Source organism: Vidua chalybeata, chromosome 1 (genome assembly GCF_026979565.1).
Source record: "Vidua chalybeata isolate OUT-0048 chromosome 1, bVidCha1 merged haplotype, whole genome shotgun sequence".
In the NCBI taxonomy this organism is placed as follows: domain Eukaryota; kingdom Metazoa; phylum Chordata; class Aves; order Passeriformes; family Viduidae; genus Vidua; species Vidua chalybeata.
This window is the reverse complement of record NC_071530.1, coordinates 15915643-16188592: the sequence shown is the minus strand read 5'-3', so window position 1 is coordinate 16188592 and position 272950 is coordinate 15915643. Positions and strand designations below refer to the sequence as shown.

At 37.6% G+C, this 272950-nt stretch overlaps 2 protein-coding genes and 1 long non-coding RNA gene across 3 annotated transcripts; 1 reads left to right on the top strand and 2 right to left on the bottom strand.

The window, feature by feature from the left end:
• Positions 1 to 16663: 16663 nt before the first annotated feature.
• ODAD2 (outer dynein arm docking complex subunit 2) lies at positions 16664 to 92479 on the bottom strand. The gene is made up of 20 exons (XM_053957227.1): positions 92397 to 92479; positions 91531 to 91797; positions 90210 to 90367; positions 88687 to 88876; positions 88019 to 88125; positions 87431 to 87567; positions 83381 to 83494; positions 80312 to 80517; positions 78770 to 78901; positions 78428 to 78569; positions 66080 to 66226; positions 65590 to 65799; positions 65204 to 65428; positions 62853 to 62963; positions 62211 to 62365; positions 58298 to 58540; positions 50568 to 50682; positions 39471 to 39659; positions 38663 to 38884; positions 16664 to 16919 (listed from the first exon to the last, which is right to left on the bottom strand). Exons 2-20 carry the CDS (start codon positions 91752 to 91754, stop codon positions 16806 to 16808), a joined length of 3141 nt encoding a protein of 1046 aa, XP_053813202.1. The 5' UTR covers positions 91755 to 91797; positions 92397 to 92479; the 3' UTR covers positions 16664 to 16805.
• Positions 92480 to 93310: 831 nt separating this feature from the next.
• Positions 93311 to 104578, top strand: LOC128796011 (uncharacterized). The gene is made up of 3 exons (XR_008433699.1): positions 93311 to 93367; positions 98719 to 98794; positions 103198 to 104578. It is a non-coding gene; the product is annotated as an uncharacterized LOC128796011 (long non-coding RNA).
• A 9173-nt stretch (positions 104579 to 113751) lies between these two features.
• Positions 113752 to 260275, bottom strand: MPP7 (MAGUK p55 scaffold protein 7). Its single transcript, XM_053957095.1, has 18 exons — positions 260189 to 260275; positions 255691 to 255763; positions 219420 to 219584; positions 206144 to 206262; positions 178559 to 178636; positions 173586 to 173666; positions 158932 to 159063; positions 151724 to 151805; positions 150591 to 150676; positions 148697 to 148771; positions 147870 to 148066; positions 147283 to 147347; positions 129895 to 130065; positions 123102 to 123182; positions 121189 to 121282; positions 119993 to 120101; positions 118349 to 118492; positions 113752 to 116947 (listed from the first exon to the last, which is right to left on the bottom strand). Exons 3-18 carry the CDS (start codon positions 219454 to 219456, stop codon positions 116768 to 116770), a joined length of 1731 nt encoding a protein of 576 aa, XP_053813070.1. The 5' UTR covers positions 219457 to 219584; positions 255691 to 255763; positions 260189 to 260275; the 3' UTR covers positions 113752 to 116767.
• Between the last annotated feature and the right edge of the window lie 12675 nt (positions 260276 to 272950).

Sequence of the window (272950 nt, the reverse complement as noted above, 5' to 3'; positions counted from 1 at the left end):
GCATCCCACAGTGGGACAGGAGCCCGGGGCACAGCAGGACTTCAGGCACTTGCCAAGCTGGAGCTGCAAAATCTCCTTGCCATTCTTTGCAACACCCCTCTATTGGCCCATGCTTGTGTGCCAGCTCCAGACAGCTGGTAGGCCAGGTTGGCATGCCAAGAAGGGGCAGCAAGGCACATTTCCAAGGGATATCGTGCAGAAAGAGCCTAAAAGCGGTGCTTTGGGTCTTAATGTGTCCCACTGGAGAAGCCAGGAAAAAATAAACTGTACTGTCAAGCTGAGAGGAGAATTTGCTCCTGAGGCTGCAAGTGATGGAGCTCCTCAGTGCCGGTGTTGCTCCAGCCCTTGGAGAGGCCGCAGCCCCAGCCCTGCTGCCTGGAGTGGGCAGCCATGCCACAGATGGCACCACTGGGGCTGGCTGTGAGCACTGCTCTGCCTGCTTCCCCCTTCTCCAGCCATGAGCAGCGGGAAAATCCAAAGGTAAAGCAGCTGCAGAGACCTGTTGCCATCCCTCACAACAGCTGGATCACTGCTGACCAAAGTCCTGAGGCACATACAGACAAGGATGAACGTGCTAAACCATGTTGGCTAAAAGGAGTTTGGTCTGCTTCTGCGAGGAGCCAGAGATGGCAGAGTAGCTTTAGAACGGGCTCTTTGTGCTCAGTCTGGTAGCTCCCAGATCACTGGAATAAGATAACGTAGGCATGAAATTAAATCTTTTAATGACAAATTTTGTTAAGTAGAGTCCCAAGAATGGAAGAACTGCCTCTTCTGAAGACTCTGCTGGACCAGTTCCTACAATAGCCACTGTTTTAGAGCAAGGAGGGTCTCAGTGCTCCATTCTTGGTATCAGCAAGGTCATCATACTGGACATACAACATCTGACAGGGTAGAAAATTATGTTGGGCCACTAGAAAGCAAAGATAGGTTCTGAAGTTGCCACCTGATTTTTGCATGCAAAGACCTGTGGAGAAATGAGCTTTAGAAGATTTCTCAACAAGACTGAAGGAGCACTTGAAAGACAATATGTGTGCTTATTTCTTTTCTTTATGCAAATTTGATTTGGATGAACTGGTAAGAAGGTGTGTTGGAATGGTGTATGCAGGAAGGAAGCACATCAATTTCCTCTGACCATCCCTAAAGAAGCTTTAGTGCTGGTGCTGCAGCAGGTAATATTGTCAAATTGCAGGGCCAAAGACTGTGGGGAGAACTTTCTGTGAACAACAACAGCACAAAGGTGAACTGAGGATGTTGTCAAGAGGGTGTTCTGAAACCTGGCTGATGTGACCATTAATCAAACCCTGGTTTCAGTTCCAAATAAAGTAAGACTGGACTGAGAGAAAATGATAGACGGTAGCTCCAGGGTAGCATTCAGCACAACTCAGGTATTTCTTTACTGTGTGCACCTGGGAAGGATGTCCACCAAGAGAGCTGGTCTGCTGTCTGCAGGCTGCTGAATGCTGCAGAAAGGTGGACCAGACATCACCTGACGAGAAAGCCAAAAAACAAGCCCTGTACAAATGCAGGAGATGACCTTGTGTGAAGGTCCAGTTCTTGCCTTCCACAAATCAGGAAATTCTGCATGCTATTTGTGTTTGGAAAAGAGTTAGTTGAGGGCATTGGCAGTTTGTAGAGGGGACTTGTGCTACAACATATAATATTGCAAGGGGAAGTAGCCAGGGTGCTTCAGCCGCAGGAAGAGGTTACCCATAAAGCTGTGAGCGTGGCTTTAGTCATGCCTGTGAGGTGTGGCGGGGCTGAGACCACTCTGAAGTCAGGGAACTGATCTTGCAAACGTAAGGAGGGGGCATGTGCCTCTTCCAAAGCTGCAGCTGGCCCCTGTTTCTTTTAGGAAGCATGGGGTCCTATGGGTGGCCTCCCTGACAACACCCTCAAACTGGGACTAGTGGCAGCAAGAAGCCCCAGACAAACTGCAGGCCTGGAAGCCCCCAACATATAGCTGTTGCTTAATCTAGAAGGGTGGAAGACCCAGTTCTATTCTACATATGTGCTTTGTCTTAAGAATTAAGAAACAAACCCAAAAGAAAGTCTCCAAACAAGGATCTCAGTTATTTCTACTTCCATCTGAACACATCCCCAAAGAGTCAGAAAAACAATCTCCCAACTTGTGCTCAAGGTCTTTATTTTTTCTCACTTCTCTGCACCACCTCCATTTTTTATTGCATTTTTTTAGGTTTCCATCCCCTTGGGCCATGTAAAACAAAACTCCTTCCATAAGGCCTCTGCTGTGCATCAGCTGCTGTGTGCAGTGGGCACGGGGAGGAGGAGGAGGGCCATGGTGTTTGTAGGAGAAGTGTTTTCCCAGCAGCCCATAGCTCAGGCTCAGCTGGGGCTCTGTGACCAGCCACAAGGGCAAAAAGGCTCCAGAGAGAGGCCAGGTGGTTTCCCTGGGAATGGAAATGGTGTGTAATGCAGTGTTAATTGGGAGGAAACGTGGTCAGCAGGAGAAGCTCTGCAATTTGGCCTGGAACAGAGTCGTTGTCTCGAGATGAAGCCTCTTGGATATTTAGCTTCATTTATGTGTGTGAACTGTTCTTCATTTTGTGCTTAGGATCCAGGTGGGGTCTGTGTGTGCCCCATGGGAGACTCCACTCATGGCACTTGTGGCCTGCCTGGTTTCTTCAGTTCTGTGCCCTCTGGGGAGCCAAGCTGTGTGGGTTGCTCCAGTCTGTACCATCGCTCCTCAGCTAGAGCATTTTGCTTTAACCCCAAGGAATACAAAGCCAGAGACTCAAGCCTTAAGTACATATATGAGCTCTTTTTTTCTGTAAAGAAAAACAGCAGCAGATCAAATGTCCCCAAAGAGGATGACGTTCTTAATTATGTGTAATGTATCAATATAATCAAAATTAGTAATTTTGCTATGTTTTATACATTTTATTCATTTAACTGAGCTTTAAATTCTGTACTTAATATTCTCAGAGCAAAATCACATCTTTGGTGTCTGTACTGGTCAGGGAGTGACTCAGTTCCATTTGATGTAGAATCTCAGATGGGTGATGTCTCTCCTACATTTGGAAAATGAATGTGGATTTCTTTGGATTTAACATTTACAGTGCAGGTCACATTGCAGAAATCACTGCTCTGAAAAGTTAAGTATAAATGCTGAACAGTTGATAACAATAGTAATTATAAATCTAATTTTTCTTCAGCCACCTGTGCAAAAATAAACACCCCATGCTCTCTTATTGAATTCCCTACTTTTTATCCCTGTTCTCTCATCTAGATCCACTGGAGAGCATAAAGTCAGGAAATTTTGCCACCAATATTCTTTAGTATTACAGATATAGAGGTCTATCCATAACTTGAAATTCTCTGCAGAATGGTTCAAACCATGATGAATTTTTGCTCTAACTTGTCTTTTTTGGGCAGGAAGAGAAGAGGATGTGCACATGTGTGAAAGCAAAGGCAGTGCAATAATGTGCAAGGACACTGTGATTGATGTGGTGTCTGCTTGGGACCCATCCCCAGGGACTTCCTCCACTAGCCCCAACTCTTGTGCATCCTCAAATATCCAAAAATGTCAACCAGCCCAGCAAGGCAGGGAGAAATGCGTGGGCTGAGGGGATGGAGGGGGCAGCTGTGAGGGTCTGACTCCCCCACTTGAGCTGCAGAGTTTTGTGTGACCTCAAGGATTTCACAATCCCCATGCTTCTCTTCTGCAGCTGTAAGACAGGAATAATAACGCTTCCTCCCCTTTCTCTGCTTCCTACTCTGCTTTTGGCACACTGCTAATACAAGAGGGCTTGATCTCAGTTGGAATCTATCACTGCTACTGACATGTTAATAATACCAGTAGAAACGTTTCCTCTTTCCTTTGTACTGACAGAGCTCTGCACGGGGTAGCAGCTCCCAACACGTCAGCCCAGAGCATATTCACTTTCAACCCCAAATCTGAGGCGTTTTCCGGACACAAGACAGAGAGGATGCAAGATTCAGGCTGACTTTTAGGATTTTAAACAGGGAGTAGTCATAACATGCTTCAGTTTGATGGTCCTCCAGTTATTGCATAAACCTCTGAATTATCCTCAGCCTCTTGGCTGCTTGCACGCCGTTAAACCTCATGCGGTTGAGTCAGGGTTTCGATGATTTTCTGTCTAGTAGCTCCTCTGGTAGATATAGGGTCCTGGAGAGGACAGGGAGAGTTGGAGTGCGTTGCCTTGGCAACACGGATGTGATTGAGGGGATTTTGTGTCTTGAAGGAAAACCCCAAAGTTAGTGCCAGTTTCTGTAAAGACTGTGTGGAGTCAGGCACCCGGAGCTGCCTGGGGAGAGCTTCCTCTGGGATACAGGATCCTGCTCTCTCTGGCTCTGCTTGGGAGTCACATAGTGGGGAGTTGGTTTCCCGCAAAGGAAGCCTGAGAAAATCTAAAGATAAAATAAGGTTGCGGGAAGATTCTTCTAAAGATGGCTTGCAATTAATGTTTTTGGCCTGAGTTTGAAAATCTCCTTTCTCATTGCTTGCAGTCATACAAAAACATCTCCCTAGCTGCTATAACTATTACATAATTGATAATTTATAAATCTCTAATGATTTAGAAGTTTTCTGAAAGTTGTCCAGTAATAATAAATATGTTTGTTCAAGCAGATCAAAAAGTCAGACCAATCATATTATCTGTTTAACCAGTACTGATAGCTGTGTTATCTCCTTTTTACAGAAGTGAGGTTCAACCTCTGTAAATAGCTGTAAAATACACAAATGCTATTTTAGCAGGGGCTAAAGCCAGAGACTCAAGATGCAATTTGGCTTTGATAACTACTGCAAGCCTCGAATGTGGCTACCCGAGGAGAGGCAACAAACTTGCACTCTGTCTGTGCTTTCCTGCTTGTGTACAGAATAGATGGATTCTGCAGGGTGCAAAACATGAGGTGTAGCAGCATAACTCATGTACACACTGTTACTATTTAATATTGGTGAGACTGAGGCATGCAAGCCAGCAAAGGAAATAGCTGGCACATCTTCATTAATTCCTTCTGGTTCTAAAGTAAGTAGTTTTCAGGAAATAATTCTCCAAGACCTTGGCTACACACACAGAGTATTTATTCAGAGTTGGCAGGGGCACCAGAAAACATATAGTTCATAGAGCCCTCATTTCTTTGGATCCCAAAGGTGTTTATCAAAAATGATTTTTATACAGATTAGAGCCACACACATGCACAGAACCATGCCTATGACAGTCGCTGTGTCTCCAAGCACTTTAGGTTTAATCATAACCCCCATCCACCCTTTGAATAAACTTCAGAAATTCCCCGATGGCATTGAGGGTTATTTTGAGAATGAGGAGACATCCACCTTAGCTTGGCAAGTGAATATTGGCTTCACAGGTTTTTTCCCTCCAAGTTACTTGAATATAACTATTATACTTTCTTCTGAATTGTAACTATTTGACTTGTGACCTCAAAGATACTTTACTTGTTGCTTTGAGATCTAGCCATGACTAAACCCAGAAATTTAGATATATATCCAGACTTTTTTATCTGAAAAATAGACTGAAAATCTTGAATATCAGTGTCTCTCATGAGATGTCCTGATTTCATGCATTACAACAGGGCCAGAAATAACACAAGAACAGCTTTTCTCACAGTATTTCAGTAGTTCTTTTCTGGCCATTGCCAAAAGCAGTATGTGAAGACATGCACGAACATTAAAGCAAACTCTTATTGGAATAGTTCAAGTTCCTTTTGCATTGTGGTAAAAATTCGTGTCAATTTTCATTCTATTCAGACTATTTCAACCCTTTCAGTACTTCAAAAATCCGTCAGTGTTTTTTCTTAATAAATCATTCTGCTAGCTTAAATGTGATTTGTGGGTTTTCATGTTTTTTCTTTTTCTTTTTAAACACAGGCCAAGGATATGACAAAGTGCTCAGACCCAAATTGCACATTTGATTGTACACATAAATGTTGGCTACCCCACTGGCTATCCCATCGGCTTTGCAAGAATTCCTCATTGTTATAATATTAAGCCTCCAGTAAGTGTTTGCAGGACTGGGACAGAAGGTGCCCTAGGATGCCCAGGGAAAGACTGCAACTGGCATCAGTGGGGTTGTGCCCCAGGGATAAGGACAGATTCAGTTTCAGGTTTGCATAATTAAATTGTTTCCTTCAAAGCTGTCAGCAGACTCAGGTGCTGGTCACCTCACAGTCTTTCCACAAAGTGAAAATGCTATGCGAAATGCTATGAAGTGAACTGCTTCAGCAGCCAGGGTGAAGCTGGGAGTAATGTAAGCACAAAGCAGAGCTGTAGCCTCCTCCTGTGGGCTCCTCCAGTGTGGGATGTGCACTGGGCTGGCAGCCGTGGCAGGGATGGGGCAGATCCTGGTGCTGTGCCTGCCCCATCCTGGCAGTGCCTGGGCAGTGCTGCAGCACTGCCCTGAGGTGCTCCTGCCTTCAGAGTGAAGGGCTCCACGCGTGCTCTGCCACACGGCAGGATGTGCTCTCCTGGAAAGGGGCTCTCAACCCACTCTGGAGCTGTGGTGGCATCAGGTGAGGTTACAAATCTCTCTGCAGAGCAAGCGTTTCCAGATGTCTGAGTCTGGGTGCTTCCCAGGGCATAGAGGAGATCAGCTAAGCCCTTTGGACTTTACCTTCTCCAGCAGGCAAATCACAGCCTGTCTTAACAGACCGATGCATCCCTTATTTGCCTTTTTGTTCTCTTCACCAATTCTGTAAGAAAAGAATTGTAGGGATGTGGTGAGCAGCTTGTCCATGCAGCACCTGCAGAGACACCTTGCACCTTGCCACTGCTGAGGAGCTGAGCACCTTACCCATGAGCTAGTCTCTAACCAGAGGGAAAGTGAACAGAATTTTGGACTACCCAGGGCAGTAGTGGAAGCTCAGATCTCCTGAACTGATCTGTTAATGGACTGCAAACTTTGCATCACCACATGGCACCAGGTGGTTGGCTCAAACACTTGGTGTCCTTAGGAGAGCTGTCACCCTGTCAGGTCCTGGCTGGAGAGGGTCAAGTCACTGCTATAATACAGAGGAGACCTCTAGTTTTTTTGCTGATACTCTCCCGAGGGAGAGCTGAGATATTAGTGTCTTATTGCAGACGGGTGAATCAGAGCATGAGAACACCTGCCTGGCAAGCCAAGAGCTGTCAGGCCATTTAGAGGATATAGTACAGAGTTTGCAGACCTGGGATTATGAATCCTAAAATCTTAAAACAAGAGGGCACTTCAGGAGCAGCCAAATCCTAGAAGAAGATTTTGCTGTTCACCTTTCTAGGACAATAACAGGACTAAAAAGGCCTAGCTGCATAGTATTTGAATTGAAAATTGATTTCCTTCTCAGCATTTGTTTGTCCTTCAGTGACCTGTAATATCTGCCTCCATGGGTTGGGATGCAGATATGTGGGAAGGAACAGATGGCCTTCTACAGTGCACAAGTGACACACTACTGCTTTTATTGAAGAAGCCTTCAATAAAGGATTCTTCACTGGGTCTCGTAGTTCAGAGAACTCAGTTCTGAGATATTTATCAAAGTTGTCCCAGCCACTGTCCTGTAAAAGGGATGCCTGGGCCCACTTGGAGCACTGTCTGTCAAAAAAAAGGCACTTTGACTTGTGTCTGTGTTCATGTGGGAGACACTCCAAGGATTGAGCCATTAACTCCCAGTTAAGGTAATTCTGTCTGGCAGCAGCACTAGATAGTTTGCAATGAACATTTACAAACCGTCCAAGGAATATGATTTCTTACACAAAAGATCCAGCTTTTTGAGGCTTTTACTCATGGAGCTGCTTCAAGCAGTCCTCATACCTCAGTCCTCCCTTGGATGGACTCTGCAGCCCTGTACCAGGCAGCTGATAGTACAGAAATGCTCGAAATGCCTGGAAAGGACACAGTCATGTCAATTGTCTCCAATGAAGGTAGCAGTCACAAACACATGGGTTTGCCAAAAGTCCCAGGCTAGTTCCAAGACACTTTAGTTTGTTTTCATTGCTAATCTACCAGAGACTGAGACTGCTCAGAGAGATACCGAGCATTTTGTGAGCTTTCCTTCCCCCTGCTTCTGTTGGGATCTGCCGGACAGCAGCCATCTGAGAAGGTTTTGGGAGACTGCACGGTTATCAGACTGAGACAGAAGGAAACAGTCCAAGCTGGAGGCAGGACAGCCTGTGCACATATTAATTCTTCAAGTCCTTTTGCTTCTCAGCAGCTTGTCAGGGCTGTCAGACTCAAGGTCTCACTGCAGCAGGGTCTGGACAGGCTGGAGGAATGCCCTGCTGAGATGCATCCCCATAAAATTCAGTTAATGCTGTAACAGACAGGGCATTTGGCTCATGGATCACTATGGGATCCCCATTAGAAAAAAATTCCTTTAAAACTTTCTGAAGCTCTCTTCTCATAGCAGAGAGACATGTACTTTTGTGTGTTTATGGAAAAGGGAGCAGCATGAGAGTAGTATAGGCCACATATCCCTTTTCCGAGCAGAGGCAGCGTTGATTCGTGTCCCTTGTTGGCCAGAATGATTTCTCAAAAGAAGGCTTGGCTTTGGACCTGGAAGCCTGGGTTGCCATTTCATTGATCCCAAAATCTGTGTTTATCAGGCTAAGAGACCAAATAATCTTTCCTTGCTTCTTGCTAAGGTCCTTCCTTAATACAACCTTTCTCTCTACCTCACTTCCTTCCATACAGCGATGTGACCGACCAGCACCTCCCCTGCAGCTGAAGGTGCAGCTGCTCTCACCTGGCCCTGCAGCAAAGAGCCAGGTGAGAGGCAGAGAGCATGAGTGCAGTCGTGCAGCCCCACTGCTCCCAGGGCTGGAGCACATTGGGTGCCTGCACATCAGCTCAACAAGAGGGAATCACTTAAAGTGACTCCTCCATCCCTCCCCTCAGACCTTCCTTGGGCAGGAGTGATATCCCACAATCCATGTCTGGAATTTTTATGCTGTTACTTATCACCCAGGGCTGCCCAGGGCAGTGTTCCTGCCACAGCGGGCTGGGTTTGCAGCTCATTCTCAGAAAACAGGAGCTCTCCAGGGGTAGCCTGGAGCCTCCCTTTGGCTTTCACTCAGCTGTTTTGCCATCATTTCTTTTCAGTTATTCAAGACGTACCTACTCAAATCACACTTGCCAAGGCAAAATGTTACCTCTCTCAGCAAAGTGGGATTTCACCTATTTTTCCACAGACTTTCTTAAATGAAACCTTGAAGGGGTACCTGCAGGTGGCAGCCACATTTTGTAACTGAATTCCCTCCACATTCTTACAACTTTGTAAAATTGCTAGTAGTTGATTACAGAAGCACAGTCTTGTTACTTCATTGGCCTGCTTAATTTAGAAATGTAAAGCTCATGGACTTTTGACAATTACTAACTTTCTCATTGTATTAAATTCTTAGACAGTTTTATTGATTCATTCTGCAGGGTTTTCCAAGGCTTTCTTTGGCTGGGTCAGCTTTTCTAAACTGCCACTTAGATTTGCTATGAAAATATATGCCTCTGCATCCAGTGCACGCCTTGCCAGATGCACAGTGGAAGCCCTGAGTCCAGGCCACCTATCAGCCCCCAGCCCAATGCTGCAGGGTTCTAACACCTCCATTGGTACTGGGAAACCCCATGGAGAAACTCTGTGCCTGATCTCAGCCTCTCAGGACTTAAATTTGAGGTTGCAAAAAGATGCTTCACATCACTAAAACTGATTGTGGAGTTCAGCTTTTTGGCCAGTACTTTGTGAGGTGCCAGCATCACAGTTGTGTTTTGTCCTAGTTGTATTGGTTGTCCATGATATGGAATAGATGTTCCAAGGTCACAAGGGGCCTCTCTCATGTCTGCTTTCTTTGAGGGAGACTCTGAGTCTTGCAGTTCCTGAGGGTGCTGTGGGACAGTTGAGCCTGCATTTCTTATCTCCCAGAGCAAGAATGTACATGGTAGAGTACACAGTATTTTCCTCTTAAAGCTGAGATCTATTTCAGTTCTTTTGGGATGGTGGGTGTGGATGTGGCAGTCTTGTAGGAGAAGAGACACAGGATTCAAATGCAGTTCCAGAAAAAGTTGAAGTGGTTTCTATTACACATTCCAACAAGGTTCAGAACAGATAAAGCAGTAATTAGATATCAGTAATTGCCAGTGGAACTAAAATCATAACATAGATCTCAGTAACTGTTGATGTAGAAATGTCCACAGTAGGGAGTCTACAGCCATACTTGTTGAGCCCTGAGACTGGTGAAAGGAGCATTTCTACACCATGAAGTGTCTTAAAGATATGCAAAAATCTGAAAAGCAACTTGAGGGGACTGGAAAGAGTTCTGTTTTGGGCTGTTGTGTTTTTTTTTTTTTTTTTTTAATGCCTAGTTTGGAAATAATTAGGCCTCAGTTTCTTCAGATAAATCATTCCTCTTTGTTTTGTAGTGCTTTTTTTAATGCTGAGTTTGGAAATAATTAAATCTCACTTTCTTCAGACAAATCACTCCTCTTTGTTTTGTACCTCTTCGCGCCACATCAGATCCAGCGCTTGGCAGTCACCTATATTCCTTAGCTGCTGCACTGAAAAACATTCACCTAGTCATTACATTCTGGGAAGCATACCAAGGCTGGCCCACAGATGTCCGCTTTTCCAAATATTTTTCCTTTTACATGACACCCCACCACAGACAGTTGTGGAACGGGTTGGAAGGAGGCATCAATCTGACCATAACTTCTCTTTCTGAGCATATTTTGCCCCTCATCTGCAAGTGTGTATGGAATAGTTCTCTCCAAGAGTTGCTCCAGCTTCACTTTGAATATTTTCCTGCCTAACCTCATGCAGGGGTAAGGACTAGGTAGTCTGCTTTCCAAATGGTGCTGTTAAAAAAACCAGTCAGCCATAAATGACTTCAATGGAGGTCTGCAGAGCAAGACCAGCAGCCATGGGGGCAGAGATTTTTCCCTATACTGGGCAAACACAGGACAAAAAAAGGGCAATCCTAGAGCCTCTGACTACTGCACCCATGGTGACTGAGCAGTTATCAAGGACAGCACGACTTTGGTTATGAGAATGAAGCAATGCTGATCTCTTCTCTCTGAACATTAGGAGCTGTTTTTCTTTCGGGCTGATCACCTCCTGGGAAGTGGGCAGGGCAGACCCACTGGTTTAATACATGATGTTGTCCTCCGGTGGGTCTCAGCTAAGCCCGAGTCAACCCCAGTCCCATAACCAAGGTTTTCATAACTGCTGACCATCTACCACCAGCCTCCTTCTCCTCTTTCTTTTTGACTTTTTGAGTGTCTGTTTGTCCCAATATGTGTTCCCCCACCCTTCCGTCATTGGAAGGTTTAATGCTGAGTGAAAAACCACGAACAGCCTTTGAACGTGTTCTGCCAAGTCTCTTTACAGTACAATACTGGCAAGAGTAAAACTCTGGAGCCAGGCAAATATGCAAGCTTCATCACATTAAAGGAAGCAGAGCTGTACGGTTATTGCATCATTCTATGGCTTCCCAGACGTTGTTGTTATGTTTTCATTAGAGCAACAGAACTGCACTTGGTACTTTCTGCTGAGGAGCCAAGGAGGCCCCAAAAGGCTGTCAACTGGGGCAGAGAATGTGGCAACTGGAAAGATGAGTGGTTTACTGCACTAATTTTATAGTGCAGCCTTTACCAGTTAGTGGTAGAGGGAACCAGCAACATGATCTGTGTTCACTTTTTTTAAAGAAAGACACATAGCCAAATACTTATAACTATTTGCTTGTTCAAGACAAGTTATTTGGAAGTTTAACTACTACTGAATCAATCAACATTTTTCAGCACTAAATCATTTCAACTCCATATCCATATGTTTTTAATTTTATCAGCATCTGTATTTTTTTAATTACCATTTTTATTAAAGCCTCTTTTTTTTTTTTTTCCAGAAGCAAGACACAAATCTCTAGTTATTTAATCTGGATATTAGAAGGTATGGTTCAAGGCTCAGCCACTGAAAGAAAACTCTGCCACTGCAGCACAGGTGCTGAGCTTTGCTTTCTTGCCTTCACCAAGCCCTTGCAGAAGTGGGGTGTTACACAGCATGGCTGGACAAAAACTTACCACCACTACCAATTGCAAGGAACAATCTGGAGCCCCAAAAGCTTCTCACCCATTTCTCACCTAATGAAGAATGGAGCAGCTTTAAAGGCATTCAGGATCCTAGTGCAATGAGGAGTTGACTGAAAACTACTAGAGGTTTATGACCTCTTATTTCATGGCTCAGCATTAGTACAATGCCATCCTCATGGTCCTTTTCCAATGCACAGTCAAAGTAACAAGAGGCAAAGGTTTTGACTGGCCAAGTACTATCTTGTCACCATGTCAGGATTCTCAAATGATGGAAGAAAACATGTGAAACTAGTGAAGATAGCTTTGTGTCACTGCAGAACTACAGAAGTGGCAGGACTAGATCACATCACATCGTACGGAAGCCAAAGTCAACACTTCCTTACGTGCACTGATGAGCCTTTCAGAAGGAAAACATTTGTGTTTAAAGTAGAATTGATTCCTGTTGTAAAAGATCAAGCAGCTGAAGGGTCCTGTGCTGTATGTAGACCAGGATAAAAACACATAACTTGCCAATGACAACAACTGGAAAAGAGAAAGGAACTTGCCAACTGAAAGGAGTCTGGCAGATAACACAAAAACAAGTCAAGAGGATGAATACAAGCCATGGTGATGTTGTCCATGGAAATACTTCCCAGAAAGTTGTATTACTGAACTGATAACTAAGCAAAGCACAAATTACAATGAAAATTGCACTCAAGGAAAGGGTTCATGAAAATGGGTGACTTTTAGCCACTTACAATAGCCAAAGCAGCAAGATATTAAACACTGAGGAATATCACTGTTTAAACAAGGGAGAGAACAGTAAGTAGCAAAATTGATTCCTTTAGAAATGGTGCAATGTAACTTACCACTGCAATGGCTATGGCTGAAACATGCTGGTCCTGGCCTATGCCAGGTCACTGAAAAGTCCACAATTAGGTTGTCTGAATTAAAGAGTGGCCAAGATGCAGCATAGCCTCCTTCTGTTGTTCTGGATCCTGAACAGTGTGTGGCAAAACTTAAGTGGCTAAAGAAGAGGCAAATCACAATTTGCAGTTGGGGAACAGTCAGCTTCTGACTCTGGAAATAAGCTCTGGTAACAGCCTGCATGGAAACTTGAATTCCACTGCTGAAGAAACACATCACATTTCCATCGCAGTCATCCTGCTGTCATGTATAAAACAAAGATTATTTTGGTGGAAATGTGCAAGGAACAACCATTTAATTTATTATGAGATGAAATTCTTAAACTAACATATTATCTAGTTCAGCCTCCTGGGATAATTCACATCTGACCCCCAGAGTAAGCAGCTCACTCAACTCATTTTAGGAGACATGGAATGAAAGAGGTACCACGCTTTCACACAAAGTGATCAGTTAACCTAAAGCATATTACTGAGTCAAATCTTGAGACAGCCCTGTGAGTCTCAAGCTCATTTACTTTCCAAAGGCAAGTTTTGGTGATGGAGCAGAATAACAAAGCCCCTAATATATCACAGATTCCTTGCACCCAGGCCGTGAAGTTTATATTTCTCTTACAACTTGGAGACAATATCGTGTGTCAGAGCACATGCACTTGTCATTAGCATGAACACTAAAAGGAAATGAACATAAATCCCAGATTCAAATGTGTAGTTTTTAAATTAAATTATTGATAATGGTTATCTGTCACCAAGCAATAAATCATGAAGTCATGGAATGGTAGAAGAAAAGCTATCTTGCTGCTGACAGATGTGTAGACTGAAAGATGTAGTGGGCCTATAAGGTTCCAGAAGTAATTGCATAAATGTGAAAGATTTCTTCTCTTGCTTTTTTTCTCATCAACTCTAGTATTTCCATACTCAAAACAACACTTTCTCATGACAACTTTTCTTACTTGGACTCCATGTTTTTTGACATTTTAGTGTAACTGAGGAACAAAGCTGACAATGAGCAGCTGATGAAGAGCAGGCCTGGCGTTGTGACACCAGCTGGAGCATGGTGCTCTGCAGAGCTGGGACCTGGCTCCTGAAACTGTGAAAAAGTGTTGGATATTCCCCGCTGATGTAAATGTATCATCAATGTAAATAAACTGGAAAAAAAGACATATTGCAAAACTGTGAAACTATAGGAATCACATAGAGAAAACATGGAGGGAGCAGACTGAGCAGATGATGGCAAATGAACAGGACAAAACATGACTCCCCCTTCTAAATCACTACATTTTTGCAACTAAAATAATTTGTACATCAAATTGCTCTGAGTTGAAAATAATACTGAGCCCCATATGCAGTATAACCACATTTCCTAAGAGGCTACAGGTTTACATGGACAAGAAGCAGCTGGTGCAAAGAGCTGAAGGCACTTCCCTCCCAGGCATGGGAGCCAGGGAGCGGGAGCTGGCTGGTGCCTGGTTATACGCAGTGGGAGTGCTGGGCCTGGGCAGTGGCAGTGCCTTGGGTTGGTGCCAGGGCTTGAATAGGCTGGTGGGCACTGCCAGGAGAGTTGGAGGGCTGTGTGAGCAGCATGGGGGACCCAGCTTTGTAAGGATCCCTTTTCAGAGGGCTGCAGCGCTGTGAAACTCAGTGCAGATCAGTGGACAAAGTGGAAGCTTTTCAAATGTACACGCTGTACTGCATCACTCACAGGGGCCAGGGATCACATTCATTTATTCATTTTCCAACAACTAAATCTCTTTATATTAATTACATGGAATCTACCAGTTTTGGCCAAAAAAGATTAATTTTTCTAATACTAGTTCTTTGCCTGTGTGGTGATCTGTATCGATTTCAACAATTCTTCTCCTTGTACAGAATTTTAAAACGGCAGGCATGGTAAAGGAAAAGAAAACAGCACAAGTAAGTTATCTTAAGTCTGGGATTAACTGTCTGAAGTTTTAAATAAAGGTTTCAGATTAACTACTTGGAGGCATAAGGGCTACCAGTGTGAGTGAGAATGGCAAACTGAGGCCATTTCATTGTCAGAAACATGACATTTATTGCCCTGACACCTGTATTATAAAATTAAGCTTGTTTTAGAACTTACTTCATTTGAAATCCATGCTAAACAGTCAAGTGTGCCTTGAGAGGTCAATCTAAGGACAAGAGTTATTTTCAGGGAGTTTTTTGCCCTTCAACAGTTAGAAAAATAAGCTACCATTTTACGTGTTATTCATAAGTGAGACTGTGATAAACTATTTGTATCCATAGCTTCTTTCACAGAAAAGACAAAAATAAAATCAAGCCTCTTCTCTTTCAAATGAATTTGGCAATTAGCATTTATTTTAGAAACATTTTTGGGTATAGCAATGAAGCATATGATACTACTACAGCTGTGACATCAGTATAATAATATAGACACGTTTAGTCAAAATAACATACCAGGCCTCTGGGGCAGAGCTCGAAAAAACCTAAAATAGCATTTACGTGGTCACTGGATGCTGATGGACCTTGTGATGATGAACCCTGTGACTATGTTGGTGTTGGCACTGATCAAAAGATACTACTTGGACTGACATTTTGATTTCCACACTGCTTCAGCATATGTCCGTAGCTGGCTTCCTTTAAAATAGCCTCTACATGTTCCCCAAGGGCCCAGTGTAATTCTCCTTTTCCAGAATTGTGCAAATCTTCCAAAATGAATTTTAAATGAGTCTTCATGTCTGCTTCAGAGAAAACACAAATAAACAGGTGGATTGGCATTATGTCTTCCTCAGAAGCTCCTGTCAGCCAGAAGGTTAGTTGCCTTGAGAAGTCATGCTAGTTGGAGGACAACAATGAAATTACAAAATGCTTCTAAACCAAGAAAATTGTTAATTATTAAGGGGAGTAAAAAAATAATTCAGACGTGAGTCCTTGACAAATGCAAGTCATTTAAATATTTGCTTTTGTTCATTTTTGTCTGCAGTCTGTGCTCGTAATTAAGACATTACTGCTCTCAAAGAAATGCCCTAGCATTATTTGTTTAGCATGCGATGTACAGTGGGTCTATAATTTATAGTATCAATAATAATTTTTGTGCATTTTTGAAAGCAAGTGTAATTCTGAACATCATTTTATACACAAATAAAGTAACTACGTCAATACAATGTTGTCTTCAGTTTAAAAATTAAAAACCACAAAAAGATAATGTGCAAATGTAAATCTAATATCTGACTCTTTATTTAGAGCTGAGTTAAACGTGTTAATTAAAACACATTTCACCAGCTACTTATAAAATTAAGCACTGTTTTGTTTGATGTTGGTAGAAATGGGAAATTTGGAGTGATGTCTATTGCTACAGCTGTTTGCAGTCTTTATATAATGCCAGATGTGAGATTCATATATCTCCATTTTCTGCTCTCCTGTGAGTCACAACTGATCAAACATGCAAAAGCATAATGAGAGGATGACTGGACAAGATTATAATGCAAGGAATTGTTCAAGACATTCATAAATTGCTGCATAATCACACACACAGAGAAGTAAAATTTATTGTAATGTCACAGATAAGCAAAACCATGTATAGCTACAATGAATTAAAATAAAAGCATATCCGTTGTAGAAAATGTCTTTGACTTATTTTAACTGATGATCTTTGAATGGATGTAATACTAAAAGACACACAAAATTAGGTATGAGTGTTTTATCAAACCTAGGAGTGACAAACCAGTAATGTAAAATCAAACATAAGTTTCCACAGATTTGTTTTTATTAAATTATCCTCAAATAGATGAGCTCTGCTATGAAATACAGATGCTAGAAGGAGTAGCTGTGTATTTAAATGTAGCTGACTTGCTAAACAAGTGTGTTGGTAAAAGCTGCTGAAGCATCAGCCATATTTTGCTTTTTCTGTTGCCAGAGCCAATCTGCGAATGTTTGCTATGCAACCAGCTGCTGCCTCCTGCAGAGTGTCATCTGTAGAGCCTACCATGGCCAGTAGGAGCTAGCAAAAACACAGAGGAGAAAAAATCCAAATCAGTGTGCTTCTGTTTTAGTAACATTCAAATCATACCTAGAACAATTGCATTAATTAACCCACACATCTGATAAATAAAAGACAATCATATTAACAACACTGGGTTATACATATTCATGTATCTACCACATGTATACTTTTGTATGCATATATCTATTAACATCCACATAAAAGTGCAATGCATGATATTTTTTTCATATTTGTACCTGTGAATTGATATTTTCATGTCTTTTTTTCAGGTCATTGCACTATGTCTGTCTATTGGTTATGAGTTGTATTTTTGTTATTGTAAGGAGAAATTGCACATGCTTTATGTGAGTCATGTGAGTCACAATTTTCCCTCCAAAGTATACCAAAATAATTGTCCATGTTCAATATTTTTAATAGACAAAGGCATGCTTCTTTTCTTTTTTTTTTTTTTGGGGTCTTGATCATGAAACTGGATTAATGTGATGGACCCTTGTGTCCCATTGACTGCAGTAGGTTTCTTTATTGTCACAGCAAACTACTAATGTTAAACATCTTGAGGGATATAGATCTGGGCATACCAGTCTTGAACATTCGCCTCTAAAAGTGAAAACCAAAAGCTCAAGAAAGGCACCAGACTTTTGGAGTTGATTCAGATTTTCAGTCATGTATAGTAGATCCTTTACTCTGGAAGTAATTCAAATTTTTCAGTGGAAATTCCCTGGGAGTAAGGTACCGTTCAACATGCGTATGACACAAGACAGGTCTTGGTGATAAAACATTTTTATATATCAGAAAACCATTAATAATGGGTTTGGATCTCACTTCAGTGTGTTGCAAGTCAGTGATGCAACTATAAATGCAATATAGTTGGAAAGGAGAAGACTCTCACTTAACTTAAATCAGCTCCATGCAACTCCCAGATTTCTGAAAATTTGCCAGGCTTAATGTGTGTTCAGGTATTCTGAAGCTCAGACAGCTCTAATTAAAACCTGTATTTTCAGTCTGCAATACTTAGGAATCTGTATTCACCCAAACAATGTTGAGTTAAACCACAGAGAAATCTGTTATCACTCAACTCTGGTGCATATTTTTCATACAGCTAAAATATTACACAAAATTATGAACTGCTAAATATAAAAGCATAAATTGAATGCAGACATCAAATTCATATGCTACCTTTTCCTAACCTTCCAGCAGTCGTGAGGCATGGGCCACAGCTGCACACATATGGCATTTACTTAGAGAGATCAAAGCATTTTGGACTTGAGGAAGTATTTGTGTTAGCCAAATGTACAAAACAAGCATCTTTCCAGTCACCTTTCACCCTTTGACCCCTACATGCAACATGTAAGACTGCCTGTGATAGGCTTGAATTATGTCAGAAACAGTATCATGTCAATTAAGCATCAATGATAATTTTTTCTAGGAGTCCTTCCTCTTAAAATTTCCATTCCTGTAATCAGATATCTAGGTCTAAGTAGCATTCTTAAAATATGAACCCTTCTGAAAGGATAGGCCAGAGTTAAAATGACATGAGAAGAAATGATATGAGAAAGGTTTATGTCTCTATACTTTATCTGTGTGCAAAACCTGGGCCAGGGTCAGCAATCAGAGAAGTCAGTGGAAGGTTCACCACTGACTTCAAGTGGACATAAGACCAAGGAGACTACAGGTCTACCTGCAATGATGAAGCAGCTCTACAAAGCATAAAGACCAGAATGCAAGCTTATCAAATGCTTAACTTCTATTTTTTTCTTCAGAAATGCTGCTGGATGAAGATCTTTCTTCTCTGCCATTTGTCAAGAGCTGATTTCTCATCAGCTTGAATTACCATGTGATTCTTCAGGTGCCTCGCAATTTTCTTGTGCAACTAACAGAAGAAAACTGCTATAGATCCTTCATATCCCTGACTCAAATCCAAAAATATGTATGCACATGCCATTCATACGGTGGTTTTGATAAAGTTCTACGTTTTAAATTTGGGGGCAAGGAAACCATATGCCTTATGTGATTATTCATTGCATCTTCACAGATTTAATGCAAGGCTTTTTCAGTGTAGTGAGTGTGGAATTCTAACATCCATAATAATTTCAGATAAAATTTGTATCCATGTGAAAGAGCAGATGTTCATCAAAAATAGTGTTTTGGAGATACATTATCTAGTAGGAACATAAGAAAAAATAAAAAATTGACCTTTGCTTTTATTATGACTACATGTTAGGTAGGACTCAATTCAAGGTTAATTATCTCTTATTTTAGCCATCATTTATTTCTAGACTCAAAAAACGTGGGAGATTAGGTATTTTCTGTCACTTTCCACAGAGAACTCAATATTAAGCAATGACAGCTGTAGGGGAGGGTCCGTACTCTTTACTGCAGGTGCATTTTGGAAAATCAGGGTGAGGCATCAGAGAACAGAATTCTGCATGAAACTGGTACAAAAGACCCAAATAGATGCCTAAAGAATTAGTGGTACATATGCAACCAATGCAAACACCAATTTTTACAAAGATATCAAATACTGATTTTTTCCTTCTGTGTGCAGGGGATCACAGATCAGTTTCTCTCTAATTTGCTGCTCTTCTAAATCATTTGCCAGTGGTAACATCTGCAAAAACTGCCACGTCATCCAAAATCCAGTACTACACTGTGTCTCAGGATTTTCACTGTGAGGCTTCAAAGGACTATTCTTGGAAACACTGCCCAATACAGTAGCTGCCTCTAAGGACTGTGGATATACAGCAACATTTGTCAGTTAACCTATTCCTTTTGTACTAACAAAAAGACAGCTGAAGAGAAGATTATCAAAAAAGCAAAATATTTAAATAGAAGTATGTAATTCTGTATTTAGGAATCCAACTTTGAAGATTTTGATATAAATCATGCCTTTAATGAAATAAAATTTATTATTTTTTAAATAAACCAAGACATTTATAATTCTTTCACCTCCTGATTATCACTCCTTGACCCTTTCATGGGTTCAGTTCCATTTACTGGCAATTTGGGTCATTCAATTCAGGTATGGAAACGCATTCATAGATAGTATATACAAACTACGCCCATGTATTAGGTATATTTGACAAGTCCAAGAAATCTTTTTCCTTTTTCCTTTTCTTTTATTCCAATGTACTATATGCAATATGACATGCCATTTTTCTTGATATAATACCCTTGAACTTCATGTATCCCTTCCCTTTACTGTTCAGGTATTGTTTTCTGACACATGTAAATGTTAACAGATGTGAGAAGCAGTAAAAAAAGCATGTGGTATAAATGCTTCTTTCTGGCACATAAAGGCACTTTCCACAGACAGAGAAAGCATTTGCAGCACCATGTAGCCTTCATTTTCTGTTGGCAGGTATCTATATTCCAAGGCTAGAGTCCAATATTTTTGCACAGTTTGCACGTCACACCAGTAAATAAGCACAAATACAAGCTGTTTGGAGAATGTACAGGGCATATGTAGCATTTCTGGATTCCAAAAGCAAGGCACAGCCAAATCATTTAAATATTCACAACAATTAAGATTTTGCTATTGTTACCCCAGAATTGTGATACTATATTATGACAACACAATCACAAAGAATTTCAGAACAGAGGGGTTCTCAGTAGGTCTCTAGCCTAGAGTCATGCTCAAAGCAGAGTCAGATATGAGGTTCAGCTGGATTGCCCAGAATTTTTAAGTCTGATCTTGAAAAACTTCAATAATAGAGATGGCACAACTTCTTTGGCAACCTATTGCAATGTTTGACTGACCTGGTGGAGAAAAAGGTTTTCCCTGTGCTCATTTACCCTTGATTTAGTTTATGCTCATTATTTCTCATCCTCTTGCCATGCATCGCTGTGAAAAGCCTAGCTCCATCTTTTTGATGACTGAACTTCTCCAGGAACTGCAAGGCTGCTATTGAGTCCACTTAAAGCTCTCTCTTCTCCAGGCTGAAAAAGCCCAGTTTCCTTAGGTTCTCCTCACAGAGCAGTGCTTCAGGTTCTGACCATCCTGGTGGTCCTCTGCTGAACCTATTATGGTTTATCCATATCTTCCCTACATCAAAGGCCAAAGCTGGGTGCAGAATTCTAGATGTGATCTAATGAATGCTAAAGGGAACAAACACTTCCCTCAACCTACTGGCTTTGCTCTTGCTGTAAGTCCAGAGTTGTGACTTCTTTGCTGTCAGGACACATGGCTGGCTTACGTTCTGCTTGTTGTCTACAAAATCTCCATACCTTTCAGTAAATCTCCATGCTCCTCAGCATGTCAGTCTCTAGACCGTGTCACTGCAAACAGTGATATCTTTCTAGATTTTTTCACTTCTGTAAAAGAAGTAGCCCAAGGGGATTTAAAAGCAGAAAAAAATAGAGCTAAGTATTGTACCAACAAACCCTAAATCTGAAAAAATCTCAGATGGTCTCCATGTACTAGTTACAATAACTTAAAATTACTCACTTTCCTTCAGCCACAGTCACTGCAGCTTCCAGACTAAGAGAGGGGCAGCAGAAAGCATAGGTGTCATGTTTGCAGGAAGTATAGAGGTTGGCATGAAATAATCTTTAAATAAGAATTTAGTCATGTGATGTATCCACAACAAGTTTTCTAAAACAATGGGAAGTGTAGAACAAGGCTGTTGGAAAGAGGCTACCCTGCTCACACAAAACAGATAAAAGATCAGTCTATTCAATACCCCAGAGTCCTGTGAACATGGAAGAAAATGATGAATAAAGAAAAACTATATAAAAATACTTAATGCCCTTCTTTAGGTTTTCTGCCCTGTAAAACAAATCTTATTTAAATTTTTCTAATCAGAAGGAAAGATGGATAAACTCCTTCAACAAGATTCATATCTATACTGGGAAGCCAGTCAGAGTTCACATAGAGCTTAAAATTCCTGGAACTAAAGACATACACTTCAGTACAACATCTTGTAGATTGACATAGCACTTTGACATAGCATAGCGGTGGAACTTGCTTTTTTTTTTTTTTAAATTTAGATTTAGTATCTGGCTTCTTTTACATGCAATATTTCCTGAAGGATGCAAAATTTCTAGCACTGCGATTTTCTAATTGCGTAACACTTCTTTTTCAAAAAAAGACATTTTTCACATGTTTTTTATAAATCTAACCTAAAAGAAAAAAAAAATACTTTAAATAAAAGCATATGGTAGAGGCTTATCCAAGAAAGTATCAGTCTAGATCCAGCCAGCATTTTCTAACTTTCAACACCATAGTGCGCACTGGAAAATATTAAAGCACCTAGTTAGAGTGTTACGTTACACATATTCCTATGAAAATACTTCTCATAAAATTAAATTATAAATAATAAAACATACTCCACAATCAAAGCATAATGAAGGTTAAGCTTAAGTCACTGTTTCTAAACTAAAATTCAGGCCAATTTCCTGATTTTCCTTTTCAGCTGAACGATAGGATAAGACAACATGTACCATACCCAGACTCTTAAGAAGAAGATGCTCATGTAAGTTCTGGGATGTTTTGTTTGGTTGGTTGGTTTTTTTCCCTCAGGTGGCACAAAGAAAACAGATTTCAAACTGAAGTCCCACGCACCAAAGAACACTCTGAGCTAGCAGCTGTACAAAATCCAGTACCAAGAAATTCCAGTAAAGGTAAAAAATGGGCAAGGCTGACACTGTGCTGATTCCCCCTTGCACAGGCTCTCTCCTCCCTGGGACCAAAGTCAGAGCAACTCCTGGTGCAGCCTACTTCACTCATTCTGAACATAAAAAGGTGAAACTGATGCTCTCTAGTTGGGGTGGGAGAAATTCTGGGAAGATAACGCCTGGCTTCTTTTCCTTTCTTGTCCTATTTCTGTCTTTTCTCTCTTCCATGAAACACATCTCCATTCTGGCAGCCACAGGAAAAGGGCAACTTTTTGGAATCCCTCAAGAATAGCTGGGGGGTACCAGGAAGTCCACAGGATGCAGCTTGGGCTAAGGTACACCTGAACACAATGGCAGCCAGCAGCCTGGCCAGGAACTGTCTCTTCTTTCTCATCCTTTCCATCCTCCCTCAGAAAGAGTACAGGAGATAGAAAGCCTGTGCACTTCCTGCAAAGAGGTACAGGACTCCAAGTTAGGATGAGAACAAACTTGCCTGCAGTTTTTTATGCACTTAAACCATCTCACCTGTCTCAGGACTTAAGACAGGTGATTTGTCCTTGGCAAGTCATTTTTCTTATGTGACTGCCTGGGACAAAATGACTGTTGGCAAGATGAATCCCACAAAATGCCAGGAAATGAGGGGAAAAGTAAGGCTTGATAGTCTCAGTGAAATATTCTGAACATATGATTACTTGTACTTTACCACGAGATGTTTACTATTTCGTTACGATAAACAATTTCAGTGAGCTACAACCGATTTTACACCATGATAGATTTAAGTTTAAAATCCTTCTGGGTACAGCTTCATTTTTCCTACCTGCTGTCTGTCCATTTTTGTCTATTTTGTTCAGTTCCCTCCTTTGTTACAACGAAACTGAAAGGACAAGGGCCATATTTCTTCAATATCTGAATGGGAACAGCACTCTTGAAAAGAAATCTCTTGACCACACAATAATAACATACAAAATAAAAATATAGTTGTCATATTCCCCAATAAGGTTAAATGTTGCATTGCATTACTTTGGAGACATACATAAAACCTACATGCCTAAAGGGAATTATAATATGGTACACCCACACATACTGGCAAATGTTTATATAGCTACAAAATATAAATACACTCTACATCTCTCTCTTCACCTCATCTATTTTACTGTCTTTTTCTTATATAGTTATTCAGAGAAGGATGTCCTCCTCTGCAAAGACACAATAAATGGGCAGAGAACTGTGAATATCACTGACAAGGAGAAAACCAACAAAATATCAAATGGTGAAATGTAGAATAGTTTAAAAACTGCAAATTTGAAAACCACTTTAAAATACTCTAAGTTAAAAGGTTTTCACATCTCAATTTGATACTTACAGGGTTTCAGAGGAATATTTACAACTATTTCAGGTGTAAATCTAACTGCCTATAAAAATATCATGCAAAGGTGAAGTAGCTAAATAAAACTAGTAATCAAAATTATTTCTAATCTTTGTTTAAAAGGTACGACTATATGGAACTAATTGGAGACCTTAAAGGCAGACAGCTTGAATCTCTATTCAGCTGCAAGATGTTTGGTGCAATATTAAGAAAGAATTCAATCATCATGAACATTCCAATGTATAAAAATTCTTACAGGATATGAAGTTCATCCCATAAAAAACAATAGGAAGATTTGATAATCCAAAAGTGATGAAGCCCAGGTTCTCACAGCATATTTTTATTTGAACCATTTTCTGTATTTTATTTTTATTTCATTGTAGTTTTCAAAAGAAGATTAACATATAAAAGGCTTTTGATGGCATAGAGAGAATAAAGAACTTTTTTTTGTAATTTCAATAGAGTGACATTTCAAAATTTATTAAGATTAAATTATGAGCCTACTTACTTATTATATGGAATGGACATTCAAAACTGTAAACTTATGTCATGGATGTCCCTTTCATAATTTACTTTGGCTCAGTAACATGTTGTGACCTATCGCTCCTTTGTATCATTGCAAGCCTGACCAATCTTTCTTTTTTGTATTTCCTGCTCCTTTTCCATACCTACTTGCTTTTCCACTCTTTGCTTTCCTTTTCATTTTGCAGAAGCATGACTTTTACCTTTCCTTTCCTTCTTAAACATTATTGAGGAGTTAGTATAGGAAATTGAGAAAGAATTGCTAATTCAGTTTTGTTTCAAAAATTTTAACATTACTATGGACATGAATACTATAATTTTGTCTATCTCTAGCAACTACATGAAGATTATATGAAAGTTAATCCGGGGCAGTTGCAAATAAACTATCAGCAGCAAGTCAGAGGAAAAAAAAATAGGTTTAAACTGTCCATTAACCCTGACATTCTGAAGGGTTCTGCCTGACTTCTCAGCAGAAAACATGATGTGTTTTTTTTCCCCTTTGGTTTGTCTGATATTCCTGAAATGCACTCTTAACTATTCCACCTTTGAAAACAACACTGAACTGCAGTAAAGGGACACTACAGTTTCCAGACTTTTGACAAATTTTGCAATGTTTCTCTCAAGTGCATCTTATCCTGAGAATAGGGATCTGAGGACATAATCTGACTGTATCAGTATTTTAAAAGTATGTTAAATCTACTGGTATGCGTGAACTTCAAACTCTCTTCTGTATTCAATTGAAAGTACTGATTTTGATCTCTAAAGTTGATATAGCTTTAGGTCCAATGCTCTAAGGGTCGGTCTCTCTTCCTACATATGATCATTATAATCAAAACCAGTGAGGTGCTTGTGCTAGTAAACCTTACATATCAAAGTCTGGGGATAAAAGCAGGAGGCTCTCCCTGTGAATTTGTACAACAGCATTTATTTGAAATAAGTAGCCAGCATATTTTAAAGCCATTTTTTTTTTTGTGGCACACAAGAAGACTGTTCTATAGTCTTATGTTTTAAGATGTGGGGGTGGCAACAGTGCATACATTTACATAAACTGGAAGATGAGTGGTACTGTTCAACATATAATCTCATTTTAGACTAGTAAATGTACTAGAAATTGTTGAATTAGAACACAGGGTAAATAAATGTATAGATGATATGAACACAGATCAGCTCTATTCATACAAATATGAAACTGAATGTGATGAGCAAGAAAAGATCTGGGGCTGTCTGTGGACAAGGGTACATGTACAGTCCACATGTTCATTCATATTAGTAAGACTAAATTTTCTTAATATCAGAAAACTAAATGTATGATACCATTTATTTCTCAAGATTCTAAAACTGCTTTTTTTTGTTATTAGAGAAAAACATATTATTTTATACTAAGGAGTCATCTTCCAAAAATAAATGCAGATTTCTTTATGAACAGTTTGGTCAGTTGTCATAAAATATATTTACAAGTGCTGGAAATTTGCATGCTTTTACAAAGTCAGTGCTGAGGAAAACATTACCACATACACTTATTGTGACAGATAAATGCTTTGGTTTTTTGGTGATTGAAACAAAGGGAGTTGCTTGAATTACCACTCCCATCAGGCCATATTCAACCAAAGTATTTGTGATTTGCATACAGTTCTTTAGAGGGGAGTTAGATAGTTTTTGAAAGATAAGCAAAATGTCTCTCCAAAGCCACTCAAGGACTCTGGCCAAAAGGTGCTTGAATAGCTGCTGGTTTTTGGAAGCTTTTTGAGATCAGAGACTTTTAAAAATACTGAGTTTCATGCAAACAAGCAAGCAATAATAGTGTCTTTTATACGTCAGAAATACTAGAGATCTTGATCTGCTTCCTTCCCTCTCTAAAGATGTGACTATGAAGTAGGAAATGAAAAATCAATTAATAAAAGTTAAATTTGAAGCTTTTCTTTGATTAGAACAAAAGCCTGTTCCTCAATTTTTTTATTAACTTCTCAACTTCAATTCCAAGCTTCAGGTTTTGGAAATGTTTTTGGCTTATTCATTTGCTTGAGTTCTTTTAGTTCTATAAAAAGAAAGTTATAGTTGTGCTTGGGCAAGTGGAGGTTGTACCACATGCATAAAAGCTCTGCTAAAGCTGGTTAAAGCATGCGGGGGAAGATGTGAAAATTAATTTTCTAAAACCACGCAACTCTGTGCTTTAACACAGGAGAAAAAAATCATGTGAACCTTCTACCTGAATGTTACTGCAAAAGGTTAAAAGAATCACGATTTAAACCTGGTGTGGTGGTGAACTTTGTCTCTCAGGTAGGATGAAATGGCTGGAGCTAAGCAGCTACCCAACACATTATTTCACAATGCTAGTGCAAGCACAAGAACATTGTTCAACAAGAACTGTTGGGCATTCTTGGGCGAGTATGTTTGAGGCATGCTGCTGCCTAATAAAAACAGTATGTGGAAGATGATTTAAGAGAAAGTACTGCTCCCACACAGGGAATGTGCTCTCTACTTCATCAGCTCCCCACTCAAACAGGCTACTTTCTCATTTAAACAGCACATCATGGGTTTGACTCATGATGACAATTAAGGAACTTAACATCCTTCTCTGAACAGAAGTATCTTTATGCAGAACATTGTAAAAGTGTGGTTTCTCAAAATACAATTCCCTCATATGCATTTCTGATGTGGAAGAATTAAACAGACTATCAGTTTCTCCCTCCACACTCCAGGATGTCAACAAAAATTTAAGGATAAATAACACCTACATATAATTGCAAATTTTATGAGGATTCTTGGATTATGAGACCAAGTGCAGAAAGATTAACAGAAACAGCCTGATCAATCAGAAGCAAAGTCAGGGCTTCATGGTGTCCCTAGCTGTATCTAACATTGAAATTTTTTCCATCCACATTGTTTGCAAGGGCTTTATTTCCTCACCCAAACATTTGGACACCTTTTCAGTCCTAACCAATAGTTACTGGCACTCTGCATCTGCTGCACGTGCAGTGTGCAAAATTGTTCAGTGTAGTAAATCCATGAAAGGGGAAAATTTTGCACTGAGCTGTGACATATTTGCACAGGATATTTGACCTCTATGGTTCTGCACTGTGAACTGCAGTTTGCAATTGTCTCTGGCTGCACTTCTCATGGAGAACTGTATTGTCAGCAGTTTGTGACATCACCATTTACCATCCTTCCCATTACCATTTATGAAGATCCTTTGGCTCCAAAACTTCATCCTAATTTCTAAACTTTGATTCCTGAGTTTTAAACAGTTATTTATCCTCTCAAGGACTCTGCCTTCTCATCAAATCGCATTTTAACTTCTTTAACAGTTTTTGGTGAAGAGTGCTGCTCAATGCTTTCTTAAAATCCAAGCATGGTCAATTCCACCTGTCCAAACAGCAACAGAATTATTGCACACCGATAGAGTAATCAACTGATGGAAAGACAAAATGCTTTTAAAAGCAAAAGACTAATAAAATATTCTCTGTACCATGAATGTTCAGCAAATCCAGTGCCAAAGTATGATGGACGTTTTTCAATATATACACACTCCCTTAGCCTATAATGCCCTGGAGTCCAGCAATTATGTCTCTCTGGAAGTCTGAGAAGGAGCTAATCCAGTCTAATGAATGTTGTATTTGTGCAGATTGCACAGATACAATGTAAGAGATACAAAGAGCAAATAAACCTGGATTCATCCCACATACCTGTGGTCAGGGTAGACAGTAGAGAAGAACTGGTGAAGGACAGGACCTTTAGAGGGGCAATTTTGATTTTAGGTGTTCTAAAGACCTTCTTGGTATTTTAAACTTTTCTCTATTTCCACAAAGCCCTAATTATGTATCTTATCCTAGTATTTGGAACTGTCATACCTGTACAGCAGCACGGAAGCACCTTTATGAGTCGCTGCTTTCTCAATCCTATATCATGGAAAATTTTTTTTATTTTTATCTATATCTTCAACACAAATGCAATGAGTAGATTAGAATCAGCCTAAAGGCACCTTCTAGGTAGCTTTACAGTTACCCTAAATCCAAAGGTAACATGTAATTTGCAGTGTATTAGACTCTTACAGTAATTAAAAAGTGTTACTGACTAATAATATTCTCTCAATTTAACATTACATTTTTTTTTCAAAGCTTCCAGAGATGAAGAATTATCATAAACCATAGAAATTCTGCACTTACTAGCAGCTGATAAATACAGCCAATAACTACCCTTGGAAATAAAAGACAAATTAATTAAAATCAAATTTTCAATGAAATGAAATCATATGAACTTTCACTTATAGTCCAGGAGAAGATACATTTTAGCTTTCAAATGCAATTGATTGTAAAATGAGCATAATTGCATCGGCAATTCATGTCCTGTCCCTGCCCTCACTCAAGTCAGGACAGAATTCTCAGCAGGCTTGTGCTGCCTGGCAGCCTTGTCAGGTCTTCAGATTTGATGCCAAAGTACAGAACACTGACCAGGAACATTAACACTAGCATCCATCCCATAATTGACACACTGCAAATGGGCTTTTCCTTAGCATCTTTACCTTGGAAGTGGTATCAGTAAGTTGTGCCTTATCGCTTAAAAGATACCAGAGCGTGCTTTGCAACAGCGATATAAGAGAGATTACAATGAGCAGGGCTTGAAGCCAAACTGAACTGAGTGATTGATTCTACAGGAAGAACTTTGTTCTTGGTATTTCTTATGTTCAGATTCTTTGAATAGCTTCTTACATACAAGGAAACTATTCCGGATCAGCTGAATGTCAAAAATAATTACCTGGCATTCTGTCCTTACATATTAAACCCAGTATCTCTTAATTAAGAAAACTAATTTCATATCTGACAGTTCAGCTAAAATACTGTTCCATAAACATAAAAATATTTTAATGCTCTTCTTTCTTATTATTGCCAAATTAGAAAGAAATGATTCACACAGTCACAAGGATAAGACTGGTGCAGGGAGCTAAACAATTGCAAGAAGCTGCTCTGTGTATTTCTGTGGTTTGGAAACAGCGCCAAGTCAGAAGGAAAAGACATTCTCTGCATTTTCTAAAGCAAGATAAATACAGAAAAGAAATATAGATGAAAGATGGAACTGCTATCTGCAGATTCTGCCAGATTCCTTAGCTTTTTGGCACACCTATTGAAGCTGGCAGACTTAGCCAGTGGCAATCTTTTCCATTAAAAGAAGCAGCATATATTTTGATTTAACATACTTTGTTTGTGCATTTTTAAGCTTCAAAAATGTCTATTTAATTTTTTTTAATGATTCCTTCTGCACAGTTGGCTGCAATTGCCCTTATTTGAAATGGCTCATTTATCACTAAAAGAGCTGCAGGGCACAGCTACTGTTAAACAGCTCCAACAAATGTACAGCTTAGTAGGACAAGCTTCTTTTTATAAGACTAAAAGATGTTTAAAATGTGCCAAGAGGCGCTTTATGCCAGCCTCTAGGTTTGTTATCCAAATGTTACAAAATTAGAGATCTCCTGAAGCCCAGAGTTTGGGCAAAAATAAGCTGATCTCCCTTCGGCTGCTGTTTTTTCCCATCCACAATCAGCAGATTTTAACAGAACACTTGCTACATGTCATAAACTTCAGTAATGTGAAATTTTGAAAAAGTAATCTAAAGTCTGAGGCTTAATCTATACTAAAGCCAAACTTCATTACCTTTGTCAATGGTGCAAAAGCAAAATGTTTTAAATAAATGTACCCTTACTTTATGAATGGTGACATTTTGCTTATTATGAAGGTAGAACAGCTACTGGCTCCTGCTTCCTGGAGCTGAAACTGTAAGCAAAATGTTTAAAGCAACTTGGCAGTTGCCAACACAATGGAAACTGTCGATTTACATTAATCCTTCTGAAATGGAATAAAACATGATAGTATGTGACTTAGTTTATGGAATCTCTTATATCCAAAATTTAAGTGTGATGTGATGTGATCAATACATTTGTGGGTAAAGGGATTTAGCATATTTTCGGTAGACAACAGACATGCAGAAATTTTGGAATCTAGTGCCCTCTTTCTTGATGTCCAAGTACTGTAACAACTGTTATAAAAAGCAACAGGCATCAGCTTGGAGTATGTGCCAGACACGCCGTATCTCCAGCCTGAACTGTGGAGCCTGAGCAGAGCAAACCATTACAGTTACAAAGGGGGTTTTTCTAAATGTAAAATTACAACACAAATATGTAAATTGCAAACACATACTATTATACCCCATAGTACTATTGCATAGATATTACATGAAATATTTTGGATTGATTTATGAAGATATATTAAACCTTGCTTTATAAGGTAAAACTCCATATTGTGTATTTAATGCTCTCACCAAAGGCCCCCACAAGAAAACAATCAAACCTGTTGCCAAATTCTCCTGAAGAAGTGGGTGCCAGTGCCTTTCCATTTCATTTTCTATACTCCAGATAAATATAGTATGTGATAAAAGGTTGGTTTTTAGAATGCTTTCAGTAGAAATTACTAGTAATTGTCTTCATCTATTTATTTCACAAAGATGGTCTGATGGTCTTATGTTTTGAACATAAAACAGCCAAAACTTCTTGTAGGGATTTATGACTTCAGCAAACAATGACCAGTTTTCTGGAAGCTCTGCGCAATAAATTACAGACACAGTATTTTTTAACACAATCATTACAAAAACCTTCCAAATATGAAATGTACATTTCACAATAACTTTCAGAAATAGTGGTTAAACAAACGGGTTTTATACCTTGGAATATTACAAGGGAATAGAAGAGCCTAACCTTTCTGCCACTAAGAACTGAACTCAAAAAGCACAAATACCTCCTATTAACTCCACACAAAATTCAGAAGATACATTATGGCTGTTATGCCTTCTTTGCCAAATAAACCAAAACCAATCAACCAACAAGCCCAAGCTTAACACATCGACGCTTTCCCCACCTCCCCTCCCATGCATTTCTTGAGGCTGTACTCTGATCAAAAGGGAAATTAAAAAAAAAAATTAAAAAGGTATGATTATACAAATCAAGTCCCATTCTTAGGGCATGAGTGTCTTCTTTGCCCACTTTATTGTACCAAGCAGTTGAAATTTACATTTCAGCATTCCTGGTGATGTTCTTATAAGCTTCCACAACTGATATCCCAGAAGGCATCCATTAGTATTTTGTAATATAAGAAAACAGAGCACTTCCATGTTGGGCAAATAACAGCATAAAACAAGACCACAGAGTAAGGCTAAAAATCATTTCTATGCATGGGTAGGTTGGATAGACATTTTCAATAGTAAAAAATATCAGAACATGAATGAAACCTCTGATCATCTGCATTTCAGGTATGTACCTTATTCATTAGGTTAATGATTTCTCTAGCCAAAAAACAATTAGTTCTGTATGTACAATGGAACAAGAACAGGAGAAAATGGACTTTTTCATAGTGCAGCACAAAAATATATCTTTAAATTAATTTGGAAAATAAAAGCTGCTCAGAACAATGCAAAGCTAAACAGAGACTAATTTGCTTTGACTTCATGTAGCCTTCAGCACAGGCACACACATGCAAAAACCTGACAACAGCACCAGTTATGGTTCCCATATGGTGTGAGTGCCTTTGTCTGGGCGACTGGCTACTCTCCAGTGGTTCTAGATTTTTACAAAAAGCTTACAGTCAGTTCGTTATTTATATTTTACTTACGATGACTGAGTTGCAGCTATGAATTAGCAGTAAAAAATGTATTCTCATTATATGAACATATAAATATTTACATAATTTTTCTAGCACTCCAGTCCTATCTGTTTATTCACATCCACCTCATTGTGTGTTACATCTAAACTGAAAGTTTTCTGGAGTCATCCTGTTCTCATGCAGGTATACATCACTCCCTAGCGAAAGTGAACCCCTTACCTGTGATCAGTGCCTTTAAGCATCATCACAGTACAGAGAAAAAAGTGCATAAATAGAAAAATTAATAACTTTACTATTTCTTAGTTAACTCGTTCAGAATTCAAGCAGAAATTTAAAGTCAAAACATCAAGGGATCCTCATATGAGATACTGGAAATTACCTCAGTGGGAAGATCTCCTTAAATGTTTAAAAATATTTATGTACCATGATTGAGTACCTGCAAAGGTAGAATTTCATTGGCAGGCAGAACAGGCATTTTTTAGCTTCACCCTTTACAATCAAAGCCACTGGTAATCTTTTCACAGACCTTAATAAACTTGTGTCTTTATAATTCAAAAGTATTTACCACTTTCTCAGCCAGTAAATTCCTTCAGTTTTCTAATGAATCTTATCTCTGCCAAAGCTGCATCCTCTACTGTGGAAAGGCAATATTTTGTTTTAAAGGCATTACAAGAACAGTCACTGTGTTGGTCTCTGAATATCTTCCTTTCTAAAACAATAAAAAGCTTGAACACTTTTTGTGGCTGCTTTTGAATTGTGAATTATTCTTTCAAAAACTAGAGCTAAGTCATTTGACATTTATAAAGTATTTTGACAAAAAAATTAACATCTGATTTAATCACCTGAAAAAAAAAATCTTTTTATATCACAATGTCTAAATTCACTGGTGATTTTTACTCCTGTGCATGAAGGTCAACGTTATAGCACGCAAAGGTTTAACCTGCAGATCCATTTCCAGAAAGACATGAAAATCAAAGTACAAATTTGGCCAAATATGAACTTTGAGGGCAATACTGCGGCCAAACTGAATAATGAAAATCTCTAATATTCAAACAGAGCTTACACAGAAACAGGGAAGTTATTTTACCTGATTTAAGTATTCATACAGATATTACTGGAATTCTGAATTTTGTTCTGAAGTATGTTGCAATTCAGTCCAAAAAGGAAGTTCAAAAATAAAAAAATTCAGAACTGACACACAAATACAATTAAAGAATTAAAAAGACAGAAATTCCATCAGCGATTACACTTGCCTAGTTAATGAAAAATATGACAATGAGACAATTTAATTTTTTCAATAAGAATGTATATGAGAACAGAAGTTATGTAGGGCTTGTCAGTTCACCAAGCAAAAGTATCATACATGTAATTGCATAAGATAAAGCTAGACAAACCTTAGGCTACAAATAAGGTGCAAATGTTTTTATGGGGAAGGTATTTAACTACTGGAACAAGTTATGATGTCTCTGGTGGATTTTCCATTGCTGGAATTTTTTAAGTAAAGAGTCAGTGTTTTTCTAAAAGATATACTCTATTCCAAACAGAAAAAAAAATGAAGCAATGTCTCTGGTTTGCATGAGCAAGGCTAGTCAGACTCGGGCATTAAAATGATCCCTCCAGTATTATAACGTATGGACCTACAACTGTCAAGTGAGAATAGTGTCCAGTTTAGCAGAATATAATCTTATTTGGCCTTTTTAAATATTGGCATATTACCGCTCTTCCAGCCCTGCAACTTCCCCTGCACCACAAACTTGTTGAAAATCAACATCCAGGAGGATATTAATTTAAATTCAGCTGTCTGAAAGCTAGCTGTTTAGTCTGAGCTAGTCACTTGGGTTCTTTCTACATTCAGTGGAGAAAATTAGGCACTAGTCACTTAGGTTCTTTCTACATTCAGTGGAGAAAATTAAGCACTTTCATGAGTCTATTCCTTGCAGATATCTTGGGGATCTGTTTTCAGCTAGGATAAGTCTGCAGGTGTCTCTCTCTTTCCATTGCCTACAGAAGGTGTCTTAGTTTAGACTACTTTAAACTCCATGCCTAAAAGTGGCCAAAGTTAGATGAAAGGAATCCATCCTTAATACTCCAAAGATCTCTTTCAAAATCCTTGGATTCAAGTTAGTTAGATCCACTAATTTAAAACATCTGGCATTATGAGTTCATACTCAAAGTGTGCTTCAGTTACGGCTGGGCAGATTGAGTTTCATCACCATCATAGCATATAAATTCAACTCATCTGTATTCTTCTAGGAAAAGAAAAATTAATATCTTAATAGCTCTTTCTTATTGCACTATTATTCGGAATTCTGTCATTCCTATCTAATCCTGAAATGGACTGTATGCTCATTTTTAAAAGTTCTCCACTGCCTTGGATGGGATTCACCCCATTAAACATAGGTACCTAAAGCATAGATGTGCAGCTCTGACATTTGAACCTGCACTGTCATTACAGTCAAAGGAGACCAGAAAATATTGCCAATAGAAACTAAGGAGCCTTATTTTGCATAAATGTCCAAATTAAAAGAGATGAAATGGTAAAAAAACTATTCTTCTTCCTTGACAATTATAACAATTGGGATGACTATTTCAGTTTGGCATGTGCACAGTGTAAACATTTAAAGTTAAGATGAATTACTAATTTGATTAATTTTGTTCTTCCACAGCCTGACTCTGGCTGCTTATTTTCTCTTGTTCTTACTTTTTTCATTACTTTAATAATCTCCTCAGAGACTTCTCTGAGTCTCATTAGCGTCATAATAAAAGATTGGCCTCAACTCTGTAGGTGATGAAGCCATTGAAGCCATTCAAACTTCTTAGGCCTTTTTTACACAGAAATCAACATCATCATCATCATCACCACCATCATCCACAAAACCAAATCCTTTATATCACTTACAAAGTCAGAAATTAACTTCTGCAATAGCAGACATTAACTTCCATGAGAGACTATCTTTCACCTTCCTTCATTTGCGAAGGAAGAATGACCAGGAATAATCAGCTACATGATTTTCACATGTATATACTTTGAATTTTTTTAATACTTGAAGCCTTTTAGAAGGAATATTATGAGCAGTTGCATGAGTGCCTGTCCTATCACACACCCATCCTCACTAACTCACTTCAGAAACAATCCAAATCTACAGCTTGCCAACATAACCAAGAAAAAAGAGTGACTGTAGGACAGAGTAGCATTGTATTATCTTGACATAGTCTGTAGGAAAATTATTTAAATACTTTTTGGCATCTTCTGATGACTTTACTTCTTCCTTTAAAACATGTTTACACTCATCTTTTCACTACTACAGTTACTACACTTCCTTAGTCTCCCATTTCCTCCCCAGTCTTTTTACAATTTGTCTTACAAGGGCATACCTTGTAACAAATCCACACTCTTTAGCTCACAGTCAGACTTCTTTTTCATGAACAAGCTTGACTGTTCTAAGGTTTCAGCAGCAGGCAAATATAGGTGGACATCTTTGTTTCGCTGCAGTAGCTTTAAGTGAAATGTTCTGCTGTTTCCATGAATGGAAACAGTAGTGATGGCTTGGTGCTGCTTTTAGTTGCCTGTGAACTTTCCTATTTCTCCCTTCCCTTCCCTTCCCTTCCCTTCCCTTCCCTTCCCTTCCCTTCCCTTCCCTTCCCTTCCCTTCCCTTCCCTTCCCTTCCCTTCCCTTCCCTTCCCTTCCCTTCCCTTCCCTTCCCTTCCCTTCCCTTCCCTTCCCTTCCCTTCCCTTCCCTTCCCTTCCCTTCCCTTCCCTTCCCTTCCCTTCCCTTCCCTTCCCTTCTCCCCTCTTCAATGGTCACAGACTCCAAGTATAAAGAATGTTGCCTGATATTCCTGCTTATCTCAGCTGTAAACTGCCAAACCCTCACTGGATTTCTCTTCTCCCTTGGTTTGTGGATGGCTGTCTCCAATCTTGAATTCAAATTGATACCTGTTCCTTACTCTGATGTCTATCAATTTCTCTTACTGTCTAATGTCCCACATGTCATTACTGGATCTTTGAACATGCAAATCTATTTTCCAGCACAGCCATGAATTTTTACTTGAGAAAGAGGAAATATGTTCTGGTGTTTGGTAGAAACAAAGCATTTATTCATCTGTCACAGGTCATAACCATTGTTCCATTCCTGGTCATAAGAACATTGATTGTGGAACTGAACATAAAAGAGTAACTTTCATAAACCGCCTTTCTAAACTTCCTCCAAAATCCCCATTTGTCTCTTCAGAATTTCACATGGCAGCTGACATACACCAGATACTTCCCAAGATTTTTATCATATAGACCCACTTGACAAAACTGAATGTATTTTGGGTGCAGTTACAAATAGGTGAAAATATCCAACACTGGCTCTCTCACAACTGTTGTTTTGTGATTGGCAAATAATGTTTGAAGCAGTAGCAAAATGTGAAATAGAACAATCTGATTGGAATTATTTTCTGTTTATAATTTTATTACTGGTTTCCTGGACAAAAACATGTATATGCACATTGAATAGGGAATGGTCAGAAAGTCTAATGCTTTGAGAAAGTCTCTGACCAACTGTTAAAGCACTCAGCAACTGTGTCATTCACACAGGCTAAATGTTTCCCTGAAGCATCACACATTCTTTGTATGTGAACACAGCACATGAACATGTGCTGAAGAACACCTGGGATTAGACATGTATTGCAACCTAGTCACAGGTACAGAGGCTGTGACATTAATCCAACTGTGCACGATCACTGAAACACCAGCTAACTGGTAAAAGATGAAAAAAAAAATCAAACTAATCCAAACAAGTTTCCTAGAAAAAATATGATTGGTCCTGGAATAACCTGTACATAAGAACCTCTATATAAATACGAAATATGCTTTCAGTCAGCTATTCACTGGAGAGGCTAGAAGAATGGAAACAGCCAGGCATTCTGTCATTACTGTGAAGCACTGAGCAAAGATATCCAGTGGCACAGACAGAGTGCTGCAACTGCTGTCTCGCCCGTGTTGGGCAGACGAACTGAACAGGCCAGGCAAGACTCAGCCCTGTTCTGACTCTTGCATTTCTGCAATTAAATCTCCACCTACTCTCCTTGCCATCTGGGAGTGCCTATCTAGCCTTTCTGATGGCAATTCCAATAGTGCCAGCAAGGATTGGATTGGTCATCTGTGCCCTGAGCGGTCATGGTGCATGTGTTGATTTGCTTCATGATCTGCTCAGCTCTGGCAACACAGAACAAAAGCACTTGGACTAGCACATCTGGAAAATCCAGAATATTGTGAATAATAAAAAACATTAAAAACTTGTTATATTTTTCTGTACATCCCTATTTATCTGGAATTATAAATTAATGCTTTTTATTAGTCCAAACACTTTAACTGGGACTGAAAAATAAAGGTGAACCTAGAGTGAGGTGGAATTACTCTAAAAGTGCATCATCAGAATCAGTGTGCTGCAACTTATAAAACCTGAAATCTGCATAATAAAATGAAAGAAAACAGATGAAAGGAGGTCAGAAAATGGATTGTGCCAGTTGAAGAGAGAGAGAAGCAACATTAAAAAGTCAACAAATGCTAATGCTGCAGTACAGCATATATTCCTCTGTGCTGTATAGACAATATAAGGTGACTGTGATAGGAAAGTGTTACTCTCCAGTACTGAAAGGGTAGCTTAGATTTGAGTAAGTTCAAGTATTGGACCTTAAACTGAATATTTAAGTATTTTTGACCAGTGGCTCCTTTAAAGCCAACAGCGCACAGATAAACACATGATAATTCAGGACCATTAACTGTGCCAGAACTGAAACTGCTCACAACGAAGTACACTATCACAAATGCAGGCATAAATCAACATTAATAATAACACTGCATTATAAGTCAACTCTTACTGTAAATACATTTACCTGAACATCAAGTAAAACGCAAGGTCTGCATACTTTCAGTGAATCTTTCAGGGAATTTATGAAATTTGAGAACGCCTACTGTCTCCATCTCTAAAGCCATAATGCTCATCTCTCCTGTGCCAAAGGAGTAACTCTTCTGCCTTCAACTAGTGAGACAAAGCTTTGCTAAAAAAATCTTTTTGAAAGAAAATTTTGTTCTAAGATCTTTACAGAATGTGATTATGCTTAACTCCTAAAATAAGAATTTTATAAGTAAATGCAGAATTCACCAAAACAGTTCCAGGTAAACTAAGCCTTTGTATTATTCTATCTTAATTTGTCCCCAAATCCAGTTACATTCAATGTCTAGATGGCTTACTGCCATATTAGGGAACCACCCATTAAGATAACCCAACTTCTTTAGCAAATGTCACTTGAGAATGACAAAATGCTGACGTCATGCCACTACCAGCCTAGGTCAGAGTCAAGTACTCTAAAGGTGAATGTCCACGTCACATTTCCATTCTCAAAACCCACCTAGCTGTAATATTTTTGGCATCAAAATCCTGTTTCCTAATTCACTAATTAACCAAACATTTTTAGGATAAAGTTTAGAAAATCTGAGGTACAGAGCAGTATTCAAGAATTATTTCAAATTAAAGATCTCTTTTTTTGACCATGCCAAACTTTTTCAATAGTTTGAGCCCCAAATAAGAAAAAACTTCCACCTCACCTTCACCACTCCATTTTCATGCATGATGACACAGTTGTTGGGATCCTCTGAAAGTTGATATAAAGCGAGAGCTGTAGCTCTATGAACTAATGGATCCTTTGCCTTCAAGTAACGTGCTAAAGGAGCCACAGCCTTGGCCTCTCCAAAGGCAACTCTATTGTTGCCCCACATGCAACAGTGGGCAATGGCCTCTGCTAAGTGACGTTTTAACTTGTTATTGTTCTGATGAAGGTAAAAACATAACAAATTAAAGTCAGCACACAACAAAAAACTCATTGGAAAGCAAAGTTGTATTCCCACACATCTTTAAGGCATCCCAATTTAATTGCAGTACAATTAAAACTGGAGAGAGCTGTAAGGCATAGAGCTATTAAAGTCCCTTAATATTCTTTTTATAGCAAGTGCTGTGAATTTTTATATTATTTCAAATGTACTTTTAGACTGACTGGAAATTAGATAAGATAGCAATAAAATGTAAAATATAGCCCTATCAGTGAGATTCTTCTGCATGTTCGGATTAATTGTTTTCTCAACCCTTTGTGCTTTGTTCCTATAGCAGCTGCACCTCTCAAAAGCAATATTCTGCAACAGTAACTATTAAAATGAAGCTCATCTTCCAAACCAATTTTAGTAGCAGACACAGACTGTCCTGATGTCCAATATATGTCCCATAGAGGAACAGTGCTACAGCTCTTCCTTGTAACTGCTGCAAAATCTACTGCTTTTGTCATAACCCTTCAGTTGGGCATAATGCAGTCTGATGTAAGAAATTCCAACGCTTTTTATGGTATCGTTAAATGTTACTTACTGTGTTTGCTAGCTTGGACAACAGAGGGACAACTCCATGATCTGTCATAACAGCTAAGTTTTCTTGATCTTTAGCTATATTTGCAATGGCTGCACATACACTTGTTAAAACTTCTTTATCTTTTGATTTTAGCAAATTGACTATCAGTTCCAAGCCGCCAACAAACGATCGAACCATTTCCCCAGAATTCTAAATGAGAATCAAAAGAAACATAGTTTTTAAATATTCAATCAGTATTTATATGCAAATGTTTAAAAAGAGATTGGCATGACATATTTATTCAAAACTGCAGCTATTGCTGTGTTGCCTTCACCAAGAAATATGGCTATTTGGAACTTGGAGTTCTTTTGATTGACATATGAGAGTTAGACTGTTTTACATGCCACCATACAGGCACAAATTCAATGCCTAAATAAAGGTATCTATCATTTTTCATACCGCAGGGTATAAAAGTCTCCAGCTGTCACTTTAGAAGGGTGCAAGTCTCACTTATCAGTAGTATCAGAGTGGCCAGATGGGCGCTTTGCACACCTCAGGGCATCTAACACAGCAACAGACACTTTAGGCTCTCAAAGTGTCTCCTGTTTCCTACATTTAGTCTGACAGCTAAGATAAAGGAATGACAATATTATTTTCTTGTACCAATGCCAATGAGTATTCAGGAATATTTAAGAGGGAAAGTTACACAAGTCATGACAGCAACTGTGGGAGAAGCATGGTGGACCTGAGAGTATGAAAAATCAATGTAAAATGTGAATAAAGAACACAAAAACTACTCTGGAAAAAATGTCTAAGTTTGCCCATAAAAATGAAATAGAACCAGTGTGCCTGGATCTTGAATACAGTGGGCAGATCTGGTCCATTTTTAAAAAATTTATCATAACATTAAAAAAGGTTTAGAGAAAGAAAACAAGAATAATCAGTGGTAAGGAATTGTTCTGTAGAAGGAATTACTAACCAACTAGAACACTCAAGGTAATAAAAGAAAAAGAAAGAGCAGTGTGATATAGATGTACAGAACCTTGAGCAGAGTGGGAAGGGCACACCAGTATCTCTCTTCTAGGAGAAGAACTGGGATCATCAGATGAAATTAGTAGGTGGCATGTTCAGAATCAAAGTTGTTTTTAAACAGTGTACAATTGAGAAGTTCGAAGTCCTTGGAGCAGGATTGCAGTAGCTCTCAAAAAATTTACATGTTAGGCAAATTCAAAGAAAAAAAAAAATCCATTAAGGGTTATTCAGTATGAAAGTATTCTCTCTGATTTAGAGATTTCCTGAGCACAGACTTCTCGAAGTGATGTTATGGTGGCACATCTGAAGGTGGCATTGGACACTCTGGTATCAAACTGTTATTACATTGGAACAAGAATCAAGTGGTCAAATGGCTGGCAGTAACTTCATAGGATAAATTTCAGCTTGTGCTCCTCAGTGATGATAAATGTGCAGGGATGGAAAGAAAGGTCTGCAAGTGGAATTGCTTTTATTTGTTTATTTCAACAGGTTAATAGGAGAATTTTGAATAAAAATTACTAGACACTCTCCTGAAACCCTCTGGATTTCATGTAAGTGCAAAAATGGATTATATGAACTTTCCTAGGGCTAGGGAGTGACCCTGAAGACCAAGAATGGTTTTATATTTATTTCTTCTGGGGGGTTGATTTATGAACAGAGTAGGGTATTGTGTCAGCTTTGTTGAGCAAATCCATCAAATCATGGACTTGGTAAATGAAGGTTTCATAAGATGCTGCAGTTTCATCTTTTTTTACTTCTGGGTCTAAATGTCAAACAGAACTCAGCTGTGATGTTTCCTTCTCACAGAAAGCAAAAGCAGTGGATAAGCCCATTGGGAATGAAACATTTTTTGCCACAGGCAGAACAAATCTTGAGACTGGAAGGAAGAACTTAAAGCCAAACTGTGTAAGGGTAAAAAACAGAAGACACAGCATGTGGGAAAAGGGCAGTATCCAAGAGTAAACTTCATGCAGAAGTCCGAAAAAACCCCAAAATGAACACATAACCCTTATAGAAACTGAGTTAGCCCTTACAGAAATTAAAATAGAATCTAAATTCAGAAGAAGGACAATACAGGTTTGTGGTTCAGAAAAGCAGTTGAGAAAGAGAAGGAGGGGCAATGCTCTGTCATTCTATTACCATGTGAGCTGCATGTAGAGGCAGGTGGGATTACAGAGGGTTTCCCACGGATACACCAGCATAAATGCTCCTCTATAATTGCTAGTGTATGCATATCACAATGTAATGCATCTACAGACAATCACCTGAATTAAAACACTGTTTGTCCATATCAGTTTTCATGTTGGTCTTGAAATTTTAAAATTCGACCCAAGGCAATATGTAGTGGGTAACTGAGAAAGCTTTGTACACACAAATTTCTTACCTACACATATTCAAGGGCTAGAAGATAAATTACTAGACATGGGAGGAAAAAGGAAAATGAAATATTTTATACTTACTTCCAATCTTTGAAGGTCACTACAGCATTATCTTGTGTATAAATATTGCCTCAACAGTAAATGCTGCAGTACAAGGTCTAAGATTTGAAAGGGCCCTGAACACGATTCTGTGTTTCTGCATGGTTCAGATACCTACATATTCATGCTTTTGAAAGATATTCCATGAAGAGATAAAATAGCCTTTATCTCATCTTAATGAACCAATACCAACAGTTTATATTTTTCTACCTGTACATATTTTCTTTCCAGGTGATTATAACCCTATTTGTTGAATTTCTCCTCTGACATGCTTATACTTTCCACATTTTGTAATGGAGTACATCCCACTAAAGTCATGGAATAACATATAAACAATTCAGCAGTAAGAAAAAGAAAAGAGTTTCAATAATCATCTGTGAAACCAAGTAAACACAAGGACAGAGCTTTCTACCAGTGATGAAAAGCAGAGGGAAACTGCAGAAACCACATGTCAGGGAAGTTTCCCAAATGTGATTGTGGGTGTAGTCTGGTGGTCTGTGCAAGACAAAGAGAAAAGCAAAACATCAAGAAATTTGAAGAACAATGAGCGGAAAGAAGGACCAAAATGAGAGCTTTAAAATCCATTATGTTATGTACAACATTCTTTTTTTTGAAGAAATTTAAACAACAAACACAATGTTTTTTGTATCATTTAAGCAAAACTACCCACTTGCTTTGTACAATGTATTTCTAGGTTTCTTTTCTTAAACTGAAATATGTGTATTTATTATATTCAATTGCCATACCAATTCAAAAAGAATTTATATGAAGTTGTGTCTGTGATTGCAGAGGCCACAACTGAATTCTTCTGAATCTATGTTCTTTGTATTAATGATCAGATACTGCTCATAGTGTAAAGTAACTTCTGTGATTTTAGTTTTCAAATACTCTCAGGCATTTTCATTTATACTGCTTTTATTAACGTAAGAGAAAAAATAATATAAAACGTGTCTTTGGAAATACTTCTTTACTTTCTGTTTCGATGACAAAAAAATGCAATCTTTAAATTTCACCTTCTAAATTAATTGACAAACAACTTACTTTGTCAGACAACCCAAAGGGTTTGTAATTTCCAGTTATAGGTGTATGTTTAGCTTTCATATTTATCTGTACTATGTTTTATCCATGGGTCCCACTACCTTACCAATAGTAACAAAATTTTATTTCTTGGTTGTCCTAACAAGGCTATTCAGGTAGAATTAGATAGGGGGGAAAAATGTTAAGAATAAAGCCTAAGAAACTGTCTTTATAGAGAAAAACATTGATAAAATCACTGACAAGCAATACACCAGATAATTTTATGGTATATATCTGCCTGCACATGGTAACGATAAGCTGAATGCATCTGTTTTAACAATATTTCCTGAGCTGAACAAAGAGGCCAAACACAAGACATCTAAAGAAGTCATAAAATGTTAAAAAGAAACTGAAAGTGTGAATAAGGTGTTATTGTATTAATAGGAGATATCTTCATTTTATATCTTCATCATTATTATACTTTTTAATGCAACATTTAACCTGAAATGACACATGAAAAAAACATGGATTGTTCAATTATGTTTCAAGTGGCTAAAGAAGAAAGGAAGATATAACAGAATCTTTCATGACTTCATGTGACCACAACTTCTAAGTAGGGGAAAGCAAAGCTTTTATCCTCAGAAAGTATGAGAAATACTATTTTAAAATTGGATTCAAGGGGAGGAGTTTGCAATCTCAAGCAGTAAAACACACCTATCTGGCATAGATGCTGAGGCCAGAAAAGTTACCTGCTGTGTTAATAAAAGCCTCATCCCCCTACTCTTACTTGTATCTTGCTGGCCTGCATGACTATTAACAAGATTCAGTTAACTTTCCCTTTTCACTTCTATAATGGCTTCAGCCAAGAGCAAAAATACTGTGAGACAGACCAGCTTTGCAGTTTTTCTAATAAAGAGCAGAAACTATTATGGTATTTGCAGGACTTGATCTTTGTGGTACTTATACAAGGAGAAAGTTTGGGATTTTTTTGTTTTCTCACTGTCATATTTTATGGTTTTTGAATTTAATTTCAGTAAGTAAATAAAGTTCATCAGTCTTAAGTTGTTGACATACAGGTGTCGTAGAAGAACTACTGGCTTCTTTTATAACATAATTCCTTTCTTATTTCTTCCAAAGTGAAAACTGTTTTCTCTATTTGAAAGATTTAAAGCTAAATATGTTATTACAAAAATATATTGTGTTTATCTTTAAAATACACTCCACTTGAAAGATAAAATTTCTCCACTAAAGACAAGTAATATTTCACTCTCAGAACATCTTAAAAAGCTTAATGAGTCAAAGCTAATTTGACAAATTGAATCACTTTTGCCCAAAAAAGTAATGGTATGGCTGGGCAAACAAACTTTAGTTATCTGGAGTCACCTTTAAACTATGTTTTCTTTAATGAAGGAAGCTTTTCCTTTTCATTTGCTATTCCCAGCTGAATAACTTCGCATTCTAGTGCACAAACCAATTTAAAGTTCAACATAAAGAAAATGAAAGAAGTTTCTGTATTACAACTGTTTAGTGAAAACAGAAAACAAAATTTATATAAGGAAGTTTCTATTCATTGTTCTTATTAAATAACTCAATGGTAATATTGATCAAATTACTTTATATTTTAAGGCTAATTTTATTCCTATAACTGTCCTATAAGCCTCCATAACTGTCTATTCAGTTACAGAGGCTTCCACTGTTGCAGAACAGATGAAGAAGCATTTGCAAGGTAAAACTACTTCCCTACATCTCACAACTTTTCTTCTGTGAGAAAATGCAATGTGTTGGGAAAACAACAGCAGACAATGACCATGGATGTTCCTGTCCTCTGTACATTGAAGAAGCAACTAAAGCCAAAGCAACAAAGGAGAGTTGCTTTGACACAGTTGCAATGCTACTCTATAGGCTGTAAGAGTAGAATTCCTCTTCAGAATTTCCTCTCTCTCTTCAGGGATTTGATCATCGCACACTTGGCAACCATATTGTTCCTGACAGTTTCAAAAAACCAAAGTGAAGTCAATTATCCAAGCTTACAGCCCAAGAAGGCATGAAATGCAGGTTCTCTAAAAATGTCAGGGGGAAAATGTCTACCTAGTCACTAATGCAACTTTTAGTAGTCTTGTCTATTGTTTTCCTTACTTTTCAGTCTGGCAGACTATACCTGAAGTTCAGTCCTGGGTAATTGCCAAAATCCTTTATTTTTTCCCACATAAGCAGTGAAGCAATTAATATCTAAGTCCCTTGATGCCACAGTTGTCTCAATTATTTTAGATTATTTTTAGGGGCATTTAATAATGGATGTATGAGAAACAAATAACACTGAATAACTGGGAAAAAATCCATTATTTCAATTTGTTTTGGATTGAATTGAATTCAAACATGTCTAAGCAAACTTCTTATAATAATTAATATGTTTATGAGATAGTCATCACTAATATGTAATTTAATATTGTAGAAGTGCAGACAGCAATATTAGAATGTTCTGAGGATGGTCTAGTTAAACAACCAATGCAGTGACAACACAAACTAAGAAGTTGCTAAACTGTTATTGTTTGTCTTTGCATGTCTGGCATGGTTCCAGCAATAGAGTGGGATACAAGGAGGCAATCATATCATGTTCTACCACTCATCATTACAGACCACTGAAAATCTGAATGAGCAGCATGAAGTATAAAATATGTTTTAGTTCAGTCAAAAGTTTCATCGCTTGATAAAATGATTGTTTGAAATCTTCTGGTATATTTTACCTAGCAAATGAAACAATGATCTCCATGCTCCTTTCTTGCTTTAAGAGCTTTGGAGGTCCCAGTGGCAAGTGAGAGGGTAAAGACAGGAAAAGAGTGACATGGACAAAAAGGAAAAACAAAGAAGGGAGGAAAAAAATTAGAGGAGGATGGGGTTTAAACCTTTTGTAGATTTTCAAAATCCAATTAGTGAATCAGATTTAAAAGTAAAGAAGCTGCACAATAAGCTTTGACTAGCATATGTAGCTGTTAATAAACCAAGCTACAAGAAAAGCTGGTCAAATATTTTCCAGTGGAACAGTATTCCATCAGAAAATGCTAATGGAATGGAATCAAAACCTTCCATAAGAACACAATGACTTCTTGAAAAGTTTTGACAGAAACCAGGCAGAAAGGCAGGCTAAACAACCAACATGTCTCTTCATCTTTTCTCTTGTCAGCCAGATGGCTGATGAGTATCCTGCCAGGCTCCTTGGCTTCTAGTTTTCATAGAATCCTTGACTTCTTGCCTGATGGGCTGCCAAACAGCTGGAAATCCAGGTCTCCAGGAGCTCCTAAGCTTTTTGGCTTCTTGTGGTCTCCAAGCTCTCAGGCAGCTGCTTTGCAGGGAACTTAGGGCCCAAGTCTCCTGTGTGAGGGAGATACAGACTACACCCTTTGCTTCCTGGCTTCCACGCTGTGTGTTTTACAGAAACTGGACTCCTATATTTGTAGACATTAAAGACCTCAGAGTAATTTATGTCAGTCCATTTAGGATCTCCAACATGTCTGTAGGACGCCCAAATAACCTCTGAGAGTCAGTTCACTAAACAAGACAGCCAGTGGCAAGAGGCATTGGATGACCTGGTTCTATATGTACCCTGCAAGCACAGCAGTCACTTATGGATTCACCAAGCCAGGTCTGGATTCCTGGGTTTCCTAAATCTCTGAGGACTCTTGCTCTCTGAAAGGCTTCAGAGGCAAGCAAAAAATTCCTTTTTGTCTCTCTTATGGTATGGTTTTGATACTTGGTCAATAAAAAATGCTTAAAAATTTGGAAGATCTAAATCCGGATACCAGGGAGTAAAGACTGCATAAAATGTGAGCAAATACAGAGAAGTAGGTATGACAGATGTAAAAAATTCTAATGTATAGAGAAAACAAATAGAAAAATGGAAAGAGAGCAGCAGGAGCATTAATTCTGAACCAAGGCTTCTGCGTAAAATTGCAAGAAGCACAGCAAGGCAAACAAAGAAGCTGGAAAATGCTGTACATATACAAACAGGGAATTTTGACATTTAAGGCTTAACCCAAGAATGGTACAAAAAGAAAAATGCATTGGTAGTACTTAACTAAAACATTTAAAATGTAAAACAAAGGAAGAACAATGTGCAGTATGGAGTACAATTATCTTTATACACTATAGTTTTAAATTAGTAAAATGTGCAAAGCATCTTAATGTATTTAAAACAGCAAATGGTTTTACTATTTTTTAAATATTAGAAGAATTTCCAACTTCAACTACATTTCTTTGTTATTCTTAGAAAAGAAATGCTCTCTGTGGTTTTATACATATGGTTATGTTAAACTTTCCATAATAAGGAAAATCTATGTAAGAATAGGTCAACAGCAACATATTTTCTACCCATAGGTTAACTCTAGGCTGGTTGACTGCAAAACTCACTTCCTCATTATATAATACTGTTGCAGGACTGAACACTAATTGACCTTCACACATACCAATTTCGTGTCCCTTCCCCCTTAAATCTGGTTTAGTTTTGGGGTTTTTTTTTGTGTCAGCATGGGCATTCTCTCTCCCCTTATGAAATAAATACACAGACAACTCTAGATCTTTCATCAGACCCATGATAGCCTCCTGTAGAACTGAAACCACAATATATCAGAAAAAGGTGAGATGTCATTCCACAAGTAAATTTTAAGAAAACAAAGTAACCTTCTCTCTCTTGTCTTTCAAACCCCCCAGTCTCTGACTCTTAAATTATTTTGACAGACAAAACACAGCACTGTAACAGCTACTGAGAAATTAACTCTACCCTAGCTGAAACCAGGACAACTCTATACATAGATGGCTTAATGAAGTTCTTTGAGAAAGCCTCACAGTTGTAGCTATAACAAGGCTAAAACTGAAAGTTGAAAGTTTCTATGCAGGCACATGGGACAGAAGAACACAATGCCTGATATTGCCATTTGCATTTTAATGTTTGCACCCAAAACTCTACTAAATATGAGGACAGAAAATAGCCTCTAGGACTTTTTTCCCTTTTCTTTTTTTTTTTTCCCCTTTTAATTTATTTAAAGATTATAGTAGAAAGTTCCTCTGTGAGGAAATAGGAATTTTCATACAGACTCAAGCTGGCAGCATTCATCTTATTGGCACAATGCATTTGGGTGATTTTTATAATAGCCCAAATTACAGCTTTGTAGAATTCCTCAAATGTTTATGATATATGTTGGGAGAACATTACAAGTCCTGTTTTTCAAAGAAGCATCATAACCAAATATTGCTGTTCCAACAACAACAGAGTTGAGTAGACTTCTCTTACTCATTTTTCAAAATCATTTGTATTTCTTGGACAGTGCACTTACACTTTGCTACCAGCGATGTGCCTGCAGTAGTAAATTTTCCTTTTGGGAGTAAGGAACTAATTAATAAGCATCTGCTTCTATTAAGATAATTCCTTTAATTCCTTTGTAACAAACAATATCACTTAGCTACATCATACTGATAAGATTCTATTCTATGGGAAGTACTCTTAAACAGATTATGGTGAGAGTAAGCATGAAAAAGAAACATGTAATCACATACTACAAAATAACTGCCCTATCAGAATGTTTGATTAGCTTCTATGATTTTTAAAATACAGAAAATAACCTTTAAGTTGGTAGTAAAATGAAAGTATCTGTGCCGGAAAATGGATGCTGCATTAAATTGTTATAAAAATTTGTTTATTATACTAACAAATTCAATTTCATCTCTGAACCTCCACAACACAGAAGAGAACCATTACAGCTTCCACAAAAGAACACAAAAAGAAAACAGACTCCATTCTCACAGCTATTTGAAACACAGTTTGCAGTCCCAAGTACAGACTTAGAAAGGCCAGAACACACATAACCCTTTAAAGTCATGTACCTATTACTGCTTTTGAATCAAGCACTGCATATAACCAAACTGCTTCTTGTAAGCTCATGTAAATTGTTGAATAATATTAATTTTGAACAAAAAAAAACCCCAAATTCTCTTTAGATAGAAATAGTTCCTGCACTTCCTCAGTGTGGCTGTAGTTGCTGCTTTATACATATTTCTTTCTATTCAGCATCAAGCGGAAAGGGTATTATTGGTAGGTTTGTTTCAGTGAGCCACTTGGCCTCAGTGTCACACAAAGAACTCTTTGTGGGATCACAGATTAGCATTAGGGCAGGCAGCCAAGAGAGATGAAAGGAGAATAGCTACACTAAGGGTGTACATAGCTTGCACTCATCAAACACCCCAGGGAAAAAATGAAGAAAAAAACCATGTAATGCATAATTTCAGTAGTTGTCCTCTATTCCCTTAGTTTCTGAAAAAGTGCTTTTAGTGGAAGTTCTAGCAATGTGCAGTTCTACTGTAGCACTTCAAGCTGCAGAGTCTTACACACAGGAAGTATTACCTCAGTACTGAGATCAAGTAGTATTTTAACATTCAGTTGTAGCAATATTGCTCAAAAGAGAGGCAGTTATATTCGTATCATACAGAGGAGAGATGTTTAGACTGCACCATTAGGCACCAAAAAACTTTACTGCACTAGAGTGTACATTTAGAAAAAAAAAAGGATGAAAAGATAATTCAGAATAACCAGCATGTGTGAAAAATGACAAGCAAGCTTCCATTGTAGAAATCAATGGGAAGAAATAAAAAATGCTTGAGTTATAAAAAACAACCCCAAATTTTCTCACGATATATCCATATATCTCTATATCTGTATCATTGAATCATCTACATAAATTAATAGCAGCCACACAGTGCTCAATCCCAAACAGGCAACTGCCTGCAAAGGATGCCACAGATATCTTGCACTTTGAAGGAATTACTATTCTTTACATAGTCAGGATTTCCAATTTTGTGTAGAAGGATATATATATGTCTGGTATAGTACAGAAAAGATGCAAATATTGCATTAAATATAGAGGTAACTCAGAAATGGAAGCTAGTACTGTACAAAGATTAAGGTGTAAAGTTAGTACTCTAGAAAGAAAACCTTGCCCATTTATTTTATCATATGTCAATGCTAAGAATTCAGAGAGATGACTTGCAGTTTATCCTCACTATTTTATCTCTGTTTGGAAACTGACATGAAATAAATGAATAGCTCAGTCTTCTGTACACAACTGACCACTATTCACAACTGGCACTTTTTGTTGGCAGTCTGAGCAGAAAACCTGAAGATTACATTGGCATCGAGTCTAAAATATACTCTAAAACCAAATTATGGTCTCTTGAGAACACAGCTGAAGTAGACCACAGTGGAGAACAACTAGAACTACCCATGCTATTCATAGCATGTGTGAGAAGCTTTCTGTTTTCAGCATTGTCAGATTTTCATCATGCTTTATTTGGGAACAGTAAGCTTAGGTGCTGATAAGTTACTAAAATATATTTGTCAATACAGAATACACTGGAAAGGCAAAACAGATTATATAATGCATGCTAGATGAAGGACTATCCACTTTTGAAAAGTAAATACATATGTTTTTTAAGCAGTTAACAGAATAAAATAAAGAGAGTGTAAGTAGCAAAGTATTGCTGGAAATTATCCAAATATAAAAATTATATGAGTATATATATAACAAAATTGTTAACTGTTTCTTACCTTAGCATTTTCAACACAAGGACAAAGAGCCCAAGCTGCACTTGCTTGAACATCTGGGTTAGGATTTTTCAACAATGACCATAGCAAGCGGACTCCATCTAGACTGTCAATTATCCTATTGCAGAAACAGACCAAAAAAAAAGGAACATTAATTATGGAGTATACAATGTTGAATATCAAATTATATCAGTTTGTTTGGAACACTGCTTTAAGAAATACTGGCATGATTCTGGCATACTGTTTGCTTTATGCAAGTGCTTGTCTTTTATTGTCAGCTAATCGCCATCAACATACTCAACAAACAGTGCCCACTATAACAGATGGGTGCCAATAACTGATGTAAAGACAGAATGTTTTCTAACTAAATCTCATTAAAGTTGTTTATGTTATTCCAGCACTGTCATTCAGAGTGCTTGTAGAAGATAAAGTAAGCTACATTATAACCAGAACTCATAAACATGAAAACAAGCATGTGACTTTTTAATGATCTACATGCAAAGTGAAATCTGAGTTTGAGCATACTGGCTTCTTTCATATAGTAACAAATACTTTCCAAAACAAATATTTATGCCCAAAACTATGTACTTAACTTTTTATTCAGTCTATGCTTAATGTATTTACCTTGCTCTATGACATATTTTTAAAAACTATGTTTCTAATCAAGCATTAGAAATTAAAATGGTCACACTACAGAGCATCCTTTGTTAGGCATGAATAACGTGTAACTTGTTTCCCATATGTTCCTTCCTAACAAGACCAACACTGAACACTATAATTATTTAAACATACTATAATCAAAGTATCTTCATGACTAACTGAGAAATGAATTATCATCAAAATCATCCTACACCATGTGTGTTATGTTTACATATCGATCAGGCTGGGGGATCATAACTTCACATTGCGTTCCAGTGAATACCCTAAATGGAAAGGAAGGTCAGACAAAACTTACTAGCCTTTACCAACATGCTTTTTTTCAAAAAACTGTGTTAAATTCAAAGCAGATGAGCTGAAGTTGAAGAAATGCAAGCACACCTTCATTGTCTAACCTCAAAAGTAAAAAATTCCATTGCATATCATGTGTTTCTATCGTTAATTGTAAATGCAAGAGAATTCAAAACACATTTTTAAGAGAGCTTAAAAACAGCAGATAAAGCATCTCGTTTGTGTTCATTACATGCTTTGCCAGGAAATTTTAAAAGTAACTATAAAATGAACTTTGTATGTAATTCTATCATCATGTGAACTAGAAAAAATAAATAAGGACCTGAAGTCTGTCTAAAATAAGCAAGGACTTTATTCATAACATTTTTATGCAAACTGTTTAAACAACTATGTTTTTCAAAATAATACTTTTTGAACAAAGCTATGGTTAGGCTAAAAAACCCTAAGTTTTTTAAGATCTGCCAGTTTCAGTATAGCTTATTTTACTCACTCAGGTCTAAATCAATTGCAAGAAAATCATCAAAGGACAAATTCAGAAGTCTTAACATAACAAAATAAAACAACAGGAGCACAAACTACACAATTACAGATATATGTTGACATAGTAATGATTACTTAAGTAAAAGCTTCAAAACAAACTTATAAGTCCCTCCAAACCTCAAACACTTTTAAACAATTCTAACATTACTTTCCTGTCATTTTAGAAAGTATAAGGAGTTCTTCCTGTATTGGAATTAATTAAAAAGAACCCATGAATCTTTCCTCTAGTCAAGCAGGGTACTGATCATTTACCAACATGAGGTACTTCCTTGCAAGAGGGGCTAAATATAAATGACCCAGCTCCAACAAGTATATAAAAACCAAGAGATAGGAGCCAACCACTGAGCTCAGATTTTTCCTCCACACTTTAAAAAACAACCTCTAGGCTGATATATCTTTCCTTTCTATTTCTTTTAAAGCTTCCTTTTCTAGTGGAAATTTACTTTCATTTTCTTTTCAGTTTTCTCATCTTCAGTATTTCAAGGTAAACTAACCTCCCTCCATCATTAATTTGCTGAAGAAGAGTTTTGCCTTCTGCTTAAGGACTGGAAAGACCAGTTGCCTTAGATCAACAGAACCCAGCTCAGACTATGTGAAGTATAGTTCTGTGACTATTCAACATGCATAAAATTAAACTAGGAAACAATAGAAACAAACAATAAAACCTCCAAATCACATTGTTCATCACTGATTACTTGCAGTTACAGTAGATTAACACAAATAAAAATACATTCCTGTACATACAGGAATGATGCTTTTAAATTCTCACTCTGGAAGAATTGTAATTGTGTAATCACCATGCAAGAACAAACCTTATTTTCATCCTCCTGAGAACATATATTTGCCAATCTAGAAAGCACTGCCAAAAAGTTCAATTTTTTAATCTTCCTATGCTTTCACTACACAATCCAACAGATGAAGAAAATGGGTGCTGAATGAGTGCATTTGCCTTTACAGCAAAGGGAACTCTAAAATAAATGGTCCTGAAAAATGTTTCCTCTATAAAAGTGCTTAGACATTAACTTCCTTCCTATGTAAAAACTCCTTTTTGAAGCTGACAAAAAATACACATTCAGTTTTCTTTACAAAAGCAAAGAAAGAGAGAGGAAAATAGACCTGTAATCTTGAAAATGCTAGCTTTGATGACATAACGCTAAACAATATTATGATTTGATTTTTTATATAGTTTTTGTATCTACTTTTCTTCCCACAATGTATTATAATATTATTAGCAGGATGAAGTAATAAAGCTTCTTGACACAATAAATACAAGCAAATAACATAAAATTCACTTTGGTTGGCACTCAATTCTTTATTCATCCATAATTGGCACATTATTTACTCTGTGGCTTCAGTCACTTAAATAATTTATTTTATAATAATTTGTTGATATTCTGATGATAAAATTAAATTACACTAAAATCTGGACCAAGCAACCACTCATGAGACTGTTAAAAAGACAGGTTTTTTAATAAAAATGCAAAACATTTTCTTTGAAAGCTGAATGGAATCTCATAATAGCTGTAATAAAACAATATTTAGTTGATATAAAAGTCTTAACATTTAATACTTTAATAGTCAAATATTTACATGCTTTATGGAATAGTTGTCTGCTTTTCTATGTGTGTGTGTGTATGTAATGTATTTAATGTACAGGACACTATTAATAGTCAAAATCATAAAAGGCATGAAACTCCCTCACAGTAGAAATGTAAACTTTATTATAAGCCACTTGGTCCTTCACTGTAATTACATAACAATACATGAATATGTGGAGTTCAAAAGCAAGAGCCCAGGTTCTGAACTTTGTGCCTCTATTCCTTAGTATAGCCAAGACATCTCATAATAGAACTGTGCCACTTCTTATAATTCAAAGCTCTGTGTCACAGACTGATCTTGTTTGATCACTAATATAATTTAGAATATATATAATTTAGAATTTTAATTTATAATAAAGTGATTATATAATACAGTGATTATATAATATAGTAATTATAAGGATATAATTTAGAATATTTTTCTGCTCCTCACAATAACCAAAAGACATTGCAATGGCAGTTAGAACTGGCTGAAGAGGTACTCCTGTCATGTGCTCCTGTGCTGGCCAGACATGATAAGAGCAGAAGTGAAGGGATATTTTCAGCAGGAATCATCACTCCTACCAAAAGGCAGCTGCAAAGTGTAGGACCAAAACATCTTCCTGCTTCCAACACAGAACATATGTATGGTGTACACAGATTAGGTCTTATGGGTAAATAATTTTAATGCAATTAAACCCATTCAGAGATTACTGCAATTTTTAGGTTACAGTTTGACCAGTGTAGATTGGTCAATTTAAGATAATTTTTTAAAATTACTTTTTTCTATGTTCACAGGCAAAAGTTGCCTAATGAAGACTTTTCACATTATTTAAGTATCTCGTTATCATTATATCAATGAACATTATGAGCAAGATGTGGCTTACAATTCTAGAAATTTACTTTGCTTTTTTAAATATATCTGAAATTAGCAAAACTGTTAATCTGAAATAGTACCTCTCTTTCAAGTTAAAAGTTAATATTGAGCATTTCAAGTAGAAATGTCAACATGAATTGCTTAAACACACACGCGTACACACAGCCTAGACATCTGTTTGTCATATCTACCATCTTTCTCTGCTAAAATGTTACTTACCAGAACTTTGAGAATTTCAGTTTAATTGCCTGCCAATTTAGACCACAAATACAAATGTAAATAAACAAAGTTATACTGACTCTGTATTGTGCTCACTGGTAAGATTACAGGGTTTAATTCTGTCAGAATGTAATCTCATCTTTTTTGAAACCACAATTTAGCATTTTTCTTAAAACTTTCACTGGTTGCTGCTGACTGCTTTGATAAATAGTATTATATACCAATGACTCAAACTCCATCTGCTTGGCTAAAATAATTGTACATTTTAGTTTATAAGATTCTAAGACCTCAGTTTTGAACGCCAGCGATGCAGTCTATGGATTTTCAAATGGAAAGAGCAAATGAAAATCTAGTGTCAGTTAAAGAATAAGCACTAAGTCCTTTGTTTTCAGTTAAAGAAAGTAACATATAAAAAGTTCCTCAAAAAGGTAAATATACATAAAAAAAAATAAACAGCAACATCACTGTCAGTGGTGGTACAGCAGACCAAGTATGGAGAAGAGCTTCATGCTGTCTACATAAGTGTAAGAAGTTCAGTCACATAATTATAATGTTGGGTTTTTTAGATAAGTCAACTCGTTTTTGGCTGTGAGAGAAGCTGGCTGCTGTTTTTTATTTTAAATAGCTCAAGAGAGTCAGTAAGAATCACATAATTCCTTCAAGTTGTCCTGAAGTAAAGGCTTGGTGCAGAAAAGTAACACTAGTGTACCTTCCATTCAGCAGATTTTAAGAGCCACAGTGTCATAGGAAACATGGCAGAAATAAAATACATAAAAGATATATAGAAGATGTAGATTCACCTATGCCTATCTATTAGTCTCTCTTTGTCAGTGTAAGCTTCTTCCATGGAACATAAGATAACTGCACAGTATTTCCCTCAGAATTTAACTGCACTGCTTCATAGAATATTCTCAGCTTTTTCTAGTCCATAATGATGTTTTATTTCTTATATTAATCACAACCTCTTCCTTATATATCTGAATAATTTACAGAAATTATGTGAGTGCCACTCTTGGTCTGTATGGTCTTCACATACCTACTGCTGCAAGGATAAGCACATTCAAAGTAGAAGACTTCTAAATTGAATGTTTAATCTCTGAGCCACACTTTGTTAAACACACTTGCAGCTAATGAAATATAAGAATATATCTGAAAATTCTCAATTCTTATGAGGGCTTAAATTTTTTTTACATATGAAAGTCAATGATAGCAGAATCCAGCAGAATCCATCATAATTTTAGAAGTTCCTATAATGCCAAACTAAAAAAAGTTACACTGTAAACAGAGCCTGTCTGCACCACATGACAAAAAGCCCCCAAGCCTCAAGACCTGCCAGCCAAATTTGGTAGGAAAAAGACAGCAGAGAAGAACTGATTACCTAGAACCTGCTAAACCATTCTGAGAAATAAGTGATTATGAAATAAGAAACGTAATAGAGATCCAGCTACATGAATCTGAAAGAGCATGAACACCTAAGCATCAACCTGCTGCAACAGAAAATTCTCATGACCTGTATATACTTACAGGCTACAAGCGGCTTTGCTTCGCTTCTGTCTAGAAGGTAATCTTGGCACATTTCCACACCCTTGTTAAGATGTGTCTTTTTGATTAAGAACTTCAGAAAATATTTACAGAAAGAGACTGACCTCCACAGTAGTTTCTAACAAGGCTATTTATTGTTTTAGGCCCCAATTTTGTAAACAGAAAAGAGTCATACTACAGACTCTGTGTGTGTGTGTATTTCATGTCTTTGGTGACTTGTTCTTCCCCAAAAGGAGAGCACTTTGGATGAGGAGATACAATTTCAAATTCTGCTGTACTGGTCTGAGAGGAGGAGGAGAAGGGAGAGGAATGGACATAACTTTTTTTTCTTTTTCTTGGTTTTTTTTTTTTTGAGAGAGAGGTGGGGGTCAGTGGTGGGATCGGAGGCTGCTTGTAAGTGCCCTGTGAGAGGCAGAGCACTCAATCAAGGAAATAATTTAGAAATAAGAACAGTTACACTGCTGTCAATGTTTTAACTAAGCATTATTTTTTTAAATTCCGCTGAATTTATTCACACTTGGATGAATCATGCTTTGGTGAAAATATAGTAGCATTATCTCTTCTAGTACTACAAGCATAGCTAGCACAATACATCAGGTACATGGCACAGTCATGCTAATAATTTTTTGTGTAACATTTTTTGAAGTACCAAAAAGTATAGTCACACTTATTTAAGATCTTGCTTACTTGCTAATGTTTTGAAATACTTTTAGAAACGCTTCTGAAGTTGAGAACTTCAACAGAGAATGTTTTATATGAACCAAATTCAATATTTGATTCCTTTGTTCACTCTTTACAAACTCTATAATATAAATTTTGTCCCAAACCTGTTCTTTCTCCTTCTCAAAGACAAGACAGACTTTGTTCTATCACAATTCTCAGCAGCAACTCGCATTTTTTTTTATGCTTAGACTGAACACATTCCAGTATGAAGCTGTCCATACTGGATACTACAAGTGATAGTTCTGAGTACTGGAGTATGTCAGAGGTTTTATAAATATCAGTTTATGTTTATTGGCATTTAAATTTCTCAGTATTTGCAATGCTAATTCTCTTAGGTTAATATATTATGCAAAAGGCTGTTTTTTAGTGAGAAATGTCATTAAAATGATTTCATTTATTTATACTATGATGCTACATGGCTAACTGCTCATACAACCCATGTTTATGGTTGTGTACCATCCAGCCTTTTGCCACTGGGTGACAGCCAAAGCATGAAAACAAAAGTCTTATTCAGGAAAAGAATTCCCTGCACTGCTATATGAATATCAAGTGAATTATGCAAATCAGAACAGGAGGAGCTTAATAAAACTCTCTTTCTGACCTCCTTTATGTATAAGGAGGGAAACATGCTGAGAATCTTGAAGTAAATATTCTTGTAAGAGAACAGGAAGCGCAGCAAATGCCGAGCTCAACATTTAACTGAAACACTTCATCATAAAACTCAGTGATCTTCGTAATTTGTACAAATCTACATCACAAAATCAAAGACTGTCTTTTCCTTTGATTTTGCAAAGGAATAAGAGGGGAGAAAAAACTGTCTGAGTTCACAAAAGGAATGATGGAGAGGGACAAAAGAGATATACAATACAAGTAATACTCTACTACCAAAAACTTAAGTTTATTTTCATGACAGTACACGTGCACGTTTCCTTTTAGAATAACTTTCTCTAATCTAGGCTATTTTTAATGACTTAAGAACAGGAGTAAAAAGAGAGGGCAACACATGGACCTATAATGCAGCAGTTTAAAATGGTGGTTTGTAACTTTGAATTTCAACTTAAACAAAAATCAATTTACTAAAGGTTTATTTGATTTTTCTCAAAATGCAAAAGCTTTACATCCTATATGTTTCCTTAATAATTTTTTTATCTATAGTAAATTTACAGTAGGATGTAAGTAACTCATAGAGTTCTGTAAAAAGCAAGAAGCAAAAAATATTTTAAATCAGATGAGAATTGATTGTATTTGCACCAGAATAACTGAACTGTTTTTCAATATTTAAAATGCTGTGAATATTAATAACTTACAACATATTTTCAGGGTCCATTGCACAACCTCCCACTGCTTTGTTGACATTCACAAGCAGGGCCTGATTAGTTGCAGTCAGTAACTTCACTATAGGTGCAATTCCACCACATCTGCGGATGGTGCCTCGATTTTCTTCCTCTTGGCAACATTCTCCCAGTGCTCCAATCACATTTATAAGGACCTCTTCAGGCTGATTAGTAAGCAGTGTTACCAAAGTTTCTACAGTTTTATATTCCTGAAATCTAAAAGACAGCAATAAATCCAAAGTTGGTATTTTCAGTATGTTACCAATATAAGCCTAATTTTATAATTAAATTATTATTATAATTGAAGTACAAGTTTTAATTTCTGTATGTAAATCATCTTGCTGAAGAAATCCCAATACAGGTAAGCCATTCCAATCAATTATTCTAAGTGTGACACATAGCCTATTTCTTACTCTACCTTTCTAACTACATTTCTACAATTTAGCTAAGAACCTCCTGAGTAGTTGGAGGGTTTTTTTAAACTTGACATGCAGACAAAACACCTACAAACAGCTGAAAACAAACCAGAAGACTGGCAATTAATGTGCTTTCCTTACTTCCAGCACTTTCCCCTGCTATGTTAACAATAGCTAGAGTAGTACCAGACCCTCCTCCACCTCTCCACCTCTCTGAACCAAAGGATGGCCCTTACTTTTCACCAAATATGAACCTTTAGAGAGTTTACCCTGAGCAGTTCTATATTTAGTTCAGGCTAATACACTGCATCTTCCTGAGGTCAGAACCATAGTTCTAGTACATTCCCATAGTACAATGCCAGATTCCAACTTGTAATCAAGAAATAAGTTAATAGAAATTTTACTTGACTCTTATATTAATACTTTCCCCATTCTTTGTGGAACTTTTGATACTGAGAATCAAGAATATGTTTTTTTAAATCTTGATGGTCCTGTCCTACAAAGAGATGTGTGCTAAACCTCAAAAGTTCATCTTTCAGAACAGGATTTTTTTCCTCGGTGCTGGAATAATTTTTTTAGTTTTTTTTTTTTTTTAATGTTCAAAACTTAGAGGATTCTTAACACTTAACAAATACTGCAGCTTCCTTTTATATATTTTCGGATACACCCTGAAGTATATCAAACTAGATCTAACCTGTATATAATCTAATTATCAGTGAAAATTTCTCTGAGGGTACTGAGTTCTCATTTGTGCTTTCCTCCCAGCCCCTAGCTTCTAGGAATGTCTACTTGAGCTACAAAAACTATTTTCCAGAAATCAATTGCTCATGTGGCTTTTCTTTTATACCAAAAAATATTAGTATTTCTGAGATTTTTATGGCAGAACTAGATGTTTCAATAAAAATTAATCTTTCCAAGATGGATTATCAGCATAATAATTAAAGCAACTGAGAAATGAGAAACTTTTGTTTTTCACCATCCAAACCTTTGCTTAAAGAGAAATTTTCCTTTCTTTGTTCACTGTAATTTGGAAGCATCCCTAAAATTCTTTTTTTCAAGAGTAAATATCAATAGCATGAAAAAAAGAGCAATAAAGTAAGCAAATAGATTTTAAAAACAACAAAACAAAACTGATTTTTGCTGGCATTTCATGCTCCACAGATGGAACAATGTGAGCTGGCTCTGCAGCGGACAGGCTGCTCTCAGACAGAGCTGCTGGCTCGGGCCATCTTGTGTCCAGGAGCAGTAGGGCCGCTCCCACGCCAGCCGCACCCGGAGCTGCACAGGTACTGGCACCGGCACAGGCATAGGCACCAGCACAGGCACAGACACAGACACAGGCACAGACACCAGCACCGGCACAGGCACCAGCACCGGCACCGGCACAGGCACCAGCACCGGCACCGGCACCAACACAGGCACAGACACAGGCACAGACACAGGCACAGGCACCGGCACAGGCACCGGCACAGACACCAGCACAGGCACCAACACAGGCACCAACACAGGCACAGACACAGGCACAGGCACCGGCACAGGCACAGGCACAGGCACAGGCACAGGCACAGGCACAGGCACAGGCACAGGCACAGGCACAGGCACAGGCACAGGCACCTGCCCCACCTCATGGCTAAGTCAGCACAACATCTCAGCAGTGACCTGCAGGTTCAGGAAATACTCTGGAGCACTTCAGAGATAATTAAGTGCCCCTGCAGGAGCCAGCAGGGTTTGTTCATTCTAGCTTCATGCCAGACTCAGGCTCATCCCTCCAGATATACTTAGGTGTTTTCCTATTATCCTCACTCCCTTTTCTCTAGTGCCCTCCTCTCTTGAGTTTGGACAGGGTTTACTGCTTCAGACTCAGCACTACATAACACATGAATTCAGCTGGAGCTGTGCCAGGCTAGTAACCTTTGTGGAGCATCAAGCACTTGCCAAAGATATGTGAGTAGCCCAAGAAAAATCTGTTTGCAGTTGGACAGAATTATTGGCTACAGCTATACTAATAAATAAAACAGACTAGGGCTCATTCTCTAGCCCTGAGGACAAGAAGCACAACATAGCATCCATATGGCTAAAATCTCTTATCCTCACAATGCAGGGTGGCCTCACCCATTCTGCCTAATGGGAACAATCTGTTGCCTGCACCATTCCCAAGGAGTGTCTGGGCATTGTCTGGGAGAGCATTTGCTGGCAAATTGTGTAAAGGACTGTGCTGGCAGTTAAACAGTATGGATAATCCTAACATAGAGCCTGAAACCTGAAAGGTTTGGCCCTGTTTAGTTTATTAGTACAGAGAGAGCCATTCAGTCTGTCTCATCACTGACTGATCCAAAATCAGGATACCTCTGCACAAACCCAAAGTCCACAGAAAAGAAGGATACATCCATATGAAAAGTTAGGTTACTGTGCAATTAAGAATGCAAAAAAGCAGTAGGACAGCATAAGAGGACGTAAAGACCATAGGTCTGTATACCAACAGTTTGGGAATTCATTTAGGACAGTAAAAAGCTAGAATGTAAAACCTGGAAATCTTCCTAATTTTTACCCAGTCTTTATCTATCATATGTGCTTATCCAGCAAGGTACACTAAATTAGGGCAGCAGGAAGATGTTACCTCTTACTAATACTCTTTCTAACTTTTCTACACACTCTACATACAGAGCAGCATAATTTCAGCAGGAAACCTAGCACATATGTAGTGAAGCCAACTTCCTTTTTTTAGGTAAGGTGCATGAATTTGTTACATTATTTTTAGATGAGAGGGCAAAGTGTTCTCAATCATTAAGCTGTTCCATAGAAGGGGGAAAGTGACAACTCCTACTGTCACATTCTCAAATAATTACTCAGAACCTTGGTACTGAGAGGTTGCTGGTACCCACAGCAGAACTCTCATCAGTTAATTCCACTCATTTAAAAGCTGAGTCTCCAGGCTAAGTTACTTTTCTGAGCCCCTTCTGTACTCAAGAAGAGAGGCACCTAGGCTAATTATCCTAGACTCTAGTATATTTCTAAGAGATATGTATTACATATCTACCCTACAATGACATAATTTGGTCTCTGTCTCTCTTGATGTAAAACATTAAAGTTAAGTGTACTAAGTACTCTCTCTACCATGCAGCAGTGATTCTGGCTTGTAAGCTACAGACAGGACGGGGGATATCAGATATGGCCACGTGTCAAATGTTTACTATGTGCTAGTACACCTCCTGACTCAGAGTCCTATAGCTTAACTAGAGGCACCACTTGTCTCCATTGACTGTTAAGATTCTAGGAACTTAAAACTGTTTCCACTCTACCCTGATGAGGTCAGGTGGCAATTTTTAAGTACTATAAAACCTAAGTTGAAAGCCCAGCTGATTACAAAGACTGATTTTGAAGAATTATGACACAATAGTTTCAAAAACAATACAGGCCCATAAAATCAAAACATGATAATGTAAGAAATGCTTGTAAAATTAAATTGTTACTTTAACACATTTTCTCTACTGATTGCACATTTCCAGACTGCTCCTGTCACAGCTGCCAAAAGTTGTTTGTTTTCAGTGTTATCAAGCAGCACAGATAGTGGTTGTAGACCTTCATGTTTTCTAACCAGGTCACGAGTTTCTTCATCTTCTGCACACTATAAAAAATATACATATTAAACATAAATATTATATAAAACTATGCAAGATTATGTCTTCAAAAGCTAGCTGTATTACACTGTAACTAGTAAAAGGTAATAGAGAAGAAAATGTAAATGTTGTATTCAAGTATCTGAATATGCAAACAACTCACTGAGAGAGTGACAGTAAACTGCTCATGTATATGCAGCTGTGCTTATACATTGTCCACTTTAGGGGCAAACAAACAAAAAAAAAAACAAAGCAACTTTATGCACAGTATGCCTCACCACTCTCCACTGGTTACCTGTGCAACCTAATGCTTGTACACAAGAAGAGCAAGTAGGAACCTAATTATAATATTAAAATGGAGCTAAAATATTCCCAACATTTCTATAATTTTTTACACATTAGAGAAATAGTGAAATTAATACAATTTAAAACTGACAATGACATGAAAACAAAGGGCTAATCCTGGTTCTGATCTACTGATTATAATAAAATTACCTTAAATATGGCACTTGCACAATGCATCTGGAGCTCCTCATGTTCACTACTCAGATTTTTCACTAGGTTCTCAATCACGCCTTCTGTTCTTATTGCAAGTCTGTAACTTGGCTAAAAAGATAAACTGCATCTTTTAAATCCTGCATATTAAGAGTTAATAGGTCACAATAATAATACAATGCTATAATTATAGGGTTTGATATCGAGAAGCCTTGTACTTTATGTAAGCACAAGTCATCATTGCCTTGAAAATACTACTGATGATCTCAGAGGTGAGCAAATACAGACATTCTCTGCAGTGCTCTTCAAATCACCTGTAAAACGAGGTACTGCACTGCCTATCCTGTAGCCACTTGGCTTAAGAATGCAGAATATTCTGAAAGGTGTCCAGACTCCCTGCTCAGACCTAAGAAAGCAAAAGATGCTTCAGAATGGGATCAAGAAGTACCCACTCACTTCATCGAGAACCAGCAGCCAAAACAACAGATCTATTCCTAAAACAGGGTTAGAAAAGCATGTTCTTAGAATTAACATTTTTTAGTGATATCGTCATCCAAATTTTAACCCACAGGCATTGTAACAGGGGATAATTTTTTAAGTGGGGGAAACATCTGTGTAAGAAATGCATTTAGTGTTCCTTCCAAATTAGGCCATACAAGAAACCCTCAAAAATGACACCATCTCAATACATACTCACTGAACCTAAAACCTGCCAGGTTTGTGTCTCATGGAACATGCATTAATTTGTGTAATTCAAGAAGTTAATTTTTAACAGACAAAGTGTTTAATAATGTAAAATCTCTTTTAAAATTATGGATTTTGTGCCTCAAATTCACCAAGACAAATTGTGTATTTTTTTTCTCTGAAATGCAATACACCTCAAGTTCAAATGAAGATACAGAAACATAAACAAATAGAATCATCTAGGTTGGAAAAGACCTTTGAGATCATTGAGTCCAACCATTATCCCAGCACTGCCAAGTCCACCACTAAACTACTTCCCTAAATGCCACATCTGCACATCTCTTAAGTAACTCCAGGGATGGTGACTCAACCATTCCCTGGGCAGTCTGTTCCAGTGCTTGACAACTGTTTTGGTGAAGAAATTTTTTCCTAATATTCAATCTAAACCTCCTCTGATTCAACCTGAGGCAATTTCCTCAGATCCTATTGCTTGTTACCTGGGAGAAGAGAACAACCCCACCTGGCTCCAACTTTCTTTCAGGTAGCTGGAGTGAGTGATCAGGACCCCTCTGAGCCTCCTTCTCTCCAGGCTAAACTCCCCCAGCTCCCTAAGCTGCTCCTCAGCAGCCTTGTGCTCCAGACCCTTCCCCAGGTCCATTGCCCTTGTCTGGACACACTCCAGCACCTCAATGTTCTTCCTGAATTGAGGGACCCAGAACTGAACACAGGATTTGCGCAGCGCCTAGCACAGGAGGATGATCACTGCCCTGGTCCTGCTGGCCACACTATTGCTGATACAGGCCAGGATGCCATTGGCCTTCTTGGCCACCTGGGCACATGTTGGCTCATGTTCAGCCCTCCAGGTCTTGTCCTACCATGCAGTTTTCCAGCCACCCCTTCCCCAGCCGGTAGCACTGCAGGGGTTGCTGTGACCCAAGTGCAGGACCCGTCACTCAGCCTTGCTGAACCTCGTACCACTGGCCTTGGCGCATGGATCCAGCCTGTCCAGACCCCTCTGCAGAGCCTTCCTGCCCTCCAGCAGATTGACACTCCTACCCTGGTGTGTCTGCAAACACTGAGCGTGTAGAGGGGGCCCACAATCCCCTCAACCAGGTCATTCATAAAGATATTAAACAGAACTGTCCCACTAGTGTAATCCGTTACATGGCCATGGTAAAAAATATTTGTATTCAAATTTAAAAACTGAATGCACTCAAAGTTGCAAAATGTGCCACAGAAATCTGTGGAAAAATCACATATACTCCTTTCTTCTATTTGCAATGGATCAGACCCGACAACACAAGGACACTGTAAACCATTCTGCCCTGGATCTGCACTGCCTTGGATCTTCTTGGCCACACCTGCAGGTTAGTTTTGTAGAATTTAAATGCATTGTGTAACCAGAACACAGCACCTTAGGTTGCCAAATCTGTAAAGCATGATGAAAGAAATAAGAAAAAAAAGAAAGTGATTAAGGCTTTAATTTGATATTTTTTTCTTTCATGTATTACTCCTAGCCTTTTAAATAAAAAATACGTGGTTTTTACTTCAATCCAAGTTGTGACCTTCTCAAAACCTAATTTAAGTGACTGTAGAATGTAATATTTCCTTTTAGTGGCAAATTTCTTTAATGCTTAGAAGTAACTTAGCTATATGTGTTTACTCACCTCTGAGGCACATTCTTGTAGTGTCCCCACTATTGGGATTAAGATGTTTGTGTGTGAGCATTTGAGCCATCTAGCTAGTAATGGAATGCCCCCAGCTTTACGGATTGCTTTCTTGTTTTTGGTGCTTTTGCTGCAGCTCCAGAGTGCCAAAGCTGCACAGCGTGCTGTTTCACTGTCTTTGGCTTGGTATGATGATCCCACTGAAAAAGATTCCAACAGCTCAACCTAAAAAAAATACCAATTTCTTAATATCTACAGGAAACTTTGACATCATGCTGCTTTCTAATTATGGTAAACACTACAATTGGTCATGTTTAGAACATATGATATATTTTTTTTACAAAAATACACATATGACAAAGGTACAATTTTTAATGTCTGCTTACCAATTTCTTGATTCCTCCATGTTGCCTTACTGTCTTTCGTGCTCGTTTAAATCTAGCAACATTGGCAATTGTTTCAGCTGCTAAACATTTCAGATCGGTATCTGGAGAGTCCAATATTTTCACCATGATCTCTAAGCCTCCAAAATCTGCAATTGCATGTCTGATCAATACATTTTGACTAATTTCCTTCAAGATTTTTAATGAACCAGTCTAATAATGGGAAACAATAGAAGTTAAACATTATTTTATTATATAAAAACATTAAAATTATTTTAAATTATGGGTTATTTAATTTTTTTCTTTATATTTAATCGTGAGAAAAGAAGGAATCTGAAAGTAAAAGACATAGATGTCTTTCTAAAAAATCTGAAGAAAACAAGTAAATACAGAAATAAGAAATCAATTTTCTTTAAACTCTGTAACTTTAAAACTCAAAAAAAATTCTAATAAAAAAGGCATATTCATTGATCTCTTTGACAAAGCTCATTACCTGACATTTAATTTCTTCTGTATCAAGTAAATTAATTAACACTTCAAGACATCCAGTGTCTTTGATGGCCAGCTGACATGTTTCTTCAGACAGATTGAAATCCCTCATTGAACACAATGCAATTACAGTAGCTGTTGGATCACCTCCCTAAAATAAAGCAAATAATTAACAAATATGTAAAGTGCATTTAATATAAAACACAATCACTTCTAGTCATGCTACTAAAACTACTACTAAAGAAGAAACATGTTAGACTATTTTGCCTCTATAGTGTTCAATAACACAAACATAGTAAGAAATGAAATTATTGATAAAGTCTGTAAATGGCATAAAGATTCAAATGAGTGAATAGCTCAGGTGGAAAATGACTAGCATGGCTTGCTGTGAATAGACCAGATTGAATGTTTTGTTTAAACATTCAAGCTCTATTGAATAAGATAAGCTAAGATAAACTCTATTTCACTGTCACTGCAACTAGACATAAAGAAAAAAAATCAAAGAACACAACACAGAAAGTTATGCCATATGACAGTGGATTCTCTTAAACCTATAATACAGGTTTACTGCCAATAGAATCAGGGATGAACCAACCTGCATGGAAATTAGGAGAGCTGAGCTGTAGCTGCAACAGAAGCTGGAGTGAACATTGCCAGCTGGTACTAACATGGAAGTTACAACTTAGAGTACTTAGTAAATCAAACTACAGCATCCACCTCCCGCATTCCAGGGAAGCTTTGGCTCCCACCCTGATCTGAGCTGTGCTGCCCAAGCCCATCTCTTTTAAATCAGAGTTTCGAATCTGTAAAGGATTTTTGGTCAACCCTTCCCAGAGGAAAGTGTTCTACTGAATTGTGGATGTCATAATGAAACACAGAATATTACAAAACTGAGTAATGTTTGCTAATATAAAACAGGTAGATATAACAAAACCAGAACTTTTGAAGCATATTTCTTAAACGTAAACAGAAATGGTATGACAGACACAGTACAAAAGGAATTTAAATTTAACATGCTCTTCAAGTTGTTATAAATGTAGTAAAGAATCACAAGTGAGAAAATACATCCAAAAAGAATGTGAGAGAACTACTTCATAAAGTTTCAGACCAGTAGTTTACATCAGACAAAACACTTCTGCTGATCAATGAAGTATATATTCATAGTGCTTCATAATTTTTACCCACATTTCTTTAACAACAGATACCATAAAATTTCCCCACAAAAGTGGTTAAATGTAATTTTAAAACATGTGCAACATAGAGTCCTAGAGGAAGATGCCCCCAATTTTTTAAATTTATATTTTTAAATAATATTTATCATCTTGACTTCAGCAGAATTAAATGTGTCTTGCTTTAATAACATATTTTCATCTACTTTGAAAAAATGCCCTAGAGTATAAAATAATGTAATAATTTCTCAAACGTTTTCCTAGAGAAATCAGTTTATCCACACTTAAAAAATTCTTAATTATTTTCTTAAAGATCCCTACAATATGATTACAAAACTACAGAGAATAGTCTGCAGCTCAGAAAAACTAACAGCTGTCCTTTTATGAAATCTGTGGCTTTTTAACAGATTAGACTTTGATACTTACTTCGCTTTGTCTGATAAAAAAAATTTGCAACAGGCGTTTTAAAAGAAAACTTGTCTTTTTATTATTTTACATAACTATAAGAAGTATATTGCTAACCTGAAAAGTGATGCCTCTCCTTCTGAGGACTGCTTCTCCTACAGTGAAACTGCATTTATACATAACATAGTAGTCCATGATTCCGTTATCTTACATGTATAATGGTTGGCATATGACACTTCAGGATCAAGTTTTTAAAAAACTTGATCCTGAAGTGTCATATAAACCTTTAATTTTATTTTATTTTTTAATTTTATTATACTGAATAAAAAAATACAACTGTATATAATATATAAATATATGCATTTTATTTTTTCAGCTTTAAAAATGAACACACCACTCTAAGTGTTTTAGTGTAAAACCACAATAAAATATTTTTCATATGTGCTGAAGCATCAGTTCTACAAAATAAGAAATAATGCTGATGGCTTCAACAATTATTTTTTGTTTCTTGAAGTTATCATTACAGTAAGTCTTGTAGTAGTTACAGCATAGATTTTAACATGCATGGAAATAGTTACCTCTCCATTAAGTTGACATAAAATCTGCATCATGTTGTTATACCATTTGAAATCTGATACGTTGGAAGCAAAATAGATTCTACTGGCAAATCAACAGTCAATTTTAAGGCTTGAAATTAAACACAGACTTATTTAAAAATGTGCCTTTCTTCCTATATATTGGTATAACACGTATATCCATGCAAATAAATCAGTACCGCTGTTACACTATCAGTAAAACATCTTCTTCCACTGAATGTGTAATGTCTCTGTTACAATACTCAAGCTCACAAGTGAGAACAACTGAGAATTACAGAACCACTGAAAAGATCAAGAAAGAATGAAAATAAAAGAAAAACACGGGCAAATACAGACACAACCCAAAGTACAGTTACCAAGGAACACACAAGTTCAAGCCATCATTTTGTTTGACTTCTGTATAATCAAGAGGAAAAACCCTGTTAGTCAACGGCAAACTTTCAACAAATGGAACCAAGAAAGTAAAAGCATTAATGGGTCTTTTTCATGCATTAACCTTTACTATATTCTGCTAATGGTTACTCAATATCTCTGACAGCATAGTGAACTCTGGCAATGCTAAGGACATAACTAGTCAGTAAGTACTGAGATAACAGAGGTTCTCACACTAGATGAGCTCAATGGACTCTGCCCTGTGGTACTGAGAGAACTGGCTGATGCCATGATTAGTTTGCAGCACTGTAGGAAGAAATCTGTTGTTAGCAATAGAACACAACACTGATATTATCTATCAACATCACAGCATTGCCAAACAAAAAAGCAAACTTTACAGAAAGACTTGTAACCAGATTTGTAACCTGTAAGATACAAGAAATCCTCCTTCTTTGGTTTGGCACTGCTCAAATTTAAGTGCTACATTCATTCTAGGTATTCTAGTTCAAAAAAGATACTGGGAAAGTTGATAAAGACCAGAGGATGTCAAAATCTCAAAATTATGATCTCCACAGAAAAAATTGAAGGAACTGGAACTGTTTACTCTGAAGAAGACAATAGGAAGGTAGTTTAAAGAACACCTTCAACGCCAATCATCTGCTCTCCAGGTCCAGACAAGAAATAATGGGGTTTAACAGCATCAGGGTTGATCTATGCCTGGTAAAAAAAAAAAAACAAAAAACAAACAAACAAAAAAAAACCAAAAAAACAAACAACAAACAAAAACAAACAAAAAAAAACAACAAAAAACCCCAAAAAAACCAAAAAAAACCCCCCAAAAAATTCAAAAAAACCCAAAACAAAACAAAAAAAACCCCAAAAAACAACAACAACAACAAAAAAAAAAAAAAAAAAAACCAACCAAAAAAACACCAAAAAAAAACCCAAAAAACCCCAAAGACTCAACAAAACCAATTTTAATAGTAAGAATATTTGATTTCTTGAATACATTTCTTACAGCAGTCATGAAATCTCCATGACAGGAAAGAAAAGGTAGAGAAGGATTTGTCCAGAAGACACACAAAGATTGGTGCTGTTTTGGAGGCAAGCAGATGGAGCCAATGACTTCCTACATTCTGCTCTAGTCCTACTTTCTGTTATTTGCTATCAAGCAATTTCATAAATAATAAATGTTTTTTGATATTTACTTATTTTCTTAAAAAAATATTTAACCCATAACAGATAATATGATCTTAGATATAGATAATAAAATATACAGGCTTAAGTTTCAATACCACATGTCCAATCCCAATTAAACCATTCCAAAGCTTTCATTTTTTAACTGATTATGTCACTCCAGCAGGCTAGGAAAGAAAGATACAAAATTTACTCTAGACTCAACCCTTTCAACTGAAACCAAAAAGGCATTATAGGAGTACAAGTAATAAAAGGATGAACAGGATTACAAAGAATATTACTTCAAATGTGTTGCTCAATTTGTAGCAAAACAGAAATATGTGAATGGAAATACATAAACATTACAATCAAGTTACAGTGCAGTTTCCCAAGAGAAAGCAAAATTAAGTAAAATTAAAATTGTACAGTTTTTGGCTCACAAATATCTCCATAAATACATTACCTATTTGAAGGGTTTTTTATTAATTTATTTAATTTGGTTTAGGATTTAGAGGGAACCTGACTAAATGCTACTAGAAAATGAAATATTGTTTTACTCTGCAGGGCAATGTCAAAGACAGGGCTTTTCTACTGTTTAGACCAATGGATGAAATTTATCTTGCCAGGGTAAAAGTGTATTTTCTCTATTGTATTAAGTAAATCCTGGATAGGTAGTTAACTGTGGGTGTTTGTGATAACAAGCCTATGGCTGAGTAACAGGGGAAAAAAATGCTGTTTGTGGGCAGTTTTGTCATTCTTCTGTATAATACCCCAGTTTTGATTATGAGTATATATAATCTGAATGGCAATTACAATATACTTGACAAAATTAAGACCGAACATACCAAGTCAATATATTTTTAAAAAATACTGAACAAACAAAATAGCATAATGTGTTAGCCCAAAAACAGTCAGTCAAATTACTGTTATACCAGACTTTTAAAATTAAAATTCATTTATGGAATAAAAAAACTTGTAGGAAAAAAAACATTGTTTAATTGGAATCCCAACCCAAAGTAATATTGTCATTTTTATAAAACAAGAAATCTAAAACAAACAGTTAAGTATGAAACAGAATTCTTAGTTTAAAAGTTTGTGACTTTTTTATTTTCTGTTGAACTTTTCTCTCTTAAATCACAGAGAAATTTTTGTAATTTTCTGCTAGAAAATACTTTAGCATCTAAATAAATTTTGATAAAGCATAATGAAAGACTGAGTACTGCAGTATAAAATACATAATATGCTTGAGCAAGGCGATTTTTCTGTGCTAGTGAATCTCTAAACACGCTGAGTTTTGTAATGGTTTAAATACTAGTTCCAATTTTTCATCTTAGTTTATAAAACATACAAGCTGCAACTTGTTAAGACATGAGTTATGGACAAGTATAACTGAGTTATGGAATAATTCCCTGACCCACTTCCTGAATCTTCTGGCATTCTTTAGCTCCAGCCTGGCAGTATGTAAACCTTACAGATTAATATAAGTAAAGCCAGTGGAAAATCACAGGCATCAAAACATTTCAAAACATTCACACTGGACTACAACAGGCACAGAAGCTGCACTGTTTTAGCTGCAGATTAATACCTTGACCCTGACCCTACACAGTGGCAGAAGTGACATATATGTCATGACCCAGATACAGTGAGTTTAAATTGTCATATTTTATGAAATTGAAAATAAATTAGTTTCCAAACAAAAGAATGTCTATTATTTTCTACGTGAACCAGGAGGTTTTGTTGGGCAAGCATTGATTCCCTCTTGGAAACTCCTCCAAGACATGTATCCATTCTGTTAGCTTTCCTTTTCTGATTCACAGAAATTGGATTCTACTATGGAGAGGCAAGAGTCTAACAGTTCATGTGCAAACATATGAACTTTTACTTCCTTGGACTGGGAATAACAGAATATTTTCCTAGTAACTTCTTAAACCTCAAACTTGGAAAGAAGTGAAATGGTGACCCCAAAACCACAGAAAACATGGCCAAGATAATATATAATATCTTAACAGTGCAAGTTTATCTTCTACTCCATTGTGAAATTTTCACTTTAGGAGTGTATTTCTTCCCCAGATGCATCTGGACAATTTTGTAAGGAAAATTTCTGAGGAAAATAAAGCATATATGTGTTTTAAAAGAACATGTAGAAATTAGAAGCAAATAGGATTGAATGAGAAAGGGAAAAGGGTCTAGGATTAAATTTAAAAAATAAAAAACCCTACACAAACAGCACTACTGTTAACAGTAATATAATAACATTGTAACCCCTGACTGGAGACTTGGAGATGAGACATTTACTGTCCATAACACAGATGTGCTACTGATCTTGTGTGACAGTGTCAGACCTGCCTAAGCAATTCTGACTTTGCCTAGTACTTGACTCAGAAAGAGGATAAAAGCCTTAATGCTATTACAGCCATTTTAATTTTAGGTATCCAACTAATTTAGGAAACCAGTGGATGTGAATCTGAGGAGAAAAGTTAATGAGGTTGAACTAGGAAGGACTGCTGCCTCTGCAGACTGCTGGAGAGCCTGCACGCTGTTGAAGCTTCATAAGCACTGAACAGACAGAAGAGGCAGTGTCATTTGAAACTAGCCAAAAAAAATTTTGCAAGGAAAACAAAATTATAGCAATAGTTTATGAAAAACTAAGAGACAGGTGTTCTCTGGAGAAATAAAACAAACTTAGAAACGGGGCCTAGTGAGAGCATAGGAAAAACAAATATGGGTGAAGACATGGCTGAAGCACAGACATGCTTCTGGAATAACAGTGTGTAGAGTGAGCTGTGATTCAATTGAGCCTAGAGCAATGTGGGACACTTAAAAACAACACAGAATGTTGTTTTCACAACTTGCTACCTTTCAGACACAATTACATTCTAATTATTTAGGAAACATAACAATTTGATTATCTACTTCATGAATATAAAACCTGAAGTCAGATTGAGACAATTGTGGCAATTTACTACTATTTTAGAGGTACTACAGTTATGGTGTCAAAGCCATAGCTCATTAATTTCATTACCTGCTTTCATCATAGAATACAACTCTGCAGAAAGAGGAGAATCACACTTAAGTTATTTTACATTCTTTTCCTCGGTCCTTTATTTGTCATCTACCATTTCTTCTTTCCTCATTTTTACTGAATTTTGTTTACTTTTTTTTCCCCTTTTTTTCTAGATTGTCTTTCATCTCATCAGCTATGAAACTCTAAGGCATGTGTGACCCTGTGAACATTAATTAAACCTTCACTACACAGAAATTCATCAGAGTTGGTATTGGTGTTAATGGTCAAAATTCAACTGGTTGTTATGAATTTTATATGTCTCTTGGGATGAAGAATGATTGTATGGTATTTTGAACAGGGAGCTATTCCAGTGCTTCAAAGTTGCCAATTATAATAATAATTTGAGAGTTCACCATTTGCCAAATATTTCTTACCCAGTAAAGTTATCATAAAAATATTTCTTTTTCATGATCAGCACTATCTAGTTTGTTAGAAAATACATACCTTAACTATAAATTGAATTTTTCACATATCTTTATTTCCTTTTTTTTCCCCAGTAATCACATTCTTTACTGAATTTTAAGATAAAATCTTGGTTAATACTGGAAGACAGGAGCAAGAGATGTTCATGAACAGTAGAGAAGAGAGTGATATGAAGGCTGACAGGTTTGTCAAGGTTGATGGGTGAGCCAAACATGTGCCATGAAACACTAGCAGGTGGCACATGATTATGTCACATACATTTGGTATCTTCTGAAAAGTGCAGTCTTAGCCAAACTAAAGCAAAGTGTATCTTTCATCTTTACCTTTCGATCTGGTTGAAAACCTCCTTCAGATTACCCCACCATATTCTTTTATAAGGAAGGGAAAAGATTTGTTGTTAGACATTTTACTAATAGGTGAGTTGGTCAAAGTGGTCAGTCCTGAAAAAGGGCCTTAAACAAAGTTACTACATGTAACAAAAATATTTTACATGCATTTACATATGCTTATTATGCATTTACTAGCTAAAACATAATCTAGTTCAAGGCTTGCCAGTAAAATATTATAAAAAAAAACATTTCACTCTTGTCCACAGATTGTAGAAAAAGCTTTTATGTGCAATATATGTCTTACACAGATTAGAGACTTTTACTCCTGTTACTAGATCCTAACATTTGTATCCATCATACACATAGGGCCTGATTTCAAGACTATGGGAACATCCATAAACAGAGATTTTAGATTTTTCACATTAAACGATTAGTATTTGAAGACCCATTGTATTCCTTAGGGTGGGAGGTTCATGTCTTTTTCTGAGGTCCTGCACATTAGTATAAAATAGAATTACTTTTCTGCTAAATGCAATTCATTTCTTAATATATGGCTCATGAAACTGATTCAAATTTTTATAATGAGCACTAGTATAATCTTAATAATATGGAATGTTTCCAATACCATTATAACTTAAGAGAGCTACACTTTTGCATGATGCAGTTCAAAAATACTGTCTGTCCTCTGTTGTTGTAAATTTTGAGAAAAATCTAGAAGCCACATCAATGGCTTCACAAGTGCCATAAATTTATAACTGGGTCTTATAAAACAGTTGCTGTATACATCAGCTGCTAAACCACACCATTCTCATTTGCACACGGGCACCTGGGAGCTGCTGCTCAATGCCACTCTCAGGGAACATCCTCCCTGGCTCCTGTGCAGTGCCATAGCCTTTGTCCAGCTCCTGGGCCTGGCACAGGGCACAAGCAGCTGGGGAGAGACAGCAGATTTGTCCATCTATGATTCCAAATTAGAAAGAAACACAATGCTGTTCTGGGAACAGGGTCTTTTGCCCTGGAGTACTTCCAAACAGATATGAAACTAAAGAATATATTACATGAAGTGTGAGATTTGACTGGTTTCACTAGCATAATCCTGGAATATAGCCAAAAGTAGAATGACTTTCCACATAAGAAACTAAAGGATGAATTCTGTAACTGACATGGTCCTGTAGAACTCTATTCATCCTCATCCTGTCATAGGTGTACATCTGAATCTTACCCTTACCAAAGTCAAACAGCATAAGGGCTTTAGACATTAAATATTTATTCTGGATATTGGCATTATTCCTGGCACAGTCACCAGCCCAATTCACCTATTAACATCTCAGTTTTATCATAAAACTGGCAATAGTCAGAGCTCAACTGTGGGCAGCACAAAGCCCAGCTCTCACCATTTTTTTCTTTTTTTTTTTTTTCAGTGAACATATCTGCCATAAAGAAGATTCTGCATTTTACCTGATGTTCCCTGTTTCTAGTAAAAGGATAATTGAAAAAGATGTCCCCTTTGTCCTACTCCTAAATTTTTTCAGATGTAAAATGTAGTCCTTCCTCTAGAAATCGAATTTTTCAGAAGTACCAATTTAATAAATAATGTCAAATCTGAAGCAGGCTGGGTGAGTCTTGCTGTAACAAACATCAACAGAGCACCTCATTCCCATTTTATCTACTCTGGCCCCAAAGGATGCCTAACACAAGGCATCACCAAGCTCACTGATCTATTTTGTGCTCATCGTTAAGTCGATGGGGAGGCATGGCAGGAACACACATGCTCCACCTCCTGCTTCACAGCTCTGGGAAGCTTGAAGGTAGGACAAGGAGCCAGACCACAGAAGCAGCTGCTTCCCAGCGGAACAATTCCAAAATGGATACTCTTTCCCAGAAAGGAAAGGGAGTGGAGAAGGGCAAAAAGTCAAAAGGGAATTTCCCCAGCACTGGAATTTTCTCTCCATGAAGAGGAATACAAGTACAGAGCCTACAGGCACAACTCACAGGATCTTGCAAGTTTGTTTTATACAAATGGCAACTGTCTTTTTAACATTTAATGACAATCTAACATTACATAAAAACTAGATATCTTTCAGGTTTTATGGGAGTTTCTTGTTTGCAAATTTATAGAATTGTGATTCCTATTAACTTAAGCAGACATTCGAAAAATCATTGCATCAACAAATTACTGCATTTTCTTGGTATCTTGATCAACTATTCTTTAAGTCATTTTATTAATTTTTTCAGATGGGCAAACAACACAAGCCCTTTGAAATTTGTTCTTCTATATAAATATGCTTGTAGATACTTAACACAGTCATAAATTTATTTTCTCTTACGTTGCATGTGTCATGAACACTTGCCTACATGAACAACAAGAATGCCAAAAAATCTCCCAAGTCTGGCCAGAAGTGTAGTATTTATACTTGAATTAAAATGAATTCCATGTGCAAGCTAAAGTAGCACTCCATCAATAAAACATTTCAACCACTGTCTGTGGTATGGCACTGAGGCATCTCTTTTCAGCTTTATCTGACACTAGGGAGTTCTTGCTTTATGCAGCTAAGAATGAACACAGAACTATTTTCACAGAACTATTTTATCTTCAAATACTTTGTTTAATTTACATCTAACTTAGAGAACTATTGGAAGACTCAGGTGTACATGAATACATGAAGAAGTATATAATGGAATTTTCACAACAAAACTTTTTCGTATTCTTGAATTTTATATTATAAACTTCTTAATGGATACTCACTGTCTGATCAAAAATGCTGCCCTGTCATTTCCTAGTTCTAAACCATTATGTAATTTGTTTGTTGACAGCTGGAACAAAATAAAGTCAATTTCTAAAACAGAGGTGCATGAAAAATATGCTTTCTTATTTGTCATTCTCTCTCTTCTTTCAGAATGATTTAAGCAAATGTAGATATGAATTTCAATACTGATTTAAGTTCAATACTAAAATCTAAACCCAAATATATGAAGGATCTAGAGAGGAACAGGAGTTTGAGAATTAAGTAATCAGGAGAGAAGAGCCTTGCCAGTAAAGAGGGTGGTACATAAATGGTCCAATTAAAAGATTAGTGGGAATTCATCAACAGTAATGAATTTCAAGCATCTTCTCCAGGAGGACCTTGGGTCTTTACTAAAAAGTAACATGGCTGCTTCTCTGAGCTCTCAGAAAAGCACAAAGAGTTGCTTCATAACACAGAGAGAAGCAATCTATTAGCAAACTGAAAGGTTTGAAAACATCCTGTTGAACTGTAATTACATGTGAGTAGGAAGAATTCTATAATGCAAAATGTGTACATGCTGCGTTCAGCATTAGGAATAGCTGAGCAAGTTACATGCTCAAAGTTACATTTGCAAAGAGTTATTTTACCATAGCCTAAATGACAAAAGTACAGAGGTCCAACCTAGAAAAAATAAATGCAGGCTTGCATTTATATACAGGCTTGTATTATCCATGTTTGTCTGCGTCTCTTTGCCAGGTCCACTAGCAAGGCCCCACAGACATGAACTGAAAACAAGCAGTGCGAGTGCTCTGAATACATTTTAAAAGACTGAGTTACTCTTCTACAATACTTAAAAGGACTGAGAAGCCAAAACTTTGCTTATTCCTCACAAGTATTTAATTGTAGAATCATACAATCATAAACACTGGAAAAGATCTTCAGGATCATCAAGTCCAACCTTTGACTGAGCACCACCACCATGTCAACTAAACCAGAGCACCAAGGGCCACATCCAGTCATTCCCTGAACACTTCCAGGGATGGTGACTCCACCACTTCTCTGGGCAGCCCGTTCCAATGCTTAACCACCCTTTCAGTGAAAAATTCTCCCTGATGTCCAGCCTGAACCTCCCCTGGCACATCTTATGTCCATGTCCTTTTGTCCCATCTCTGGTTGCCTGGGAGAAGAAGCTGACCCCCACCTGGCTACAACCTCCTTTCAACCAGTTGGAAGGAGTGATAAGGTCACCCCTGAGCCTCTTTTTCTCCAGGCTAAACAAGCCCAGCTCCCCCAGCTGCTCCTCATATGACTTGCTCTTTCTGTTGCACCAAAAGCCAGCACCATCATTTTATCTGTCGGATGTGTATTCTCTGTAGTTGCACTCAAAAAAAAAAAAAAAAAAAAGCCAGCACTTTTATTAGCAACTTAACAGAACATAAATTCCAGTACAAACTTGTAAAGGAACTTCTCCTGAGGGAAAAACATAATTAGAGTTTTCCATAATAGTACAGGATTGTTGGGTTTTTGATCTGTTTCAGACATATTCAGAATTCTAACTATCTATATTTATAGGTTCCAAAAGATTTTCAACAAGTCTGTGTAAAAACATTTTCTTGGTTTGTTTTAGAAGATGCCTGTTTATCATACATTTTCCTGTCCACTAAAGCATCTATCCAGACACAAGACCATGTTAGAATTATTTCAGACATGCATTAATCAGAGCTGATGAAAGACTTTAGGCAACTATTCAGTTTTAATAAAAACACTTGAAAGTTATTATCCACATAAAGAAATCTCTTGGAAAGTTTCATACAAAAAGCAAAACAGAAACCCAATAATTAATAAAGAGATTATGCCATCTTACGTTTTAAATAACACTGAACAGATGGTTTAATCTAAAGGGCTATATAAGCCAAAAATAGCAGATTAAAAACAAAGTGCATGATAGGAAAGTCCACAGTTCCAGGATTTGAAAATACTACACCACAGGGCTATACTAAAGCATAATGAAAGTAGAAAGGATAAAGAACTGGTCTGGTCTCCTCAAATGTAACTTTTTTACTTTTTATACAATTTATCAATGCTTACTTACTTTTACATATTTTGCAAGTTTTTGAATTCCCCAGTATTCTGGTGACAAATCAGTGTTTCCCTCATGATGACGTACAGGCTGTTCATCTTCATCAGTCTCTGAGGAACTTGCACCGACATCTTCAGGGCTGCTTGATGCTTTACTGAAAAGAAATAAACAGAATCACCAATTTAAAACAGTTACACACTATAATATGGACAAGCATATTTCAGTTATGACAACACTGCCTAATAACTAGAAAAATACAACTAACGTTACCAAATGCTAAGTATTGTGATAATTACTGTAGATAGGGAAAATAAAAATTTAAAAATTGAGGGAGGAAAAATAAGTCACCCATACCATTTTGAAGTTTCTTGAATTTTAACTGTTTTAGATTTGCCACTGGCTTTCTTTTTTGTAGTCAGAGATACAGTACTACTTTTCCCTTCTTCAGAGTCTTTTTTTGGAGCCTTGTCACTACTGGATTTGGGTTTATTTAAAAAAAAAAAAAGAACACAGAAATTATTTTTTGCAGAATATTCTTCAGCATATTGTGATTCAGAGGACTCCTGCCTGCCCATGCATTAAGAGTTTTGGATGGATGAAGAGTTCACTAGATGCCTCCTGTTGCTTTTTGAACTCACATAAAAAATGAAATTACTATCTTCTGGCAAAGAATGTGAGTGCTTAGCTATGTGGCATATGAAGACATCCCTCCCTTTGCTCTGAACTGATCTCTCTGGCTCATTTTCATTTGATGCCCTTATTTTTGTCCTAGAACAGACAGTGACTGACTGTTCCCTATTTACCATCCAGACATGAGTTTCTGTATCTTTCTTTTTCTCCTCTAGTCATCTTATTTCCAGGCAGTTTTGGTGTGCCTAGTTCTTCCACACACTTAGATGTTCCATAGCTTTGATCATGCTGAATACAATATGTATTACTTGTATTCCAAAAAAACCTCCTAGTTCTAACTGGCCACAATCTCTGGTGCTTTTTTTGTCCCGAAATGACAATGTTGTGAAAACAAAATGTCTTTTTGAGCCTGAGCTGGTCATTCTATCAGAGTCACAAGAAAAAAAAAGAGAATATTACTTATGATTGCAGTCAATTTCACCACATCACAACTTCATTAATGACTGTGGAAAAAGTTTAGCTCTTGCTCTGGAAAGCCAATTTCTTTTTAACTGATAACCATAGGTCACATCCAAAATCTCTTAAAATGTTTCTGGCAACTTGTTAAATTGATAGACTTGAGAAAGGTACTATTTTTTGTAGGATGACATTGAAAGGCTTTTCTGCAGATATTGTTCTTCCTCCACTAACACACATCAGGAAACATGAAATCAAAACAGAGTTCCGATTTCAGAAGACAAATCCAACAATATCCAATATATTTATACTCTATTTTGGGTGTTCAAACTTTGAGATAATCTCATCAGTGAATATCATTGCTAAGCAGAGCTAGAGAAGTAGCTCACATGATACCAAATCAAGTGGCAGCAATAAAGCGTAATTCTGATTTTCCATCCAGAACCTCTTTCACCTCACTCAGATAGTGTGGTTTAGATCAGGTTTTCTAATCAGTCTTGCTTTAAAAGGCATTTTACACCAAAAATATGATGATATCACAGTCCTGCAGAATCAGTACTGCAGATTGCAAGTTCCTTCCCTGCCTTGTTGTGGAAATGACATAACAACATCAAAGTTGTCACATGACAGAAAAAACCCGAGAACTCTCTTTGGTAGTCCAAACTCCCTCCTTAGAAATTAACATGAGGTAAGCTTTGTTTTATTCCTCCTAACTCAAGACAATAATGTAAACATGTACCATGCAGCCCTATCATTAGCACAGTTTAGAGAGATCTATAGGCAAATTCAATTTTAAAGATAACTACTTATCTTTGGGAAGCAGAAAGCCCACTGCTCTTCCACTTCATATATGGTTTTAACCTCTGGCCAGTGGGTCCCACTGAAGAACTTTTCCCTTTCTCACATTCAGTCTTTTCTGTAAGATCATGAAGGCTCTGCGATTGGCCAGAATTCTCAGCACCTTCCATATGCTGATAATTCTTCTTGTGTGCTTGTTCTTTAAAAATACTATATTCCTAATAAAAGGAGAATGGTTTGTCACTCATATTGCTATATGAATAATGAATATTAAAACAGTAAGTTATAAGCAAAATTCTAAGACTCTGCTTAAAAATTGCATGCATTTTTAAATGTAGAATAAGATTCTAAGCACAAAATTATATTGTCTTTAAAAGAACAAAGCATTAATATGAAAAGTAGCAGTTATCATGTGCAAATTGAAGTTTTTTAAATAAATCAAGTTGATAAATTTGGAATTTCAGGAACATTCTTGAATATTTGGTGTTGTTTGATTTTTAGTATGTCAAAAATCTGTGACATAAGCACTTCTATAGAAGCTAGGTCCAAATGAATTTTAAGATTTAGACATGTGAAGTCAGCGTTCTGCTTTCAATGGCTCATTTACATTAAAACTATTTCCCTGCATAAAGGATTTACAAAAAATTCCCACCAAAAAAGTAATGAACATAAAACTGAAAATAGACTATCATAAACTGCTAGACTTCAGTTCCAAGTAATTTAATTTGATATAGTTTAGAATTAATATAAACACATTCCATTTAAGTTTTTTAATCTTCTGTCTCTCAGGACAAAACACTGTCAAAACACATACAAGAATGGAACTGAGTGGCACCTACCAATCCTTCAGCTGTTAGTGTCTAGTACCATGGCTGATCAATAATATACAGAACAGAAAGGACTCTTGTCAACTCTTATTCTCATTGGAACACACTCAATTTTTACAGGAAAGTCAACATACGAGCGTTACTTATTATTATTATTGTTATTGCAGCTGTCAGTACCAAATAGGTGAAGACATTCCTTTGTGTGTCTGATTCAAGGCAGTTTTAAGGAGACTGTCACAGCAGGGTCTGTTTTCCACTGGTCCCTGATGAGAATCGGCTGTTGAAGCCTTGCCAACCCAAGTGTCTAATTCCAAACTAACTCATGCTAATGCTCTCATTCTGAAAATGTACTCTAGACAAGACAATTTAGGACATGATAAACTAGATAAATCACAGAGGAATTGGTGCTGTAGCTTGATCAGTTAAGCATACTTTAGAAAGTATGTTTGCTACAGGATTATATACCAACACAGCAATTCTGAACATTAGCTTAAACAAGGCCGGGCAGATATTATAAAAGTTAACTGGTTTTGCAATATATATGTATGTATTGAGCTTTTTGAAGCTCTCCTCTCCTCAGAAAACAAATCAAAACTATTTCCACCCATATTTTACTTCATTTAAGCAAACATGGAAATTCAGCTTTTCTCTGCATTTCATAGTTCTAGAGCAGAGAAGATTTTCCCTGAGGTACAAATGCTCTGGAGCTCTATGATATTAACTTGTTTAATATCAAGAAAAAAAAAATTAACTTGTTTAATATCAAGAAAAAAAAATATCAAGAAAAAGAAAGCAGAATGTATTACACCAGCTCTTCAGCAAGGCAAGATGATATGAAATTCCTAAACCATGAAAAAGGTATAATGTATACTCTTCTGCATAAATTTATTTACACAGTCAGGGAATAATGAGTGTATGATTTATATGCAAATTGAAGGAAAACAGGGTAAATTCTGTTTATTTGCTCTTATTTAATAAGTGTGACTTATTAAGTGCAACTTAAAAAGTTACAATACATTCAAAAGGGCAGAAAACTAGTTAATAAAGGCTTGTTATTATCAATAGTAACATTATTCTATATTAACATTTAAGATTAGATCTGAAAAAATAGTAAAATGTTGCCATAGTTTACCTTTCATGATCATCAAATGAAGCCAAATCACTGCAAATAAATTAAACCAATGTCTAAAAACATTAATATGTTGTCCTATTTATGAAGTGTAAACCAATATGCAGGCATAACATTAAAAAAATACTTGTCTATGAGATAAATAAATAAATTGGAACTTTATACACTTTCAAACAGAACAACTCACAATTCTAATTCCAATACTGTTAATATAAGCTACTGTATATATGTGTATGACTTGGAATGCTCTGTTCTTTCAAAACTGTCAAATATTTGTATTTCAAAAAAGTAAGTTTCAGCCCTACATCCCAGAAAATCAGAACTAGAGGATAAGGAAATTTTGTTGTTAATTACTTCCTTCTTGCAATAATTAAAATTGTTAAAATAATTAAAATATCCACAATGAAACTCTTGACAGGTTTTGGCCTGTAAGGAATTTTACCACCAAGTCATCTGTTAAAACCACACTAGAAATCTAAAAAACCCATAGTTTTATCAGGAACAATGAAACAACTAAAACTGTACTGGTACTGTGCGATTCTAGCTAGTATAGAGCTCTAAATAAAAGCCAAACCACTTGCATTTTACAGTGTCTGAAGCAAGATAAAGTGTGTAAGCTGGATACTTAGCTCTGATATTTAAATCAGACAGCTCTCATAAGAAAGTTGGGTAATTATTTATGTTTGGGTTACAAAGAATGAAAATAAAATTTTAAGTGGTTTTCATCACAGAAAAATACTGTAATGAAAAGCTGACCTTTTCCATACAGATATCACATTTTCCTGCTTTAACATTTCCACTGTTCCATAAAGAACAAGACCAGAAGACAGACAAAACATTTCATGCAAAACTAGAAGCTGACCTCACATGTTGGATCAAACCCCACCAAAAAGTATGATAGCAACACATGAAATGGTGTACTACTTGCTATTTACAAAAGAAACATATTTTTTAGAAAGTGAAATAAATAGAAACTTAAAAAAAAGCTCTGAGTCTTTAAAATTCTTCATTTAATCATAGACTTATCTCTGATAAAGAACATAAACGTTCAGCCAGGTTTACAATGCAATTCCTACCATTGGACATTTGCACAAAGAAGTACACCAAGTATCAATAAATACATACCTGTTTAGCCATATTTTCTACAAATCTAGGTGATCTCTCCCTTAAAAATGTGACTATATCTTTATACAGATCACTTTTTCTTTCATAGTCAATATCTTTACCATTTAGCTGACCCTTAAAAAAAGAATACATTTAAAATTGTTAATAGTTATGCCTTACACAGGTCTGCATCATAATATAGTGCAAAAGAGCACCAAGGTCATATTGTAATGAATTAGATAAAGAAGTCTCATGCTCAGCAGAGTTGACCAAACTTCAGAAATGCTTTGTAAAGATGCATGATTCATCTCCATGGACCCCAACAAATGATCAAGATCTTACACAGGATTTTGCGGGCAATAACCATCAGTTAATTGCACCCTGCGTAGTTCCACTGAAAAGAATTTATGGTTTATGACAAACAATCAAGTAAATATGAGCTTGCCGTGCTCATAGGCACTGTAGTGGCCTAGAGGCCAGCTGCAGGCCTCAAAGTTTAAGTAATTACAAATTATAATGGAAATTTGTGCTCAGTTACATAATAACCTTACTTCGATAATTCCACGGGTAAGGGCAGGCCCAGGCCGTTGGGGACTCAGGCTCCCATTGGCTGTTGGCCAGGAAGCAACTGGCTCAGCCAATGAGGACTAAGCCCATGGGCTCCTTTGCTATAAAAGGAAGCAAGCGCTGAAAAAGGGGAACTGTTGCTGCGTGACCTCAGTGTGGATTGTCCCTGGTCTGTCTCTGAAACTGTGACAGCATGTGGTAATGGGATTTTGAAGTTTATGTTTAAGAAATTGTTTAAAATATTGTAATGGTTTGTTCTTATTCACCCCTGTTAGTTTTCCTAATAGTCTCTCCCCAAAGTTGTTTTCCACCTGTTTCCTGCCTTTCCCCATGTCAGTCCTGGTGTATACCTCCCTTATTTCCAGATCTTTCCCTGTCCATCCTCCAAATCCTGCCCCTGCAGCTCGTCTGTCATTATTTGCTACACCAATTTATCTAGAAGCTTCGTTGTCAGTTATGGTATTTCCTTTCACTCACTGGTATATTAAATACGCACTCTCCCCTTCTCCTTCCCTATTGGTTTTATGTTTACGTATATCCACCCCATACTCCTATCTAGCCCTTGATTTGTTGTCAGGCTGTCTTCCCCTCTGGGGACAGCCCGCCTTTAAAAGTTGCAGTTTTTCTCCACTTCGTGCCTTTTGCCTCTGCCCGCCCTTCGAGCTGCTACACTGTGTTACCTGTGCTGCTCCCTGCGCTGGGAGAAATGAAGACTGCTCGGAGAGGCAAGCAAGGGTCCTTCCCTCTTTCCTTTACCTCAATCCTTCGACGTGGGTCCACTCTTATCGGCCGCTTCTGTCGGTAAGGGACCGCAGGCTGCGGCCGAACCGCCTCCCTGTGCCTGCCGGTGGCTGGGGCGGGGAGCGGCCGCTCGCCCGGGGGAGAGCGGGTGCGAGCTGGCCGGCACCTGCCTCACCCCCCGCTCCTGCGACCCAGGCGCGGCGTCAACTGCAGATGTCTAAAAGGCACAGAAAGTAACGGGGCCCGGCTGCCTGAGCTTTATGAGCTTCATCTATTAAAAATGTGCCAAGGCAAAACTTCCCTGGATTTTTCAACTCTTAGGAAATCAATTTGTGGAGTTATGCCTGACAGACATCAGTCTCTCTTCAAAATGAATATAAGAGCTCTGGTCACCACATAACACATGTAAGGGTGTAGAATGCCCCCGTTCCTAAGAGACAGGAATTTGATCTTACCTCTCTTGTGTGGCTAATAACCTCCCTTAACCCGAACCCTAACCCCACCCCTGTGATACCCTATAAAAACCCCACGATGCTGCCTTTGCCTGGTCTTTTTCTCTCCATCCCGCCCGTCCTCCCTGGGGGGTAATAAATGGATTCTTGAGCTTTCTGAAACAAAGACCCGTCTCGTGTATTCTCATGCCCAGCACCGGCAACTGCACCCCTCTCTGGACATACAATCCCAGTTGTAACACACTGCAACAAATGCTGCAGAATGCGGGCACCCAGTGAGGACAGCACCACTGGCACCCCCTAAGTCTTGCAAGACCCCCATCTTCAAAGGAACATGGGGGTAAAAAGCTTACGGGGAGGGGAATTCCCAGTAAGGGCACCAGCTTACTGGCGATGAGACTGACCTCTACCATCATTCAGCGAGACGCTTATTAACAGCTTCTTCATGGGAGGGAGTTTTTGCCTGCAAAATGACCATTAGATGAACTTTTGTCAACTTTCCCGACACGTCTGCTGCAGCTTATGGACAGTAAAGCCCTGGAGGGTACTTATGGACAATAGCATGTAGTGTGTCAATGCCATAAATCTGTGGTCCCCTCTCCTGTGAACCCCACGTTTTTCAGTTTCTGTGAAGCTGCCCGTATCTTTCCTTACCCTTTTGTTCCTAAGAGTGTGGCAAGGAGTGAAAACTGCCAAGACGGCACAGAGTTGCTACCGTCTCTCCGTCATTCCGTGTCCCTCTCCACCACCCTATCCCCCTTTCCCTGAAGGCAGAACAAGAGACGGAATCTGTCCAGAAGTGATGCAGGAGCACTACCGTCCTCTCAGCATCCTGTATCCACCTTCAACCCGTCTTTCCATATGACCTGTTCCCTACCCGGGATAGTGATGGCCATGCCATCCTGGGCCCTCCTTCCTGAAATGGCACTTACCACGCTGTTCAGGATTCCCCTTTTTCCCGCCAGAGTCCTTCTTTTCCGGTCCCAAACCTCCCCGTTCCCCCCTTCCTGCCACGCCACTGCAGCTGGGCCTGCCCCAGGCCCGCGTGCTGGAGTTGCTCAGCCCCGTGAAGAAATCAGCTGGCCTCGCCACCGCCGCCTGGCACTGGCCCCAGTCCAAGCCCTATGCCCGGGGCCCTCGCCGCTTCCCTCGCTTCACAGTCATCATCATCCAAGATAACAGCACCCATAACACCAGTACCAAAACCAAGACCCAACACTATGTACTGTGCCCCTTGTGAAGAGGAGATCAAAGAACTGCACCCCTTCTGGTGAGAAGATCAAACGCCAAAGGAGATTGAACTATTAACTCATTAAGTAAAAATGTATTAATTTAATCAAGTATCATAATTTCTGTTACTTTATCCTTTGTGATTTAAGTCTGAAATGCTTTTCTATTCCTTGTTGATTTAGCTTAAAAATATTCATTTTGGTTTTATAAACTATTAAGTCATATTCCCAAGAATCCCCTTATTATAAGTTATTCAGCATGCATCGATCAGTTTAAAGACGGGGGAATTGTAGAATGCCCCTGTTCCTAAGAGACAGGAATTTGATCTTACCTCTCTTGTGTGGCTAATAACTCCTCCCTTTACCTGAACCCTAACCCCACCCCTGCGATACCCTATAAAAATCCCACAACCCTGCCTTTGCCCGGCCTTTTTCTCTCCATCCACCCCTCCTCCCTGGGGGGTAATAAATGGATTCTTGAGCTTTCTGAAACAAGAACCCGTCTCGTGTATTCTCATGCCCAGCACCGGCAGCTGCACCCCTCTCTGGACATGATGAACCCAGCTGTACACACTGCAACATAAGGGTCTAAACAAAACCAATCCAAGGGGAAGAAGGGAGCCAAAATGAAAAGGAGAAAAGAGAGCAGTAATTTCTAAAAAGCTTCTTCTGAAAGAAGAAGGAACTGCTTATCATTTGCAAAAAGACCAAAGCAAGCTCTACTAGCCCCACATAATAATACTGCACTGCAGATCAAGAGCAATGAGGCACTAGAGAAGCATTCACAAAGGTACCCACAGGACCTTTAAATAGGAATAGTGTGAAGAACTGTTATTTAAAGACTAATCAAACACTGCTAGCAAAGAGTGCAGGATACACTCCTAGTATAAGACTTATAGAAAAAGCACTTAAAACATATGGGAAAACTAGCATACATTTATCACTGTGGCCTTTCCCTCTGTACCAAAACACTAGTTCTGCAGGTCTTTCAGCCCAAATACAACTACCCTAAACATGACTGAATTTTGATTCTGACACATAAAAATATTCATTGCTCAATGGTATCCTTTATTATTACTTACTCCATTTAAAAACACTCCTGCTGTGCTGCAAGTGATATACAAAGGATCAGTGTCATGTGGTTTGACGACTAAGTAACAAATTTCTCCATGCACTTGTCTCCAGGGAGGAGCTCGGCATCCATTAGAGAACATGTAATCTGCAATCAGTTAGCATCAGTGTTTGTATCCAGTTTAAAAATACTTTAATAGTTATGCTTGATAATTAATATTACACGAATGCAAATCAAATTCCAAAAACAATACCTTGCTCTTAAGAATTCATACTGTTAAGTACTAATCATCCAAAACTCTGTGACCCATGGCCCAATCCAACCAAGAACTATAACTGTGCTTAGCACTTTTCAGCACTTCTCATTTCTCTTCCCCTGCTTCCATTGAAAATATTCATCTAAGTGGGAGATTATTTCTGCACATAAAGGCTGAGGAGCGGCATTTTATATCGGAAAATAGTTTTTATTTTACATTATAACTTTAAGGTAGAAATAAACACTTCAAATGTATTATTGAAATGAATTCAGAAAATTTTAGACAGAATTCAAGTACTTTAATAAAGGTCTATGTAAATGTGAGATACGATCAGATTTGTACCTGATGTATATTCCAGTGATTCCAGTACAGTATCTTCTCCTTGCCCAGAGAAATTCTTGAGAAGATTCACTTCAGTATTTACAGCAGCTGGATTTAGTCTTACATCTCTGCAATTAATAGAAAATGGTCCAATATGTATTCATGCAAAAGGACGTACTCAGAGAACTGAAGAGACTATTACAAAGTATTTTTCTTATATATTGTCTTAATAGAAGCAACAAAAATATGAAAAGGGGTTATCTTTCATCTTCTTAATTTTATCTATGGGTTAGGGAAATTTTAGTTCCATACCTAATGCAAAGTCCTTGTAACTATGAAACAGATTCAATGTAATACTTAATACAATTCCCTGATGAAGTAAACAGTTCCTTGAAAATATTTAACTGTGACTTTGTTGTTTGTACAAATGACTTCAATTTGCTAACAAAATGCAAAACATCTGCAACAAAACCCCCACACTTGTGGGTACACACTTGCATACCCAAACCTATAGAAAAAAACTTCAGAAAAAAAGGTTTTTCATTAACTTAGCTAACAGTGAAAGTTATTTCCATAAATTTCTTTGTCACACCAAAAACACATGTTGTGGGTTAAAACCAATCTGATTTAACAATAAAACAAAAAAATGCACTGGCTGAGTGCTTAGCTTCTATTTGAAATGCACTTACTGTGAAATCTGTTTCAAACAACTATTAAGCAGTTGCAAATCCAGCTGATGAAGAAGAAGAATGATTTTCATTTTCAATTCTGTTTCAAGATCTTTTTTCACTCTGTCAAATAAATGCAAGATGGACATGTCTTCTCCTTCAACAGTCCCATATTCAGGGCCAAGAATTTTCACTACAGGATCTCTATTAGCTGTTAACATGAAACAGAATCATGTTATGTGCTGCTTTGTTTAAAATGATCAGGTAAGACAAACTCTTTTTTATTTCAATTGCTCAATGATTTTGAGGCTATTAATTTACAATTTAAAGTTATAATTTGCATAGCTATTCATCAAACATTACTGCATGATGTATTCTTTTGTATCACTCTACTGTAATTTAAATGTACAGTTAAGACTATGAAAACATTAAGAACAAAAAGATTTTTTTCTTAACAAACATATTGCTTTTCAAAGCAAAGATTAAGATTCATTCAACCAAGGGGTGAAAATTAAATAGTTCCCTTTATCAACAGTCCCCTTATCCAAAAATATGCCTGGCTGAATTCCAATGCAGGAAATCAGTGGGCTTAACTCACGGAAAATTGATCATTTTGAAAATACAGTTTAGTGTTAAGAACATCTTTAAGCTTTTCTAGCAGCATTCCCAATGGCCCCATTACTTCCTCAGCTATGCCAGCTGTTCTTCTTAGTAAACAGTGATATAACTGCATATCAATGTGTTTTACAAAACCATTTTGCTCTGTTCCTGCAAATGAAGTCCCATGCATCTGTGAATGGCTCTGCATGATACACTGTCCCTAACATTCATGGCTGATCAGTGACAGGACCCATGATTAGATGGCTCTGAAACTTGATCCAATATGAGCATTTATATTTTATTAAGGCAGATGCAATTTCTATTATTATCAAAGAATATCACTGATTTCTTCTACCTCCAGGCAGGAGAAGGATACCCAGTTTAGCATACCAAGAGTCTTGTCAGTTTGAAAATTTTGGACTTGAAGATGACACAGTAGAAGTACTCATACCTGTATTTTTAAGCCATTGTGAGAAGGAATTTGGAAGTGCTCACAGTGAACCTTTTACAGGTAAGAAAACCTTAAGCATATTATTTTTTTTGGCTATCTTTAAAGGATGTAACACTTTAAAGAAGTATTAAACTACATATATAGGAAAACCTGTTATTAACCTCAAATAAAACATTCATTTTTCTTCCAAAACTTAAACCTATTGTATGTTGCAATACCTGGGATATTATTGAGTATACATGAATTTGTATATGAGATTCAACAGTTTTATTTTAACTTTATTCCAAATTTCTGGGTTATTAATTTCAGTGTAAATAACAGAAAAAATAGAAACTCCATTACATTCTGGGATCAGCACTTTTAGCCACCTTCATGAATTAACACCTCATATACTTAAAATGAAGGCATACCTTCCTTTCTGAACATTTCATAAACATGAACTGAAGACACATACTTCTTAAGAAAGAGAAGGAAAAAAACAAAGAAAGAAAACCTTCAAGGCATGCCTGTGCTTCCTTTAACTTTTTTCCCATAGCAATTCGTAGCAAACAGGACAGCTGGTCAAAACTGCGAACTCGGAGAGTTGATGCTGAGAGGATAAGCATTGGTTGGCCATCTTTACCTTTGGCTTGAGACTGAACAGCTGCTTCACTAGAAAAAAATAAATTTTATCTTTTTAAAATAAGAACTTTAATTGAGAAGAATATTGAATGTTATTCAAGCATCACATGATAATGCATGATTTACAATTTCTTTAAACTGTGTTTTAGAAAACTTCCAAGGTAAACCAATTTATTCACAGCATATCAGCAGGTAGATAGGCCCAAAGGAGACTGTGACTCCATGGGAAGCCCGCACTAGGGTAGGCTCCTGGAAGGACCCATGGACCTACAGAGAAAGGAGACCATGCTGGAGCAGGTTTGCAGGACTTGGGACACCGAGGGACACTCACTGCAGCAGCCTGCTCCTGATGGACTGCACACCATGGAAGGGACCACAGTGGAGCAGGTTGTGAAGACCTGCAGCCTTTTGGAAGCACTCACACTGGAGAAGTTCGTAAAGGACTGTCTTGTGGGAGGGACCCCATGACAGAGCAGAAGAGTGTGAGGAGGACGAAACGACAGAGAAAAACAAGTAATGAACTTATCTCAATCTTCATTCCCTGTCCCCTTGTGCCACTTGGGGGTAAGGAAGTAGAGAAAATCAGGACTGAAGGAGAGCTTGGGAAGAGGTAGATGTGGGAGGAAGGTAGAAGGTTCTAAGATTTTTTTATTTCTCATTATCCTACTCTAACCTTTGATTGGCAGTAGATTAAATTAATTTCTGTGACTGAAGTCCAGTTTGCTGATGACAGTAACTGGTGAGTGATCTCCCCCTGTCCTTATTTCAACCCATGGGCCTTTCATTGTACTTTTCTCCCCCATCCCCCAGGAGGGGGAGCAGCTTACTGGACACCTGGCAACCAGCTAAGGTCAACCCACCAAACAGGAGCAACCCCCAACACTAAGAGAAATGACACAGCTTATCACTGCTAGACACATGTTGTAAAAATCTTGGGAATAGACAGGGCATGTTGTATAAGATCACTGGCTAAACAGGTCTGCATCACAAACAAGACAGAATTGTCTCAAGCTCTCAAAAAGTGTGTTTTTGCACTCTACAAATTTTAGCTCAAATTTTTCAATATATATCAACAAAACCTCCACCTGTTTCAGCCTCCCAAATACATTAAAGTTTTGTTTATGCTCAATGAGGACAATATTTCTTCATAGTTCACCATCTGCATTTGAAAACACACTGCAATTCAGACTTACTTGATCTCATAACCCTCCCCAAATACTGAAGAGTCCAACTGCGTTTTCCACTCAAGGGGTTCTCTGAAGACAAATGCTGCTTCCTGAGGATGCTTAGTGCTGAAGTCCTCTACAAACTGAACAATTTGATTTAAAAGGGCTTTGTTCAAAGGGGTGATTTCCAGAGTGCCAGTTCCAGAGCCAGCAGCAGTCCACTGAGCCGCTCTCGCCAATGCCACTCCCATGGTCTTGGTCAGTGTCACCGGAGCCCACCTTGGCCACGAGACCCTGTCACAGAATGACCAAACCGAGCTCTCAAATCCTCAAATATGCTGTGGCTGCTATGATTTGAAATAAACCTATCTAGGAAATAATAGATTCTTTTAACTCATTTAAATCCCTGAAGAGGGGAAGGGGGACTTGATGAAAATAACTTGCAAATTTTAAAGAAATGAAGAAATCAGGTGCAAACACTGATTATTTCATCTTAATTCCCGCTGCTATTAGAAATTCTGGCAGCCGACAGCAGGAGGCCTCCGTTGAGGCTGTAGCAAAATTATCCTCCTGTTAAAAGCCCCCTGTGCAGGCAGGCGGGCAGACACGGCCCCCACGGCGCCCCGGTGCTTTCCCCGAATGGCGGACAAAGGGGGTCAGCCCCGCCTGCCCAGTTCGGGGCAGGCCGAGGGGAAGCCGCCGAGGGGAAGCCGCCGAGGGGAAGCCGCCGAGGGCCGCCCGAGTGCGCCGAGCCCTGGGCGGCCTCGGCCGTGTGGGGAGCGCGGGGCAGGGTCTAGGGTGGGAACGGGAGGCAGCCGGGAGCCGAGGGCCCGGAGCAGGGACACAGCGGAGCCCGGGGGTCGCACGCAGCCCGCCCGATGCTCGGCCCTCACCTCGTCCCGGGCCAGCCGCGCCGCGCCCCGCTATGGCCGGCGGCGTTGCCGTGGGGACGGGCCGGCGTTACCGGGACAGCGGGAACAGCCGCGGCCCCGGCCGGCATTCCTCGTCGGAAGGGAAGGGGAGCGACATTTGAACTCGTGAAGCGGGCTGTGTGCTCTCGGTGTAGAGTTAAATAATGCAGTAACTAGAGTTGTCTTGCACCAGAGGTTAAAGGGAGACCACGGAAGCGTTTTTAGCTTGAATTTTAGCCCGCTTAGTACAGCTTTAGTACAGCTTAAACCTTTCCCTGGCTATCAGCGGCTACAGGAAAACAGCTTTAATAAATAAAGGTTAAGATTGACCACTTTTAGTTCTTGAGGCACTGTGACAGATCATGCTTGAAATGCTCATTGTTAAAGGAAATGTAATGCATAATTTGTGTTTGTTTAAGGAAGCGAAGGAAATAGGTATGGGCAGTGCTAGTGAATAAAGTCCTTTCACATACTGAGGACAACACAGCACTGTACACTCACAAATAGACAGCCCCAAACACAGAATGGAAATCTACACTATTCCCCAAATTCTGTTATCAATCTATGTGTTGTTGAATGAGCCATCACTCTGGATAAATTTTTGTTACAAAGTTCCTACTGAACTCATCATTGTCTCTTCTTTTATACCACTGAGCCAAAAAGAATTATATTCTCTGACTTCCCTCTTGCAAATTACTTATCCAGTTCTGCTATTTGTCTCCATCAAAATCCCTATCAGATGATAAAAATTGGACTTAGATTTGCCTTAGGAAGGAATGGCTACCTGCTGTACACTGACTGAAGCTGGGAAGCTCTGGTCAGCACTACAGTATATGTGTCCTTATGAAGGCACAGGAAAATAATCCTTTTGAGGATAGTCGAGCAGAAGTACCCAGCTTCCAACACCACAGAGTCAACTTAGTCAAGAGTTATTTTACAGAGAAATCAGCCGGGTAAGAAACTTCTAATAATGAGGAAGGTCATGGGATGTATGTGGGGTGTATCTCATGGAATAACAGTATGGGATTAGTACAAATTTTTGGATGGAGATGATTGTCCATATACATTTGATTTACCAAAACTTTCAAGCAGTAACTATGTATAAGTACATGCAATCTGCACAGCAGTGGTTTAAGAATAGTACTGGCTTTTCTTGCTTTACTTGTTAACTTAGAGAAGATAGAAAATTACTAATTTTATTAGGTTAAACTGAAAGAGAATTTTTTTTAGTTAAAAGCCTGGTTAAAGACTTAATGCAGTTTGTTTTCTGTATGGAATACTATATATGAATGCATTTCCAGAAGTGATTAAATATCTTCATTTTACTGAAGTAATGACTCTTTAAAAATTGATTTTGAGGGCAGAAGGTGCAAGAAACAAAATGTGAAAGGGAATAAAAGTATCCCTGCCATGGGAGGTGGGGAGTGAAGACAGTGAGTTTTCACACAGAGCTGAGTATTTTAAGCAAGAAGTCGGTGGAGTAAGAAATAGAATTCCTAAATGAGATCACTCTCTTCCACTGAACTGCAAGAAGAAAAGATATTTCAATGGCAGAGATAAATGGGATGGTGTGCCCTCAAAGGCTGTGCATCTCCACTGGCCATAAAAGGAGCTTTGGTAACTAGCTCAAGTTTAGTTACCAGTGGAACTTTCAGTGGGAACAGGTAAGTCAGAAAATGAAAAAGCAGAGCAGATTCTGCAAGCTGCAAGTGAGGAATGCTGCTGGGATCGGGTATTAGAAGCAATGCCTATGGATGCTCAAGAGTCAGAGGTTTCCCACTTGTTTCTTTGTGGCTGGCAAATGCAGAGTTTGTAGTGTAGGAGTTCTAGGAAGACTGCTCTAACTCTTCTGAAGCCTAGAAACCATCTGGTTTAATTTATAAACTCATTTTGTATGACTAGTTTTTGTGTATTTTTTTCTTGTACAAACATTGGTTCTTTACCTTATTTTCAATAGCTACTTTTCCTCCACAGAGTTTACACCCATTTTCTATGTTAGAATATTTTCTCCTAGATTTAACTTTGTTTGGCTAAACCAGTTCAGTTCCTCTAGACTCAGACTGCAAGTTCTTAATTTCTTTTACCATCTTAGTATCCCTAATTGCCCTGTGTTCCAGTCTGAGCTTTTTTTATGAAATAGATTCAACACTGTTTCTAAAGATCCTTTCACCAAATTCCATTACAATGGCATTAATAGTCTTCATCTCTTTTGGAAACTCCTCAGTCACTACATTCTAGGATTACAGTTGGTTTTCACATTTGGGGATTGTTGTCACCTTGTAATGGAATAAATCAACCAATTTTTAATCCATTACTTTTATTTTCAGCTGATGAGTTTGCAGCTTTCTGCAGGATTTGAGCATATAATATTGCAGTTTGCCCTCATAAAATCAAATTACACTTCTAAACAAAAGAAATATTTATAGCATGTGGTCTCTATGTTTTGGTCCCCATCCTCTTCCTCTTCTACAAAGTAGTTTTTGAATCTAATATTAAATTTGAAACATATTTCATAGAGGGTTGTGGTCTTGAAAATAATGAATTGACATGAATAATTTCTGTTCCTGCTGGTAGTCTCTGTGCTCTGTAGTTTTTTGCATATTTTCAGACATGTATCAGCTCTAGCAAGTCATTGCTGCAGTTACTGCATTGGTATTTGAGCTCTGGGTTATTCCCTTGGCTACATTCAGGCATATCTTGCTGGATGACAAGGAATCTTGCCTTCTTATGTCAGTTATCACTGAAAAATAAGTACTTAGGTACTCCCTCATTTACCTAGTACAAGAGTATAAATGGATGTCTTGGAAGAAAATTTTGCCTGAAAGCTAAAACGTTAAGTAATTACTTAAAGAAATATGAAAGTACTCTCTTGGTGCCCCAAAATCAGTGTGCAAAAAAATTGCAGGCAATAAAGCTGCAATGTCAAAACCAGCTCGCTCAGGAACTGCATCCACCCAGAGATTGCATTTGCACCATGTTTGGCTAATTCTGTAAACTAGTAGTAGTACATTTATGTAGGAATGATTTTTTTCTCTGTTATTTTTACATTTTGAATGTAAAAGACATTTTATAAAACAGTAGGTGAGATGTTTGCCAGTAACAAAAGATGAGATCATTTCTTACTGGCACAAAGAAATGGGGAATATGAAGAATTTGTTAACATGGAGAGTAAGGCAAGTGGAAATTTTTTTTACAATCTAAAAGTTGCAGCCAGAGTGCGCAAGCAATTTTTCATGTATATTTTTCCTCACATTATTATAGAGGAGGGTGTAAATTATTACTGTTGAAGCAGAACAGTAAAACCCATTGAAAAAAAAAATTGTAGAGGCTTACATAAAATAAAAAAGGTCAATCATACCAGCTAGTCCTCCTGTTAAATAGCAGTTTAGCTGATCAGCTTCATGGGAAGTTTGTCAGAGGCTGAAAATCAGCAGAAAACAATATAATATTAATCAATTTACTTTTCTTGTTCATTAGCTTGCCTTTCTTGCAAAATTTACATACTTTTGGCATTCACAAAAAAATCCTGAAGTCCTACTGTTTTGATGTAAAGTGTTTAACAATGCTTTTATTTCATTTTGTATCAGTACAAAGGCACCGAGGTGCCTGGGGTTCTTAACAAGCATTTTTATGCATCTTAATTGCTGGTAACCTGTTTTTGTTTGTTGTTGTGTTTTGGTTTTTGTGTGTGTTTGGGTTTTTTTTTAACTGAGGAGTAGTGCTTTGTGGAAAGGCAGGGTTTCAGCTCAAGAGGTGATGTACATGAGAATACAAAATGAAGCAGAGGACATGATGAATTGTTGTCTTTTTTTTTAAGCAAGATTCTATGGAAAACAATGTTTAAAACCTAATCTTTAGAAAAAAAAAAGGACTACTGATTTTTCACCCAGTCTCTGATTTCTGTGTTGTGTTCCCCTACTTATATCTTGTTTACTGAGTAATTACTGCTTCAAAAAAAGGACAGATTATTTGCAGTGAGGATTTTTCAGACTTGGACATTGTGCAGTACACTCTCTTGGGCCTAAAAATTAAGAAACAGAAAAGGATACTTTTCAAATGGGACTTCATGCAAGGGGCAGAGGTATGCAAGGGTGTGCATGGGTGTCTGGCAAAGAAAGAATTACTAAAAATCTTCAAAGAAAATAAGGAAGGGACAATATTTTGGTTAACGAGTGATAGATTGAAAATATCTGCACAGTTATTTTCTAAACAATGACAATAACAGAGATTCTGCTGCTCTTTTTTAGAAATGGCTTCCAGATGGGATTCATGTTTTACAGTCCAAGATTGAATGTGATTTAATCAGCTTCTATCAGTAAAAATTATATTTCAGAATGTGAACTGTGTTACTAGACTTCCATTTGTAGGTGGCCATTTATTCCCTTTTGTTGAATTCTGTTTACTACTACCCAGAATTTTTGAAGATTTTTGAGTATAATTTGAAAGAAATTATCAGTCTGGTCTAATAACTAGGTGACTGTAACTGTGTCATAGTAATATTTGGAATACTAGGTTAGAAGACTGCAGTTTTGAAAGATGCAGCAAATTCATTCATTTGTTTTCTTTGTAGCATTGAGAAAAAAAAAAAAAACAGGTCAGGTTATTAGAGGCCCTAAGATGGTGGTATGTCACTTCAGTGAAACTTAGGTTGTTTTTTCCTGGGTTTCTAATACTTTAGTAGGGAATAATTACATTCAAAGATTTTACTTTTTAATCCCTAATTATATTTTTATATCATCAACTTAAATTCCCTTTTCATATAATATTTTGCCTTGAAATTTTTGCAAAAATATATGTGTGTCTAATAATACTGAGGGAGGAAACTTTGGAGAAAGCTATTCTGAAGCAGGTTTTTCTAAGTATATGAATAAATTTGGAATTGTTTTAAAATGCTAATTTTAACAGGTGAAGTCACTAAAGTATTGACTCAATGAGACACCTTAACTTGTTCATGTACTCGTACAACCCTTACACACAGAAAGCATTAATGGCTAATTCTCTTTATTTTTATGATTGATCCTTCCTTGAAAAAAAACCATATTTTGCCTGCATTAATCCAGGGAGAAATAATATCTATGCATTTTCATGTACAGATAAAATGCATTTGCTAGAACTAGTTAATTGTTCTGACCTTAATAGTTTAGCAATTCAGTGTCAATGGAAACTACTTGTGTCTTTTAAATCTTGCTTATTAGTGAGCTGAATTGGTTTTGTGAGTAGATTATAACTATAAAGTTAGCACAGTTTCTGTGCAGCAATCAGAAGGATATAGCAGCCTTTTAAGGCTGCAGTGTAAATCAGGCATTTTAATTCACACTATAAAAATTAATGGAACTTTAGCAGTGATACTTTTCTCCAAAGTAGTAGAGATTAAATTAAAACAAAACAAAGCAAAACAAAATCAAAGCAAGAATACGTATCCAAAACAGTGTGTGCCAAGTGTAATGGACCAAGTGATAACCCTGCAAATTACTCTAAGGTGGATGTATCCAGAAAGACTTTGCACCTTTGCAATTTTGAAAGGAATTCAACTTTCTGGCAAGTAAAAATAGAGAATTGTTTTTGAATGTATGCAGAAAACCTGCTAGCTACACTTTTTAGTTATAGGCTTAGCTTCTGGTGCTAGACATTTGCAATAATTTGATATTAAAAGCAATACTGCAGACAGCATGTCTTGTACACAACGGACAGTGGTTTTAGCTTTCAAACATAAAACAGCATTTTTAGCTTTTAAACATAAAACCTTTGCAAGTGAATGCTACTGACGTGCTCAAATGCCTTTTGCTTTCTTTGTAGTTTCTATAAATTGCCTCCTTTTTCAAGGAGAAAAGGAAAAAATGATTGGGCTGTTTGTTTTGTGGTGGGAGTGTGAAAAGGAGATTGTTTTAAAATTAGAAATAGAATGTCATAAGTAGTCTCCAGTTATGAATTTCTTTTCCTAGAGAAAAAATGGGAGTTATTGGTGAAAAGCATTTTGGACAGTAATGTGGAGATATTAATCAGGAGAGAAAGTTTGACTGTTTCTTGAAGAGCAGATTCTCACACGAGGTGCGAATATGAACACAAAATTTCACGACATGGTTAGACAGAAGGTTAAAATACTTCCTAGTTATTCAGCTCCCAGTACTGTTGTAGCCCCATTTCACTCCTTAGGTAATCACCAACAGTAATTCTGGATAATTCCCTGCATAGTTTTTACAAAACTAACATAAAAATAAAAGTAAAAAAAATTATCATTTTTCCCCTGTTATATAATCAGAAAGAAAGCCAAGACTGACATCAGGGCGCTTTCTCTTCTTTGTAGGTCATTTCAAGGCAGAAATTCAAGCACCTTGGAGCAATCACTGGTTTTGAAGAGACTGCTTCGATCATTTATGGTGGTACGGTAATATTATATGGGAAAATGTGAAATTGTGAGAGGAGTGCAGATCAGAATAAAGCCAAATCGCTACAGGGTTTGAGCTGCAATTGGCTGTAAAATTAATATGGAGCAACAGTTGGATGTTGCAAGGTTGAGCATTAATCCAGTGCCTGGTAGAAAAAGAATGTATTTATCTAAATTTCTGCTTCATAGTGATTGCACTGTGTGAGCTATTAAACAAAGCAAAATAAAAAACCAATTCTAAGTCCACAGAATATGTTTGATGAATATGACATCTTCACTCAACTTGGATGAAAATGAAGTCCTGCATGGATGAGAACAGTGATTATAGCTCCATTCCAAATCCTTTTACAGTAGAAGTTCAATTTGTGGAGGAAAGTTGCCGTTTTATCAAAATTATTTTTATTGAGAGAAGGAGAAATGTGTGTTGCATATACATGTCTTGCATAGTGTACATTCTGATACAGTTAATTCAGCCAATTTTCTGGTATTGTTCTCAAGATCTGTGCTATGGATATTAGAGTCCTCCATATGGGTACATTTTTCCTCTGATTTTTTCCATTTCTTTTTCTGGTAATAACTGTATACATTCAAGTATTTTAATTTAAATTTAGGATCATTAAGGTTCTTCTGGAGGATCTGGAGCTGTGCCACAGTTAGGTAGTTAGGTATTTTATTGTAGAAGGAGTGGCATGTAGCTCTTATATTTTTGTATTTTAACTCAAGCAGACACAGAGATTAAAACTATCTAGTTTTTAAAACTCTTACTTTTCTATCCAATTTATGCATAAATTAATCTTTTAGCTTATTAAAACAGCTGTTGATTTTCAGCAAGCCTTCAACTCTGAATGTAAAATTCGGGGGCTGAAGCAGGCCACTTCTTCAAAATGCATGTATATGTGCTGTGTTTAGATTTGGGAAGAACAAGATTGTATATTTTGAATGTAATTTTTTCCTGGAATATCAAGTTAGCATGTACTGCTGTGGTATTGAAAAGCTTGCTGATTATGATGCCAAAAGACTATCTTGCTAGGAAGTTTGAAATAATTTCTGAGAGATGAAAAGAGATTCTGTCCCTCCTGGAATATTGTATATGGCGAGACTTTAGTATCTGCACCTATGGTCATCGATGGATTTCTGTCTTTGATTTCATGGGATGAAAGATTTGGTCTATTAACAGTACTGTCAGAAAGCAGGCAATAAAACTTCATTTTTCCAGTCTTAAAAAAAAATGTAGGTCCTGTGACATTCTAAAACATACTTTAGTTATTAATGACATTTTTCTTCTGAGACTTCAGTGTGAAAGACTTGTGATCTGTTAGGATTTTGGTAAAGCCTTTCATGCTGGAAATAAGGATGCCAAAGGTCAGTAGAAATTCGGCTTAAGAGTCTGAATAAATCTATACCCATTAGCAGTTCGCTACTGCTGTCAGTAAATAAATAAAATAAACAATAAAAACATATTTGACTATGGCAAGCCTAAACTGATGCTCTTTAGTGATTTGTTTATTGTAGTCTTTTGATGTTCTTGTTCAGTAATACCACCAAATTTTAAGCAATGATGTTTAAGAATTAAAGATGTTTTATGCCATTAAAATAAATAAGTGCAGAATAAAATTTGAGGATCTGAATCTGCATATTTTTATGCAAGCAGTCTTTTGCATCTACTACAAACTGTGCTGCGCTGCGCTGTGCTGTGCTGTACTGCACAGTAAGTCCAGCGAAGAAATTGGTGCCAAAACTGGCTCATGGACTGGGAGCAGGGTAGCCTATTTGTGCAGTGCTTTGTCAAAGCTAATTTACTTTGCTAAAAACCAGGGTAAATTAGACAGTTTGCAGCATTAAGCAATGTGGTTAAACTGCTTCCAGTTCCCCGAGCTGGCTCCTTTTGAGCTGCTTTGGGTATCTCTCCACAGCACCGTGTTGTGCAGCACAGCTATGCCCTGACTAAAACTGATGTGTGTGAAATTTTATTCATGTAAGGAAGGATTGATGAATCATACTCATCCTCTCTTCTGCAGAAATTCAGTCCTCAAATACAGGCAGAATGTACAACTAAGCATGTTTTCAAATAACTACAGTATAACTGTCATTCCATTTGACCTCAGAAATGTGATTCTCTGGGTAAACACAGAAAATGGAGGCACCACAACTGATTGTAATTAAATATAAGTAGCTAAGCACAGATCTGTGGTATAAATAGATGTGTTACGGCTGACAGTTAAAGTTTGAGTTCAGTTTACGTGTGAGCCTTTGCATTACTCATGTAAATCAATGTTCTCACTTACAAGAGAAACTTCATAATTTACCACTACCCATAAAGTAGCCTCACTGTAATCAATAGTGATTCCTATATGGAATTGCTGTGCAGAGCAACGTTTCTTCCATCCATATCCTCAGTATGATTACTGTATGGTTTGGCACCAAGACAGAAAAATATTCAGTGAGCTCAGTAGTTTTCTGCGTGGAAGGACTTAGTTGTCCTAATTTGGTACAAAAATTCCGTTCAGTTTAAAGTAAGCTAAACTGGAATTAAATACTCCACATGGGGAAGGATTGAGTAGAATCTTCAGGGGGGCAAATTATTTGCAATCTCACTCTATTGAGACTTTACAATTAAACCCAGCTTTATTTTATTCTCTGTAGAAATAGAATACAGTAATTAGAAATACTTCATGTTGTCTACTACACTGGTAAGTATAAAGGATGATCTGGTGATGTCTGCTTTTGGTGATAATTATATATGCTGTGTTTGAGACTGAGAGCAGACCATATTCAAATACATACAAAAACGTTTTACAGCTTTCAGATTCTGTGAACATGCTGCACTGCACACACAGACATTCTGTACTCAGCTCTTGTGTCTGCCAAATAGGAATGGTGAGTGTGGAGGGGTTTCTGAACTCTTCCACTTCTTTTGGAGCCTGGGGGTGCCTGTGTCGCTGCAGGGCTCTAAGGCAGTCTCCCAAGGCTCCTCATGGAGCTCCAGTCCCTGTCCAGTGGGACTTCCTTCTATGAAACAAGCTGAAGCTTTGCACAGTCAGGCAGGGACTCTGAAGCATGCAGGAACTCAGCTCCTCTGTAACTCAGCAGATTACTGGACAACTCCACAAGGTAACAGGCAATTGCCAAGAACCCGCGAGCCCCGGACATGAGTGAGATCCATCCTGGAAGCAACCAGTGGTGTCAGTAAGTGGTAGGTGTGCTCAGGGTACCTGGACTGCTTCAAGGAACCAAGTCCAGACTCATCTTTTAGTGGAATTACAAGAAGCTGAAAGTAGAAATTGAGAGTTCGATGTACTTACAGAAATCTGAGCTTTGGACTTAGCAGACTGGAGTAAAACAATGGAGCCAAGTGAATTCAGATTTTACAGTCAGTAGAGCAGAGCTTTTCCGAATCACTTTTGTGGATTTGGATTGCCTGACCACTTTTGGTGCCTTGTGTACATCCTGAGTGTATAATCTGTGTTCCAACAAAAATATAGGTTACATCTCAAATAAACAAAATTTAGAAAATAGCTGGATTTCCATTGTAGTATGTAGTGTTTCTGATTACTAAAGTAAAAAAAAAAAAAATCCTGTAATTTTCTAGTCACCTATGTAACTAACACCTCTGGTGGAATGGAGCATACCTCTTCCAGTTACATAAAACAGGCACTCCCGAATGTATTGTTTTAAAAATATGTGATTAACTAGTGGGGGAATTGAAGAATTTTCCAATAAAATATGGTGAATATGCAAAATAAATAGCACTCCTAAAGAGCAAATTGTAATTGTCCTTGGCACTGGATTACATGAAGGAATGAGAATATTTAAGCTGACAAAACTATACTACAGAAATCTGTGGAGTTATCTGCTTTCTTGTTCTCATTTTTCCATTTCACATATGCCTTTGCCCATCTTGATAGAAGGATGGTTTCCATACAAAATTCATTCTTTTCATGTAATGAAAATGTAATGATGCATAAGATCCACAATACAACCATTACACTTTATTTTGTGTTTAAGCAGAAGAATAACTTCATTTCAAGAAGTATCTTCCCATAAAGTGTCCTATTGGCCTTTTCAACTTTTATCAACAGAACAGTGATTCCTTTTAGCTGTACTGTTAACCTTTTGTTTTGCACTTTATGGGAAAACACAGGTTACTGAATCTTTAACTTTGCATATGGCCAGTAAAAGCATACAAGTATTCACAATATTGCTTTAATAAGGACTTCTTCAGTAACTGCTCAGTGACATAATAGCATTTCCATTTAAAAAGATAAAGAAGAAATATGAGGCTAGACAAGTGCTAAACAGTAACTTTACTACTTCTCAGCTTAGCAGATGTATCTAAAACTCAGCAATTGCTCACAAATACTGCACTTGTATTTAACTAGAAATATGCTCTTATTTTAGGTACAGGAAAGGACAAGTTTAAGAAGGACAAACCCCTTCAAGCTGTTCTTCAACACAGAAATCAAAGTCACGAAGATTTATCTTTGTAATCCCTGCCTCCACTATGCTTGCCTGCCTCATTTGGATGTAGGCTGCCTGCTTTCTCAGTGTTCAGCACAGCTCCCACTGCCTACAGTTTGCAGTGGCACTTCTACAAATTACTCCTCCATACCAAGCACCATGAAAAACAGAATTAACAGCCATGTGTGCAAAGTGACTCGTATCACACAGGAAATCTGTGGCAAAGGCAGGGATATTATTTGGTTCCCCAGAGCTGCACTCATGCCTTAATCATGAAAACATGTTCTCTTCTCTGCAGTTGTCTGCTTCATTCACTGTGTCCTTCCAACAGCTGCAACAAAGTACAGGTTGTACAGAGCACATTCACTTTTACTATGCCGAGATTCGTCCTCTAGCACAGGTCCCTTCTGTGTGCTACACAACACAGGAGGCCACAGAAAACTCCCTCTGCCCAAAGGAATCTCACAGTTTCCTCTGCCTCACCACTGGCATAATCCACCAGAACTCTTGTCCTTTTTTCTTCCTCTTATGCCACCAGGAGAGCTGGGTGCATGGACTAATGGGATTCCCGATCCAATTCCTGCATGTAATCAGGCCCGACTGCAGCTGCAGTGAGCAGCAGGATCAGGGAAAACTGTTTTGAACGCCAGTAGCCCCAGGGCTGGAGCATGCCCAGATGTTTCATGGAATGGCTCTGGCAGACCAGTCGCACACAGGTGTTTATTGGCTTGAAGTAAAAGTCAGGAATACCAGGAATAATTCATCCACCACTTGGCTCTTCAAACAGAACAGGAATGAGCACAACGTGCAAATCGAAACGGCAGATAACGGCGGCTCTTAGCTGACACACACACACACTTCACCCACGGAGCCACTTGCAGGATGAACTTTTTCTTTTCCTGGAACAAACTCATTTTAGTTATGAAAACTGATTATGCATATTGTGAAAGGCATGCAGCCAAGCAAGTGTAAAATTCTGTTTTTCACTAATATCTATAATATTTAGGAACAAGCCATGCTGCTGCTAAATGCAAACACAAGTCTGCTTAGAAACGTGATTTGCAGTTTACTTTCTCTTCATATTTAAAAGCTATTCCAAAGCAAAACAAACCTAACTGGATCAGAAGTAGCATTGTGTACTTAGCTTAAATATACTGATTTTCACACTAAAATTACTTTAGGAAGCGAAGGCTTGCTGTATGTGACAAATCAAAGGAGAAATGTAAGAAACTTTTCCTGAGAGGTTCGCTACTCTGCACAGCAGAAGCTCTGCTCAGCCTCTCCGTGACCTGGGCTCCGCACGATTTATTGGTTATCTTTAATAAAGTGAAATCCAAGCGCCTTTTCTGTTTTGTTACTTCCATTTTAACACCAGCAGTAGCAGACAGACAGACAAAGTTTAGTTTTAGCCTGGGAGCTAAAAGAAATACTTCTAACATACATATGTGCTGTTACAGTCTGACTTATAAATGCTCAGTAGTAAAGTCAGCAGGAATTGAGCACTAAAACTGGAGAAGAGTAAATGGAAAGAGATCCTGCTGTATTTGCAGACTTGTGGTAATAAGGAAAGCACTCCTGACTGCTCTTGGAAACTTGTCATGTAAGTGAATAAGGGGAGAGGTCAGGCAGTGATGGACTGCTCTGCTAGCCTGAAATGGGGGATTGCATCAAATCTAAAAAACCAAAAACATGCATTTAACTTAAAATGAATGTTATTAAAACAAATTATACCCATCATTCAGAAATGTAATCTGAAAGCACCGTAACTCCTGGCTTCTGTTCAGATGATGTCTGGCAGTGTGCTGTGTATCATCCACAAAGTATCTTCCTGAATCCCCAGCACCCTGGCTTCAGGAAGCGCTTTAAATCTTACCAAATTCTGATGATTCTGATGTCATTTTCTAAGCTTAAAGTATTCTTGCAAGTGACATCAATCATGACTCAACCTGGCTTCTCTTGCCATTATGACAAAGGCTCCTATTTTTAATTTTTCAGACAAATACAGCTTGTATAACTTTTTTTTTTTTTTTTTGCCAAAAATATGTCAGTTTGAATCTCGCTATTCCAAGCATATTCCGTTCTTTTGGGATACTTGTCAGCTGGCCTATTTATATCAGGTTTGTAAGAAATTAAATGTTTTTCTCGAAGCAAAATAGCAGACTTGGAGAACAGAGCTTCCACCTTGCATTAGTAATAGAATTTGTGAAAATCTGTGGTTATATTGTCAAGAAGCATAGAGACTAATTGCGCAGAGCCAACAATTCACTCAGCGTGGTGGTTAAAATGCATAAATGGATAAAAATTATTTGTATTAGTGCCTGCAGTCTCTTGTAAATGTCAAATACTTTCTTGACATTCTAAAACCTAGGCTGTACAGCGAAAGTGGGAGAGTAGCATTTCATATTAATTTGAAAATGTATAAAACTGATTATCCCCTTCTAGCACTCAGTATTTCACTGCTTCATGAAGACCTTAGATGCTGATTGTAACTGGCTATACTCTTTCAACTCATCATAGCTCTCATTTTTCTTCCAGCAGAGCAATGAATATTTTACTTGAGATAAATAAATAAGATTTTACTTCCTGTGAAAGAAGATACTTTCACACAACCAGTTTTCCCACTTGGAGAAAGTTGTAAATGTTCATTTCCCCTATTTCCCATGCATGGCAATCTTGCCATTCCTGTGAACTTGTTGTTCCTCTTCTGTAAATCCCCATCCCATGCATTTATCTCCATGGATGTCAGTACTGTCATTTCAGCTTTATACCATTCACTTTAATCATCTCAAAAGGTTCAAAGGACACCTGGACATATCCCCACCTCCCAGTCTTTAAAATACTCACTAAAAGGTCTAGTATAAAGGATTTATGATGCTTCCTTGGATCAAAACATTTGTGTCCTTACCATACATCCATCAGACTACTTTTTATACTTTGCTAAAGTAGAACGATGCACAGGTATAATTGAACTGACAGAAGTGTTTGTACTTTCTAGAACAGATCACTTATATTTTGTACAACTGACATTTTACTCATTGTTCTCATTAGTACCCACATTTATTTCCAAAGAATTGTGACATGAAATAATCAAAAAGCTACCAGCTGCACAAGTCTTCTGAAGCCTCTGAGTCTGTCTTACACATTATAAAAACATGCAAAGCTAAGGGCTTAGAGATAGTCTAAAAAAACCCCAAAGAATTGAATAGGAATATCCAGGTGGTTTTTTAACTGCAAGATACAATAAAGTAGAGTTTGGAAAGTATTACACAGAAATATAATAACAAAAACCCCCCAGATACGCCATTTACAAGTTGAGCTGTACAGTGCTGTGCCTTTGAGTGAGCTGAAATCAGTAAAGCAGACAGAGCTCACTCAACAGGGTTTGTGAACTTGCCACAGCTCCGAATGTACAAACGCACAACTGTGAGCTTGCAGGCTGCTGAGCAACACTAGAAAATCTTTCAAGGCTTAAGGTTAACTAAGGTTAATTATTCCAAAACACTGTTTTGTAGATTTCAGTAATAATTGCCTAAAGTAACAGCAATGAATTGCTGCTCCCTTTTTGAGAGCACTTTTAAGCATTACTTAAAAACGTGTAGAAGATTTATCATGACCACACTGTAGTTGTAAAAGAAGTGAAATGCTGAAAGGACAGCTGAGCAGCAAAGGGCAGGACCATCTAACGCAGTCCCACAATTTCCATTAAATAATTTAGACAAAGGAAAAAAAAAGTCAATATATTATCAGCCACACGTATTTACTACCACGTTTGATGGGACTCTGATGCATTTGCATTGAAGTTTGCTCCCAGATACTAATCTCAGATACTAATCCAAAGATAATAACCAGACAGCTCTCACACATTTGATTACTTGCTGAAATATTTATCATCTTTCCTGATTGCATCTTATCTCAAAGCCAGAGCCTGAGCCCAGAGAAGTAATCAGCTTGGTTCCAGGGTAAGAGCTGCCAACCCCCTTGTGAGGAGTGTTACAGAAGTCAAAGGGACCACACATGAAATGAGGTACTAAGGTTCAACTATAAAAGTCAGCAAGACCTGGCATTAGATTACAAGGTCTTAAGAGCAAAGGCATTCCTGATTTCCCAGGCATGGAAAGACAAGAGGTAAAACCCTGATACTGTTAAAATAAAAATGAAACTTTTCAAACTTCACTAGCACGGCATGTTTACTGTATTCATCCACTGCCATCTCATCTGTGCCACGCTGTTAAACTGCAGAAACAATCCTGTGTGCTCAAGTGGTACAGATCAAAGTCATTTGAGGCTAACTACAGGAGGAGTTCCTACTATCACTCCTTTAGGGGTTGAAGTGGTGTCAGCTCTCTGTTGATATTTCACCCTTGTCCCAACCACATGATAGAGAAAGCAGCAGCAGCCATTAGGTACTCACAGTGAAGCAATCCAGACTAAGCACTTTCCAATAGCCCAAAATGAGACAATTTACCAGGAAGAGAGGGAGTTGCATTAGCATGAAAAATTCTAAGTTATTCACAAGATGCTAAAAGAGAAGAAAGAATCATCAATCCTGAGTACTGGAACCGTGAGGACCCATAAGGATTTTACATGATGCTCAAGAGCCCAAGCCAAGTAACCACTGCTGTAAGTGGAGCTGAGAGGGGAGCAGAGCAGTAGCACTGGCTCCCTGTAGAGCTCGCTCAGATTTGGAATCTGGCCTCTTGTGTCTTCCACTTACACTTTGTGACAGACAAATTAGTGTACTAGGAGTGACCCAGGAGTTCCTGCAGAAAATCTGAGCATGAGTGTCTCATTGGGGGTACTTAAATGTGATTGCAGGGACAATAATGAACACCAAATGTATAAATGCACCACATTCTGCCAGTGGCAGAAGGGTTAACGCCAGCCACCACCACCCCTCTGGTACAAAGTAGAAGATGTGAAGGAGGTTCAGGATTGAAAGCGCAACCACCTTGTCAGCAATACACAGACACTGCAACCACACCTGTCTTGGCACTTGTTGGACTGGAACAGACTCTCAAGTGTACGCAGGTTTTAATACCACTTTCAGAAGATGATTTCTGGAGATCACAAATTCAAGAGCTACATTCAGTGACACTGTGAAGGGGAAGCACATGCAGAGTATGCCATGAGGTAGTCAAGAACTACACGCTGGAATGTGTTGCCTGACAGAGGGATAACACAACAGCTCCCTGCTAAATGCGGGTTAGTGCAAGGCCCGGGGCTGGTGATGGCTCCTTCTCATAGTGAAGAGGGAGTGAATGACACCTTGTTGCTCAAATCACCTTCCCATGCTGTTTTCACCCACAGGTTGCTCATTTTTGTGTAGACTTGGAGACTTGCTGATGTTCAGAGTCCAGCAGTGTCCCAGCTTCTCCCTTCCAGCGGTTCCTGGCCAGCCTCTCCCTTCTGCTTCACATTGCCTTTGTTAAACTCTTGGCCCCTGACATGGAGAGGCTTTTTGAGAAGACTGGTTAGGAAGAAAGGAAACGAGATTAAACAGAATAGGTCACTTGAGAACACTTGCAGAAATGTTGTCTTTATTTGCTTGGTCTGGTAGCTCTGGAAGATAGGAACTCCACGTTTTATGGTTACATTTATATAACAAATAAAGTCTTTAATTACAGCAGCCCTTGCTTTCAAGGAGGCAGTAGGGAAGCCAAAGAAAAACAGAAGACTTTGCAGTCAGAGTAATAATGTCTGTTAATCAGAAGTGTCACATAATCCTCTGAAAATTAAAAATGGAATAAAAAAATACTTTTCTCATTTACTTAGTTACTGTGTAATCTTATCAGGGATACCATCCCTCATTTCAAACACTGTGGTGTTACCTGTGACAGTCTCTCCCGTGGCAGAATGGCACCTCCTGCTTTGCTTGGAACAGCTTCCCTGCAGCTCCCCTGCTGTGCCACAGCATCCCCCAAGCCCACGCACTGGCTGGAGCTCACAGAGAGTGCGGTGTCAGGAGCAGGGTATGAATGGAGTTGGATTTTTGAAGGGAAAATAGAATTTGATACTTCAGTTCCCACAGGGTACCACCATGGAGACTATTTTCTGTAAAATGAAACCAGTGGAGTGATGTTTTACACCACAATATCGCACAAAAGGCAAGACAGTTGGCCCAGTGATACTCCTTCACAGACAAATTCCTGTGCCTCTGGACAGGTTCACATTTCTTTATCTGGCAAGCATAAAATCGTAGTCTGTGTACAAAGTAGCTTTTTTATTTAAGGAACAATTAAGCTAATCCCACAAGATTTCATGTTTAACTAGGTTGTAGTGAACAAGTTTGTAGTCTGCATTCAATCAAGTTCTTTCGACTTTCAGAAAATAGGGGCAAACCAATATAAATGTAAAATTACGAAATGTAAATGTAAAATTCTAAGTTTCCTGAGATGCGTGAGTGCTGCTGGAGTAAAAGTATACATCTATTTGCTAAAACTTTGGTATTCTATAAGTAGACTTCTTTCTTTAAACTGCCCTCAATCTTCCAATGATGCAATATAAACCTGTGTTTTTCATTAAAATAAACTGGTGTACGCTAAAGCACTTGATAAATACAAAACAACATGTACATGTGCACACATGCTCAGTAAAAGTTGCTGTTGGCTTGAAGGTAATATCAGCTGCACTCATGAAAAGATGCAGGCTCTTGGCCTTCAAAGTCTCACCTAAAAGTGTGGTCAGGCTCTGTGCTTTTTTCAGTGTGGTTTGAGCTGGGGTTGAACCCAGCTGTGGCCAATGATGATCTGAATTCACTGAAGTCAAGAGAAGACAATAATTCAGGTTCAGTTCTGGTTTTTGACAAAACAATGGTTCAAATCAATCTTTGGTTTTGGTTCTACTTCCTGCTTGACAGCTGTGTAAAGAAAAACATCTGGAAAAATAACCCAGCAGGGCCTATAAGAGAGGCCGCTCTTTCATACTGTCCAGATAGCACCAATAATAACAAAGCTTTCAAGCCAGTTTTCAACAACAACAATGAAAAACCACAACCAAACAAGAAAACTCCTTTTGTGTCTTACAGTCAGTAGTGGCCAGGACTGCACACGGGACTTGGAGCATTCCTGCCTCCACTGGCACCAGGCAGGGAAATGAGCCCAGACCAGCCCTGCCGTTCTGGCTCTGCAGGAAGGAGGCAGAGCACAGCTCATACACACAGCTGATTCCCTCCTGCAGTCAAGCTGGCTGCACAGCTGCCAGAGTCAGGATTTTGTGAGCCCTCAGCTGTGCCTGGGCACTGCCCAGCATGGGTGAAGCCCTGCCAGGGAGCTCCAACCACCTGATCCTCCTGTGAGATGCTGAATCCTAGATCTGACAGCCCCCTTAGGCCAGCACTGCCTCAGTGCCAGCTGGAAGGAAGAGCTGTGCCCAGTGCATCTCCTTGCACCTTCCCGCTGCTCTGCCATCTCACTTCTTTTAGTGAGCTCCTTTGAACCTGGGGCTACTTTGTTCCATGTTCATTTGGTGCCTAACACAGGCCAGCCTGGTTTTGGGAGTAGGGCTCCAGAAGCTGCATCAAAGTACATTTAAGTGGGGGAGTATAAACCATACAGGGTATGAAAAGCTCTATGGAGTGGTCTCAACCCATGCTCACATCTGGGCAACTGCCCCACCATGAATGTCAGCCTTGATCATGAAACATGATTACTCCCACTGCCTGAGGTCTAGACCAATTTTGGAGAACTGTAGTTGCTTAAAAACAAGCCAATAACGGAAGTCTAGAAAAGGGAGAGGACACAGCAGGAAATGTCCAGAGGTCACACAGAAAACATGCAGAACTGATGCCAATGGCCATTGCCTTAAACAAGAACCCCTGAAGCCAACGCTGGCTGCATAAAATTTACAACTGCTCCTGGTCTTTTTTACCACACGCTGCTCTCATGCATCAAACAGGCCAAAGGGACCTCTCATAGCAATTCTGTTTTCATGGGACAAAACACTGTTCAGGTGCTCTCCATCTGGAAAAAACACTAGCCCTTCACTTCTGTTTCAGGAACACACCACCCATGTGTCCATTGGGAAGAAGGTAATAAATGTCCTTGTATCAAATTTTTGATCTCTGTTTTTCAAGATCAGTTAATTGTCCCTTTTCTTCTCCTTATATAACTGTATTACTAAATTGAAACTGTACAAGGGTGAAGAGGAAAACAAAGAATGAAATTGCCAATGACTAAACACTGTTTGGTAATTTTGAGTTAGAGCTGTGATTGCTATACTCTTGTTGCAGAAGTTAATGAAGTTAGAAGAAAGTAAAGTAGCATTTTGGCCATCACCAGGATTTGGAGTACTCCTCCTTCTCAATATTACATTTCAGCTCCATAATTTGGACAATTTTAGCTTTGTTTACCAATGAAGATTTACTGGTGCTTATTTGTATTTACCAAGGAAGGAACAGAAACCGCAGCACATTTGCAGCCAGGTCTCTGACCTCCTGTTCAGTGGTTTACAAAACCGAAGATGCATTTTCAGAGTAGTACTTGCATTTGTAACATTCTTAGTTCATCTCTGCCATATCCACAGATTCTCCCTTTAAAACACATACCCAAAGTTTTTATGAGCCTGTGTATGATCCTATAGAAAGCTTGTCATATCTTTATTAAAACACAAATCTAAATTTCACTTTAAAATTATTGGATGCCTTCTGGGTTTTTTTTTTAGCATATTCAAGTTCTGAATACTAATACAGCTACTGAAAAGAGATCTAATTACAAAAGAAATTGTGACCTAATTTTCTCTATTTCTTATCAACAAGTTTTCAGATACTATTTGAGCTATTTGAACCCTCTTGGAAATTCTGAGTATATTTTTCTCCACATATTAAAATGTGTAGCTGACAACTTCTGCCACTGAGTCCTCAAAAACTGGTTTAAACAGACATAAGTGTACAACTGAAACAGAAGCAAAACAAAGTCTCAATAATCACACAGATTTACCCTCTTTGTTCAAATGCTGGATTTCAGCTACAGAAAATGCCATACTGTTTTGCTATAGAGATGTAAAATCATTCCATAGAGTCTTCCAAATATCCAACTTGTATTTCAGACACAGATATCAAGAGGGGAAAAGTCTCCAGCTGTCTAGAACTCCAAATTCTCTCATTTGTACTGTCATTTAACATAAGACAAAATTTAAGACCAGACTTTAACTGTTTCCAAATGGTTTTGTGTGTTTTTCTGCTGAAACCTTTAACTGTTATCTAGCACTAGAATTCTTAAACAACAAATACACCTACAGCCTCCCTTCAATTTTGTGTTCAGACATTTTTCTGTTGAATGCTTGGTATCATACATTAATCATGGTAATATATGATAAATACGTAATGACTCTGAGAGCAGAAGGATCTTGGGCAAATTTCAAGTACAAATGACTTTAAGCACTGATACACAGAAAGCTTTAATCCTGTGGGGCCATGACTGTAGAGAGAGCGGTAGCAAAAATAGACTAGATCAAGTTTAACTTCAACTCTCTGAAGAAACTCTTCATCCTTTGAAACAATCTCACAAAAGCTAAGTAAGAGCTTTACCAAAGAAAAAATTCTCCACACACAGTAGAAACCTGAACTGAAGTACATGTGGGAAATGCAGAACAGTGCACTGAAACAAAACAGAAGGTGCTTACAAGTCTTCTGTCTAATCCTAGTATGTGTTAGGCTACTTTTTTTTTTCCTGGAAAAAGTATAACACAATGCAAAAAGTAACTGAATTCAAGCATTACTTTCTTTGAGTCCTACAAATGAGCACAACTTCCCATGGGACTTGTGCATGGCCTAGAAGTTTATGTGTCTGGTGAAACACTCTGAGTCAACAACGTGGATAACACTCCGAGACTTTGCAAGCCCAGACAAGCTGATATTTCAGTTTGATCCACGCAGAAAGAAAATGGTTTATTATGGGGTGGGCTTCAGGAAAGGGTAAGCATCAATTCTGAAGAAGAGTTTGGCAATGAAAATGAAATATTAAGAGTTGTTATCCTTGTTCTGGGTTGCTTTGTTTTTCCATTTAAGATAACTGGAGCATTAAAGTTAATAGAGCCCCATGAAATAACTTGCTATTTAGGCATTTTACCTTTTAAAGTCATTTTGTTCATCCTGGAGAAGAGAAGGCTCTGAGGAGACCTTATAGAACCTTCTAGTACCTAAAGGGGCTACAAGAGAGCTGGAGAGGGACTTTTTACAAGTCAATATAGCAATAAAACAAGGGGGAATGGCTTTAAGCTGAAGGATGGTGGGTTTAGATTAGGTATTGGGAAGAAATTCATGACTGTGAGGGAGGCAAGACACTGAAACAGGTTGTTCAGAGACGTTGTGGATGCCCCATCCCTGGCAGTGTTCAAGGCCAGGTTCGATGGGGCTTAGAGTAATCTGGTCTAGTGAAAGTGTTCCTGACAATGCCAGAGGTGTTGGAAGAAGGTGATCTTTGAGGTTCCTTCCCACACAAACCATTCTGTGAGTCTATGATATGTTGTGGTGCGATTTTCAATAAAGAAAAAAACACCTTCAGTGGTATATCAATAATTTATTATTTTGCATAAGAAAGTAAGATCAGATTTCAGGTAAGACATCAACCAAGGACCTGATGGTGAATTCAAGTATAGAGTTTGGTACAATATTAAAAAATACTACCCTTTGTTTGAGTACAGCAAACAGCAAGAACACAATAAAAACATCTGGACTTGACTGTCAAAACATACATTTCTCTAAAAACCCACACAGCACAACTTGAATATGTGGAATATTGGAAACACGTTTAGTTGTCTTCATTCCCAAATTCTTAGGAGTCAAAGGAACAATCCACCCCCTGTTCTCCTTGATATCCCAGAACAGTTCAGCACAGCTCAGGATCTATCATGATAAGCAGGCTCCTGTCCTGTTGAAACTGTTTGACTAAGACATTTTTTCTGCCTAGACCTACTGTCATCTCTGCCTGCCTCGTGGAGGTCTTTGATTTTTAGCTTTTAAAGCTAAATAATGCAATAATGTTGATTTTAAAGAGCAATTTAGTAATGTAATTAAAAACATTTCTGACTTGTCAAAGACTGTGCACGTTTTACCCTGTTGGTTGGATCTATGTTTTTGAGATTCCCTTTCTTATGCAGGTGTTACCATTCAGGAATTAGCTCCTGGCTCAGAGACGGGGCAGGCAGCCATGGCTCTGGGAGACTGCTGCCAGGATGTGCTGCGGATCACAGGGTCGGTGTCTCTGGGAATGCAGCACAGCTCCACGCTGCTCACTGCTGCCCAGGACAGCAGAGCTGTGCACAAGATCCTCCCAGACCACACCGACCCAGGAATGGGAATTAAATTAATTTCAAAAAGACAGGAAAAACAGCCTGCAGGACAGCCAGAACTGTCCCTACCAGGGAGTTTGCAGATTATTCTAGCATGTACTTCACAAAGAGAAAAGCAGGTCCCTTATGCAAGCGTGACTGTACCCCAGTGTTCCAAGACAGCCCAAGTTAGGAGCAATGCTAATAGTGTTTTAGTAAGGACTAAAGCCCTTCCTGCTGGAAATAGCCACATCCCGAGAGATGCTAAGGGTCCTCTCCATTTCAAGAGATGGTGAAGGCACTTGGCATCTCGCAGACAAAGGCAAACTGACCCGCTGAATTCCATAGCCCCTGAAAAACAGTTTGATTTGCAGTGATTTTAAAAAAATAGAAAATGTTCTCTCAACTCAGATAATCTCTATGCAATTAATTTAATCAACAAATTCCTATTTATGTTACAAAAAAAAAAAAAAATTAAGTCCACCAGGAAAATGGTGAGATTTGACAGAAGTTACAGTAGAGCTGTTCAAGCAGAGCATTTATCCATACTGCGACTCAGTACATCTGTAACTCTTGCATAAACTTTTCCAGACTCCCAGGGATTTTGCTGTTGTTTCTTGCATTTCATTTGTTTTATAAGACTCTAAGCCAAATGCAATGGCCCACATATTAAATACACATTTAGAATAAAACGGCAAAACCTCATGGCTTTATCTGCATATGAACTGAAATAAACTATTTACATGGAATGTTGAGCTCCATTTACAGAGACTGTTTCAAATTACAGATTTAGTAATCTCTTTAATAAATGATCACATTGACAAGAAATTTAAAAACTTAACATCCCTTTTCAACCCTTTCATAAATATATAAAGTTACACTAAATTCTTTTTTCTTAAACAAGAGAGCTATATTCTTTTACAGATTAACATGAAATAATGGTTTCCTGTTTGAATGCCACAGATGGGATGATCTGAACTCAGCAAGTTCCTATACACATTCTGTACTTACAAGACATATTCACAACACAACACACAGGTGTTACTTGGTCTTTACATCTGTACTCATTTCCTGCATATCAGTAGTAAGTAAAGAAAAATACCAAATTATCTATTTTAAAAATACATCCTCTAATAGACATTTGCTTAACACTGACACATCAAATCTTAAAATGGGGTTTCCAACTGTATTGTTTCCAGTGACAAGGATGTTTTTTATAGTGAACTCTAAAGCTTTAATTTATTTTTGAATGAAGACAAAATACATGTTATACTACTAAAAAGTATCACTACATACTCAACAATAAAAAGAACTGCTTCTCAGATGTCCAAGGTTTCCTCACTGTTTGAAAATTTCTGATGGGAAAATTATTCTAAAGTGTGCCAAAAAAATTTAAAATCAATTTGAAGGGGAAAAAATATTCTTACTTTGTTGCTATTCATATCACTTTGTCACTGATTTTACAGAAGTTTAATCCCAAAGCCTTTGAAGTTATATACACACAAACTCACATTTTTTCCTATTTAAATAATTATTCCCATGACTTTTCTTTGTTGTGCCACAGAGCATGCCTGAAAGTACTTTCAATCCATGCATGCTCACAGCTGAGTGTTTCACTATTAAGCCACTGAATACATCTTTCTTTCCATGATTATGTAATTGCAAAAGAATATTTAAATCTGTATATTTAAGTCTATACATTTAAGACAAGGTTCACATCTAGAAAAGTAAAAACACATTGATACATAATTAAAACTATGGTGTATTCCTCATAAAAATGTTGGTCACTTTTGCCTGTTTCAGTTCTTGCAAGCACTGAAAGGGCAATAACTTCCAAGTGCTGTTGTGCTCTTTTATGGGAACAGTTATGCTTAAAACCACTGAAGTGCTGATCTCCAGCATCAATTTTTATCTTCTGCAAACTCTGTGCTAAAAACACTCACCTTGGAAACACACAGATGATGATAAAGAGGTGTCTGGCAGTTTTGCTACACTAGTATTAGCTCACTTTATGGAGCACAGAAAATCTGTGGTTTAATCTGACTGTTCTGCCCCAAACTGTGGGCAGCAGAATTGAAGACACAGGAAAACAAGACCAGTTCCAAGTGCATGAAGAGTATACCTGCTGCTCAGTAGAGTTAAAATCCCTCCTTCCCAAGAAAGCGGCCATTGAGTAAAAGCCTAACCATGCCCAAGGTTTAGATGCTGATACAACAGCAGAGGTTTTGTCTACCCTAAAATGTTACTATGAGTGTAGCCAGCTGACAGGAACCCAGAAGGTCTCGGTCTCCAACCTGTCAAAAGTTGTTTTAAGCTCACTGTAAGCTGTAGCGAGGTCATCGTTGACTATCACCTTGTCAAAAAGGTGGCCATACTGACTCTCCATCAAATGGGCAGATTTAATCATTTCGTGAAAATCTTCTTCCTAGTAAGAGCAGTGCAATAAAAATCAGTGCACAGCCAGTCCATAGCAACCCTGCAGAAACTCTTTCTGTATTAAACATGGTCTAATTGTCTATTAAACAATGTCTAATTTCTTATCTCATCAGGAGATGGAAACTGTACCTCTAATTAAAAAAAAATAGAGATTACAATTAAAAGTGATCTCAGAGAGTATTCTGATGAGTAGACTGAGCTCAACAGGCAATTCTTTAATCTCTCCCTTTGTAGTGACACAATTAGTCACTGCACGGTAATTACGGAGACATTTTCTTTTAGCAGCACCAGTGGAAAATGTTTCTTGCTGTTTACTTTGATGATACATTTAAAGTTTAATTATGTTAATCTCAGCTTGCTATTAGCACTTACAGCACAGCCCTTTTAAGAGCTTGGGAGGAGTAATCATTTTATGCCTTGTTCAATCTGGTTTAGTGGATTTCATGTTTGGGGAGGGAACAAATCTTACTAATTTGTTTAAATGACTTTGAGAGATGAAACCTGTCCTAACTAAGCAGTGGCCTGAAGGTTGCTCTTAAGAACAAATTCCTCTTAATTTTATACACCACAAATCAACATTTTTTTACAGAACGTAATTTCCAAACTATTCCAAATGCACATTCTACACAGATACAGTCTCTGTATCTGTGATTCACTTTGAAATAAAACCTAAGTAATCTTAAGGAACACCAGAATGAGGAAAAATGATAAACACTGTAAATACAGATAAACAGTCTAATGATGATCAACTTTGCTGTAGATTCAATTAAAATATTATTTCATTATATTACAAGGAAGCAAATATGTTAATATTGGGCAATTAATTTTTTTTTCTGACTGTTGACAAAACCCAGCATTTGTTCCTTTCTTAGATATCTCTTCTTCTATCTTACAATGTTCCATTTGCCTATAACATTTAAAAAACCCTCTATTTCTCTTATCCACAAATAGGGGCTACTTGTTAAAGTAGCGTTTACTTTTTCAATTGGTTCTTTATATTTGCATTTTCTTCTAAATTTAGACCTCTTAATGCAGTTGATAAAACAAATACATTCTTATATTTTAACAGAAACATCTAAGCCCAGGTGCAATTTTTTTAAAGGAAATACACAGCATTATCTCTTATAAAGATATGCTTGCACTGTGGGGGTTCTTTAATGACAAAAAGTCAGAGGAGCATGGAAACTGTGAATACCCATGAGCATATCAAACAATGAAAACACCACAGCAAATGTGTAATGTGAGAGAAGTTGTGAAACAGCAAGATTCTCGTGAAAGCCCTGACAAGTGCTGCCAGTAAGAACCAGAGATCACCTTTATTTTCAGGGTAAACTGCTACACGAAAACTCCTGACAGGTTCTCCTGATTTACCATGTCTAATTATACTCACCGTAAAAGGTTTTGCAGTTCCCTTATCATCTTTACTTGAAATAATCTTGGCATTTTTTCTGGTTTCTCTCAAACGGTCAAGTGATGGAGGTTTTATAAATATAACAAATGGTTTAAACTCATATGTCCGCAAGTGTTTCACTGTCTGGGAAGAAGAAATATTTTAATTAATCAATTAATTTTATTAATGTTATTATTTTAATTAATTTAAATAATTCTAATATTTTAATTAATTAATATTTTAATTAATTAATTAGCTTATTTGCATTTTACTGTAATAAAAGAAACTCCCCACTGACCATAATAAACCCATAAAGCATTTCTAGGCAGGTATTTTTCATTTACTGCCATCCTGCTCTGCTGACCAGCATTGATTCATCTAGGGAGAATTTTCAGAATGGTAATAAAACTCTTTCTTCAAGGGTGATCATTGGTCTTGATTTCCACACGACTGCTGGTAAGCCCCATGAAGTCTGGCAAAGTTTGAGTTGTGCACACCAGTGCTACTGGCAGTGAGAGGAAGGAGGGGAACAGCAGGTATTCAGGGGAGGAGGAAAAGTTCAACCCATTTTAGCAAGAATAACCCATGAACATTAGCAGAAAGAGGTATCTGTGACACTTGTTCACAAAAGGTCAATGATTTTTCTCTTTAGTACTGTGTGCCCACCACACAACTCCCTGCTGTTCATTTTTCCTGAGTGACCTATGTATGGTGTTGGAGGCAGCTCTATGATTCAGCTGCAGCACAGGGTGGATGGTCAGAAGCTTTCTATCCTCTCCACCCTGCCACAGCCCACAGGAAAATCCCATGTTGGAGAGTGGGATCCCAGAATGGTTCACAAGCTTGTGTCCCCAAGAGAATTTAGTGCTTTGCAGAAACACAGGGTTGTGTGGGACAGGCAATGGATTCATCAGGTCCTCTCCTCCCCTGGCATGGGCTATGGCTTCCCTGGCTACTCCTCTGCCAGGGCAGCCCCTGCCCTGCTCCCAGGGAACAGCCCCGCATCTGAAACTGCCCTGGGAGCTGCGCACAAGCTGCCAGGGTGCAGAAGCCATACACTGGCCACCCTTGGAGAAGCGATGCTCTGGCTGGGTTTAAACAAACTAGTCCAGCTCCTAGAAGCACTGTGGTTATTAGGAGCAAAAAAATTCCCAGTGGAGCTGTTCAGCGGGGTTGAAAGACAAGAAAAAATAGTTTAGAGAGGAATATCCTTAACAATTATCCAGCCAACATCACATTTAGTGCATTCCTTGACTCATGTCCATCCTGCATGGAAACCCTTGGCATGAACAGTCTAGTGAAACATGTGAGAGAGAGCTGCTGGACTTGGTGATAACTCAAAACTATTCTGAAATTAAAGTTTCAGAGACAATCTCTTGCCCAAACTAACAGAAAGATAAATGGAAATATAGGAGCATTCTATAATTAAATCTTTAGTATTATGCTGCAGGCTTCCAATTCCTTTATTTACTGGCTGTATATTTGTCTCTTTTCAGAAAGCCTTGCTGAGATAAAGGTAGCAAAAAAACCCACTCAACAGTCATTCAGTGTAGGATAAAGTACACCTTTTGAGAAGTATTTTTTACTGGGATCCCAATACGCAATATGGGGAAGTAAAAGAGTTCAGAAGACATGCTTACTTACATGAGGTTGCACATCCAACAAACAAACTTTGTTTTTAGCTAGAACTGATCGAACAGAGTCTAAACTTGTACCATAGTAGTTGTTCTTATACTCGCCATACTCGATAAACCTGTGGCAGAAGGTGAAAACAACTGGAATAATTTCCATTTTCTCCAGAAAAAAAGCTTACCAGTTTGCTTTATAAGATTTAATTCAGAAGCAAAAATATTTTACTTTACATGAGAGTTCTACCATGTTTTATAAAGGAAATGCTGTCAAGTACTTCAGCATGTCAATTTTAAGAAATCTTCTACTTTACTGCTTTCAAATCAGTAACACCTGCTTGTATTACAGTTAAAGAGAAAAAAGCACTGTAGTCCAACAGCCCACTAATGTTTTCCATCACCTCTTTTTCTGAACTAATGCAATGCAATAAAACAGTGGATAAGCTAAACAATAGAAACTACTGAAATTTCATTGCACACTACAGAATATCCAAATTCTCTGTCTCAGAAGAGGAGGAGTGATGACGGTGCTGGTGGAACCAAGGCAGCTGGTTATTTGCTATAAAAGTACAAGCACTATTTGCCAGAAAAGCAAAGCACAGTTTGAAGTTTCAATAAAACCCACAGCTTTGTGTCTAATACACTTTTGCCCTCTGAAACTGGGGCAGAATTTCAAGCTACAGAATTTTACAGGCTGCTGGAGAGCACGATGCTACCATTGTCTCTTCATTTTAGTTTACTTTCTGGAGGGTGTACAGGCAGGGGCTTCATTGTAGATCTCTAAATTCAAAAGCAGAGGAAGTGCCTGGCCTGAAAGAGAGCAGAACTATGCAAACATTGACTCAGGCACGTCGGCAGCACTTCCACGCCCCTCTTCCCTAGAGCTGCAGTGCTTTACTGCTATGACAGAAGATGCTCTATTAAAAAAATGCCCCCCATCCCAAGCACCTAAAATTTCAGTGTCTCCTTGAGGAGCTGTGGTACTGAAACTACTCGTAAGCTTAGTTACGAGTAGTTGTGTTTGCACATACTGCTTTTTTTAACTCTGTATTTTTCCCCAGCTGCTTATATAACAACATGTAATTTTAACACATCTTCAAATCATTGCAACTTATATCCACTTTGACTTATTATCTAAAATAACAACCAGCCCCATTTTATAATAAACCATTGTTTTAACTGCAGTTCTAGTTAAAAATCTCTTCAACATACTTGTTATTCTGTACGTCTGTCTCAAACAAGTGCTTGGAAATGAAAATGTATTCGACACCATCACTTTCTTGGCTTCTCCTTGGACGGGTAGTGTCTGCAGTTTCATCATATTAAAAAAAAAAAAAAAAAAAGGAAAATATGCACAAAACAATATAATGCAAACCAGTTCAGGAAAAGCTGAAAAGCACGAACTCTTTGTGCAATACTAAGCATAGCACTTCCCTCACTTCTGAAGCACATAAGGCTGCTCTGAATCTGGTAGGCAGCACACAAGCATATGACAGGATTGAGTTTTAAATGCATGCAGGAAAATCAGGAAAAAACCTATTGGACAAGTATCAGATTATCATTTTTTATTAAGTAGTGGAAAAATCCAATAAAATGAGGACAGCTGAATAATAGAAGGAACAGCAGTCCATAACAATTACCCCAGCCTTGCCTCTTGTTAAACTTATTAGCATATGAGACCATAAAGGGAAACAAAGCACACCATCCTGATTTATAAAATGTTATGTTCATTAACAACTCTTGTAGCTATGGTATGTGAAGCATGGTAATAAAAAAATAGGGTGTGAACTTTATGTTTTAGTGCTTTTCTTTATCCTGTGATCAAAATAGAATTCCATTTTCTTTCAGTAGCCTTGTATTATTCACACTTCTTACCTTCCCCCAAGTAGGTATAAGAGGTTTGCCTATAATATTTGTGGGGTTGTCATTTATGATTAATGAACCCATTAAAACATCCTATTTCAAACAAGTTGAATACTACAGCACTGTGCACTCTTCATCACATATAGTCATACAAAACCTGCTTGCAGCAACACAGTCTTAAATGCCATTTGATATATCACTCTTCTTAGGCTGACACAATGAGGAACATTTCCAAGACAGGAACCCCATTCTCTCTCCAAGTCCTGACTTACTGAATTTCAGGGAGAGAGATTCCTTTACATGTTTGTTTTAGCTTATAACCACAAATTTGGAAGAGAAAGAGAGAAGGCAGCTTGATGGATACTGTCAACTTTTAGAGAAATATTTTTGGGCAAATTATTGCATATACTTTAATGCATTAAATATTTTGGGAACACCTAGCTTTTTTGTTATTGTTGCTTTCAATACCCAATTGAAGCAAATATATGCAAAAGAAATGACTTGCCAAACTAAACACATTAATTTTTCTACTTAGCAAATTCATTCATACATATACACTTCACAGAATATCTGCACTTGCAAAAAACCTGTGACAGAATCTCCCAAATTCAGAATGCTGGAGCCATATTTTTGAAGGATCCCTATAGAAGGTACAAGTAGAAAGCAAACCAAGAAATCAAAGTCTAAAACTGTTGAGTTATCCATATTAAAGAAAACACAGTAAAGTATTGTAGAAGTTAATAAAACACAATGTTACTCAATTTTATAAAAATCACACTACTTGGTCAGAGACAGGAAAGAGGAAAAAACATCCCCAGATCAACTCTTCTAAAGCTAATAAAAGGGATTTAATTAATTTAGTGACAGGATTAAACTGCTTATAATCAATCTTCATTTTTAGCCTAACAGATAAAGGCCAGTTTGCTGAATGCAAGCATTGGTAACGGAGTGCATTTTGCTGCTTTATAGCCAAATCCAGGGTGTTCTTCAGCTGAGTTTCATTTACTAAACCTCAGTAACATCAATCATGCTAAACTTGTACTGAAAGAGTACTGCAATGCCTCTGAGCCAAAAAGCTCTATCAGTTTAATCAATGCTATTTCATACAGAACTGCAGCAGCACTTTTAAAAATAAGAAAAGCAATCTGGATGTCAAGCATGCATTTAGAGACCCAAATTTCTAAGTACCTTAAAGGTAATAAAATAATAAAGGCCAGTAATGCAAGTATATAATTAGAGAATAGGAGTGCATTTTTACTTACGTGGCACTGTTACCCCGTAGTGCTGGGTATCACTGATTAGCAATTTCCGTTTAAGTTCATTCAGTCCAACCCCTACAGGACCTGAAAGAAAAAAACTGTCCTGTTTCCCAACAGCCAGTTGTCTCTGGTATTCAGGTGCAAGTATGCTCCAAGACTACATAACCTATAGCTGTGACATTACTGCCTTTTAGTCAGTGATTTGGAGACACCCATGGCTCCAGCCCCTCCTAGTATATACAGGGCTGACAAATTTCAGGGTATGCAGTAGGCAGTTACTCTGTTCTGACTTTATTACTGAGGAACTATCAGTGAAAAAAAGTTGCCAGCAAAGCTGACTTTCTTTTCTGCAGCAACTACCCTCAGCCTGCACCCACCTCCATGTCAGCCCTACTACCAACCCCTGCCAACCTGCAGCTTTCCAGAACAAAAACTGGTTTGGCTGTTTATTTTGCCAGAATACCTCCAACTTGCAGATTAGAGGACCCCCGCTGGCACGTGCAAAGTGCCCCCAAAGCCTCTGCACTGTGTGTCAGCACGGCCTCACTCCCTCCTGCTGCTGCATCCCTTGCCTGCACCAGATGCCCCTGGGGACAATTGCTTCCACCTTCCCATGCCCTGGGAGCACTGCTCCTTCCAACCCTTGTTGCAGGCAGGAACACTGCCCAGCTCCTGGCTGCCTGTAGCTGTCACCATCCACCTTTCGACTGCGTGAGGGTGGCATTGCATGGAGAGAGGAAGGAAGGGCAGAACTTGCCAGGTCACAACCCATTTGGGATGTGTGGGTTTCTTTCTTTGTTGTTGATTTTCTTTTAAACTGTGCTTGTCTCCTGCCTGCTGTCTGAACGGGTCCAAAGCAAATGTTTCCTTCTTCATGCAACTGCCAAAGAGAGACCACGACCACTCTTGGAAGGAGGATGGCAGGAAGAAACAAAGACTGCATGGAATTTTTTTGACCCGTCTCCTCCACCTCCACTTGAGTACTGCTGTACTAGAAGCAACAGAGCAAGATGTTCCTCTTGGCTTTCGAGTTGTCCCTAATTCTTAGCTTTTTGCCAGTGGTGCCTTAGGTTTCTGTGAGGGCACTCTCTCCTGTGAGGTCTCAAAGGCTCCACAGGCACTCGATGCCTGTCCCCAGGAGCCCTTCATGCAGGGCTCCAGCCTGCCTGCCCACTTTGGTGACAGGGCCATGGTGCTGTGTGTGAAGGGAGCTCAGCTCTGCATGTTCTTATATTTCTGACAGTGGAGAGCCTTCATTTCTACAGAGCCAGGTCAACAGCAGAAGGCAAAGGAGAATGAGTCATTTGAACCATATCCTAAATAATGCAAGGATAATACCAGTGGCTTTAAGGAAAATTCTTGCACATTTAGTAAAAGGGACACATGCATATATGGAGTGCTTCTTAACAAAGACATTTTAAACATTGTAAATACAAAACCTTATAAACATTTCAATGAAATAATGTTGTAACCACTACTTACTAGTCAGAGTCCAAAAACAGACTGATGCTTCAGTACCTTCAAGTGCCTATGTAAAAATGACCATACACCCTGTCTGGAGTTGAAACACATAATGATGAAAAGCAAGTGCTTGCTACTTTGTTGCTACCCCCAGACTATGGCTCTGCTGTAAAATCTCAAGAGTTTCTACATTTAAAGTTTCTATGTGTTCACATCAGTTAAACACACAACTATATTTCACGTTCCATCTCTGACCTTCCTGTAAATTAATCTATCAGTATGTATAAATGTTTATTTAATATGGTGTACAGCAGCCTCTACTGGTGCATGTCTGCAGAGGACAGCAATGTGTTATGTAGATAATGGCATCACTTTTGTTATAATTTTTTTTTTTCCTTTTTATAATAGTTTAGCTCTTTAAGGCAGATATGGACTTTTATAGGAAAAGTAATTAAAACTCTTAATATATCCTAGCAAAGTAAACCAAATGAAATGGAACTAATTTCTTTAAAATCAATCTATTACTTTTAAGCAAAAAATTTTTCCCATCAAATTCACACAAATATTATTTCCTTAGTCTACATGCTGTCAAATCAACAGTATGCTTTTAGCTCTATTTATATATGTAGAGTCCAGGCTTCACTTCCTGCGACACACGCTTTGGAAACTTAGCTTAACTCTGTTTCCAGACCACAACTTCACTACTACTGTCTCCCCTTCCAGATTAACATTTTTAAATCATCTTTAAATTGAACTACTGAAAGGTGTAGAGTCTTCTTTTTCAGTGCTGTCGTCACAGAGTTCTCATAACTGCAGCATATGGACACTGAAGGCTGATTCCAGCTCAGCAAAACCATCCATTATGTGAATTTTTATACTACCTCTCCCAAGTTAATATACAGTTCCTTTCTAAATATTCTTTTCATTTTCATGCAGCAGAGAAAGATGCCAGTTTATAATAGTTATGAATCTGAACACAATTTGAACTCAAAAAGAGAATAAAGTGTCAGGATTTAAAAGGATAATCCTGATTCTTATAGTCAAATATAAGGCATGCAGGATCCATGTCTGTAGTGTAGTTTTGGTTTACTATAAATCACCCCAGGCAGCAATATTTACAGTTATGCTGACAGGTTTAGAGATACTTTGCTTACTTTTTTAAAGGAACATTTGTGCTGCTTGCTGTTGCATGTTAAGTCATGTTAATGGTCAAATCCTGCACAAGTGGACTGCAGTGCCTACCTCAATTTATTGAGAGACATCTGCAGAATTAAACTACCAATCATTAAAACTTGCACTAAATTTTGTACCACTCAGACACGTCTGAAGAAAACTGACAAAACTGTAAGTTTAGGTCTTGGGAGGTTTAAGTCAACCAGCCATTCTTCACTCACAGACAGATAATGAGCTCCTAGTAGTCTTTTGGAAAGAAAAGAAAAGGAAAGTAGTCTTTCAGAAAAGATTTTGTGAGTTAGATGACAATGTCCCTGCTGGGATCACAAAAACCCAGTAGGAGACATGCCTTGAGAGAGCCTCTGTGGCTCAGTTCCTAGTACAGTATAATGCAATGGCTGCACATGCATGTCTGACTGCAGCTCAGTGTGGTAGGAAAGGAGAACCTCATTTTCTTGTGTTTCTGTACATTTTAACGAGTAGTGGGAGTGTACTTTGAGATCTGCAGTTCACTGAAGTAGGATCAGTGAGTTCATACTGGTGTTCTTATGGGCAATGCCAGGCACTATGTCACATCCTATGTATTTGTTCCTGAACCTTGCTAACCTTCCCATGCCTTCAGTCAGGAAGTTTTAATGCACATAGCAATTATAGGTCTCTTTCTTCATTGTCCTGTTAGTTGACTGGAAGTAGCATGGCCATGGTAGGCCATTTCCTGCACTACTGCTGTAGGTCAATTAAGACTCTGCAAGCCACTGAACATGTTAAAGCTAGAGTCAGGAGAGGTGGAGAGTTAAAAGGCCCTTTCATTTCATCCTCCTTTGCTCTGAAATAAATCTGGCCTCATCATAACTCCTTCATGGTAAAACCAGAGGTGATGGATTTTAAAAAATACAACAAATGGAGAGCTTTTCCAGTTCCAGATTTTCTTTGCAGTAGTGACCACTTCTTTGTGGGAAGTACTGACAGTCTCATTCAGAGACAGGTTTTTCTGATCATGTCAGACACCAGTAACAACTTCTCCTTTATGGTTATACACCTCTGGTCCTTGTTTCCACCACTGCCCACTTTGGACAGAGGCATCACCATGGGTGACCACAGCACCTGAAAGGCTCTGCACACCTCCAGTGATCACATTGAATGCACAGAACAGTGTGTGTTCTGGGGGACAAGTGCTCATGGTTTGTTGCTGACAACTTCACTTCATCCTGCCCGTTCAGAAAGCTCTGACTTAGCTGAAACGATGCCAGATAAAGTTATTGCATGTAGCACATTCATTCTAACTCTAAGGAAATAAAATTTATGCTACTCTGGCTCTTTAAATTAACCAGAGCAGAAGACTTTGTGAGCAGGGCTTTTCCCTCACTAATACAAATGAAAATTCTAGTGTCTAAATAATACAAGTCATATTAAAATATTCTACCTTGGTCTGATGGGGCTGTGAGGTATGTAACACTTAGGATGCAGGCAGCTTTTGTGGTGGAAGACTTTAAGGATTTCTTGGCAGCTTGGGAACAGTAAGTTACTAGAAGCAGACTGATGACATAATATTGGATAATTTTGTTTTTAGCAGACTCATCACAATTCTAACAATTAAAAGCACACAGAAATATTTGTATAATTACTGCTTTAGATGATGTTATTTTAGCCCCAAGGATTTGCAGGGCTTTATTAACGAACTTACATTTGCAGGCAAGGTAAAATCTTGACAAACTGGTACATTGAGCTGAACCTGAGAGTAGTGTGTATCACACAACAGGGCACTGAAATTACTGTGTGTGCAATTTGTGTTCTTTAAATTAGACTAGACCAATTCAAAATGAAGTGAAATTTGTTTTAAAGCGGTCAAACTCCCTCCCCCTAAAAAAAAGGGGGGGAAACCAAACCTAAATGTCCCCTTTTAAACAGTAAATAATATATTTAGACCCAGCATAACACAACAGACATCTAGAGCCTCCACCAATTATAGCTATAAATTAATTATATGTTCCTTTCTTTCCTAGTACTACTATATTCAATGTATTATATGGAATGCTGCTACTGGCATACAAAAAGCTTTTAAAATGTGTTTGCTTCTACTATACCTGTATTGCTTAGCTCTGCTAGTTTTTTCCACATTTTGCCCAAGACATTTTTATGGTATTGGCTAGACTTAAGCTGCTCTTAATATCCAGAGAAAAAACATTAGAATTACTGAAGTCCGCAATAAATTTTTGAATTGCTTTTGTTACTGAAAAAGCACTCTTTCTTCATTTGATTTATTACAACAAAAATCAAATGGAATCTCTAGGCATTCCTTAGATCAGACATATGCAATTTGTTATAAAAAGTCTACTTATCACACTTTTGCACTACACTCTGTTGATGTAACTGTAAAATCAACTCAACCATGTTATTACTTCTCGTATATAACCCAAAATCTCACAGTGATCACACTAGTAGGTGGCTGATTTTTAATGCGGGAGAGTGACAAAACTGTTTATTAAAAACTCAATTTCATGTTCCCTTGGATATGAGCGATATAAAAACACAGCTACTCAACAGTTCCTAACAGTCCCTGATAGAGGGTCATATTTCCCTGCTCTGCCTTCATTCTGCCTCCATTCCTTCAGAATGGAGGAAATTTTACTAATGAAGAATCAGCCTATGTGTTACTGCCAAGGAAATGATAATCTACAAGACATTACTCATTCATAGCAATGGTTACTCATTACTCATTGGTACTCCAATTGTTACCTTTGAAAAGCTTAAAGTAATGCACTTCCTCTCTTTTTGGGAGACTGAAGCAAAGCATTTTGATTATACAATAAATGCTGTGAGGAAGCCATGGCAGATTATAGAAGCCATGAGGAAGCCATGAGAGATTATAGAAGAACAGAAAGCTGACTAAGGGTAATATGTTGAGTCCTCTGCAGCTGTGCTTATATTCATACTTGGCCTACAGAGGTCCACATTGCATCCACCTTTCTTACTACTTCTCCATTTACTTTTTCTAACTCAGTAGGTGATTTTGTTTCTCTCCACTTTTATTGTCTGTCTTCGTTGACCAGGTACTTATCCTGTTCTTTTGGGTTTTTTTTTCCACATAGATATATTGATTGATCACTAAGAGTGGAATATCAACATAATTCTTTTGAGTTTTAGTACAGCTTGACTGCCACATTCAGATTTGTAACCATGGTAGCTGTATTTTAATGTCATCTCCCCTTGGTTTAGGAAAGCTTTAAACACAATCTCCTAAAGCATCCTTCTATGCAAGTTAAGACATCCTGTCTAGAAAAGTGGACAGGTGAAAAAATGGAGCATGTTCAAAAGGAAGGGGTTATAGGTCTGTGCTCTATGACTCATTATAAGGGGAGTTCCCTGGGACATACTCTGTTTCACATCCATACCAACAACACAGGGTAGGCCCTTACAAAGCTTGCCCACATGGCAAGATGGGTGATACAAGTGACTTGCTCAAGGGCAGGACTTCCATCCAGAGAGCTCCAGGCATAAGCTGGCAGAACTTAGTGAAATTTGATGAGGATAAAGTTCTGCATTACAGGCTGGGGACTGACAGGCTGGATGACAAGGGCCTTGGGGTTCAGGTGGGCAGAGCTGAGCATGAGTCCCCAGCGCTCGCTGCAGCAATGAAGGGTAACAGGGGACTGGGCTGTACCAGCAAGAGCCTGGCCCATAGATAGAGGGGAATGATTCTTCCCCTTCACTCAGCACTTGTCAGTCCCTTGTGAGGAATACTCTGTCCACAACAAGCCCTGCACTAAAATACTGTTGATAAACTGGATCAAAGGCATCAGAGGCCTCGAAGATGGTTAGGAACTGAACCTGTAAGAGAGACTGACGGATTTGGGCTTGCCTGGCTTGGGGAAGAGATGTCTTGGGGGGGACCCACCAGAAACCTTCTGACACTCACTGAAAAGATGGAAGCCACCTCTTAACTGTGGCATGAGGTAAGACAGGGAAGACATGATGGGAAGACAGGTTCCCAAAGCTGCTGCCATCAGCAACCCGTTCAGAACCTGGTGTTGATCTCATGCAGTGGGAGGCTGGACCAGGTGAACTCCTGAGATCCCTTCAAATCTAAATGACTTTCTCGTAAGCATTGTGCTAATCAGCAGGTTTCTGTTTTAGGAGGTCAAAAATAAAGAAAACAACTTACCAACCAAAACAACAAGCCTGTATTTGTCATTAGGTTGTCGTCTATATTTTGCAACTTCTTCATAGGTTGGGATATCTGCTGTATCATACTGATCACTCTTCTTGCACTCATACATGGACTTGTTTGTTTTTTTATCTTTTCTGCTAAGACGAAAGCTTCTTCTAAAACCAGCTGCAGTAAGAACAGGGTTTTTTCAAAGTAAGAAAATAAGTCTTCTTAAAACATTTGAAAACAGTCTCTTCCAAGCATTCAAGGATTGGAGCATGGAATAAAAAGTGTATTATATGTTTAATAAGCCAGGTCATTAGAATGACATTTCCCAAGTTTTTAACCTGTATCAGGTACCTATTTAAACTGCAAAATTAAGATTACCAATAAAAACATAACCTTTGCAACAACAAACTGCAAAATATAATTGCTATTAAAAAATTGTTAATAAATTGTTAATATATTTAGATTATTTAGACAATTTGAGTATCTTATAAATTGATATATATACACAAAGCAATTCATGCAAGCTGGAGTCTCATACCACATCTAATGCATGTCTATTAAATCACCATGGCACACAGACATCAAATACAGCATAGGACAGAAACACATCTGGTGGTTGAATGGATTAATGAGAATTAACTCCTTGAACAATTCTCTTGTGCTTAGCTCCATGCTGATGGCATATTAAAAAAGTGCATTAAACCTTTCCTGAGTATGTTTAATAGTCAATCCAAGCACTCATAGTTAAATTACAAACTACTAGAAACATCTTAGACAATACAGTATCCATATTATGAAATTAAAAGTTAATATTGCTATTAAATCTATAATTGCATCAACTGTGTGGTATCTATTGTGCCACAACAAGAAGACATGGAATTTCCCATAGCTTTTAAGCACTCTCAAAGGAGAAAATCATTGGCATTTTCAAGCAGAACAGCACAAAAAACCCATTTTACACTACATGTTAAAAACTAATTTAGTTCTCTGTTAATGATTACCTTAGAGTTTTTAAAATAAATCCTTTATATTGCATTACATTAAATTTTACTGGTATCTCTACAACACCGATTTTATTCTATAAGGAAGTATAGGAAAGACTGCGAAGACTGCAAAGCTGATTTCACTGTCTGGTGGTAGTTGAGTAAAACACAAGCTATACTTTAAATACTGGAAAAGTTGTTGGTGTTTTTTCCCCAGAACACTTCATGGGACAGTAAACGTGTAAACTTTTGGTGACCCCAGATTTTCAGCAAAATGTTTTCATATTCTTATAATAGCACTTATGTTTAGGTGTTTGAGAAGTAGTCATATTATAATTTCTTCTTCAAAGCTAATATTGTACAAGTTCAAGATTCAGTTCTGCAAATATTTAGCACCAGATCTTAAGAAAAATGCTACAAGGCTAAGTTATAGGCTTAGCTTTTTGCACACATACAGTTTCATTGAACATAAATCATCACAGAACCTAGACCATAGAGGATGTTAACAAAGTTATTTAATTGACGTCAGCCCCTATACCTGTGGGAATCTACAACACAAGCATAAACACAAAAGGTGAAGAAAAATTTGTTTGAGAATACCATGATGCCAACCCATTTATATTCAAAATATGAATAAGTAAACTGAAAATCTATGACAAAGGAGAAGAGCTAGCACCCACAGAAAGGGCAGATGATATTTTTAAGAAGTACAGTCTAGTCTAGACTAAGTAGGAGGTGGACTGACATAGAAAAAATATCAAAATATGAGATATGAAAACATAATGAAATAGACTAGGTTATGTTATTATTTAAATAACACTGACATTGAAGTGACTGCAGTCAAAAACAGAAATGCTCTATTGGAGAGCTTACACACCCACAAGAGGGCCTGGGAGATCTTGCCTGCCCTAAGGTGAAGTCCATCACGACACAAGGATGTTCTCTTGATCACAACTATGCCTAAGTGTATAGACAGCTATATAAAGAAAGGTTAAAAGTAGCTTTAGCAATACAGACTACAGACACATGAAGTAAGTTACAAGTTTCCTGAGGCCTCATCTAAAATGCTCCTGATTTAAAAAACCCAAACACCAACAAAAAAATTTGCCCAAAACCCTGAAAATTATTCAGTTTGTTGCATTTTTTTTCCTTTATAATTATTTTATGGAAAAACAAAAAATAGAGAAAAAATAAAGACTAATTCTTCACCATTGACTACTAAATGGTTTATAATATTAAGAGCTTTGTTACATGACTAGGAATCCATGTATCTGGAAAAGGTAAAGAAGTAAGAATAATGATCAAATGAAGCTACATCAATGGTCTCCATTCCAGTTTGGTGTTAACCTTACAATTAACAACAGCTCCATGCCCCTGATCAGCTGTCTCAAAATGCCATTAGAGCAGCTTCTCAACCTCCACTTAAATGGCGAACTGTGCAATCTTTAGGAAAAGTATTTTTTCTGCAAAATCTTCCTATCAATTCAATCTCCACTTTTAGGTTTTGGTAAGAACATTTGTAACTTGTTCCTCTTTTCTCCAACCAATTCATTCAGATCTCATTAGCAAACTATCAGGTGGTAAATTATTTAAGAATTTTATTTCTTCCACTCCTTGAAAAAAGGAGAAAATCTTTCAGGCTCTGTCTTCAGGCTGATTTGTCCCTTTCACAAAGGCTCCACAGAAAACATAACAAAGAGTCAGGTGATATGATTCCACTGCTAACATGTGTTTCCTTGAATAAAATATTTGAGATTTCTGCCAGTGAAACTAATTGGTAAAATAGTAATATTGTCTTAATGGATATTAAGAAAGCTCAACAAGAAGTTCAACCAGAACCTAGACATTACAGAAAATAAAATATACTAATTAAAAAGAACAAACATGAGAAAAACAGAAACCAAAGGCTGACTTCTCTGCAGTGTGCTGGTGAAGATGCTCTGTGAAACTACTGACTATTAAAAGTTTGTGATAGCTGTTTGCTTCACCACTTTATGACTATTGTCCATTTGAAAGTTTTTCAAACTGTTCTTCAAAGTCCATCTGAATAGCCCATACAGACTCTCAAGAAAGTTTGCTTTAAATAGCATTTAAACCCAAGGAAAACATACAGTTCCAAGAGGAAGGATGTTTCAAATGTATCCAACACTTCTGTGGTACTGCTGCTGCATTCCTGAAAGCATCTTCATTGCTCACCATCTGCCGTTATATGTCCTCTCATATATGGCTTAACTTTACTGTGACCTAGAAGCTGTTTTATAGAAATGCTAAAAAATATGTTCTATTGAATGTCTGCATTTGTAATTGCATTTTATGTTGGGAATTATGACTGCACAAAAATATTAAACTGAACTGAAACAATGTTGTACTTTTAAGGAATAAAAACATCTATTAAAAGGCAAAAAATATTCTACTAATGTTTGCATATTTTATAGTTTTGAAAACATGAAAACCAAACTTCATATATTTAAATTAACAATAGAACATCACTAAAAATACAGTGCTGATTACTACAGAGAATCAAACCCAATACTAATATGCAGCAGAAAAGGTTTCTATGAAATGATTCAGGTTAAAAGTAAATTTCTATAAAGAACAAAAGGAAAATGTATAGCTTGCCTAGAATATTTGATAATATAAACCTTGATGAATATGAAAGGAGCTGCAGGCTACGCTGTCTGTGGAATATGGGTATCAGCAGAGATTAACCTTAGCTGCCAAGTATGCAGACTATAAAATAAAAGGGGAAAATTCTATCACTAAAGTGACATAATCTCCTGAACACTGAGAAGCTTGCACCAGCTCACTGGTTACAGCTACACGTCTAGGAGCTTACTGAACATGCAAACCCATAAACTGCTGTTGGAATGTAACAGATTTGGTGAAATAAGAGCAGGCTCTGGGTAGAAAATATTAAGAACAAATGTTCTCAAACTACTGATGTCTTCAAAACTTATACTTCTCAATATGAAATAAAAAATCATTACTAATAAACTTAATTAAGGTCCAACAATCAAAGAGAAATCACTTAGATCTCTAAGAATGAAAAAAACACCTTAGCAGAAAAGTTTGATTTAACCATTAGCAGTATACATTTTGTCATCTCGGAACAACATCTTTACACTTACACAGAGACATCCACTGGGGTCTCACACAGAATCCAAACTGAAAACACACCATGTGTGAACCTGCCTGCCTTGCAATATTTTAAAAGGATGATGATGCAAATAGCTGTGCTTATTTACATTTAATGACAGAATTCTGAAGAATGAGATTTCAACCATGTTGTGTAAATTTCAGTCCAAATATACTAATAAAACCAGAAAATTAATTTCTCAAATTCAGACAGACTACACTAACAGGAAATAATAAAATATAAATTAGTGCATCCTTCATAAATTCACAAGTAAGATTCCAGAATGCTATAAAGCACTTACATGGACTTTTGTTATTTTTCATTCATTAAAATCAGTGCTTAAGTACATGTTTAAATTACATATGTTCTTCGCTGAATTTAATTTCATATTGAGTAAACAACTTCTATTTAATTGTAAATGCATTTAAGAGCACCTTTTGTATTCATATTACTGACAAAAGTAAGTTTGGTACCATGATCATTATCTAGGTTTGTATAAACATAGTATTTTTACTAGATATTTCTGGATATTATTTTCCTCCCAAAATATTGGTATTCTTTTTACATTGGCTTGTACACTGAGGATTTCTATTGTTACACAGGAACTGCACAAACACAGAGCAGACTTCTTACTATGCTTGCTTCTGGACTGATTCCCAGCTTGCACATTTAGACAGGGTTAATAAAAATTTAGATTATGTCTGGATTTTAAAGACAAAATTGAGAATAGTAAACAGATGATATTCATCTATATTTACTGTATGTTCATAAAGGTTCAAGCAATGTAACCAGAATTTAAGCTTGGCAAAGGCAAACTCCTAACGTTTTCCTCAGCAATTCCTCAGGAAATTACAGCAGAAACATACAATACCATACTGTGGCTTAAATATTAGAATTTGGTGAAAAATCATTAAATTTATCTGAGTCACTTTAGAGGAGAAGGTTCAAATTAATAGCAGTATAGCCTTGCATATAAAAGATTTGACCCAAAACGGTTCAGACATTCTGCCTTCTGAACAGTTTCCTCTTGTGCTCCTCATGACGACCTTGTATGTGTGTGAAGTACATATCCTTTCAGAGAGGGTCGGGTGTTCACAGAGTGATCTGGTTCACAGATTGCAGTGCCAGAGCCATATATATGGTTTGTGAAACAAGGAGACACTGGAGTGCATGAATTATAAATCACTGTGTCCTGTTGTTGCATGCAAAAGAATGATAACATCAACTGTCAAAAGCCTACCTGCTTGTTCTTAAGATAGGAAAATTTTAAACAAATTATTCTTAGTGAAGAGTTCCAAGGAACCTCTAATTTCTAAGCCAAAAAGCTACTTATTCACACTCAGTGAATATACTTGTGTCCTTAGCCCAAAACTGGTCCTAACATTAGTTTTTCTGCCTTCTGACTCTCCTCTCTGACATCTCATTCCAAAACCACACACCCAGCATGAGATGGCTGAAGGTACCATCTCTGGACTGCTGACATTCCACTACATGGAAGCTCTCAAGAAAGAAACCATTGCCTGAACTGTACTTAGCAATTCTGAATAATTTTTGTCAAGTTTTGCCTAAGTAAACTACAACGCATCTTGATATTTTGTTCTTTGCTTCTGGGACAACAGTAGCTTCTTCCTCAAGATGCCTCCTTCCTAAAATGGTCATGTCTTTTCGGTAACTATGGACTAAAATGTTCCAGTGAAAAAGGCTACAGTACCTAGAAAATGTAGATTTTGTTTTGCTACCTTCATTCTCAAATAAAGCAGCAGCCCACTAAGATCTGATTGCAAAACCATGATAGTCTCACCCTAAGAATTAATGAAGTATGTATTCACATATAGAAAGAAAGGATTTGGTGGGGGGGTGGGGGAACGGTTCATGTTTCTCATGTTTCAAAGAAATTATTTGATAAGGAAAATTAATTTCATCTGGAATCACAACCAAATTATCATTTGCCAAACATACACAATATTTCAATACAATTGCAATTCAACGTGAACTTAGTTGATTACTTAACAAAGGTAAGAACTGTATTTTCAGCATGATCAGATACTCACAAGTTCCACAAGCACAGGACGGAATTATACCACACTAAGGTTTTGTAAACAGGTCAGAGTTCTTTCAATGATATACTCTGTGTGTACCTGATGTAGTTTATATACCACATTTAAAACCATTAAAGCACAATGTGAAAACAACTCCAATTTCCAATTGGTCTAGGATGTTTCAGTGAGCCCACTGGCTTGGAAATACTAAAGTACTTTGACAAGTTTCTCCCCACTCCTCTTGCAGTAGGAGGACGAAAGTCTTGGGAAAAGGGCTGGTTGCCACAAAATCTGCTCCAGCCATCCTTCAGCTGGCAGAAATTCTGGACAGCTTCAACTAAAATATTTTTAGATAGGTTTCAAAATGGCACAAATTAAAAAGTTGAAACATATCATGGAACAGTCACCTTTTTTAAATGTTACTTTTGTTTGAAATTTGGAATCTTGAAAATGAAGCCGAAGGACTTTTGCCCCTCCTCTTCCCCATTCCCTGTAATGATTCATTGAGCTCAGACCAGCTTTAAAGCTAAATTTAAGCTACTGAGTTATTATGACTGATATTTTGTAATGTGGAAAAAAAAAAAATGGTGACTGCAGATTTGCTCTGTATTCTTACTGAATCCTTCCAAAATGGTTAGATAGACATGTACAAAGAAAAAATGCGTACACAAAACTTGAATAAAACCTTTAGAGTGTCTTTAAATAATTTTTTATGATACAGCAACCTTTTTGTTTCATTAAATACATAGCTTGCTTCATGTACTTTAAAATTTTTGACTTTAAGATCAATCAGTATTTTATTAGCCTATGTTTAACCAGGTAAATGCATACACTACATAAACCCTTTATGTCAAATCCAATGAGCCATATTTAAAACCTTAACATTCATGCATTTGTCATGCAGAGTAAGGACATTTGTATGCAGAATACCCCCAAAAGCAAAGTGGACACAGTAGCTCCAGGGAAAAGAAGCTGAAAGAAAGGAACAAAATTGTCTTTTGTAACTACTTGCTCACCTAGATAGGATCCACTGTTGTGACCAGCACATTCAGCATCTTCTGGACGAAGGGTAAAAGCATACAGAATAAGAGCCAAGAAATAAAGCAGAATAGTTAGAAGCCCAGCAAAAAATACAGAAGAAATTATTTTTAAAATGACAACTGTACAAAGAATAGCATTAAAAAGCCTTCAATAAGCCATTTGTTTAAAAACATAAAACAATATTTATTGTTTTATATTTTAGCTGGAGATATTCTTGGATTTTGCAGCATGCACACTGATCTTTTTACCTTTTCAAGCAAAAGTTGTGATGACAACAAACATTCTAAAAAAAATTCTAACACTGTATTATTCACGTTTTATCAGTTAATAGAAAATATGCCACTTAAAGCAAAACAATTTGATGTAAATCAAACTTTTTTGTAAACTATACATTATCAAACTTTAGCTTTATGTTTTGGCTCACTGGATTAGACAGAAAGGTTTTTGATCAAAAACACATCCTCTCATTTAATATAATATAGCTATAATGTATATTTTTACATGCCAGAGGCCCTTTGATCAAAAATATGAGCTACAGTTTCTAATGCTTTTATAAACAAAAGCCTCTTAAGTAAAAAAAAAAAAAAAAACAACAAAAACAAAACAAACCCAAACCAAAGAAACCAAACAAAAAAAACACAAGAGATCAGCTGCTATTACTTTAACATATGCTGCAAACATAACGATAACCGGCTACACTCAGAGGGAAACTCAGAGGGAAAACAGTAACAATGACACCACATAGATGAACCTTCTACCACTTCAGAGAAATAGTCTGTCAGTATTAGTTACAAGCTCAAGACGTCTCATGGCCATGTAATTAACTCGGAACCATCTCTCTCCATCCCAGCCCACCCAAGTGCTGCCAGTATTATTCTATCATACTACTTTTCTATACATATCTTGCAGAAGTTCAAGAAAGAGAAAGCAGTTTAAAACAGCAGTTCAAATTGCTGATCATTAAATGAAGCAACTAGGAATATTCTGGTATTTTTATCTACTTTAAAACATGATTCAATGTATTTGGTGGCAATATAAAAGCATCATATGTATAACATCTCCTAGAAATACTGGACTATATTCAATTTAATTCTAAACACATGTTCTCTAAATAAAATTATTGGGCTATTCAGGGAAACTTTTATACATGTACCTTCAATTTCCTCTGAGAAGCACAAAGGAGAAATAGGAAAGGAAATCATTAAATGGAGTGAAAACATAACTTAAGAAAGAAAAGTTAAATCGAAGAAGAAAAATGCACCTACCACACTCAACCGCTTCCTCATCTTAGAACAGCCAAAAAGACAAAGTATTATTGTTTAATACTTCATAAATAGGAAAAAATTCAGGTATGTAAGCTACTCTCAAATTCTCTTGACAGTACCTATTATATTGAGGCATATACCAACATACCAGTAGTGAGTTTAACTACACTCAGAAAAGGATGTAAAAAGGCATTGAAATACTATGTGCACTTTAAATTCCCATATGTGATTCCTCCACTATTCATTTGATAGAAATAACCTTACCCCATTGTCATGGAAGATCTCTTCGGTATTAAATGCAAAGTTTGTTAGTTCCAATTAATCAGTCTTAACCTAGAATTTCTAAGAATCACTACCATGAACATGATCTTAGTATTTTTCTGCACTTACAGTAAGAGCTGGGACTGCCCTTCAAGATGGATTTTGAAAAGGATTTTTGGCTATGGTTTTTTTTTTTCTTTTTTTTTTGGAGAGTCTACAATTGCAGCTGAAAACCTGCTGAAAGAATTCATATACTCTTATAATCTCTTCTCTGACATTATCCTAATTTAATAGATCTACATAAGACTTTCTCCGTACCTATAGTGAATCAATAAATTTCTGCTGCCTTGATGGTAGAAAACATATATTTTTGTTATCACCTTTAGGGTTATACAGAAAAGCAAGATAAATATAATGAATTTTTTGTTCACAAAGATATTATATACTAAGGTTAAGATTTATAGAGAGATTTAACAATCTACTTCTCATTCAAATTTATAATGTGAATAAATAGGCCTAAAATATAATAATTTCAAAGACTTTCCATGAAGCATGTATTTTCTCAGAATGTGAAAAATTATTCAAGAGCTATTTTACAATCTTTTATGCATAACTAATGTACAAAACAAAAGCTAGGTCAAAATTCTCCATTTTGGCATGCACGTCCACATGGAAGAGCTCTTCTCATTTCATGTCATGAAATAGACATAACAGTCTCTTCTGCCACAGGAAAAATACTATTTTGTACTTTTTGGTACCATTTTTCTTGAGGACATACATTTTAAAATATTAATTTGGAAAACTTTTCTGAACCTTATTTAAAGTTTATTTCTATGGTCAAGGCAACTGTATGGTTTAAGTTGGCTGGGAAGTCCTCTAAGGTGAACACTCCTTGGTTGACCACATCTGGTGCATTAAAAGAGTGTAGCCAGTTTTGTGAGTTGAAGGTGAAAGCATTGGATCCATTTTTCTTTCTTGAGCTTATAAGCTCCCAGTTCTTGACAAATGGCCTAAAGCTGGATCTAGAATGGCAGGCTGGCTTCCAGGTACTAACTCTTTTCTCCTTCTCTGTGATATACGACAAATTTTTCTGCATTTCCATTTCCATGACTTTCAATAGACTGCAATGTATCTCCTGAAAACAAGTCACTAATGCTCAAGGCCAATTCATATAAATAAATTTTAAAAGTTTCTTGAATTCAACAAAGTTATTTGACTTAACTAATGACTGTGCATTTTAAAATACTGTCTGGTATTTTCACACTGGTAACATGTAAACCCTCATTTACGAACATGAAAACCCAGACCAGGAACAAAGGAGGTCGCTATGTACACATGGACAGAGGTCTGTACTCGCTCAACCCTGACCACTGCAGACCTCACAGGAGTCCTGCAGGTGTGGTACATGGTGGAGTTACAGCATCAGGGCTGAGAACACGCAAAGGAATCCAGGCTTCTGGGCTACCCCTGCCAGGAAAGGGAACATGCTCATCCATAAATGAAAGACATTAGGATTCCCAAGTGAGTCAGCTGAACCCAGAAAGCACAAGCCAAAGCATCTACAAGTTGAGGTTTAATGTTGAGATAAAGGCATTCTGAACTTCTTGTGTTTTGTTAAAAATTTTCCTTCTTAATACTGCTCTTAACTTTCTTGGGCTACTCTTAAGGTTGAAAATATGTAATGGAAAGATCTTGGAAATCACTGGGTTTTCATAGCTTAATGCAGCTATAAACAGTTATCAGCATGTAGCTTCCAGTTTGAACTTTACAAGGACCTTTACCAGAGCTATTGCCTGTCCCTAGTAAAGTCAGAGGTTACTTGCCAGGAAACTTTGTATTGTGATGCACGACTAAATACAGCTCTGTGCATCTGAAGCAGCTGTATGCATGCAGCAAGTATGTGCCTAAAGTTCCAAAGTTTTGAGACATGAAAAACTGGGGCAAATACAGTTTCACTAAATGGAAGTGGGCAGAGAAAGGAAAGGTCTTCAGCTGGAAGGGACAAATTAAAGACTGAAAGAGGTCAAAGTCTAAAGAGGAGGAAATCTGATGGGAAGTAGGAAAACAAGAGCAGTAACAAAATGAAAAAAAAAAAAAACCAAACCCAAACCATAAGGCAACATGGAACAAATAAAACACTGAGTAAAGAAGAAATACAACCAATTAAATGTATTGTGGTAAGAAGGGAGAGGAAGTTCCAAAGAAAATAGTCATGAAACAGGTTTATGAAATGACAACAAAGTTGTAACAAGACAAATGGGAAAAAAGAAATAGGAAACACAAGCGCAATGGAAGCTTAGGTGGTTTTATTCATTTTAGAAAGATTTCAGCGTAGCAAATAATGCTAAACTATAACAATGAAAACCAGTATCATATACACTGTGTTTTTGTATGTATTTTAACTGAAATGTAATCAAGATTTGGTTTTTGGGGGCCTCACCTAAATTATACTACTTAGGAAGCTTAAAACCAGAGCCACTTCCAAGAACATTCTCAACTCTTTGGAACAGCCCAGCATCAGATTAAGATATTTTGCTTTTGTTGACTTTCTTTCAAAAATATTTCCAGCAAGCAATTTTACTTAAATGTTTCTCAATCTAAAATTTGATCCAGCAGCTCTGTTCTAGTTTCTTATCACAAGCAAGTTGCATTATTACTTAAACTATACTTTAGTAAGCAAGAAATTGTGATGTACCATAGTTAGCATTACAGTGAATATATTAAACACTCTTCATTTTTTAGTGATGAACAGCCCCACATAGCAATCAACATTTATACTATTTTGCAGGTTTTTATGCTCTGGAGTTTTGTAGATTGAATGATAACTTATGTTCATGCAATAGGAAATTTAAGATGATCAAATTTAATACAATCAGATAATAGTATCTCTACAAAGATAATTTGGAAAATGAAGAAGGATAGTCTTGCAGTGAAGGACAGATCCATTTCCAGTTCTGTCTCATGTGAACTTGACTCAAATGTCATCCAGCTTCAGGTTTCCTTAATTTCTCTGTGGTAGCAGGAAGTTAAGATTTGTAAGGACAGGAAACTTCTGAACAAAAATGCTAATGTGCTAATTTAACTCTATAGGTCTGGTTTATTTTTTGTTTGTACTTGTAACTACCTGCAGGTGGGCAATCAAGTTTCAAATATGAACACAGAAAAATACTGAGAAGAAAGGCAGAGTTAAGATTGTGCAGCAATTATAAAAAGCACAAAGAATCCTACTATACATTTATCCTAAATGTTTGGTCTTCAAATACAAGCAGTACAAAGCATTTATTCTTTTAGCCTGTTTAAATTTTTTTGTTGGCAGAACATAATCTTCAATTCAAAAGACACCCAACTATGGGTAAACTGGGTTACATCTTGTTTGAATGAACACCATTTGGCTGCAGTTAAGTCTTTCCTCTTGCTCATACAATGCCAATCATATCTCATAAATCAAAATTGAAAGTAAAATGGGTTTTAAGTCTTAGAAAAACTATATGATGATGGCTTTATCACAGTAAGCGTTTACATTTAGCATTAAGTACATAGAACAAATGTATTTTCATGGAAAAGACATCTCTGAACAACTCTGTCATATATGCTACATATATATTAAACTGTACACACAGGGTATGGGTATACACATATACATATGAACACAGTGCACAACTTGACAGAGCTTACAGGCCACACTAGTATAAAATATAAAGTTACCAGTCATTTTCATCAGAGACAACACATACGTAATATAAGAATAAACACAGTAACCACTGTGAAACCAAAATTATACTGAAGGAATATAATTTCTTGCTTGATTATTGCAGTTTATAACAACTGCAGAATAGTAAGTTATTTGGTTGTTATTCAAAGAATCTTTTCCCTTAAAAAAACACTAGGTTATCACTTTTGCCTACAAACTAAAGTAAGCTACACATGCAAGAATGACCAAACCTGTTGGCAATATCTATTGCAGTCAGAGCATGACTAGTCTTTGTATGGAAGTTAGCAGACTGTGGGAGCTATTAAACAAATAATTGTTCCCTGTACAAAGTCTCATGTCACTCCAATTTAGCCAGCATGCAGCAACAGGAGAAACTCACAGAGGCAGCTCCGGCTGACAAGCTGTCCAAGCTAAGATGATCACCTAAAGCCAGGAATGCTGTTAAGTATTACTGAGGAATATCAGGTGAGCAAGTTTCCACGGAGGTGGCATTCAGCAGTGGCTCACAAGCTCAGACACACAAAAGCCAATTGCACGTAGGCAGACACATCTATCTGCAGAACCTCCCTCTGTATCCCAGAGAGCTCCCTCACACTCACTCAGGTATATGGCTCATTCACCATCCCAGCATGTGCAGGGTTAGTCCTACTCACACAGTCTCATGCAACTCTGTTCCTTTACTTTCATTCCATTTTCCTACTTTTTTTCCTATGCTGCTTGTTCTTGCAATTTTTTCCCCAATATCATTTCCCCACAGTTTTAATGTACAAGACTGCTTTTTGCTGAAAAGTCATTGCTGTTAAGTATGGAAAAAATGATGAAAATACTTCACTGGTTTGTTATTCCTCCATCACTTCTGCACTAACCTAAGCCTGGGAATTAATATATCAATCTTATCAGCAGGTCAGAACAACTAACAGCCACTTATCTCATGCATCAAATATTACTGTTGAACTTGCTAAGGTTTTCTACAACAATGAAACAAATCAGGTCAGAGCTCTTGTCAGTAATTTTTGCATTCACTGTTTCAAAGACTTTTACGTAGTAAATATTTTAGTATTTTATTTAAACAGAATCAACAAGCAACTGAACCATCGCAGAAATAGTGACTATAGCAATGCTCCTGCATAATACTGTTAATTGCATTAATCTAAGAACTTCAAAGCCCATCCTCTGTGAGGTTTTGCTTAATGAGGCTTATGGGCAGCTTTTGTCCATGTGTTCTTCCATTGCCCTTATTGCAATACTTTCTCCTTTTCTTCACCCTCAATACAAAATTTCACTTCCTCTCTTTTCTCTTTATTTTTTTATTCCTACTTTTTCTATATCTTCCTCTTGTCAGCACAGGTTCCACCTACATTGCCAGTTTCCTTCAACTTCAGTCCCAGATACCATCAAAATGTGCATCTTCTCCATTTGCACATGAGAAGGTGTGATTTCAATATGGAGTGTACACTGTTCTGCCCCCTCCTCCAGTGTACACATGACATGTGAAATGTTTTTCACTTTAATGGATACGATGTGAGAATGATTCTGTTTCATCTTTCAAGAAAAGGGCTAAATGCTGGGAGAGGCATGTGTATTTAAACATAGACACAATGGAACAGTTCACTTGGCTATTGAAGTGAAAATAAGAATTGTCATTTCCATTAAAAACCGATCCTTTTAGTAACAGAACTAGACTGGGTTTGTTTATTTCAGTGCAAATAATTCTTGCAGAAAAAGTTTTGTAGAAAGTATTTTTTACTCTTTCCTCAATATGGGTATGCATATGATCATCACCAAAAAAGCCCACTTTTATTTTGCTTCCAAATGTATGATACACAAATATGTGTAAAGATTAGCAACTACATGCATTGCTATGCTGAAAAGAGTGAAAAATTCAAAATAGGAAACAGAAAGAAGGCTTCCCAGAAGTAATAGAATCTATCTCCTTTCAGGTTTTGAAACAACTTAATTATCAAAGCAAAAACAGTTCTTCATTGTTTCAGAGAGCTCTTTGTATAGATAAATATAACAGTCCTTTCCAGTTCCAGGACTGGCTTGAGAGAAAGGAAAAAAAGGGAGTTATAGGATACTTCTTGCATATTATATGATTTAACTGATATTTAGATTAATTTTCAAGTACAAGGACACTACCACCCTGGAATCCTACCTAAGTTGACTGACATTTTTTTGGGCATTCAAGAAAACAGAGTATTTTTCCTCAATTCTCCCTACTAAAAACAAAGGTATGTATCAAGGCTTTTTCCTCATTACAAAACATGGGATTTGTGGAATGAGTTGACTGAACAGAGCAGACCAACAACCACGGCTATATACCGTGTGTCAAGAAAGCTTCCTAGTGCAACTCCCAGTTCTGTCAGGAAAGGGACTTCTCTCAGCAGCTCTCCTGAAGTTAAGAGGTTTTAATCTTTTTTGGAAGCCATAATAATATCAACTGGCAAATTGCTCTTTTTTCTCCAAACTGCTAAGAAAATTCAGGTCACATGACTGGATGGGAACCACTGCAACTGCAAGTAGCCTCTCAATATACCGCAAGTTCAGGATGATCTACAGAACACGTCTCCCCACATAACTACCTTTCCAAGCACTGGAAAATCCTGTATTAAGATGAAGGATTAAAAGAAACCCGAAGAAATCAAGCATTATCAATTTCCCACCTTCATATATGGGTTAAAAAAAAAAATTTAAGCCAGCAGTTCTTTCCACTTTTCTGTTCTCTATGCCACCTTCCTTACACATTTCTGGTGCTGTTAGAATGCTGTTTGTGCTATTTGTTCAGCTGAGCAATGCATGACTTTCCAGCATCTCTCAGTTTTGGCAAGATGATTGCTGTGCACTATTACAGACATAGCCCCCGTATCTCACAGCTTCACTGCTATGCTTGGTAACACAAAAAAAGCTGAATAACTTTAGAAGGATCACAAAGGTGCAGAGTTTCCCAGCAGAATCTTCTTGAAAATCCAAGCAAGTGGAAGGTTGTCCTGAGAGCAATTTGAGCAACATCCTAGACACAATGCTTTTTCCTACTGCTAAATTCTGATCTTTAAAATGTCTTCTCTATGAAGGATCTGAATTCCCTCCCAGCACTAAAAACATGTTTAGTCTTTGAACAAAGGGATGAATCTCTACTCAGAACAGCATTTCCCCTATTCCCAAGAAAACCTGACAGATACAGCAGCAGATTGTCTTAAGATTGTCTTAAGAAAAAAGGAAGAGAGAGAATGACAAACCTACATTACATCTGCAGTCTTTCCTCCTTCAAGAGGCACCACTGCCTTCTAGATGGTATTTAGCTGAGACTTGCTTTGTTCAAAGAAATTCCAAGAGAGAACAGTAATAAGCATACTGCTTGACCCTCATGCTCTGTCATATTTTAAAGGCAAGGGGAGAAAGAGAGGAACTCTTCTCCCTGTTCAAGCTAGTTAAGGCAGTCAGTGGAAAAAGCAGAGACAACAGTAGGCATTGTACTCTGGGTCTTCTTTGGGTTGTAATTTTGGAAATTCCCAATCAAGTTCAGGCTGCCCATTTGGGAGGGTGAGATGCATCTTGTAAAAACTTTCACTTGAAGGTCACTAGAAAGATGCAGTCCATTATAAAAGGATTCATGAGGTGTTGCTGCAGCAGCTGATTTACCTCTTCAAAAGCACCAGTGCCACCTTAATTGAAGGCTCTTGTTGAGTGTATTATCCAGATTCAAGAACAGTGGGCAGAGAGAAATAGCTATACCCTGGGATCAGACACTTTTCCAAAACTGGGGCAGAGCAACTTGACCTAGGACCTAGAAAAACAACAGATTTACTACAACCTGGAGAAGCTCCTCTTGTTTCTAAGATCTATGTAAAAGAGAAAAGCTATAGTGCAATTGTAATGTCTCTTACTGTAATCACAACACTAGTCAAGGGCTTTGGAGTTAACAATAGTATTAGGGCACACAGTCAGTGAAATGGAGTGAAAGACAGAAATTGAAGATTATCAGAAAAATAACTGTTATTGTCAAGCTTCAGAACACAACAACCATAGCAAGAAGTTAGGAAAATTGCAACAGAAACCTTGGTGAGGAGTTTTTAAAGTCAAAAGCATTTAGTTTGGCACTTAGTGTGCCAGCATCCACTGTCTGCCATAGTATCCATACTTTTTCTTTCATTGTTAGATAATGAAAGGTGGTTGAAAATATTAGACCACTTTCTGAATACTTCTAGTTGAACTCACAATCATGTTTGTATTTAAGATTTAGATCCTGCTGTAGCATGACAGTTTCTTACATTGCTCACTTTGTTATGAGCCTGTACAACTGAAAGAAATAACAGGTCAAGTAAAATATGCAATAATATTTAAGACAGATGTTGATGTAAATTCCAGTGAACAAAAATATTTGTTTCAATGTATGTGCTTTCTTTGAGGTTATTTTTCTTATATTGTGCAATTACTATATTTAAAAACAGAGACTATTAAGGATGAGTTTGTTTAAAAAGCAGTAAGAAGCGATTCTGTGAATGTGTATCAATGAACTCAATGTCCTGACTTTTTAAAAATTCTATTGCTTCATCGAACACAAAAAATTATCAACTATATGGGGTAGAGAGGGGGAGACCATCAGACCTTCCATCTTATTCTATAAATTTCACTGTGTTGATGCAGTCCAAATTACATAAACTGATGAGCCAATTCTGTACTGTTTCAACAGCAAAAGAATACTCTTCAACCTTTGAAATACTACATATCAAAATATTAATTGCGCTCAGTACTTCAAAAACAAAGTCAGAGGTCTGGAAATATTTCTAGCTTCTTTTAAAGCTTTTAACGACATTATTTATATTTATTTTCCTACTCAGACAACGGGATCAAGAGGCCATTGTGCCTGGGAGAAATGCATCCTGTAGGTGAAACAAACTGCTATTTTAAAAAGTTAGAGAGGTGGAGTATTATTTCTATTCCAGGTTAACAGACTTACATGATTTTCTGTTGGAAATTTTCAGTGGCTGAACCTGCACTTCTGGTCTTCTTAATGCAAATCTCCTATAAAATGGGAGGTGGTGGGGAAAAGACACAAGCTCCTCAGTTTTCACTGCAAATTTGGGATTAATAAACACTTAATATCATGAGACTATTGCAAAATATACAGAAGATTTTATAAGAAATTAACTTAAAACAATGCAATCTATTCACAATCTAAAAAAATTAAATCTTGCCTAAAATTTTTGTAAGGTCTCCAAAACCTGCTGCAGTTCTTATTCCTGCATAGTACATCAGTGTGAATGCAGATACTGATGTGCTATTTTCCATATGTTTCTTCTTTCAGTCTGGATCAGTGTAATCCTATCAGGTTTTGTCATTATTAATTCTAGCCAGAGAAGTAAGGAAATCCAGAGTATGTCAGCAACATGTTTCCAAGTTAGCTGTCCTGCTGCAAATGCACGTTTATTGTACCCATGTAATCTATGAGTATTACACATGCCAATTATGCTAACTTAACAACTCACCAATTAGTCTCTTCTCTTACTGCAAAAAATAAAGGAATTATGCTTCTCAGTAGCTCACCTCTCCTGGAAATGCTTTGAAGGGATCAAGCCTGCTCTGGGATTGGCATCACCTTCATGTTTGGCTTGCCACCAGGTTGCATCATCCTGGCTCATGATCTGAAGGACATCTCCTTTCCTGAAAGCAAGTCCAGCTTCTTTACAAGGAATTGCTTTATCTTCATTAGGATCATAGTCAAATAAGGCTCTGATAAACATCTGGAACAAACAGTTTGATCTTTAGAATCAAATATTAAATACAATCCAAAGGTACCTTCCTCTTCTGTTTCTACTGTTCAAAACCACTGAACTAAATAACGTAAATATTTACTTCTGCAAAACATCCTTATGGATGTCTAGCATTGGAAGTTCATATGGGAATGTTCAACTCATTGCTTCTGCAACTGCAGTCTCAGTGGAGCAAAGGCTCTGTGACTCAAGGCAAGCAGGACTTGGCAGGTGCACAGTGTGCCCATATGAGGAACAGAGGAGAAGATACTGTTAAACCAAGATGCTATCAAGTGTCTTCTAGTTTGTGAATGATGGAAGGAGTATTGGAACCAAGCCAGGTCCTTGCAAAAGGTGGAAGATTACCTGTCAACTACACAGCTGAGAGTTCAGGCTCAAGAACCATGTTACACCCACTCATAAATTCAGCAACTTCAGTGTACTGAAGTGTACAGTGTGCTGTCATGTACAGTGTACACTTCAATACATGTACAATACTGTCACGTTACAAAAGTTGAGTCTACAGGTATAAATCACATTCTTGGTTCTGTCATCCAAGCAAAAAATACATATCCTCAGCACAACAGTTACTGCCATGGCTTCTGAAATAGTCTTGCTTACCTTGCCTTCCTTCATTGGCATTTCTTCCTTCACACTGGGTATAATTTTAAATGTAATGGCTCCTTGAGACTGAGCCTGGTGAACATTTGAAAGGAAAATACACTCAGAATTAAGCCATACATTTCAAAGAAATCTTAGAAGATTAAGAAATTCAAATGAATTTAAAAGGATATAATGAGTCTATCCTCTCCCAAGCATGATCTCTGGAGTTTAACAGCTTCACTTAACCAAACTTTGTATTACAAAAATTAAAATACCCACTTAAAATGTTTGGATTTATTTGCTTCTCTGGTGGGGCAGATGGACTGCTAAAAACTGTGACCTGCATGGTTCAGAGGTTCCATTTCTGTAATGAAGGCAGGAGAAAATGCTACAGCTTAAATGTATGCATATTAGAAGCAACTGCTGGACTCCTGGCACAGTTTGGACATCCCTGGAAAAATCAAACTAACATTTCATTTTTCAAAAAAAAATTATAGAAAAATTCAAACAGACTTGTGCCATATTTATCATACAGAGGTATTAGGGGTGGGATTTATTCACTTGGCAACTTTAAGAAACTAGAAAAGCAAAACATATTTGAATAGACGACGTGTACTAAATGGAAAAAAAGCCCTTCGCTATAAATCTTAAAGCAAGTTAGCCATCAGCAACCACCTCATCCATTCATCTTTCCCTATATCCCACTTAAAGTGTGTCTGGCTGCATTTTACTTATTAACCACAGTATATTCCCACTGCCTCAGTGACATTTTGCTATTGAAGGAAGTGCTAATCAGTTGGAGGCTCTGCTACTATTGCATGCAGCCGACAAGTTTCATAAAACGAGCAGATTGCAACAGCCAGCCAACGATTTAAGCAAAATGGAAACAGGCCTGTCCACTACCAAGCGAGACATTCTTCCGCCACATGTCTGCGATCCAAGGCTCGCTGCTTGACAGGCAGCAGCCAAGGTCTTATTTCACCCACTGTAGGACTGGAATCAATAATTTTGTTACTTTTGAAACAAGCTCTAACTAGCTTTTGATGTTTATATGGTACCTCAAAAAGGTAAATGGGGAAATTGTTCACACCTTTTCTAGTGGTATTTTGTTTCTAGACATTTTAAAATATTAATTTTTGAAGGAAACTATGGTTCTGTAGGGAACATGAAACCATAAAGCAAGAATGAATGCCAGCAGGCTAGCACTTGAATGATCTTGGTTCCTGAACCAAAACTGTAAGACAGCTGCTCAATTCAGGAGGACAGCAAGGTATTCATGTATATAGAAAACCCTAAAGCATAAATAACAGAGCTATAATGATCCTCATCAATTTCTTTGATGTAAAAATATTAAATATTTCTGAAAAAGTCTAAATTACTTAATTTGCAATAGTGTTTCTATAATGAGAAATCAGGCTGGCTTTACGGACTGTGCAGTTTAGAAGAGCGTAGAAATAAATATATATGGCTATGTACTGTAAATCAATGTCATATAAAATCTTCATATACCAGTTATACAGTCTATCTAGTACCTATCTAGTACCTATTTTAATTAATTGTCACATGGAATGACAATGAGTTATTAATGAGTTATTAACTAATACATTTAAAATAGTTCGAATTCAACAGATCAGGGTGGGCCTTAAAAACTGTAGATTACGAACTGCAACACTCTGCAACATATTTATGGCAATATTACTGTCTTTAACTCTTTACAAGTAAGCTCTAATTGCATGTATATGTAATGCATGGAAAATCTCTCAATGAGAAATGACAGGTTTTTAAATGATGGCACTGGAAGAAAAGCCATTATAGTAGAATATATTTTTTTCTAAGAAATACAGTAGAAATCATAGGTCTCATTACTTTTTCTTAACTCTCCTAAATTAATTTTAAAATGTTTGGTATTTACCAAAATATGTATTATTTCTTCAGGCTTTTTATCATCTACGGGAATCCCATTGACTTCCCTCAGTTCATCACCAACATGAATAAGCCCTACAGAAGAAAGAGAAGCTGTGAAACTGTAGCTATGTATGACACAAAAACTGCCATTAACATTCAGCTTGTTTCTCCCTTGTTCATGTATGTTAAGCTCCAATTTTCATACACTTTAAGCTCGAATATAAAAACAGGAATATATGGTAAACTAACAGCTACTGTCATCTCAGACAAATTCAATAAGGTGGTTGGTAACCCTGTCTTCCTCCTAAAAATGAGTACCACCTTCTCTACAACTTTTCCAGACTTCCATGCAGATGTTTGAAAAATATCTATGTCAATTATTTTTCTGCTTTTTTTCTATTCTACTACTTGCTTACTGCTACACAGGTACAAGTAGTGCAAAGAGCACTAAGGCAGGGAATGCTGATTTGTGGCACAAATGTTTGCTAATCTATCTATCTATCTATCTATCTATCTATCTATCTATCTATAACTAGATTCACTCCATTACTGTATCTAAGGGTGAAACACAGCTGTCCTAGATTTTCTTCACTGAAAAGAGACACCTTAATGTATGATTCAGGACTCCTTGCTTAAGTTTTTGCAGACACTGAGCATCCCAAACTAAGCAAGGATGCGCTGTAATTTTGAGAACTACCAGTGGAAACTCCAAATGGATGTCCTAATATAAAATAATGTCAGCACCCCAAGTTCCTCCATCAGCCGGTTGGCATATGCCATCATGGAATGATTCTTGGGGTGTCTAACACAGGGACAGGAGTAGGACCTGATGATCTTGATGGGTCCCTTCCAACTCCACATATTCTATGATTTATAAACAGATGTCATCAATTGGAAACAAGCCATGATATATATAAAAATCCCTCTGTATGCACTTACTCAAAGATACCTTGCTGCAACTGAATTGGGGAAAAAAATCAGCATACTTTCAGCAGTATTGAAGTATCACTTTGGAAGACTGTTCAGAGCCCAAATACTTCTGTTTGTGATAGCGAAGTATTTAATTTCTATAAAATATGCCATTTTATCTCATCTTATTCTGAGTTCTTGAATGGCTAATGCCAAACAGCAACACCTTACCACTTCTATCTGCAGCTCCTCCACGCATTATCCTGGCCACCACAATTGCACCAGTATGTTCATCTCTTTTAATAGTAGCTCCCTTGGGTAAAAAAAAAAAAAAAAAAAAAAAAAAAGAAAAAAAAAGAAAGTTATTTGGTTTATCTCAGCGTAATTTTAATATACTACAGTAAAAAAACATTTGCTACATAAAACTGCAAAAAGCTGACGTATTAATATGTGATTAAGCCAGAAATTATACTTGCTTATGAAAAGAATATACAAAATGTGTTACTCTATTCCTGTCCTCTTAAAATGCGTCTTCTTTTTCAATCAGAAGTAACTCATGCATTCTGTGAGTACACAGGTTTAAAGAAAAAAGGACAATGATGGAAAAAGTTTGCTTTTCAATTTAATGGCAACTGCAACATACCCTACTTGAGACTGCTACTAAAATTGAACTAAACTACTGCTGTAAATGGATAAATTGTTGTTCCTACATTAAAATAGGCCATACTACATAGTACAGGTACAGAAGGTATATATATCATTGTTCATAATTGTTGCACTCTATGCTCAGAACTCACTGTGCACCCTTTTCCTTTACAGTGTTATCAATAAACAAACACACATTTGAGAAGTGCCCCTGAATGTTGGAGCTCACCTCGAACACTCACAGGACAGAAATGCAGAGGAAGGGAACATTTCCTGAGTTAATCATGGCTGTTTTCATACATTACACATAGACAGCACAGGGCACTGAGGTGAAATGACATAGTGTAATTAAATTTCCAATGAACAGCTGTCTAGATGAGAAAAATGCCTTTTTAACAACTGCAAGGGTGCACTGCAAAGAGGCACAAGATGATGGGGAAGCAGCAGGCAGCAGTAGTGCCAAGTGAGAAGGGACACGGAGGTGCAGAGCCGCTGCCTCAGCTGCAGCACCAGTCCTTTCAGGCAGAACTGGGGGAGCCAGGGAGGAAATGCTGGCCCTGTTCTGGGAGACAGAACAACAAGTACTAATTTGAAGTTTATAATAATACCTGGAATGTTTTACCTATTTTAAAGTAAAAATGATTTTGTTGGTTTTTTTTTTTCTGAATATATCCATCAAAAAAAAAAAAAGAGCAGCACTAGGATGCTATAGAGGCAAATATAAATACGGGACATTTCCACTACACCGTCCATACAAAACAGGCTCTCCTAATTAATCAAGAGAAAAGCCTTCATCAGAAAGGCTGTATGTCTTTTACCTGGAAGTAAACACCATGAAATGCCACCAAATTCAAAAGGCAACCAAGGACTAGCAGACCTTCCCTGTGATCACCCACTACCCCAGCCACATGCTGATGTGTGGAAAGTGGTACTTCACTTCACTGGGCTCTTTAGAGAAAAAAGCCTGTGTGCACTCAAAGACCACACTACTGACCCAGACAGCATCTGGAAGTAACAATAAGGCTCTTGTCCAAGTGGAACAGTCACTTCATGCTCTATGTGATTATCACTACTGGCACAAAATGAATTTTCCTAGCACAGATTAACTGATCTGAAAGATGGCCCCACAAAGATAACAGGTAAATTGGAATTTTCATGCAAAGGACAAAACCAAGTTCAAAATGCCAGGAAAATTATTTAACCCAAGTTTGCTCACTGTCAGTATCTCCTCTGTGGCAAACCCAAAGTGCATGGGCAGGTCCATGAAAAACACTACTTGAGTTTACATATTTGTACCTTCAGTACATAATTTTACAAGGGGGTTCTATAAATTCCACCTTCCTCCCAATTTAGAACTCTTAAATCATCAAACACAAGTGGATTTCTTTTCGAAAACCTGAAGAGCTGATTTTCTGCAAAAGCAGCTTCTCTTGTACCGCTGCCAGCCCTGCTTAAACTATGAGGTATATATAATCTGGCAAGAAATTCTCCTTATAAGATGTTCAGCTCCAGTACTTTCAGTTACATGTGCAGTGCAGCTCCTCATTTAGAGCTTTAAAAATGGAAGAAGGTTAGACTGGACCTTGAGAGCTGGAAAATATTTTCAGTGTTGAGAGCCAAAAGTGTAAGTTACCCTAAATGAGACATATACAGATGTAATAGCATAGCTCAGTTTAAAATATTTCTAAAGGGAAAAATAAGGAGTTTGGGAGCCATATGGTGATCAGACTGAGAAAATGCTTAAAGGTATACCATACAAAAGCACTAAAAATAATACAAGCTCCTTCAGCAAGGCTCTTCCACTGTTTTTTAGTTGCTTCCTCCCCCCCCCGCATTTTTAATGTAGTATCACTCATGGGTAAGCACTGCTCAGGGTTTCACAGATGTGAACTTTATTAGTTCATCCATTTATCTGCTGGTTCCAGAATATAAACATTTTAAGTCTTTGTTTTTTTAAAGAAAGAAAAACTAGCCCGTAAAATAAATTACTAATAAGAGAATTTGAAACATCAGTAATATTGTTGCATACCTCTCTATTAAACAAAAGCACATGCAGATGATAAATGCAAATAAATATTCCAATAAGCCTTATTTTAATTCATTCTCTATTGAAAGTGCAAACACAAGTATCAGTTACCTACCTTACAGTGAGGAGTTATTTAAAAGTTGATGTCCACTTATATGCAGACTATGTAGACTAAAGCTAACCCTACATCCAAATCCCACCTAAATCCCACCAAAAAAAACAGCTTGGTTCATCCACTACTGTGAACTGAGCTACAGGGACTAGGAGTGTGAGGTAAATGCAAGCTGTTGCATCTGCAGGGACTGAATGCATAAATGACTCCTTTAATCACCAAAATTCATTTCAACCAAGTTCAGCTATGGAAATCAGGTACATAGTTCAATTTAGGTGTCCGGGCTACTTCTGTAGCTCTGGAGACTGAATTTTCCTTTCATTAAGTCAAGAATCTTAAACAGATGGCATGCATCATTGTCTGGAGCTGCCTATTTTTCTCTTTACTATAGACATGGCATGGCATAAAGATTAGTCTTCAAATGGTCAGATCCATGTGAAATGAATTTTTGAGACAAAGAAGCAACCATCTTAATGTGAAGAAGCATCCAATTCAGAGTACCAGCTGTAACAAACCTGGAGTATTACTTTTGGAAGCTGGAAGTAGTAGGAGGCTGGGTGCTGAACCCTGGTAGTGTGGATATCAGGAATGCTAACTAGGAACAGGGCTGTGGCTGAAAAAGCTTTGGAGAGGTAGGCATAAGTAAAAACTCTCCAAGCTCTCTGATAAAAAGCCCTGTCAGAGATAGGTGAATTTTGGATTGCCTCTGAAAAGAGATGCTTCTACTTCTCTTTATGTAAGGTACAGAGGTGTTCCAAATTTCTTTGCTAAAACAAAACATCCTAACACAATTTCACCTCGCTTGAGCGAGACACTGCTGGACACTGCTAACAGAGCATTAAAAAAAAAACCCAAACCCAATACTGTGGAAGGATTAACAAAAAGTTTAAAACACCTCTCTCAAAAAATTGGGGGAAAGTTCAGCACTGACTTCTGAATTGACGAAATCTGGCAAACAGAAGGCCCTCCTACAAACCATGTGTTTCTCTCTCTTGAAGTGATTACTCCTGGGAACTCAGGCTTCATCAATATATGATTAACCCCGGCTAAGAACTTTGGTGAGGTGCTTAACTCAGAGAAAAGCACGAACAGGAGAACGAGAGGAAATGTGGTGCACTTTTACATAAAAATGGTCACTAGGTATATTCCAAAGAAGTTAAGAGAGTGCCTAATTGCTTCACATTGAGTACTGCTGAAAGTCATCCAAAGGAAATGCAATTCAGAATGTCCAGGGTTTGCAACTGACATAAAGCTTGTGGCTTTGCAGGAAAACAATCTCTACTGCTTGGGTACATATAGAATATGAGCCTGTGTCTGGAGTGGAAGAAAAGTTCAAAGAGCTCAGTACCTTCAAGTCAAGAAATGAGACAATCTCTATCCCAGTAAAAATACTGTATAGTACCTCCAATCTCAAGCTCAGTTGCTTCTAAAAGTAGAATCCTGATATAATGTTGCACTTGGAAGTCAGACTTTTTGACTGGAGAATGAATCGATTAACAGAACAAGCAGACTCTTTTATCTCTGCTAAGAATATCCAAGACTTCAGAGCAAGTTCTGAAGGAAAAGCCATTAAAAACACATGGAAATAAATAGTAAATGAAATTATAATTAGTTTAGTAATCATAGATCATGGTGTATCTTCCTTTAGTAAAATAACTTTGGGAAGCATAAACACACAAGATCTAATATACGTAGTATAAGCCTGTCTTCAGTTATTCTGCCAAGCTGTATTTCAGTAAGACCTTATCTGAATTACTATCCATGTTTCTTCTCACCCCTACCTAAGGGGAAAAAAATCTAGAGATGACAAAGACAAAAATAATAAGTTTGTTATGTATTGTAGTGATGGTGTCATAACAAGTCACTATAAATCTGAGACAAAGAAATTAATGTTTGATGTGAACATGAATGATGTTAAAATGGATTGACAGTGCATTATTGAAGAGGAGGAGGACACTGTACTCTCTTCTTTCAATTCTTCTTGGAGAACAAGTAACAGGACTTACCATAAACAAAAATTCTTCTCTAACAAAAATAAAACATCAAGATAGGCTCAGGATCTGGCAAGATCACAAATACAGTTTTCCTACACAGATAAAGTAAGACCTTAGAAATATTGGAGATTTCACATATCCAGTTAGTCTGCTCCAGTGCTGGACTTCCCAGCTAATGGACTACTGTTAATTCTCAGTCTAAACCTCCCAGGGTGACCACTACTCTGTGTTTTAGCATCTTTCACTGCTGAGGAATTTGACTTTATTGTCCTTGTGAGCTCCCCACCTTCAAGTACTTGTACACTTCAATTAGCTCTCACCCTTTGCCTCTTCCTAATAAAAGGTCCACAACAGATTCTATTGTAAGGCTGTTTTCACACTGGCAAATAAACAAAACTGTCTTAAACTAAAGAAATTAGTTTGTTCACATGTTTTATATTTTCCATTACTGTTGTCATGCCTAGTAAAAATCTAAAACCCTTTCTCTGTTACCTCTGTAACACAAGAACTGTTAACACCAACAGTGTTGTTAACTGAAATCTGCAAGTGTGGATTTAAGAGAGTGTATAGGTTTTGGCTGGGATAGGGGTAATTTCCTTCATGGTAGCTCCTATGGTGCTTTGTTTTATGTGATGAAAACAGTGTTGATAACACAATAACACATGGATAATTTTAACTATTGCTCAGCAGTGTTTTCACACTGTCAAGGCTTTTCTGTTTGTCACCCCACGAGTGAGGTGGCTGGGGATGCACAAGGATCTGGGAGAGGACACAACTGGGACAGCCAACCCCACCTGAACAGAGGATATCCTACACCATGTGCTGTCATGCTTAGCAAGAAAACCAGGGGAAGAAAAAAGGAGTGAGGGATGTGTGGAGTGATGGTTTTAGTCTCTCCAAGAAACAATTACAAGTGATGGAGCCCTGCTGTCCTGGGGATGGCTGAACACCTGCCTGCCCAGAGGAAGTGGTGAATGAATTCCTTATTTCACTTTGCTTGCACATGCAGCTTTTGCTTTACCTCTTGAACTGTCTGTCTCACCCCACGAGTTTTCTCATGTTCATCCTTCCAATTCTCTCCTCCATCCCACTGGGGAAAATGAGTGAGTGGCTGTGTGGGGCTGAGCTGCAGGCTGGGCTTAAACAGACACACAGGTATCTGGAAGAGCTCAGTGTCCCACCGGAACGAGGAGGCAAGAGTGGAATTTGAGGAACAGTCCAAGGATAACCTTTGGCTTAAGCAAGTGGTTTCTTTAGGAGAGCTTAAAATCTAAAAGGCCAATATACAATGTATAAATTTCATAGAAGTTTTCAGAAAATATCTGAGTTATGTTTTGTAAGTTATGATTATCCAATCCATTTTGAGATACTATTGAACTCCTAAGTCTTAGTAACAAATCATGTTTGTAATATGAAACTATGTAAGTTAAGATTTTATTAAGCTTTTTCTGACAAATCAAAAAAATTAGTGTTTTTAGTGTTATAATTAACACTAAAAATAGGCTCCTCAATTAGACTTCACTTCATACTGTATATTCAGATTTCCACATACTTTTCAGAAAGAATAATCTTTCTGATACTAAATCCTAAAGCAAGCTTGTTTTCTTTCTCAAATAATGTCTTTAATAAAAAAACTACAAAAAACTTAAAGCTGTTACTCAAATATTTGAGGAAAAATATTTAGCATGTTAAAACAAAGTAAGAACTTTCCATATGTCAAACTTGTAATTATGCTCATAGGCACCTACAGTCAGTCAATAAGAAAACTGATTTCTTGTTTATGTATGCCAGAAATCCATTAAGAATTAGAGTGACAGTAAGATATCTACTGTGGGACAAACTACCCCTGTTTGTCTAACAGAAGCAGCACTCTCCCACTATCGTCCCAAGTACAGAATGATGACCTTCTCAAAGTAAGTTTGCAGGTATTTCTCCAGGATTGCTGTCCATTAAAACAAATATTCAGTATAACATAAAACAAACCTCTTATGGTTTGCAGGATAAAAAGAACATAGTTAAATTTTATACAAGATGACTCCCACTCTACAGCAAATAAAAAGAACCAAATCAGTAAAGCACTTTAATATTCTTGTAATACAACCTAGGTTTACTCCTTTCATTTTTCCAGATATCCCCATGAAGATATTAACTTTCTAGTATTCATAATGCAAAGTACAACAACAGACATTTTAAATTTGCCCAGATTTCAATTCAAGTATTTTAAAATATGTTTTCATGCTTTCTTTTCAGTGTATTGGAAGGTCATGTTTTTTTACAGGAATGCTAACAGGCACAGTTCACAACACAGGTCAAGATTTCTTTGGGGATTCATTCTCTGTCTCACATTTTAAAGTAAGTGCATGATTTGAATTCAAGATAAAAGACAAACATGTATTTGATCTAAATGCTCAGACTGGCCCACATATATAATGCTTAAACACCATGATGATCATTCATTGATGATGATTATTCATTTCATATGCTTTACTAATAATGACTCTGAATGGAAGTCACAAGTGTATTACTTAATGTTATGAATAATCACCTGTAATGTCTGTCTATCCACATTTCAAGTCAATATCACCCATTCACGTTCATAATCTGAGCACTCCCACCTTGCATGCAAACACAAAACCCCAAACCAAAAGACAGGGTTACCTACCAATGGTTCCCGGTTTTTGACGAGCCTAATTATTTTAACTGAATCTTCTTCTTCATCAATATCATCAGGCATGGGGGGCAAGACAGGATCATAGTTCTTCTGAGCAACAGTATCATGCACAGACAGCAAAGCCTGGAAACATTAATGGTCAGTATATTATTATTTGGCATCTGAAAAATTTAGGGAAGGGAAAGCAGAGGATATTATTCAAACCCTGAATCTACTACTGTGATGCAAGTAGATTGAATGTAATTCTTGTACACAGTTTTACTTCATTTCAAACTGATGAAACAACTCCATAAAGAATATGTTTCTGTATATGTAATGTATGCAACTAGTAAATTGTGGGTGGAGAACTGTGTCTTCATACATACAAAAACACCACGTGCTTTGCATGCTAGCTTGAAATTAAAGAACTACGAACAGGAGAAAACCTTAGGCTCTAAAAGTAACTAAATTATTATACTTGCAATAAGTAAAAAGTTTCTTTGATAGAGTAGGCAGTCCTATGAAACAAATAAACAAAATAAGCACTTTCCAAGACTTCTGTTCAAGCACAAGATGTATAACATGAAACTACTGCCCAACCATTCCCTTTACAGGAGCTCTGAAAGCTTACTTGGTTACTGGATTCCTTTCATGTGAGCCTCAAATTATCTTAGGAATTTTTAATTTATTATGGAATTCATAACTGAGATTGAGAAACGTACTACTGAAGCAATTTGGTTTAGGTAGGTGCTTATCAACCACCTGCTGCATGTTTTTCTTGCTTCTTTTCCTTCTCTATTGCTTCTCCAGTTCATGCATAGCTTGAAAAATATATTTTTCAAAGAAAAGCCTAACAAAGATTGACAAAAGGTTCCACCTTAAAAAGAAAATAATTTATGATTTTTCCTTTCAGGAAATAAGAATCTTGAAAGGCAAAGAAAATGAAAAAGCTCATTCTCCTATGGCTCAAAAAAAATCTCAGTGATAACACAAAATTCACAGTTTTTTCTAGACACAGAACTCCTGAAGTTCTTTTCTATTTCAAAAAGTCTTCATTATTTGTAATACCCTGTACACTGGTGAAAAATTGTTAAGTAATGCTTTAGCTTTTGTAGTCTTTTTCACTACAAAAAAATTTGTACCACAAATAACAGCAACAGCCATATGTATAATGCTATCTACTGCTTTGTTGCTTCTGTTTTCAAGTAGTTTCCTCTCAATACATGACTATTTAACAACCCTTCTTATTAAAGGACAGCAAATGGTGACATTTCTCTGATGCCAGTTTCCTTGCTACTTAGTAATTCATGGCCAGTATTTGACTGAGTACACGAATGACCAGAAACTCTATGTTCTCAAGGATAATACAACTCTTTTTAAAGAGCATGACACTTCCATTATGCTGTTCCAGGATTTTTCTTTTTCTGAATGGAGGAAACTTTTAAGAACAAAAAACAATTTCCAGGCAATGCTACAAGGTACCATGTCAAAAGCTGAAAGCAAAGAGCATATGGTAATCTTCAAATTTGGAAGTGTAAATTTAAACTTAGGGCTTCAACAAAACAAACACGCAGGAAGATCATGCCTGCTTCGTGATAAATTACTATTGTTTTACTAATCTTTATGCACATTGTACAATTTCATAAAAACACTTCAACACACTAATTATTTCTGGTTTTCTTCCCAATACACAGTTATGAATTTATACTACTTACCATCAGAAATTACCATCTCTCTCCAACGAATGATCAGTTATACTTTAGATCTGAGCTAAAAACCTCAGGCTAGCAATTATGGATCCTCCTGGAAATGTTTATTGTGATGCATTACATATGTAAAAGCCATGCAATCACATGCAGTCCTCTAAGATGTATGTGAAATATCAAAGATACACTAAAACAAAAGCAGTGTTTGCTTTTACTTCAGGCTACTTAAAGTTAAGACTTCTAAAACTAGTCTTCTGCAATTACATTTTCCACATAAAGCTAGGGCACATTCATGGACTGGTTCAATTTAATGAGGTTCTATAACTGCAGTTTAAAAACAATCAGGCAGATAGAGAAAACAGATGAAAATAATATAAAGTACCATTTCCAGAGTAAAAGGCAGACACTTAAAACATGTTCAAAAGAACCTACCCTTGACAATGAAACTTGCAAAAACAATTCTGTCCACTTCTACACTGAATTATGCCACCAGTGTTAATAAGACACTTCCCTGCTCTGACTGCCAGATCAGGATCCTGGACACTGCATACAGAACAACAATGCATCCCATGTACTACAAACCAATACCAATCAATGCCTGGTATTTATGATGCTTTTCTTCACTTCAACTTCACAACTAGAACTTATCAACCCATTGTTTTCTTCTCCCAAAAAACATATTAAACCACAATGTATTACAGTTATGTAAAATCTTTTCCTCAAACTGCAACACTATATCTCAGTGCAAAGATACATATTTCAGATAAGAGTGGGAATGCCAGAACAATGTATCTTTTCTCAGTCAAGCTTTCAGAAGAGCTTCTGTCATCACAAACTTGTTCATGATGTACAATGAACATGCTAAGATTTCTTTCCTTCTTGTCTTCTATTACTGCTTCTTTTATACACACTACTCTCTGTCCACTGTAGTTGTTCTGAAACAGCCATCAGCAGAGACTTTGGGCAATAACTAATTTACAAAGAAAACTTAAAAAGCCATTTTGATTTCACTTAATATGTCCAACTATAATTGATCAGTCTGTCCTTGAGAGCACTTTGTATGTTTTGAACATAAGAATAAACTGCTGCATACACAGATTTTCAGCAAAATCTTTGCACCATTCAATTAATATAGTCTAAAAAATTATGCAGACTTGATGTGGTACAGAGAAGGTTGGTACTTTACTTCAAAATAAACAAATTGCAAGTGCCAAGAAATAAAACTTGAATCCTAAGATGAACAAGATTTACCCAGAATAATTGTGCAGCAAATGCAATGTAAAGATAGCAATGTTCTCTTTTTGTATATAAGAAATTAAGAACTGATTCATTTCCATCATACTCATTTTTTAACTCTCACAGGAAACTGCAAGAAGTGCATACAATTTGGGTTTTTTTAATGCTTTTGGTTTTGTTTTCAAATACACAACTCTTCAGAACTATGTACATAGGATCCGAGATTTGGGTCATGTATATTTAAGCACCTCTGGAGAAAAAGATTTTATTTCAGCTCTAAGTTCTATGCTTATGATTCACTAATGTAAACATGGTCCGTATTTAGAACTTGAAAGAAGGTATGATTCAAACTCCTGCACTACCTAAATATAAATATTGATGTTCAGCTAAATTCTTAGACATGATCTAGCTGGAAATGAATACTTTCATTGGACCTCTGAAATGTCTAATAACTAGTGCTGTATTTTTCATATTAAAAGTATCACTGATCATTTCACAGTTTATAAATTGAAATTTTACACTATCGACTTACATGAAGAAAACCTGACACTGGAAATGTTGTAAGTTCTTTTTCTTAAACAGTTCTGAAACTTCAAATGTTTATTTAAATTGAGAATGTTATTAATGAAAACAGTTCTACACTTTGAAAAATGTGTATCACTTAACTAGACTAATTACATTTTTGCTCTTATAAAACAATGACAAATTTTATATTATTTTTTGCTTCTCTTTATATTTTGGGATCTGTAAGAGTAAAAATACACCAGTAGCCCCTGATTCATGAACATAGCTCCTTATGTTTTTTAATTCTCATTATTAAAAAAAAAAATAAAATCTCCATTTGAGCTTTATTTTTCATAGATGCTTTTTGTTCAGTAGTCCAGAAAAGCATTTTAGAAAATGGTAAGTTAAAGAAGTGAAACAGAATGGGTGAAGAAACAAAAGCAGCCTCTTTCTTAACAGTACTTGGAAATAATCATTATTAGAAATTTAAATAGTGAATAGTCATCAACAGAAACTTTGTAGCAACTCAAACCAATCTTAGGAGAACCAACAGCTGCAACCAGAGTGCAGCACTGCCAATCCAGCGGCTGCTGACCCCGCCTGCGGAGCACATTACTGCCCTGGCAGCACAGTCAGCAAAATGGAACAAAATGGCCCATGACTGTGCTGTCCCAGTGCACAGCTTGGATCATTAGCACCAGCCACCTTCTCTGGCAGTTCAGCTTGAACTCCATCAGGTGAGACACCTCTTTGCTTTGCCATGGTGCCAGTAACTGCTACTGAGGCTGGCACAGGAAAGTTTCACTTGAGGAGAAAAGTAACTTTATCAGCAACCACAGAAATGGGGCCCTAAACTCACCTGGCAGAGCTCATCCTCCAGCCAGCTCTAGCCATATTATGCTTTCCTTTGAGATAAGGTTACAGAAGAAACAAAAAAGGGATGAAAATGTTGGTGGATAAAATCATTCAAGATTGGCAAGATTAATTTATGAGTAACTTGCATAAAATTAGAATAATGTGAGTAATGTCATCCAGCAACAGATACCAAAGAAGAAAAGCTGAAAAGAGCTGGGAGAAGACTGAACCACTGAAGGAAAGACCATCGAGAGCATCAGAATGGAAGGAGAAGCACAGAAGTCATAAAACCCAAACATGTGCAAGAATTTACAGAACAGGAGAAGACACCAGCAGAAAGCTGAAGCACTCTGGTGATGGTATACAGACTCCAGCCACTGTGAGGTAAAGCAGCCATCAGAAATCAACAGCACATGACAATCTCTTCACCACCAACTCTGCCTGCTAAGGGACTATGTGCAACTCTAACCCTGATGCAAGATAAGGGTTAACAAGGGAACAAAAAGGCAGGTGAGAACAGGCATGTCAATCAGCAGATAAGAACAATCACATTAGCTGAACTCTCCATCTCGGCTAAAGCATGAAGTATAATCAAGAAACAGAAGCAAGCAGTAAAAATACAGGCAGGAGAAACTCAATTGTGCTGCTGAAGTAGCCAGAGGATGGCTAGAGTAAGAGCAAAAAATATTTTTTACAAGCTACACTAATCACATATCAAGTAGAGAAGTAGTATTATTCTCTCCAATGCTGCACTAATCTAATCACTTTCCAAGAGAAATCTGTGGTTTTCTGTTCCGTACAAAATTCCCAAGTTAAATATATAGAGTACACAATGTTAAAGAAATTGGTTAACTTCCAGTTAAATCAATTTGCTTTTGCCACTGAGGATCACTCAGACTATTCAATCAACATAAGCAAAAACCTTTGACAAGGACAGTAAGAAAAATTAAATAAGGTCCTTTAACTTAAGCATAATTTTATATTCATAATCAGGAAACCAATGGGTGTACTAAGTAAGAGATAAAAAATCTGGGCTAATTTACTTCCTTCCATCCTCTAAATGATATATTTTCCCATATATCCTTTAAAAATATGCAGAAATTATACACTGTATGAGAAGACAGCAGATATGTACAAAACAGAAAATAACATTCCATGCTTGCAAGTGTACTTGCATGCTTGCATCTGTACTTAAACTAAAGTTGCCCTCTACTTTAAGCTTGTCCAGCTGGCAATTAAATCCCTTTTTCTTCCAATCTTTGATGCAGCTGGGTGACACCAATGGTTCAAAATAATAACACATACAGTGTATATGTGTGGTTTTGAGTTCTTAGTATCTACCATGGACTAATGATCTTAGCATAGCAACATCTCTGTTGGATTTATACTCAGTATATATTACTTTTTCCTCTTTACTATGGTGGACTTTATTCATGACTATGTGAACTTCCTTTCACAAAAGGGTAATTTCCTTGCCTGAAAATGCTATTTCTTGATTTCAGATTCACCAGTCTGAACTGATGGGTTTACCTGCAGCTGGTAGCCACACGGCAACAGCCAACAGAAAAATGAACTTTCTGCATCTTCAGACCCCCGCTTCCTCTGGCTCAGTGTTCACAGCCCCTGGAGATGCTTCCCAAATCAAACTATTCTCAGTGTTCACAGAAACACACACTCCATCCATCCGTGTCATCTGGTAAAGGTGTTAATATCCTTCCAGATGACAGCCCTATGTTTTCCCTCAGTTGTGGATAACAGCAAAAAAAGCTCTGATTTTAAATCAATAGTAAAGAATTTGAACAGTCTGTTTTACATTCGCAACATGATTCATGTAGCTAAAGTGTCCTTGAAGCTCTAAGCCCTGTTTAAGTAACTTCCAAGAGTACAAATAGATGTTTGTCAGAGTGGAAAATGCCGAGACAGCAGCACTGTTTCAATATCTTGGCAATCCTTAATTGATGTCTTTTTAGAAAAAGTGGCAGCTTCCCAAGAATATTAAGTGTCTAAAGTGGTAGCATGTACCTTGGTTTAAAACCATCCAAAGGCACCCCAAAGAAATCATATGAAAATATAAAGAAAGTAAAAGCTGAGGATGCAGTTGCCTTTTCTAAAAAAATGTCTCAAGGAATGACTTAGCCTTTATTTGACATCACCGTCATGTCTAAAGTCCTCAAAAGAAAAAAATCTATTGATCCAAAAAGTTAAAAGTATCTGAATAAACTTAATTCCTCCGTCAAATAACAACATGTATTGATCTATGATAAGGAGGTCTTAAATTTAGCTCTAGAGTACTCACACTACATGGGAACCTAAATAAAAATGAAATAGAAAAGAGGAGACTGTCGAATGGAGAGTCCAAACACAATATGATCCAACAAATGCAAAAGAAAAACACCACTGAAGAAAAAAGCAGCATAAAAAGATGACATCTAAAAAAGGGACTACTTGCTCTATATTGTGTAGTTTCTCCATTTCACTAGTTCATTTTCAGTAGATGAATGGAATTACTACCTGAAAGGGATGTGATTTTATCTGTTGTGACTTTTTCCTCCTCCTAAATTACTGGCTTTAGCAATGTTGCCAACTTTTATGTTGTGTCTGAATGCTGTAGTTACACGCATGCAATTCAACATTCTTAGGTGGGTGAGAGTTGGTTCCCTCATGTTGGAAAGTTTGCATATATAACCAAAGAATTTCTTTGATTTACTTTTCAGATTTTATGTTTTCTGCTGCCAACCTGCCTGGCTTCACTTTTGTTTATGTTATCTATCACTCTGTTTATTATACGTTGGCTGCTAGTGAGCATTCTCATATCCATACATCTAAGATCGACAGGCAAGCTCTGCACTGGACATGAGCCGAGTTATCACCAGATGGACATGAGAGCATTTCCAGAGTAACATGATGGTTGTTACTTAAATATACTCATGCAGTATAGTCATCCACCTCCTTTCTATCATTTTGTTTCTGTGCTTCTAATATGTTGTATATTGTTAACATGTCAGTTCCTACAACAATAAGAGTGTGTGACAACTGGTTTCTGATTTTCTCTGCCTGACAGATGTGAAAAATCAAGGCTTTTCTTGCTGTTTTTAAATGGAATATTTCACCATTATATTTTTTTACTTACTCCATGCAAGTAACATGAACATTCCAAAAATAAAGACAGCAACATATCTTCCCAGCTCTCCTTACCCAGAGGAATTTTCTTTATAATTTTTTATTTTTGTAATTATGGGTGCAAGTAGAAATGGAAATCGGAAGTCAAGGTCTGAAGCTGAAAAGAGTTACAACTAAAATACATTTTTCCTCCAACTGGTTGCCAAAATATGTGATGGATAGCTTCCCAAAGTGGCAAATTCTTCAAAGACGTGAAACACTGAGCAGAAGGATTTCAGTCATTTGCCAAGAGAAGTCTCCCAGCACTGTCCCCTCTGCCCCAGCTTCATGGCTGGTATGCTCAGAACATCTATGGGATATCTATCCATCAACCAATGACATCAAGCCCTCAATGTTGTGGTCTTTGCCAATTGTTGCAGTCATTTGCATCTATTACTCAGGGGGAAAAATAAATATTTTTATCTCCCTGCTGATGCTTCACAGCATACCATCAAAAATCAAGCACATTCTTGTAGGTTTACAAATTAATGGCATCTGATTTTGCAAGTAAGGATTATGTAGGCAACTTTTCAGTTGACATATGAAGTTCATTGTACTCCAGCTCACCATACTAATACATCTAAAATGTTTGTATAGTAAAATCGCTTCATATACGAGCACAATTCCTACAACCAGTCCTACCAGTACATCCTGCAGACCACTGATGAGTAAATAGTTAAAGATCATGGGAAATTATGTTTCCTAAACTGTAGTTTAGAATAGATACTGTAGTTTGTGTTACCATTTGTAACCATAAATATTTCATGAAGAGGAGAACAGTCTCCCAGGACCTGTGCCAAAGTAGAAAACATCGGTACAGCTGGAAAGACAGGTCTCTAAGGTGACAGGGCCAAAAGGTCCCCCAAGTGCCTAGGATACAGTAGCAGCCCAAATGTAGCTCAGATCTTAATGGACCTGAAATTTGTATTTCTGTTCTTCAGAAACAAAACCTGAACAGTTGTAGGCAAATCCCAACCATTTCCAGTGGAAAATGTTGACTTTGCAGAAAACACATAGCTCAGTGAAAAAGCCCTGATGGAAAATCTTCAGCAGGTCTAATTACAAAGGAAATGTTGGAAAGAAGACAAAGTTTAGATTAACTTTATTTTTTTTTAATTACATGCTACATGAAATGCTTCATGAACTTTTCAAAGCAAAAATGGATTTTGTTTTATATTATTATAGCTCAATATTTTCTCTCAGTGCTTTGTATGTGAAAGTTCTTGTAGAAAAAAGCCCACAGTCTCCTGGACATTAATTTACATTGCCGATTCTCACCAGTGACTGTGCAGCTTTAGAAGGCTCTGCTGATAAAGGCTTAAAATGTTTCCTTTTTTAACAGAACAAGCCACACTTTGATCTAACAGTCCAGTAGGACCACTATGCAAGTCTAGTAAGCCTCAGATGGCAGGGATGATGGTATCAGCAGTTGTTTATGAAAGAAAGAGTAGAATTTACATACTTCCCAGCAAATACAAGAAAACCAGAACAGGACAGGACAATATTAAAGGTATGCTTCATGTTCAAAGAAGCACTATTTCTTTTTTTAAAGAAACCTCATCAAATACAAGAATTTGATCTGAAAATGAAATCTTCATTTGAATATGAAGAACAAAGTGCCCTGGCCCCCTTATCTGCAGTTTTAGTTTTGTTTAATGCATAGTTCTGTTCTGAAGGAAAGCCAAAGAAGTAAAATTAGATGAAAATATTTACAAATGTCAATTATTTTGTGGAACTGAAAGTCAAGTGTACCACAAATGAATTGCAAATAAAACAGCAAGCTTAAGTCCTACTTGCAATTCGCTGGTGTATGCATCTTTGCCATTTGAAAGCAATTAAACCCCCCACCCCCCAACTTAAAATAAAGAATATGTATTTTGTATGAACAGTAACATTCCCAGTCATACAAGCACAGTTTTCCCTTCACTCTGCAAGTAATCTTAAAGTTAACTTCCAAAATTCTGTTCATTCTATGGTAATAAAAGAGAAGACAACAAAAATACTGCATGTTCACCTCTTGCTCCTCTCGGCTATAGGTACAGTGCCCCAAAGTGACCCAAATACTTTACATTCTTGTGAAGCATGAGGCACTGAACTCATTCACAGTCCTGCCGGGTGCCCTTGTTTAGGTACCTGGTTTATGTTTCAGACTAGCAGCTGGCAAACCTTCCAGCACACATAAACAGAATTTAAACTCCACTGAAAAAGGCAGAACCACCACTGGAACAGCTTTGTTTCCTCCAGGTCATAAAGGCATAAACATTCTTCAGAGTAGTTTTAGCACAGTGGCATTAACTTTTGAAATTATTATTGTTCTGCCCATTACACCAATGACCACAAAGGACATATTTTATATAATTAAAAACACCCTTAATTTGCCCTAATAGAGATTAACTTAAATGGTAAATTGCTTATTTTGCTATGTAATGATCACAAATGTAATTGCTATAAAGAGCAAATTGCTATAAAGAGCAATGCTTAACTTTGTTATAAAGACAAAGTTAAATGTTATTTAGATCTTAATATCTCAAAGTTAGTGTAATTGGGATAATATTGTACAATGGACTAAGAGATGGTTCATTCTTTAACAGTCTTTTTTGTACAGCCACAGTAATAAAGTAAGTGCCCAAAATGTTAATTCCTACAGTTATTTGTCTCAGCTTTTCAAATAATTTTAAAAATAAATAACAATTATGCTCTTCTGTTATGGCACCATCCCAAAAAAAACACAGCTTTTTCCAGCTTGTTAGAAAAGGAACTGAAACCTAGTTGTTCAAGATAGTTTTTAATTAAATGTGGAAAAGAATTTGGAAGCTTTAAAATCTTTCATTCTTAGCTTGATCATCTGTCATTTGTACATCTCCTTTTTAACAGTGTTCCTTGGTGGACTTCTGCCCTGTTACTGACAGAATTACTGTAGTGACTACTTTGCTTCTTCCTATTTCCATCCCTACTAACAGATAAGACCATTTTACTAACTTGCTTGTGACCTGTTCATTAAATAGACAAAATGAAATTCCCTTTTAGGTGTATTTTTGTTAGAATCTTGAATCTTAGTCTTCCAATTAAATGTTCCAATTTACACAATTGCATGACAACGAAAAATATTTTGTCTATAGAGAATTAAAAAAAAAAAAAAGCTTAGTGCTCTCAACAGCAATACTTCCAGATTCATAAAAACTCCAAATTTTTATAAAGACACCACTCTCAATTTCACTGGTGCCTACCTGATACATCATAATTCAAAAAATTTTTGTCATTATTTTCAGAATTCTATACAACTCTCCTCTTTACAGACATTGTTTTTTGCTGCCACTTAAGTTCCGTAAATTTTGCCAAATTATAAACCACTAAAGCTGAGAATACTTGTTTCTTTATGCTATTCATATTTTGTGCAGAAGCACTCACAGGACTGAACAAATCTTAAATCAGAAATTCCATTTGTTCATGTATATCCCAACTATATATTCTAGTCTTCATATTTAAAAACAGCTTAAGATTTTATCATGTCAAAGTTAAAATGACAGTAAATAATCAGAACTAAATGTATTGAAATTTACATTGCTGTGTTTGTGTGTGAGGTGCATGGGCATTTTGTTTGGTTGTTTTTATTAAATTGCAATAAAATGTATACCTTGAAGATGGAAAACTTATAGGTATATATATTCATGGCCAGGCCAGGCCAGCCTGCAGGCAGTGCTGTGTAGCTCTGGTCAGAATGGTGTTTGGACCTGTGAGGATGTATTCAGGTGATTTGAAACACCAGCAGATCAGGCTTGAGTCCGCCTGCCCAGCTCTCTGCAAATGTATTTTAGATTTCTGAAAGTGCAGTTTCTGTCTGGTGAAAGGTCTGGAGGTGAAGCCGTATGAGGAGTGGATGAAGTCACTTGGTCAGTTCAGCCTGGAGGAGACTGAGGGGAGACCGCAGTGAAGTCAACAGCTTCCCCATGAGGGGAACAGGAGGGACAGACACTGATCTCATCTCTGTGGTGCCCAGTTACAGGATCTGAGAGAATGGCCTGAAGGTGTGTCAGGGGATATTTAGGTTGGATACCAGAGGGTGGTTGGGCACTGGAACAGGCTTCCCATGGAAGTGGTCACAGCACCAAGACTGTATTTGGTCAATGCTCTCAGGCTCATGGTGTGATTCTTTGTGCAGGGCCAGGAGCTGAACTCTGATGATCCTTGTGGGTCCATTTCAACTCAGGTTATTCTATACTTCTATTTCAAAGAGCTAATTTCTGGTCTGCTTAAAAATAAAATAGCGTATTCAACTGGATTTAGGTTCTAGGGTATGGAAATAATATTCTGTTTCTTGATATCTTTAACAAGGTAAAGCAAGATTAAAGAATGCAAACCCTAAGTCCTTATTCAGTGCTGAAAATTAAAAATAATAAGTGTGGCTGGCCTGTGCCCACAGAGCTACACAATTATATTTTAAATCCAGAACGCAAATGAAATGTCTAACACACAGTTAAACAAATCCACTTGATTTCCCAGAGCTACGTGCTCTGTTCTACTTCCAGAGTTCTGTTTTAATCAGAAAAGATAAACCACAATCATTATTAGTTCATTTAATTACGGTAAGTGATGCCACATTTGAGAGCAGGGAAAAAAACCCCACTCTGTAACTGGATACTTCATGCAGTTTTTAGCAGACTATAAATGCCCAATTTATTTTTCTTTCTAGAAGAAAATGCACCTGACAAAACCTTGGAATTACTTCTAGGACATTTTGAAAATCTCAGGTGTGATAAATATAACTGCCTCAGAGAAACTACTTTCTTCTTTAGAAAACTCTGTGAATGAAAATGACAAGCACCACAAACTTGCCAAAGTTTTACTCATCAGATGCAAACACTCAGAAATATATTCAACAAACGAATTTTGTAATACAGAGTTAAAATACAGAAATATTTATCTAATCAGACATGATTACAAACCTCTCCCAGCCTTTTTTGGCCCATTAACCAAACCTGCAAAGTTATAAACACCTTGCTAGACTTGTCCCTTTGCATGATCAGACTTGTGGAGTCAGTGATGTGGTGCAATAAACTAATCCTAAGCATCCTTTATCATGCCAGAAACATTAGAGCAGAGCTGTAGGAAAGTGGAAGCTCTCCTAGCTCCAGCTAACATGGCAGTTATAAGTCTGGTCAGGATAGGAAAGTTTCCCCTGCAAAATAATGTACAGCCACATTAAGTCAACCCCAAATTAAGCCATATATGTTTTTAGATAAAGTCTATGGAACATCATTGGAAAAGATAGATCAGTTATCCCAAGTAAGTTTGGGTATGTAAAAAAGAGCTGTTCTAGCCATCACTTTGTCCCAGGAATCTAGAACAAAACCAAGAAACCCTCTCTAGCCATAAAACTAATAGCAGAGGGCTAGAAAAGTTTATGCAAGATACAGTATAAGCTCAGATACAACTGAAGGGACTAGGACATCTCTGGAGAGGAACTGGAAGTACTGAGTCCCAGAAACATCCTTCCTTTCCTGTTCTGTCCAAGAGAGAGCAGAGGGATCAAGAGAAGAATCTCAACTACAGCCTCTGACTGAATGCAGCAGTCACCTGGTCTGCCTGATGGAGGAGGGAGCAGTGGTAATTTACCATCACTCTGAGGCATGTTTGCCATGGCATGGCAGGGGGAGAAGATAATGGACAAGCAAAATACCTTGCATACCATCAGTTCTTACCCCTACATCACATGAACACCTGCAAGGTGCAACACAAAAACACCTGCAAGGCCCGTGCAGGGCAAGGAATTGTGCACCTTGTGCAGGATTAGGCAATCTGGCCATCCAAAGGGTTTAGTACCCTGCAGCTGGCCATCTCCCCCTGCAGCCAAGAAAGACTTTTGCTAAGTTACTGCAGTTGTTCAATAACATTAACCACTCTGAGGGGAGGCACTTGTTTCCCTGAAATCCCACTAAGATTATCACATTGCCTTTCACTGCTACCAAGGAAAAGACAGCAAGAGTGAGTGCGTGAGGGAACAAGTGAGAGAAAACAAGAAAAGCAGAAGGAGAGCCGCAGTTGTGGCAAAGGAGCTGTCTTCAGACTCAGCCCACCAAAGCTTCAGAAGTATGAAGCACACGTGGACAATCACTAAGAAAATACCTACAGAGAAGCTTAGGATCTCTGCAATTTCATGCACCAACAATTCCTCCTCTACCACTGGCATTACTTACCCCTTCAAAGAAAAAACAGTTTGTCATTTTACAAACTATGGAAAGAGCATCAGTGCAAAAAATCATCTAAAAGCAGGTGTAACTGATCTTTAAAATTTTGTAGCACTTTGAAGATACCATAGTTTCTCAGGTTTTGAGATCAGTATTTATACTTAAGATAAAAGAGCAACTGTCTTTAAAGGAGTTCCTTTCCACTCTGCAGTTTTCATTTCAACTTATCAACTGCTACATTTAACTACCATTTCAATACGTATCTAAAGCACTACGGTCTTCTTTCTCTTAACAATGGAAAAAAATATTATCCTGTGTGTCAACAATGATACATAGCGGAGGCTCTGAATGGATATAAGGAAACAGTTTTCACTAGGAGGGTAGTCAGGAATTGGAAGAGGCCACACAGAAGATTTGTAGAATGTTTGTTCCCAGGCTTGTATTTCCAAGACCTGATGGGAAAAGCCCTCAGCAACCTGCTGTAAACTCAGTGTTCACCCTACTTAGAGCAGCACGTTGAACCAGAAAACCTCCACCCAACCTCAGTGATTCAGTGGTTCTATAGTCAGATAAAAGGTATCAAGTTCCTCGAAAACACCACAGAGAACCCCAGGAGTTTTAAAGAAACTTTTAAAAATTAGATATTTTTAAAAACATCATCCATCATGAATTTTGTCCTGAGTACCAGGCTGCACTCTTTATGCATGATGCAGTTCAATCAATGATATGACAGACAACCTTTTACAAAAATCACAGTTGTAACAAACTTATGAAGCACATGCATTAAAAGATAGCAAAAGAAAAAAAAGTCATCTGCTTTTTAAAATATCCTTTGCAAATAAGTAATAGCATAATAATTTACAGACAACATTTAATGTGTTTCTTCATCACAGGTATTTCTGATTAACACTGCATACATTCTTAAATGTACTTGTTAAAGCAGACAAACCCACATACAGCCCAAGGAAGCAGATGCACACACTCATGCAGAATGCACTTTGCAGGTGCAACTCATTCTCACCTTGAGATTGGGTTTTGCAAGGAGTTTCAGCAGCTCTCTGATCTCACTGCTCAGTGGTTTGCTCTGCAGCTCCTCAGCCAGCTGGGTGGGAGATTGAATCAACACAAAGACCATTAGCAAAGCGTTGTTTTACCTAGTGCATCAGTGACAACCCAGAATCTATCTTGTTCAAGGTTATTGCTTTCCAGCATGTTCAAACAGAAGCCAGCATGAAGGAAAACACCATTAATCACTGCGCTTCTGTTTCTGGCCCTCAGTGGACCAGATTTAAGCCAGGCCTTTTGGCTCAGTTTAACACAAGTAATCATTTTTGGCAAGGGTGCAGCCAGATCACATTCTGATTTATAGCAAAGGGGGCAAATCCCAGCACTTCATTTAAGTGAATGGTCCTTTGCGTGCAGACAAAGAACTGCTTGTAAAAATGACTGGATCAAACTTCGACACTGTCTATAAAAAACAGTTTCGAATGAGGTGGTGAAATCCACACTGCTTCCAAAAACCCACAGTAGCTGTGCTGTTTAGGACTGGGATAAGAAAGCAAAGTGCCCCTACAGTGCAAGCAATCTGAACCTTTTATTATGTTTACACATACACTGGAAGGAGCTTGTTAAACGTGAAGCAAGTTAATCATAATATAATTTATAACAGGTCATCAGCAATTCAAACCTGTAAAATGCACAAACTATGCCCTAACAACAAGATCAGTAATTTATGTTTGGTTATACTACAAAATTGTGGCTTGGTGAACAATAGAGCAGCAGTTTAACTTTTAATCCCATGGCTTTTTGGCTCACATCTTGGGTTTTTCTTATCATGCCCTTCTCAACTAATTTGGACCCAAGAGGCATATTTTACTGCAGGATTTTAGACTCAAACTATTTTTCCAGGAGAAGGAAAAGCTAAAATACATTTGACAACACTGAACTTTGGTTTAAAATTCTGAAGCTACATGGCTCATAATGCAAAATGTGATTTCAGATAATCACTTGTTTTCTTTGCATTAAATCAGTATCATAAAAATGTCTCAAAGGAAGATTGGCTATTTGCAGCAAGTAATTTTATTTGTCTAACCTAATTTTAAATTTGTACTTTCCTTTTGTATACATTTTCAAGAAAAATGGGTGGATGTATATTTTGCATAATTATATATAATAGACAAATCTAATTGAAGAAGCCATTATAGACATCAGATATACCTTGAATACCTTTTTTTCTTTTAACCTTCGAATTAAACAGAGTGTCAAAAATTCATCACCGATCATCCTACAGACTTTTAACTATAATTCATAGCTAAGAATGTCCAGCAAGAATATGAACGTTTGTGTCTTAATACCAAAAGATTAGAAAAGAATCTCTGTAGGAAAGGTCAATATAGGGTCTATAGGAAAGGTCTTTTTAGACACAAAGCCAAATATTGAGTTAATCTGACTGCAATTGAGTCTGCATGTTGGAAAAGCCCTGCAAAGCTGAAAATATTCTGTGATAGGAATGACAGCAGGTCTATGACATGGCTTACCCTTGGTTCTCTTTTCATTCTTTTGATTACACTGCTCATCACTGGAAAATAAAATCTATTAATTTGTGTTTCACTGATGGAGACAAGCAACCACTCAGCAGAATGACCATTTCAGCATTTCTCCCTCAGATGAATTGTGCACAAGTATTAACTCCAGCAGAACTGGTATTGGCTTTGGGGGTACAAATGCAAATGCACATACGTATGGTTTAGAACAGTGAGAAAAAATACTTCATTACTGCTTAAACAGACATTTTAATCTTACAATTTAGAAAATTATTTTCAGAGATAAAATAATTCAAAACTTGTTTTCCTTCATGTGATTTATATTATTTTCCAAATATTTTCATTAAGATTTTAGGCACATTTAATACCTTGTGATAGAAGAGGAGGAAGACAAAGATTGAAAGACTAAATTGTGTTTTCAGATTCGCAAAAAGATACCACCTCAGCTGGTTGAGACTGTACTTTTATTTGTTATTGTTGTTGTTGTTAAAGTGCTGAGATTTGAAACAGCTACTCGCAGCCATACATGGAATACTCAGGACACACTGACACTGAGCGATCTCCTACGCTAAAAACTGCAGGAAAAGCTGGCTGAAAACCTTCTCTATGATCTCTTGAGGGAACCATAACATTTCAACAAGCTCTTTATGAAAAGCTGCCACTAAAGAGAGGGGAAGAAAAGGAAGGGAGAGGGCCAGATATAGAGTAAGGCTGGCAAGGTGGGGAGCACCAAGGATTGGTCTTGAAAGCTTATGGAGAAAGTTCTGAAACTTCTTTTTCCAGAACAGACTTTCTACCATCCTTGAGGCCTTATTTGCTGTATATGGCTATCCTGCCAGTAATATTGTCGTGGTTTAGGTAGTATTCTCCAATTTAGTACTCCCACTAAAACCATGCACCACTTTTCCTTTCCTCTCCAACACAAATGCAAGATCACAGGATGAGGTAAGAACAATTTAATGGAAACAGTGATAAGACAATGTACTATATTGTATATATATACTATTACTAAATAAGTAATAGCAACAATATTAATAACAAAAGGTGTAAGAAAATAAATTATTCATATGGAAAAACTCCCTGATAATAGACAATACCAGATGGTTCTCTCCACCCCCTTTTCTTGACTGGAACAAACCCTTTCTTCCTGGAAGAGAGTCCCTTTCACAAACTCTGAACTGACATGAGGTCGTGTGGAATAACATCCATGTCCTAACCATGCCCTCTCCCAACTAGTGCAAAAAATTAACACTGTCCTGCCTGGAACCAAGAGAGATATTTAGATTATTTGTATGAAATCATTGACACCAGACACTGCTGCTCCAAAGTAAGAGGCAAACAGAATGTGTGATGGGAAATTCAGCCTAAAAGTCCCTGGTGGGGAGGAAAGAGAAGGTATGGCAGCTGGGAGTATGAAAATGTTTAGAAAAGCCTTGCCACAATAGTTATTTCTAAATCTGCTTTAAAAATAACACAAGAATACACTCCTTCAACAGTTTTATTTATGATAGCAGCACCTCAGAGCTGGGTTTAAAATCAAGCAGGAAATATCTACTTGCTAATAAGAATATCGCCTTCTTTAACTATAGAACAGTTACTATCAGTAGGAAGAGAAAATAGTAATTTAAAACCCATTGAAATGAAAGTGTGTTTAATAACACCAACAAGCTCTTAAATCCCTGAAGTTGACTTAGACAAACATGCCAAAAAATGAATAGCACTTTAAACCTGAAACTTCTTGAGTCTGGAAGTTACAAAGCCCATTGCATGTAATTTTGCTTCCTCAAAATTTGCTGACAGCTACCAAAACATAGAAAACCCTGCAATGTGCTAGCCTGACTGCAGCCACCAAAGGACATCCTTACCCTAGAAGACAGTGCCCATAAAAGCCACAGCTCACCTACACACAATTAATGAAGAAGCAAGGGCAGCTATTAAAAAGAAGCTGTACATTTGAAGTAGGTAGATGCCTAGACACCATCGTGTCCCAACACGTACACTTAAAAATATTACCATATGTACATAATAGTACATTCACAGGGTTAAAAGCCCCAGCGTGTCTCAACTGAGGAGTGACACAGTACTTCAATTTGGAGATGTCCAAAACTATACATTTTAAATGGGTCTGAGCAAAGAATGAGATTGCTCAGCATTTCTAAAAGTATCAAAACCTAAGTTTTGCATCCAAAAATAAGAAATTATTTTTATTAAGAATTTTATCCCAGAGATTCATAACACAATTATTAGCAAGGATTATTAGTATGTCAGCAAGAACTTAATGAAGAGAATTTCAACCAGCTTTCTAATTTTCAAAATTACTATCAACACTATTCAAAGCTATGTGAAGGTTAAAAAATATTACTAATATATGCCTGATGTCAAGGCTAATGTATTGTTATAGTTGGTATGTTAGAGGATATAGCTCTCCTCCTACTGAAACATGATTAAATTACAGTGTATCCTTTTTTCAATAGTCTCAAATAAGTCTAATTTAGTTTCTTGTTAAAATGCTACCAATCTCAATTCACAACTTTTAATAATTTGTAAAATTTAAAAACCAAAATCTATTAATTATATAAATAGATGGTTAAGATTTTAAAACAGCTATGAAGTATGTGAAGTTTCAAACATGCTGTATTGGAAATGGATCCTAATACATATTACCTTTTCCAAAAAGCAACCTGACATCATCAATTGCAACAAAGATTTCAGGATTTCACCTAAACCACAGTTTATTAAACATTTCTCTATTCTGGCCTACCTCAGGTTCAGTCATAGTTTATACAGGTGTGTTCACAATTCATCTGAATCCCAGAATTAACCAAATAGCAAGAAATGGCAGGTTGGATTTTTTTTCTTGAAAATAAAAATTATAGTAACAGGAAATTAACTACTCCATCAATGCTGACCACTTTTACAATTTATTTTTTGGTTATGAAGGTAATTTGGAAAGCTCCAATATCAATAAATCACTACTGTACTTTTTCTTAAACAGTTTTGATTTTTTTTTCAACAAGCCTCCATTCTAGGCATTTCATATGCTTCATTTCTGTAATATTATTTGTCATTTCTCATGTTCTGTCAGCAGTGCTGCTATCTCATTTGTCTTTATTTTTCCAAAGCATTCCCCTTGTCTGTGACTTTCTCAAAACACTAATAGTTGACAGCTTTTCCCCTCCCAGCAGAGTTCCAGCCTGCAATTTTTATTGCTTAGTTACTAAAGCAGAACAAGAGGCTACCTAGATGCAATGTTTTTATAACATGCAAGTGAATAAAAATCAAAGTAATATCAGCAACAAGCCCAGTGATGACAGAAGCTTTGGAAACCTTTGCAGCTTCTTATGATTTCAACTCAGAGGATTACATTCATATGTTTGCACTATGAAGAGTTCTGCTTGCAGACATTTTTTTGGTAGACTTGGTACCAGTGATCTCAGCAGGGGACACTTACATCATCTGCCAAGGCTGCTGCACCATGGAGTATGGGCATTGGGTTCTGTTTTTCATAATAATGCAGTTTTTCATGAATCTGGAAGACAATAGAACAAAGTGATAAGTTTATTTAGCAGCATGATATATGGTACAAAATAACCCTGTTGAGTCTGTTGACTGTCTGTAACTAAACATCCTTATAGTAACCTACAGGCAGCAATCATGTAAATGCAATTCATCATCATCCTCTGTTGAAGTGCTAAGAATATGAAATCAGATGGAAAAAATGCTCAGTATGCAGACCAACCCACAGAAAAACTAAACATTTGTGATTTTTCTCTCCTGGCTTTCTCTGTCCATATTTCTAACATATTGCTTCAAGTATCAATTACATTTTATATTGCTGCTGAAAACACAAAGCATAAAGTGTTTATCCCCAAGATGGATATAAAAACCCCTGTAAATTATGATTTATGAAGTGAAATAATAGCTTGCCACCCACATCTTGACAGACAACTTGACGGAGCGGCTGCCATCATTAAAATAATTCAGAAACAAGGGCAAAGGAGTGCTAATATTAATTCTAACACATCTGAAAGAAGGAGGCAGTCCTTCAGCAAGTTAAGGTTTTTAATGAATAATTATCAACATTAAAGATGCACTGTGCTTTGGTTCTTCCTAAAAGAGAAAGGATACGCCATTATTTAAACACCACCCTGTTCCCTCCTCCATAAGTTATGCATTTCAAAATTTAGATTTTTTCCAATATGAATGCTTTTAAAACCCAAAGTATTTTAAGACTTCTAACAAGTTTCTTTGTAGCTATTTCAGAATAGCATAGAAGACTGTATTAAACATTAACATTATTTTCCTGAAGATACATGGATATACAAATATTAATTAGAATCTAAAAAAAGAAGACAACAGTAGTCTGAACTAATGCAAATATACCCCATTCTTAGGTTTTGTGCTTTAGTTCTGCTGCTCTGAAGGAAGCATGAACTCCAGATGGTTGGAGGAGTTGCAGAAGGAGCTAAATCAGGGACTTCTGTGCTTGGCAAGGAGGGGAAAACGAGGTCTGGCAGAGGCCATGGGGTGCAGAATTTGGCTGGGGACTCCTTCATGTCCTTGGGAAATAGGATCCCAAATGATACCTTAGCACTCCCCAGCACACTGCTGGGGGAGGAGTGGGACAGATGCCAGACAGCACGGACAGATTTAAAGAGCAAGCAAACCACTCTTTGCACACTGAAATTGTTTAGAGCTGACCAGATCATGCTCATTTTGTACCAAGTGTTCCCTCCAGCCTTCCTCACTTCTTCCACATTTGCTTTTCTCTACTTACTTCTCCTCCAGCAGCACGCACTCCTCTCACTGCCTAGGACTCCCTCACTCTTTAATTTCAAGCTCATTCTTTAAGCCCATTATTTTTAATTTACACTGAACTTTCACAAATACGTCCATAACAAGATAACACCATGTCAGTGACACTTGTGCTTGCCGTTGTTCCTGTCTTCTGTTGTGCTTCATAACCCTAAGTCCACAGCTATTTTTCCTCATTTAGACTGTATGTTCTTCGAAGTAAAGAGCATGTTAATACAATATGGTATAACAAGGTCTAAGTCTTGATTGATTCCTTCATCATTTCTGCAACCTTAACAAAAGTATTTTAGTATGTCATTGGTTAAAGGATGCTGAAGTTCTAACATATCATGGTTAAGCATGAAGGCACTACAGTCACTTAATTTATAAATTGTAAAATAATTTGTTCTCATCTGGAAACTACATGGAAAGCACTACTGTCTCCAGAACATGAATCTGAATTTTACATCACTTATGTAGACATTGTTCACTCAGCAATTACTTAGAGTAATTCATACTGGATTTCACAAAACTCTAAGTGACCGGACAACTTCATATTTCTAGCTCACAAAGCAGAGAAACTAAACAAAACAAGGAGTTGCAGCTCCCCGAGTTTGGCAGAAATTTGTGATTTACTTGGACTGTTAACTTGAATAACTAAAAGGCATAGTAAATCAAAAAGTCTCAAAACCATCATTTTTTGATTGCTTCGACAACATCTTGATTTTATCCAGATTGAGCTTCTGTCAGCTCTGAGGTCAGAAGCAGTTGCCTATATTACCCCCTAGTTTCTCAAAGAAAATAGTAGTGCCACTGCTGATTGAGCTGCTTTTATCCTGGTCAACCTCTACATATTTTTACCACTGAAATTAATAAAAAAAATGACAAACAAAAAAACAACCCCAAGCCACCCCCACAAAAAAACCAAAAAAAAACCAAAAAAAAACCAAAAAAAAACCAAAAAAAAACCCCACAAACAAAAAAAAAACACCAAAAACAAAAACCAAAAGAAAAAAAGTGGAGACAGCCAGCCTTGCTTAACCCATCTTTGAGAAAAATGTTACACAACTGTAAATTCATGCAACAAAAAATAGGTTTTCAAGAGGTGGCACAGTGTAAACCTGAACTTCTTATTGGCTCTATCTATAGCCAGAAATTGCAGAAATTACTGAAAACAAATTTTTATTTTCCTAAGAGTGGATACTGGGTTCCAGTTAAGCATTTACAGATAATCATTAAGGTTTTATTTGATTAGGGAGGAGTTGTAGAGAGTAACTGCTTAACCAAAAAAACAAGAAGCTAAACAAGTAAGCAGGAAAATTTAACTGCTACTAGAGAGTTCTAGATATTGGCTTTTGCTACATCAGGTTGAAAATTTTATTCATTTACTGTACTAGCACAATGATTGACTCTAGGGATAAACATTTTATGGTTTATGGTAACAGAGACTGCAACTTCAGCACACTTCCATTCGAGATGCAATACAGAATGGGTTTTTCCCCCAAATATCTGACTTTATTTGACAGTAGCTTCCCTTCTTAGTTTAATCTATTTTTAAAATCAGATCATTAGATGACAACATCTGTCTTTCACATCTTTGCAATTTAAAGGACATACCTACAGAAATTAAAATCCACTGGTCTGTGGATTGCACCAAGATGCAATCAATGCGCAATACAAGGATTACCTTTCATATTAGTATAAAATTACTACGTGCATCATAAAAACAGTTACCTTACACCTCTAACTTCTGGATCAGTAATGTATCCATAATGCATGCAGCACTTTTATGTAGTATATTCCTGAATGCAGTAAAACAGGAGATTTAGCATAACTCCACTGTTAAAGCAAAAATTTCAGTGAGGCAAAAATGCATTTTCAGGCAACTCCTTCCCTCCTTGTGTCTGAAAATGTATTCCAAGATGATGTGTTCGATAATTTCCCCCATAGACCACAGCACTGCTGACTGGCCTCTAGTTCTTCATGTTGTATTTTTAGGCCTTTTTTGAAGACAAGTACAGCACTTGCCTTTTTCTACTCACTGGGCAGTAGGTCATCTCTGTTGTCTTTCAAGAATGACAGAGCACATTTGCAAGCTCAACTGGTAGCCTTTGAATTTGCCAGACTTCAGGTTGATGAATGACTGCATTTATGATAAACACCTTTAGAGAAACTACTGTGCATGCAGCCATATGCTTTGGCATCCTCTCCACATGCTGCCTTTCAGTTAATTATTTTCCCAGATATGAAATATTCACATCATGCTAATACATGCACGCCAAGCACTGCATTTCCAAATTTCAATTCTTATACAAGTAGAATTTGAAATTTGACTACATTGATGAAAATGAGTAATATCAAGTAGCGAAATACAGAAATGAAAAGCAAAACAGGACAAGGTGGTGCAAATAGTTCGTCCCTTTACAAACATCACTCAATGAAATTCAACTCTAACAGAAGTTAAAACCACTCTGGAACACTTTGAGAGAAGTATGAGAGAGGATTCAGAAGTAGAAGCAAGAGCATTCACCTACTCAAGATAAGATGTATCATACTTGTAGCCATGTGTTTGAGCTTCAATCTAAAGAATTCTATTTCATACAAAAGGCAACTTTAGCTTACAGTGCAATACCGGATGTCCAGTAACTTTAATACCACTGCCTTATTTCTACTAGAAACTTAAACAACGTATGGAAAATATAGGGCTGTATTGTGCTTAAAAATAGGAAATATAGTACACCTGTTTTAAGTTCTTCTGACATTTACATGTAAAGCCTCAATGCTGAAAATCTCTTCACAAACGAGACCAAGTCTGTTAAAACAAGAATTATATATTGTAAATAAAACATAAAAAGCTGTTCTGCTGAACAGATGACTAGGTTGTGCGTGGGTTTTTTTTTGGTTGTGATTTTTTTTTTTATGACTACCCATTCTTTTCATTGTAGAGTAGGAAGATCTATGAGGTTCTGTAGAAACTGACAATCTACTCTGAAGTTATACCCCAAGAGGGAAAAATAATCATTTGCAAATTAATACAGTTTTTGGCACACTTGTAAGCAAGAAAAATAGTTTCTGGATTTTCCCAGAGAGACTGAATTAAGCTTTCTATAATAAAGCAGAGTAGTGTCCTCAGCCAGGACCATTTCAAAACCCAAGAGGAGCTTTCTAAGTCAAAAAAAAAAAATCTTAAGCAGAGAGTCCTACAAAATAAGCTTAGTTTCTCCTTTTAGATTTCTTAATTTCCATGTACAGTTCTAATATCATATGATTGAAAATAAAACAGGGGAGTGGGATAAGCATGTACCAAAGATGCCAAAGAATTAACAGAAGACTAACTTAGTCTTTTAGACAGAACAGTTGGCATAGGAAAAGAGTAAGTGTATGTAAGAGTACAATATAGAAACACTTGTAACCCACAAAGCACTGGCCATCAATGAGCGATACCAGCACATAAAAGACAAGAACTGTCACACACAGAGTGTGAAAATATTCAGCCGACCACCAAGGGTGTCACCAGCTACTCAGACATGTCAACACCTCTGGATAAAAGCTTTTTTTATAGTAATGACACCTTCCTGACCAGAGGTGCTGAAGAGGATCTTGTGAGTATGTGAGTATTTGCACTGACCATCATTCTGGGGCAGACAGAAATTCTGGACCAGAGTGCTTCTTTTGAGAAATATCAGAAGCTCATACCCTCTTATGAGTTGTATAAACATTCCCTTACTTGGGTTTTATTTTATGAGATGAGATATCACTCAGCATAAAGATACTGTACCTGCAAAATTCATTTTAGCACTACATCATATACATTTCTGGGGTTTTCCTCTGGACTATTGTAGTCTTGCCTGCTGAATACCCATTAGCAGCTAACGTGCTTGTTGAGTTTCAGCAGAAAGGAACCCATTTCATATACTGGACTGCTGATGTAAAATCAAAGCAGCAGAAGCTGGGAAGATGGGAAATTGCTTTAAAAAATGCACTAGTGATCTGAACTAGAATGTCAATATAAACACACACACAAAGCATTAAGATGTGTCTAGAAGACAGGCATTGAGTATATTGTTGTAGAAAGTCCATAACAGTTGGCAGAATATCTTCTCTAACTGCTCTCTTCATTGTGTTTTTCACCACATATCAACTGCAAGAGTGTCTGAAATCAAAGCACTGACAAAAGCCATGCAACTGCTGTATTTATTGGCTTAGACCCTTACGTGGATGCATAATGAAGACTCCTGTATGCAGAGAAGCTGTTAACTGTCCACCAAAGTTTCAGGTTCATGTATATTTGCAAAAAATGATTGAATTACACTAGTGGCACCACTACAAAGTGGTGCTACTACGAAGAGAAGCATCTATACATGAAGAAGCCACAGCAGATTAAGAGAATGGAAAAAGCAAAAGAAAAACTGTTGAGGGAGGAGTAAGTGCTAGTTTTGGCTTAATCTGCAATTTGTGTTCTGCATCTGAAATATCTGAAGCAAGAGAAATAGTTCCAAGGCACTCATGACCGTAGAAGACACGTTTGTGAATAGTTCCAACATTCACACAGTGAGATTCCAAGACAGGAATTAGGGTTTTCAGTAATGGTATGACCTTAACTCTGGGATTTAGATTCTTGAGTTCACTGTCTAAATATACCAACAACTTTGAGTCAAGGTAAAATAAATAAGCAAGTATGAAAAAAGAAATGATGAGCTACAATTGAACAAATTTTAAAAACTATTAAAACCATTCGGAAATTATAATTACATACCATCATCTCTGCTGAAAGAGAATGCATATTTTGTTTGATGTAGAATTTCAATTAAAAGATTGTTTAATTCCCTTCCTTTCTCCTTCCAGAACCATACTGTATCACATGAAAGTAACAGAAAAAGTAGCCAACTCTTTATCTTTATCACTCAGTGGTGGTCTGTAATCCTGTTTACACAGGACAAAAAATACAGAATGCAAAACAATTTATTTGTTCCCAAACCTTCCTGTAGTCCTTATTGTTGCAGCTTTGGTACATTAAGGAACTTAAATACATTAACAACTCTGCAGTGCTATGGCATGATGAACACCTATAACACATACAGCTTTTAAATCACATCCTAGTCATACCAACTGAATTGCAGGTAGAGATAGAATACTGCTAAGAAATTAGCATTGTGTATTTTAGAAAACAGAAACAAAACAGAAATTAATAAATCATAGCTAAGTATTCAAAGTTTGCAATGAGCTCCAATCTCCATAGTAACATTAAATTGCCTCAAATCTATAATAAGTGATTGTAGAAAGGCCTCAGAGAGAATGTCACAAGAATCAAAGCACACCTCAGAAGGCTTAAAAACAGATACTCAGAAATCTCAATTCTAGCCCAATTTGTCACAGCAAAAAGTTTTAGCTCAATAGATGAGGCTCTCCTTTAAGCCTTTTTTCCAAAAGGCAGAAGCATGCACAGTGGGATGTGCCTGCAGATCTGTGTCTCAGAGCTATGTCTTGTAATATTTCTAATTTAGAATTTCCTGTCTTCATGCTAGTATCACCAAAGAATATGAGAGAAAATTAATAAATATCTCCACTATGCTCATATACCATGAGTTCCCTTTAGCTGAAGACCAAAGACAGCCTTTAGAACTGAGGCACATTAACCCAGCACTGCCAAGTCCACCACTAAACCATATCCCTAATTGCCACACCTACACATCTTTTAAACACCTCAGGGATGATGACCCAACCACCTTACTGGGCAGCCTGCTCCAGTGCTGGAGACCACCCCTCCAGTGAAGAAATTTTTTCTAAAATCCCATCTAAACCTCCCCTGGTGTAACCTGAGGCCGTTTCCTCTGGTCCTATAGCTTGATACTTGGGAGAACAGACTGACCCCAGCTGACTACAGCCTACTTTCAGGTAGTTGTAGAGCGTGCTAATGTCTTCCCTGAGCCTCCTTTTCTCCAGGCTAAACTCCCCCAGCTCCCTCAGCCACTCCTCATCAGACTTGTGCTCCAGACCTTTCCCCAGCTTTGCTGACCTTCTCTGGACATGCTCCAGCACTTCAGTGTCCCTCCTGATTTGAGGAGCCTAGTACTGAATACAGAATTTGATGTGCAGCCTCAGCAGCACCGAATACCAGGGGACCACCGCTGCCCTGTCCTGCTGACCACGCTATTGATGATCCAGGCCAGGATGCCATTGGCCTTCTGGACCACCTGGAACCTCACTGGCTCACATTCAGCTGATGTCAGCCAGCACCACTGGGTCCTTTTCTGCCAGGCAGTTTTCCAGCCACTCTTTCCCCAGCCTGTAGCACTGCAGGGGTTGTTGTGACCCTTGATGCCCTTGTCCAGATCACTGTTAAAGATATTAAATGGAACTGGCCCCAATACCAAGCCCTGGGGAACACCACTGGTGACCGGTGACTGGATGCAGCTCCATTCACCAACACTCTCTGGGCCCCAGACATGCCAAGAGATTTTTTTCCCAGCAAAGAGCACACCCATCCAAGTCATGGACAGCCAGTTTCTCCAATAGATGCTGTGGGAAATTGTGTCAAAGGTTTTAGTCATGTCCAGGTAGACATATCCACAGTCTTTCCCTAATCCAATACGCAGGTCCCCTTGTCACAGAGGGAGATCAGACTGGTCAAGCAGAATCTGCCTTTCCTAAACACATGCTGGTTGGGCCTGATCCCCTGGGTTATCCTGTAATTGCCATGTGATGGCACTCAAGACAATCAGCTTCATGACCTTCCTAGGAACTGAGGTCAGGCTGATAGGTCCTCAGCTCCCTGGATCCTCCTTCCAACCCCTCTTATAGATGGGTGTCACATTTGCTGACTTTCAGTCAACTGGGAACTCTCCAGTGTGCCAGGGCTGCTGGCAAATGATGGAAAGGACCTTTGTGAGCACTTCTGCCAGCTCCCTTGGTACTCTTGGGTGGATCCCTCCGGCCCCATAGACTGGTGTGTGTCTAAGTGGTGTAGCAGGTCACTCACCACTTCCTCCTGGATTACAGGCCTTCATTCTGATCCCCATGCCTGTCTTCCAGCACAGGGGTTGGGTACCCACACAACTGATCTTACTGTTAAAGACTGAGGCAAAGAAGGCATTAAGTACCTCAGCCTTTTCCTTGTTCTTTGTTACTATGTTTTTCCCCACACCCACTAAAGGATGGCAATTCTCCTTCTCCATTTGTTGCTAAAAGGAGGTAATACGGTAATAGCATTTGCTATTTTATTTTTGCAATGGTAAGCAAAACAGATTAAATACTGGCTACAAACCCAGTTATTCATGCAGAGTTTCTAAAAATGTTTATTTTACTTTCTAAAAAATTCACTTTGAATTCATTGTTCCTTATACAATAAAATAAAGGTCCTATTATATGAGATTTCACAGACTTCATTCAAATGGGCCTTTTTTTGTCAGTAATAAGCAAAGGTTTTGATGACTTTGCTTATAGGAAAAGGGTCCCTAGATAGACAGAGGAAGTTCAGACCAAAGCTAAACAAGTTGCACTTGCTCCAAAATAAATTTCCCTGCCCCTTTAGAGCCAAACAGTCTACATGGCTACTGTATACAGTATTTTCAAAATTGTTTTTTTGTACTTTTAACCCCAATTCCAAAGGAAGGAGCATCAGAACAATTCCAAATTTAAATGAAGCTTTCTTATGTGAGCTAAGGACATGATGTCCTTGAACAGAAAGAACAGAACACCAGACTTTTCTTCCTTTGAAACAAGCAGCCTTCAAACTGCAGTCTGTGGATGCTGAAAGATCCCTACAGTTTTAATGCATTACCCTTCATAAATACATTTTCAAATAAAATCTGGGGAATAAAACCATCATGTCCCAGTCTTAATAGTACCAGTCAGAATTTGATAAAAGTATAGCAATTCTCTTCTCCAAAAGCAGACACTGACCTGTGTAAACACACTTTAAAATTGGTAAAAGTTTGAGGGAAATATTTCATTAGAGCAATACTGAACTCAGGATTCCAGGTCTCAAATTGCTCTTCTCAATTTATGGCCCTTCTGTCTGTACATTCCTACTCTGATGTTCCCTCCTCCTCTCCTCAGTATTATTACTTTAATAAAAACACTTTTCAAATTGAAGCATTCAGATTTAAATAGAAGACAGAATTTGAGGTGGGCTCACATAAGTATCTATTTTTCTCCCTTCCTTTCATTAAGAAAATGGTAAGGGCTCATCATTCACAACACAATATACCAAATCTTTCATTAAAGGTCCTGACTCAATTATCAGGAAATTTTGTGCAGTACTGCAGACATAGCAAACTGAACATGCATACAGCAAAACTCACAAAGTCATATACAAAGACTGCAAGGTTCAGTGGCAACAGTACTCAGAATTATAACCATTTTTTATCCAAAGATTTAAAAGCACATTACCAAAGGAACCATCAGTTACCACATCACCAAAAGGAAGACAATGACTAATCACAGACAAAAAGTGTATTTGATTTCCAAACCAATACTACTACAGTGACATCTCTTTAGAAAAAGTACTGTAATCTTACATATTTTGGAATTTCAATTACTGATAGTGACATACATATCACCAACTGCAATATTTGTTTACATGTCAAATATATCAGGAAATCTTTATTTCTAAGTGACTTTTTAAATATACTTTTACTTAAAGAATACTTAATGCAAGCAAGAAAGGAATTGTAGCTCCCACTGAAGCCCTTCAGTGTTGAGGAAGAGCACACAGAAAAGTTGCACAGTTGTAATGAAACAGAGATGGAAACAACATTTACTGCAATAATCAAATAGCTGTTTATATAATGATTCTAAATAAAAAACTTGATGAAAAACATTTAATTCAAGACATTAATGAACTAAAAGTTAGTTCAAATAAAAATTAATATATAAAAAATAAAATTTTCAAATAAAAATTATCAGAAAAAGACGAATACATGTCTCTACTATTTCAATCCTACATTCCAAAAATAAACTTTGGGTTTTGTTTTTTCTTGTTTTTTCATTTTTCTCACTTAAAAACTTTCTTTTTAGGTATCACCTGACTGTGTCTAAGTAACGCAAAAAAGACTTGCAAAATGTATGCCTAGCTAATTTGATTTATTATGTAGAACTAATAATCCAAAGAATTGATCTAAAACATCAGAAATTTAAAACTTCAAGTCTTGGTATTGGTCAGGTTTTAAGAAATATAAAAGTTTCTTCAGCTTTATAGCAAACCTTTTTTAAAAAGCGCAAATATAATGTTACTGTTTTATGTAGAAAAGTGTTTCTCCTTTTAAGGTCTGGTATTTTAAATTTAAAGATCTTTATGAATTTGAGTAGAGGAGTTTTTCCTTAGAAAAATCAGAAAAATATAATCATTCTTTGATCCTGAATATCAGATTTGAATACTTCAAAGAAAAAAAAATCTAAAATATATATGCATAATTATACTGATAAATATGGATGGGAAAAGGAAAGAATCAAGACTGGAAATGCTGCTGGAATATAAAGAACAAAGATCACATCAACAGCTGACTGCACTTTAGAAACAATCATTATTTGAAATCCTTCTAAGCAGAAAACATACTAGCAACAGCACACATCTTACAGCTGAGGTTCACCTGGGAAAACAGTAATCCTGAAAGTTTCATGACAGGTGATCAAGTTTGATTATCTGCAACTTTAAAAAACACAAAGCAATATTCCATTATTTCCTAGTACTTTATACTGTTATGTTGGTTAGCAAAGAGCCATAAAGTGAATTCAAACAAAAATTTATAATATCTTCTGTGCCAATACTAATACCCATTCATGTTACATTACTCCTAAAGTTCAAGTTAGAGGATTGAAGAGGTAATTTGCTAAGAGTATGGAGATAGAATGTTAGAAAAAATTAAATTAAATTAAATTAAATTAAATGAGCACTTTTCCAAATAAAAAGGTAACAGGACAGGTTTTAAATGAACAACTGTATGGTCCTGTTTGCCAAATAAATACAGTGGAAGAAGAAACTTTCACATGAGGCAGAACTGAAAGATTAGAACTGTCTTTGGAAATCTGCTAAGAAAGTATAGAAATACTGTGCAATAAAAGCAGGTCCCCAGTTCACTGCTAATAAACTTCCTTGAAGTCTAAGTTTAGGATTTAATTTTGAGGCTAGAAACAAAACAAGTATGTGCCTAGATTTAATACTTACCTCAATAATGCCTCAAATGTCTCAATGTTTTCTTTCAAAAAACACCTACACTTACATGAAAACGACCTAATTCACCCACAAGTCTGTTTTTACCCATAAATGTTCTGCTTTGTAAATGTCATTTCTTCTGATACTACTCTTTTTAAACATGACCAATTCAAACTAATATTTTTATTTGATTATACAGAACAAAATTTCCAGACTTTTTTCCAAAAAGCAAGTGACTTCCACTGTTCTGTTAACAATATAAATCCAAAGGAAAGAACTTTCCTAACCCTGCTCACTGAGTAAACACAATTCCAACAGGAACGACAGCTAAACTACTCGTTTGATTGTGAGACGGTTGTTTTTTTCAGCAAGCTCCATTCCCCGCAGAATTAAGATCCTAGAGAAATGCCAATTAAATATTAATTGAAGAAAACAGGATTTGCTGCATACAGGCTAAGACACTTCGGCATAGAATTGGGCTTTTTCAGTTTTACTATTCAAACAGACTGCTAACTGTAAATCATGAAGAGTTGCGTTTATTCCTGCTTAGTACAGTAAACATAATCCTTACAGTCTGAACTCAATGCAGGCTAGTCCAAGACTGAATTCAATTCAGGTTCCCTGAAGAGATCACTTCTGTGCATCTCAGAGCTACAGAATTAACCCATTCAATACCCAAACTTCATTCACAGACATGGACATCTATGCTTTAAGTTAAAATTAAAGACATCTATATAAATATACATAGACATACATTTATCAATTAGCACCATCTAGTGGGGTCAGTACAATTTATGCAATGTGAGAAATATGCAGCTCACTTTCTGCTTTTTCTTCATCCTATGCAGTATGTCATGATACAGCACAGGTCACGTAATTAATAAAACTCAGATGCAAAGACAAAAAACAACAAATACGAAAACCACAAAAACCCAAGTAATTCACAACACTATGTTTTTCCCTTATAAATTACATTTTAAGAAATACACTGACATTGAAACCTGCATGTCCATACATATGAAAATTTACTGATAGGATTAAAACCCCAATCTTTTAGACATTCATACACAGGCAAAACACAATTTAATTACTATTTTCTATTCTTACTCTTTTGCTTCCCTAACAGATGCCTCATGAAAAATCTGCCACTCTTTAAAAGAAGCTACTCTGAAGCATCAGATAATACAAAAAATCCTTTTATTGAAGGCCTCCATCATCAGAGCAAAATTCTGCTGTAAATACAACTTTTGCTAAAACTGCATTGAAGTCCCACAAATACTGGAACCCAACCCAAAACCCTAATAAAATAATAGAGTAAATACTTCTTAAATATTCACAATAATGAATTTAAAAGTGGTCAGCTATAAACAGATACTAAGGACTAACCTTAACCATGAATGCAGTTCCTCAAAAATTAAATCTAGAAATGGTTTTTTAGTCAATTCTGGACTTATAACTGCAGGAGACTTAAGTCATGCAAATAAAAAGTGCTGAAGAACTTCAAATGTAAAAGCCATCAGAGGCAGACTCCCACATACATCAACTTTAGGCAAGACGGACAAATAAATAGCAGCTGCATGTGAAGGCGCTTAAATGCACCAAGCAAAATCTCTACCAGCCTCTGCCAACAGGCAAGGCAGCTAAAAACATCACCATTCCCTTCTCCCTCTGCCTGCATACTGTCCATGTTAAAAAAACCAAGCAAAACAAAACAGGAAACTATCACTAACATTATGTTCATACTTAAGACTATTCAAACAAGTCATCAATGCAAAATTAAACATTTACTTAAATGTTCTTTAATGAAATCACGGCCATGAAAGCAAAGAACACCTGTGAAGACATGCTTTGCATTCCAGCTTCCCTTGTTTCTAAAAGAGGTGACTGGCTGCAAAGCCTTGTAAGCAGATCACAACATACCAAACAGACCTTGGACAGTAGGGCCAGACACAAAGTCACTTTTTTTTTTTTTTTTCCCTGGGAATAATCGTATTTTAAGATCCAGCAAAAATGCTTGCCAGTGTTTCCTACCAGGGAATAATGGTAAAAGCAGGTGAAGAAAAATTGGAAAATGTAGAGAAAATATGTAAAGAGGGGGCAAAGTTAAGATCAATTAAAACTAGCAACAGAACACTTGCAGCGAATATTTCAGAAGGCACAGAATTTAAGAAGAGAAGCTGCTGAGGTCTACACACTGTAGCCAGGGGCCAGACTACATTTTAAACTGCATGGAAATCAAAACAAAGAGATTCTAATAAATCAATTAATACCAACAAGCAAGATTTATAGCAACCATTTTAATTTAAAAAGACATGAAGACAGCATCTTAATTTTACTTAAAAGAATATAGAAATGCATTAGGAGTAAGATGTCCCAAGTAACTTCAACCAGAAAGTTACAATAGTTTTAAAAGACATAACTAATTCTCAGCCTTCCCTGTAGAGGACAGAGAAACACCAACACTTAAGTGCAATGTGTGCTGTAGGATAAAGAGAAATATGAAAAATAATGACAAAATATTGGAAGAAAATTACAGCAATTTAGGAGAGATTTACTGCTATTTCCCCATACCTTTTCAGCCCAGTGCACTTCAAGTTGCACTAAATCATCTAAACATACAAACCTGTTTCACAGGAAGCTTCAAATCAAAGCAAACATATTAATTTATTTTTATATTGGAAGAGGTAGTGCAAATGTGTTTGCACAGGTGTACAAAATTACAGCCATGCCATATCTTTAAATATTGGAAAGCTGGTAGAAAACAGCAGAAATTGCTCAATGAAGAGACAAGAGTAATGAAGATAAGGAAGCTGCATTGATACTCCTACCATTACCAAAAAGAATATAGGGATTAATTTAGCAATTTCATTCTTGTAATAAGAATCTATAAATATGTAGACCAGCAACACAAAATTATCAGCTCCTGGGATGCCAAGAGATTTCCTGACAGTTTCCAACTTGGAACTGTTCCCCAGCTCCAGTCCCTTTTTTCCAAGTAGGATTCAACCAAAACATTAACTAGCATGACCTAGCCTGGTTTACATTGCATTTAAATATGAAACCAGCAAAAATCTAAATAATATCAGGAGTATCATTATCCACTGATGTTGTGCTTACATTTTTATGCCATGAATCATAACATTAACAGAGCAAAAAGGCAACTCATTTCCTTTTCTATTGTGCAAAAATGTCAATTTACCCTTGATAGAACAAGAGAACAAAAATAATGATCCAGCTTGAGTTCCCCCACGTCAATTAAAATACAGTGAAGTACTTTAACCGTGCCCATCTTTAAATGATCAGCATCAGGTGTATGACAGGTCACTCTTGCCTACATTATTAAACTGATGGAAGAGCTAAAGTAAGGAAAAACTATGACGCCATTGTCACAGAGAAGCCATGACAGAATGGTTATGAAGGGATAATAAATGCACATAACACAATAGGAATTAAAGGCTTTCATACATTAAAATTCATTTAGTAATAGAAAAAAATAAATAGATAATAATCCAGTTCTAGTACGTTAAAAGATCAACATGCATATTCAGAAAACACAGAGAGAAAGAGCAGAAGCAGGACAGAACACGGGATCAAGCTACACATAGGTGTTCTGCAGTGGTTTCCTGATATACCACAAAAGGAAAATATTGCTTCCTCTTTGGGGGAAGACAAAAATAAAACTTGGTCAGATTATTAGTTAGAAATTGCTGGAAAGTGTATGTTTCCAAATGAAAGCACACAGACACACAATTACAAATGCTTTGTTGCTTGGCACATACTAAGGTATGATTTGTAGTTAGCCTTTAATGACACACTAAACTTCAGTATGATCAGCTTAGTATTTCAGATGCCAATGAACATGATGACGATTATGGGTTACTTTTTTCCTAGAATGTTTGAAACTTGGAAATTCAAAATTACACCCTGATTTATGGTTTGATCCTGATTAAAGCTGTGTATGTCTGCAGTGTCATTACTGGATTATTTAATCACTAAACCTCAACAAAAACTGCTCCTTTCCATGAAACCCAATCTGTAAAGCACATTAAAATTGAAAATACTTTATGAAGATGATATCCATACTAAATGTAAAGCAGTACTCAAGGCTATCCCATACATAATCCCTAGCATTTATAGCTGGCAGGACTGGAGTGTTTTTTAACTCCTACTATCAAAATAATTGAGGCAGTCATGTTTGTGAATAACAGAAATCACTGGAATTACCTTGTGCAGGTTGTGATTGCTAGCAAAAGCCAACAAGAAAAGTTAGAAAGAGATAGAAAGACAATACAGATTTAAATTCCAACAGACAAAGACTGATTTTCCCCCCTCACCATGCTCTCCACTCAGTAAACATGATGTTCTTCATAAAGAGTCACACTGTACCTGAGCCACTGGGGCTGAAAAAAGTCAGTGGCTCCAAGGTTCAAAATCTCCTCCTCTGGGGAACAATGATTTCATGTTAGTGCTCTATGTAAGAGAGTGAAGGAGAAAGGCAGCACAACAGAAATCAGAGAGAAAACAACCTAAAATTGAAGGAGAGAGCACAAAGTGCCAACTTAGCATTAAAATTCTCTGAAACAAACAGTTCTGAAGTGCTGACTAGCAAAGGGATCAAGAGAGTTATGCTAATGTATCTAGTACAGTGTGTGAATTATAGCTAATGAAACTAAAATAAGCAGCGGAATTCAAAAGTCAAAATGGTTTATTATTTTATTATTAATAATATTGTTATTAATATTTTATTGATAATAATATATGTCTCTCTGTGTGAGATCCAAGTCCAGAAAATGATGAAAAGAGTATGTTTGTATTTCCCTAATGCCGTAACCAGCAAATAAGAGGAGACCCTTATCTGAAAGGACTTACAGTCTTCACCTGTGGCTGGGTAAAGAGCTTAAGGCCCAAGCATGGCTATTCAGCTGGACTAAACTCCTGTGCTGGTATTTGAGGAATCTACAAACATGGATCTGTTTAGAAATCTAGAGAGCAGAAGGGGGTGTGCTGTCAGCAGTGCCTTGATCAGCTGGACATGAGAAATGGGACCAGGCTGCCTGCTTTTTTTTCACATGAGCGCCATTGGTGCCTGTGCTGGCTGAAGCACTGCTCTGACTGTGGTAGCATTCCTGGTCAATTTGCTACAGGTGCAGTTATTCAGCAGTGGCTGCAACCATCTCTTAGTGCACCAGACTGAACCTCTGCAGCCAACACAGAGGAGTCTTCCTGTCCTGGTATTTGCTACACTTGGCAAATCACAAAATACTGTCAATTCCAGCACTGATGGAGTATCGCTTAGTTTGCATCTAATGAAATAGTGTAACTTCGCAAATACACAAAAGCAATGTAGCAAACTAGATGAAAGCAGTGCTTTCCCTGTGGATTTATGTTAACATGGCATACAAATATTTCATCTTCATACACTTACGGTCTTAATTTTCCTAAGAGACAAGGAATTAATCCAAGCCTTATTTAGTAGACAGGAAATAGAACAAGCCTGCAAACATACATGGGAGAACACACAGAGGGAAAAACTGGTCTTAGGGAGTGGGGGAAGATAGAAAATACCTGACCACGAGGTATGCATGTGCAATTCTAAATGGCCCACTGAGGCACCAGTGTTTTTTGAAAACAAATCCAAGACAGCTCTAACTTTATACCACTCCATGTCACCACAGGAATAAGAAAGATTTTTTTACACCACTGATACCTCAGAGTGGTTCAGGTGCATCAAGAAAGCATGAAATCCTTTCCTCTGTAGCAATTCTAATCAAGATTTTATGACAGAGTGAATCTGTACATTTAGGTCTCGCTATTGTATTGAGGGCACAGTTAAATTTCAGCAATTGCCCATAATAAACTACTCAACCTTGGCTTGTTGTCCAGGTTTCGCATGGCCTGGTTTTTGTTAGTGGAGGGGGCCACAGAGGTGGCTTCTGTGAAAAGCTGCTAGAAGCTTTCACTATGTCCATCAGAGCCAATCCCTGATGGCTCCAAAGATGGGCATGCTGCTGGCCAAGGCTGGGCCAATTAGAAATGGTGGTAACGCCTCTGTGTTAACATATTTAAGAAGAAATCAAAACAAAGATTTTGGTGCAGTTTTAATTCCAGCCAGAGAAGGGCAGGAGCAAGAACATGAGAGACGTGAGAATACGTGAGAACAACTGTGCAGACACCTAGGTCAGTGGACAAGGAGGGGAGGAGGTGCTCCAGGTGCTGGAGCCGAGATTCCTCTGCAGGCCATGGCAAGGACCAGCTGTCCCCCAGCCCATGGGGATCCACGGGGGATGCAGAGATCCACCTGCAGCCTGTGGAGGAGCCCATGCTGGAGCAGGTGGATGCCTGGAGGAGGTTGTGGTCCAGTGGGAGACCTGCGGAAAGAGGGGCCCCCGCTCCCAGGCTGGAGCAGGCTGTCCTTGGAGGACTGCACCCCGTGGAGGAGTGACCCACACTGCAGCAGTTTGACAGGGGACAGGGGACTGTTGCCTGTGGGATGAATTCACATTGCAGCAATTCACAAAGAACTGTTGTTCATGAAATGGACTCATGCCGGAGAAGTTCACAGAAAACTGCCTGCCATGGGAGGGACCCCACAGTGCAGCAAGGGAACAACTCCTCTCTCTTTGCAGCAGAGAAGCCTCAGGTGATGAAGTGACCTAACCTCTATACCCCGTCTCCTTGCACCACTGGGGTAGGAGGTAGAGCTGGGAAGGAGTTGGAAGAAAGTGTTTTTAAGGACTTATTTTACTTCTCATTATACTGCTCTAATTTTGTTGGCAATAAATTCACTTTTATCTCTAAGTTGAGCCTGTTTTGTCCTTGATGGTATTTGCTGAGTGATCTCTCCTGGTCCTTATCTCAACCTGTGAAACATTTGTTAAATTTTCTCTCCTCTGTCCAACCATAGAGATGAGGAATGGCTTTCGTCGGTGCCTGGCATCTGGCCCAGGTCAACCCATGACACTTGCACAGAAAGTAAGCCTTATTCTTTGCATGCTCTGAAATCTTATTTATTTAGCTCCTAACTGGTTATTCTGCAGTGACTGTGGACCGGGTGGAAAGTACTGGTATGTACATGGCGCAGCTCTCAAAGTAACTTATGTTTGAAGTGAACTTCACTGACACCACCAGACAAGGTGAGCACTGGGCTCTACAAAGATACACAGAAACAGCTACTAGAGAAAACCACCTGTGGTTAAGAGAACACTGCTATGCCAACAGTGCCATGTGGAAGTCCAAAGGAGCAGTGCACACCTACCATACTATGGACAGTGAATATGTGTGTAATGTAGCAAATACGTGTGAACACTACAAATGAACTTCAGGAGAATTAGCTGGAGAAAGGATACAACCAAGACTTCCAAAAAAAAAGAAGGAAAGCTAATATAAGCAGTAACAAAACCTGCTGGTAGGAAACACTGGCAAGCATTTTTGCTGGATCTTAAAATATGATTTTTATTAAATCTTGTTGTATCAGTTTTCATGCTTCAGAAAGATTTTATAACTATCACATCCCATCCTTCTTAACTCTTACAATGTTTTCACACTGCAGAGGTTGGTTTGGGTAGTTATGACTTTCTGTTCTTAAAAGGAAAACAGTCCAAGACAGTAACAAAATAATTGTTTTAAACACTCCCTCACATGTTCTGCCACAGAACTTCTGGTCCAAGGAAAAAGAAAACTGTAGAAAAACAGTTTAAAATTACATTATCCTTGGATGTCTTGGATTTATCAGACTATTACTGAGCAGCTTATGAGACCTTTCATTAGTCTCAGTATCATAGACAAAAAATGTATCACTTTGGTTAAGTAAATACTGCACAAGCTTTGTAAGACAAGAAAAATCTGGGTATGAGCACAGATTTCAGTTCTAAAAGTTCTCTTTGAACTGCTGTACCAGTTTGGTCACCAGGCTGGTACACTGCCCCCTTGGTAACAATGAAATTACAAACTATTTATCTTAGAAGGATTGATTTTCTTATTTTATGTCCAGTACATTTTGGCTGGATTTCTGCTACTCTTTGGAGGTTTCCCAGCAGAAACTTTAAATCAATTACCACTGATCCAAAAAAAAGCCTCTGTCTGGACTTTAACCTAAACCAAAGTTTTTTCACATTCCAAAGCACTGATTTATTCGCAAGTTTCAAGTAATACTCAAAGACAAACACTTCACACCTCTGATTTCATAAGCTTATCTGCTTTATTTTTAATTTTAAAAGTTTTTTGGTACACCCACCTGTAGAGACTTCTGATATCAACTTAATTTCTACAGCTTTTATGAGACTAAACTGTCAACAAGACTATTTGAACCTTGTGGGATCTGATCTTCAGCTTTTTGTTATTATTTTTAACAAAGTGGGTTGATAGAGGAGTTGATGACAGGAACAGGACTTCCTCATAAAAATCTAGATGAAAAGTTGCAAGTGCCTATTACTAAACACATTAGCAGCTCTGATGTAGAAGCTGAAAGATCTTAGACACACCAAATGTCTAAATTCCTGACAAAGAAGTTAACACTAGATATTCAGTTAAATTTCTACCAAAATATACAAAATAAAAATACATGAAAAAACCACAAAAGAGAACACAGGAGAACCCATTCAACAGACTTTGAATGGAAGGACGAAATTATTATTTATGTCTACCAACTGTCTACTTCCTAGTAAACTACATACTAGCTACACAGTAACAAATATTTTTAGTTGAACCATGACATAGGATCCATATTTCACAACTGCATTATTCCATCCACTTGGCCCTAACTTGCATTCTTCTATAAATAAGGCTATACCATCAAAGCTATTATCTAAATAAATAGAAGGTGCATTTTTTTACATAATTGAAGGTTAAAATGATCACAGGTATGTATGAGTGAACACACATGGAAAAACAACTTTGTCTTTACTTAGAGATGAAACACGGAAGGTTGGGGAATTTAGCTATTATTTCAAAAGGAATCTATTTTTATTTTGTTTATTTTTACCCAGTTATTACCTGATGTACTGCATTTTTATACTACAAAAGCAGAAACAAGTCAAAGGGTTCAATACACACAGAGTGACCAGAAAATACATTAATCTTAACAAGAGAAGCAATCATTTGCTCAGTGTCTGGCTTCTACCTACCTTTTTTCCAAATGTTTTCATGGAAACAATATCAGCCTGAATAAAGTAAAGATCCAGTACTATTTTGTATAAAATCTCAATTACTTTATTTTGATTAATCTGATCACTGTTCCCATGGAAATTAAGTTTAAAGGCAGCTGACTGCCTCCAGCTAAGAGTGATCTCTTAGCTTACAGATTTCAGTTGCTGGCAATTGAGCAAGTCTCAAAAAATCACTTTGGCTTCAAAAGTAACACTTCAAGTTTATGTGGCATTTCATGAGGAGTAACACCTTGAATTACAGTTTTTTAAAATGTAATAATTGTGATGGAAGCAAAATGACTCATTGCTTCAGTGGTAATTACTCCAAATATGAATGCAAACTGTTGTCAGTCATCAAGATGATTTCTTATAGAGCATTCTTTTCCCAATAATTCTCAGCTTTAGCTAAGTAGAAAGTTTGTGGCAAGTTTGTATTTTGGTATATTAATTAGACCATTACCTACAAATACTTTGGATCAGATGAGTACTGAAATTCTAGCATTCCTCCATATATATTCTGTATATAAAACCCAGGCAGGAAGCTTCAAAATTAATTAGAGATCAACCTTACTCTCCAGAAAAAAAGAATGAGAAAAAGAAGTCTTTAATTTCTTCCATGCAGCTTTAAAACACCTTTGCACATTCAGAGGCCTAATACTGTCATGAACACCCCACTATACCTACTCCTAGGTAGGTCTTTAGAGCTGAAAACTGCATCATGTCTCTGATGATTTGCATTTAAAGAATGACAAATAACTGCCACCTATAATCTAATTAATCATTCTTAATGACTTCAACTATAGTAAATTCCTTCTCCTCTTGCCAGAAATAGCTAAAGTTTCCACACCAGCACAACGGACCACATCTGTGCACTGTTTGGACAGTCTGCATTACATGAGTGTCCACTTTACTTCTGCCATGAGGAGCCTTTGCTTGCTTTCTCTGACTGAAAGATGTAAACCATAACATATGACCCAAACTTGCTTGATTCTCCTTTAAAGTACAAAGAACAGTTAAATTTCATTGGCCATGAATTGTTACTGGCTATCAACCACCTCCTCCACACTCACACTTCCTCCTCCTGACGTCCAGGTGGTAAATCCTTACTCACACTGCCTTTTCCTTCATTTTTCCTAACTCCAAGGCAAACAGCACTTCAGATCTCCACATGAATTTTAAGAGCTGCAGTCTATTCCTTTTACTGGGGAGGCATAGCTTTTTAAAAATAAATATGTTTGAGAACTCGTCAGTAAAGAACCTTAAGGACTTCAAATATCAAAGGAACATTTTTCTGATTGAGCTATCGGTTTCAATTATTCCGCCCACTCCAAGGTGGTCCAAACATCTCTCCAACTCTCCGGTGCTTTCCCCCCAAATCACAACCCTCTCACTCAGTTAGATAAACTGAGGCTAGGTACAAAACCCCAGTCCCACTTTCTCTTCTTGTGCATTTTACAGGTGTGCAGTTCTTGAGTACTGGAGCTCCTCTGAGCTCCTTCTGAAGTAGCTGGTTTTGTATGCCCTGAAATCAGAAACCACTCTCACCATGGCCTTAACATGTGCAAATATATTAGCCACCAAATCCCCTCGCAAACAAACCCTGCTCTCTTCCTCTTCTATATGATTAACAGAAAAAAAAAAGTCTTGAGACATGCAGAAAATAGACAAATTGAACAATAAATTACAAAGATTGTATAAATATTTGTTCTAGGGGAAGTATATATGAAGAACAAAGTAATGGAAAAGCAAATAAGTTTTGTATGTACAGCAAAAAATATTTCAATGTCAGTTTCAAACCTGAAGTGCAGAAGTAGTCAACATAATCCATCATCAGCCTTCCATGCAGAAAGCCAACTCTATCTCAGTATGATCACCAACCTTAATTTTTCGTCATGTCATGCTCTGGTCTTACACTACCTAATACATTCTCCTCAGCCACCATCTACTTTTCAGCCACACTCAGAGATGTCATTCACTCCCTCTTTGGATCATCCCCACCAAAAATACAGAACAATATGTTCAGAGCAATCAGTTGTAACTCACAACTGATACAATCCATTTTCTCTACATTCTTATGGGAAGAAGATCCAAATATTTGGATGCCTGAGCTTGTGCCTGGGCAGCAGCATGCACTATTTGGATGCACGACATGGGAGGTGAATGCACATGATCTTGGCAGAACAGACCTGGATGCTGGCTGCAGAACTGTGGAGGCTGGTGGGCCAGCAGGGAAAGAATTCCCTGGAGGGAAAACCCCTCAAGCCACAGCTTCCTTGGTTAGGGTGAAAAGAAAGGCTTCTCCCACCACACCTTGCTGCAACATGCAGATACAATGTATCCCGTTGGCCCTGGTGTTCTGTCCTGCCCTTCCCGATCCCTACATAAACCCCTGCTTTCCCTGCCTGAGCTGTTCTTTCATCTCTGGATGCCATTGAGGAAGAAGCTCAATAAAGGCTCTCCTTGGAACCAAACACAGAAACCCCCTCTCTCTTTCTGCGTTGCCTGGATCACAGAAGAGCTGGAATCAGCCAGTGTGAGCACAGACGTGCCTGTGCCCCCAAGGTGTCTTTTTCAAGACACTTCTTCAGAAAGGTCGTGGCACTCTGAACACCGCCCGCTGTGACACAGAACAGCTGACATATCACAGGGTAGGGGAAAGCTGTGCCATGTGAGCTCTCACAAATGCCAAAATAACCTGCCCATCTCTTCCCACAAACAGTTCAGACTGAAGATTTAGTACATCATCTGCAGAGAGTTGATTTTATCACTAAGGATATGTCAAATCAATCCCTTTTGCTTTGCCCTACTCAACTTAGTTTTTGTAAATACTATCTTTATTTTTCTTATTGCCAAAAATGGAACCACAGTATACCGAAACCATCTACATTTACATATTGAAAAATCTGAGTATTCACACGGAAAATTTCCAATGCTTCTATACCACAGTGACTGTAAAATTTGGGCTATGTAATAATGCAATTCAATCTACGTGCCAAAGAAATTTCACCAGGACATACTTGACTAATTTATTTTTGATATGTTTTTAGCAATTTACATGGTCAAACTCTAGCACATAGAAAATATACTTAGAACTTCAAGTCAAATCAAATTCAGGTGAAACTAGGAAAATTAGCACAGATTAAGGTTTTGCTGGGCCAGCTACCAAAATACCATGCAGCTACAATAAAATCAGACTTGATTCACCAATTATTCCTTACTTTTGCAGTAGGTTGAGATTGTTTTCCTAGTGCAACATATATCTTTTTGAATGTGCAAACTCTTCTCTATCAAGAGAAAGTGCAACACCACTTGCTGTGGCTTCTTTTTCAAAATGGAAAGTACAGTACTGAGTTGGCCAAAACTAAACTGCAATTGGTTATTAAATACTTTGGTAGCTGTGCAACAGAAAAGTTTACTCAAATCTAGAGCATTACATCCACAACCAGAAATGTTTAAGGCAACAGTGCGAGCGGAAGCCTCATCCTGGAGCTAAACAGACAAACAGTAAAACGTGTCTGGTGCACTAACAGCAAGCAAGCACACATGGAAATTCTTGCCACTCCTCTAAAAATAATCCAAGGGAGTAGCTAGAGCACATCTTTATTTATCCTTTCTAAAAAAATATCCAAGCTGAGCACGCGTACTATTTCAGGTATCAGCTACATCAATGCTTGTAACTACCCTGAAGGATCATCCTCTCATGTTTCTATCCTACAAATCTCTACAGAATTAATGGCATCTCTGCTATATAAAAAGGAATGAGATGGCTGAAGATTTTGGTAAAATTTGAGAGTCATGTGAGAAGACAAGGAAGTAACAAACTGAGGGAAGCAGAAAAAATTTTAAACACTATCCAGAACCAATTTTCCCTTCCAAACTGTCAACAACAGTTGTGGGTTCCCTCTTCTTTATTTTACTTTGTAAACTAAAATCTAATCAACAGATTCCTTTGTGAAGAAAAGGAACAGCAAGAACAGTTGCATCAGTGTTTGCTGGTTTTACTAACTACAACAGGAATGTACTGTAGGGAACAATCCAGTATTTGCAGGGGAATGGATTGGATGATCTAATACAACTTTTCCATTTCTGACTTCTTAGAACAGCATAGACTCATCCAAGTTTTCAAAGAGATTTCTATCCAACAATACTGAATGAAGAGAACTCCAAGACAAGGTCTGGGGCTTTTTTTTTTCTTCTTCTATTTTTCTTCTCAGTATTAGAGAGTCAAAATAGCAAACCATATGCTATAGGATACAACCATGAAAAAAACACTATAGTAATTAAATACCCATAAAACTTAGAATATCTGTAGAAAAAGTAGAAAGTTCTATACTTACGTCGTCCAATAATTTTGGAGCATTTTATCCATTTCATAACTTAGGAAAAAAGCTCTTTTATAATATCTGAAATTATTAAGCAGCAAGGTAAGAGGATTGTTGTAGAAATTTGTATTAAGCAATGCATTAAAAAAAGAGAAATATCAGTTCTAATTGGTAATATATCCATGCTCATTTTCCTCCTATACTGCCACATACCAGGATCGCAACATCCTTGGCCCAAGACTAGTGCACATTTTTTCCTTTCTTTTTCTTTTTTTATTACAAAATATGTGTCATCATTCTCTGTCTGCAGAATTAAAAACATTTGTCTTTGCAAGTACAGTTGACTTTAAGAAGTTACTGCTAGGAAAAATAGTCTTTCAAATAAGACACCAGAACTCAGAAAGAGAGATTCTGCACTCCCGAAGCCTTGTAACAGGGAAAAGCTGTGACAGATGGATCTTGTTCTTCTGCTCTTACAGCTCTCTTCCAAAAAGGCGAGGGAGTGTCTTCTCAAACTTGAGAGGATACTGAACAATCCTTCTAAAAATGCATTAAAGGTCAAACCAATACCATGTGTTTCACATACAGTTAAGCCCATCTTGAGGCAGGTATATGAACTAGATAACATTTTGAAAGGTCTTCATACCCTATTTTATGTACTTCACAAAAATCAAAGGTGAGGTTTGATAGCCTGTGACATGCACTGGGTCAGACCAAATGCTCTTAATAGTCTCAATTCCTGCAATTAAGAAACTCTGTGTCTCAAATGGAATTAGTATACTGTATTAAAGAAGAGCAACTAGTGAACACTAAAGATGTAGTTTTGAGATTTCAAGAATTACCTCTACATTAAGATAGTGTGAGGCTTAAAAGGACTTCAAAAGAAGCATCAACAAGGTCTAAGTTACATGTATGTCTAACTGGTCTATTTGGACCTAGAGAGCACAAGATAAATAATGAAGATGGTTAGAATATTTCAGAGCCTTCTTGTTGTAATTGCAATAGAATGACAATTCACTGATCCCCTTTCTCATCTTTTTTTTCTGTTACAGTCAGAAAGTCCAATCCACCCTGCAATAACAAACAACATGATAACCAGGACAAGCAACCAGGAGAGCTGCTAGGAAAGCCAACTGCTCCAAACTGAGAGCATACTCCAAGTGAGTAAACCAGTTAACTGCTGTCTTCTTTTGGAATGGGGGCAAAAAGCGGTAAGTGAAAGGAGTTTGAAAAGGTTTAGGTTTTGCCTCGATAAAAAAAATCAGAGCAAATGTTGAAGTGTCAATGTTTCACAGATCCACACTCATTTTCTAGCCAGCCTTCTTTAATTCCCAACCCAGAAAGAAAACTAATTTAGCAGCTTACGTAACATTTTGCATAGATGCACACCACTGTCAGCCTACATCAGAAAGATGACTGGTATTCCTCTTACAGTGATCTTCTGAGCCACCTGCACAGACAGCTACAGCAAAGCCACAAGGAGTCTGGGAGTCATGGCACTTCAGAAATGTTGACAAAATTCTTTAGGCAACCAAATATTGCCAAGCACTGTTCCACTGTTTGTTGCTTTTGCGTATCAAATGCCAGAGAGCATTTCAGTTTACTTTTATATGTAAATTCTCAGACATTTTGAAGAGTATCACCAAGCACTTGATCAAGTATCAACATTATTACTCTGGAAGAAAATCTTATTCCAGAATAAAATAGCTGAAAAAAATGGGAAAATGTGATTCTTTCAAACCTACTTAGAAATAATCCCAGTTTTAAGCTTCCTCTAGATCAGTAATTGACTAGGGCAACAAATTCTGCACAAGTCTGGATATATTCATGGCATGGGTTACTACCATCTACTGACTCAATTCAGACCTCAGAATTTCCTTCCAGCTTGAATTAGCTCTGTACTGGGGACTGAAGACATACTTACCATTTTGTAGTAGTGGAATATTTTTAACCAGCTGATTGATCTCATTTTTCAGCTCCACACAATTTTAAGATTATTGGGATAGCTCTGTGTACTCCTATGGCAAGCTTTGATTTCTTGGTGCTGATCATTTTTGTAGCATAATATTTTACTCAAGTATTTGTCCAACTTATTTTAGGCTGTACTTTAGTCCAGCATATTTATGAGCAAAACACAATATTAAATGGAGACAAGCCAATAAAAGAAACAGCTTACTAGAATTTCAGTTGACTTTGTTAAAGGAAATTATTTTAAATTAATGTGGCTACTGAACTCTTGCCATACTTGACCTCAGAAAATATATTCCTTCTAATTTTTGCTGTGAACGTTTATTTATTTAAGCTAAACTCCAGGTCTTGAATGTTGACCATAAAGAAGTGTCAGATTTCCTGCTACTATTTCGTACTCTTTTTTCTAAACAAGGGCAAACAACACATGTTTGTTGCATTAGCATTACACTGCCAAAACATCACTCTTAAATGAAATCATCTATGTATTTTTGGTAAAATCTTATTTAACAACTTCCACCCTGCCAGAAACAGAGTTAAAACAAGGCTGTTTTGTTTTCACTGAGCAACAGTTTGGTCACTGGTTTACTAGATGGCGCTCAAAACATTTTTCCATATGCTCTTCTCAAAGAAAATCTGACTTAAATGTGATTTACCTTCACCAGTGAATGAAGGCTTTTTTCACCAAACATATCCCAGAGGAAGGTCAGGTCTTCCTGGCTGTCCACATGTGGCTGCAGCTGGGCTGGCAATGCAGCCAGCAACTCGTACAGACCTATAAAATGAAAATAAAACACAAAGTGTGATCTAGGGTGATCTCATTAATTTCACTTAACAGTTCTGTGTAATTGGCTTCCTGGAGCATGTCATTTTAACTGAAGAGGGAGTCTGGAGTATCCAGAACAACATTAACTTGTAGAACCAAAAGGAACATTTAGAAAAAATTACAAGTATTAGCAGGGTACTTTTTACCTTGTCACAGTTGTCAAGCTTCTACATCCATATATATTTACACAAGGTTATGCAGAAAATCCATAAAGGTTTTGAAAAAAGGACAAACCCAGAAAAAAACATACATTCCTTTGCTTAATCGTTATTCCATTTCCCTTGATGTTAGCCAAAGAGTGAAATGAGTCATGCATAGGAAAAACTTCCTTAAAAGAACAGAAACTGGATAGGGTGGTCCATTAAAAAAAGGTTCATGGTTTTCCTAAATATTTCTTGCTAATATATTGCTTGATTTTTTTTTTCAATCCCGTGTTCAGCAAGGATCCACAGCAATACAAAAGCACCTTCTCTGTTTTGCAGGATTAAATTTTAAAAACAAAACGAACACAGTTTTCCCAGACACACATGCACACAGAAATATTTCAGAAACATTTTTAATTTGCAGGTATTTGAGATTCTCTCTAGGGCTAAAGCAATTGCTGTTCTCAGTTATTTGTGGCACACCTCAGCAGCGGTCTCCGAGGGGCAGACAGTAGCACTCTGTTCCACAGTAGCGTACAGCATAAAACATCCATCGTGCACACAGACCATCAAAGTGCTGTCCAAGAAATGTAGCAACAGTGTTTGCAGCAGTCCTCTTTAGGGAGGTAACCTGGCATGAGCTGATATCAATTCATAGCACATGTTTAATTTTCCAGTGGGATTACTTGGGGTAAAAAGGACAAAATGCCTTTTTCTCCTGTCTGCTGTCTACAAAAACACCAATAGTCTCCTGGGATCCAAGATACATGGTCCTGTTATTATTTTTAGTCTGAGTAAGTGCTGCTGTTCATCACAAGAACAGATTTACAACGTATTCTACTGGTAAAAGAACATTGTTGTAAATTACAGGTTACCTATTGTTATTATGCTTATTATCTCCCTGAAGTTTATGATTCAGAATATTTAGAATATTTGTTAGTAAACATAATTCCACAACCTTTTCAGGCAGTACATATCCCTTTCAAAATTGCATACAGCACCTTTGGGTTCTGATTATTTATATTTTTATCTTTTTACTGCCCCTCAGTAAAATATTCTGGGAAAAAAAACTTATTTCCTGATACATTCTTTTTGTGCTCCAAGCATCTTTTGGTGGTAAACATTAATTTCTCTTAGAATCCTGCTTTTATTTAAATCTGTTCTTGTTTCTGCTTCAGAAATACTGCAAAAAGAAGATACAACTCAAACCACTACAATTTTGCAGACAAAAAAAAGACCATCAAGCTTTGCCTAGCAAGATACAATAATTGATTGAGGTGACAGCCAGAGAAAAGAGGTCTCAGTGGGACTTGTGGCTCCAGCTTCCCAGATTATTAGAACTTCAGAACTTAGCAAAAATGGTTGTTTTATCATACAATTTATGAAAACAGTTTCATTTAGAAAATGAAAATATTTCTTTTTTTTCATTTAGAAAATTTTAAAAATTCTTTACACTTGACCACTTTTGTTACTGTAAATATATCTACCTCAAAAGAACCTGAAGCCTGTCAGAAAATGGAATATAAATTTAATATGTAAGCTTGCACTGTGGCATAACTGCTTGGGGACAATTCCTGTGTGTCATTCAGAAGAAGGAAAACAGTAACTTCAAACACTGCCATCAAATAAAAGGCATGTAACAGAGTAAGCTTTCTTTTCCTTGATCCATAAGATTTACTTAAATTCCACATGTAATCAACTATAAAAACTATTCTCTCCTTGTCACTTGCTCCTCAACACTTTGATAATCAAATCCCTAGGGAAAAATAAAATGAAAGTTTGTATTTCCTGATGGATTAACTATTAGTGACACAGGGGGAGACTGAATCAGCCCATAATGAGACTTTGGTTTTACACACAAAACCCCACCTGCCAGCACTCCAGGAGTGCCAAACCCTTATACAGGTGCAGGTCCTTATACACATGAAGGTTTCGCATCCAGCTCAAACGTTTCTGTGAGCTTTACGTATTTGTATAGCCCTGAATTGCCCCTTCCAGGGAAACGGGTGTCCGTGTTCCTAGTGCACTACTCCAGCTTCCACAGCATCACACCCATCTGTGCAACTCCTCTGGGGAAGTGGAGACAATTAAACAGGTGTTGACTGATCTTATCCAATATCATGGCCATGCTTCTAGTTCTTCCCTGCTTTGGCTCTAGAGTCCAGTGTTTATAGCTTTCAGCCAGAAGGAAATGAGAATCCATCCCTTCTCTGCAGCAGTGGAAACTGAGGACTGTGCCATGCAGAATGCTGGAGAACACCACACTCTTGCTCTTCAGACTCCTCCTGAAACTGAACACTGTGTAGCCAGGAATTAAAAAAAACAACTCCATCAAGGAACCAAGTAAAAATCAGGCAAAAGGAGGACTTAGTGTATTAACCTGAGGAGAACAGAAGACAAAGATCTACAGAAGACAAAGATCAGAAGACAAAGATCAGAAGACATGTCTAAACTTAAATTTGTGTGATTACAGATCACCTGACTCAGCTCCAGAAGGTAATGGCAGAAGAAGGTGGTAGCACCTTTAAAGGCTTAACTTTCCTCTTGTTTCTTCTTTTTCTGTCTGTGGTGAGCAGTACCACAGAATCAAAAATTTTCAGATGGGCATTCTGATTTTTATCTATTAAGAAATAAAGTATGTGGATCTTCTACACACACCTCCAAGTAAAACATGATTTTTATTTGTGTCTAAATTACATTAAATGTGTTGATGTTATTCATTCCACTGTGAAGAAACAGTGAAAATTGTGGCTGGCATGTGACTTTACCAGCACATGGCATATTAAAGAAAAGGCTTTTGTGATATGGACAGGGACACAATAGTTTGTCTAGTGTAAACTGGTAATGAAGTTGACACCACTATATCGGCAGCTACACACTGGCCTAGTTTTCCTTACCAAATCTGAACAATTGTCACATGCATCTTTCCTACACATGAAGGGCAGCAGCTCAAATTCCTGCAGGCCTGTAAGATCTCACTGTACTGAGATGCTGCCATGCAGCAATAGAAATAATCTGAATTTCATAGTAGAGTGCTTCAGATCAACTTCAAACTCCTGCAAAACTTCTAAGTAGTATCTCAGGTGGTTCTAGAAGTCAGAGCCAAAGGCCATGGAAAAAAGTGCAAGTTTAACAATGGTTTAAGCACTGAGAGGCTGTTAAAACCAAGTTTTTTTTAATTGTTCCAAAAGCAATTATGTAGTCTGAAGGGATGCCACACCAAACACTTTTGATTACTTCTAAAACCAAAAATCAACTTTCCAAAAGTTGTGACACTCCCTAAAATAGTGACACTCCCTAAAATACAGGTTGTTTGGCAAATTGAAAAAGCATATTCATCACATATGCCCAGAGTGAGATGTACCAGCACCTCCAAGCTGAATGCTACCACTGTCTGCCAGGCCTTGATTGTGCTTTGGTCTCAATTTTGATGTTTCCCACCTTCTTGAGTCATATGGCATGCTTGGACCTCACATTTCTTTGAAAGGTCCCACAATGTAAATGAACACAATCAAGAGCTTTTCAAAAAATGTATCTAGAAGCTGTTAAAAAAAAATATTAAAAGCCAATTAAAAATCCTGTTATTTTTAATGCCTGATGTTGGCACCACTGTGCGGAGTGTCTTGCAAAAAAAAAAAAATTGCTTTTATTATACACTGTTGCTATTCTACTTAGGTTCTTGGTTTTTATCAGTCCAGTTTGCCTAAGTTTAACCAGCATTTATATTCAAAAGGAATCATGCACACATTGGAATTTACTAGTATCAAAATACATCACGTGTCAAAAATCAGTAAAGTAAACAAGACTTACACAAGAAAAACTAATTTATTTTGATTTGATTTTTATAAGTAGGTAATTTATTCCCAGAAGACCTGAGCATACATTAAAAAACTAACAATGTGATTAAACATAGAGGTGTAAGACAATTATGCAATTTTAAGAGGGGAAGTAAGTCTGGTCATTCCTCCTGGTCTCCTCCAGGGGAGAGGAACCCCAAGACCCATCACAATGTAATCACACCTAAAAGGGTAAAAGTTAAATTTCAACTGCCTTCTTTCAACACACTTAAACAGTTACTGTCTTCAGAGCATCTTCACCTTTTTCTAAACTTAATACAATTTAGTTTTATTTATCTGAAGATCAAAATGTAGAATAATGCTAACTCCAATTTAAAAACGCATAGATTTGCACATGCAATCAGATTTAAGAGTAAGAAGCAATGGAAACCTTTTAAATCAGAAACAACAGGACATAAAAGATTTTTCCAGTTTTAGAAAATTGCTTCCTTTGTAGTGTTATATTCTACAGAAGACCGCTTGTTCCTAGGAGGAGAATAAATGGCTAAGCAATTGATTAAACTGTTCCCGTACTGAACCACTCACGTTGCAGATTCCAGATGCTCTACATTCTTGACATCAGAATGGAAAAATTTACTGTTAGTCTAGAGAAATTTAATATCACCATTCTTGTCATATCCTTCATAGCTTCATTATTAGGACAAGTCTGTGGAAGCTATAAACTAGTGCTAAATGATAAAAAATATGGTCTCTGCGTTCCATCACTCTTGCATATTACAAGAAAACACCAACTTTGTTTTGGTTAGCCTAAGGAAAGAAATGGAAACATGGATGTGCCTTTGCTTTCATATGCTAATTAATTTCCTGAATTAGCATGCTGAACAATGATGCCAGGTTTCAAATCTAGAATTTTTAAAGCAACTTAGGGATAATAAACACTAAAGAACATACATCTAAAGGCCCAGAACAACACTGTAAAAATTTATTGTATTAATAAAACGGGACAAACCAACCTTTAAATTTTCCACTTTGTCAAAGGTAAAATAATCAGCACCATTTGCTGCCATTTATAACAAGCTAACATTTTTTCACATTTGAACTGTACTTTACAGTTCTATGAAGGCTCAGACATTTGCCTTACACACAACCAAGCATCATTGCAGTAGAAGCACTTATTCTGACATCCTTACTGTTGAATAACAAAATCATTCACTAACACCACATACTGAAAATTGTTTCATTCTGAAACTTGAGATTAGTATTTATGCACAGGTTCAAATAAAAACATATGTAGTATGTCTGCATATTAGGATGGACATACTGCACTGTCCTATCAGACTCCAGCTGTAAAAAGACCACTAAGTGCTCAAATTTATGTGCTACAAATAATTCTATTTTTATGTTCTCTTAAGTAATTCCACTGAATATATGGGCTTGCTGACATTACAAAAAGTTAAAGAGTAACAATTTTTCTCTGCGGAGCCAGATGGATTAACTCATTCCAGTAAGCACCTTTTTTAAATTTTGTGGTTTAGTGTTTCTACAAAAAAAAAAAAAAATTCAAAGTACAGAACACCAAGTAACTACATAATGCACTTGCATAACTATGACATGCAAGTGATCAGCATCTTGGGAAAAATATCTGTTTTGATTTATTTGCTAATTCACAAAAAAAAAGTAAAATGCTGAAATCCTTACAGATGGCAGAGCAATAGAAATACTAATGCTGTATATTTTTTCTATTGAAAAAAAGAATTTTGCTGTAAGTGTCCTCAAAGAACAAGACTGCATATTCATAAGGGCAATAGTATTTTAACTTAAAAGTTGTACCTAATTTTTATTCCTCCAAGCTACAGTAAATTTGTTAGCCCACCTTAAAACAATGTTATGACAGAAAATGTTGAATGAGTAATTATTTAAACCTATCACTTTAAAAAATATTATTTCCTTCAAAATGGAAAAGTCTTTTAGTTTTGAACTTGGCTCCCAGAGCTAAAGAATACGCAGTTGTTTGAAACAGTTATTGGTCTTTTAGGATTTGTCTCAACATGTGTATTTCAGATTTAACACACCACATACCGTTAACGTTCTGATGTGAGTTAAAGAGTTGATCTCTATCTGCATCTATACAGGGCAAGACTTGCTGCAAAGTTCCTGCTTGTATGGCTCATCAAAGCTGTTTCAAAACCAAACCCCCTCAAAAACGTAGTTACTAGACACTGTGTCAACATGGATATTTTCAAAGTTCGTAAAATGTACTTTTATGAGTATTCAAAAGCCCATCTTTTATCTGCAAGAATAACATATACATAAAACTGATTTAAAGTGAACCATCAAAGACAAATTAACAAGCAGCTTGTGGAAAACTCATACAAAAATTTTATATATATATATATTTTTTTTTTTAATCCTGTCTCTTCCAATGAAGCCTGCGTACTATGGCACCTTGAATAACCTTGACTAATTGACCAGTCCTTTCCACAGACATCAGCTTGGCACGTCTTTGGTATTTCTATCTCGATCTTCATCAGCCCTAGAGAAGGCAATAGCAAGTACCTGGCAGGCAGTCAGGAAAGTACTCATTCCAGCACTAGGAAGGCACTGGGCACACTGGCCATGTTTTAACCCTTTAGTCACAGTTTACAAGGTTGTAAGATACTTAGCACTGGGGAGGGGCAGCAAGGACTCCTAAACACAGCATTTTACATCTGCAAAAGGAAGACAGAATATCTCATTAAGAGCTTGAATAAAGACTTCTAACAATAGAAATCAACATTATTTTCAAATCAGTTGGGTCTAAGAATAATGGAAATAGTGTTGGATTACCAAGTATCTCAACCTCTCATGGTCAAGATACATGCTAATCATGTATCTCATACAGGATATATCTGTCATGAGAGTGGGAGAAAAAGTCCTACAATCCTAGGCAGTACTGATGCCTGAAATAAAATCAGTGTATTATTTCAGTGCTATGATTCACTGCAGGACCTAGCTTAAGAACTAACACTCAAAACAAGTTATGCCATTACACAATCAGTCATATATATGCAGCCACCTACACTTCATTTAAAAGTTTATAGAAGAATATAGGAATATACACAAATTTAAAGAGTCAAGTATATTGACAGACTGAGAAAGGTGGGGCTGTTCAGTGTGGAGAAGAGGAGTGGGCATAGAGACCTCCAGCAAACTTCCAATATCTGAGGGGAGCCTACAAGAAAGGCTAGAGAGGAACTCCTTGTCAGGAACTGTACTGATAAGACAAGCAATAATGGTTCAAACTGAAAAGAGGGGAAATTTAGGTTAGTATGTGGAAGAAATTCTTTGTGGTGAGATTGGTGAGGCACTGGAACAGGCTGTTCCCAGAAGCTGGGGCTGTCCCATCCCTGGCAGCGTTCAAGGTGACGTTGGATGGGGCTCTGAGCAACCTGGTCTAGTGAAAGGCATTCCTGCTCACAGCAGGGGATTTGAAGTTAGATGACCTTTAAGGTCCCTTTCAGCCCAAACCATTCCATTATTCTACATCGTCTTCTTTTGAAAGTAAGTTTAGGAAAGTAAACTATTTGAAGTAATTAAATTATTTCATCGTTTATTTGTAAAACTAATACATTGCTTTGAGCTGTTATTTGTGTATGATGGTTTTTTTCCTAAACCAATGTGTTATTAAGAAAAAAAAAATAAATTTTGAACCCCTGCATTTCACAACATGCAACTAACAGCTAGCAGGGAAGCTTCTCATTAGCTCCTAGCAGTAATAAACTGCCTTCTGATTAACAGGTTTAATTCTTCTAAATCAGCCAGGATTTGATGTGATATTGGGCTGAGAAGCCACAGAACCTTCCATTAAATGCACACAGTATGTAGGCTCTGCTGGCTAACCTGGATGCTGGCACAGCTACACTTGAGGGGCACCGCACGGCAGCGTGCTCTCAGCAAAGGACACCTGGCATCACTAGAACAGTCAACCACTTGTGTGCTACAGCTTTCAGTCCAACAAACAGAACCATATCTAACAGAGCCTCTGCTTAGAAACAGTATAGGTTACTGTACCTTCAAATTTATGACAAAACTACACACTGCTCACCCCAAAAAAAAAAAAAAAAAAAAAAAAAAGGGGGTAAAATTGTTTCAGCTGCCAGACCATTTGAATTTAAATGTGTCCAAAAACTGTAACAGTTAAAAGAGTTTACCATCAGTAAATATACTTACACACATTTTCTGATTCCACACTACTGAATCAGTCTAGCAATATTAACACAAAACAGAACAGTTTAGAGAAATTTCATTTCATTTTGAATGAATTTTCCAAGTCATCATAAATACATTGATACCAAAATAAATACCCTTTCCAACACCAGTAGGTTGTATTTTTAAAAATTAAATCAGATTGCAATTAAAGCTAGCCAGACATCTCATACTTTCCCAAATCTTCCAAATTAATGTTATCCTAAAAGCCATGTAATGCCTCTGGCAGATGGAGATGGGGAGAAATCAAGAATGCAAGGATAAAATATTGGCTCTGTTTATTAATTCAGTATAAATTTTACCTTGGCTGTCATATCCATTTTCATGAATATCTGGCCATACCTATGCATCTCAACATGCTGAGGAATTAAAGTAGCTTTGAAATTGTGATGCAGCCAAAGCATTTACATACCACACTTGCTGCAGCACACCTACACCTAAAGTTATAAACAAGAGTGTAAAACAGGCAAGTGAAGGCTTTCCCTCTGCTCTGCTTCCACCACAGGACGCCAGTGGGGAAATAAAGGCAGTTTGGAGCAGGAACTGATGACCCTGCAAGGCTTTGCCCTGGCAGCCTCCAACAGAAGAAAACTCCCAGAAAACTTTTCCTTCATTGCTCTAAATTCCCTTTCTCTTCATCTCATAACAATGAGATGGACAGATCTTTGGCCACCATTTTATGTTGCTGCACTCTTTAAATAGGCTGTAAAAATAGAACTCTCTGATTTCTATCTTCCTCTGAATCCTAAAAATGGGGTTAAAAGGGTAAAATTAAAATTTTAGCACTTCAGGTTAATTTGTCCTTCTTCTACTAGAGGTGTTTCTGATGCTCCCCTTTCAGCTTAGCCAACTATTCAGTTTTTTCTTCACATTACTATCTTTTTTCTCCACCTTTTAACCTTTTTATTATCAAATCCTCTTATAAAACATCATGTTGAAACTGACAAGCTGATCAAAATGCATTGATACAGTAGTAAATAAAGAGAAGACATCTATATGAAAACAATAAAAAAATGACAGCTTTCTTTTTGTTCAGTTGACTGCAAAATCGTCTTTGAACTTCACATTGCTTGCAGTGGTCTCTGACCACTGGGAAGTCAATCCATATGAACTATCCTAGCAAAATATTTCTACCAGCATTCAGCATATCCACATCAACAGCATGCAGCTTCAGAGGTCGAGACTAATGCTAAAGAATCACAGAATACACTACTATAAATGCATTTTGGAAAAATACCTAACATTTAGAACAGATTTCACATATCTATGTAGTATTAGAAAACAGAGATGAAAGCACGAAACCCAGGAATATTTTAAAGGCCATATGAACTTAAAATTTGGTTAGTAACAAATGTGGGGGATTTTTTAAATTAATACTCTAACATGTATTCAGTTTTGCAGTCTTATAATACTTAGAAAACTCCACTATCTGGCACAGTGCTCGCTTCTTTATGTGCTCAAGGAGAAACTAACATAAACCCTCGCACATTTTCTCTTTCTATAATTTACAATATTCAAATCCAAGAACTGCTTCTGACTTTCACTGCATATAAGCAATCTCACACAGCTTTACTTGGTGCCTAAACTTGGCCCATAAATGTGATTTTCCTGCTGACAACATATGAAACAAAAACATAAAGTCTGCTTTGCACAATCATGCACTGGTTTTTGAGAACAAACAGAAAAGCATTTTTAAGCTTGTCAGTTAAGCAAGCTTGATACAGCATTGGTAGGAAAGAAATCTGCAACAAGTTTACAATGTTTTTCACATTAGAACAACACTTAAAGCATAATGATGTCATCTTGGCTCCACCAAAGTCAGCAACAAAGCTGCCATCTACTACTGTGAAGCCAGCATTGCAATTTTACACCTTTCTAAATATAGCAGATAAGTGAATGCAAGATCTCACAGATTTGCTTTACCTGCAAAAACAGAAGTCTTCTTGCTCAGTCTTCAAAAATTTTGGTGGGCTTGCACACAGAGGGCAAGCAGACTTTTGCAACACAGAAACTGTTGAAAGCTTTTGACTCAGCCTGAGGCATAAGCTCAGCCTTCCCTTCACGCTGGTTGCTTTAAGATAATCTTGACTTGACACAGACAAGACCATAAACTTAAGGGTCACACAGATGTTATACACAATGAGCAGCTTTTCAATTATTACTATTATTATTATGATATAAAAATAGGTTTTCTATATGGCTAATGGGGAGTGGAAGAGAAAGAAGCATTTGCACGTAAGCCTTTGTCCTCTGTCTTTAGGTTAGTGAAGCCAGATCAACCTGGTAAGGTGTAAGATTAAATTAAAAGTCACTATACCAGTCTGAATAAATTAAACCAAACTTTTTTCAAAAAGACTGAAAATAGTGTAGCCACGATTTTGATTTATCATAGCTTAAAGCCTGGTAAATGCCCCTCAAAACAGATTTAAAAGGTATGGCTTGTGTTCAGAAGAAGATACAGGTTAAAACATGGTAGGACAAAATCAAGTATATGAAGAATGTATATGAAGAAAGCAGTTTCAAGGACATGGTGCCACTTCTAATAAAAGCTGTAGACAAACTAAAAGCAAGGCAAAATGAATACAGTCAGATAAACATTTAGTCTCATCAAATACAGCCCATCATGAACACTATCCTATTTTTGACAGTGAACTGATACTTCAGACTATATTAAAAAAAAATCAATCAATAATGTTTCCATACTGGTGACTGAATGTCCAGTGATCCATGACATGGCAACTTTTGATATTCACAGATGAGTGCATTTCTATTTACAAACCCTCACAGAATTCTTTCATTTGTTTTTAAATCCAGGTTTACTTTTATTGCACCCAGCATCTAACAAATACAAAAATAGGTTAGGCTGCACTTTGATTGTATTTACAAAAGAGAGTCTTTGCAAACAGACTGAACAGGGTTATGTCCCTATCCTAAAGGTCCCACTAAGTGACTTGTCAAGTCCTCTGTGCCCCAAACAGGTCAGTTTCAACTCATCACATACCACAATACCAGTCTGTGCAGGTAGGGTGAGAGGAAGACTGCTTACCCACACAGGAAGAATAGAGGTAGGAAACATTTTATGCACATCACTACCTTTTAATCTAAGAGTGAGAGTAACAGCAGAAAAACAGGACTCCAGTTAGAAACCACCTGTATCATAGCCAGGGTAGAAAGCACAGTTTGATGCAACCATCCCAAAAATACTTAAGTGCATATCAGCTCAATCAGGAAGTATTGTAAAGAAATGGAAGAAAAAAAAATTCTCTTTTCACTCCAAATGCAATTTTTTATTTCGAGAAACAATTTATAACTTGAGGAAGAAAACAAAGGACTTAACAAGCCGTATTACTTAACAGCAAGATATTAACAGCATGTATTCTGTTTTACTATAAATTTCATGGGACAATGGAGACACCTGAGTTTTAACACAGATCTTAATTATTAAAGGTATGTTTCCATTGTCAGATGGATTAAATAGGACAGTAAAACATGCTTAGAGCCATTTTAACACACAATATTTCAAAATTAGGATTATCTTCTACTTTTTGAAGCCCCTCTCCTTCTTTATTCAGAAAGCCTATGACTATTACTTTTGGACATATTGCAATCCTTAAAAATAAACAAGTAATAATTAAAAAAAAAATAAGGAAAGTTTTGAAAGGACACAAAAGGGTGCATGATAAAGAAAGTAAAGGTCCAGAGTAGAAAATTAGCCTAGAGTAGACCCTGACACATCTTCCAAAACTCAGATTTAGCATACTGAACAGTTTCAACTCACTTATTTCCATGAGGAGAGGGAGAGAAAAGAAAGGTATGCAGAGATAGGGTTTGGCAAAGTCATAGTCAAATCCCTTAAACACAGGAATAGGGAGACAAAAAAAGCATATAAAACCAAACAACTCTCCTTCCCCATGGCAACAAATAAACAGACGCACACCCTAATTGTAAAGATTAATATTGTCATCTAGGATAAATTTCATGTGTAGGGAAAACAAAATCACTGCCCTGTACATTCTACTAAAAATAAGAATCAAATGCAGTTCCTTATATACATACTTAAACACATATTTTTTGATTCCTGACTTGAAATGTCCGTCCTAATTTTCCAAATCCTTCTGTTACTTCTTGTGCATAAAATTATGTGGCACAGAGGTGGAAAGCAGGGATTTTTGTATTGTATTGCAACCTCAGCTGGATCACCCTTTTTTAACACTCTCAAGCAAAAATACTAACTTTAGTTATCCCAAACAGAGGGACAAAAATACTGTCAGAGAGGGAGATTTCAGGATAACAAGAAGATGAAATTTAACCTATGAATATAACCTAATATTGCCACAAATAAGGTGAAAACTATGGAAAGCTACGTATCTGCAATCCCACTGCCAGCAGTCAGTGACAGGAACTGGGCTCTGATATGGAAGGCAAGTGAAGGAACTTGAGACAGTATTTTTCTTCTCCTAATTTGTTATAGAGTTGTCAAAACTGAATAGTCTGTGTTCAGAAATAACTCCACTGATAACTGTAACTCACAGAGGGGATAGTCTAGACTGCTGCAAATATTAAGGCATGCATGATATCATCATCTTTTTTTTTTTCCCTCCTCCTCCTTTTTCAAGTTAACATTGTAGGAACCAAGTTCAGAGATGAATCCAAATTCTTCAGATCCATCTATAATATATGTTTGGATCTGCTCTTTTTAGGAGGTTGGGGATGGAGGGGAAGAAGGTGGTGGTGGAACTTTTCAAAATTAATATATTTTATCTGTGGTGTTTCATGTATCTAAATTAACTTCAGGGAGAAAAGGTGATGTTTTAAGTCTTAAATTTAAAATCTGGTGAGACTATAATTAATTATCTTACTTGAAATACAGACTTAACAAATAAGATGTGGAGGAAACACAGCCCCTCCTTGGCCTGAGTACCTGTGTCACTTCCAGATCCAGTTGATAACGCTGGCATGATTTAGTCTGCAGAGCGTCACGCAGAAACCTCAAACCAGCACTGCAGCCAGAAGGCAGAAGTTTATTTCAGTTTAACTGCTTGCAGCCAAGTTGTCCACAAAGATTTATATTATCTCCCAGCTTCTCCTAGAAAGAAGAGAAATATAATTTTACAATTAAGAATATTGTTAAACTGTATATTTCTGCAGGTAATCAAATCCAATGATTATCATGAAATAAGCTTTTATTTAAGATTCTCAAAACCAAGCACTAGGCATTTATTTATGACTCTTAAGACTTTTGTTTCTTCCAGATGAAACAAGTTTTGTTTTCTTCAGTCTAGCCTATAATCCCATTCTGCATTAAGGATAATTTAACCCATTTCTCTTGTGTAAATTATACTCTTTAACTCCAACATGTCAAGCATTTTGAAAATAAAGACTAGAGGTATTCTATTAAAACTGTGAATAATTGAGGTAATTCAAATTTTGCTACTACTTATCTCAGGGAAATAAAATTTCTTACTAGCACAGTAATTTATTCAGTGTTTCTATTCAACCTCCTTTCAATTGTTTTCAGGCCATTTAAGATTTTTCTTTGCAATCTGGAAATATAATCTAAATTTTAACTGAAGCTGTAAAAAGTAGGACTAGAGCAAATACTTTTCTAAGGTAAATAGCAGTTTGATTCCTGGAGTTGATGGAGCCATTACCATGTAAGGAATTTTTGTGTGATTCACTACGACAAAGTCAGTGGTTTTTTAACACATACTTTGTAATAATTGTACAGGTCTACTGATAGTAAATTTTGGGTCTTTCTTTTAACCACTCTCTGAGAAAAATTCCGAGTAGATGTAACAAAAATTAAAATTAACTTCAAATATAAGTGAAGGCATTTGTATTCAAGTATGTTAAAATATGAAACTGGAACGCAAACGTACAAAAAGAAATTCCAAGTTATGACAGCAAATGTCTACTTAGAGTGGGGCAGAGAGAAGGAAGGGAGGGGGGAAGTAGAACCTACCAGAAAATAAGGACTTTTTTCATAGATTTCAGTAAACAAAAAGGATCCTTGAAGAAAGAAAGCAGCATAGTTCTGCTTTAGCAAAAGAAAATAAACAAATAGAAAAGCATTTTGCCGCTGCTATTGCTGGTTTGGTTTTTGTTGGTTTTTTTTAAAACACATTCATATTAATCAGAATGACTTTTGAAGTCATGTTGGCTCTTAAAGTGCATATTTTGGACCCATTTTAACTTGGCAACAGGCTTGTGGAAGAGTGATATACAGGTGCTGTAAACAGTGTATGCTGTTCAAAATTTTGTTTTTCACTGAAAAAAGTCTCCACATGGCTAAAAATATTGCAGTGTACTAAAGGCCATCCACAAGATTTTGTTTAATAAGTTTTAAAGCAATCATTAGATATAAGTTAGTTGTTCACTTGTCCCCAGGCATAAGCCTACAGTTTAAATAGTCTGGCAGGTTTTTTTTAAGTACAGGGTTTTTTTTACGTCCCCTAGGCATTTACTCAGTGAACCTGGGTGGTTTGGGTAAGAAGGCAAATACAGCAGAAGTTACCTCCCTCAACAAATTCTTCTGTAATGAAAAGAACCAAATAAAAACCTAAAAGCTTATCTATTAAGACTGTTTAGGATTTTGGATTTTTTTAATTATAGAAGTTTATGAAGAAAGTAAGTTTTCAGTAAAAAAAATCAGCCTCAAAAAATATTTTTACATTCATCAAATCAGCACAAAGTCCATTAACTTAAAATTTAAATCATGGATAAGGAAATTAAGTATTTCAGAGTGAAAGCTCATCTTATGATGACAAGAGCTGTAAAACATCTATATACAAAGCTAGCCAGGGTGCAGTTTAAAAGAGGGGAAAAAAAAAAGACATCATAGCCAAGGACACATTGTACCAATTAAGAAGGAACATATTCACTTTACATTAATTCCACTTGTTTTCTGTTTAACACATAAAGAAGGAGTCCTGTCCCAAACTCAGTGACAGTCCCCAGCGCGAGCACACCAGAGCAGCCGTATGAAGGATAGAAGCATTTTTACTTTAACATGTATAAGAAACTGGTTAAAACAAAATCATCAATTACTAATGAAACATCTTACATTTATGTGCATCTTAAAGTACTTTCATCTATTAAAAAGAAAAAAAAAAAAAAAACCAAAACAGAAAAAAAACAAAACCAACCATTATAAGCATATTACTATTAACAAGAAATTTGCATTCCTTAAAAAGAGTTCACTGCAAAATGCAGAAAATCTTATTGATCTACATATATGCGATGTATTTCAACTCCATCAGTTTATTTTTCTTTATTTCACAGTAAATCACTCAATACAAAAAAATCAAGCTCCTCATTATTTAAGAAATCTATATACAGCATAAAGTTATTGCCCCCTGATCCTAAATATATATTAATGAAAAATAAATGACCTGATGAAATCCTTACCAGTAAAATGCTTAATATTTTGCTGGAATGGGATGGGGATTTTTTTTTTCCTAACGTGCAAATTAAGCTACATTTTTGCAGTGATGATGCTATTTTCTTTGGCTCACTTCATTTAAAATGCTTTGGAAGTTTTTGCCGGAGCCCAGCCATAGGCATTGCTGACTGCTGTATGGAATCGATTTGCTGCAACACAGAAATACCAGCTGTTACAGTATGTCCTGAGAGGGATTACCGAATATTCCTAAATTGAAGTTCAATCCATCTTTCCATAAAAATTAGGAGCCAGGGCCAGGAACGTAACAGCAGTATCAAGTGCACCTGAGGCATTTACAATACCCAGCAGAACTGTTACAACCAGCCTTTAAAAAGGGCTTATTTTTGAAATTTCATTATTCCAGTTGTACCTTGCTTCTATAGATCGCACCGTATCGGGTTCTGCTGGCACCCGCCGTGTGGAAACAGCGACGCCCGCCCGGCCCCTCACGGCTCCCGCCTGACCCCTGGCGGCCGCGGGAGGCGCCGCGCCCGCCTCGCTCCCCACACGCAGCGGGCAGGAGCCCCTCGCGAGGCAACACGTGCCTTCCTTGCTTCTGCTTCTCATTATTTTTATAAAAACGATATAAAGATGAAATAACAAAACGCATAATTTTAATTGTTTCATTATCTGCATAATGAAAGACATCTCTATTTTAAGGCGTTCTGGTTGAACGGCAGGTATTGGGGAAAAAAATAAGCCTCGGCTGTAAAAAGCACAGAAACGCACCCTTGTCTTCCAACAGCTCCCACACACTGCAGGGTCATCAAGCCAGACACAGCTCTGGTCACTGCCACCACAAGATCATTACAGTGACATTACTCACCAGGGTGACATGCCCCGGTTACACAAGGCCAGCAGTGGGGCAGGAGCCTCCCAGGAGCACCTTCCAAAACTGCAAAATTCTAGAATTAACAGCTCTCCAAGGGAACCATTTTTTCTGCTATCACACATGTAAGAGAGGCCCCTTAGCAAAGGATGAGGGGATAAATCTTGTTCGTGACCACTCACGTTGTGAATACAGGACTGGTAAGAATAGGCAGAGGTCAGGCAGATGAAGCAAGCAGGTGGGAGGCAGCTGCAGAGTGCCAAGATGAATGGCCTTCCATGTAATAATTCCAGCTTGAGTAGCTTCTTTCTAGCATCCTCTATTTCTTTTGAATTGAAGTGACTCCATCAGTCATGCATACACTTTATTTCAGTCAAGTTCATTTTTCGAGAAAAGATGAGGTAGAAAAGCTAATTCAAATTTGTGCTTATGGCAAGCACCAGGCAGTTGGAGACAAAACACATGAAGTCTTGGTTCTACCTCAGACTTCCCACACAAACCTCAATGAACTCCATAATATTTATTTCTGAAAGGGTATTTTACAAGTTACTCAATATTTTGGCACTTTAATGAATATAAATTGATTTTCTTCACATTTGAAAAGCAGACTGAGACTTCTGATTAATTTATGACAGACAAAAACATAAAAAGTATGAACATAGCAATGTTACAAATCAAGAGGTGGGCAGGCTGAGGGTGGGACACATAAACCTAGGTTGTTTGATACAAGAAACCGTCAACCTATTTTTCTAAAGGATGCTACAATTGTGATGACTAGAACCTTGATTTCCAGGACTAAACCAGAATGTCTGCAAATAGTATTCAAACTACCAGATAGAGATTTCATGCAGAGACAGGAAATTTGACAGCCAGTCAGTCTTGTATTCATTATGGGGCCTCAAGTAATTGAGTGACTACAGACATGTATACAAGACTCCAAAACCCAGTGAGCACAGGAAATTGCCAAGGGGGGTTTTCTAGACTGGGAAAAGTAAATCTGTTTCAGTAGACAAAATCTGAATTGAAAACTGTGGTGGACTCCTTTGGAAGCTGTAATGTAAGGGGATCTAGTGAATTCTTAAAACTCTTCTGAAGAAGGTTTCACCTCCTTAATCACACGGTCTCCGACAGGCTACTGGAACTCGCTTGTGGCTCCTGACAGGCTTCCAAAGCTGCTCAGCCACCCCTACAGGCAGTACATACTTGCTGGCAACAGGAACCTTCAAAAAATCTTCAACTTGAATTATTGCACAGAGGACATGTGCATAAACATGATGGGTCTTCAAAGATGCTGCAGAAGCAAGAAGCTACCTCTGACTCAGTCAACTGTGTGTGTAATGAAAATTATAACTATCGCAAGGATCTCTCTGTATGGAGTCTACTTAAAAACCCCAGAAATATCTGTGGCAACTACCAAATGTAATTAACTAATACACCAACACGGAAAACATGGACTGCCCCAAATTGAAAAGGCCAACAGCTGCCTTCACTAACTTTCTCATGGTCTTGTCATCACATCAGTCTTCAGCCATAAGAAAAATTAAAGGCTTCTGCGTATTTTTCTGTATAATGTTCTATCAGTGTTCTCCATTTGATTTAGGTTACACCATAGATATGTTCGAAAGAACCTCATTTTTTTTAAAGACTTTGAGAACAGTAGATAATTTTGGCATCTTAAGCATCCCTGAAAATATGTAACTGCTTGGTATTTAATTTATACATTTGTGGTTACATCTTTAACAAACAGCAGTTTGGAAAAGAATCATTTTATCTTTCACTGTGACTTCCACTTCCATGGCTCAAATCTGACTGTGAAGTCAGTGCATCAGGAAAGAGCTCTCTCTGGTCTTTACTTATGGGAAACAGTCTGTGGCGGCTGTTTCCAGCAGTTTTATCAACACCAGAAAGAAGTCAGGCTTATTTCCAGTGAGTGACCCTCCTGACTGTGTCTAAGCTCCATGTTTGGACATTTATGATTTTATTCTCCTTCTCTTCAAGGATGAGCTCCCACTAGACACTTCCCTTGCTAGATTATTAACAGAAAACACACAACTTCAATCACTACCTGACCATACATTTCCAAAAATATGCCAGAAGCTCATATATGGGGGGGATCCTCTCTCATGTTTGACTGAGTTTGTTCAAAGGGCTCAGAAGACAGGCAGAAGGAAAAGAGCACAGTGTACTATATTATTCCTTCACAACTTCAGCAAAAGACAGGTTTCTCCTCCTGATGAAAGTAATCCTGTGTCAATGGAAAAATCTCACTTACCTTAACAACTCCAAAAGCAACACTGAAACTGGCATCACAATTTTCCTTTTTCAGACTGTTTTCCCCCATAATATTCTTTCATGGTCTGGAGCAGGACCATTTATCTAGATACCACTGTTATCTAAACCCTCTCTAAATACAAGTGTGGAATAATTCTTTCAATTAGTCAATACAGCACAGAAAAATCCAGAAATAAAATATAGAATATATTAAGATATTAAAAGGTTGGTAATATTATTAATTAATATATTATGTATTACAGTTTAAGTTTTAGAAAGTTTCTTGCAGCCTGAAAACACTGCCATGATAAATGTGAAATATGTTCAATAAGTACCAATATTAAAACAGAGGCAAAGCTTTTTGCAACCTGCACCTTCTCTGTCTTTAACACAAAAACCCCTACGTGAGCTCTGTCCAGACTTCGATTTTTAATGTCAGTGTTTGAACACATTCCTTTAAATGCATGAAAACATTCCTTTAAATAAACACACTAAAGCTACCAGTTTAATTTTAACCAGCATCACTGTTGTAGATGTCCAATACCCTTAGACAGATCCAATTTTCTGCAAATAAAATGTAGCAACTGACAGAATAATATTAGTTTAATATACTAGTTTAATAAAGCTATTCATTAAAATGTGACCTAAACTATGTCTCAGATCAAAGGTTGCTCTTTCAGTTTGAGTTACTGGTTTGGGCACACTTTTAACACTTTTCCCCTAGCTGCAAGCCATTCCTTTCCTTGGAAAATAGCTGTCAGCAGGTACCACAGCCTCTCCATTAATTACCTGCACAAATAGTTTTGTTCTGGCAGTGTTTCCTGACAGTCTGTTTGAAAAATGTAACTACCTACAGTAAATTACAAACCTTACTGACCCCCAAAATCCTGAAAAAAATTGGCAATTTTTCTATAAATGAGAGTTCAGCAAAACCTACTGCAATGAGTCATCCAATAACCTCAACACTCTCTAACAAACAATTTAAAATGTTTTGCACCAAGGGGCTCTGCAACTCCAATTTCAGAAATATACTTCATATTTTAATAGTATTATAATGCAGTTTGAGCCCACATTTACAAAAGTGGATGGAAAATCTGTGATAGAAGTAAAACCAGGATTAAGGACATCCTAAAGAAAACTAGTAAATGTCTAATTGACTTAAATAGTTTAGCCACATATTAGTGTCACCAGCATTATTTACATCATAGTCCAACAAAACATGAATGCATCAATTCTCAGGTCTGTTAAACAGCTATATCCAAAAATCATCCCCACAAATACATAAATATTCAAATTATTATTTCAAACTCAGAAATACCTCCTCCAATGTCAGAATGTAATTTTTCAAACTCAAAATTTTGGACACCTCTAGAGCCAAATAAGGCAAAGATATTTTACAATGCTTCCAAATTTTATTACAGAACTTTTGATCACTCCTCTTTCATATCAACTAATCTTCTCCTTTGTTCAGCATAATTTTCCATAATCCTCCTCTGTCAAAATGTGATTATTGTTTTAGAGGATGGGTAAAGAAAAGAGATTAATTAATAATTAAGCACAGGGTTTATTTTCTGAGAGCAAAATCAGAATAAACCCCACTTTCTTAGTATGTGTTTTTATCCAAGAAAAAATCCCATTACAATAATTTTCATTTTAATCAGATTTCCTTTTTCAATGTGAAGTTTTAAAATTCAGTGAGCAATCTGGACAATACACCTTTAGCTCAATTTTGAAAAACACTTTGATTTATTAAATGGTAATTTATTAGTTGCATCTTGAGTGTAACAAAAAGTATTCCTTAAGTGTACATGTGCATAGTAAAAACAGTATTGCACATGGACAGACAGCTAATCAGAGGAAGTCTGTGTTTGACTTTCATCAGTTTACAAGCTTCTTCTCAATCACTTTTCTGTGATTCAAGTTTGTAGAAGAAAAGAAAGGTGAAGGTTAATATCCAATCAATGACACATTCCAGTGCCTTTGCACTGCTGGTACATCAAGCATTACCAGATGCTTCTTGCAGTCTTCTATCTTCTCTGGAAGTTCCCTGTGACCATCCTTCATTCTTGAATTCTCCAATTCCTTCTAATTTCCAGATGCCACTGAAAAGCTCTCTTCTTGCTGCATATCCTCCACTCTTCCTTCTTGGCAAACTCTGGCAGCACCATTGCATCAAAGCCACTGTATGACTTGTCACCTGGCATGTACTTCCTTCCAGTTTTATTTTCATTTTCTTCCTTTTCTCCATTTCCCTCCTTCCAAGAGAGAAGCTTCCCTCTCTCAGGCCCTGCTGTCCAAATTCTACGTTGCAGTTTCTTGCTTCACATCTCTATTCATTTTACCTTTTCCCTTATGACACTGCTATGTACTCACTATACTTGTCATGAATCCAAGAACCTCCAGCAATGAACTTGGCCTTTACCCCCTCTATTTATAAATATTCCCATCTCCTGACATTTTACTTTTACTTCCCTTACTGTTTTCACTTTCTGCTATCTCCATTTCCACTCCCACCCCACTGATCTTTTACATCACTGTTCACATGGGAAAATGTGAACGGCTGTCACACCATTGCTTTCTAAACCTAGAGTCAGTTTTCAACTCTATTTTTAACCATCAAATCCTTGCTTTACTACTCTCCAAATACCTCCTTTAAGGCTCTTCCCTTTCTTCTAGAACATGGACTAGCAGAGTTGAAACAGGTAAGAAGCCTAAAGTGTGTGGCAAATGTTAGCAGCTGCAGACAGGAACACCTACATAGGGAAGGTCTGTCTGCAGCTCTGCACCATCTCCAGGATGGAACCACCCTCGAAGCAGGACTTTCCTGTCTCTTCAGTTACTTACAGGCAACAGCAATACTCTAAAAATTTTGGAACAAATAATATATATAGCTTACAAAATTATATATTAGAATTCAAATAAGATATAGTTAAGAGTCCATCTTTATGTTTGATTTACTCTGAGTCAAGTCACTCTGCACACTTAAGCTATGTGGAAATTTAATTAGCAAAAAAGATATCACCTGGAATTAATTCTAAGTTCTGTCCTGCCAACCTATAGAGCCCAAGTAATAGCCCCACAGTAATCAGAGTGCCTCTGAGGTTCAAGTCATATTTCCAAGACTTTAAACTATTTAATTCAAATCTGAGATACTGCTGAATGAAGAGTCAGGTTTAAGGCAGGGGGTAAACTGTATGTCAAGTTCACACTGCAGTGAAGACAAGCGCTCAGATTTCACTTCATTTGGCCAAAAAAAACCCATATTCAATCTTTATGAAGAAAATAATTTAAAATTATAGAAGGTCAATAAACACAAATGCTAGAAGAACTAAACTTGGCACTGCTACCTACATGAAGACTTTCTTTTCTGTTTTTCTTGTTTAACTCACAGCTTAATACATTGCTTTAAGTCTTAATGCATACCAGGAAAATACAGGATATGCAAAGAGTCCAAGTTAATGTTGCTGTTGGAAACTTAATGTTTGCATTTCCTGGATTTTGGAATTTTTACTAGGTGAACAATGCTGCATTGATTCTATTTTGGCATTTGCTAGAAATACCGAAGTTGTTTTTTTCTTTTTTTTTTTCCTTGTCTGAAACTGTATAAATCAGAGTTAAGCAATTTGATAGTGAACCTTTGGCAGTTTTTATTATTCATTGGTCCTCTCCAACTTACATATCTTGAAGTTTACTGGGAAATGACAAAGGTGCTAAATGAAGCAGTAAGCATACCTGTGCCAGCAAGTGTAGCTAAATTAAAGTGCATAAACATCTTTAAAAAATGTAGTGCTTTGAAAAATAAATATTTTGAATACAGAAGTTTTGATGATGCAATGCAGAACTATTCTACAGTAAAATGTTTCCTTGAGCTGTCACTGAAAATTCCCTAATAGTACTGAAGAAGTTAATAGAGGACTGTGCACTGTTTCCACTCATGTCATATACTCCCTTATACTCCTGGAACAGGGTGTAACCAGAGGTCAATCTAAAAAAACCAATCACCACACCTGAGAAAGGGCAGGTAACTGAGTTCAGCTAAGTGAAGCTACTTCAGGTACAAAAATTGTAGTCACTTCAAAGTAACTGGTCTCTTTCAGTACGTACAGATGTGTGTTCCTTGCATTAGTATCCTTGAGATGGTAAGATATGGAACAGAACAGGGGCTAGGGTTCATCTGGCACTCTTGGCTCCTTTTTGATAGATAATTTAAGGGCACAACACTGATAGAGATGAGTTAAACACATGTTTTAATCAACCTGTTTTCTCAGAATTCAGCAATTGGTTTTTTTGCTTGGATTGGGCTTTTTTTTTAATATCTAAGGTAAGAGATGTGCCTCCAGTGCTACCTTTTCAAGTCAGGCTCCTACCCTAGAGAACAATGATGCATAAAAGACACTACCAAATTTAAATATCTACAAAACCATCTAATTTCTCTGAGGATTTGCAACATTGAAGAGGTTATGAGAGTGACTGAATAAACAAACAGCGAGGAGAACTCCTCTCTCCTGCTGCTCTCTCGATGGATGGGAGGGGAAGAAAGAAGTCAAACTATATACATCAACTGTAAAACGTTTTAAATTGTTTTTCAAACTTCTTTCTAAACTTAGGATGATTTACAGGGCTTTGTACAAAGTGACCATCAACGACTCACATTACTCTCAATGGCTGTGAAAAGCATGGGTGGGGCACATATTGGTTTTGTAACTTAAGAGTACATTAAATGTTGCTGTCATGACCATTCCGGCATGACCACACTGACAAGAAAGGACATCATCTGCTCCCTATGGGGGTACAAAGCCAGGTGGCAGAAACACAGACACTGCACTTGGAGCAGAATCCAAATGGGCATCAAAACCAATTTTTACCATGACTTTCAAGATACCAGAAAAACATTTCTACAGGTAAGTATTCAAAATAAGGTATTTTTTAAATGGGATGAATTGAAAACGTTCCCAGAAACTTCCAACTTACAACACTCTAAGCCAGGAGAGGGAGCTCCCGCACTTTTCAAATAAGTCAGTGTGGATTTCATCTTGTCATTGGAAATAACAAAGCAGCTCTCCTCGTGCCATGCACAGGTCTGCATTTGATTGCTTAAGAAGAAGAATCTAAAATTAAAATTTAGGATATGTAATGCTCTAACTATATGTGACTGAAATTGTTAAAAAAAACATCATTAACATTCATTTTATTTCCCCTCCTTAGAAAAGTGATCATTTTATACACAACACCACTGAAGTAACTGCCTGCAAACTGTTTAAGTAGTGACATTACATTATCTATAAACAATAACACAATAGGTACAAAACCGAATTTCCTAAGAGCAAAGGGTGTTCTTCCTATTTCTAAGCTGAATAAGCTAGAATTACAAGTAATGAGGGACCGGATTTTGGTAATTTTAAGGAAGTTCGGAAACTGGAGAAATGCCAACTAAAACAAATATTTGCCATTTATTACTGCAGAATATTTCCACAGTTGCATTTTGTCAATCCATCTTTTTATGAAGGTGGTGTTTTTTACAACATTTCAATCTAGAATAGCAATTAATGAAGTGCTTGTTTTTCTCCTTTTCTAATCAGGATAAATGAAAAAATATTTCAGATTTTGTGGTGTGTTTCCATACTATAAAGGCAGTATTTACTCAAAGTAAGAGCAGACAACCAAAAAGTCAGAGGGGACAAAACACAAGTTTTCATAGCGTGCTCTATCAGAACACATTCATTATACCACAATCATCACTGTGATACCAGTAACATTTTCTAGGTTGAGGGAATATTCATGGAATAAAATTGATTAGGTATTTAAAAATTATCACTACGGCAAATTTCTAAATTACTTCTCTTCAAACTACACATACAGAGTGAAATGTCACCTTTACAACTGAACTAACACACCTTAATCCTGGAGAAAACTTGTGTTTCTTGTTCAGTTAAAATGTCCAAGACTCAGGCAATCATTATTTTTATTTCTAAGCCTTGTAAAGAATGTCCAAGAAATTTTTACCCATTTAAAGAAGTCAATCTGTGAAAACTCCTGACTAGAAAGCACATGCTAGTTTGAAGAGGAAAAAATGTCAAAAACGTAAGACATAATTTGGCGTATATAGGAAATCACATATTTGCCTCTCCCAATGGTTTAAGTTCCAGGTAAGCACTTGTTTCCCAATTTACATAGCTTTCTTCCATTTTCATCAAAATTCTCAGCCTTCCAGGTTCCCTAACCAATGCTTTGATATATATCAACTTTGATATATGGTTTTATTTTCTATATGGTACAAGTGACAACATTCTGTATTTCTTTTCAAAGGAAATGAGGTTTCCTCTTCATAATTTCTTCCGCTCCTTACTGATGACTGTATTAGCATTTCCCACACAGCTCTCAGTTTAATCAGAAATATAAAACCTAACATCATCATATTCCAGCAACCAATTAGCCATCTGTTCTATGTAACTTCTCATTTGACAATGTTCTGTGCTTGAAAACAAAATTGACTGACAGCAAAACCTACTCATCAATGAAATCTGGCCTCATGATAGAGAAAAATTATGTTCCAAATTTTCCCTTTGCATCTTCTGTGACCTTCAACTAGGGTGGCAAAGGAGGAAAGAAAGGCAAGTCATAAAGATCAAAAGAAGGGCAAAAGCAGCAGTAATATTTGCTGCCAAATTTCACATCACTGTCAGCTTTTACAGTATAGCAATATAATTATGTAGTATAAATTTCATGCAGTTTCATAACTACTCTTCTCTCACTCATCGGTAGGCTTCAGATTTGTGGAAAATATTAGAGCATGACTATTTTTCATGGTATATTATTTGCCAAAGTATCACTGTCACAGCTCATTTCAGGTATGGCAGTATGATTAAAGAATACTAAGGGGGCTTTGACATGTAACTTAATTTTCACAAACAGTGTAATTGTTACTCATAACATTATAAACTGGCTTAAACAGACATTAGGTCCTGGAAGTTAATTCCCCAGAAATTACTAAGTGGATACCAGAAGACATTTCATCATAATGTAGCCCACCAGTCTGAAACAAAACAAAATACCACCTTTCAGCTGAAAGGAATATAGCCAGCAACAGCCACAGGGAGTGGCAAGGAAATGGAAGTGCAGAAGCTCTCTGCAAGAGTTTTTCAGTGTGGCCTAAATTCTTGAATCCAACAGCCCAATGGAAGAAAGAACCGAACACAGAGAACAGCAACACCCATCCAGCTGTCTTTATTGTTCGACAAATGGACCAAAACTTTAGAGATTCAAATTAATTTTTCAAAAGAAAATTTCTCTTCGTTTAAATGTCAAGCACACGTTAAGGGAAGAAAGAAAAAGTATTTTCTTTTGAAATAACTCTGTTTGAAATATGTTGTTATGCAACACATTCGTGAAGCCCAGGCTGTGCTTCGCCAAGGTCAGCTCCACTGGTCACCAAAGTCTCCTCTGCAATTCTTGCCTCTGCCCTGCTCCTACCTATCTGAGACAGTAAGGTGGCAGAACTCTTTTCACACTGCTGTCTCGTGCGAAAACAAGTAGTAATAAGAGACTCATAACTTCACAGCTTGTAGATACAAATGCAGCTTACTAAATAACTTTTTTCCTAAGTACCACATCACACTATTTCAAGCAGAGAGTGTAAACAGAAACAAACAGATTAATGATAATAACCAAATTTTAAACAAACAAGCCCCACCCCAGGAGTTAATCACATAAAATATACAAGTAAGTACATGTAAATAATGAAATAGAACATTTTTGAAGATCAGCAGAGTGTGCTTCTGTAATGAATACATATCTTACATATTGTCACAAAAGAAGATGAGTAAGAGTTGCTAATCTCCTTTTTCTGGCCACTCACAAAACCCCTTCAGGCCCTCATGAATTACAAACTTACTGAAAAAATAATCAGAACTAGAACCTCTAGGTTAGAAAGCAATGCCAAAATCAGAACATTTATAGGTGATTTTTAAAAAATCTCTTTTGTTCTGCTATCTTGAACAATACAGAATAACTACAGTGGGCATGCCCAGCCTGTAACCTCCCCACAGTCACAGGCAGGAGGAAGGAATAACAGGGTTTGCAGAATATCTGCCTCACCAAACACCCTGTGCTAACAGTATCAGTTTTAATACCAAAGCCATCAGATCTATAGTATGTCAGAGATCAATTACTAATAATGTCACAGGAGTTTGTGGAACAGTGACGTGCAAATGACTAAGTATTTGAAAAATAAATTACTGCTGTATGAAGAGGAACTTTAAAAAACAAGGAGAGGGAATGCCTGTAAAAATAACAAAGCCTCTAGCTGTAGATAACTCTGACTAAAACAATACACCAACTAGGCACTCAGTAAGTTCTTCATAACCATGAAAAGCATGAAAACAGGCTGTTCTGCACTGGACACAGATGCAGACTGGTTGAGTTTGAGCTAGCCAGCTTAGCTACCACTCTTCTCCCTTTGCTTTTTGGGATGTAATTAGTTTTACAACCCACCAGAATCAGCTGGTCAGCTTGATTCCTAAAGCCAGACGCCAGTAGTAGACACACCAGAAAGTAGCCGCCCTGCTGTACACAACCAGCCAGTTCTGCATGTTTCACTGTTCTTATCGTTCAACCCCAAATAAACCCACCCTTGCCTTGGGGTTTAAGGCAATCTGCAAAATAGTCTTTATGTGTGCAAGGGGGAGGAGAAGGGTGTGAGGCTAATGGGGGAAAAAATTGCCCTGGCAGTAATTGAGAGCTAAAAGAATCCCTGAAAACAAAGTGCAAGCAAGTATGACCAATTTGCTATCAGCATTACTTCCAAACCTTGATGAAGACACTTGCAATATCTAACCTTACCATATAAGCTAGGTTGGAAGTGGAAGGTGGCTCCTCCTGTGAAAATCTAGCAAGTATACCTTGAAACAACCTGTGTTGTTTATATTAATGTGTTAACATTGAGGTATCTTGCATCTAAATCCATATTTTACAGTTCTAAGCAGTAATTCTCTGTCTTCACACTGCCCAAAATACAGCCCATCTCACTCATTGCATGGACAATCCGTGCTCACTGAGTACTAGATTTGTCTTTACTGTCTTGTGGATTAGCCTTATTTGCTGCAAACCAGCCACATGCAGCTGTGAAGACAGGATGACCTTTTGCTGCTTCTGCATTTACACACTACTTGCTCAATATACTACAAGATATTGAAACATTAGAAGTTAATTCTCACTTTTAAAAAAATCTAAAGATAAGTGCATTTCAAAAAGACACCTGTTATTTTAAGTATATAATCATGGCCCAAAGTGAAAAAATGTAAAAACCTATAAAAATATTCATCCAATAGAATCGTCTAAATTTCAAAGTATAACAATAGAAAAATATTAAAATAGGTTCCAATGGACAGAATTTTCTGAAGTACTACCCTGGATAGTATCACAGCCTGTTTACATATGCAGAGAATATTTCCTTGATTTCAAATTACTCAAATAGTTCAATTCAATACCTAGCCTAAAATCCAAGTGACTGAGTAGAACTTCAACACAGGAATGGTTGTTTTCATTTTCCTGTATACAAATGAAAAAGTAAGCATGACAGAAAGATCTGCTTGTTCTACTTTCTCAAAATATGGCAAATTTTATGTATTCCACTAAACTATGGAGGCTAGTATTTAATTTTTTTCATGAAACTATATTCATATTTACTAATATGTGTTATAATAGGAACGCACACCAGAATTTTAATTGAAATATAAATTTATTTATTACATTCTTTATGCTTGCAATTCAAAAATTACTTACTGGCTACTTCCACTGAAATTAAGAGCAAAAGTATTATTATAATAAAAAATTAGAAGTTTCCTTTTGTTCTTATCAGTAAAAGTTAAAAAAAAAAAAAAGAAAATTCATGTTAAGCTATCCAACTGCTTATATTAAAATGTATGTAAGTACCCTATATCTTTGTAAGGAAAAAGTGTCATTAACTAAAAGGAATGAATGTCTTAAGAAAAGGTGAAGATGTTTCAAGGCAAATATGAATCTAGAAATCTATTTTCAAGTAAATGCTAACAAATTGTTGTAAAATCTGGTTGTTACAAAACAATTTGACTTATACAAGTTCTCTGTACTATAGTGTAGTTTTACAGTTTTCATATATTTCCAAAATATGCAAGAGAGCATCATCGTACTTAATCCCCAGATTCGAAGAGAAGGCACAAATGGCCTTAGATCAGGAGCCCTGATTAATCTGTAGTGCCCTTTTTGAGACGATGTAACATCTAAGGGCAGTTTAATGAACACCTATATGTGCAACACCACAGTTAGGATGAACTTAAGCCTCTGTAGAACAAAGAGGATACCTGGAAGCCAGCTTGCAGACACACACTGGAAACTCAAACTCATGAATATCTATTTAGCAACATCTCTTGAAAAATTTTAATTACCTAGAAACACTAATTGAAATGTGATTAAACTCATTAGAACACCCTAGCTGCAGAGGCAGGAGCATGATGTAGTTCTCCATTCCAGTTTTCAATGCCATAACAATTGCTGACCTTCGCTTTCCCACAACCTTTTGCCATAGCTGTAATAACCTAGTCTTACTGTAGTCTTACAACTTTGACAATAACTGAGGTTGAAGCATCTGTTCAAAGAGCATCTTGTACCACATAGGACCAACAAAACATTTATACAGAATGAACCCAATGAAGCTGTAAGTGCAAATCTCAGAACTGTTCCATTTTAAAGCACCTGACATTTAGTCTTCTGATATTCTTTCAAATTTGGTTGTGAAGAAAAAGCTTCCCCCGATTAAGAAATCAGTCTTAACACAAAATCCACGTATCTTATCATGGCAAGAGATCAACAGCTCCACGGGCTCAGGAGCTGAACAAACTGGGGCTTTCTGAAACCCTGCACAAATCCTTGTGGCTGGTGCTCAGTAAGCAGCAGCAATCATTTACTACCACATACAGAGACAGCAGCAAGAGGGCACAACACTTGGACCACACAAAAAACTGGCACTACCGGCTCTGCTGCATATCCTTAAGGGCTTTCTCAGCTCATACATTTTTGGCAGGCCATGGATGCAAAACCAGCTCAGCAGAATACATGAAACACAGTATCATCTGAAACATAAAAGGACAATATCTCCCTGGCCTACTCCTAAACAACACACAGATATTCCAAAACTTTAGAATCAGTCTTTCAGTCTCCACAGCTCCCCTTGCACTAGAAAGGACAATCTTTCCAAACTGAACGAGAAAATGCAATTTTTTTTCTTGTATTTCCAGGAGAAAGGACACACATCAACCTAACAGCAGAGGAAGAGGGAGATCTATATCAATTTTTGTTTAAGCACAATAAACTGTGCTACCTTATTTGTTCTCCTCACTTTCAAGAAAACACATCTTCTTTAAAATACCAGCTCAGAAAAAAACTAGTCACGGACAATCAGCAGAAAGAATGTCACAGGTAAAGTCATGAAAGCACCAAAAAACCAAGGTGAAACTTGCTCTTATTAATCTGCAGGAGGTGCTGGGCAAGCTGCCAAGTTAGTTAATTCAAATACACAAACAAGTTAATGATGACCTGAGGGAGCAACACTGGATTTACACATCGAAAAAAACACAGTGCAAGAAAATATTAAGAAACTGAATGTACTCTATGTGCTATTATTTCAAAAACTCTTTAATTCACCAGATGGAACCATGTACCAAACAGAGAAGCAGAGGCTCCCCAAGGAATCCTACTGCAGTCCCCATTCCCATCACAGGATTGGGATTTGCAACAGAAACTTTAAAGAAGTAAAATTAAGAAGTCCCCTGGTTATAAGGGCTTTTGGAACACCCTATCATGCACCTTCTAGGGACCAAAATGTCTTACTGTGTTCAGCAAGTTTACATGATCTCAAGAAGAAATACTTATTTTTTTAAATTATCAGAGCGTAATAGAGAGACAAAACCGTGACCTGTTGTGAGTTTCCATTCAGGCTATAGTTTCCATATTTTAGTACCAACAGTGGAAGCCTGAATTCTCTAAACAGGAAAGAAACATACTTGTTCACTCCTGGGTTCAAAGAATGACATGAAAGCACTTTGTTTTCCAGTCAATTGCTGATATTAAGTAAAAAAATATTATCAGCCTCTCTGAGTAGAGTAAAATTACCCACATTCTTAAAATGCTTTCGAAGTTAACTGCGGGAGAAATAAAAGGCATCACTTCTTGTTTCACAAGTAGGCAGATCAGTTTACATCCTAAAGATGGGATCAGACTACTTATATAAACATGGCACAGAAACATCTATATATCTACTGACAAACGATTCCTAAAATAATTGTATCATGTTCCTGTTTAAAGTAATTCTATATTACATTTTTCTGTTTTAAATAATTCTCTAAAAACATTGCAAAAAGGAACAAATACCTTGCCACTTTGTACCCCCCCCAAAATGATAACAATTCCCAGTTACCAGGAATATCTGGTATGAACGAATCACTGCGTGTCTTTTGCTCCTACATTCAACTGCATTCATATGTTCCACTGCGTTTTTATTTCATTTTGAAGATAGAGTAGAATGAAAACAGAACTGATGGTTGTTTTATTATGAATCAAGTATCTCCCCACTAAGCCAACAACCCTTCTGCTGAATCAAGTAGTTCAGAATTCAGCTGCAATACAAGATTCCTACATTGCATTGAGGACAGGCTACTCAAAAAGAACTAGATTTTTCTCTCAACACAATGTTTATATCACAGGACAATCTCAAGTACACTCAATAACAAATAAACATTTTACATGTTGAACAGTCACCCTTATAAAACAGATACAGACGTTAATTATTGAAAAGAAGTCTCTCTTTTCCCTTCTCAAGGCTATGCCAGCCATTAAAACACTCCTTTGCTCAATTTGTCTTTAAAATAGGCATATTTCAGTATTTTGAGGGCTGTAACTTTTCTTAGCACCTTAGAAGCACCTGTCCCAGTCTTCTGTATTTCAGGTAATTCAGGTAATGATGTAACAAACTTTGCTTTAGCAGTTGATTAAAGCACCACAGAATGTTCTGCTGAGATCCTAAAAAGGTACACCTCACCTAAGGACCCCACCAGACTTCTCTCTACTGTCTAAATGTTTTCATCTATGTAGGTTTTAGTTGTGTAGAGAGACTCAGTTGTCATTCAGAGGTCAAGTTCATTTGTCACAAATCAGTGGTGCTGTAATTGGCCTGTAGGAATGAAAATTTCTTAAAACAATACTTAAAATATTGTTTTAGTGAGTGTAAGACTCCCACACTGTCTTCTTTAGTCACTCGTTACCCATCATCAAGTCTGAACCACAGCTAATAAAACAACAATTACTGGTCTTGCCTGGGAATCACCTGTCCAGATTCCCATCACATGGTGTTTACAGAAGAAAGGCTGAACAAAACCTTATCACCCTCTTGCACTCTCTACAGCTGTCTTTTCAGTCCTACCAGAACAAATTGGAACCAAGGGATAACAGACTTTTCCATTTCATTCCATTCCATTCCATTCCATCCCACATGGAAATGCTTGATCTCAACTGTTCTGTGACCACTTTGATGTGATACTTTATGGAAAAGAAAGTTTAGAAAAATAAAACACTTGGGAAAGTGACTGACTTGTATTTTAGTATAAAATTATCAATACCTAGCACTTATTTTCAGTCACTTAAGTTTCTACTAATCCAGAATGTACCTGCAATCACTGCCACCACTACTCTGGCTCCGTTTCCTTGCTTTTTGATCCACTTGTTAATAATGTACACACAGATGGAAAGTCAGCTTTGTGTCCTCAATATGAAAGCAAGTATTTGATAATCTGATGACCCAGATTATCACATGTGAGCCCACACAACTCACATTCCCCCACCGCTGGCAAAGGCAAGACACACACTACCTTCCTGCTCAAGAGCCAACTTTGAAAAGGAGATTAAAAAAGTAACTAAGGAAACACCCCAAACCACTCAATACTTAGCCACAGTGACAGTCCACAAAGTACAGAATCCTGTCTTCAGGAGAGCCAGCACAGAGTATCTACTACACACTGAAGATGACACAACTAAAAATTATTTCCTCCCCCACCAATCAGCAGCACAGCATCCATCTGTGTCAGACTGACTCTGAACTATCACTACTAATACTGACAGATTTGTAAAGCTCCTTGTTGGACCCATTTTTTTGTTTTGACTTTTCACAATATGTTGTGACAATAAGTTCTGTAACTTATGTCAAGTGTAAAGCATTTTTTTGCACTGTGTTCAGTACCCCAAATTCTCAAAGTCATGAATAATTTCCTATTAATTTCCTCCCAGTATCTTTCATGCCCTCCTTCAAGCACCTCTATTTCAAACCAAAATTAGTTTCTTTACCTTTTTTTTAAATAGAGAAGCCATTTCATTATGTTCCCTATTACCTTTCTTTTTATTATAATGGCTAAATATCCCAGAAGTTTTAGAATTATATCAGTCCTAGAAACGAAACAAATGTTTAAGCATTTACAAAATTTTGGTGGGAAGTAATTTTGCCTAGGGTTTTGGAAACAGGCTGTAGATTTTTTTATTTCTATTCTGTCTGTACAGAAACTCAGAAACATCACAACATTTCAGCAAGTATGCAGGAGGCAGGGCCCAACCTGCCCATACACAATAATTGGGTCACAGAATTCAACACCCATCTTGTCATGAGACTTGCAGAGGGTGATGGAACAGGGACACATGCTCTACTTCTGATTACAAAATGCTGCATTCTCTTTTGTCTTTCTTGATTAGGGAAAAACAATGAATCCACAGCCTCACCACCCTGCTGCAGAGTTATCCTGGTCTCTCAATTTTTTAAGCTAAGCATTTTCCTGTCACCAAAACCTCAAAAGTGGACATTTTCTACGTAGTGCAATTCCAAAACAAGCTTTCATAGTAACCTATGTTAAAATAAAACAGTTTTTAGAGCCTAAGATGTGCATATACACATTTTTCTGGGCTTATCCCAGACAAAAGTGAAACAAAACCATTTACAGCAGGATGAGAGATGGCATCATGGTGCCAAGTGCAGGAACTCCAAACTACATATGAAAGTGACCACAAGCAGAAAACCTATGATGTGAATAACAGCATACAGGTGGTAACAACCAGTCATTAGCTATGAAATAAATGTATAAACCCCCAGTACTTTAGTATTATGTTTAAGCATAGATGTCTAAGTCTGTTTCCCCTGACACATCTGTTGAATGTGGCAAAGAAATGAATGATCTTTACCTGCAGCTTGCAAACACTCTAGAATGCAACAGCCAAAATAATTTATTACAGAAAGCTGTCTCTCCAGAGTACTTTTTATTTATGTCATAACAAGGAAGTTGTTCTTTTGAAACAAACCAAATTCTGACACACATAAGATCTATCTAACTTAAAACCCCAGAGCTACCATTTGACACTTTCCATAATGTTTCTATGCTTTTCCCAATTAGGAAAGCAGATTTTACTAAGTTCACATATTAAACCACAACTCTCCATCACATAACAAAGTCCTTAAATTCAGTACCTCCTTAAGCTAGTCATTATGAGTTGCACATAACAATCACTTCTTAACTGATCTAGAAATAAATGCAACAGTGACAGAAGGGCTAAGAAACACATTTAAGACAGCAAATTTCTCATGGGAAACAGAGAAAACCAAGAGATAAAGAATTCAGAATACTCATTAAAATTAAAAATGCCTTCTGTAATTACTCAATAGGAAGCTGAATAAGTCTATTCACTGAAATTTGCAAACTGAGTTTGCCTTCTTTTCTCTGAATTCTATTAATAAACAGACATCGTGATACAAAATAAGTCTGCATGTGCACTTGGATCCATTTTCATTCTGTTTTGACTGGAATATCTTTGTCAATTTATTAACAGAAACAGAAATGTGACTATTTCTGCCTTTCTCTAGATGCATCTACTTTCATCTGTCCTACACACCTATGTTTACATTTGTGACCAAATCCTGTATAAATTGGTAGAAGTCTATACCCACTAAAAAATTAAGAATCTGGTATTTTTATATGACTGTTCAAAAGCAAATTAGAATATTCCTGTGTTTGGTTTTTGTTTTGTTTCTTGGGCCTTATATAATCATAGTGTCTAGTACAATCATGTCTTCACTTATTTTCTCTACACCTGATCAACCTGCCTACTTGAAAAAAGCAAGTTAATTTCAATTTAGCAGTTGTTTGTATTGCTAAAGTATGTTCTATGTAAGAAAACATTCAGGCACTTAAATCCTTAGCATCTGTAACTAAAACTGCAGCTTGTGACTTTAGATCCTACAACAGATTTAGGTTGGAATCATTGTTTATTTAGTCAACAGTTTCAAGATAGCTCCTTCAGAATTTTACTTGTGATTAAGATCTAATTCAAGGCTAACAAATTACACACCACCCTGTAAAAAGCTAAAAGTTTTAAGGGCAGCTATGAAACTGAGGTATGTCTGCAAGTTACAGTGCAGGGTTACTTGGAATCCAAAGCACCTGCATGCTCTGCGCAGTCAGAACACAACCAGCCAGCTCCGTGCCCTGACTGAGGGACTGCTGCAAACACCAGATGCAGAGATCTCCCCTCAGCACCCCACTGCAGAAGACAATTCACCACTAAGCTGGAGTCAAGCTGCCTTCTGGTTTAGGCTACTCTGTGAGAAAAAGCTTCAAGAAGTTCTCAGGAAGATTTGAAGGCAGTCACTAAGGGCTGACTGGAGGTAGACCCCTACATATCAGCAGATTACTGGCGACTTAATGACAGGCAGGACAGGAGCAGACAAGGGAAGAAGGACTTGAAGGGAGGTCTGGTACCCTGTACAGAACTCACCTAGAAAGAGGGATTCTGCAGAATAAAAAAAGAACTACATGATACAATCAACACTCTTGGAAATTCTTTGCAGCAGAATTCTGTTTCAGAGAGAAGCACAACCAGATCCCATATATTACAAGAACAGAGAATACATTGCAGCAATTGACAAAAGAGATTATGCCGTATTACTCCATAAGAAAGAATATATCCTAAAGATAGTACTACAGGATTTGAAGTGACTAAGACTTAAATATAGCCTTGACATAATGCTGAATTTGTAAAATATTTTCCTGTTTATGAGCTCAAGTGAGTGACAGAACAATGGTATCATTCACAGAAAATCATGAAAGGACATAAAAGGAATTTTAGAAATGGTAATGGCATTATGTTATGAATAGGATTATTCAAGAAAGCAAGCTTTTTAAAATTACAAGTTAAGTGTTTCCAGTAATTTACTTGAAAACCAGAAATAATACTAAAAATACTTTCCAGTGCAATTTTAACACTATTTTAAACATTTCACAGTATATATTCAGATATTGAAAACAATGAAAAATTTACTTTACATTTTTGTAATTGATGCAATTGCCATTTTAACTAGTGACACTGTCAGAATAATTAAAGTGGCAATGTATCAAATCCAGTCTTGAACAAATGATTGTGCAATCTGCATCCCAAATGCACAAAAAGGTGAAACTGCTAGTGATGATCCAGAAAAACAACAGACAAATAATTTAGCCTTTCTAAACTAAACCTAGGTTTGTGCATAAAAATGTAATTATTATTATTATTACTACTTTTTAGCTTTTTATTGAGCTTAACAACATAGTAAATAAAAAACAAGGGGTCTTACTTCCCTCTAAACAAACTACAATTCATTACCTTATTTTTTCTGTACCCCAACAGATCAATTAATGCAATGCTTTCATCTCCTATTGTCACCAGTGAGTGAGCAACTGAAAAAATAGGAAGAGGAAGCCTTTCCATTAAGATAATATTAAAATAGAACTGCTCAAAAATATCTACTTCAATTTAAAAAAAAAGCGCATGTTGCCTTCAAGTAATGATTTATTGAGGCGGATGCCTCTGTAGCTTCTAAGTTAGGACTGACATTTGAACAAGACACACCCAGGCACAAGTATATCGAACTGAAGTAAGCCTGGTTTCCCAAGAAGACAAAAAAGGTACTTCTATCATCACATAAAATCTGGAAGGCAGGTTTTTTCCTACTCCATTAATTCCATTGAAAGCAATGCACATTCACGAGAACTTCTAAAACAATTTTCTTCAACTAAAATCACTAGTTCTCCTGCTTCTTTTCTGATAGTTTCCTTTTTCAGTGCTTTTCATTATGGATATTAGGAGATGAAAGTATTGAACTGTCATATCAAGGAACACCACCAGCTCTCCCCAGACAACTTCCTCCACAATTAGTCTTTTGGAGAATCTATCATGTTAATCAAATTTCTCAGTGCAAGGTAGACATTGCGCAACTTCTTTAAGATCCCGTTGGAACTCTTGGTCCTTGACAGTCAGCTACTCCTGCTTTCCCATCCAAGGAGCCACACAACATTCATTCTGAGCAGCAATAGAGAGGATTCTCTTCCCCAGTCATCTCCTTGCTGATATCTTAATAAAGGTAGTATCATCTTCTTGCCCCCACTTCTTTCTTCCCACTAGAAACATAACAGTGCTTAGATTATCATGATCCTTTATCTACCACTCTTAAGAGAAATTCAGTTATAGAGTCCAGAACAGATCTTTTTTTGCAATATATTCTCCAGTCTTAAAAGAAAACACATTATTTTGAGACAGTATCCTGAAAGACAGCTGTGGCATTAGAAAAACAACTGTGCATCAATAGCCTTATCCTTCTTTATCCATAGCAGTAACGTCCACAGTGCAGGTGCTCACTGCTTTTAGCAATTTCAGTGCTACCAAAGAGCAGAACTGAACCCAGAAAACTAAGCAATGTTCACTGGTTGAAGCAGAAAGAAATGTGTTTTAAGTTTCTACTCCAGAGTGCCAGAACAAATGATTGTTGGCTGCACAATGCAAGCCTTAGCCTAATGTTCATACTTACATCTGCTATTCTTCAGCTGTCAGACTGAAGAGGAACGCCAATAAGCTACACAACTCTGCTAAAGCTGATTTAAATGCAAATGAGAATCAGACAACATGCAGAGGAATAACAAGCTTCTGAAAAAAAGCCACTTATCTCAAAAACAAAAATGATGTTCCAGAGTGTTTCACATTATTCCTTAAAAGCATTTGCACTGAATATCAGCAAATACCAGCTCATGAAAGAAGATTTAAATAAAAAGGTGTGTGCTAACATTGTAATACTGCTTTCTGACTTCTAAATAAAACTGAAGTAGAATACCACCACTTGAAAAATTTAATAGGACAGGAAATCTAAATTGCATATCCAATTTTCTTTCACCAAAACCTCTTTATCCTCAACATTACAGTAACTTCATTTATTCTTAATATTAACAGGTGCTGTTTTAATTCAGTGCCAGAGAAGGATAGGACAGAAGCATAATATTACATTTGGAAACATGAGTGAAATTTGGCAGAAGCTGCCGTGTTGAAGTATCTCAGACACTGCACATGTGCTCCTTGCTGTGGACTGTGCCAGCTATGAAAACTAAACCACTTTAAGGCAAGATGTCTTGCAGATCAGATGCACGGACTGCTCTTTCTTCATATTCCGCAGAATACAGGACAAAAACCAATCCCACAATGGCTGTCTGGGCACACATCGTTTCCTTCTGCCTTACAGCCAACCCCAGAAGTGTGCAATCATACCAGTGTTCAACATGTTTTTTAATGAATTCTGCTTCATAGCACCCAGGAATTGTATTTTTAAGTAAGTTGCTCATGCATGAAGGAAACCATCGTCTCACACTGAGAAACACAAAAGATTTAGCAGGTTGGAGCTAAAAATCAGCAGTTAGCACGATTATTTTCATTTTTTTCATTGAAGAAAGTTCTTCCCATTCTTTTTTCACTTCCAAGCTAAGCAAATCCTTAAGAGCCAAAGTTGACTAAATTTCATTCTATTGCAGCTTTGCCCAGGTAGAAGCCTAACCTTTGAGGGTTATCATATAGGGAACCAAAACAACATAGAAAAATGCAGAGAAAAAATTTTGAATTATTTTGAAGTTTCACAGCTAGGTTACCCTCTTCTAAGGTCTCCCATTCATTGTAATCTTGCCTTCTTTACCTGAACAGAGTAGGAATTTTTTTTGCAGATGTGTTATGTCACCACTTAGAAACAAAAAAAGAAATTATTTAACTTTGCAAGTAAATTCACAGCTGGGTTTTCCAGTATAGCCTGCAAATATAGAAAGTATATTTTATTTATTTTAAACCATAACAGCTATAAATTCCTGTTTGTTTTCCTGTATCAGGGTTCAAAACCAAAATGTCTGTCTTTGAAAAAAAAGATAACATATATGAGGGGGGCTTTTTTTTTTTAAGGGTAACAGAAGAAAACAAAACAAAACAAAAAAACCCAAAACAAACAAACAAACAAAAAAAACCAACACAAACAAAAAAAAAAAAACCAAACCTGAATTGAAACAACTCAACTTTCATGCCCAGAAGGGATATGATCAATGATGGCCATTACTATTCAATTTCCTTATTATGGTATCTCAAGTTGTTAAAAAGTTTTCTGGTCAAGCATTAAGTAGAAAACAGTACTCAAACAACTGCTAAAAATATTAAATTAGAATAAAACCAGATTGATTAGATGTTAATTCTCCTGCTCTCCAGTTGCAGAATTTTCTTTCCTGGAAAAGCAAGAAGAATTGAATCCATGTTTCAAGAGAACACTTGACACATCAGCCTGCAGGATACTTTGCACAGGACTGCCATGTCCTCCCTGAAAGGAAGGTGACCATGGCACGTGGGGACACTGTCCTAGGGTGAGCACAGTGGTGCTGGTTAATGGCTGCACTCGATGATCACAGAGGTCTTTTCCAAGCTTAACCATCCCATGATTCTACAATGCAGTCAGATTTACATGTTGATGGATTCCAGACAGTGGGCAAGAAGAGTGAATCTGCAGCCTGGTGATGAGATCCCCTACCTAGGCATGAACCACTGGCTTACAGCACTCTGGGAAGAGAAAAAAGTGGACTTGAAATCCCCCAGGTTGAGAAGGATCCATGAACAAGGCCTCCTATTTCTTGGACTCATCAGCTAATTAACTGCTAGTCTACTACATATAAGATAGGTACCAAAAGCATCTTCCTAAGAGAAAACTGCAGACAGGAATATGGGATTGATTTTCTGAAAAACATAAGGGTTATATGAATGTCTAAGGTATACCCTGGTTTCCTACCAACTAGTTTCATTGTACCAGTGCTCCACATTACAGATTTCAAACTCTAATCAGGAAATCAGAATCTCATCATCATATGGTCCTTAGATACGTGCCTCCATACTTTCTTAGCCAGGAGCCTGAATGTTATGAGCTGCAGTATTGAACATTACAAAGCTTATCTTCTTTGTCAAAACCTGGGACATAAAACCTTCCACTGCATTTTAAACAGTATTTGCTTTATTTTTTCCAACACAACAGCCTTTAGGATTTTAAATGGGAAGAAATTAGGTCAGGTCTTCCTACTGAATTTTTAAATTTTTTTTTTCTTAAAATTTTGTCACTAAATTTTGAAAAGTGTATCTGCCTTTTACACCTTCCATTAATATCTTTCGAATATAATTGTCTGGAGAGAACACTGATTTACTGAGAGCCTTACAAGTAGCAAATGTCTATAAATATAAGTCAGAAAAATATTTAAACATAATTCCAGTTTTTGATTCCTTTGTAGTAGGTCTGCTTTATCTTTGATCACATATTTTAGCAGTAAGTCATTAAAAATGCACAAAGAATTTGCACACAGAATAGTGATCTGAACATTTAACAGACTAAGGAAAAACACAAAAAACACAAAATGGAACTCACGCGCTTGAAGCAATCAAACATCTGCCTGCCTTTCAACACCACTTTGATAAGATTGTCTGTATTCCTAAATCAGAGGATATACCACAAGTCCCTACTGTTTGAACAATCTTGCTACTCGAAGACAATTTTCAGAGAGTTTAAAATACAAAATTTTCTATCTGTGTTTCTGTTGGTGCACTGCAATAACAAGGAAGCTACTATTCACTTATTTTATCAACAATAGTACAAAGAATAAGACACACCCTTCTCAGAGAGAGAACTGGAAAAACCTGCTATGTGAAAGCTGAAAAGTCTCCAACTACCCATTTCTTCATTTTGCTCTAGTTTCAACAGAACTGAGGGAGGCTGCAAGGACTTGGCCTTAGCCTAACAAAAGTAAAGCTGTGCAGAAAAGCCATGGTTGTGTATAAAACCATAATTATATCATTATAAAACAGTAAGAAAAATCTGTTTAAAATAAAAAGGACAATCTTGGCACAAGATTGTTACCAACTGATGATGAATAAATTTAAGTTGAACACTCTAAGCAGCTTTCATCATGTTGAGGAATTTAGCGCTGGAAGAGGCTTCTAATTAAAATAGTGAGGGGAAAAGGCTCAGCTGCTTTTAAGACAGCCCTCCATATGGCTATGTCTATAAAGCCTACAAGAGCATGAAAATAAACTTGATGAATAGGCAGGTCCCTTCCTGTCCCACGTTCCTAAGAGAACAATACCTGTCAAGCAAATAACATCATTCTGATACAAGCCTAAGATATAACCATGTGTCAGGCAATACCCCAGAATAATTACACCACAGAAAGCAAAACCAGATATTAACACCACAGCAGGACAAACTTTGCCAAGAATAAACTTCACAGAGTATCTTTTAATAAATGTCTTAGACCCATAACCTCACTTCTCATAATTTCCTGCTGCCTCTGCAGAAAGCACACCTCTCATGCAGTACTCACAAATCTGAAAGAGCTAAGGTTGTTTGTCTCTATGCAACCAGGCACTCCTATGATCTGCACCCGAGCATTCTGCACACACACAGCAGATCATCTTACCCCAAACAATATGACATCTAGTATGCTCACCTGTCCCTTTATTTGCTACAGCAATCATGAAAGTGTAAGACAATTGGTTAGACATGAACAGCCGCAGAAATAACACATTCTATTAGACTAACCTTTATAAATTAGAAGAGCAGATAGTGTTTCAAGCATACCAGCCTTTCAGCTTGCTTTACATCCAGAGATATATCCCTACTCCTTGCAAAACTGTTGTGGTTAAACCCATGGAAAGTTTTTCAGAAAAATAATAAAACTTGTGTCTGAGCCATACAGTTTCTGTAAATTAATCTCAATCTGTATTTTACTTAACTTTATTCTCTTAGTGAAGCACAGAGCATGGTAGCTGCAAGACAGTGTTACAGTCCATTTTCAGTTTGTTTGTATCACATCACAACATTTTCCTACCATTTTAGTTCATCTGCTTGTAACAGAATACCAATGCTTTTTAACCCTGTAATCCAAACAGCATACACTCTTTTATTCACCATGAGAGCCTACAGATCTGATTCATACTTTATTCTAGACATATGACTGCATAATTCAGACAGGTCTGAAAAAAGGTGTGCTGCAAGATACCACAAAAGACAGACCTCCCATTAGCCCTGTTGAGAATAAACAGACAGACACATTTTACGTGACCTACCCTACCTACCTCAGCAAGCTGGTCTTTAGCAGCAGATGCCAAGCTCAAATGACCACTTTCACATCTTCACTGCAACTCCACATCAAGTCTTTGATAATTTTTCATCTGGAAGTACCAAAGAGATTTCTGCTTCTTGGGCCTCTATACAGCCTCCTCATAATCCACCACCTGATCTCCCTTGTACCACAAAGTGGGAATACTCATCTCAACTTTAGCTGCATTTCTCTCCATCACATATAGAAAGGGATGCTACAATAAATTTCAGTTAACTGTTTGTAGATAATTTTGATTATTTTGCCATAGTGTTAGATAGCAAAATACAAACTGTAACAATATCATATAGATGGCCTCTGACAAATTTTGACATTCAGCAGTCTGATACATAAGTATATAAACTGGAGAATGAAATCGACTTGAGCTGGTTTTCATTCCTCTAAATATTACAAAATTGCAAGTACACAAATTGCTTGAAGTATAATTAATTTTTGCTGCAGCTTACCTTGAAGTGGAATAAAGTTACCAAGTATATTTTGCATCACAAAAGGTCTTTCCCTTATGATAAGCATTAAAAAAGGAAATTGAACTCTTCAGAAACACTGTAAGCACACAAAAGGAAAAGCTGTCTATACAAAACTAACTTAGAACACTCAGAAAATATGCAGATGCTAAGAACTGCACTCATCTCAAAATACTCTTGCTTTGTGTCTTCTGCTTCTTCCAAAGTGCACCCACAAACAATTTACAGAATTCCCTCTCAGATATTCTGATTACTCTCCTATACTCACCCTTGGTCAGTTTACAGGCAGCCTGAATTATTTTGCTATGCCACTGCAATGACAGTAAAGCAATGCTGTGTCCCAAGTAGCACAACCATTTTTTAGTATATTATTTTGAAACAATACTTTCTGAAATACTGTCTTGGAAATACGACTAAGGGATCTCAGGAATAGTTGTTTATGCTAGGCTTCAGATAGCCACAAAAACTTGCAGTTTTTATTGGCAAGGTTCTTCTTTCTTCATTTCTATTTAATTCTGAGTTTGTAAAACTACATAGGTAATTCTGGGAGCTGGTTAAATCCCATGCCAAGTCATAAGCCAAAGACTCTCATGAAAATAGGTCAGATCAGGAACTCTCTGATAAGACATCAGCAACAAAGAAAGAAATCTGCCTCCCGTTGACTACCAGAGCACAGCCCAGTTTAGCTACATGGAGGAAACATCTCAGCATCGCTTAAAGAACTACTACAAGGAGAAGTCCAAGCCAGCCTGACAATACTGCTTGTTCTCTCTTCAGCATTGTCTAACAAAGAAAAGGAAACAGGGAACAAACACTGTGCCCCATGACAATGCAACTTACTGATTGGGAACTACTGACCTAGGCTGTGGTACCACTACATTAATTCATGTCAGGGCTGAAGCCAGTTCCATACCTGGTGATTTGAATAGCTCATCCCTTGACCCTTTAGAAATAGGCTTCTATTTAAAGTTTTTACCATCCATCTTTTGTTACAAGATTGCTGTATGATCTAGTGGATTAGCTGAGCTTTTCCTTTAGCTTTACTATTTCCAGGACTATTTCTCTGTTCCCTTCTAGACTAAGTTCAGAAAAAAATTATCCTGAAATGCGCTGATTCTATTAAAAGAATGGCAAGTATCTGACATTTTCCTTTCTGCACCTCATCACTCTTTCTGCTTTCTTGTGTGGCCTGAGAAAGGTTTCACTGACGAGGAAGGTGGGGAAGACTCATTAGTGAGAGAGGTTTGATGCAACAATCATCTGAAACTCAAGGTCAGATGTTTCCCTTGGTAACAACTGCAGATGCACACCACATTCAGTATTCTTGGAGTGAGGACTGTCTTGTACTTTAACACATACATCATGAAAGATTTTTTTGTACAGTAGACATGCATATGAGGAAGAGTTTATGCACAGAAACATCCAACCCCCCCTGAAAAAAAGATTACCTAACTACAAAGAAGAGAAAATATGTAGTTTCCTATTTGTTTGTAACTTCTAGTTTCTAGATTTGTGAGTCGATCTGCAACATGTAAACCCTGTATTTTGAATTATCTTTCCTATAATAGCATAGTAAAAAACATCACAAGATTTAGCACAAGGCAATTAGACATTAAGCTTTTGGTCAGGCTGTGGCATGTTCGTCTCCATTGGGAAGGCAGGCTGTCACACACACCCATATCAAATCTCCTATCTCTAGTCAAGCATTCAAGTGGGGAGATAACATCTTGGCATACTACTCAAGAATGAGTTTTCAAGAAGAAAAGGTCATATTATTACTTACTAATTCAGAACAATATATTATTTAATGTCTCTAAAAAACGTTCCAAGAGCTACAGAGAGATATATTTCTTTCTAAAGGCAGCAAAATATATACAGAAGAAGATAAATATTCTCTTAATTTCTACTATTCAGGAGATGATATAAGGAACAACAGTAGAGAGACAGTAACAGTTGTTAAAGCAGAATCAAAACCTAGCCCTGTTGATAGAGGAAGAAGATGACAATATGCTTTTCATTTGTGTGTGATGGCCAGCACATGGCTTGTAAGGCCCACAGTAATTGGAGGGCACAGAGGGAAGGTTTAGCCCTTTGCTCACTGTCCTCTCACATGCACACCTAAAAGTATGGGAAATCATTTGAATTTGACCTGCCAGTGAATGAGAAGCACCCCAGTGGTAGGACAGGGATGAAGATGTCTGGCCTCTGTAGTGAGGACACTGTCCTTGTAACCTGGGAGCCAGGAGCAACAGAAGCATGCTGGAATCCTGCAGGCAGCCAGCAGCAACTCCAGCCATGCCTGTGCAGGCACTGGAAGAAAGACACACTTATTTTTATCCCACTGCTGAGTGACCTTATGAGCTGCAAATTAGCAGCTAAACAAATGTCTAGCCATAAGTATCACACATAAGATGAGATTTGATTTTAGACAACTGAGGGCAACTTATTACTTATATCTTTACAATGTGGGCAAAAGTAAGAAATCTCAATTAAAACATAGCTGATCTGACACAATAGAAACAGTTCACAGAAACACACTGAACAGACACAGAAGGTCCAATTACTTAATACTTCCCTGTTACTATGGTCTGTTAATGTTAGACCATATTAATGTGCATGCATGTTTTCTTGTCAGCAATCTGGAGATGCTCCATTCATATTATCAATGTGATTTTTTCATAGAATCATAGAATGGTTTGGGTTGGAAGGGACCTAAGAGATCACCTAGTTCCTACTCCACTGCTGTGAGCAGGGATACCCCCCAGTAGATGAGGTATTTAAGACCTCATCTGACCCAGCCTTGAACACTGCCAGGGATGAGGCATCCAACTTTTGTTTTTCCTTCCTGAAGTATCCACCATCCCAATTGAACAGCTTGTGAAAATGTACAACACACCTCTTGGCACTACATGTCACTGTAAACTTTCACCTGTGATGACAGCAGGTTTGTTTTAATAAGCTGCAGTGTTTTGATAAGTAATGCATGTGTCTATTGAACTGACACATGCATTTTAAATATTAATGCTGTATCAAAGCTAAATGAAAGCTTTAGAGAAGACAGAGTAACTGATTTAATAAGGTAGGACATTCAATTCCCTGATGTAAGTTAGTAGCACTTAAAATGGTAAGCTCAATCCTTGGAAAAAGAAACCAGAATACCTCTTTGTCTTCTTCCAAGTGTAATTGCTATCACCCATAGGAAGTCAAAACAGCTATCTGTAATTCATTAAGTAGTGTGGTAAAGCTGAAAGTCTTACTCCTCTTACTGAGGAGTAAAATACAAATTCAACACTAATGAAATGACATTTACTCAACAGCCATCACTGATTAAACATCCACCTACACAACAAAGCTACAGAATTAAACATTGTGTTGTAATTGCTGTCTGATTCTATTCACAGAGGAGTTAAACAGAGTGTTTACCTAAATCTACCTTCCTACAGGATGCTTTAGTTTCAGACCATAACAAAAAGCTAACACCACCATTGGTTTGCTGACGCAGAAGTGAACCACTGGAGATAGTTACTGGGTTGAGATGACCCATCTTCACATGGCACGTTGGTTATGTTTCTCTGTACTTTTTTACACTCAGTTAAGGTGATAATGACCAACCAGAACTGATTTGGGTCACACACACACCCCAGACAACTCTTCTCTAAATATTAAAAGAAAAAGAGCATTTGGCAAAATTTCTTATGTTCCCTTGGTATTCTATGACTTATTAAATATAATTAGCAGATCAGCCAGCTTCTATTGTGAGAAAAGGTTACTCAGTTTGCAAACCTTTCCTAACAAGTATTACCTAAGACTCCTGTGCTGTGTGAAATGTGTGGGCTTGTTTTTTCCTCAAAATCCAAATATTTGTCATATTAATGCCTGCACATGACTCTTTAAATCAGGGATCTACAAAAAAAGTATGTTTTACAGCTCTGCTAGAGTATCTTTCTGTACCTAAAATATTTAACATCTTCTTCCACAGCCATGTCAGCTGAAGAGTCTTCTTTTAAGACAAATTTCTGTATTGGTTTCTAACACCCTTCTGTTCCCATCCCAAGCTTTTTTTCCTTTGTAAAGGAAGGTATTTAATAGTCTTAATGTATCAATGTGACCAAGTTTAATAAAAGGCCCTAATAAGAAGGAATCTTCATTAAGTAATAAATGCCTATGTCATGAAATTGGGAGTTATGATAACGTTTAATACAGCACATAGTGTTAGAAAAGTTTCCATAGCTTCTGGGAAGCAAAAGTCTTCACAGCTGGCACAATTGAATTTTCAGCTTTTTTACAGCTGTCAATCTGGTCATTTGACTCCCAGTAAATCACTTGTAACTTGTCCCTTTTAACTTCCCTCCTCCAGTAACTGCCTTGTGAATCCTTCCCTTTGTGGCACTCACAGCAGAACTCTGCACATCTAACGGCTCAGGAAGATATTTTCCTCTCCTGCTGCAGTCCAGAAAGCTGCTATTTCCAGTGACAGTTTCTCCCTCAGCCTGGCTGACAGCATGCCCACCATCCACTAGAATCAGCATCTTCCAGCATATCTAAACAGATGGAGACTACAACAGCATTCAACCATCTACATTTGCAAGTTGCAGCCATGTATCTAAACAAAGAAAAACATCTGTCTTTTCTACACTCAATACAAAAATGTGCTTGCTGGACAATTGATCTCTGTCTTGCCTCAGTACTCAGCTGCTGCATGTGATTTTTGCTCTCCATTTTAACCATCAAGATTTCTTGAAGGCAGCCAGTCTTCCCTGGGAAGCACCCACGGTGTCTCGCCAGGTCCCACGGCGCAGACACATGACTCTCACAGCAGTCAGATGAGGGACCGAAGGCACCCTTCAGCACTTGGCTCAAAGCATGCCATTCACAGTTTTATCCTCTGAGGTTTGCTTGCCATTTTGATACCCTTGCTCAGACTGGTGGAGGCAGCTAGAAGGTGGTCCAAGTCACTGTCTGTATCACATTTCAAACACTCAACAAGCTTTCGAAGCAGAGAGTCACGCACTGCAGCTCAAGCCCTTTCAGACTTGTTGGGCTGTAGTACTTGTAGTGTCATTTCAATACAAGACAAAGTTCCTAGTACATATAATTTTGATGTTTTAAAGTCACAGATTTGGATCCTTGGAGAAGTAACCAATCTTTGAATAAGAAGCCTACAAGCTGTGGTACTGGATGTTCCCATCCTCACAGGAAATTAGAGGTTACTGGTTAGCTCGATGTATACTGGAGGTAACACAGATTTACTGAATCAGTTAACCCTGGAGACTAGGCAGCAAAAGGCTCCTTTCAGGGTCTCTGGGATTCCCAGATGGCAAGAGAGCAGCAGCAGTGTGAGGACAGGGCGTGCCCCAAGCAAGACAGCTAACAAAGGGCTGCTGCCTGTCCTAGTGGGAGCAGCACTAACTGCCTTGGGCTGCTAGGAGGGAAAGCATTAAGGGAGGAGCAAGGATTTTCAGATATGATTTAGAGTAGCGATTTCACGCCTTCGTTAAGCTTTAGCCTTCATTCACCTTAACTAAGCAGCAAGCTGCTCAATGAGAGGTTGGTTTTGGTCATTCTCCAGCCCTGCTAGTTTCAAGATGATGCAGCTCTGGCGTTCCCCCTTCCACATGCACATTTCAATTACAATGCAATCCTAACACAGAAGTTAACTGTGTTCACAGCTTCCCAAATGACCCAGATTACAATGAGATAATTAACTGCTCATGAACGGCTATTCACTAAAATCGTCTATCACAGTATCTGTTAAGCCATTGAAAATCTTCATTACTGTATCCGTCAAATCTCAGAAGAAATTCAGGACTGTTTCTTTAGATTCAGAATTAAACCAGATTTAGTTCTTGTTTTCCAACTTTCCTGGACCGTGAAAAATAAGAACTTTTTACCAGCTGAACTTGTAAGGTGTTTTCTAAAACCACAAAAAGCCCTCTCCATATGTCAGTTGAAGCTTTTGATTCGGTCACATCGATGTGTGAAATAAATACACTTCACTCTCATGTATAATTAGCAATGTCAAGTCTGTTTCTTTAGATAGCATTGATGGCATATTGTCTGTGAAACAGCAGCTCTGCATTTCATATCTTAAACTACATTGTTCCTCTCAGAACAGCTTCACTAGCTAAACCAAGCTCAATCCACCAAACAATACATTATGAAAGCAATAAAGGTTTTCTATGCTCTTTTTATACATGGATGTGTGTGTTCTCAAATTCTGAGACACAATTAGTAGCTCTATGCCTAAACTTGCTACACAATTTATAATGCAACATGTTTTGAAGTCAGTCTTCACTAACTGTTGGCTGTATTTGAAATACTTCCCTATTTTTTCCAAACTTCTCCTATCATACATGATGAAGTAACATTAGAAAATTTAGTCATTCTTGACTCAAAAAAGAGTCTGTCTTTACAAGACAATAAAGCAGTATACAATTAGACAACACAAAGTACTTATATCACATAATGGTACACCACTTTCACAACTCCATTTATTAATACTAAACATGATATGAAATTATTCTTGGTCTTTAATACTGATCTACACACATCTATTTATTACTCAGGACTGCAGAAAACAAGCACCTACCTAATTCAGTATCAGAAAACAATAACCAAGAGTCATGACAAGGGAGTCCTACCTGGATAACTGTTTTCACTTCAACAGCAGCATAAGATCATTTTTCAGATTGCCAAGCTGAGAGGCTATGGAATCTGAAAGAAAAGGGAAAGCATAATAGCAATATGACATTCTAGTCAGTATTGGAAATACTACATATCTGCATTTTTTTTCCTTCTAATTGTTAGGAGAATAAATTTAAAGTAGTTAACTTTCAAATATCTGATTCTCTGTGAAACCCTACAGAAACACGACAAGTCCAAAGACTTATTTTAGCTGGGGGGAGAGAGGATTTCAAATTGCATATTTATTCTGCCTCCACACTTGTCCAAGATAAATTGGTCTTAACATTATAATTAAGCAAAATAATTATTTTTAAATGGGTACATGTAAGCTTTATCTAACATATAAAGATCTGTAAGACTTCAGACATATAATCCCATTTTATACATGAACAACATGCAAATTCTGATACAAAATTTTAGGTATAAGCCTTCTACCACTGCACTGAATGTGTCCATATTAAAAAGCCCTTAAGTACTTGTGACTTCTTGCCTGTACTAAAGATGCTCATTTCTTTGCTTCATGATAGCCAATTACTCTGCTTTGAAAGTTAGCAATAAGCTAACTGGCTGTGCACACCAACATCAAGCAAATGTCCATTATGCACTGCCTACTGCTCCTACAGACTGAGAACACCCCTCACCTCCCCTTGGCAAGAAACTGCAGAATCAGAGCAGCAGACCACGGAACACACATAGGGGCAGCCCTGGGGCACGTATGGCAAGCACCTGAGAGTCAAAAGAGGATCAAGGCAGGCCTATTCGTTCCATGTTCATACATCACCATCTCCTCTGCACACTGCAAACTACAATACAGTTCATATCTCCAATTTATATTACAGATAATATAACTCCTCTTTAATATAGTTTGCAGATACAGTTTATGGACTGATTCAACTATTATCTTTAAATACTGATGTCACTGAGGATATAAACAATGAGTTCATTTCGTGAGCTTTTTGCTGTAGGCTTATTACATCACTGACCAAAAAAAAAAAAAACATATGTTGGCCACTGTAGCAAGATGTGATTCCAAGAGATTAAATAGACTGAAAACCCTTTAATTTTAGCAGCTCATATTTTCTTCAGCGCTTACAGCTGTGAGATAAGATTGATTCTAGCCATGATTCATAATGTAGCTTGATGAAACATTTTCAGGACAAAATCTGGAGTCCCCAAAGACTAGTCTTCTTAATGATACTGCTTATCAAATGGAATCTGTTAGCCTACCAAGGTGGGGGGAAAATTCAAGTTGTGTTCTTTGGTAGTTAAGCATAATGAAAGCAGATATTCAAAAGCATCAAAGTTTTGTGCATATTCAGACATGCCTTATTTTTTATTTCTGATGGGTTTCCTCTAAATGCAGGAGTGCCAGCTAAAATAAAGAGCAGGTCAATATATCTATCATCTATTGCTGTCTTTGAAAACTCATTTGTCAAAGAAGCTTACTGAACACCTTATGGTAATGCTCAAAAACGATTCAGTAAAATACAAAACCATATAGCTGTTCTCAGAACAGCCACATGGCCAACATGACATGGGACAGAGCTAGTGGTCTGGGCTGTCAAGGGCTTTTAAGGATACTGCAGTATAAGTTATTTGAAGTGTATTAAGTAATGTTTGCACTCTATTTCTGTAATACAGGGCAAGGTACTGTATTAGATAAGTATATTATATCACTTGTGATAGAAATGTCCACAATCCACTGAAAGCAGGTATAAATAAATTCAGCTTTATTATTGTACTTCTAAGACTAAAATTAGGAGGACACAATTTAATAGACTTCATCTTTTCTTTAACAAACAAAAACCAGCAGCAAGCAGGAGATGAGGTCAGGAAGAATACATACACCAGAGTCTGGGATTAAACTGCATTAGCACAGCTATGTGGGAAGCTTTCATCACTCCTACACATAATTCATGTAGTTCTAGATGGTCAAATTTGCTTAACTCACTGCAACAACTTTCCAAAACATACTCTACAAGGCAACTAACAGACACTTTGCTAGCAGCAAGACTGGATTTTTTTCCTGCTTCTACTCATTATCATAGCAAGTTCCACAGTAAAACTTAAAAAGAAGAACTAGTTTGGAGGGAAGATATCAATGAATGAGTTTTTATAGATCCATTCTGCTCCCTTCCACATGCTAGAATTAAATTAAAGGCTCATGGGTGGCCCAGGTGCCTGCCACACAGAAAGTGTGGCATGCATGAAAGTGCATGCAAGTTTCAGTGCATGAAAGCAGAACTAAGGCTGGAGTTTCAGTGAAAGGCAACATTGCAACATCATAAGATGGGAGTTGCAGCAGATTTAACATCATCTTCGTGAGAAGCACAGTACTTCTGCAAGGCACTCAGGAAAGGACTGGAAGTTGCCACTTAGAAAACATACTTGTGACCATTTCCTATCAGGTGTTGGGTTGTTAACAAAAATGCAAATAAACTTCCAAAGTAATAGCACATTCCTTACCCTGCTTTTTCTGTACCTGGTACTGACTTTTACATTGTACTCTTAAAAACTTACAGCTCTGACACGTGCCTAATTTAAAATTTAGCTTCCTAACCACATGCTCCTACACAGAAAACATTTTATTACAAACACAAAAACGCAATACTAACTCAGGTTCAAGGTCCATCTGACACAGTATCCTGTTTCTAATAAGTACTGCTAGTGGGTGCATAGAGAACAAGAACAGAGTAAACATACAGCAACCATTCCTTGATGTTCTTTGCCACTGACAGCAATCTGCAGCTCTGGGATTTCCCATCTCCTTTTAAATGTACACATGTAAATATAAACACATTCACAATAAAGTCCAAACCTAGTCGATGTCTGAAATAATTTAAGTCAAGTCCTCAGCATTTAGGTTACTGCTTTACTCCTTCTCATACACACGAATAAACAGGCACAGTTGAAACTGACGACTCTCATTCACTCATTTCCTAGCTCTGCATGATTAAATCACAAACCCTAAATTAACTGTGGCTTTTAGACAGCTTTTAGAAGCTACATGCAGTCACACACCCTGAATGCAAAAAATCTTACCCCAAATAGGGAGACCTAGCAAAATCCTAATTAATTCTAAGTGAGATTATAGATTTGATCATCCACATCAATTAAGGACAAAGAATACTCTCAGTAAGTGAATAATCTACCAGTAAATTAAGTAGGATATTTCTATAAAAATGACCAAGATATAACATCCATGCATAAAAGAGACCTGATGGATGATAATACTTCATACCAAAATTCTAATTACTGTATTTTAAAATGAACAACCACAAAACAACATGTCTCATTCAAATGGGGGTCTTGATCTAAGTAAACTTAAAATAAGAACTCTAGATCTCATCCAAAAAACCTAGCCGTAAAAACAAATTCTGAATTCAGCTACCAAAGATAGCCATGAGGTCTAATGATGTTGATCACCACTGTCCAGACTGTTTAGTCTCCTTCAAAGGGAAGAATTCTGGTGCTGGGTGATATGGTTCAGTGCTTTAGGGGTTACAGTGATAGTGTTGATGGGTTTCACGGTTGGACTTGATCTCAAAGGTCTCTCCCAACCTTGCCGATTCTATGATCACTGAAAGCTATTGCCCCTGAAGTTATTCTACAGTTTATTTAGAGGGAAGAAAAAGCAAAGATATGGCAGATTGTTTAAGAAATCAAATCAATTAAGAAGCTCTGGAAGCACAGAAAGACACGTTGTTATAAACACAGGTAAAATAAAAAGAAGCTTGGAATTCAATAATGAAAGCACACAAGTAGCATGCAAAGGCACCTACTGCTCTTCACAGCTCTTTTCCCAAATACCATCTACCTTCTCCACATGCAACACGCCAAATTAATAGCTATTTACTGCTTCACGCAGATTAAATGTAGGCATTAACAGGCGCTGGCCTCACAGGTGAATTAAGTTATTACCAGCCAATTCATAAAAACGCCTCCTGTTCCCGATACCCCATAAATTGAAGTTGATAGGTCTCCAGAGCCCGGCTGCGCAGCCCGGTGTCCCTTAATGGCTCAGTCGCATCCATTACTTACCAGAAGGAGCTCTGCGCAACGAATCCCGGCAGCCCGGCAGGTTTTAAAAGCCGGAGCACTCGCCGTGATTAGATCCACCGTGAGCTCCCCCGCCCGCTCCGGCACGGCCGGCGCTGCCCGCGGGGGGGTCTTGGGGACCCGGCGCTGCCGCACGGAGCCGCCCGCCCCAGGGAGCCCCGCGGGCAGGGGAGCGGTTCCCGGGGGGCTTCCCGGGGAGGCGGCGGCGGCCATCTCGGAACCGGCGCCTCCCCGCGCCCCCGGGACCGAGCGACCGCAGCTCGGCACCTGCCGCATCCCCTCTCTCGCCCGCCGACCCCTCCCGCGGAAAATCCCTCCGGCGCGCCGCGAGCGCCTCGGAGCCCCCCGCCGCGACCCTTTCCAGCTCGCGGCCCCCCGTGGGGCTGCGGCTCGTACCTGCGGGGCCGGATGCGCGAGATCGGCTCAGCTCCGTCTACCCGCGGCTCCGCTCACCCCGGCTCCGCATCGCCGCCGCCGCGCTGGGCCGAGCCGGGCGCGCCGTGCGCCGCCCACCGGGGCGGGGCCGGAGGAGCCCAACGGCCGCGCGCCCGCGGCCCGCCCGCTCTCAGGGCCCGCGCGCCATTGGCTGGCGGCGAGAGGGGCCGCGCGGGGCCGGGCCGCCATTGGCCCGCGGCGGAGGCGGGAGCCCGCCCGCGGGGGGCGCGGGACGCCCTGTGGCGGGGCTGGGCCGCGGGTCCCGCGCCGGGAGCCCCGTCCGGGACGAGCCCCGTCACGGGCGCGCCGAGGGCGGGCCACGGGAACCCCTTAGGGTCCGCCGCCGGGGCTGCCAAAAATTCATTACGGTTCTGTCCGAAAGCGTATGCAAAGCTCTTCACAGAGTTACCATTTGTGCTGTTAAGCTTCTTCTTATTTTTGTTTATTTATTATGCCAATGTATTTCAAGTCTTTGAGTTAGAGCACCTTTGCAAGCACATATTTTCTTCTCTAAAAATTTGTTAAAATTATTTGCTGGATATATGAACTTGCATCTTGTTTGGACCTTTTTAGCAGTAGAGCCCTCAGACCTTGCAGGCGAAGGTTGGAAACCATTGGTCAGGGCTGTGCACAGGGGAACAAAAATGATCTTCAGCAGCTGTTTGTCCAAGCCCGGAAAGGAGTAGTGATAAAACAAATTAATTCATTTGCCAGCTCCATGCCTTCTGTTTAATGCACATGCCAGCAGTGAACCACATAATTTCACTGCAATCCAACCATTTTGTGATAATGTGATGATGTTCCTGTAATGCTTGTTGGAAATATCCTTAAAAGGTACGGTGGGAAAATAATTCTTCGGTTTACTTCTCCTGCTGGGTTTTACTTCTGCTTAGTTTCATTCTGAAGCCTCGATGTTAAACCAGACACGGTCCCTCAGGCTGGGTCTGGGTACCTCTGCTGTGGTCCCGGTGCTGCGCTGCTCCAGCAGGGAGCCAGGGCGAAGAGCAGGACAATTAAAGGCTATTGGTATGTGATTGAGAGATGGACAAACTATCAAGCTGGGTGGCTTCCCCAGGAGAAGAGGCTACAGTCCTACCTGTGCGTGAAAGAACGAGACGTAACTCGTTCAGTGAGTCTGCTCTTAATGGGTTTGCTTTTCATATAAAATATGCCAAGGATTCTTTCAGTCTTTTCCAAGCAAAGGAATACACTGGTATTATAAATATGTATGTTTGCTACAGCAGTGCTGTCCAACATCCACACAACTCAGCTTTTAGTGCACTGGACTGCCAGCCTGTAGAAGTGCTCCCTAGTCTACAGCATGCTGTACTGATACTACTTCCTGGCTAATCTCTTCAAAATACATCATTACAGGTGGTTTGGGACATCTGTAATTCTCCTGCACTGAGAGAGGCCTTTCAGCATTGCCTTCAATCAGCGTTTTGAATGAAGTGCTTAATTGTGCCAAAAATTCATTGCAATACATAAGCAGTTCCAGAAGACTAGTTCCTTACAGTTTCCTCTCATCTTTTATTACTAGACATATGGTTCTGTAGTGTATAATGCAACTACTCTCATTCAGCTTCCTTTGACATTTGTTCCTATTCAGTTTAAAATTGCAGTATTTGACACACTACACGATTACAGGATTTCATTATGTTGTCAGTCATTTTTTGTTTAGATGAGCAAATCATTAACAATTACTTCCCTTTTATCCATATCTCCAAAGACAGGATATGGTCCTTCCTTTTGTGATCCATCAGCAGCTGAAGCATTCCTGAAAGGAAACTTGTTGAACATACATGGCTGGTTTTTGAATAAGTTATTCTCAAAGCCAGTAGAGTAATTACAGTGCTTAGAAAAGCTAGACACATCAAATGTAGCTCAGTTCCTGAATGAATACATATTTTTTGTGGGTTTTGAGATCACATTTTAGATATTCATCTCACTGTCCTTTTAAAGAAATGTTTCACAAAATTAAACAAATGCCAAGCTAATAATTTCCTTCTTGTTATGCTCAGTAGCACCCAGGTACTTTTTCATATCTTAAGACTTACTCCATTTGGAAAATTAATTTAAAAGATAAATAGTTCTGAGTTCTGATACTTTATATGCAAACTTTTAGTTGTGGTTAGGTTGTTGTTGGAGAAATTTAAATTCCGCAGGATGAAAGTGCTGACAGACACTAAGCAACAAAACTCCAAAACACAACTTCCAGCCAGAATGATGAATTGCCATTGTGCCCATCTATATATTATCCTTCCTTTCCTATTGTAGGGTTTAGCAAGAGTGAGTTGAACCCTCTATTGGTTTTGAAAAAGGGCATTTTCTGCACAAATCCAAAGCAAAACAACTCCTGTAAGATGAACATTCAGTAATAGCAAACGTGATGAAACTAAGGAGACAAGGAAGAACTTTCCATAGGGCAGTGCTTCTTCCAAATCCAGGGGCTTTTCCAAGCCATCTTCAAAGAACATTTTTCAACTTGACTTTGGTTAAGAACTAAGCATCTCAAAATCATTAAATCAGTCCAAGTCTGAAAGTCTACAAGTCAGACTAGAAAAAGATGGTTAAGGAGGTAAATTTAGGCAGGTTAGATGACTTACTCCTTTTCATTTCTTCCCAGAGGTTTTTCTGGTGGAAAATGGCAGGAAGAAATAAGACACCTCAGAAGCTGTTGAGACACACTGGTCCCCAAAGCACTTTAGATATGACTGATATGTCTGCGGTATTTTCTTCTGTCTTGCTGACATGGTTGGAAATCTGCAAAGGCAGCATCCTACATCTCTCTCAGGGGGATGCAACAGTAGAAAGATATCTCAAGTGGTACCATGTCTGCATATCACTGTACACGTTCCACCCACAGAATCTTCCTGGTTTCCTCTAAAGATTTAGCCCATCGCAAGGTGTTGGCATCTCTCTTTTCAGTTCCTAAGTTGTTTTTACAAGGCAGTTAAAAACATATTAAATACTTTTCTAAAATTATTTTTCCATGCAGGCAATTGCTGTATTTGGCACAAAGTTATTATATGATCATTAATGGGAAGTAAAACTGAGCCAGTTTCTCTTCAAAGTGTGGCCAACCCTGTGGGACAATTTGAGAACTCCCGCTTCAAATATGTTTAGTTGTGCCGTGTTTAGAAACTGCTTTGGTGTTATTCACCTCCTGACTCTGACACTTTTGCTGTGCATAGCTGAGATTCTTGCATAATTTAACAGAGCCATCTCAGGTGTCTCCCACTCTGTTCCCAGCATTCAAGCTGTGTTCTCCGGGTTGTGGCACACAGTTTGTGGCACATTACATTTACTGAAGAGTTTACCTGACTAGCTTATTTGGAAAATTTTCTAGAAAACAGGTTGGCTGGGGTTTTTTTCAATCACATCTATTTGATTTGCTCCAAAAACACTTATGACAGCTGTCTCCAGCCAAGTTTATTTCCTTGATTTTTCTCTGATATGAGTATAGACAATATTATTCTATTTTTCATCTCAAATTCCAACATTGTTGGTGCAAGTGAACTAAATAGTTATAGACATTTTTTTTCTGTTGCATTTTAAATACTTGCTTATTTTTTTGTGTTACTGTTTCACCTTCATAGTTTCCCAGCAGACAGGCTTGTGGATAGCACAAAAGACTGGCTGAATGGAACTGGAATCAGCAAAATATCTGTTTCAGTCATTGCAAACTGAGGATACTGGAAAATATAATGTTTCAGTCATTGCAAATCAAGGATACTGGAAAATATGTTAAAATGGTTTCATTTATTAAAGGCATATTTCATTTGTTTTCTCACTTTTTCCTATTATAATTGCAAAACCTTCTGAATTTTTTTTTTTTTTTTTGTTCAGCAATACTTGCAATACTCTGAAGTATTGCTATCTAGGTATACTAAATGAATTGTGCAAATTATTTTATTAAAAGAACATGCACATTTATGTGTACACATTATTTACCTGGTCTTCCTATTACAGATGCAACTTGTAGTAACATCCTAGTTTGTTAAAGCAAAAAACTGGTCTAGAGATTCCAGATTTCTGACTGATGCACTAGAAATCTGTCATGCTTGTGTAGGGCAAGTGGAGCTTGAATACAGTAGTATAAATAAATATTGAAATATGTTGAACATTGTTTTTGTTGGTTTAAGTTGAGAAATTTTTCTAGCTGCTCATAAGGTAATTTTAACTTTCTTCTTTCATTATATTTATAAAAGTCTCAAAATACATAATTTTTTCCCTTCACCTTGTAAAACTTTTCTGTATATAATGTTAGTCACGGAATACTAGGTTGGAAGGGACCTGAAGAATTTTCTGGTCTAATCTTTCTTGGCAAAAGCATCATCCAGACCAGATGGTCCAGCATCCTGCCCAGACTAATCTTAAAAGTGTCCAAAGTTGGGAAATCCACCACTTTTTTGGGGCGATTATTCTAGTGGTTGGTTGTTCTTGTGAAAAATATTTCTCTTGTGTCCAACTGGAATTTCTGCGGATGTAACATGTACTCATTACCCTTTGACTTTTCCATGTGTCTCATTTTAAAAATTGACTCCCCATCTCCTTTGTAGCCATCCCTTAAATACTAGAACCATTACCTCCATCAGGTCTCCCCAAGCCTTCTTATCTCAAGGCTGAGCAACCCCCGTTCTCTCAAGCCTTTCCTCATGTGGCAGGCTTTGAGCCCTTGGATCATCTTTGTGGCCCTTCTCTGGAGCCTCTCCAGCTGCCCACCTATTTTTTGTGAAGCAGGGACAAAAACTGAATTCATTATTCCAGGTGTAGTCTGGCAAGTGCTGAGTAGAGCAGGATAATGACATCTTTATCTCTGCTGTTGATGTCCTTGTTGATTCAGCCCAGGATTCTGTTGGATTCTTTGCCCCAGCAGCAGACTGTGCACTCATATTCAACTGCTTGTCTACCTGGGCCAGGATCCTTCCGACAGAGCTTCTCCCCGCAGCCAGTAGACCCCAACCTGTGCTGCACTCACGGATTATACTTTCCCAGGTGCAAGACCTTACTCTTGTCCTTGTTAACTTCATAATGTTCTTGGTAGCTCACTCTTCCAGCCTATCCAGGTCTTCCTGCAGGGTGGCTCTTCATCCCAAAGTGTCCAGTCTCCCACTCAGTTTAGGGGAAGCAAACTTCATCAGGATGTGCTTGACCCCATCATCCAGATTGCTTTTCAAGCTATTAAACAGTGCTGGGCCCAGTATTGATCCCTGGGAGGCCCCACTTGTGGCAGGTTGCCCGTTTGAAAAGGAGCTGTTTGTCACCCTGCTCTGGGTGCAGCCTCTCAGCCAGCTCACCACCGTGTGGACCCTCGTCTAGGACCATAGCACCTCAATTCTCTCAGAGCAGCCTGATGGAAACTGTATGGAGAGCCTTGGAGAAAGGCACCTAGATAATCCACCGCTCATCCCACATCAACTGAACAGGTTACATTGTTGTAGAAGGTGATCAGGTTGTCAAACATGATTTACCCTTGGTGAACTCATGCTGGCTTTTCCTAACCACATCCTTCATCTGATAGCCCCAGAAGGATTCATTCCATAATTTTCCCAGAGACTGAAGTGAGACTGATGGGCCTATAATTTCCTGGAACGTCCTTTAAGCCATTTGTATAGATGGGTGTGACATTAGTCTTCTGGATTGTCCGCCAGTCTCCATGACTTCTCAAAGCTTGAGGAGAATGGCCTCATAACAACATGATCCAGCTCCTAACACCCTTGGGTGGATATTGTCAAGCTCCATTGATTTGTAGGCGTCAAGTTCCTGTAGAGTTCAGCCACCAAGTCTTCATTCACTGATGGTGGGTTTGTGTTCACATCAATATGGACTTTTGTTACCAAGGTCTGGGGCTCAGTAGTGCTGGTAAAGAGAGGTGAAGAAAAAGCCTTGAGCCTTTTAAGTGTTGTTGGTGACTAATTCACCTCTCCTGTTTAACAATGGGCCAGTATTTCCCTTCTGTTTCTGCTTGTTGATTACATACCTGAAGAATCACCTTCCTTGTGGTTTTTGATATCTCTGGCCCATTTCAACTCAAGCGTTTGCTTTTCTGACTGCATCTCTGCACACCCTGGTAGTTCTCAAAGAGTATTCATTCACTTACATCTCTGGTATATGTCTCTCTTAGTTTTGAGCCAACACAGAAGCTCTCAGTTAAGCCGAGGGGGTCTCTTGCTCCACCTGGTTTCCTTGCCTCCAAAGGGGATGAACATTTTGTGCTTCTAGGAGAACATTCTTGAAAAAATTCCCAGTGCTCACTAATCCTTTATCCCTCCCACCTGAGCTCTGAGTGAGCTAAGTTTGCTCTTCTATGATCTCAAACCTTTGTCTTAGTACTAACCTTCAGTGTACTCAGCCAGAACCCAGTGTTTTTCTGTGGCGCCAACTTTAGGATTTCTAGTCTATGATAATTGCTGCTCAGGATCCAGCTGTCATAGAAGTACACACATATGCAGATCTGACCTTTTTATTCTGCATGCTTGGTGAGCTTACCATGGATGTTTTTGTTGTGCATAAGCTGTTTTGAATATTCATGCAATTTTGATAAATAACAAAGGTCAATTTTGTCCCTACTCCAAATATGTCTTGTTCTTGATATTCTTTCTGCCATTCAGTTTATATGTATAATATATATTATGTAATAAATATATAATATAATAATTATATATATATATATATATATATATATATATATATATATATATATATATATATATATATAAACTTGACCAATCATGAGACTCCTGTCCAATTTGCTGAGCTTTGCAAAACATCCATTGATGCTACTCCATCCAGCTTGAGAAGTTCTGTCAGACAACTTGGAGTCTTCCTGTTCTGAAAAGTTAAATTTTTTACATTAATTATTAATGCTATTTCAGGTTTAATGGTGGCTTGTTTTCAATTCACAAATTCCAATGAATTTTCACGCAATTCCTCATTGCATGATCAATGGCCATCCCTTGTTTTTCTTACTAGAATTTTACATGCTTTATCATTCCTGGTTTGCAGTTAAAATACTTCCATTATTGACATGCAGAAACCAAACTTCTCAGAGTTTTGCTGCCACCTCCTGATCCCTGGCACACCTACTGGTATCTTATTTAATATTGTTTAATGGTTTGGATTTGCTTAACTAAGCCACCTGCCACCACCAAACTGCACTGTACCAAAAGCAGACATGTCCTTCATACTTCCTTAAAGTTAATATTATATTTTAAAATTATATTTGGAGAGGAGAAAATATACAGTTGTTTGCAATACTTCAAAAACAAGGTATATTTATGAGTTTACTGCTGATGCTAAAGTTTCTTACAAAACAACTTCAGGATTTGTGGAGAACTTGTGAAAGAATTAAAGACATAATGAATGCAAAGTTTAGAATGTATCATCCCTAATTAAGCTTCCACTTTGCTGAACTCCTGGGAGGGTGGACTGTTTGCATCACAAGATAGTTAAAATGTCACTGCTTTCTTTATCTTTCCTGGCAGTTACAAAAATCTACTATTATTAATGAATTTGGATGTGGCTGCAAGCCAAGAATATTCTGTTCCATGAGTGTGATCCTGCATCTGCATTTTAGTCTTCCCTTCACAGACTGAAGAGGAGTCTGATGCTCAGAGATCGAAGTCAGAAGCTGGGAAGTGGGGTCCACTGTGTTTTTGAATGGCAGGCAGAAGTATGAAGAAAAATGGCAGGCAGAAGTATGAAGAAAAAAAGTCAGATAAACAGTTACCATTTCATTTTAATTTGCTATCTAATTGCCTGATCTCATTTGCCTACATCTTCCCCACAAAGCCCTGTCTAATTCTCCCCAGCACTAAAGCAGGGAGCAGAGTTTGCTACTCCATTCCCTTTGGGCAGTGCATGGAACTGAACAGAAAACATATCTCCCTTTAGTATATCCTAAATTATCAGCAAGTACAGCTGAAGTATTGAGCTAAAGTTTTAGGAAATGCATTAGAAAAGAGGCCACTGCTCAGGTGCAGACATGACACCAAGACTAACAGTAAATATGCAACTGCAGTCCCACAAAAGTACATTAACTAATAAAGATGAGGGAGCCAGGTGCAATTTTTCATAAATTAGCATACACTTGTGGCATGTTTTGAGTTTAAAATTCTCTCATGGGGCAACTGATGCTGAGTGCTTCTGGCAAATAGTCTGTTCTAGAGGGGTTGCTGTGGAGCTAACCTTGTCCTCCCAGTTCACAGATGTTGCTATGTATGTGTCTGCAAATTGGGGAATATCAGAAACGAAGGCACAGTGCCTGAGATGCACCACCAGCACTTGTGCATTTACTTGTGCATTTAGAGAGACTTTTCTAGACTGAAAAATTAGTACCTATTACTGATAAGTAATGTAAGATGAAAGATGCTCATTATGTATCCAGCTATTACCAATTGTTATTAAGCATACTTGTTCTCAATCAGATAGTTAAACTACTCTTTACTAGACTTATGTGACAAAAACTGAGGGCCATGTACTCCTCCAGATACCAGGAAAGACACCCAAATTTAATATAAATTTTCCTCCATGACCCAGCAAGATCTACACCTTTCTCTTGCACCTAATAAGGTATGGTAAAACCTACACTTAATGTCAGGATTGCACCCAGCTATACTGTTCTTAGTCTTCACCAAAGTGCCTCAACAGCATAAGATTTGAAGTTTCCTGATAAGTGCCAGATACTTTAGATCTGTGCTCATTCATTGTGTCTGGATGACTCAAGCAGAGGTGAATTCCTTGCAGGCAGTAGTGAGACTAGTCTCAGATTTACCTCTTCCTAAGTAGAAGCAGAGATGCTTTGAAAAGCTCACATGCAGAAAGAAGTGTGTTTTCTGGACAAGTCCACTGGCAAACTGTTCTTCCATCCTGGGAAGATCATGAATCAGTCGTTGCTTCTTCGCCTTCCTAGAACTCCTCCTCTATGCTTGGGCACAAGCTCCTGCCTGTGAAAGGCGATTTAGGCTAACAGGACCATAAGCCACTCAGGATCAGCAGAAATAGGGACCATAAGTCTGACCAGAGCTGGTGAATGCCACACTCCTCTGTGCTCACACTCCTCTCTGCCTGCTCTGGAGGAGGCTGAATTGTGAGCTCTCCTCTTTCTGCGAGTGGAAGATTAGTGCTTTCTGAATCTAACGGAGAGAAAGGCAAGTGGCTGCAACTTAGAGCTGTCACTTTGTGTGAGAGTGGTGGTCTTTTCAAGTTAATATTTTTACCTCCCTAGGCTGGATAACAGATTGTGGGTCTTTGGTTTCTATTTTTGCTTATCTCATCTAGAGTGAATTGTAAGCAGGCTGGCTGTGCTTGTTGCCTGCCAGCACAAGCCAGCCAATCTAGTGCAAAATCTGATTATGAGTCTTTTATTTTCAACTCACTTAAACTCTAGTCCAGATCTGCCAGAAATGCTGCTCTGTCTCTACAGGGGATTGGTCTTTCCTGCCTGGAGAATACCTTTATCCCCATTCCACTCTTGTTTTTTTTCAGTGTATGTATGTGCACATATAAGGGAGGAATGGGAGGGAGGAACAGCACTCCTAAGAGACAAACATTCATTTCTCTCCCTAAGCTGGAAACCTATTTAAATCTGCTTGATGGGAATCAGCCCTTCAGCTGATTCCCAACACATGCACAAGGTAGGGTGAGCTGCTCTGCTAAGTTTTTAAAGAGCCCATACAGCCTGTTACATAGGGTTTGACATTTCCAGTGCAGGACCCAGCTTTCAGCTGTTTGTGCCAGGCTACCCTGATTCACACTGGAAAAGTTGATACTGATTGTCTGCATCACATGGGTATTTTTCTTGCCTGGGGAAAATATCAATCAAAGGGTTTAGTAATTTCTGAAATTAAATTTAGGAAGGGTATATTGGTTTTCAATCGAAAAAAATAAACGTTTTATGGAGAAAGTTTGTTTTGAAATTGAGCAAAGGAGGCCTTTGTCAGATGCTTTTTCATGGCCCAAAGAAAATTTACTCTCATTTGCCCAAATTTTAGGATATTTCAAATCCCAGTTTATGGAGAGACTTGCTACTGCTTAAGGGTTAAGGTTGTACCAGAGCAAGCTTTTGACTTTTACAGTTACAGTCCTGTTTGTGCATCATTCCCACAGTTCAAATAAGGCTCTCCAGCCCCTCTCAACTGCTGGCCTGGGCATGCACTCTCAGTACAAAGCCACTACACATGGTGCAGCCCAGGATTATATGATGGAGAGAGAATTTCCCAATAATAGTTGTTTCCAGCTGCCACATGCTGAGCAGGACCCAAGCAACTAATGGAGAGCAGGGACACTTTGCTGCACTTTCTGTGACCTCTCTGTTGGCATCTAGGCAATGTGAAGGAAGAAACTGCCTGATTCAGATGCAAGCAGTGCAAGAGAGAGCTCTGAGGCCTTCCTGTGGAAAACCAGCAGGCTGAACTGGAAGTAGGAGCATGTGGGGTGAAAACTGGGACTTGCAGAGAGGGCAAAAACTCAGGATTGGCAGGACAGGGATACTGTTGTGAAGCCATTAGAGGAAATGACAATTGGCAGAGACTGAAAATCCATAAAAGACCCTGGGGCTAGAAACTAGTGGATGTGGGTGGCGTTGGCAAGTGGACATAGTGAGCAGCCCCAGATGAGAGAGAGCCAGGACAAAAAGTCAGGGGGGAATTCAGAAAAACTGGGCAAGGAGATGTGGAATAAAGGCTTGGCTTGGAGTTTGCATACAAGGGCTTGTTTTTAATGAGTGCTGGAGAATGAAACAAATAAGACAACAATTGCAACAATACAAAAAGTAGCCAAATGATCATCTATTTGTCAAAGACCTGTAAGTGTACACTCTGAGAAGACAAGAAGAAGCCCAGGACATGAGCAGCTGCCTTGTTTGGACACAGGACCCACCCTTGCACTACTTGCATGCTGAACTGGCCACTGCCAGAGGGCACCACGCCATGCCCACTCAACTGGCTCTAGCAGGGATGTGGGAACCCATGGTGGGTAGGTTTGCTGACTGTGGGCATTCCTGGAAGCGACACTTCAGGCAGGGCAAGTCAAGAATGTCGCATGCTGTCTGTGCATCTTTTCCAGGGTGGACCCTCTAGATTTTCTAATGCCATTTTTACTTGCTCTCCGCTTGCCACCACTTGGTGGTCAGGCTGTTGGCTGCATTCTGACTCCAGACAACAGGAGCAGAGGTTCTGGCTATCTCAAGTAACAATATGGCTTTTAATGATTTTAAACTATCAATCATATTAATTATAGCAAGATAAATATGGTGAAATCTGCTGTAGATGAAATGTATTCTAGTATTCATCAAATGAATAGCAGATAATGATTTTTGTACTTAGCACAGCTTTCTTGAGTAGATCCTTGCACTTATTTTGGAAATAGCTCCTGATCTTCCTCCTCTGACCAAGGTGTATGGGCATAACTGTGAGTGTTCAAGGTAGGTTGATCCTCTTACTCAAGGATGCGTTTAATGAAAACTCCAGCTGTCTCCAGGTTTCTGTGTGCAGAAGGTTATAATGCCACACAGATGGCACACAGGCCCATGCATCGTGCCAGTCTTCATTTCTCTCTGCAGCAACATTGTTTAGGTGGAGCCAATCTACTGTCACTTAAGATCAACCAGGTTCCATCAGCATTTAAGAGTCTATGTAGCATTTAGGTAGGTGATGACCAAATATGTTTAATAAGGCTGGTGTTAGCACAGACCACTATAGGAATTACTCTCCGGAGGTCCAGGGGTGTTTTTATTGCACACAGCCCACTGAAAATGTTTACCACAGAGTAACACCTCTGTTGCCATTGATACTCTTTGAGAAAGGATGACTGAAGGCTTCATCCATGGACTGATCTAACCCTGGTAAGATGGTACCAGTGGTTACTGTGAGCTGAAGTCAGCTACATTTCTTTCAGTCTCTTGACAATACTTTTAAACGTAGTGATTGGGATGGTGTTGGTGTTTTGTTCCAGCTGGAAATCTGACAAAGTGTCCCTCATGAGACCTTACCAGGGCATGCCATGGATGGCACCTGTCCTGACAGGAGAGCTGGCTCCAGGCATTGGTGGCTGCAGCTCAGGAGAGCACTGAGCAGTGCTGTTGAAGTAGCACCTTTGTCTTCAGTAGCTTTTTACCATATAGTGGGCATCCAGCCCTGCAGCATCAGATGGGTGTGGAGATGAACAGACATGGATAACACTTCTTTTCCAGTTTCTGCAGCACTTACAGCATTACATTGTAAAACCTTCATACTAAAGTAGGTTAAAAATATCCCCTAATTTCAGTTTGTGATTTTTATGATCTTTTTCCTTTTCTTTCTCCTGGTAATACGTAATGCTATATATCACTTTTTATGTTCAAAGCAGTTTCTGCATCCTCAGCTATAGTTATCTTCAGCATGTCTACAAATCAAATGACTGACTTCATAACCTATACGAAGTCAGCACCCAAAACAAAGGATATGAAACTAAGGAGTAGCACAATAAGAACTCATCTGCTGAAACCTTCTTGCAGAAGCAGACTCCATTCCCTCAGTGACAGAGTTCTTCTACCATCATTGTAAAGCAATCCTATTTCTTCATGCAGTCCCCTGTAGCATCATTCACCATTCATTTTCCATCTTCTGCAACAATGGGAACAAGGGTCTGGCAGACAACAGATACTTTTGGTTTAGAAATTGTGTCATACCCACACCAGGCCCAAAAAACAAATATGCAGTGTTGTAAGTGAAAACTATGCTA

What these genes read in the sequence shown, in the direction of transcription:
- ODAD2 (XM_053957227.1), bottom strand. Translation starts at nt 91,754, where the DNA reads ATGGGAGTGGCATTGGCGAGAGCGGCTCAGTGGACTGCTGCTGGCTCT. An exon ending in ATGGACCCTGAAAATATGTT is followed by an intron (nt 50,683 to 58,297) that starts GTAAGTTATTAA and finishes TTTCTGCAATAG; the next exon opens with GATAATTGACAGTCTAGATG. An exon ending in ATGAAAATGGAGTGGTGAAG is followed by an intron (nt 16,920 to 38,662) that starts GTGAGGTGGAAG and finishes TGTTTTTGCTAG; the next exon opens with CTCCTACTGGCCATGGTAGG.
- MPP7 (XM_053957095.1), bottom strand. Translation starts at nt 219,456, where the DNA reads ATGCCAGCGTTATCAACTGGATCTGGAAGTGACACAG. An exon ending in TTGCAAAACCCAATCTCAAG is followed by an intron (nt 159,064 to 173,585) that starts GTGAGAATGAGT and finishes TAATGTTTCCAG; the next exon opens with GCTTTGCTGTCTGTGCATGA. An exon ending in TGTTGGATGTGCAACCTCAT is followed by an intron (nt 118,493 to 119,992) that starts GTAAGTAAGCAT and finishes TCTTCTTCCCAG; the next exon opens with ACAGTGAAACACTTGCGGAC.